The sequence below is a fragment of the Fringilla coelebs genome, assembly GCF_963513975.1.
Source record: "Fringilla coelebs genome assembly, chromosome: 3".
NCBI lineage: Eukaryota > Metazoa > Chordata > Aves > Passeriformes > Fringillidae > Fringilla > Fringilla coelebs.
The window spans coordinates 108,264,781-108,553,138 of NC_140030.1; the positions used below are offsets into that span (position 1 = coordinate 108,264,781).

At 41.1% G+C, this 288,358-nt stretch overlaps 5 protein-coding genes across 11 annotated transcripts in view; 2 read left to right on the top strand and 3 right to left on the bottom strand.

Moving 5' to 3' along the window:
* MACROD2 (mono-ADP ribosylhydrolase 2) overlaps positions 1-38,429 on the bottom strand; it is an 842,889-nt gene extending 804,460 nt beyond the window's left edge. For 4 of the 6 annotated variants that reach the window (XM_084203115.1, XM_084203114.1, XM_084203118.1 and 1 more), the window contains exons 1-3: positions 38,199-38,429; positions 34,217-34,333; positions 15,247-15,354 (exon numbers count right to left, since the gene is read on the bottom strand). In XM_084203115.1, the coding sequence (XP_084059241.1) occupies positions 15,247-15,354; positions 34,217-34,333; positions 38,199-38,244 (271 nt within the window). In that variant the 5' untranslated portion in view covers positions 38,245-38,429. Of the gene's footprint in view, positions 1-15,246; positions 15,355-16,319; positions 16,401-34,216; positions 34,334-38,198 lie in introns of those variants that run through there. The other 2 variants (XM_084203116.1, XM_084203119.1) reach the window with 2 other exon arrangements.
* Positions 38,430-83,938: 45,509 nt separating this feature from the next.
* On the bottom strand, positions 83,939-91,946 carry NDUFAF5 (NADH:ubiquinone oxidoreductase complex assembly factor 5). Its single transcript, XM_084202571.1, has 11 exons — positions 91,700-91,946; positions 90,748-90,788; positions 90,467-90,530; positions 89,800-89,847; positions 89,595-89,698; positions 89,087-89,126; positions 87,176-87,373; positions 86,090-86,150; positions 84,779-84,862; positions 84,352-84,434; positions 83,939-84,227 (listed from the first exon to the last, which is right to left on the bottom strand). The coding sequence occupies exons 1-11, from the start codon at positions 91,916-91,918 to the stop codon at positions 84,141-84,143; spliced, it is 1,029 nt and encodes a 342-aa protein (XP_084058697.1). The 5' UTR covers positions 91,919-91,946; the 3' UTR covers positions 83,939-84,140.
* Positions 91,947-92,017: 71 nt separating this feature from the next.
* On the top strand, positions 92,018-120,974 carry ESF1 (ESF1 nucleolar pre-rRNA processing protein homolog). Its single transcript, XM_084201999.1, has 14 exons — positions 92,018-92,063; positions 94,881-95,562; positions 96,277-96,605; positions 96,897-97,010; positions 97,651-97,751; positions 98,857-99,009; positions 99,465-99,579; positions 100,529-100,667; positions 106,244-106,405; positions 112,974-113,095; positions 114,270-114,357; positions 119,035-119,102; positions 119,772-119,918; positions 120,071-120,974. The coding sequence occupies exons 2-14, from the start codon at positions 94,881-94,883 to the stop codon at positions 120,368-120,370; spliced, it is 2,520 nt and encodes an 839-aa protein (XP_084058125.1). The 5' UTR covers positions 92,018-92,063; the 3' UTR covers positions 120,371-120,974.
* Positions 120,975-127,617: 6,643 nt separating this feature from the next.
* Positions 127,618-205,343, top strand: TASP1 (taspase 1). Its single transcript, XM_084201933.1, has 14 exons — positions 127,618-127,678; positions 130,317-130,534; positions 132,157-132,224; positions 133,672-133,740; positions 141,298-141,418; positions 142,545-142,629; positions 148,265-148,344; positions 158,670-158,776; positions 165,195-165,314; positions 166,304-166,382; positions 181,102-181,212; positions 190,167-190,277; positions 193,811-193,884; positions 203,860-205,343. The coding sequence occupies exons 2-14, from the start codon at positions 130,390-130,392 to the stop codon at positions 203,953-203,955; spliced, it is 1,266 nt and encodes a 421-aa protein (XP_084058059.1). The 5' UTR covers positions 127,618-127,678; positions 130,317-130,389; the 3' UTR covers positions 203,956-205,343.
* Positions 205,344-232,735: 27,392 nt separating this feature from the next.
* ISM1 (isthmin 1) lies at positions 232,736-269,765 on the bottom strand (the record flags this gene model as incomplete). Of its 2 annotated transcripts, none has more annotated exons than XM_084202303.1 (6): positions 232,736-233,724; positions 235,660-235,749; positions 238,107-238,250; positions 241,191-241,458; positions 250,057-250,293; positions 269,637-269,765. In XM_084202303.1, the coding sequence occupies 6 exons, from the start codon at positions 269,763-269,765 to the stop codon at positions 233,207-233,209; spliced, it is 1,386 nt and encodes a 461-aa protein (XP_084058429.1). In that variant the 3' UTR covers positions 232,736-233,206. The 2 variants fall into 2 exon arrangements, with proteins under 2 accessions (XP_084058429.1, XP_084058428.1); XM_084202302.1 differs by having other exon boundaries at positions 250,057-250,277; positions 269,603-269,765.
* Positions 269,766-288,358: the final 18,593 nt, after the last annotated feature.

Sequence of the window (288,358 nt, forward strand, 5' to 3'; positions counted from 1 at the left end):
ATGAGCCATGGCTTTACACTGTGTCTTACTGGCTGAGAACTGATGTGCAGCAGACAACCGTGTGGGACTCATGTACAGATACCACAGCAGCAGCCCAGCTTCAGCAGGACTGCGCCAGGACACTCTTGCCCACAAGCCACCAGATTCCAGGGATCTTTGCATACCATGGCTTATTCTTGCAGTTTCTAGGCTACACGTACAGTCTGCACTGTAAAATGTAACTGAAAATCAGCAGCTTTTCAACAGGTGCTTCAGCTACTGCAACAAACAGTCTATTTGCAATACCAGAAATAACTAAAAAACATTGACTTCTCTACCACCCCCGTAAGCATTTTACAGGTACCTTGCACAGCACTATCAAGAAAAATAATTTATATACACTCCTGAAGCAAATTACTTCACTAAGGCTGGAAAAGTGAAAGAAATCCAGAAAGAAATCATAAAAGAAATTCAGCATGGCTGACTTCCACATTTTCATGCACTTGCCCAGAACAGCCCTGGCTTAGCAGGTCCTAGAGGAAGAGTTCAAGCACACAGACAGACCCCTCTCATTCAGGGTAAAGTATTACTCATTTCAACTGCTGAGAAGCTTCCAAATTGCCATGTAAGTAACTACAGCCCCAACTCCCAGCACCTTGGTCAAGTGGCCCTTTCCCACTCACGCTCTTAGCCCATTTCTTCATCCTCTCAAATTAAAGAATGATTTTTTTTTCATATCCTACGGTTTTATTGACCTATCTTCACAATCCAGAGGTGTTGTCTTAGTGACTCCATGGACTCAGTGACAAGATAAGTCTCAATAATTCAAACCCATCAAACCACTAATTTTTTCCCCATATGCCCTCCTGATTTCAGTGCCAATGTCCTTCTACCACTCATTTGCAGCACTTCAATTTTAATTCTCCCCTTTCTGTTTTTCCCAGTGTTTCTCCCAGTGATTCTCAGTGTGCCTTTGTTTACCCTCTTGCTTCAATTTGTTTAAAAGTGCTTAAATTAAAGAAGCTTTTCCAATCACTCTGCCATGTCTATAGCTGTTGCTCTTGTTCTTAGTGCAAGTGTGAATTATTGATTAATCCAAAGCCACATACACATGCACACACACTACACCAGCACACAATGTTTGGCATTCTTCTCACAATGACTTCACAGAACAATCACCATTACACAAGACACATTTGGTACCCATGGTAGCACTACTTCAGTCAGGAATATCTATACTCAAAAAAAATAATTTTGAAGAGTTTAAGTTTCAGACTGTTAAGAACATCATGACTACAGCAAGTACTTACAATGGATCATTGTACCTACTAATGAACAAAGCCTGTTGAAACACTAAACTACATGATTATTGCTTAATTTCTAGATGTGGATACACCTCATTGCCTCTCTGTACAGACTACACTTTGAAGCTGAAATAATGAACTACATGATTAGAGAGCAGCTTTAAAAGAGAACAAAACTTAGTACCTTTTTTATTAAATACCAGGGGGGAAAAAAAAACTTCAATGAGAAATAGTCCTTTAACACATAATTTTCAAGACTTTTATATGTCCTTAAATTATGTATGAACAATCCTTCCCAAGTGAACGTGACTACACCTGCACTAAATTTAAGAACTTGTGCAGCTTTTTCCAGGTTCAACACTTAAACTCAAATTTTTTGAGTGACACAAATGCCTTATTTAAAATCAGCATTTTCATTAAACTTGCAAGCTATTATATGTGCTGTAGGTATTAAGCTTCAGAAGCATAATGTATTGGTACCAAAAAGAGTCATCCATGCACTCTGAAAAGGAAACATTTTGGACAAAGGAAAAAGCAAAATGCTTTGGTTCTTCCAAGATGCGGATTTCCCATCCTTAAGATGAAATGGTTGACTTAAGTTGAGAATAGAAAACCTACATCCATTAACAAATAACATTTAACACCTCCTCTCAGCAAGGTGTTAAAAAGAAAAAGGTGAGCCACCAGTTGCACTGGTGTCAAAGAACAGTAATAACAATGCATAAACCATCACTTCAAATTGCTTTCTTGCCATTCCCTTCAGCTACCTTCACACAAGCATGCATGTTACATGGCAGGCAATTCAATTATTGCACTCTACAGAAAAAAGCGTTTAAAAGAAGATATCATTGAAAGAAACTTCTGGAACATATAAACAGTCCTTTCACCAGTGCATCACTGAAATTGGATACATAGATTTACCTCAATATTGCTAAGAACCAGCCCTCTGTGTTACCTGGACCAGGCTGTACCAAAGTTGAATTAAAAGCCTAGGGTTCTTCAGTAACTGATTTTATTTCTAGTTCCACTGCATATTTCTTTTTCACCTAATTCACAGATTCATTATATGCACTGACAAGGGGTCAAAATTCAGGATTGTAAGTAAAAACTCTTCAGTCTCACTAATGATATAGGATTTATCCTCTGTATTTGCACAATGCCATGCAGACTGCTGATGGCTCAGGCTATTGCCTTAGCTGGCCTAGAAGAAACACTTAAAACTGCAGCTAATTTTTTTTTTTTTAGCAAAATACAAAGACTGCAAATATACACAGATATTATATGCTGCAGTACAGATACTGGAAATTAAATACTATGCTTGAAGTGTTTAAACATCATCTAGACAGAGCCCATGTCTAAACAGCACAACAACCCCAAGCAAAAAAGTTAAGCCAATTCATTAATTGATTTCACCACAACCAGAAAGCACCCAAAATTCCACTTCTAACATTAAATCACCCTCTGTCTCACCAGACTAAGTCCACATTTGCAGCCCTGTTCATGCCAGGACTGGAAAAATATTAGATCCAAGACAGAACAACTATATTTTCTAAATTATACAAGACTCGTAAGATAATGCTGTTTAACAGAGGCAATAAAAACTTTTTTAAAAAATTAAAACTTAAAGCAATATTTCTAGCAGAAGGAATGTTGCATTTGGCCAAAGAACTCAAAAAAAAAAAAAAAAAAGCCTTGATTCAGGAGACCACACTGAGGAAGAGAGAGACTACTCAGTCTGCACAGAACCAAAGTGCCTATGCCCTTTCCCTAAAGCACTGGATCATGAAACTATGCTCTTCCATCACTGCCACAAACAAGTCACAGCCCACCAGAGTTCCAGGGGCCCCCGCTCACAGCTGCATCTTTTCTTACTGAGGAGTGATGCTTTACTACCTCCAGCACCAAGTTACAAGGCATGCCTGCTTTGAGTCTTCCTCTCATTAAACAAAAACAAAACAAAACAAAACAAACTAAAAAAACCCACACAAAAAAAAAACCAAAACAAAACAACCTCAAAAAAAATTTTAAAAAAAATTATTTTCTTTTTAAGCAAGAAATCCAGAGAGGATGACAATACCACTGATAAATCAGATTCACGTTCCAGGCCAAGGAGAGGTAACGATGGACTTCAGTTTTCAATTTAATCAAAGCAAAAGAGTGAGCTTTTCACTACATATCTTGGCTAAAAAAGAAACATGTCCTAGCTTAGCTCCATCATGGCTGCACCAGCAAATTGACTTAATTGTCAGCAAGGAATTATGAAATATGAAGTGACTCCAGCAGCGCTCCAGGGAGACTCCTGAGGCACGGTGTCTATAGCAGAGACACCAAAGTGCCATCCATCTCACTCTCAGCCTCAGGCAAAGCAGAACAGCCTTGGCTCTCTAAAAGAGGCTGCCAAGAAGAACAAAACCTGGCTTTCCTGAATGATTAGCAGTGGCCCAAAAAAGAAATTTTAAATACATCAGCACAGCTTCCCTGGCTGCTGAAAGCACAGGCAGGAAGTCATGATTTGAGACAGCAATTTGTAGTTACAAGGCTGCATCCAGTTACAGCTCTCAGGGGCCTTTCTAAGGAGAGAGGCAACACTGTGCACACTTCCCCTCTCACACCCTTCTCCCCAGCTATTAGAAAGGGTAGAAAGGGCAGAAAGGGAGGCTACAGTCAACACAAGCTGCTCTGCTGGGTGCTAGCACCAGATGATAGGACAGGAGAGGAAGGAAGCAAATATTGCTAAGCTACACTTTCTGACTCAAATCCTGGTTTCAGTCTGACAGTGCCAGCATGACAGAAGAGAAGCACATGTAACTCAGCCCCTGGGACATGGGAACTAAGAAGTAGGGAGCCCAAAACCTTTTGCTGGGTTTGATAAGAACTATAGAGATAACTACTCCCACCTAAAAATACCCCTTTGGCCTGCCCATCAGGGATTCACTTCAGATTTAAGAAACAGTTTTTGTTTTAATCTCATCTATTACTGGTGGTGGAGACTAGTCTGAACTAGAGTTGCAGCCTCTAAAGCTGTAAACTCCTGACCTAAAGAGCCTTTGGGCTGTAAGCCCTGCCAAAACTCCACATTAGGGCCTCCTAAGCAGGTTCTTTTCTATCAGAAGGGAGGAGGAAGACAGAGAAATCACTCTTTGTGGTGAAACAGCCCTAATACTGATCACTCAGCTCCCTAAAATGCTGTGTTTGTTATCTAATTGGGGAAGGGGGGCTATAATTAGTTGAACCACGGCCAAGGCTAGAACTGCTGGTTGGCAAAACTCTTCTGGGACATCACAAAAATTGTCTGGCCTCCAGCACTCAGAGATGCCTTCATCCAAAGAATCAAAGAAAACCAAAAAGTAATCCTTTGCCCTGGTCTACCCTTCCCCCAAGGCTGATTTAGTAGTTTTATCTTTCAAGGTAACGGACACCCTAAAATGAAGATTGTTTCAGAACCTAAGAAATAAGTTGTCATTAATAAATTCTCTCAGTTTTTTCTCTCTCTCAGCTTCCCTGGTTCGGTGAACTCTGCAGGTAATATCTACCATTCTTCAATGACTGATTATTCTGAAAATCATTCTAAAATGTGATTTTCTTTTCAGAAAGAGTAATGAAATTACTCAGATTTGTAGAAATTCAGAACTAGCCAAGTGAACTTGACCACAGTGCTCAACATAATCCGTTCAAAGTGGACTGCAACTGACAGGATGAGAAAAGAGAGTTCCTCTGAAATAGCCTGTACACCACAAATTCTTAGAAATGTAAAGGGAATGGTTTGCCAGTTACTATTATCAGGCATATCAAGTCACAGGGAAGACTTACATTCCTCTATAACCTAGTTTGATAGAGTTGAAAGCAATATCACCTCTTTCTTACATAAAAAGTTATTTCATATGACACAAGAGTACAGTTCCCTTGAAAAAGCAATATGGTTCACACTTTAAATTTAAATAGCATTTCTAACATGGATTTGCAATGCAAAACATTCTAAATACAAATCAAATATAGCTGACAGAACCATCTTTTTGAGGCAGCCCACAACTAGGCATGCCAGATATTAACTATGTCTATTTATTACTGGACAGAAACCAGCTTTCAAGCATAAAATGAAGGTGATACAGAAACATATTTAAGTGATTCATGACGCACACCAGATTAAAGTTACTGCGGCACAAACATGCAAGTGATAAAAAGAGAAGGAACAATAATCCGAAAAACTTCTCCAAATCAGTGTTTTTCCCACAGGTTTCAACTACTCAGACACAATAGACAATGAAAGCCTCAGGCTCCAAGGCTTCACTGGTGAAACCATCTGAGAACAAGGGCCATTACAACATGCTCCTACAAAGAGCCAAGTCATCTTTTCTTCATGACACTGCCGGCCCTCGGGCACAGCACAGGCGAGAAGCTGTAGAGCTCCAAAGAGCTCCTCTGCAGCCAGGAGGAACGAGTTAGGGACAGGATGCCCCGAGGGAGGAATGAACAGGACCACCCACGACCCCTCTTGGCCGTTCAAACACACTGTGCAAGGGACAATCCAGGCAGGAGATACAAGACGAACCTTGAATGCTCCTGTCACCGCAGAGCGAAGGGAAGAAGTCTGGGAGCATCAGCAGCAGCTCATCACTCCACTGCTGTGAGGAAACCACAGGGCCTTGTTTTAATTACAGTATTGAAGGTGCTGCAACTCCCCAACACATCCAAACAACTCTGAACAACGGTATATTAACATGCAAGTGACTGCTCCTTGCACACGATGCAAACACACTTGCCATTGTGCTTGGATTAACAAGCAAATACCTCTTTCACAAGCTTCCACCGACCTTTGATGTGTGTTTAGTTGCCATTACTAATTTTTATGACTGGGACAGCAGGTCACACAAAGGAGTTTGGAGCCCAGATTTTAAAGGCCAAGCTGTACCCTTAATAGTTATTTCTAAGTGAGAGGCATTCTGAATTCCTAAAGAAAACAACTTGTATTTTTGCAAACAGAAATGTTTTTCTTTTCTCAGAAAATCAGCTGCTAACAGCCATAGGTCAAAACAAAACCTCAACTGCATTTCACAGTCCGTAACTATTTATTTAACAAGTAATGGAAGCTGTATTTCAAGGGACTAACATTTCCAAGACCTTCAGCAAATGGCAAAGCACTAGGCAAACCCAAAACCCTAGCAAAGGGTGGAAGACTCAGTAGCTATGAGAATTAAGCAAAAGGAACTCCCCGTGCCCGAGAAGGCAGAGGAGACAGTGTCAGCCAGCTGCACAACAGCAGTTTTGAACATCAACTCTGACTACTGCTTTTTTATCCCATTTTCTGCATCTAGCAAATTAGATAAGATAAACCTAAAGCTTACTTGCTCCAACCAAAGTAGACCTTCCCCTATTCAATACTTAACCGCATATATTTAACGAGATTACATTACACGTAGAAATGCTAATTCCCATGCTGACCTTACTGTACTACTTACAGTGACTGAGATGGTGTTGAGACAATATCTGTGCAAATCCAGAAAAACCCAATGTGTTCATGGTTAGAAACAGAAAGGGAGGAAAAAACAAACATACATCTGGACAGAGGAGTAGGGGGGGTGGGGAGGTGTCAATATTAACACTACAGAGATAATCTCAGCCTACCAGCTGACCTCTCGCTGCCAATATTTTGTAAGTAGAGAGAGGAGGCCTCAAAGAAGTCTTCTCTTTTGTGTCCCAACACTTGGAAATTACTTGACTGGGTTGGGTTTTTAAAATGCAAAAGCTTGAAAAAAACCATAACGTTGCATGCCTATCTTGACTGAGAACACACTGTTGCAAATATCGGCTTAAAAAACCCACAATCCTTCAGATAATCCGCCACAAGTCCTGATTAAAAGTGGATTTAATATTATGAAACGAAGCATAATTGTTCAAGACGACCTTGAGTAGTTTCTTACACCCCTCTGCTCCATCAGTGTAGTCAAGATGACAGCTGCACTGTCAAATGTATGATATGACAGGCTGCTAGCAAGGTCTCTCCAAAATATTTTCCTCTATGAAGTAAAACAGATGCTTACAGTTCTTCCAAACCACGCCTGTCTCCTGTTCTATTTCAAACACACACTGAACACACATAATGAAATGGAGTCAGCATTTAATAAGCATGAGCTGTATCGATGGCCTATCCCACAAGCACGCCTCGAATACATGCATTTTGTTTCCTCTGCTTAAGTCATCACCGATTTTATGTCCAGGAAAATTAAGGTACACAGGCCTAAAAGTGGTTTTACGATAACAGGGGCACTATTGCCACCTGCTGTCAGAAAGGATTCACGGCATCCCATGCCACCTCACTCTTCCCAACTGAGGGAAGTCACAGACTTTGGAAGAAATCCAGCTTGGCAGGTGTTTTGCTTGTACACTGCTAGTTTTCTGGAGAAAGAGCACACACAAAAGACGTCCAGGTTAACTGTGGCATGAAGGGTCAGTAATCACACTGGGGTCAGAGATAATAAATGTGTTCAACAACTGATGCACAAAGAAATAAGGAGAACACACTGGTCTAGGTAAAACAGGTACTGTCCTGAAAGCATCAACACTGAAAACAGACTTGTAAATAAATCCAGCTACCACAGACCATCAGGTTAGATAAGGCTACTAAAACATCTACCATGCCCATTTATTATTAGATTTTCAGAAGACAGACTATAGAGGAGAAGCCATTAATTTTGTGTCAGGGTATTTCCTAGAATCACAGAATTATCTGTTTTGGAAGGAACCATCAAAGATCATCTAGTTCAACCCCTCCTCGCCATGAGCAGGGATGTGTTTCACTAATCCAGGTTGCCCAACTTCCCTCCAACCTGACCTTGAACATTTCCAGGGACAGGGCATCTACAACTTGTCTGGCAAAACTGGTTTGGGTAGTTAGGTATCAGATACTTCAGGATCATGCACACTCATCTCATTCCCCTCAGACTTCTATGGGAGGAAAGAATAACATGAAAAGTCTAAAAGCATAGCTCTGAACCTCAACATGTGTGTCTGATGCTTCAGCCCACAATCTGTTCATTTAAGGAGCCTTTTGAGTGCGTTGTTCCAGCGGAAAGTACATTTCCTTCTCTGCTGTTTTTTTAATGGCTTCTCAGTAAGTCACGGAACACTCACATCCTACTGCTTGAAATGATCACTTGATTATCATTAACATGCAGTGCCTGTCTGTTTGCAGTGCCTGGCCATATGGCAGGTTGAGTGGCAAAGATCTCCTTGAGGCACGCAAGGTTTCGGCCTCTGTTCCACCACCCAAAGCTCTCGGCTCGCTGGCACCACACACAATGTGGCAGAATAACATCCAGGTGTCTGAGGCACATTTCCACCCAGAAGCCATCTCCATTAGCTACAAGAGATGGCTGTGAGCACACTGCTGGAATATTGCAATGAAAATATTTCACCACAATTCATTTCCTCTTCCCAAAGCACCCTAGAATAAGGAACAAAGTTCTTCCCTAATATGTGCCTGCAGCACTGCCAAACCTTTTTTTTCAATGCTTAAGTTTTGAGTTATACTAATGATACCTGAGGTATTTTCAAAGTGCATTCCAACCACCCCTTCTGCAGTGCAATTCTGAGTGAGCGTCCTCAGTCATAAGCCTTGGCCACATCGTTACAGCAAATGGTGTTTGACTGAGGCAGCAGCCACAGTTCTCCCCCTAAATTAAACCACACCTACAGCAGCACTTGCCTTCCATTTCATTCTCTTGAACACTGTCACTATACACAGCCTTTTCATCTAAATGAATATTACACTACAGGGAAGAACAGCACTGAAATGAAATTAGACCAAAAGCAGAGGGCAAGTTTAACCACATCAACTGCTCACGAGCCAGGCTTAAAGCATTTTCCACCAAAAGCAGTAATAAACTCACTCACAGATGTCACAATTGGGCATGACCGATTCCCTCAACTATTAACACTGACTTTCCTGATGAGTAAGTGAGGACTACATATAAATTAGTCTGGGGTTTTACACACAAGTGTAATTGTACCAACTGTAAAATAACTTGAGAAACCTTTGATTAACACCACAGTCTGCTCACAGTAAAGATGAAAACCAAATTAACAACAATTTGTTAGCAGTATTGGTTCTATTCCTAGAGGAAATTACAATAGTCTTAGTTACATAGGCAGATGCCAGATGACTCCGTACAAGGGATTTCAATACAAGCTTTCCATTTTCCTATCTGGATATTGGAGATAAAACATTGGAAGTATATTTACAAAACATTTTAATGGACAGCAAACTCAAAACTTAAGAATCTCCCAGTATAATCAACCATTTATGTTTAGTTCAACTGAAAAAAAAAAATCCCACAAAAATCGATATTATAAAAGGTAAAAATCCAATGTGAAAATGCTACAAGCAACTTAAGGGCAGATCTTGCATTTTGTTTTTTCCATATTCAATAGCAGGAACATTTGAGTAAAGGGACTTGTTTTCGTAGCAAATTATTGAAGAATAATTTCAAATGAGCTCCAGAGTAAGAATTACTGGTCACTGTAAAATAAAAAGGGGGAGAGTAAGGATATCCACCATACCCAGATCAGGCTCAGCAACTGACTCAAATACCTTCATAATATTCAGACAGGCCACTTCTGAAATTATTTCTACTTCAGAAGTTACAAGATGAAACTTCTGTGTGATAAATTAAGTTGCCAAATGAAATGGATTAGCAATCAGTGAAATTGCCTGATGTCAGATCTGTTCCAGATTAGAATCCATCCTTTTTCCCCACCTGTTCATTAAGCACCAAGTTCAAGGCAACTGCAGTGACTGATTGAGCATTAACGAGCTGTTTGTGTGGAAAGGCAGAGTTCAGTCCCTATCTATACTTACACACTTGTATAAGCATAATTCACTGATAATATATTCAGTTCCCAGTATCAATACATAGCTCTTCTACCTTGATGTGTAATTTTGAGCTTGTGAAAAAAAGGGACACCTCATTAAGTTAAACAGTCATACTCAAGGTCAAGGCCAGGAAATGAATCTGGAAGAAAATATGTGCTATCTCTAGATAAAAAAGCTGGATAAAGATATTGCTGTGACACAAAAAAGCTGAAACATGGTTGTGAAGTCAGAAGCCTGAGGGAAGAAAGGCATATTTCACTAGGAAAGGTGAGATTCAGTATGAAAATATCTATTTCATCCTATAAATCAAGTCATGCAGAGGCTTCAGTGAAAACTAGTCTTGACCTTGATTTGCAACAAGCAAATCAAGCATAGGCTATTTAAAACTGAATATTTTCAGTTCCACATAGGTTCAGTACTGGGACAGGGAGGTACAGCAGGACAAGCATTCCAAACTCCTGCAAATTTGATTAAAAACTCAGCTGTAATTCTCTCTCTGGAAACATCTCTGTCTCTAAAAATAACCAAGAGACCATCACCTCCATGCACCTTCCCTCGGCTGGCCCTGCACACTGTGCCAAGGAAACTGAGGAGCCTGTGCCTGCCAAACCAGCATTCCCAGCTGAGGCAGCTCACTGCACACAGGCAGATGTGAGATGCTCTTCTTGAGCAATGTGAGGCTCAGTAACTAAATTCCAGCATCAGGGTTAGTAAAAACAGGACATAAAGAGTTGTTTACTACGTTAGTCACCAAGTCTTTTCTCTCTTTATCAGAGGAAGATTTTAAATCACGTTTGTTTTCTCACATGGAAAAGATATTCATTTTAAAAATTGAGAGTTTCTTCCCCAAATTTCTGAGTATTAGAAAGTATTCCAGCACTCAAATACAGTTTAAAGAGAGACACCTAGTTGCTATAACTGCAGCAACTCTCTAACTGCGAACTTAGATTCAATACTACAATCTTATTAACAGTAATATACAATTGAATAGACACGAACATCTTCCTTTTTCCTGAAGATGAAAGGTTTCTGTTCTCAGTACCATACTTTTGTACTGATACAAAGAATATTTTTCAAAGATAAGAAAAAATATTATCTCTTCTAGTGTTCTGCAAGTCATCATCCTCCCCCTCCCTATCAGATAAAAATAAGGAGAATCCTTTTTTCCCCTAACATAATGGTTTCCCCCTTGATCTTCCTCCTAGTAAAAACTCCCTCACAAGCATATTAGTACATGTCTCCTTATCTTATAACTGGACAGTAAGATTTATTAACAGGTAGGAAGTGACCTGAGGTCAGTAGTGATGAACTGCTGCTTAAGGTACATGAGGTACACAGACATCCCTGTCACACCCACTCCCAAAGTACCAGTCCTGTACCTACTTCAGATAGTTACTGCATACGACACAAATAGCTACACAGTTTTCCTTATTAAAAATGCAGAGGAAATGTAGTCCTTTACTGCTCAGTTGGTACTATAAATATTGAAGAAATTGTTGTTCAAACCTTACTCGGGCTTTTACTGCTTATTTCTGTATTTGGGATTGCCAGAGGGACTAAATGGCCCCTCTCTCCCCTCCCTAGACACCACAGACACACCACACCCCCTCCAAGCTCTGTTCTGATGATTTATTCAGATGTTGGCTAATTGTGGTTATCTAGCTTCCAAGTGCTTGAAGCACTTTTGGCATCAAGATGAAGTGACATCCGGGAACATTTAATATGTTAAAAAGGCCAGTCAGCACAGATTAATGCAGTAAGCACATGCCTCAAGGAGAGCCTGTTTACATTCTTACAGTGTAATAAAAAAGCACAGAGGAGGACATAGGAGTAAAAGTAAGATTTTCATACAAGCCTTACCTGAATCCTTTAAAAAAAAAAAATATGTGAAGGAAATGGCATAACATGACACCTTAAGCAAAACATCAAGTTAAACTAATACCTGTCTGCAATGAAATCAGTAGTAAGGAAGTTTTAGGAAACCATTGTGTAAGGAAAAGACATTTACAGGGGTAGATAATTGACATCAATTTTAGAAAAATCACACATCAACTCATTTTTTCAGCTCCTTTCTCTCTCACAATGCATGTCAGTTCCTCACTCTAGTCTTGAAAGATTTCAAAGAGGCTGTTTTGATGTGGTTCTTTTGAGAATGAGCAAACTATACATAAGATATTTTTGGAAAGTAAGCAACATTCAGTTTGTCTGCTAAAAGTCTAGGATAAAAAAGGATCCTTTTGCAGCAGCGCTCATCAATGATATCCTGATATTTAGCTATATAAGATCACCATTTATATTAATTTATGTTTCATTTCTTCCTTAAATATTTGAGAATACACTTTTTTTTGGCCAGTATATTTGCATACAAATCTGGAGACAATCTGAACCACCTGGAACCCTTTCACAGCCCCAGAATTTACCAGACCATTCCCTTTACTTCAAGCATGTTTAGATCTTCGCGTAAGTCAATATAAACATTCAACCTGTATCTTCCTGTGGCTTCAACTTGGATATGACTTGCTGTATTTTAAACTATTTATTACAGGAGACAGTTAATAGTATTTCTAACTTCACAGAGAAAGTCTGCAGAGGATCTCTTCTTCCTAAGCCAGGGCTTGCAACAGATAGGAGGGAGTCAATCATTAACTTTTGGGGTAGTCAAAAGGCATTAAGTATAAAAAGGGTTTTTTTGGAGGTACATCTGTGCAAGTTCTATCTCCTCTTCCATATTCAGCAGGCTGCATTTAATTCAACTTACATACAGAAATTGGTACTGTGGCTACTTACTGCTTTATGTCTTTGAGGCTTGGATAACTTCAGCTGCAGAAGAAAAAACAATGGAGTTCTTTGCAAAAGCATCATATGGTGCAGAAACATGGGTTTAGATACCATCTGAGAGACGCTACAATTTCAGTGAAACTGTTGGATTTAAAAGGAATCCTGGAACAGCAGATGTTTTGCATAAATAATATGGATCTTGACCCAAAACACCTTCCTCATGTAGCTTTCCAGCTATCCTCAGCAGATCAAAGGCTTAGATTTAATTACCGCACTGACATATAAAGAGCATATGGTTTTTCCAAAGTGACTGTAGGTTAGTATTTTAACCTAAACTTATTAATATCTCATAATAGTAACATATTATGCCTTTTAGGAGCTATAGAAGGTTAATAATCAGTTAGAAGAATCTTAAAAATCCACCTGTACCAATGCCCTGGCCCTGGACTGCTGTTTTGTTTCCATCTGATACACCAAAGTACCACTGTATAAACATGTTCCAATCAATAAGTAGCTTTGCCAACATCTAATCTGAATCTCCGTTTAAGCCCAAATTCAATTTACAAAAGACAAGAGCAGAAACAACTAAGCTTTCTAGATACTTTCAGTGTGTTTTGTCCCTCTTTAGGTCTTTCAGCCTCAGTTTGCTCTGAGTAGTTTTAAAACCATTTCTCAAAATTGCATATCAATATGTGTTGATTTGAGTCTTTATTCTTTTCTCCTCAGAGAGAGGCGTTTCTCACAAGGATGGCAGGCAGATAATCGGTTTATAGGCAGATAATATCATTTGCAGTTTGGGATATAGCTTTTTTGGACCTTTCAGGATAATTAAAGGGGGATTTAAATCAAGAAAAGTGAAGTATTCCTATTCTAAAGCTAATCCGTAACTAGTTCCAGCCTGTAATTGAAGGGAGGCCTATGAACAAAGAGAAGCTAAATATAAAAGGTGGAAAGTATGCTAATATTGACTTACTGTAAAGCAATAAAGTAAGGAAGTCAGCAAAGGCACGACTGGAAAAATCCTCTTAAAAAAAGAATGAGGAAAAAATATTAAAATATTCAAGTTTCAGAGGCCTTGGCAACACAGTGAGGGGAGGATCATGTTACATGGATGCTACTGTATTGTTTGTTAATTAGGAAAGCTTTTCTGCATCAGTAAACTAGAAGATGAATTAAATTTTTTTGCATGGGAATACCAGCCTCAGTAGTTGGAATGCAAAAATGTATTTTGAAATGGCTAAGAATTCCATCTGTACTTCACAAAACCCATTAGCAGATGTCCTCTGGTAAAGTGGGATGTCATACAATCAAACAGCCAAAGAGAGTCTGTTCACTACCCTCTACACTGTGTGAGCAAACATTCCTGTGCTCTTTGCAGACGTGAACCAGTAACTCCACACGGCATTTTCCTGATAAGCAAACACATCCATTTCAGCCATTACAGCCCTGGGAATCTCTGAACTCAATTCCATCACACAGAAGATACTGCAGCACATTTCCTTCCAATAAACGAATACCACCAAAATTAGTTCTTGAAAATTAATCAGTGCCACTCAAGGACTAGGGGGAAAAATTTTTCAGCCTCAGGACACACAAACCACACATTGTTTTTGGAGTGGAGAATGCAGGCAAGATTTGGCTATGAGCATTTGTGTAGGGGTGAACCTTCCCATTGGTTTTTTGCCGAAAAACTTACCTACTTAACTATAATCTAATACACTAATTAATTAGTTGCACAGGCATTTCCCTCTTTTTGTCACAAGATGCTACATATGGTTCTTCACCTCGACTGCACGCATGGAGACACGGTCACAGAGCAAGAAGAGGTACTTAAACACTTAAAACTCTGTAGATCATGGCCAAAAACTTGAAACATACAACCTCCCAACAAGAAAGCAAATATGAAAACCACATAAACAAAATTCTGTTTTCCTACCACCTTGTCGTTAAAATTGTCACACTACCTAGCCAACAAGTGGCTCGATTTGTAAAAGCAGACTGGAATGTACTGCGTTAGCTTAGTAACAAAAATGAGCCTTCTACAATGCAAAGTGTGAAGTGTCAAACCAAATTCAGTCAAAAGATCATTATTTTTTTCACAGTGATCCTGCTAGAAAAGTTTCACAATAATCCCTGCCACAGTAAGTGCACACAGGATGAACAGATACAATATGAACGAACTGGGGGAAAAGCCATATTTTCAACAGATTTCCACAGTACTCACCAGTTTTAGGCAACTTTTCAGAGTTCACACTTGTACCATGGAGCTGTAAAGGATTTTCAAGACATAGCTACATAAAATATTTAACCACCTACCAGCATTAACGATGGCATCAACCTCAAGCAGTGTAATGTCACCTCTATAGAGAGAAACTTTCTCACTCAGACTTTTCTTCCCTTGCAGATCTTCTTTAGCGTTTTCACCTACAAGCCAAGAAAGCAGAAAAACCAGGTTATAAGTGTGGCTCCAAGGTCATTGTTAACAAGCCCTGAACAGGCAGCAGTACGGCCACACGACTCCTGCCAGACTGCAGTATCTTTCGGTTTCACCTCGAGAGGGCAGCGGTAACCCACAGAGACACCAGCACTGCCCTAATATCATGCTGCTGGCTTGTTACTTGTTTCCAAATACAAGCTAGTGGGAAGCACTGAATCCTTAGCCACATACCGTTTGGTTACAAAACTGTAGAAACATACATATTTTTGGAGTGAGATCCATTAAGTAACTTTATTTGGTAATCATAAGGGTGTAAATTGCAAAAACAAATTGAGGAATTAGGATTAACCTCCTAACCAGAGTAATAGTTTCTCCAATCCAGAATTATACCAAGTGAGTACAAAAATACACAAGCACATCATTTGCCAACAGCTCCAAAATTCAGAACAACTTCTGAAGACATGTAGCAAGACAACAAGCCTGAAAAAAAACGTAAATTTTAAACTTGGAGCTTTGTCACCTTAAATTGCTCAACTAGGAGGACACAGGTGGTGAAGACAACATACACCAGCTTGCAACAGATTTGTTACTAAATAATGTTAACACAGGCGGTCCCTTATTCCTGTAAAGTCTTGAGATCACTTTATTTATATCCAATTCACTCTACAGAACAGCTCAGTTACCTCAAACTCTTGCACAACCATACTGCCCAAAGCTTCACCAAGTTAGACATACACATCACCAGAAATTAACTGAGGAGGGAAGATTATGAAATTCAATTTACTATTACTTTTTTTTTTAATTCTTTCTAACACAAGTCTCAAGAAGCTTGAGTTCATCTATTTGTCTCAAATCGTCAAAACAAGTAGAGTTTGTTGAAAAGCAAAAAGAGTCTTCAGTATTTAGTGAGAAAGTAGAAGCAGTCCAAACAAATTTGCTCCTCTAGTCTTACCCTCCATTTCCATCAACTCAAGAATACCAACTCGGACATGTCAGAAATTCTTTCCTGAGCACCAGAGAGCACTTCCCCAAGTTCCTGAGTCCCGACCCACAGTGGCAAGACTGAACAGCAGGCTGAGACAGCCACATGCTCAGACCCTCTGGCCTGGCCTTGCTTTGACATTCCCAGCCTCTGGCTGCCAGGCAACAGCCTTGTGACATCGCAGCTGATGCCAGCCCCTTGCACAGAGCCCGTGGGCACAGCTCAGCTCAGGGTCAGGCCAGAGGCGGCAGCTCCTGGGGCGGCTGTGCCATGCTCCGCCCGGGGCTCTCCCTGCTCCTGGGGCTCTGCGTGGCCTCGCTGCTCGCCAGCACGCCCAGAGCTCTCAGCTGTCCCACCGGGAGCGCGGCCCGGCTGCCCGTGCCGGCCCAGGACGCGCAGCAGCCGGTCGCTGGCACTGCCGGCCCGTGGCCCGTGCGGCCGCACTGCTGCACCTTCCTCGCCCTGTCCCTGCTGCTCGCCGCGCTCTGCCTGGGCCGCAGCCTCCGCAGGAAAGCCGAGAGGCAGCGGAGAGAGGTGAGCCACGGGCACCGGGCAGCTGGGACGGTGCCAGGGGCCGGCAGCCACAGCGCGCAGGGTGAGCAGGAGTGCCAGCCCTGCGCAGAGGAAAGCCCGGGCGGGCACCAAGGGTCCTCGGCCTCTTCCCCGTGCCCCAGCCCAGAAGCAGAGGTGGGGCTCAGCCCCCTTCCTCCCAGGAGGAAACAAGGACAGGCTGAGCCACCAGAACAAGACAGAACTTTCCTGACATCCTCTCCACACAACCTGCAGCCTGGGGCAGCCCAGGCAGGCCCCAGATTCCCCAGGAGAGCCCAGGGGTCCCAGCCCCCTGCAGCCCCTCTGCCCCTCTCACAGTGCTCCCTGCCCTGTGTCTCCCAGGAGAAGAACTGGACATGCTCAGCCTGGCCAAGGACCTGCTGCCTGGTTGACTGCTCCCCCCTCAGTGAGGAGCTGATCGGCTGCCAGAAGGAAAACTCTGCCTCCATCAAGGGCTTCCTGAGGCACCTGCGCCAACGCTGCCTGCAGCGGGACGTGCTCCAGAGGGGAAGGAACAGCAAAGTGTGGAAGGACTTAGACGAGGAGGCAGCGCTTTTCTCTGACGGAGAAAACAACACCTGCTAGGCAAATGGAGCAGCGTACTGCAAGATTACTCATACAGATTTCATTATTATTAATATTAATTATTCAATAAGACAGCTTTTATTTCTGTTTAGCTTTAGTCTTGCAAACAAGTTGATTGTTACTCTTATGAGAAAATGAAGTCAATGGTCACTAAATCATCCCTGCATACACGCTCACAAAGGTTGGAGTTGATCCTGGTACATCCTTTCCAAAATGTGCGGGTTTAGGCTATTACTGATAACACAAAAAAGTGGCAACACTGCTGTAGGTCCTCCCCTCGTCTCCTCTGCCCCAGCCTCAGTAATACATTACAGACGAAAATCTTCACTAGAAACAGTTGAGCATTAGTGTCCCACCCCCACTTTTTCCCCTCTACATCCAGCAGTCATTTTCTACCCCTCTACCTATACAATCCAATTAATGTAGCTCTTCCTCCTACATGATCCTTTGGTCCTTCAGTCATGTACAAAAGATCTCAGAGTCCACAGAACCACAGCTTGAAGTAGGATGAGGTTGATTACCTGAGCTCTTCACACCAAATAGAGAAAATAGGCAGTCCTAGCCCTCAGCTTGTTTACAAATCCTTCCAGATCATTTGTAAGGCAAAGGGCCTTTACAGCTTACACAAAGGTAGAAAAATGCATTAGATTGAGTCTGCAAAAACCGCACTTGAAAAGAAAACGGGTAAAGTTCATCTGAACCAAGTGAATAAGGGACTGTCAGAACATCTCACTAGAGGGAGCCCCCACCCAGGACATAAACGTACTCAGCTGGTGCAATGGACAAGGACGGCACAAACCTACAGTACTGGAAAATCAGCCCTGAAACTCAATCACTGCTCAAATAGCCAGAGTTCTAAAGTCTAATACACTTTAAAGCAGGTCTCAAGCATCCAATTACAGCAATTCCTACAGCAATACCAAAGACCTTACCACTAAAGGGAAGAGAAAAACCTACAGTTTGAAGAGTTTACTACAAAAAAAAATTACTACATTTGCATTTTAAAACGACTATTAATGAAAGAGTAGAGCACATACAAAGTAATAAAAATAGGTACCAAAGCCTCATAGTATAAAGTGATACCTATGGCAAAGCAAAAGTCTCTTGGCACTCTATGAGCAAAGGCCAGTAAGAGAAGAAATCAAAGAGAGAAGTGAGAAGGACTGACGGCAGCGAGGCTCACAGACTCACACTGTTATAAGGAAGTTTGTTGAACAAGTAACATGACACATTTCTCTTCAAGTTCATAAAAACAAGTAGCAGACTGGATTGCAAGTAAAAAAAGCTGAAAATAGCAGAGTTCCGTCATTTCTAGTCAACTTTAGAATCCACAGCTGAAAGAAGTAAATTAATTCCAAATTCAACAGAAATAAGTCTGCCCACTACCTCATCCTTGCTACAATAGCTACTAGTAGAGATGTATCCCCACAAGGAAGGCTTCTCTAAGGAATCTGGAAAAAGAACCTGAGCAAGGGACAAGAATCATATTATCCCCAGACAAGAGGCAGCCCTTCCAAGAAGAATCCTCAGCAAATACTTGACTGGAACACTAAACCACTTTTCTTGGGTTGCTGAAAACACAAAGGAGATGAGCGAGCCTTAGGAGCAGCGCATCTGACCCTGGAGCGATTCTGCTACACACTCTGTGCTTTTTCCCTTCAGTGCCTTTTTTTTTTTTTTTTTACTTCAGGCTTTGTTTCCACAAGTTTCCTGTACAAACTACAAATGATGAACTATTAGCAATTACTAATCTCACATCTAATAGAATTTCTATTCCATTTGTTTCTGCATAGGCTTATAGAGCATTAAAAAAGACAGATTCTAAGACCTGCAATATTTTGTGTCTGCTTCTACTCCTACTAAGCGTGGATGATTGTATAGGAAAGGCAATTGCTTATCTAAATCAAGATAAGCATCATTTCCATATGTTCCATCACCAGGGGAAAAGCACTCACAGATGTACTGTACTACTTCAAATTTGTAGTACAGATTTGCTCTATCACTTCTTGGACTTAAACGAGATCAGAACCTGAGCACAAGGAAGAAACATCTGCTGCAGACAAATCACTTTCTACCCAGCCAAAAATGCACACAACATGCAAGTCAAAAGCACTTGATGATGAACACCAACACCTTCTCCCTAGCTGCACACTCTGCCAATATGGTCTGTTTCAGCTAATTACCAAGTGGCATAATTGGATTAGCTGAGGACTACAGCCAAGTACCAAACTCCAGAGACAGACACTGTGAATCACAGAATGGATGTGGCTGGGTGGCACCTCTAGTGATCAAGTCACCCAGAGCAAGTTGTCCAGGATCCTGTCCCAGCTGAATTTAAAATATCTCCAAAGACAGAGATTCCACAACCTCTCCAAGTAACCAGTTCCAGTGTTCAGTTACCCTAACAGTATGTGTGTAGCTTTTTTTTTTAATGCTCAGAAAGAATTTCCTCTCTCAACTTGTGCCTTCTACCTCTTGTCCTGTGGTGTTTGAGGGTCCCCAGGACGAGGGAAGAGATGAGGATCTTGACTCCATGTTTAAGAAGGCTGATTTAATATAATAAAATCTCGTGACAGACTCAGAGAGCCTGACACAGCTGGCTGTCATTGGCCATTAATTAAAAACAATTCACATGAGACCAATCAAAGATGCACCTGTTGGTAAACCATCTCCAGAGCACATTCCATAAGCCATCAGATAATTATTGTTTACATTTTGTTTCTGAGGCCTCTCAGCTTCTCAGGAGAAAAATCCTAGCAAAAGGATTTTCACAAAATATGTCAGTGACATTGTCCTGTCACTGTGTACCACAGAGATGAGTCTGGAGAGATCTCTTTTATACTCTATGTTTACAAACACTGATCAGATTCCATCTGGGGTATCTCTTCTTCAGTTTAAACTTGAGCTCTCTCAGTCTCTCCAGGCACAGGAGATGCTCCCCTTACTATGTTTTAATCATCTCTGTGGCTTATCTGGTGCATAAACTACACTTCCCAGCTCTGCACCACTGACCAACTTCCTGAGGTCACACTTTGCCCCATCTTCCAGGTCAGGAGGTCATGGTATCTCCTATTCAAGGCATGAAATATCCCCCATCTGAGGGGCTATGACTCAGTCCTGTACAACTATGACAAAAAGCCCCAAGCTTGCTCACTCAGGCCAGGTTTAACATAGTGATAGGGCTACAGCAGCCCTCAAACAAGGTTCTAAGTGTGAGCCTTGACTTTTCAGCCACATTTAAATGGGAGCCATTGAAGACATTTACACATTACAGACAAAAGAAGTGGCATACCATGAGAATTGATCAAAACAGCCAGTCCCTCTGAACAACCCACACAACACTCATGCAAAATGCAATTTTCTTGTGTTACAAGGTCTTGCATAGTCCTTAAACAACCTTTTTCTCAGTCTATCCCACACAGCTCACTAAATCCCCAAAATAACAAAGCTGAGAGGCAAAAAAACCCTTCAAGTCTGGGAGAGAAAGAAGTAGAAGGAAAGGAGGGAGCCTGCCTTTTTTATGAAGTTTTTGTAAACTGAGAGACGACTTGGTATGGAAAGCTAAAGTACCAAATAACAAAGTCTGAGAAAGGAGTAACAACAAACGAGGAGAACAAGAACAGGAATACATTCCCAATTCTAATTTGTGATGCACCCTTATCTGCAGGGACATGCAATTGTCAATTCATAAATCAGAGTCTTCTCACTTCAGCAGCATGCACATTGACAGCAAAGACATAAGTAGGCTGAGACCCTTGGGTATTTGTGTGTTTACTTGGAGAGTCAGCATCCAGCTGTTGTGGAGATTTCATGATATAGGGTCCATAGAAAAGGCTGCTGGTTCAGCTGTGACTCAGAAGGAGATGTGCTTTGTCTGTGTGAAGAAACCCTGCCTTGTTTGGTTGGTTTTATAACGAGGACTTTCAGAGGTATCCCAGACTTTGAAATGATATGGTGGAATAAAAATGCAGTTGGATACATTGTATTGGTAAGTTCTTGCCCAAGCCTGATTATCAGTACCTCACTCCAAGTGATACCAAGAATTTCAATACAGATTCTTCTCAGTGAATGGCAGCCTGAGTTGTACTGAAGTGCACCAAATGGTCAGCCAAGGTCACACGGAGGCAAGAACTACACTGCATTGCCTCAAACTCAATTCCTACTTTATAACCTTCCTCTACTACAAAGAGTTCATAATTAACAATGGAAGTTCAGAAATGGAGACACAAGCATATGACACTGCTTTAGATCATTGCTCACTGCCCCATGATAGGTTGATACTTGTCTATAAAACTAGAGGACTAGAGGTGATTCTGCTTCACTAGATTCCTTCTAAGACAAAGCAGATCCCCTCACTCCAAAAGCTTTGTTTTGGAAATATCACAGCATTCAGACAACTATTCCCGGTGTGTTCAAATTGATCCAGTATGACTTGGGGTAACTGTGAGCCTTCATCCAAAACATACCACCAGCAGTGCAGCATTCATCCACTCACCTCTATAAACTGTCTGGAAAAAAATTACTTTTCTGGAAAAAATTACTTTTCATTTACCAAAATGTGAGAACCCATTTAAATAGGTGAGCACATACAACATCAAGGAGGATTAAAATAAGTTCATAGTGGGGAACCACAAATTCATTCATTCATTAACTAATTAAGCTGTCAGACAATTTATTCTACATTTTCTGCTTTTTTAATTCTCTATACCACTGCTGAGCAACGACTTCTCTAGTTGAGCATTACACGCTTTTGTAGTACTTGAAGTAAATATTGGAAATAAAATGTTACTACCAGAAATCTAAGAAACTTGTGCAAAACCATCGGCAAATATTTCATGGCATTGTCATTCAAAAACCTCTCTGCCTGACACAGAGTGACAACTTACCAGGTGGGAGTACAAACTTTAGTTTTCTACTATTGGGATGGGGAGGTAAGGGTTGGGGTTTAGGATTTTTTCCTTTTGTTCTTTCTCTCAGGGAATTTTTGTCCATATGTTGCTAGGAGACAAAAATGACCAGGTACTTGAGAGACACAAAACAAGCTGCCAAGCTCAGGGGAGGGTTGCAGCTGGCTACTCTCTCTCTTTATTTGGGGTGTCTGCGCGAAGGGCAGAGGTATCACAAGATTTGGGCCGGGGGAAAGGGTTGGGTGCAGCTCCTAGCTTTCTCTTGTGCTCTCGGCATTAGGAAGGGAAACAGACTGCAGTCACTGTGGGAAAAAATTGCTACCACTGCAGGGTTCTGTTTTCTGCCTTCTCCTACCATGAGCGGAGTTCTGCTCTTAAGAGCGGCCATTGCGCTGGGGCCTTATTAACAGCTGACCTCACTAAACAAAGGACATTTCACCATCTGCCCAGATGCCCTGGGGAAATCCCAGGATCTCTGAGCCCCTTCACCCTCTAAGGGAGCCAGCTGTGTCCAGGAGCCAGGCTCACTGCCCAACCCTGCTGTCCTGCTATTGCCCTGGATTTTTTGCTACTGCAGCCCCACACCCCCGGCCTGCCGGGACACCCCAGCCGCACACTTTCCAACAAATCTCCTTTACCATTCCACGATTTTGCTCGTCCCTGCCGTTCCAGCTTGCTGTTTCCAAGGTTCCTGCTACAGCTCATTACGCTATCAGGAGGGAGACCAGGACTGGCTGCCCTGGGAGTTTGTAAAGGAAACTTTTTTCCCCATCTCTTCCGCCGGCCCGCCCGCCATGGCGGCGTGAGGGGAACACGGCCCAGCTCGTGCCGTGGCGCCCCCTGCAGGAGCGGCGGGAACGAGCGCACCTGCCCCGCACGGCCGGGAGCCAGCAGCGCCCCCGCTGGCCGCGAGCGGAACTGCACCCGAGGGGAGAGCGCCGCCGCCGGGAGCGGCTGGGGATGGGTTTGTGATCCTGTTTGGTGCTGCTGCTGCCACTGTTGTTGTTTGTGGCCTTGTTATCCCTATACTAGTATCCTGTACTATCCCTACACTAGTAAAGATCTATTACTCCTTTTCCCATATCTTTGCGTGAAAGCCCCTTAATTTCAAAGTTATAATAATGTGGAGGGAAGGAGGTCATAGTCTCCATTCCAAGGGAGCTTCCCCCCTTCCTTGGCAGACACCCATCTTTCAAACCTAAGTGCAAAAGGTGATGTTTTCAACATGGAGATATTAGGCTTGGGGGTAGCTCTTACCTTGCAGCATTTTCTTTCCCCTACCCCTGAGATACCAGATGTAATTTGCTACACTGAGGAACACTGGAGGTTCAACCCAAACAGCAAGGGACAGAGGGAACTTCGAATATTTGAAGACAACTCTACCACTACACATTTGTGTTACAAGTCATGCTTGCTTCATTCAAGGACTTAAAAAATGGAAATTAATATAAACTCTCAAGAATTTACAAACTCACTGGCAGTCAGCAGAAAGATCTAGCTCGATCTTCTTCTACATATCTACCTAGAAATGAAAGACACACCAAATCTCAAAGCCTTTAAGTCAATATAAGAATATTCGTGTACATCACCTATTCTCCTGGATTTAGTTATTTGCAGTGCATTTACAATCCTTCCCCTATAAGAACACTGGTGAGAATGCAGAAAGATAGGAAAAAACAAAAAGGAACTCTTTTTCTTTAAATATGACTGACCCATACTCTCAGTGACAGCAACATGAAATCTGGGGTTTGCTTTCAGTGGATGTAGATTCATTAGGAAATCCCACCAAAGGACAGCACTGCAACACACAGTACATGGGTAGGCAAGCAGTAGAGTACCTACCACAGAAAAGGTTGCATTGAGCACACAAGAATAAATCCAGTGCAGGCTGAACTTCAACTACCTGTGCAGCAAATGGAAAACACAGAACTTGCAGCACCTTTACAGTCTAACCAGTCATATCAAGGAGACCATCAAAAAAGCCCATAATTGCATTAACAAGCCTTTGTGAAAAGCAATGGGCAGGATAACACACAGAGATGTTTTAAAGAAAAACAGAGGTGCAGCCAGTTTCTTCAGATCTACACTTTCTTCATACCTACTCTGCATTAGAGATGCAAAAGACTGCATCTTTTGGACAGGAGCCTTTGGGTAACCTCTAGAGATGCCTTTTCCAACACAACATTTGATGACCAGCTCCCAGGGAAGCTATTAGTGCAAAGGTGCTTGCTACTTCCACTCTCAGAAATAAACGTATTGGCTACATCAGCACAAGGCTGAGAGGCTTCATTTTCTAACATGTGCATTCTCTAGCATCCCATCCCAAAACAAAAAAGTGAAAACGTTGGGGAAGGCCCTTGTGACACATTTCTGCAAACATGCCAAGTCAACATGCAATAGCCTGCAAGTCTCAGGACAATCTCTGTGCACAAACATTATGCTTCTCCTTCACACTGTACATTGAAATAGAAAATACTTCACAATATCATTTCAATGGTTTTTAAAGCTGTGCAAAATCCAAATTTAACGTCTTTCTACTGGATTGTTAAGCCTTCTCTCCAGCACAGAAGAGCATTTTCTGGGCATTAAAAAAAATAAGCAGCACTTCCTACAGGGCTGAGAAATTTTCTCTCAACTTGTTTTCCAAAGACACATCAGCCAGATGTCCTCACATGGAGAAAGCCACTGATCACTTCACAGAGTAACTACTACCATTTAATGGTTGGATTCAATGAACTTAGAGGTCTTTTGGAAACTTAACAATCCTATGATTCTACACTACAATTATTCAGACCCTTGTTGGCTTGTTAAGAAACATTTCTTCATGCTGAGCATGTAGAAATGAATCAAAAAAGGGCATCTGAATAAAAAAAAAGAGAATACTGAATCAAAAAAGGGAAGCCAGGCTTATGTTATGTCCAGTGACTGGGTTTTTAACACATGTGTAATCAAGTGTTCAACTGTCCATAAAGCAAATATAGCTACACATGAAAGTTAGTAAACATGATCCAAACAGAGAGCTTGGTGGGTTCAAAGGGCATCAGTGACCCCCCAATCCCATCAAGGGAGTTAAAGCAGCATCATTACTTTGAGTGTGAGGTTAGTTTTCAAACTTGTAGCAAGCCTCCCTCACCCAGAGTTGGGTGGTCTACCCTGTGTAATCACTAATTATGAAGAGCCAGGAAGCAAATCCTAGTTGAGCCAATAGTTCAGCACCTTCATAAATATTTGTCATATCTAAGCTACATCAAATTAAACCAAGCCATACCAGTCTCTACCTGTCTAATGAAAAGAGGGCTCCATATTCTGCAGAAGGACATCAGCTTTTTCCACCTGCATTTGAAAATATCTTAAAGGCACAAAGTCAGGCAACAGATCCATGTAAGTGAGCCATGACAAGGGTACAATTTAACAGCTTGGTTTTGGCCTCAACCTAATCATAGGCACATGGCTTCTAATCAGGCTGGCACACTGGCTCACATCTGTCTGCAAAAGACTGTGAGGACATATGCCACAACCCATCACAAATTACAGATTAGGGCACTAGCCAAGCTACCATGCTGAGAAAAGCTAGATGACTTAGTGAAATTGTCTTTGTAGAGCAATACATTAATTTGGGGGTTTGAGCCTGCAATCCCCCATACTCAAAAGAAGCTCACCCTTATATATAAAAAGAATGGAAAAAAAATAATAATCGAAAAAAAGGCAGAAGCCTAAATACCTTAAAAAGTAACAGGTTATATATGTTAAATTATCTTACTCAAGTCAGCCACCAAAATACTCCAAGCTGGAACCTACAGTTTTTCTCAGCACTTTCTGAGGAACAGCACATCCCAAGTTAAAGCACCACTGCTGCTGAAGCCATCCTCCCTCACACCCAGAATGAGCCTGCCAGCTGACAGCACACTGCATCATCTTGACTTCCTAACTCTACTAAGTACTTCCTTAGGGACCTCTGTACAAAACTTCAGTGCAGTGACATTCAGCAGCTACAAAAAAAAAAGGATTGCTTCCCATATTGCACAGGACAGAAGCTTGAAAATTATTAATCTGGTCAAGATTCATGCCACTAGTAATTAAACATTAAAACTGTTCTTTCTGGCAAAGATGCACCTAACTTCCCTTTGTATCCACCTATTATCCCTCTCTAAAACCCACCAAGAGCTTGCAGAGCCTCAATAAGGACACCAGTTTATCAATTTGCTGTTGAGAACAGCATCCTTTCCTATGGTTAACTTTTGCCCCTCAAGGAGCTGTCTGACACTGCAGATAAGAGAGCTCTCCCAGCTGCATGCAGAAGAGCCACAAAATAATAATTCTATCCAGGACTTGTATAAGCTTAATGCTGTATGGAAGTTACCTCGTTAAAAAAGTCACAGAGCAGCAGCTTAAAGAGAAGTCATCATCTTAATTACATCAAAGACAAGTGATTTACTTTCTTAGAGAGAGGATTAGCTACACTGGATTTTGTGTTCTTAATCTCTGTAAACAGACCTGAACTTTTTAATAATCATCATCTCCTACTTGCTGAAAGCAAGAAACCTTTTTGGTTTTCCCAAAAACACTCTAATGCAAACTGTAAAACAAGCACCATCTCTTTGGCAGCTAATCCATCCTATAAAGGTTACTCACATGAAGCTCACCAGAGGTTAACTGAATACATCTTCAGTCTTGTTGTTTACTGTAGTTTCCCTCCACCCCTTACACTAAACACACTGATTTACCTACTCACATCACAGATATCACTAACTAGAGATGATTCACCTCCAGGAGCAAACACACACACACACACAAAGATGATTGCTCAGTTTAAGCTCAAGTAAACTTGCACCTGAAGAGTGTAGTGGTTTAGGTTCACCAATCTGAGTTTCCTGGCCAATGCACCAGTTACTGCACTGCATCTAGCGCTGGCCAAACATAAGTGCACCCGCTAGAATTATTTACTCATTTTCTGCTGCAAGGTAAGGATTAGGAGGAGAGCAAAGAAAGCTCAAAACTTTGAAGGGTATAAAGAAAATTTCATTAACAGAGGCAAAAGAGAAGAAATAGTAACAATTCAGAATAAACATTCAGACCACTTCTCCCCCAACTTTTTTTTTCTACTGACAATGTAAAGAGAAAAATTTGTTATTTTCAGTCAGTTTACTACTTAAAAAATAATCTTAGTTCAGTTCACTTAGAGTCTCTCCTGCCATGCCATGGAGACTTTTCCACAAGAAACAGCTCTCTCGTGGTTTTAATTTTGACAAATAGCAGCTGCCCAGAAATCTGCAATCATGAAGTCCCTCCCTTGTTTTGGCAGTCTTCCCACAACTACCACCATGGGCCACCTGAGCTTATTGGGGTTCAATTTTAAGGATAAGCTGCTCCAGTATAGAAATAAAAGTTCTCTTACCTCTGGGAACAGAGGTTTTCTTCTTCTACCCCTGGAGCAAGGTTTCTCATCTCTCTCTGTTCAAGCTCCTCGTTAGATCACAGCTACTTCAACATCTGCTTGCTTCAACACTGGTGCTTCTGCTCATTGCTACGGCTAGAATGCTACATCCCCCCAAAGCATTCCATGAAAAAACCTCTGGTGTATCAGTTATATCTTCACCATAGCCTTACAAGAGAATTTCAGCCCAAGACTAAGGCATCTCCTCATTCTCCTCCTGGCCTGGCCCGGCCAGCATCCAGTTACCTGCTCAAAGGCCAGAAGCCAGAGAGTTTTTCCTGAGGCTTGTTCATCTTTAAATGTCATTTGACAGAGGTATATTCAGCTCTCTTAAAGTGATTTAACAGGGTGTCAATATTTAAGACTAGCCAGTTGATTGGTTCTGTCAGGTCCAAAGGAACCCGCCAAGGTCCTTACAGGGAATCACTTCCGTGGCTCATGGATTTTTTTCCTTAACTAAAAACCAAACTAGATTAAACCTCAACAAAGGGTTATTCCCATCTCTGTACTGTACAAGTCTATCTTTGGAAATCAATACCCAAAGCATGTATTGGGAGAGCCAGAAGGGTGTGTGGGGTCACCAGATCACATGGTCAGATTTGCACCACTCTGCAGCTTTGTATCTGGTCAGGACACATCCTGAAAGGGCAGCCAAGAGCCTGAGCAAAGCTGAGCACACAGGGCTCTGGTTACACTCTCCTGCCCTGACAGCCTGGGATATCTGCTGCAGCCAAACAAATACCAACTCAGCCTTGAAGTTACTCCACATTATGCCATGGGCACACAGACTCCTGGACACCTCCAGCACAGACTAAGAAGCTGCAAACATGGTTTGCCCTTGTTACCCCTCTAATTCCTTTGCTGCTTCCTTAATATGCATATAACATGGACAGAGAGCAGAACTGAGCAAACACATTTTCAGCCATGTCCTCAAAAAGCATGTTAATTTCACAAGTATTCAAAATACTTAATTACCATAATCCTCACACAATTCACAGAAACCAGAGTTGTTAGTTTTTTCACGGTGCTCCCCCAGCTATTATACACAGCAATTAATAAGCAGTGCTCTCCATGTGCATCTAAGAGACACAGTTTTCTAACCTTAAACACACCAGTCTTGAAGAGACCTTGTGATAAGATGTTTAGCATGAATAACAGTGGTATGCCATGAATGCATGAAAAGTAAGGACAAAACTGAATACAGCATAAGTTTAGGCGAAGCTGGAATTCACACTGAGGGCCACAGGTAATAGAGGAGACCCTGAATGGGGGCACACAAGTCATTGCTGTTTTCTGTGTGTACTCAGCAGAAAAACTGCTGCACTCTGAACTTCCTCAAACCAAGAGTTTCACTAGCAAAAGCTTTTTTTTTTTTTTTTGGAACAAAATAGCAAAAAATTACATGAAGCTGTCTCAATTCACTTTCATCCTTGCCACAGCTAAGAATCTGTTATAAAGACAGTTTTTACAGTCATTGTAAGAAAAAAATCACAATGAGAGCTGATGGACTTGGATTTTTGGTGGGGGAATGGCCTTGAAACACACAGGTTTCACACAGCTCTTACCTACAGATCTTGTGATTGTCAAACTGGTCTAACAATCTCTGAACATAATTTCTTTTTCCGTATAAATCATTGATAATATTGAGTGGTTTAGAGAGATGTGAATTTTACTGCAGCTTAGCAGGAATGTCACTTTCCAAAGTCTGTTTAATACTCATCACCTTGTCTCCTAGTTCCTGCAGGACAGATATTCATATCTAGCAGGGCTGCATGGAGATACTGGAGAGTTACTTGTGTTAGTTACCCATCTCAAGAAATGCTGGTCAGAGCTCAGTGTTACTACACATTTTCTTTTCACCATGCAGCATTTGGATTGGCTCATCTACAAGCTTTGTCTCTGTAATCTTGTGCCAACCCACTGTGAATATTTAGAAGCTACACATTGATAGTACAACAATGCTTTTATTAAATCCAAACCTTATGATTATACATAAAACCCTCAGTATTAGATTAATTTGAATAGTTTGAGCCATATCATTTTCTTTAAAAATAGCAGATTAAAAAGATTCAGAGACTGCCAAAACATCTAAACGTATTTCAAGACTTGTTTAAAAGGACTGCAGACCTTTTGTCTAATTTAACCTTAAATAAAAATAAACTCAGTTATCATGCCCTTCCATTTAAATTTCATCTTATGAAAAGCAGTTCTTAACCACCAGCAAAGATCTTTAAGCCACGACCTGAATGTGCTGTTTTCTTGGCATCACTGTCATACCAATGAATTCCAGGGCTGTGAGAGTCAGCAGGACTATCAGCGGCCTGGAGTTAAACAATATCACTTATTCCATTTTCTGAATTACCTAATTAATACAACAAAATGTTTTTCTACCAGTGACACACAAATCTCAATGACAACAAAATTCCCAAGACCCTGATTTTTAAAAAAGCTTTCCAGAAAAGTTTTCAGAAGTCATCTCTCAAATTCACCACTGCAGAGTACAGATATCTTCAGGAATTAGTGTGTACCAAATAAAAAGCTAATACATGTATTTAACTTCAAAACACACTCTAGTTGTTAGTCTGCATGGTGGCATTTAATGAATTGGGCAACATTAGCTCCAGTTGCAGTACAAGATGAGTGCCTAACACAGTAGTATATAATAAATAGCTTCGAAACACAGGGATATAAATTCCAAAACTTCATAAAACAAGTTCATTATTCACATGTTGTCAGGAAGACGCTGTGTTTCAATGTACGTGAGAAAACAGATGAGATGTATGTTCTTTTGGTCTGTCTGAAGGATAACAAGCGGGGAGAACGATACCTTACAGTATATTCACACTATCTCACACTATCCAGCCCTCTTTGGCAAGCTCATTCTTTGTTTCCAAAGTGGGCAACTCCTCATTTCCTTAATAAACAGTTAAACCAGAGAAAGCTTATATTTACAGGACTACTTCAAGAACAGAAGTTTTGTCTTCCTACCATCTCCTCTTGACATTAAAGAGGGCCATTTGTCACTGACTGTCCCTTTTCCTTCCACTGCTGCAACAACCCATCTCTGAGATCCACCTGTGCAGCCTGGCAAGCAGCACACCAAAAATCAGGGCTGTTGACAGCACAGCCCTTCTGGAAAGGAACATACCCACATCAGATTGCTTCCCTTAGTGCAGAAAAGTGGGCACCAAGCTTAGTCTTTGCATTCCACTTTGTGCCACCCTCTTCCCAAAACCAAGACTTAACAAACAGTGACCAAATTCCATGCAAACATACACCAACCTAATTTCTTATGGCTAGTCCTGTCCATAGGAGACCAGTAAAAAAATGTAGGTTTGGGTTTTTTTTTAGTCACAGCAGAGCATTTTAAAAGGTACTGCCTCTTTGAACTTCCAAATATTTTTTAATAACTTTGCTGCTACAAAGAGACAAAGCCTTTGCCAGCTGCCACTCAGTATTCAGTAACTTCACTCCTCAGGAGCCTTTACATAGATGTGCATCCCTCTGTTATGTTGCTCTATGACAAAGACTTTCATCCTCACCAAAACGTTTAACTTCCACCAAGCTTTGCTGATTTTCTTCAGAATTCAGTTCTGAACACAACTTCTATCAAAGGGCAGAAGAGGGACAGGGAAAAGCTTTCTTCCACAAACTAAGGTATGTTCTTCCAATTTGCCAGTAAAGAGCACCCATGAAGTGCCCTGGCAGTGAGATTGGATCCTTCCCAATATGAACCTCTTAGGTCACTTCAGTTTGCATCACTCTGCATACAGACTTTTTAATAATCTGCCATTAGACTTACAGATAAAAATGGATGCCTAACTGGAACTCCCAGCACCCTCCAGTGAGTCATTCACATTTAAAAACAGGCACTGTGAAGGTTTTACATTGTACACGCAGTTTTTCCTAACAGCCAGTACAAAAACTTGTGCAGTACTGAACACCAGTTGAGTACTGAGTGTCCATGGGGATGGCTGCCAGCTCAGATGCTCTGCCCTTCTCCTACAGCTTCTTACTCCAGCAGCTGATTGATTGTGACTGCTTCACTTGATTTGTTCTTGGTTGTTTTCTTGATTTCTCCTCATCACTCTCCCTGAACAGCCACTCTATGCTTTACTAATCAATCTTGTTTTTTTTTACTGTATATGGTATTGGGAGTGAATTGTAAAGAATTTTTTCCAAATTCCCCATCAGTTTCTGTTTTGGCTTGATAAATACACAGAAGATTTTATTTTTACCACCACCCTCCTTCAGACCCCTTCCATTTGTCAGTGCAAGCAGCCACCTTTCATTTGAAGGAAATACCAGAACCTGAACATGGCATTGACAGATTGTCACCAATTCCATCACACCTGGGGCTTCCCTTGCTCTCTCCAGAATCTCATTCAGGCTGTACCTGTTGCCCTCTGTATGTCCCACGAAACAGAGCTAAAGTTCTCATCAGCAATAAGATTTAAATTCTAGTTTTTCTGTAACTCATCTCAAAAAGACAGCTTTTAGACACACTTGATACCATCAGAATGGTGTCAACATTTAAGAGAAATAAAGTTTGAAACAGAGGCAGTAACAGTCACATTAATACACATATTTCTTTTAATTGTCCTAATCAGTTGAAATGTGGAAGCATTTCAGCAGCCCAACCTTCCAGAAGTTCACTATTACACATGGCTTACTTACAACAAATACATCAAAGAAAAAGAGTGACTATGGATATTTTCTCTTGAACATACACTAAAACAAAACCTTCAACTAGCAGAGAAGTGTTCCAGCACAACTTTTGCCTTCCAGCATTTTTTGCAGTGTACTGGGTACTAACAGAAGGAATGCAAGAGCAGCTACAAGGAAATAAATTCACCACTGCCATGATTCAATACCCACGTATTAGAAACTGACATTTTGCTTCTGTGAAGTGTAACAGCAATCACAACGTAAATCCACACCTTGTCACTTTCAGCAGCCCAAGTAATGCAACATCTGTGAATTTCAGTGCTTTAGAGAGAATCTGAGAGTAGCTGAAAATAAAAAAAACATACTTTGGGCTAGGAGGGATAAAGAGACTCCCAGTTAAACCACATGCTATACTGTATATTCCCACCTACCACAGGCCTCCAAAATCAACCTGCAAGAAGTCAGGTACTCTTTTTTATTTTTATGCAGCCTTTGTTTTCTAGATGGAGAGGCTTTCTGATGTTGCAAGATATAAATGACCTACTCAAATGGGAGAAAGGGAGGTCTATGGGTACTGATGTAATACAGCTACTCAGCAGGGCTGAAGAGCTCAGCAATCTCTTGACATATTTTCCCTTCGAAAATTATTCCAGATGCTTTTAGGAACAGACAGTAGTAATAGCTGCTTTTGACAAGGACATCTGAAAATCTGTGAGCTCCTTCAGATTGTGCTAAAATAAGTGCTAAAGCCTGCCAGTTTAAAAACAGCTGATCAGCTCCAGGTCTCATTTCACCTGAACTATCACCATTAAAACCATGTTCACCTGCAGCCATGAGGTTACTCCACACACCTCTTCACCCAGGCCAGTATTTGCCTTTAATGATAACAAAAGGGTCAGAAAATTAGTCCTATATCTGCAGAGGCAGGAAGCACTTCAGATCTCACAGTTAGATACTCCTTCAAAAAAACCACAAGCTTCAGTCAAGTAGGATAGCAAGACACAGCAAAAAAAAAAAAAAAAAAAGAAGAGGAGGAAGAAAGCAGCTCAGAAGCCATCCCTATTCCTTCATATCCTTGTGTGAATGAAAGGGAACTAGACAAAGAACAAGGCACTGTTACAGAAATACCTGCAGAGTAGAGAAGTCTGTAAGCAAACAGAATTCACATTTTTGGTTAGTTCTCACTGCAAGTATTTAGACAACTCCGCTGGTGATCACAACCATGATAAGGCTGCACATGCTAAGGAAATTGGAGTTAATCCTGGCCAGACTGATGCTCCTCAGCCCAAGAAAGCAGGCAGGACCCAACATAAGGGAGGCCCCATCTTTTCCAGTTTCTGGATTCTTAGAAAATAACTCAACTTGCACACTTACCCTCTGCTTTTGGGTCACCTGCAGCAGTTTTGCCCAGATTCCCCATATCATTATGCTCAGTAAGTTTAGGCATGGCTGACTGCTGGAGTATCTGCAAACTAAGACTCATGCAGAGAAGACCTATTTCACAGATTTAAGGATTAGTGACTCCATCTGGGGATACCAACAGAGTTCTGGGACACCAGTGAGACTTTAAGAAATCTTGTTGGCTTTTTTTCACCCCTGTCCCAATTTTAGGCTATCACGGTTGAAAACAACACAGGTTCTAAATCTTGTCCTTCCTAGAACTAACTTCAGACTGAGAAAACAGAGTGCTCTATATTTTAAGACTCCCCCACTTTACTTACCATCACTTTCACTCTTACTTTTTAAGTCTTCCATCCATGTTGGAATAGTCTTTAAAGCAACATAATCCCCCAAGTACTCTTTGCGTCTTTCTTCCAAGGTCATCTTCAGCAAACGCTCTGTTCAGGGGAAAGAGAAATAAGAAAAGTTTTGCAAGCTTTCATACATTGTTGCATATGAGCCACAGTGACCAATGCACTGCCCTTGAGGAATGAAATTGAGGGGACCAAGCATGAGTGATGCAGTGAGTTACAACAGGAGCTGACCATGGTGCATCTGTACAGCTGCACACGCCTGTTTCTGGCTATCCCAGTTAAGTTAAAACCTCTTCCCCACACTCTGGGCTGCCCAGGCTTCCTCCCCACATCACTACTGTGCTGCTTCTTCCTGCCACTTTAATTCCTGTATCAGAGAATTTGTAGGGAATTGTTTTATAGGGAATTTTCAGGTATGAAAGTCTGTTCCTTAGGTTTTGCATTTGTAAACCAGAACCCAAAGAAACAAAAGTTCAAGTAAAGGCAGGGAACATGATGGGAAATTAATAAAATGCTACTACATAACAAAAGAGATCAGAGCTACAGAAAATGTTTTGTCAATTGCTAGGTGTCTGGGTAAAAAAGGCAAGTTTAGCTTCAGAGATTTTCATTTGAATATTAATAGGACACACCTGGTTACCACACTAAAATACATACGGACAGTTGTTTTGTTTTCTACTGAGAACGTCACCACCTCTTTTTTCAGATGTTTAGTGAAAAGTAAACCCTCAAACATTGCACAAGTATGACAGCAGCTGCCCACTTCACTCTTCTTCAGACCCTGCTATAAATGGACTTTTACAGAAAAAAAAAAGCCATCCCAATGACCCAAAACTGCAAGCAACCCCGGCACTTCAGCTCATTTTTGCAGTCACATCCTCTTTTCTCTCCCTACCTCATCAAGCTTAGTGTTAGCTTAGCACAAGATGAAGAGCTTTTTCCCCTCCCAAAAGAAGAGGAGAAAAGAAAAAGACGAGTAGAGAACATCATGACATCCATACTCTACTCAAATTTCTCAGTCTGTTTTTACCAGTAGCACTCTGCTACTTTAACCACACTAACAGTTTTTCTTGACATGTTAATCAGTAATAAATGCCCTTCAATAACTGGAGAACTTTTAGGGGTGTGGGGAAAAGCTAGACCTATATTATTTGCATTTTACAGAAAGGACTAGGCAGACATAAAAAGAACATTTTCATCCCAAGTAGAAGCAGCAAAACATGAACACAGAAACTGCTTCTCAGATCAAATCTTTAAAAACCAAGAGAGAAAATCACTGGGGTCTGGTCTTGGGTTCGTGTTTCTTCAAAATAAAGTTTCCTAATTACATAGTCTGCAGTCAGCACAGTCTAATAAGGCAAGTTTTGAGCACAGCCTTCCTTAACAAAATAAGTTCATTTTGGTTTTTTTTGACAGCATTACCAATTTCTTCTGTTGACAAAAACATTTCTCTCTCCTTATTCAGCCTGGTACCTCAGTGGGATATTTACACCTGCCATTAGAACTGACTGATGAGGGTCACAGCTGGGTACCCATCCCAAGCTCCAGGCATAGGAAACTCCAAGTATGTGACATGCACACTGGAAGTCCTCCAGGTGGGCAGACTTGAGAGAGTGTGTCAGTTTTGAGGGACTGACAAACAGAGCCACTCTAGGTGCCTTTTGCTGAAGAGGCGACACAGTCAGTCCTGTGCCTTCAAAACACAAGTTTTTCTCTACAGGAAGGTTTTACAAAAGCTTGCTGTGTGAGTCAGCAGCAAGAACTTAAATTGAGTCTTACAAACCTCCCTGAGGATGCTCCCAACAGCCTTCACTGCAAGCAGTTTTCTGCCTGTGGCAGAAACTTGGGAAGTTTGCAGGCAGCCCAGTCCTGTGTCTAAGGCTCTGAAATCACCTCCACTCCTGCTCCTGCTCTGTTTCAGCTGTCCTCATGGAAGAACTCCCCTGAGAGGATGTGGACCAAGCCTTAATTACCAAGAAAGTAATTAAGAAAAGCAAGCGTATTGTCAATGGGTTTGAACTCAATATTCAGCAATCAGTGCTTTTTTTCATTTTAAGAAGTGCTTCAGAGTACAAAAGGCTGAGAGCAACAGCACTCTTCATGGGAAGAGCAGAGCCAGTGAGCACAGCCAGCTTTGCAGGGGTTCAGGGGTGCTTGTGAGAGGTGAAGGCAGACCTGACAAGATTTGATTTCCAAAGTACTGACTGGGTAAGAAGGAAGGAAGTTGGGCTCCTGTAGTTTTTCTCTCTAGTAAACAAGGTACTTGATAAGAACAGTCCAACAGGGCTAAAAACTGAAGGGCAATGCCAGCAATGAAGAGAGAAGCTTTTTCTGCCCTCCTCACTCAGTGTACTCGGGGCCAACATCAGCATGGTGCTGGAACAGTTACTGGAGCAGAAGACTGGCAAATGCTCTTCGTTGTCACTGGGCAAAAAGACAGGGAGTTGTAGCCAGCTAGCACTCAAAAATGCATCCTGGATTGAAAACCTTCAGCAGCACTGATTGGCATTCACTAACATCCCCATGCTGATGGAGACCACCATCCTCGTAACAGACTGAGACACCAAAAGTGTGTCACAGCAGCTCCAGCTTCCAGGCCCTCCACTCTGCCCTCCTTACTAATGGTTTGAGTTCACCTGCCAGGCTATGAATTCACACAGACAGTAACAGAGCTGAAATAGACAAGTGGGAGTAATAATAATATTCACTAGAGCCTACCAGTAACTTTCCCCCATCTGCCCCTTGTATTTTTCAAAGGTGAAACATGCAGCATTCAGGGAAAAGTCAGTTGTAATTGATCACACATAAACAATGCTTGAGACAATTTTACTGCACTTTCTTTACTGAAAACAGAAACTTCGGCCAGGTAGAAATTTGTTGCCTCACCTTTACTACAGAAACATGGATTGTGAGATGGTTTGAAAGAAAAAGACTCACTTCATTTGAGAGGAGTTTGACAGGAGCGACTACCCTACAGAAAAATAAGTTCATTTCTTTAACAATTTTTCCTTAGAAATGTGCACTCGAATCCTGTTCACTGAACTGGTCTTCAGCCCTCTTAGCTTGAAACACAATCACAAGGGTGATGGAAGGAAAACAGAGAACTTAAAATATGACCCTCTCATAGGTATTTCTTCCTCTCCTCATCTATTAGTACATTTTTTGGAACACACCGGGCAAGAAGCTCTCCTCCTCACAGATAGAAACGTTGCACTTCCACTCTGTGAATTTTTTCTTAATTTTTACACTGTTCTCCCCGGATCAATACAAAGTTCAAACAAAGCGCATCAAATGCTTGGCCCATAGTCTTCATGCTCTGGAGTTTGGCTTAGAGGCTTTATAAATTGAGAACACACAGGTCGGGGTCCTTAAAATATACATAAAACTCCATACATAGGTGAAGAGATGGGACGTAGGGGCGCTCTGAGACTCCCATACCCCAAACATTCCACCCCGGCTGAACGACGCTAGAATCCAACCTGATTACACCAATGATCCCAATAAACCACGCTTCTCCTCAGAAAACAAACCCTCTGAAAGGAGAAAAAGCACCTTTCGAGAGCATGTGCCCAACTTTTCGGCCTGACACACTCCCACAAGGTGACTTGGGGGCGGGCAGCCCTCCGGAGAGGGGTTGTTTACCGCCCTCCCTCCGCCCCGGGGCTCCGCTCCTCACGGATACGCCGAGGTGTGAGAGGAACATCCCCAATTCCCGCACGCCCGGGCTGCCATGAAGGCTGCTTCGGCCAGGAGAGCCCAGGACGAGCGCAGAGAACACGGAGTTCCCCCTTCCCCACCCCGTCCCCTCAGCCGCGGCCGGCGGCAAGCGCTGCCGGACACCCCCCGGAGGCACCGGGACCACCCCCCGCCCTTCCCTCGCTCCCTCCCGGCTCAACGTGGGCTTAAAGGCGGGAGAAGCGGGCCCGGCCACCGGGAAGGGCGGTAATACCTTTCTCCTCCCGCCACAGCTTTTTCCGCTTGTTGCCGGGGTACATGGTGGTGTGGCTGGCGGCGGCTTTGAGCTGCAGGTTCCCCAGGCTCACGAGGGGGTGGAGGAGACGCCGCGCCAGAGCCAGAGCCGAGCGATACCGACGCCCCGCGCCGCCGCTGCCGCCGCCGATCCCGCCGGGTCCGAGTCCGGCTCCGCGCCCGCCGCACGGTGCCCGTCAGCCGGGTCACGCCTCGCTCTACCCCGACACCCCCGCAGCGCCCGCCCCGCTCCCCGCCGCCCGTTGGCTCCGGCAGCCGCCGCTCAGCAGCCGCCTCCTCCTCCTCCCGCACCGACCAGGAGGAGCCTTGAGCGCGGTGCCGGCGGGATCCGGGGGAGTGTGTGGTGCGGGGACACGGCGTGGCGGGTGCTTGGGTGCGACACTGCGTGCTCTGCGCGGCGCTGGCGCTCGGAGCCCCCGCGGGGCGACAGCGAGGGAGGGAGCGGGCGGACACCCCGGTCCCGTCCCGCCCCGCCACCGCCCCTCGCCCGCCTCCTCCGCCCCTCTGCTTCCGGGTTGCGGCGGTACCGGGCTGTGCCCGGGGCGGCGGGGCTGTTGCCGAGCGACAGCGCCGGGGCCCGGGCCCGAGTCTGGCCGGGCTCGCCCGCTCGCCAGCGCCTCCCGCGGGCCTGCGGCGCCCGTGCGGCCCTGGAGCGCCCGGGACGCAGGAAACGGCACCGGCCGGTGTAAAACGGGTGCTGGAGCTGCAAATGCCGGGCTGAGGATTCCGGGAGCTGGGGCTGAGCTGGTGTGTCCGGAGAAGGGCAAGAGAGCGGGTGTAGGGTGTCCTGTGAGGAGCAGCCGAGGGACTGGGAATGTTCAGCCTCGAGGCTCAGAGGTGGCCCTTGTCACTCTCTGGAACTGCCTGGAAGGAGGCTGCGGCCATGTGGTCCCATGTAACCAGCATCAGGACAAGAGGACATAGTCTTTAGCTGGGCCAGGGAGGTTCAGGTTGGACACTGGGAGGAATTTCTTTGCAGAAAGGGTGATTAGACATTGGAATGGGCTTCCCAGAGAGGTGGTGGAGTTACCACCCCTGGAGGTGTTTAGGAAAAGACTGGATGTGTCAGTGCCATATTGTAGCTGACAATCTGGTGTTCACTCAAAGGCTGAACTCATGATCTCGAAGGTCGTTTCCAAGCTATTTGATTCTGTGACTCCTGGGATCCCTACACCACGCCCCCAGCCCCTTGTCCCATCTATTGTGAAAGTCACCTCTGGCTGCAGCAGAGGCCAAGGTCCACCTGGATCCAAGGCTCAAGGAAAGCACCTTCGCCCCGGTGCCACTCAGCCTTCTCTGTAACAAGAGTAATTTTCTCCTTCACACCAACTTCCATGGACTAAATAAATAAGTGCAAAAGCTTCCCTGCAACTTAGAGGTGCTCTTAGCTTCACTTGTGCCCCCATGGAGGGAAAGTCCCTTCCCCATGCAGGTGAATGGATTTAGCCCTGGAGCACAGCAGGTGCTTGACTTAGAGCAGGAGTGATGAGGGGCTGGTGTGACAAAGGACACATCACAGCCTCACTGTGCTTATCATCTGACACAGCTTCACCTGTTCAGAACAGTTCACAGGGATACAGAAATGTCCAGTTGAAGTCAAACACAGGGCCTACATCTGTTCATATGGAAAATGGAATACCAGGTCATTCATACCGAGAATGTCTTGTGTGCAGCCCCTGGTCAAGGACCGGCTTTTCTCTTGTGATACACTCTTGTGCTTCAAAGAAAGGTGAAGTACAACTTAGCAGCATTTCAGTAGCAACATTTCACTTCTTTTCTCATAGTTTCTGCTAAACACAAACGTTAGCATCTCGACTATAGCCATTAATCTTGGTACAGTTCCTTGCAGTGAAATCGTTAATTTTATCCCACTCAGTGATGCAGGGAAGAACCCAGTTTACCTTTTAATAAATCAGACTGAGTCCTCTTTGCAAAGCATATTTGAGCATTCTTATTAGACCACCTATTGAAGGGTTGTTGTTATCTTTACCTGATTTCTTCAATTTGCCCAGGTGATGTGCCTTCGTAGCCCAAGCACAATTTTCTCGTCTTGATGATAAAAATGAGAGAGAAAACAGCAGGTAAATTTTTCTTTTCTTCTTTTTACATCTATTATGTGGAGCAAATATTTGAACGCATATCCTAGATCATTGAATATTTACCAGGCTACTGAATATTCTGGTGTCCTGTGGGATCTGTTCCACATTTTATAAATCAATGTTTATTGGACCAGAAGGGGAGAAAGAGAAAACTTAGCTCTCTTCCTGTAGAGGCCATCTGCATGCATTCTGCAGTTTCATTTGTAAAAGCAGCTACAACAGCCATAATTTTGGAAAATATCTAAAGCAAGTATGTACATCTATAAAAGGGGAAAGAAAATTAAGCCTGATGTTTACACCAGCACCAAAATGAAAGACAAGATAAAAGACAGGAATAAAACTGGTCTTCAACTTAAAAACAGAAGTGTCCAAATGTAGTAATTCCAGTAAGAAAATTATTACCTCATTTTACATCTTTTTCTTCAGGTGCTGGTGATACAATTGATCCCACTGAAGAAGCAATAAATTGTGCCGCTGACTGATACGAGCATGACCTGTCTTCTTACATTTGTTGATTCTGGAGGCCTGAAGGCAGAGAAACAAACAGCACTATCATACATGGTGGGAAAATTCACCTAAAAAGTAGCATTTCAGTATTTAGATGAAAACCAATCCTGCTGCAAACTGGGAGGTTATTTTCTGAGAGCACTGTAGTGAGCTGTATACATTGAGGGCTAAAGCAATGCTCAGAAGGGCTTCAAAAAGTTCTGTTGAAAAAATGAGCATGAAAATAGCATCAACAGAAAATTGGTGTTGGTCTAATGATCTGTGTGTATTTAGTCCATCCAAAGCCTAGTGAGCTAGGTTTAGAATGGTGGCATTCTGCAGAGGAAGACTGGGCAATGTCCAAAATTAGTATTTAAGAGATATATCGCCTAGATAGAATACTAATAGCTGCAAAATGAACATTTAACATATGGATAAAGTAATGACTGGTTAGAGAGTTCCCATTAGAGATATAATAGGAAATGTAAATTAATATGAGAGTGAATACTATGCTACAGAAATGAATAAATGAACCAAAGGAGAGCTAGAGCCTCGATCCAAACTGCTGGATCACCCAACCGAACCAGCATTAAGGCCAATACGTGCAGCATTTCCACTGCCATGATCCATCCTGACCAAAATAAAGGTGGTGGCACAGCAGATCCACTGCAGAGCAAAGCTGAGCAGAACTGGGACCCTGCAGCAGGCAGTATGTTGGGACCCAGGACATTCCTCTAACTGCCCTGGATGACTTGAGACCCTGGCAGAGGCTCAGAGACCTTGGCACGGAGTCAAAGACACCTGTGCCTTCAATCTTAGCTCATGGAAAAAATTATCGACTTTGTGTGAGGATTTACCAGCCACAAGAGTTTGAGTAGAACGATAGTTAATTTGTCACAGGGTGAAAAAGTGGAATTTTGGAGATTTGGAATGGAGCTTCAAGAGGCAAGATGGAGGAATCTGGGCGTGTCCTCTCCTCCTCCTCCTCCTCCTCCTCCTCCTCCTCCTCCTCCTTCTTCTTCTTCTTCTTCTTCTTCTTCTTCTTCTTCTTCTTCTTCTTCTTCTTCTTGTCCTCCATCTTCTGCTGGGATGGTGGCACTTCTGGATTGGCTTAGAGCAGAGACAGACTGTCTGACATAGGTGATGGGTATTGGAAAATTATTGTAAATAAAGTACACGTAGTTCTTAGTATAAAAAGCTAACACCACCCCAAGGGCAGGTACTGTGCCACAACCCAACCTGCTGGACAGATCTCAGAAAGAATATAATAAATAAGAAAAAAATAAACAACCTTGAAAAGCAGAACTGAAGAATATCGACTTCTGCAGTCATGGGGCTGGGAAAGAAGAGACTTTTTAATACCTCAGGGGTCATCTCAACCAAGAAACCCGAGAGTTTGGGGCCACGGGATGAGCCCTTGCTCCATGGGGGTCAGCTGTAGTGTGGGAGCTGTGGATCACCAGGAGAGAGTAGGTTTGAGATGCAGATTTCAAAGAAAGGATCAAAATGTCAGTTGCTGGAGAAATAGAGAGGATGGGAGTGGAAATTGGCTGTTCCAAGTCTTGATAGTCTTAAAAGCATTAGAAAAATTCTGTGAGGGAAGGGCAAATTAGTGCCACCTTCACAACCACAGCGTGGTGCAGGGTCAGGGCCTGTGTTTGTGGACATTGAACCATGGGCAGCAAAGCTGGGCACTTTTGTGAGAAAAGGTGTGAAGTTTAACAAGAAGAAAATTTGTATGAAAATGGGACTAAGCAGCTCTTTTCATTGTTTACAGTGGAAACCAGTTCTTTGGTTTTTACACTGTTCATTTTTTCCTTGAATACAGTGAAAGAAGTAAATATGAAATTAAGATGTCTTAAAAGTTCTTAAATGATTCAAATTTTCATAATTTAAATATCAATTTTATTGATAAAAATTTAAAATGCAGATCTATATTCAGATTATCTCCTCAATTTCTACCTCATTAAAGCAACAGAACATTGTGGACAGTTTCACATGTTAAGAAAAAATTTGTTCATCATGTATGTGAAATTACCTTTTTAAATATGTAGTATCTGTAGCTATTAAACAAAATTGATTTATTACACCAATAACAGAGCAATACAATAATCTAAAATGTGTTTATAAATTATTTATATTTAATAAAAATTTATTTCAGCCGTCATTATTCTTTTCAAACCTTGCTTGTGTAGCAAACTGTGCACTATACACTGTCCTGCTGATTTTGATAAACCCTGTGCCATGCACGTTTCCACTGCTAGAAATTCAAACACAAACTTACAGCCCCTGTACATTAACCATGAAGTCTCTCCTCCTGTCCATTCCTATCACATGCTGGAACTGTTCTGAGTCCTTTTCCCAAGGCTCCTGCAATATCTCTGGTAAGATGTCATCTTTTATTAGCACGTCCACTCTGAGCTACACTAACATGCATTGAAAACATAAAATGCACATCATCCATCTTTCATGTGACAGCTGCATCCCACCTACTGAACTTTCAAGCTCAAGGCACACCTGGGTCAAGGTTCTGTTAATAAAATGATGCTGAGTGACAGAAGAGTGGGAGTTAACTGCCTGAAAGCATTTGATAAACTGTTACCTGTGATTTCTTTGGTTTGTTGCCTTGGGCAAACCTGCTAAAGAGGAAACAAGTAACTACAAGCCCCGTTTGTCCAAGTGGGTGAGTGGAGATGAAGATGAAAGGCAATATACTCGTGTTACTCACAGCTTTATGATTTTTGTCCACTTTGTCAGGGAAATACCTTTTGTTCCATCAAATAATTAGCTAGATATAGCTAAACTATTAGTGATAGCTAAACTATTCAAAGAAAGACAATTGTTTCTGTACTTTTGATATGTCTTTTGATATGATCTCATGATTCTATTGTTTCATAAGTAATCAAATGCACAGTGTTTCAGTTCAACCACTAAGGTTAGAGTTGTCTCTAGATATGTCATTTTTGATAGTAAATAAATAACACATTTAATTAGTCAAATAATCTAATATATACACATTATTAAATGACACTTATGACAAGACTAATTTTTGAATAGTTTGATTTACACATCTCATTTTTGATTTGTTGCAGGATTACAAACTTTGAGAAGAGAATTTTGTAGATCAGACCTATTTTAAATCAACTATTTTTGAAAACATTGTTCCAATATAGTAGTTATATTTTAACACAGTTCAGTCTGGTGATGTAAATGAGTGGAGCATTTTCCCAAGACTTTAATTAGAATTCTGAAATACCAGGTGTGATTGTGTGCACCATGTGGGACTGATGCATGTGATAATTACTGCATGTTGTTACCATGTTGTACCTGAGTTCTGCAGTGACTGCTGCTGTTCATTACAGCCACAGGCAAAGGAGGCAAGGGAGAAAGGCAAAAGAGAAAGTGCCTTTCAGAGTTTCCACAATAACCCCACAGACCTGATTTTTTATATGCAGGGGGAAAAGGCAGGAATGTTCAACTCAGGCTCCTCTCCAGGATCAGCATCATATGGAAGAGATAAAAATACCAGCTGAAAAATTCAGCAGTCAATCCAGACTGAAACTGTCTTCTGCTCCTGGAACTATTCCTGGCTCAGAGAGGAAAAGAGGAAAGTGTCCCAACTCAGAGATGACTCAATGCAGAGTGGAGGGGAATGCCACACTGGCTCCCTGGGAGCTTGCCACAGTTCAGGTGTTTGTAGGTGTGATGGTGGTGCTTGCACAAACCTTTTCCTACCTCTGCCAGTGGCTGCTGGAAACAGAAGTAACTTTTAAACTCAGTCATTCTGTAGCTGAATGAACTAAGATGTGTCTGAATGGACTAAGATGTATTCCACAAAGTACTTGATAGAGAAGAAGACTTTAAATAGGAAATTACTCTTTTGTATGCCGCTTGAAAAAGCAGAATTCCTGTTCAGCCTACAATGTCCTCAGTAAAAAATAAAGATTCAAAGCACAAACAGAATGAAAGTCAATGTGACCTCAATAGAAAAGAACAGAGTTTAAAAAAAAAAAAAAAAAGAAAAGAAAAGAAGACAAGCAGGGTATAACCATGTGCTCAAACATAAAGTACATAAAAGCAATTCCATTGACTTCACCAGCACCACTGATGTAGTCTGTGACTGCTGGGAACTTGACCTCAGCAGGCTGTGTACAACCTTCTTATCATCAAGAGAGTCACATCAGGATAGTCTAGTGTCTCTGCAAGGACAGAACATAATTAAATGGGATCACATCTAGCAGAGGAAAGCATAATGTTAATCTGCAGTAGTAGTAAAAATATTCCCTGGTTATAAAATTCCTTAAATGATAGCTTGTCTTCTTTCCAGAAAAGCAACATCCTGCCATTAGAAACAGTCAAGCCAGGTGACCATAAGAAGAAGCAAACATGCATTTTCTTGCTTTGGTTCTTCCCTCATAACTGCACACACCTACATCTATGCTTGGATTTTTATTTTAAGACTGAAAAGGGCAGAAGGCAAGTGATTTATTCCAACATGCTGTGCCATGATAGCACTGAACTGGGGCAGGTTGGGCTGGGAAGTAATTGGTTGCTAAAACAAAAAAAAGATGGGAGCACCTTTAAAAGACATCTCACATGCTAATTGTTAAATTAGGCTGAAATTGCATTATTAAAGAAAGCTTTCACATGTCTGAAATGAAAGAATGTCATACATTCTTCACTGAGGAAATCTAGATCTCACCAGAGAGGGCATCCACTGTGATTATTCTGCTATTTTTTCTGTTTTGTCTTTTATAGCAACTTTGTCACCAGACAGAATAAAAAAACTAAGAGGTGGTTGAGAGTTGAAAGAATGAGCAGAGAGATAAATGATGTAAGAATTGGAAAAATAACTCAAAATTTTTAAATTACATACAGGGAAAAGCTGCTACAAAACAGCTGATAAAAAACTGAGGCTGTTTAGAATGTAGATTTCATATATCGTACTAATTTTTTTCAACAGATAATGTGCATCATTAAAATCAGTGGAATTATACCACTACAAATATATGTGTATTTCATATGTAACAAGAAATAACTGAATTAATTTTCAAGTCTGCTTCCCCACCTCTCTCCTTTGCTCGGTTATTTTGTTTGGTTTAGCTTTATTCCCTCCAAATGATGCCGTCTATTCATGGCATCTTCTATTCATGTCGCTATTCTCACCTATTTGATTGATTTTGTTGTTAAATGCATCCATTCTACACACCTTTTGGTGCACAGACTGGAAGCAAATATCAAGGCATATTTTGATTATGAAAGTACAGGTGCTAGTGAGCATTGGTGGGATTCTGTGTGTGATACAAACAGAATCCCAGCATGTACAAAATGAAGGAATCATGGTTGCACTGTGGCTGGAGGGCCCACAGAAGATCTTAGTCCAAAGCAAGGTTGCACCAGAGATTTGGCAGGTTAGGTGCTGAACACCTCCTGGGGGAGTGGATTCACAGCCTCTCCAGGCCACCTGTCCCAGCCTTGGCTGGATTTGCTGAAGTTTACCACCACCCTTTTTACATTTTCATCTAGAATCCAGCTTTAAAGGAATAATCCAAGAATTTCAATTCCACTGACTGGTGTAGCACAGTACATAGGGCTGCATGAGCATACCACCACAGTCTGTACTTTCTTGCACTGCACTGCAAGAAGAGACACTGCTGTAGCCTCAGACTCTGCTGGACAGCATGGCTTTTAGGCAAAGAACTGTATCTTTATAGAATCCAAGACAAAAGAGCTGGGGTGGAGGCTGTCTGCTGAAGGAATGGCATGGTTACTTAATTACTTTCCAAGTAATTTTTTCTTTCTAATTTTACTTTACTCTTTTTGTCTTCTCTTGCATATTGTTTGCCTTGCTTAACATTTTGTGTTCTTTATTGCTCATCTTTCCATTAGTAGCACAGTGTATTTTTATCCCCTGTAAATGCAACACATGCTCCTGCTCCTTTTCTTGCAATTCTTCCAGTATTGCACAAGCATATCTACATTTTCCTAATTTTTTTTCCATCTTAATTCAATATACACCATATCCACTTCACTACTTTCCTCTCAATTTACCCGTTCTAAATTATTTGGTTGGTGTGAATGGAGAACAGAAATGTCATAAAAATAACTGCTTTACCTTTAATTACCTGGGTACCATAACAGTTTGTGTGTATTGTATTCAGTGCAATTATATCACTTGGTAAAAAATTATTCAAAATTTGGGAGTTCAGGTTTTAAAGGAGATCATTTTAAAAAAAAATCTATTATATATAATAATACTGAGCCTGAATGGTGTTAATTAAAATGTCCTCCCCATAATGTCCTCCAACTGGAATTTATTGCTTTTTAAATAGCAGTTACTGTATCAGTGATATACAAGAAAAGTAGATTTGCATCACAATTCTTACAAGATGTTTCAATTCTGACTTTTATTTTTTTATAGTCATCACCATTAACTTTTTTTTTTGCCTTGTTACAGTAGTTTTTGTTGCTAGTATGTTAATAGCTTTTCCCAATGTGCCCAAACCAGTGCAAATCTTTCTACCAGTCCACAAGTGTCTCTTGACCTGTAGGAGGCAGGCTTGTTTATATTCCTCCTCAAGCTGGTCAAGAATTGCATTATGAGTTCTGTTCCTATCGAACTCCCCATGAAACCCTCCTTTTATTTTGACTGTGAGAAAATTATTTATTATGGATACAGAAATGTTCTTTGCAACAGTGAATCCAAATCCAGGTGCTGACCGTGTCAGCGAGAGCAGGGAGTATAAAACACTTTGCTCCCTGCTGCTGGGAGCTGGGCAGGACTCCAGTGCTGGTCACTGCCCTCTCCTCCGAGGAGCTCTGTGATCCAGCAGCCTTACCCCATGGCTCTGCAGTGCTTTCCTGCTCCCAGCCCATTTCCTGACTGCACAGGAACACAGAGAAGTTTGCACTGTGTATCCTCTTCCCTGGGTTATCTCCAAGCTTGATAAAGGTTCTGATATCCGCCTGGTTGTTAATCCATCTGTACCTACGTACAAGAAGTAGTACAGTTAAGGCTGATATATTGCAAATTCTCCAAATAATCCATTCCAGGGAAAATGAAGAGCTTCTGCCTGCTCATGCATAGCAGTCTAAGGGATAGCTAGCTGGCTAAAACATCACTTAATTTATGATTATTCATGTAGGTGGCTACAGCTCAGTGCTACTATGCTGCCTTTTGTTATAAGCTGGACAATTAATTTACTTTTTTGCTTCTTCTTTTAGCAATCCCTTCCTGAAAGCCCTTTCAAGAAGTGGCCTCATTAGAATTTAATCTCTTATATTTTAATAACTATCCTAAAATTAATTTTTTTTTAATTTTAAAAGGGAAAAAATATATAATTAGTTAGCAAATTAAGACTATTTGCCTCAGATACATTCTGTTTGGGTAGAAACAAAACAGTTTTATAACAAAATTTACCTTTACACTTACCAATAACTTGCATATTCTCAGAAGCAGAAAACAATTTTTTTTTTTAAACCACAGAGAAATAATGTTTCTAAACAAGTAAATGCATTTCAAAGCATAATTGTATCATTTATCAGGAAGAAGGTTTAGTCCCTCCAACACAGTCACAAGCTGTGTTGCACATTACTTCTTCTAATAAATTTGAAAAATTGTCTGAAGTACCAGTATTTTTCATTAGCACCCAAATTGCATCCCCAGTTATTTGAAGGTAGCATGGACAGGCAGCATAATGGAACCTTTGGAACTGGAGCTTTTAGTGCCCACACCTGGGAAGAGCATTCAGGAGTCTCAAGGGAGGCTCTGGTGGTATCTGGGGTGACCCAAAGCAGTGCTGTGGAGGCCAGCAGGAGCTGAGACCCTGCTGGTGCCATGGTAATGAGGTTGGCCAAGCTTGGCAAGGACCAGCCTGAACTGTTCACATGGCTGAGGAATAACAGGAAGGAAGGGTCAGGCACTGTGTGTGCCCTGAGCTTCCAGGAGGTGAGACCACAGCACCACTGATACTTGTGGGAATGACTTGCAGAACCTGCCAGGACTGGAAGATCACAGCAATGACAACATTTCCAGATACTCCCAGGGAGCCCTGCAGGGACTTGTGCTTCTGTCCAGCCCTCACTCAGAGGGTTGCTGCTCTGCCTGGACACTGAGGTGACACTTCATGACACAGCAGGCAGGAAGAAGAGAGATCAGATGACATCTCAGAGACACTCACAGCTCTTATGAATGGCTATAATGGGGCACAATCTAAACAATTCTCTGGAGGGCAGCTTGCACAGAGAAGAATAAGTCCATGCACTTCAGAGTGCAACTGCCCACCTTTGCAATTTGGTTGCCCAGCCCTGGCCACCACAGATGTTGAGACCATGTGTTCCCAAATGACTCATCACCAAAACTGCTGGAGATCTCAGGTCTGCTCTCCACACAGCAGTGAAGTCCAGCAGCCATGTCCTGTGCTCAGGAGGAGCAGGACCTTCATTGGGATACATTGCCTGGAATTTGCCCCCAGGACCCAGAAATTAATTCAGTAAACAGCTGCTACCTCAGAGAAATTGCTCTCCCTCCCCCGACCACACATCTTACTTCAGATGGACTTACTAGTTATCAGCTGAGCACAAGTATCTCTCATTATCTGCCCCTCTCTCTGGTAGTTGGTCACCACTACAGAACTGGGCAGTGAAACACATTTGAGCACAGAAATGGGTAGAGCTAATGAGAGCTCATTTTTTAAGTCCTGAGCCTTAAAGACTGTTTTTTATAATAAGTGCTCTCTCAAGTGATAGCTAAAAATTGCAATTTTCAATAAAGTCTTACAATGTGCTATCATTACTGTGGTGAAATATATTTTTATTATTGGAAAAATGAAATAGCATTAAGCTGCTATTATATATAGCAGCATGTACCATCAATGCCTTGTATCTTGCTGCTGATAAAGCAGGAACCTGAAAAGTCCCTCCAAGACTGATGAATCAGTCCAGGTCCTTAAATTAGGAATCAGGTGGAAATGGAAATTCACCACATACAGCTGGAGTTGCCCCACAATATTTGAATACAACCACATTTTGCAAAGTGGCCATTAATTTCGGTTCTGCTCATTTTTAGTTTCCAAATCAATACCTCATAGACATGATTTGTGAAGAGGGGCACTTATTAAATGAGTTCCATTTCAAGTGCTAAGCTATAGCTGAGATGTATGTAAGAAATGCTTATCAAATATTTGCTTCCAGATGCAGTTATTTTAGTAGTAAGTTTTTGAAAAAAAATCTTAGTTTATGCCTAAATCCAGTTGCATTAGAATGTTTTTATTGGAAATAAGTTATACTGGAGACAGTCTTTTCTGTGAACAAGAAAATCACAGGCTGCTCTCCATAAGCTTGTTATTGTTTATTTTTTTCTGCTGGAGACTTGCATATATTTTAGACTGAATTTATTTTGTGTTGATGCTTTGCATGTGGGGTAATAGACAGGTTTATCAATATACAATCCATTTGAAACCAGTATATTAAATAATTGAGTTAGTTCTTTGGGCCTTGCCTCAGTTGTGTTTGAAATGAAAACAAGGTTAACTTTTCTGGATTAGTAAATAGCACTGCTAACAATAAGAGAAATGCTATGTTCATCATGGAGCACTTCTGTGGTTTGTGAAATATTAATAATTTTCTGTTTACAGAATATGTATTCCGGGTTTTTAAAATATCATTTTAGACTCCCTCTGTAAGCAGCAAAACCATTTTCATGATGATTTATGGATTTGACACTCATCCTCAATTGCTGATAATTTCCCCTATTTAACATCACCCTAAAAATTAAGTAATATGGAATGTTGCCAAAAAATATTATTTAATCATAACAGATGTAAATTCATAAAAACCCCTCCTAGAATATGACTTCTCAGACCTTAATAATAAATTGCCCCTTCTGGCTGTCTAATTTGACAATTGAACAAGCTTCCTATACAAGGGAAATCAACTACTCCTTAAAAAAAAAAGAAAAAGAAGATGAATTAGTGTTTCATATTATAGACTCAAGTCTGTAAAACTTCAGCCTCATCATGTTGCTCTAGTTGTACAAAATGGGGTAGAAACAGCCTCAGGGAAGAATCCAAAAGTAATGAGGTTAGTTCAAGTGGAGCTGACAGAACAACTCTCTATCAGTCCCCCAATGCTAAGCCATATATCCAGATGCAGCAGGTAATATTCACCTTAAACTATCACAAGAGCAGCAACAATTTTTCTGTGGTTTCAACTTCTGTTTTTCTAATTAAACACACAACTAAGGATAGAGTTAGAAGGTACAGGCCACAACCTTTATGAGAAGTTAAAAAACCAGATTAACAGTGTCTGACCACATCTGCCTTAGCAGGGTTCTGCAGTAAATTTGCACAATTTTTCCCTTTCCATAATAACAGTATCTGCCTAGCTTTAAAATAGTTTATATATGAAAGATGGAATAACAGAATGTATTTTAGTTCACCCTGGACATTTGATGGCAATATACCTGCCATACCTGCAGTGGCACAGGGATAATTAATTGAGACACTGCCAAAGGGCCATAACACTTTTACTGATAAATTCTTTACATTTATCCAAAGGGTCACAGGCAGCATTCCAGCTTTAGGCTGGTTTATTACCTAGAGCAAATGTGATTTTAATAGACTCACACAAGCTATGGAAAAGGTGATCTAGAATGGGTACACGTTTCAAACATGAAAAATATTCCAGGGAAGATAGAAAAGCTGCTGCACTTCAACTTCTTGATGCAAATAAGAACTTACCTGAATATAAATGATGTGCATTTTTGAACCAGGCTGCCAAGCTGAAAAAAACCCAAAGCATATTAATATTATAATTCCAAGATGAGATAGTTTGATCTTAGTTTGATAGAGATGATTTAAAACCTAGATTAAGGAGGTCATCACAGTGCAAATCATGGATAGAGGGAAATGAAAAACCAGAAAATAGAAACCCTAGCAGTAGCTATTTAGTGAAAAACCATTTTAAGCTCAATTTAAAAGAAGTTCTAAATTAGAAACACCACTGAATTTTATTTTTATTAGATCTCCACTGTCCCTCCAACATAGACACAACAAGTCTTCAAGATATTAAAGTGCTTTTGTTAGCATAGCTGACTTGGCTTGATGAACCAATCCTTGCCAAAATACTCATTTACTGATATAACTCTGCCAGCAGACTTTTCTGTGTGTATTATCCAGCCTCATACAAGGTCTGCCCCTGCCTTTCTTTCGATCCTTTATTGGCCATCACCCTCTTTAGGCAGTTTCACACCCTGCTATCTAAATGAAACATTTCAGTGATTCAGCAATGACAGTTAGAGATTTAAAATGTTTGAACTTTTTTGTATGCTAGTTTAATATAAGTAAAATGTATAAACCCATCAAAACTGGTCTGATATCAGAGTCTTGTTGGATTCTCCTGGTATATTCCTGCATCTGAGCAGGATTAGAGAGAAGACTGGAGAGGTTTTTAGTCCCAAAGGGCAGATGCTGCAGGCAAAAGTGCCCATTACCTTTAATGTTGATTGAATACCATCTGTGGTCACAAATGCCATTTCAGAAGCGATGTCAAGTTTCAGTTGAAAGAGTAACACCCTGATAGAGAAAATCAAAATGGGAACTACCTGAGCACCAGCCACTGTGCTCCAGATTCTGAAGAAATATTAATGGGAATGCTAAAATTTTATTTCTTCAAAGACTTACGAGATTCTCCCTTACAGAGAAGTTGATTATAAGAGTTTTCTTCAGGAAGAAGAAATAAATCAAGGATAGCTCCAAACAGGAAGTAACATTGAGGGGCATTAACAAAATTTATACCAGTAGCCACAGACAGTATTTTGGTGGGTGGAGAGGGGTGGGAAATTGTCTATGTGTTTTGTTGGAGGTTGTTTGTTTTCCTAGGAAAAATCAGAATTTGGCTTCCTTGGCTTATGAAACAGCTTTGGCAGGATAAAAATGGAAGCAAGGTTCCTTCTTATAGGTCAAACTCCAGCAATAATAAAACAAGGCTATAGCTACATCCACTGGATCTGTATATATCCCCAGGCTGTCTGTGGAGGCTACACTGACTCACAGGGAATGAAACTTGGCATTGCCTTTCAGATGGGAATAAATTAGGTCAGGCTAATGTGAAACACAATCAGGCAAACACTCAGGAAAAAAAAAAATGTTCAAGTGATTGTGATGCTCCTGGCACACTGAATGAAACAATAGTTTTTTTGAGAATTTCAATGAACTTTTATTTTAGGTATTCTGTCAGATACTATACTTGGAAAGGGTCTATCAGATTTACTTACTTATTGAAAGAAGTGGTTTTGTTCCAGGTTTGTATGTTCTAGAAACATGCTGACTAAATGCATCCTGTCTGGGAAAAGAGCAGCCTCCTTGAATGAGAACAGTTTAAGAAAAAATAAAATAAAATAGAGAAGCACAGGTACAAAATTATGAACAGCAATAAATGGAAGATATTTACTACACAACTATATCTTCTTTTACTTTTTGTTTTCTGCAAAATCTGATAAATATTAAATATCATTAAATATAAGATTTCATTGATAACACTGGAATTCTGATATCTGTTATTACTAAATTCCTAGTGCTAATAAAGCAGAATCTTTAAATACTTATTGAAGTGTCTTCCAAACAGTGAATGGGCCATCAATCCTGCTTTTTAAAAGTCAATACATACACAGTATGTTTTTCAATGATCACACTGTTTGCAGATACCAATTATAACCTGCTTTTCTTCAATCTAAGGAGCCCAGATTCATTCAGCTCACAAAATATGTGAACATATTTGTGCCATCTCAAAAGCAGATAAGCTGAATTTTTAGATGTTTTACGTATGGGATGTCAGTCTTAACAAATGTTGCAAATACAGCTCAGCAACATAACAAGGCTGTTTAAATTCTATATATTAAGAATAAAAGTAGAAAACTGAGTGACATTTTACATCAGTTATTGCTAATATGAATGATGAACAATATCTAGAAATACACATAAATCCATGTGTATACCACAAAAATAAAGATTGCTTTGAAAGAAATGGTGCATCATTTCTTTTCTTCTCATATCTAGGACACACTGAATGAATTTCAAAGATTAAGAATGGAAGACATCACCTCACTGCAAGTTAACAGCCTTGGCTTTAAGTATCTGCTTTCCCCACATGCTGCTTGCCCTCTGTAAAGCATGCTGGCAGCATGAGACAATGGAATTACAAAGTTTTTCTAAAGCAGATGTGTCTCAAAAATTTAAAGCATCATCTTTAACAAAAAATTACGCTTTCTTCTACGAGTTACATCATGTTCACTCCAGATGTTCCCCTGCTACACTGTGGGGTCCCTCCCATGGGAGACAGTTCTCCATGAACTTCTCCAGTGTGACTCCCTGCAAACTGCTGCAGTGTGAGTCCCTCCCACGGGCAGCATTCCCCCCAAAACCCCTGCAGCATGGGGTCACTCCTGCACGGGGTGCAGTCCTTCAAGGAGAGGCTGCTCTAGCCTGGCCTCCTCTCTCCATGGGCCTCCCCCAGGGCCACAGCCCCCTCTCAGGCACCCACAGCTCATCCATGGGCTGCAGGTGGATCTCTGCATCCCCATGGATCTCCATGGGCCGCAGGGCACAACTGCTTCACCATGGTCTCACCACAGGCTGCAGAGGAATCCCAGCTCCGGTGCCTGGAGCACTTCCTGCTCGTCCTTTTCCACCAACCTTGGTGTTTGCAGAGTTGTTCCCTTCACACGTTCTCACCCCACTCTCCTCTGGCAATTACAACTGCGCAATAACTTTTTTCTTTCTTCTGAAATGTGTTTTCACAGAGGCATTATCACCATCTCTACTGGCCCAGCCTTGGCCAGCAACATCGCTCTTTGGAGCCACCAGGGATTGGCTCTGCCAGACACGGTAGAAGCTTCTGGCAGCTCCTTGCAGAAGCCAGCCCTGTGGCACCCCACTACCAAATCCAGGCCATGCAAGGTTCAATACATCCCCAATCTAATTTTCTGTAATATTGCCATAAAAGAGGACAATGAATGAATCAATAAATACAAGTGTCACCTTTGATTTCTAGGATCTCACATCACCTGCCTTTCCAGTTCAGCATTTTAATCCCATACAGGGTTAATTTTCAATTCACATTCAGAAGTGCTTCCATGGGGTAAAATGTCTGAGCATTTGCCTAAACTTTTAATTGAACGTGGGCCCAATTCATCATTGTTCATTTGATTTGCATTTGGGAGCAGGTTATTGTTTTTTGAAAACTGTTCTGTAAAATGCGGATTATAGATTGTTTGATGATCCAAGAAAGTGACTCAGTGGGGATGTGTGCAGTGAGTAAATCAAAATGAAGAAATAGTCACAGAGGAAAATCATTAAGATTTCTGAAATGTTTGGTGTATTTTAACTGCAAAATATGCAGTTTTTAGATCTATAGAGCGGTCAATAGTGATTTTCAGTGCTGTGGTGGATGTCTGAGGGATTTGTGAGGCAATGAAATTTTCTAACCTAGAGCTTTTAAAATGCTAAACCATCTAGACCAAATATTTTTATCATTACTCAGAAGAAAAATATATTTAGCAAATTATATATTACATACAAGCTAATTCTAGTAAGATACCTGTTTTACATAAGCTCCAACCAAGATGAGCAATAAAGACATTTTTTTCCCTCAGGAAAATAAGTAACAACAAAAAGAAACTGATCTGGACTATCAGTTTCCAGTGTTTTGGTCCTCTGGTGGCTTCCTTTAGGTTTCTGCAGCTTCAGGTGCAAATCCAGCCCTGCCATTAATAAATGCAAAGGGCTTTAGAAGTCCTCTCTCTCTTAGCAGAAGCTTTATGCAAGCCTGAACCAGACTTTTTTTCCTGGAAGCTAACTTCCAGGTCATCTTTTTATTCTTTAATGTTATTAACCCTAATGTTACTAACCCTTTAATGTTATTAACCCTAACCTCATGTTAATATTAATGTTACAAACTAACAGTCACATTAAATTGAAACTAATACTCTGGGAGTGTGGGAGGAGAAACAGAACTTGAAAGATCTTTGTTGCCAAAAAAATGTGTTGTAGTGAGCTGGCAGAGAGTGGAACAGTAGCTATTGGTGTTCAGGCCATTGCTCTGCAACTACTCTTAAAGGCCTTGGGAAACATTCAAATTCAATTTGAACCCCTCAATTCTGAATTAGAGTCTATCAATGCCAGCAAAACAACAGCCATAGGAAATCTGAATGCAATGGAAAGAACAGCTCCTGCTTTATTCTTCAGAGCTCCTGGGCTCCTGCACATGATGCCATCACAGCTGTGTTGCTATATGACATCTTTGGGAAAAGAAATAAACATTTTATAAAAGCCAAGCTAAAAGCACTATTTTAAATTTTCTTTCTAAGTGTATAAAGGTCTAATTAGCACTACTCAGCTGGAAAGCTTATAAATATTTGAATAGCTGTAAGAATTAGTTTACTTCTACATATATCTTGGCATAAATTGGGGTCATGTGTAATTATCCAAATGACAGCCTCTTCTTTGAGATTGATCAGGAAATGTGATCCTCTGAAACTATGTTGGAAGTAACTAATATTAATGAGTGATATGGAACCTTTAATGTACTTCCTTTCTTATTCTTTAAAAGAATTACTTATGTTCAGAGCTTCATTCACATTGGAATAAGCTGTTCCATGTCACTTTTTGTGACAATTACTAAAGTTCTCTTTTATTCTGTGTCTCCAAAGATAATTGGCAGTGTTTAACTAAATATTAAATATGAATCCCCAAGAAGGTTTTAAACCTGAATTTTGAGTGAGTGAATAATGTGAGAGATGTTTTGACTATTTTAATTCAGATGTTCTTACACTACCACCAAAAACTATATTTAGCTGTCAAAGTTATAGGCTCATCTTTAAATGCTAACAAGGTCAAAATATTTTTCTGTGGAAAAATATTAACTATAATTCAAAAATAGAAAATAACTTCTCACAGTGAAGACTTTCTGATTTGCCTAAGTCTCTTGAATACCAGATGTAATTTTAAAGAATTTCAGTCTGAGTGAAACTCCTTTGTGACTACATATGCACTAAGTACATGGGTTAAAGGCCTTCCCTTAAAAATAATGTTTTTCCCAGTTGCTCTTTTCTGATGACTCACACCAGATTCACTTCCCATTACAACTCACTATCATTTAATGCACCTTCATTTCCAGAGCCAGCCAGCATTACCACTGTGAGCTCCCCCCTGGGGATGTCACTACAAAATCAGGTACTCCAGATTCTATTAATTTCATTCATAATTATCAGTGGATGAGATCCTCAAAATGTATATCTGTCAAGATGTTTCTCCCTGTATTGCTTAGCTCAGACTAGTTCAGCATAAGCTAAAGTGCTTTAATTGATGCCTAGTTTCAAATCAAGGGGGATCTCCAGATGCCAAATATTTACTTGTACAAACACATTTGTTTGGTGCAGTTGAGTAAATTTGACATAAACCTGTCACTCAAGAGGGTATTTAAATTGATATTACTGTATTCCTGTTATGCCTTGGTATTGCTCTTGCTAAGGTTTGGCATTTTGGTTGTAGGAATTTCCTTGGAAAGAATAGTTTTGTCATCTGTTTCAGATCCCATGGCACCTATGGCAACAATAGGAATGAACAGACTGAGTTTCCACTTTAAACTGAAAGCACCAAACACAGTCTCAGATTTTATACACCTGGCAGGTAGACATTTGAAACAAATGCTTCAAATTTCTATTCCCATTGAGGCAACGCTTCTGTTCTTTAAAGTATCCTTTACAAAAATATTCAAAAAACACCAGGCTGACCCAGCAGGAATTCACTGTAGAAATGCTCAGATTTTTCAATTGTTGGTCTACAGAATGTTCACTACAGACATTAACATCTTTGTGTATCACAGATACCTTCCCCTCCTGCTTCTGTAACACCCTCACACACCCAACACTGCAACAGAAGCCAGTCCAGGTCAGTAACTAACCACTTACTCCAAATACTCAGAGCAAAATTGCTGAATTGTTAAGTAATGATCATTGTCTAAATAAAGAGCCAGCAACTGCAAACAACTTGATACATTAGAAACCCTTCAAAGCAGCAGGTAAATGCCATAATACTGGACTTGTTCACATCTCTTAGATGAAGAGAGTTGAATGTAGCATTAAGGTAATACTTAAGCACAAATACAACACATTTACCAGTTTTGACAGCTAGTACTTTGCTTTTGGTAAGCTCATTATGTATAGTCTATTTTTCCTTTTTGTTGTTTTTTTTTTTTTTTCCTTCTGTTTGATTGAAATGTAAGTTTTTCTGTTGGGGAAAAAGGAAAGGATTGGCACACACGATGCAATGCAACTTGTTGCATCCTGAATGTGAAAAATGTGTATTTTAAGATTGGCTTTTCCCAAATATTAAAATGAATAATATATGTGTTGTGTTAGAAAGTTATGCTGGGTTAATTTTCTTAAGTGTGGTAGTGTGTTAAATATAGTTTTAGGTTATAACATAATGTTAAAATAGAAACTATGCTATGTAAGATACTTTTTTTAAAGAGAGGAATGAGGTACTCACACTAAGATAGCCGCCACAGGACACCCAAATCTTTCAGAGAAAGAGAATTTATTGCTCCATTATCAGAACAAACGAACTTCTTCTTGCCTCGCTCAGCCCTGAAGACGCCGTCAGGATTCAGAGGAAGAAGCTGACACTGCCCAGACAGAATCCTGTGTTTGAATGGAATTTATGCATCATGGATGAGGTGTATAAATATGCAACAGGCTGTTGCTTTCAAGGGTTAATCCTCTGTTAATGTGGGTCCTTTTTTGGGCTTATTTTGCCCAGAAAGAGGTACCTGGACTGTCCCTAACTCTTTGTTTTTATTGTCTCATATTGTCCTAAATCCAAATTGTGCAAATTTTTATTACTCTAAATGTATTGCTATTTTTATAACCATTTTATTATTATTAAACTTTTAAAATTTTAAAAACAAGTGATTGGCGTTTTTCACACTGAATTTAGGATGGACGGTCTTGCCTTGAAGAAGCATCTGTGCTGTGCTGTTTAAATCTCACATGGATTTAAACAGCATTCTCCTCAGTGTTACCACTGGCTACCATGTCCTGGGAATTCAAGACAGATCCCAGTCTCCTAACACTTTGCTGTAACTTCTGGTGCTGTCATATACAGATATTCCCATTGCATCCATACCAATATCAATACTTCAGTTACAAACCTCTACACCATGAAGAGTTACAATAATTTATGACAGGCACCTCAAATCCCAGAACAGAGCTCCTCCTCTTCCAGCAGGCATGGGTTATATTATTAGCCAAAGAGCTGTCACTCCTTATTGTGGGTCCCAATGCTTAAATGAGAGTCTGGATTCCCTTAGAATCTTATTCAGCATGGATTAATTTAAAATTATTTCCTGTTTAATTTCTTGTCACAGTAACCATGGCGATAAACTGTTCTGGAATTAACAAATATTTGGGAATATATTAATGCCATCCTTCAGCTGCTAGCTCACAATGCTGTTAGTGTTGAGGTCCAGTGGACTTCTGTAATACTATTAAAGTAATTGATCTAGCTCCCAGCTTTATCAAGAGGCATTTGCTGCCATTTAAAGTACACTACTTCACTTTTCTGGGCCAGTTCCAAAGCACAGCATCACATATGGGCAAGTCCCAGAGCTTTCTATTTATTTATTTAAGAGGAGAATTAAACCACAGGACTAGAGCATTATCCACGGTTATTAGCAATGCACTGGTGCTGAAAAGGTTTTAAGGATTCATACAGCAGTAGAGCTCTATAGGCTGCTTCTCCATTTTATGTTCTTTGCATTATTGTATAGCGTGGGTCCTCATAATACTATTGTGCTACTAGCATTACTCAAGTAGGTGACTGTGGTGAATTTCAAAGATAAAGTGCTTCAAGGAACATACATATATATACCTTGCTAAATTTGGAATGAAAACTGAGGGAAAGACTTTGCAAACAACAAAATATGTAAGTTAGATATATCATAAACAGAGTACAGGAAAAATCATTCTTTAATCACAGGCAGCAAGACATTGTTATCTTGGAGTTAAGGTTGCTAAGCAACTTAGCTGGTACAAAACCTACAGAGCAGAAATCCTACTGTTAATAAACTGTGTGGTAATGTCCAAAGTAACATGGATTAAACTGATAACATTATATTTCATATACTCTCTTATCTGTACAAACCAGACAAGTCATAGTCTTATTCCAATTTGTTCATTTGAATAATTTTTCATTTTGTTGAATCCTTTATCACTGCCTAACATTATGGTATAGAAAACACAGTCTAAAAGATAATGCACAAAGGACAGAAGAATAAATATCAAGTGATGGCAGAATTTTCAAGACATTTTCACTTACTACTGAGACTGTAGAAAGTGTCTTACCTGAAGACCTCTTGTGCCTGTTTCTTACTTCATTCATAAAAATCCCATAGCTGTAGAACTTGAAGACTCTTTAGGAATTTTGGTCCTCAGGTCTAAATGCTACTTGTCAGGACAGGTTCATCCCTTAATCTTAAAGACATAAAAATCACTCTGGAAACTATGAACAGAAAGATAAAGTAGATAATAGTAAACCCCTTTTAAACACTCTATGGGCATACTGAATGTGTCATAGTAATTACAAATAGTCCTCCAGGTATTTCATAAATAAGTATTTGATGTGAAAGGAGGCTGAACATGCCAAAGTTATGACTGGAGTTCATCACGTAGCTCTTACATATGAGAAAATAAGTCAGGATTTGTGAATCACAGAACAGGAGTGAAAGGAGAAAGAAGACCACACTAAAATTTTATTTCTCCCAAGAGAAGTAAAAAGTGAAATCCTCCTCCTTCCTGTCTGAACAAAATCCTGCAATTTCAGGAACTTCCTCCCTGGCTTCTTTCAGCATTGCCCACGTGCTTGTGCCCTGATTTGTCTGGAGCTGACACCGGTGTCCCCAAGCTTGAATGTGACCCCGCAGTCACCAAGCTCCTCTCTATGACCAGAACCACTTGTCCTGGAGCAGGGCTGGGTGGTCTGTGGCTGGATACAGCCTTTTCTTGTACAGCATGCTCCTCCTGCTTCTGCTCCTTGCCTGTATTCCAGGTTATTATTTTAAGTCTTTGTGGGAAAAGAAGGAAAATTCAAGACTGTGTTATCTAATAAAGGTCATGCCTCAAGCAAGGAGTTCCAAAAGTTGAAACAATGGCAGTTTCAACTTCAAAATTCAATTGCTTTACCTGATAAAATACAAAGATTATTGGGTCAGTGTTCAGCTTATTGGGCACTCTATTCTGCACTTCAGACTATGGGGATAAGTGGAATAAAGGTTAGAATAAATGCATTTAAATTTAATTTAGACCTTGAGTTAACCAACCTTATTTCCCATATAGCTTTGAAGCATCAAGGCTGCAACACTTACACTAACACTGCTGCTGTAGGGCTACAATTATTTTTAAAATATAAATTATGTGACCTTTCAGATTATTTTTGCTGGATCCCTGTTGCCTCAATACTCACCCTAAGAGCTTTTAATCTCAAGCATTTTTCCTCAGCTGCTCCACTGATCATAAAGCATCACAGCAAGACAGGGAGGGGAAGACATTAAACACCCAGTGAAAGATTTCAGCTGACTTCAGTAAACATTAGATCAAGCAAATAACCATGCATCAACCTCCACTTCGATTAATGGGTTTCAGTGAGAACATATTTCATAAGCAAAGCCTGCAGAAAAAACACATTCATCCTTGTTCCTCTGAACTTTTAGTGGAAGGAGCATGGAGTGAAAACACCATGGCAGTGATCTTTTCTGTTGGTTACCAGCACAGGACCATGAGCAAGAGAATTATTACACCATTCTCTCACATAGGAACCACAGAAGAAGTTGGATCACTGTCTGTCCAGGGAGCATGGGCTGTCTTTATAAAACCTGAAATAGAATACAAGTCTTCTGCATCCCAGCTAGATGTCTAAGCAAACAGATCAGTTTTATCAACACTGGAACAGCTCTCCCTCTACTGGGTCTCAGCTGTCTGGCCTCTATCACCTATGCAGTTTGAATAACATGTTTAAACTCTTGTGCCATGTAGTGCCCCAGGCAGTTTGAACTTCAGATTTCTTTGGCACGAGTCTACCTTTCTTCGGATTACACCAATTGGAATGCCCATCTTTCTCCTCTTACTCCTGTGCTCAAAAGGGAACACTGTCAATCTCTTGGGACATTACTCCAAGGTAGGAAGCTCAATTAATTTGGACTAAGAACTTTGCAAACCCATGAGTGGAAATAATTTGTGTTAATAGCATTAGGCTCCACCCTCTGGATTTTACTCTTTTTCAGTACCGTTCATAAACACTACGAATAACAAAGCTCATTGTCACACCTTATTTAAGAGCTGTTTAAAAGAGAGGCTTTCCTGTTTCGCTCTCTATATGCTAAGCCCAAGAAAATAAGGAAAAAAGAGAGTCATCAATTCGATAGCTCTGCAGTAATGAATAGTTATTGCTATCTCCAGACTCCTCAGGTAAATGACCCATCTAGTGATTACCACATCCCTGGAGCGATTGAACCTGAGACCCCTATGCGGTCTCCCCTCAAGGGCAGCCGTTTAACTTCCAGGCAGAAGCACTTATCTTTGTCTGATCAGCCCCTACTCCTTCACTTCCTCAGCGTGGTATTGACCTGAAGCCTCCTTGTAAATCATGGTGATCATTCTCCACTGTTCTGAGTGCAATTCAGCAGCTGCAGAAAATGCTCCCCTCAGAGGATAACAGAAAAGCAGCTGATAACTGCCTCACTTTGCAGTGCAAAATAAGTATAGGACAAAAGCAATACGGAAAAAGCAGGTAAATTGCTGCAAATGACTCCTATACATGCTAATCAAACCAAGTTTTGCATCAACTTTACCCAGTCATGGACTGAGCAAGAATTTCTTTTCCCTCTCCACTTACTTTGCCTTTTTCCCTTCCTTCTTAAGATAACAAGAAGGCTGAACTGAATCCACCCAAGTACTCTGGCAGGACCTCTCTTTGCTCTTCCCCTAGAAGTAAGAACTGCCAAGGAGTGAGATACCACACGTGGCACAGTTTGATGACTGCATCCTACTGCAAAGGAGTTGGTAAAAACTGCCACGGAAAGCAACAGCTAGAAAGAAGGAACATGTTGGCCCAGCACCATTTCCCCCTTCCTTTGTCCTGACAAACCAGATCTGCCCATTCTGCTTCTTGTGTGAAAGTTTTTTATCAATACAACAACGTCACTCACCTACATTTCACCCCAGATGCAGACGTGTGGGCCAGCTGCCTCTCTGGGGCACATCCTGCCGAGCTGTGACACCTGGATGCCTTTTCCCACTTCACTGTTATGCTTTGTCACACATATTAGGGATTCATGTTAGTTCGTGGCTTCACTTTCTACAAGAGACCTGTCTTGTTCAGCCAGGAAATAGAAAGCTTACATAACAGTAATTGTCTGTTCCCCAGCTGCTCCATGCTCCCCTAGCATCTCAGACATCAAGTCTGCTTTTGAAATTTCTGCCTGGCAGCCTGCTCTGGACTCCTGCAGAGAACCTGAAAAATAACATTTATTTTTCCTATAATGTTCCTTTGCAATATTTCCTGTAGTTTTACAGTAGATAAGATTAAAAAGTGCCATGACCAACAAGGCTTCTGTAGTAGGTGACAATTTAAGGTGCAATTTGTACAATAAGATTGTTAGGATGGCAGTTTGTTACAGCTTTGCAAGAAACAGTGTGTGACTATGCAGTTATATTTAGAAATTGTCACTCTTGACTGTGAAACCTCCACTGCCTTGGTCAAAAGTCCCTCCAGTGTTTCAGCATGGTTTTCCTTTAGACTTAACTCACATTTCAGAGGAAATTGTGCAAGTTCTATTTCTCCTTTATTTAACATCACAACTTCTTTTAAATTGCACAGGTGATTGTCTGTTTTTTTCTCTGAACTTTCCCTCTTGTGCAGAATGGTGGGCTGCAAATGGTCCATGAATTATGCACTTACCTTTCCCATGCATTCATTTTAAAGGCTCTGAAGAACTGTTCTTTACAAAAATGAATTCATACATAAAATGGACATTAATCCAATCAAAATAATAAAAATAATGCCTGGTATAGCAATTATGTCCAGAATTATCTCTAAGAATTATTATATCTATTTTGAATACACTACAGTGCTATTTCCTTGGGTACATGGAAGAAGCTTCACTAGAATATCTACATGATTTTCTGTAGATTTCTATCTTTCTAATCTTAATTATCATTCATGTTTTTACTTCAGCTTGTAGCTACCAAAAATCTTGGAATACACTGCAGTAATGGCATACCCCAGACTCTACATCAGTTTCCATTGGCTTAATTTGTGGGCTCCCAGCCTTTATGATTTTGTGATTATCTGCATTTCTGAGCCATTGAGTTCACTGGACTATGTCCAGTTCTCAGTAGCCTACACTGGAAATATCAAAGATATTGTGATCAAGGTCATTTTCATTCTAAATTCCATACAAAACTTAACGTTTTGAGGTGGGTGGGTTTTTTTTGTTTTGTTTTGGGTTTTTTTGGTTGATTTTTTTTTAAGTGAAAGACACAAACCAATGAAATCTCTTCACATTCTTCATCAGAATTTCCAAAGTATGCCTATGAAAACTTTACTAAACCAAATAGGTACAACTATTCCTGAAAAACATTTCTAGGTTCAGTAGTTGACACATTCCATAAAACAACCCCAAAACAAAACAAAAAGCCCAAACAATCACGAACAAAAAACACCCCAAATGAAACAAAACAACCCCACCACGCAGAGGTTCCATCAGCCATAACTTGCTGCATTTTGTACCACTGTAGCCTTACATCTCAAATTTCAGCTGTGCACCAGTGCTTTAAGCCAAGAGATGAAACTGACTGTACAGCTTTGCAGCTTTAATGGCTTCATATTTGATTATATGTATGTCCTCTCAGTCTTGCAGAGCAGGAGAGAACTACATTTAAGTCTTCTTAGAAATCAAGCTGAGCCAGGAGAGCCACAGCTCACAAGAGCTGCGCTGCTTCCCTGATGTTACAAGCAAAACCAGCTCAGCCCTCTGAGTTGTGTGTTCCCCAAACACTTGATTCTTTCAAAATGACTGTACCCTACATTAACTGCAAGAGTAGGTGTTAAGTTTTGTCATACATTTTAAAATCATACTATTGCAATTTATTTAACAGAGCTGACTAAGCTTCCTGTGGGAAATGGTGCCAAGCTCAGTTCTGCAGGTGGGTAGGGGTAGGAGCATTTCTGGCCTTGAAGCACCAGCTAGAAGCTTCCCTAATTCCCAAGATTATGCTGTACTTCAAAAAAAAGTAGCCATGTTGTACTGTAAGTCATAAATTTTTACTTTTAACGCTGTTTCAGAAGCATAGTGAGCTTCATAAGAAATTCTATTTGTAATGGCTGAAACCATATTTTACCGTTTGAAGTTAAAAAATCAATTTTACTTTTCATATATTATGCTGTTTTTGTTAGAGATAATTTTATCCTTAAAGCATCATCAGTAGAACATCCAGTTTACATGAGTGATGGTAAAATCAAAGTATCTTATTTTGCAAGCCAACAGTGTTGAAAAAGTACAGCAATAGCAAAACCAGAGCTGAGGCATACAGAGCTAACAGAAACATTAAGTTTTGGTAAATAATAAGACCATTATTTCTCATTGTTGGCCTTGTATCTGCAGCCACATGAAGGCTGAATTGTTGATAATTTTCAGTCTAAGCCCTGGCACTGAATTCTTCTAGCTACTGTTCCTTTTTTACTGAACTGTCCAATAACTACTAAGAAGAGAAATTAATATTGGAAATATTTCCTTGTGCATGTTTATTCTAGTTACCCAACATGTTTTGCAGTTTCATTATGTTTAGCATAAGCTGGCTGGTTTGATATCTCTGGGTCACTATATATTGCTCTTTTTTCATCTCAGCCTTAGGCCTTACAGTTTATTAACAACTGTTGTTGGATTAAAAATATTGAAGATGGACAAAAGTTGAGTGTTTAAGCACTAAACTGTGTGTTGGTAGCAGAAGGTTTGGGAGAAGGTTTTGTTAAAATTATCTGGGGCAAAACGAGAGCAACACAAAAAGCAAGAGTGATTTATGTGTTTATGGGGACGTGTCTCAGCCCTCTGCTCTAACAGTGTTTCTGGAGTTGTGCTCAAGGTAGGCACTGTCACCCACAAAAAACTTGTGAGTGTTGTGTGTGAGAGTCATGAAGGCCCTTGTTTTGGGCACAGAAAATCATGGAAACCAAGGAGAAGATATTAAGCCAATGGTTTCAATTGGATCCATTTAGATACACAGATTCCATGTGTGTGTCCGGGACATCAACCCTGTTTGTGCTGCTACAACAGCAAGTCTTGGACAAACAGCCCTGGGTTTGCTTGTTGTGCTCAAGAAGGTACTGCTCAAAGCAAATCCCACTGTCCCCATTCAACTGGCTTGGTTCACATTGTGGACCAGGTTTGATGTGCACTGTCTCCATTAGTTTATGGTGCACTCAATTGGAAGTGCACATCAACCACCAATGGGCAATTAGTTCACAGAATGAGATCTTAACTAGTGTGATGTAAAGCCACCCCTGACACCTTCAAAACCCACACAATGGCTACCTGCAGCCTGTTTGTTCCTGCAGATCCACATCCACTGCTCCACACTCCTTGCTTACAAAGATGAAGATGCAGCCTGTGGAACTGCACAACCTGTGGAAGAGCAGATTGTATTCCAGGGCTTCTCAGGGTGGAAGCTGGTTCTTGTACTTCTATTCACTGTGCTCAGAACAAGAAGACTTCAATCTAGATCCTAAGATCCAATACTGCAATAGTTATTAAACCTAGCAACATGAAAGAAAGGTAACAGGCTGCAAATATGGAATCAAAGTAGATTCTAGGTCTCCAGCAAAAGGGGAACTGAAGTTGCCAGACAGCATCAAACTCAGAGAAAGTTCCTTCCTACTTCAGTGCTGTAAGGAAAAGCAATTGAATCAGAAGGTTGGTCTCATTCCTTTCTATTCCCACTGACAGAAAAGGAGGAACAATTCTTACTTATTAGGTCAGCATAGACTGCAAGGCTTTGCAAAATAACAGATATATAAGTACTGCCTTGTGCCTAAGGCTTGCCCTCTCAAAAGACATCTATATAAATCATACACACAAATATATACATATATTTATTAATTTTACACTTTGCTGAGCACTTTCAGAGATACTATCATCAGCTGGGCTGAGCAGGGAATGGATTTTCAGTGAAAATACTTCAGAATACCATTTCATGTTTTCACAAAAAGCAACATCTTCCATATATACCAATGCACTGCAACAAGAATTCCAAATTACTGGTTTGTCTGGTTCTAGCAGAGTTAACCTGATCTTGTTCTTTAAAAATAATTTTTTCCCAGCTGAAATATCTGTTTACATATGACCTCAAATTCAGCCACTTTCAACCTCCCAAGCTAAACTATGGCTATTTTTTCATCACAAATTTCCTGAGAGGGACTGCATCTGCAATAGTCACTTTTAGCAAGAAATCAGATTTAAAAGCTAATCAGAGAAACATTTTTGTGCATTTTAATATTTTTAAATTAATATGAAACAAAATAAAAATGTAGAATATATCAAACTCATTTCAACTCACCTTTTGGGGTTAAGTGGAAAGACTCATTTTAAAGAAAAGGTTTTACTATTTGATAAAGACAGTCAAAATTGGGCATGCTAATGGTGAAGCATTTGGAAAAAGGTATGTATTATTTCAAGGCTAATTTGATAAATTGCCATAATTAAGGACTTGGTAATAGCTAAGTCTAATGCAGCTGCTCAGGTGCATAAGGGTAGAATGATGGCTGCTTTTTGCTCTTTTCCAGAAAATGCTGTAGCTTCACTTAAGCACTGGTGACAGAATGGGCTGATTGTCACTACAGCCCAACCTGGGGAACAGAATTTAGCTCTCATGCAGTTGGTGACTTAGTTTGAAATCAGATAAACTAGAATTAGCAACAGTATTACCCAAAGAAATCTCTCTAGGATCCAGATTGAGATAATTAATGTGGAAAATGCCAATCATTTGTTTTTAAAATTTTAAAAGTTGAATAGGAATAAAATGGTTATAAAAATAGTAATATAATTAGAGAAATAAAAATTTGGACAATGTGGATTGAGGACAATATGAGACAATAAAAACAAGGAGTTACAGACAGTCTGGGTACCTCCTTCTGGGCAAAATAAGCCCGAAAAGGGACCCACGTCTACAGAGGATTAACCCTTAAAAGCAACAGCCTGTTGCATATTCATACACCTCATCCATGATGCATAAATTCCATTCAAACACAGGATTCTGTCTGGGCAGTGTCAGCTTCTTCCTCTGAATCCTGACAGCATCTTCATAGCTGAGCGAGGCAGGAAGAAGTTTGTTTGTTCTGATAATGGAGCAATACATTCTCTGAAAGATTCGGGTGTCCTGTGGCTGCTATCTCAGTGCAAGTCCTTTCTTTAAAAAAGTATCTTACATAGCATAGTTTCTATTTTAACATTATGTTATAACCTAAAACTATATTTAACACACTACTTAAGAAAAGTAATACAGCATAACTTTCTAACATAACACATATATTATTCATTGTAATATTTGGGAAAAGCCAACCATAAAATATGCATTTTTCACAATTAAAAACACTTTATATTTAAACCATACCTGAACCAAACTTGAAGAAAATCGGGAAGCCAACGTAGAGCTTAACTCCAACGACAGAGGACCAAGTTACACTGAGCAGTTTGGCTTCCTTGAGCTCACTGAGGACCACCAAGTTTACATCTCCCAGCTTTAGGCATTAACAGGGCACTTGGAGCAGCAGGGTGGATGCCTTGCCTTATGGGCACCAAAGGCAGAGTGCTTTCAAGGTTATGCAAGTCTTAGGTGGGAATCAAACCTCTGGAAGAACAAATTCCTCTCTTATTTCTGTAGAGAGTCTTAATTGATTGATGCTAAATAGGTTGAATTTAGATTTGGGACTCTGCAAGTTCATATGAAGAAAGTTTTGGGTCCATAATGCTTGTCTTGATCACATTTTAAAACATGCAGAATTTTTACAAGTAATTTCCATAGATTGGTTTCACACTATAGCCAGTAGAAATAGAAGTGGTATTTTATTATCAAATAAAGCCAATGCTTACCAAATTAATATGCAAACCCCTGCTAGATTTCCCTTTTTTTCCTCTGTTCGCTGATTCTACTAATATTTAGGTTTCCTGGTTTCCAGATAATGCATATCCAACAAAACTCTTGGAAGGAAGTAATTATTTCCTGAAGAACGAAGGGACAAAATAGGCAAAAATTGAATTATCTCTGAATGGAATTTAAGTGGGAAAGAACAGAGCACATTTCATCTTGATGTTTTTGATTCCACAATCACATCAACAAGGACAAGATATATTAATTTTATTGACCAACATTTTTGGAAAAAAAATCTGAGTCGTTCTTTTGCCTTTAAAAATCTCATAATGGCAGCTGAAAAGGTGTCATTTCTTATGTTTTAAAAATAATATTTAATCTGCACTTAATTACTTAAGGATACCATGTAATCCACTTAATGAGATGGAATTAAAAATAGCAAAAAGGGGTACTACAGTATATAATGAATTTTGACAGCTGCTTATATTTAGGGAAATAATGAATTCTATCTGAGAAGTTGAAGAATTGAAAGAGGAAGCAAATTCTCATTGTATGCCTTATGTCTGAAGGGCCATTCACCAGGGCACGAACAATCTTCAGAGCCAAAGCACAACATCCCATTAAAGCATAGAATACTTGATGCATATTAAAACACTAAAGTCTGGCTCATTGCTTAGCTGTGCTGCAGAAGTGTAAAATATCACTCAGTTCTACTGCTGCTTTTCTGTCCAGCTCTACCAAAGTGGTGCTCTAAGAACTTCTGTATTGTATATTTTCTTTCTTTCTCACACTGGTGAAATCAATCCACATTTGGTTCTGAGAATGCAGTTATTCTTCAAAGGATTTATTCTGTGATTAGTTCACAAAATAACATGTGTTATGAAGCTTTATGCATATTAAAAATTATGCACAGCAGGTTTTCACATCCTGAGGTTGTGCAACCATACCTCCCACTTACATAATCACTGTACATAAATATTCCTTGCATCAAAAGTTATCTATTCTGTACCATATCTACAGTCAGTAAAACTGTAAAAGAAAAAAAAAGTCTTTAGCTAAATGAATCTCTTCTAAGAAAAAAGTCACCGGGCCCCCTAAAAAACTTGAAAGAAATTAAGCCTAAAAATTGAGGGAAATGGGTAAAAAGATCTTGCCTGTTAAATATACAGTACTTAGTGCAATTAAATGCTAGTTAAAGAATAAGCAGTTCTAAAGACATTTACTTTCTTTTTCATCCAGGTATGTTAAAATATAATTTGATCACCATCCACTCTCAGGTATTTTTTTACTCTGAAGGGCTACAGTCTTACACAGCAATCCATAATCAATGCAACAGCTGCAAGCTCCAGATTTAAGGCTGAAAGTAAGATTCACCTTTTTAAAATAGAGAATAATTAATCATTGCAAATAAGGCCTGTGGTACCTTCTCTTGCATTTGAGCTCTCAAATCAAGATTAAAGATCTTTTGGGTTCTTTACTGAAGTCACCAAGGGTTCTTCAGTGTTCTGAAGCATGTCCCTAGGAGGTGATACCCCAAAGACAGATACTGACCGCCTGATGACTCCAGGCACAAAAAGTTTTATCAATTAGCATGAAAACTCTGAGAAACTTTCAAGCCAGCACAACTCTACTGGAGCCTTTAGAAACTAAGGGACTGTACGGTATGAAGCTGCCAACATAAAACAGATATCCTGAAGTACTTCCTCACCTGTATCCTTAAATCCATACTACTAACAGACTTAATTTTACTATTGTACTGAGGAAAAGTTTTTAGTCAGAAAACAGAAACATACCTTCTCATCTTTCCCTTAAAAACAATCAGTATTGTTGATCCCTCTCAAGTGATTTAATCCCTGCCTGTGTTCTTATCTTTCTTTAACAATTTGAAGGACGTCTTTTCTCATTTGTATGCACCATTATCAAAGCAAGCAATTACTGGGGGCAGGGAGGGAGAGAAAAGATAAATAACCTTTTAGTCTAATGGGATGGAAAAAGCATAACATAGGAAAGTAAGAAGAGGCAGACTTGCTTGGTCTCAGCAGTTGCCATGGCACTGCATCTGACTTCTTGTCTACAATAGATGCAGATTTACTCACTCTCTGCAAGGTAGCAGCAGCCACAGGAGTTGGTTTTCATCCTCTCTGGGAGAGGAAATTTATTTTCCCCTCACCTCTTAGGAAATTTATTTTCCCTCACCTCTTAAAACTCAACCTTGTTCACAGTGCCAGGAAATACTGAGCTGACCGTGCGTTTCACATAGAGTAGGAGTCAGCCTACATCACTCCCCACACTGTCTCCTCTCATTTTCAGCCTCTCACCTTCATCACTGCACCTGTTCCACTCAACCTCTTTCCAAAACTTTTTCAGTGTTTTGTATAGCAAAGTAATTCCTGTCACTCTACTACTTCTAATCCTTTTCAATCTGCAACATATTTTTTCCTTTCCTTCACTGAAATTTGACATATCTGAGTGACCAGGATGACAAAGTCCAAATCTTGTCTTCATAATAACTTTTTAAGTATTTTCAATGACTGCACCTATCAGTCTAATGTCAAAGGAGAAAGGAAAAGCAATAATTACTTCTCCTCCTAAAACTTAACCCCATTGAATAAGGTGATAAAAAGACAGATTTCCTTTTCCTGCAGCCTCTTTTGCTGCACTTTTTCTCTTTCACCTAAATGACATCACCTATTCTCAGTGTTTCCAAAAGTAATTTCTGCCTTTGAGTGATCTAAATATCTCCTGGCTGTACTCCAAGCTCCCATTTTTAGCACCAGAATTCAAGGTGTGCCTTGTCACCTCCAGCTAACTAACAAAAAGACAGTTTCAAGTTTGTCAGATCCCTTTTCCCTCATTCAAACTTGTCCTTCTCCGTCCATCATTCGAACACTCAACCAATTTCTCCTTTAGGATTTAGAAACAGCTTTGCTATCTGCCTTCTTTCCATGTTGTTCTGTAAACCTGTTTTCCTCTTTCTCTCTGATCCTGACACCACAGTAGATACTTTTGACAGAACCCCTTTTCCTGCTTGTCACCCTAAGTTCTTTGGTGTTTTGGGAATCCAGCTGCTGACCACCCCACCCTTGATAGCTGCTTTTATCATTACTTTACCCTTGACATTTAGGGTTTTCATTTTCAGATTCAAAAGCCTCTGCCTTTTATGTTAATATATATTGATAAAATGTTAATATATTGTGGTAAACGTTATTTTATAAAATGTTATTTTGATATTGTATTGAGTGCATTTTGATAAGATGTCAATATATTTTGATAAAATAATTTACATTGCCCTGAGTTAAATCCTAGAGATGTAAATGAATTGTAAATGAACTGATATCTCAGGCTTTAGTTTAGCCTGTGATGCCCTCTGAGCTGTCCTCTCTCAATGTTCCATGTTTCTAAGTCCTTTTCATAGTGTTCTCTGTCAATACTCTGTGAAATCACATGGAAGCAATACAGCTTCCCTGGCATAGCTGCAAACATCATTGCTTAATAATGCTTTTTATTTTTGGTAACAAGAAGAGGAAGCAAAAATGCTTTCTTCAGTTAGGTCCCAAAACAAGGGTTTTGCCCTCACAAGTCCCTTTATGTTTCAGCTAAACACAGAACTATAACAAATGTGCTGCTCTGTACTGCTTTTATTCCACTTGGGAAAAAAAAATAGTCTCAGAAATTTTCAAGCCACTTGGCAACCTTGGCATTTCAGGGCCTGAACAACAAGGAGCAAACAGAAAGTACAATTAAGATTTGTTCCTCCATTCTTAGTGCCTTCTGCCTTTCAGTTGCAGGGATGGAAGTCTAGGAACTGCAAAGATCTGGGACTTCTTAAAACAATGACATATTTATGTGTTGGCCACAGTTTCACTGTTTGTAGCTATACCCTTTACTTCCTTTCAGAACAGCATATGATAACATCACCAGCTTTAAAAACCAGTAGCAAGTGTCTGTAGCAAAGGAAAACACCAGCTGCAGTAAGTTGGCAATCCAGAGGTCAAAGTTCCAGACCTGTTCAAGCCAACCTGCTGTGTGACCTATCAGGTTATATATGCAGCTCATTTCTGCATAAGCAATAAAAATACCTCAACTCAAGCAGGCTACAAGGCTCATCTCCATGTCTGACCAAACTCCAGATCTGCAGCCATACATCTTCACTCTGCACAAATTTTCCTTCTTATATTTTTCAGTGAATTTGATTTAATGATATCAGGACACTTCCTGCATTTACTTTCCAGGAGTGCTCAAACAATTGAGTTTTCCATATAAATAGCTGTGCATAAGGAATTAATATCAAGGTCTTAAGCCTAAGCATTTGTGGCAACCTAACATATGAATCAATGCAGAAATGATATGCACTGTCATTCAGTAAATGGAGATAAAGACACCATTGTGATCTATATTTGAGTACCTCTAAGTAACACAGCTTGGAAATTAAAAACTAGCAGAGTTGTCTACAGTATATAAAGGGGAAGGCAGAGCATGAAAAGGTGAAATGCAAAACATTAAATCTAAATTATTAAAGAAGGTTAATGAGAAATATGATACCTTTTAAAATCTTGAGTTGGTAATAAGCTGTCTCGCAGTTTGGAGTGTGAATTTCAACATTTAGGTGATGAGTGATCTTTCTCTTCTTAGTTTCCTTCCTTTGTCTTCACTAATCCAGTTCTCAGTGAAAGAGACAGGTCTTCATGGTTATCACACACATTCCTCTAACAGAGCTGTACCTTTCCAAATTAAACAGATTTCATTCTCCTGTGGTTAGTTTTATATGGTGTTGCTGAATAAACTTTACTAGAACAGGGATTTTCATAATTTGTTTTATAAATAATTATGCTTTTAAATAAAAAACTGTATTATACCTACATACAGTTAGTTGTATTCCACAGAGCTGGACAAGTTGCAAAACAGCCTAATACAAGTGATAATAACTGCAACTATAGATAAAGAATAATCATGTTCAACATTAATGCAAAGTACATTAGAAAAAATTATATGTGCATATTTTACTAAAATATAAACCATATATGATCCATAGAATGCTGAATTTAATGTCCTTATTACTATTAAATTATATGCTTCTCATGGTATCATTTTGCAAAAAATAGCCAGTTAGTGGCACCATGTTAGAGTTTAAATTACTATTATTTTTTTAAATGAAATATGCTCAAAAATTCAGTTCTGCAAGAACACTGCTGAAAATATGATTACCAGGAGAACACTAGGAAGAAAAGTGTCTTTCCCAAGCAACATCTTTCTAACATCACAATCCCATTTTCACTTAAAAGTTAAACCTCTGTATAGGATTTAGTAACTTTTCCCCATTTCATTTCCAATTTCTCTGTTACATAAGAGAAGGCAAGTGGAAGACAGCACTGACACAGCACAGACCTACTTCAACAGCTAATTATTCATTTCAGAGCACAAGTGCTCTGCTTCCAGTAGATGGTAAAAGCCTGTGCTGAAAAAAACTCACAAAAGAGAAAAACCAACACAATTATTTTTAAGAGCAATAACGTTGCTCTACTTACCTGACCTTGCAGCCAACTTCCAAACTTACCCATATGTCCATTTTTAACTTCTGAAACTCCTTGGGAAACAAGGGTTTGTTTTGTGCTTACATCTGGTCCTATTTTGTCAATCACAAAGCATTTGATGGTAGAAATGTATTATGATTTCCACTTCAGTAAGATTGCACACTCATGCAATGGTTTAGGTTTAAAGGCCCTTTAGAGACCATCTAGTCCAACCTCCCTGCAAGGAGCAGGGATACCTTCAACCAGAGTGGGTTGCACACAGTCCCATCCAGCTTGGCCATATTTCCAGAAATGGGAACTTTAAAGTTTTGGGGGTTTTTTTGCCTGCAGAGGTGAGGGCAGCCCTGAAACACTACCCCTGTGATCACAGCCACAAAAATCAGCCCCTTCCTGCACTGCCTGTGAATAACTTTATTGCTCTAATCAGGATTAAGTGAGGTGGTTCTCACGTCCCAAGTCAAACACACCTGAATTCCTACAGAGACCAACAAAATATTTTACTCCCTAAAGTTGTACTGCCAAAACACCCTTCTTATAGAACCACATCTTCAATCTTCAGCTACTAGTGAAGAAAGATGCAGTGATTTACCAGGTAAGATATGAATACACTCTCCCAAGAGATTTATTTAAAACTTTGACCTATCTTTTCTGTGACTCTCTCAGAACAAAAGACCTGAGAACACTTCTCCTCCTTAAGAAGATCTATTTTAGCAGAGTACAGCTCAGTTTGAGGGAGGCCAGCAATGGACTGCTCCATGCTTTTCTCCTTTTGCTGTGGGGTTTACATTGAACTCAGGAACTTAAAAAAAACCCTTTTTTTTCTCAATACCTACTTTAAAATACTATTTCTTGAATAAATCAGAGTTAGCAATCCAATAGGATTAACATTTGTAGGGCTTAACCTGGAACAGAATTGTTAATTAGATGTCAATATATTTTGATAAAATAATTTACATTGCCCTGAGTTAAATCCTAGAAATGTAAAGATACATCTTTTACTGGCCCTACAACCAAGTAAATTGAGCACACTGCCCAGTTTGTTGGGCAGACTGCTAGCCAGAGTACACACAGTGGCCCACCAGCCCTCCAAAGCAGCCCAGGACCTGCAAACTATTTCATTTGCTCAGTGATAAGGCAAAAGAGAAAGGCAGGCAAGTACAACTCTGTGAAATTTTCAGACAGGGAAAGGTGTGGTAGGGCATAAATCCCTGAGAGAGTTGCTGTTCTAATGCACAAGAAATAACTTGCTATTTTCACAGTCACAGCTATAATTTTATTCATTGTACTTAACAGAATAATGCAATAAAAGTACCTTTAAAATGGATGCACTCCTGAAGGAATTAAAGCATTTTCATGATTAGTAAATTTGTTTTAGAGGATTTTACATTTATGTCTCTTTTCAGTAATGTCAGCTTGCACAAGGGTGAAATCAAAAATCCATCATGAAAAACATACTTTGAAGAACTTGGTCCTAATCTTCAAGCCTCAGGGTTGAATTTTTTGTTTATTCACTCTCTAGGAAACAGACAAAGCAGAAGAAACTTCATATTCTTCTAAGTATGTGTTCTCTCTCACAGCATTAATTTTCACCACTTTAGTCCCAGCAGGTCACTGCAACATTGCTGTGTTTGAGTTTTCTGTACATAGAGAATACCCCTTCATAAACAAATCAGCTGTAGAGGGGAGGGAAAAATAGTCTTTGAATTCCACCATCTAGAACTTCTGAAATGCCCCACAGCCAACCAACTGCACAAGTGCTGGCAGCAGCCTGAATCATGATTTGAGAACCTCTGCATCAGGGGTGGGACTCCAGCACCCCTTTCATTTTCAATAGTAAATAAATAGAATTTTATTATCTTTATTGTCAGCTGTGTGTATATTCTGCACTTAGAACAACTGATGAAGCTACACACAGAATTGGCCACATCCTCACATATACTACAAGTTTGAACTCATACTCAGAATACCACCTTTAAAAGGTAAAAAACCCCTACTGCCAGCCCAGCCAAAAAAGATTCTCTGATTGAAGGAACTTTCAAATCTACAGGCATGCCTGTTTGAACTAACACCTTAAAAACTCCTTGTGCAGAACAGATTTGATTGATATTTTACAGTGATGCCTTCTGTCAAGGAAGCATCTAATAGGAACAAGTTACTATAGGGACTCTAATATAGCTTGCCACATTTTTACTAGTGTTTTTAATGTCCACACAAGAAATTGCCCATTAAATTTATAGACCAATTTTATGCTAATTATACTCATTACACTCTGTGAGAAAACTAGGTAATTGGGTTGTTGTACTTCTATCTTTAGAAATAAATTAGAATTCCTGCTTAGTTAGAATAATTTAAAATGTCTGACTGTGCCTGTTCAAAGCATCCATTAACAAATGCTGGCTTCTACTTGACTTCCCACTGCATTAAACAGGCCATTTCTACACACAAGACAAAGCAGCTAATCAACTGGAAGTTGAAAATAAATATGCAGGGAGCAAGCATACAAACCTCAGTGTTAAAATGCATTTGCCTTATGCCAAGATTCATTTGTAAATTCATCAAGTGTTACATTAAGTCATGTTTTCAAGATGGTTAACTGCTCAAAACCAATAATATTTACAATACAGTTCAATGGAGTTATTCAGCAGTACTCAGAAGCAGAAACTGCACTCAGGGGCTCTGGGGAAAGGTGCCCCTGCCCATGGCAGGGGGGTTGGAACTAGATGAGCTTTAAGATCCCTTCCTACCCAAACCATTCTGTGATCTAACTCTCAGAGCCTTTTTACAGCTAAGGGGCTCTGATTTCAATTCTCAAGACTTCTAAAATTATGCACAGTCTCTGTGTGACTATCCAGAGACCTAGGAGAGCCAGTATAACAATGCCAAGCAGTCCAACAGAAAATGCCAGAAAGGAGTGCAGGGATTGAGTAATTTTATATTTGTCAAGATTTAGTAACTCTGCAGGGAAACACTTCCCTGCACTTTGGAAGCCTTCGCATTCATAAACCTGAATTCTTTCCCAAAGCAGAACAACTGAATCTGCTCCAAACATAGGTTAATAAATAATCATACTGTTATAATCTCACCCTTGTTGACAATTTGTAGTTAGGCTAGTGATTTTTAAAATTTGGTTATAGTTTTTATTGCTTGTAAACTATTTTTCTATCTTAATTTTGGTGAGGTGTTTTTTCAGGCAAGCCTTCTTAAGTTTCTTGCTATTATCTTAATGCTATAACTTTGGGATATAATTTAATTTAGAACTCTGTGCTTAGCTATCTTCTTAGGATAATAAACTTTTAGCTACAAAAAAATACCAGCCACCACACTGTAAACCAACCTGAATAGAGATTCAATCACCCAATCCACTCAGTGCTCAAAGTTTCACTTACCATACAATGAAGATTCAGTGAGTCAAGAGGGAAAAAGAACACACACAGCAAAAATAAACAAAAGAAAATTGTACACATCTACTTGGAAAGCTCACATATAAATAAAAGAACAGATGTTTTCATTTGTTTTGTGCAAGGTGGTAATCAAAGATCAGTCATCCATGCATCAAACAAGTGCTCTACGTCTGTTGACTCAAGAGTGCTGTGACAGCACCGCAGCTCCTCCTGAGAATGCCTCCAAAGCTGAGTCCTGGAGGCAAAATCATCTGAGGAATGCTTTGTTTGAGATGTGATTAGCAAAATCTCTTGGCAGTAGCTCCAGCTCAGCTATTCTTTTAGAATTTCAGAAACAATTATAGGTTAAAAAAAAAAATAAAAATCACAGAGAACAAGTCAGGCCTGGACAAGATATTATGCAAATCTCTGAAGTGGGTACTGAGTTCTGACCGGCTTATATTTTGAATTTAGCTACCTATGAAGTTCAGCATTTGTTTACCAAGTAAAGCTTACTACAGCTGCTGCCTCAGAACTGCAACTGCCCTAAGATCAGGCATCCTGCTTTTGAGTCAGAAAAGAAATTGACTGGGCATACAATCACCAAATCTGAAGTGGTACTCGATGGGAATTACATTTTTAATTTCAGAAGGGAAAGCAACTGACATTAGGAAATAACATGAAGAGTTCTGTAACAAATATAAGTTCTGCATCAAATTAAAGCAATCAATAGTTCTAGAACTGGAACAAAGTCATAGATCTTCATAAAACTGAAAATAGAATAGATGGTTGATGGGCTTCTCCTTAAGCCAGGCTTTATGAACTCTCAGAGAAACCAAGATAGCCCAGCTACCCTGAATGGCATAAAAATAGCAGGATGGCTTCTGAGGTAGTGTTGGAAACAGAAAAAGGTTTAATAAAAGACAAAATAACAAAGCTCTTACAGAGAAAAACCAAGCCAGGGGCAAGAGGTTCTTGCTCCTGCTAAAACACCCCACAAAAGCAATTATGTCCTTTGTTCTTTTCTAGTGAATTACCTAGGTGGGACCTCTTGGCCTCTGTCCAATAGGGCAGCCCCAGGTCTGAGGTGAAGTCCAAAAAGTCGTATGAGGTGTCTCTGTACCAGTCTGGAAGAGAAACTTCTTAAAAAGGCTTTTTGCCTTTTCAAGAAGACAAAGAATAATTTAGTCACTCCATCAACAGGGGGCACATTCCTACACATGGTAGAAAAAGAAATGGGAGACTTCAAAACATTCTTTATGTAACATTTGGTAAGAGCTGATGCCTCTGGCATCTGAATGCTTTGTGAAGGCAAGATAATAGTATAGCTAAAAAATGGGCATCACATACAACCACCTGTGCTCAGTTTAAGGAGAAAACAATTCCAGGAGGAAAAAATTCCAGGGAGGAAAAAAAACCTCAGGGAGTACAATGATTCCACTATTAACAAAAACTTTCAGTTATTACTTCTTATACCTGTTACCCAGTAGATTCCCTCAGTAAATTCTTAATTTTGGCTAGTATTTCCACAGAATAAGTAATATTTTAATAATAAGGTGACTTCATTTAGATGTAAAAAAAAAAAAAAAAAAATCAAGGGTAGAGATTCAAACCACTTAAACAAATGCAAGTACTGAGTAAAACAATAACTTCTTTTATGTTGTAATTTGGCTAAAAAGGTGGGTTTTTATACAAAGGATCATAGAATGGCTTGGGTTGAGAGAAATGTTAAAGGTTGCCTTGTTCCAACCCCCTGCCACTGGCAGGGAGACCTTGTGCCAGATTAAGTTACTGCAAGCCCCATCCAACTTGGCCTTGAACATTTCTCCAGGGATGGGATACCCACAGCTCCCCTGGGCAACCTGTTCAAGAGCCTCACCACCCTCACAGGGAATAATTTTTTCCTATTATTTAATCTAAACCCACCCCCTGTCACTTCAGAGCCATCACCCCACACACCATTAAAAAGTCCCTCACCAGCTCTTTTGCAGCCCCTTTAGTACAGGGAGGCTGCTGAAATGTATCCAATGTATTTCTGTCCCTGTAGTTTTGTCATCTGTGAAACCAGAAATTATACCTGAAATGTATTATATAGATGGTATATGAATAATGAGACCTCCTTATTTTATGATTATTAGAAAACTTGCAAATTTTAATATATTCTGGTCTATTATGAACAGTTTGAGACCAGGTAGAAATCCCCAGTATTCATTCTTCACCGCTTCAAAATACAGCTCCAAACAGGAACCCTTTTCTTGTGGAATTTGTCTCTTCCTATATCAACATACCTTGTAGCCCAAGACACAGCTCCAAATAATGGGGGGAACCTACAGAGAGTACAAGGTGGCAAAAAAATCCTGGACATCAGCTGCTGTGATAGAAATACATGTGCCATGTGTGTGAACAAAACATCCAGTAGTGAGAGGGTGTTTGCTTAAAATCTGCTGAGATTGTCTGAAAATGAAGATAACCATCAGCCACATGAAATAGTAATCAGGCAGTTATCAAGAGACCTCAGATGGGAAAGAAAAATCAGCTAAAAAAAATCAAATATAAAAAGCCCTAACATTTCTAACAGGGAGAAAAAAGCAGTGAAAACCTGGTCTGACAGCAAGAAGGTGCCCCTAGTGCCTCAAGCTCTGTGAGGGCCTGAGGGAACACCCTCCCCTGGCAGTGGGCTGAGAACCCAGGGCTCAACAAGCACAGGTCACTCCTGTGGTGCCACCTCTGAGGTCCTGCCCCAACAGCTGGGTGGATTAGCAGGTGATAGGAACAGCCCAGGTGGGAATGCAGCCACAGCATCCACATCCCTCTGGTGATGGATGCACACAGGAACACATTCTGAGAAGGGTAGGCTCACACCACTGAAACCTGCTGGTGAAGGGACAGGGATGAGCATTTACCTGCAAATTTGAGGGTGGAAGCTGTGGGGATTGCTACAGCAGTGTGTTTAGGTATGTGAAGATGTTTACTAAGGTTTTGTAAGGCTCTTGTAGTCATTTATCTCTTATATTGCTGCTATTAATCCTGCATGTATAGTTCATGGACTAACAGTTAATTACAAGCTATCAATAAATCAACAAATCACTTCAATTTTAACTTGATTTAAGTAAGGCATGAGCTGTTTTTCCCTTACAAGCAGCAAATGCACTCCTTCAATGTCTTCTGCTTCACTCTTATAAGTAGCCTTCAACTAAACTTACCTATATCAGGTTTTTCTTTTTCTTTCACCTGACAGCACCCAAGATATTCAGGAAGTCACACTTGCTTCAGTACTCAGACTGATTCCAGTCAAAGGAATACAATAATTGCACTTCTCCAAAGTCATGCCTTCAAAAACCTGGCCAAAAATGGACCACGATATCTTTGAAAAGTGTGTATTAAATCTTTGAGATAGACAAATGAAAACTTAAGAGGTTTAACATACATGCTAGCCTTCTAAAAAAGTGGCTTCTTAAACAAGATGCACTAATGAATTTAATCCCTGAGATCAGGTTTTTGCTTCAGAAAATTCCAATTAAACACCATACAAAAGCTTGGTGTGTTTCTCCCCCTGCAAGTGAAAGCTCTGTGTTAGATCCTAAATTTTCCAGAAAACATTAAAAGAGTGTCATATTTTTCTTTTTTAAACAGTGTAAAAAATACAGCTAAATTTAATTTTGCATGGTTGACTTTTATACTTCTGCTGATGACATTTTTCTAAATTAGAGGTAATGAAGAAGCCTCTCTCATGTTTTAACTTCACAAATTCTTAGTCTTGAAAGTACAGGATCTCATTCCTTTATCCTAAACAGACTTGAATAAAACTGCACATTGATAGATCTTGTAACCAAAGACCAGACCAAGCATACTCACTGATCTGTGACTCAAACTCTAAAATAAAAATACTCATGGTTATTAAGTGCGACCATGCTTCTTCTAAACTAATTTTTCTTTTATTTATGGTTCCTAGCTTTTGATTAATCAAAATAATTCTCTCCTTGAATTTTCTCATTCTGTATTCAGAAGAAAAATATTCTGTATTATGCATAAAGCTTTTTAAGTTAACTAAGCTTACAAGAGACATTATTGAAGTTACTTGCTCTGTAAAAGCTGACTCTCAGCACACAAAGTACTAGGCTAGCAACTGGCAACTGTGTTCTTCATTTCAATTTTAGAAAGCCATGAAGACTTAAATCTGAAAAAGAATGAAAATATTTTCATTAAAATGAAAGAGAGCCTTGTAACAAAAACATCTCTTCATCATAAACTAAGTGTTTTCAAAGTTCCTTATTCGAACAACTAGTGGAACCCAGAAGTAACCTAGAACTCCAAGAAGTACTACAGAAAAACCCCATAACTGCAGCTAAAACCCCCCCCAAAAGGCAGGCATTCAAACACAGACAGGGAAATTAACACCTTGCCTGCCTGTTACATGTTCCCTAATTCCAACCCACACTGCTCCAATGCCATATTTACTACTCCTTACTTCTATTACTCCCCAGCTCTTTTTCAAATTAATAGAATATCTACACCTTTTTTCCCCCCAAGAGCTAGGAGGAAAGCTACTTATCTTTTTTCCCTGTTCAGAAGATGTTTCCCCACTGCCAAAACACTTTAGTATTTATGTATGCCATCTATGAAATATGAAATCAAAGAATTGGAAATCCTTCCTTTTCACCATAACTTCAATACTTCAAAAGGAGCACAGTAGGAGCACTTCTCCAATTAACATTTATCCAGCACATTCCACCTCCTCATTCCCTTAACATGTCTGAGTCACAACCACCAGCTCAAGTGACTGGAAATTAACCTACTAAAGCAATGATTTCTAAAGTTACATTAATTTGGCACATAACTTCACAGAAACCTACATCTGGGAAACCAGAGATTCCTCCAGAAACAAGGGAATTTTATTTAAGCCAGAGAGTACCTGCAGAGTGATGCAGTATCTTGTACTAAGTCCACTGTTGGGGTATTAAAAAAACAGAAGCTTTCACAGAAACAAGCTCTTGAATTAGATTGAGTCTTTAGAGAGCTTTAAACATTATCAGACCATTTAGAGTTTCTCCCCCTTTTTCCAGCAGAATTACTGTTCTTTTCTAGGAAACAAAAAATGAACTAATTTCCCTCAAATAATCAGGGGTTAGGCTTGTAAGCAAAAACAGGACAGAATATTACTGCCCTCCTTCTCATGAGCTGTACCTTCTCTGCCCATTTCTTATTCAAAGTCAAAGCCTGGTCAATAAAATAATCCTCCAAATCAGGATCTTACAGATGGGAAGTGTTCTGCCTACCTGGCTGTTGGGTTTGTGCTACACACAAGTTCTGTCAAACTCCACCTGGTGGATAATCTTAAAAAAGCCTAGGAAATAAACTTAAAAAAGCTTTAGCTCCACCAGGATTGATATACCACTCAAATACTAGGATAAAACTTATAGAACTGCATATTTGGTTGCATAGACTTCATCCATTGTTTCTCCCCAACTCCATGAGTGCTACAATCAAGCAAAATCTCTGGGCAGGTATTTTTTCTAAATCTCTTATTAATGGGTCATAGTTGCAATTAATATCAATCTCTGGTAATGCAGTTATAGACAGGAAAAGTCATAGCTCCATGCACAGCTAAAGAGAATTACTCTTCTAGCTCTTTAGCCTCTGACATAGAAAAGTGGAAAGTAATGTGTTAATGTCATTTTCAACTAACATTTAGATAAAGCATCACTTAATTATTTAAATCTCTTACAGTAACTTTTTACCCATACTTCCCAACTCATAAAAACCATAGTAATTTGTATCTTTGTATTTGCTGATGGTTTCTCTTCCAGGATGTCTCAAATATACCTTTACTTTTATAATACATTATTATTTATTATGATCTACTATCCTTGAAAAATAATTCAAAAATGCATTCAAGACATGTAAACCCTACCTGGAGCAGCCTGTGATACTGAAAAGCTGAAAGAGGCATTATTTTTGAAAATAGCAAATTTTATAAAAAGTTGGGAGTTGAATTGCTCTCTCAAAGACTTGAAAGAGGAAACTGGTCAAATATTTATCTAGACAAGAAATTAACACCACTTCACACAGATAATGCTATGGCACAGTACAAAAACCTCTATAGTGCATACTTTATTATCATTTCAGGATGTCATCACTAAATAAGCACAAGTGAAGACTGTCTGCAATTTAAACTTCTAGAGAAGTTTCAAGACAATTATTTCTGAAGAACAACTATTTTTTTCCTCTTTTAAGAAGTCCTTCTATTTTTGCCAGATCTCCAAATGAAACTGTTGCAGAACCTCGCTGGGCTGGTTTTGCCTAAGGAAAAAAAACCAACAAAATATTTAGGGCTAACTTTAAATAAAAATGTTTTGTAAAAATCTTTTAAAACATCACTTATTTAAATAGTACCTTCAAAGAGAAAATAAGAGCTTCACATTACCTGTGACTCATGATATTTCCAGCCAATCATGTAGTAGATCTGAAAGGTGGCAGGTACAGAGCCATTGCTGTTTCCATACATTTCTGTTAGGGCAGGAAGGGGGAGAGAGAAGGTACAGGATGTCAGCTCTAGGAAACACTCAGCTCTCAGAACATCATATTCATCATAATGACTCCTGGTGAAAGATTTGGGACAATAAAAATATCTCATACTGGTGCATCAATACAGTTCAAATCCTGGCATTATAATTAAGGTTAAAAATAGCTCATGATAATGGCATTTTGTTCTGAAGTGTTTGGTGTTTTCAGTTTTGCTTTGGGTTTGTTTAGGGTTTTGGGTTTTTTTTACACAAAGGTCATTAAAAAAAAAGACAGAAAAAATGTTCTTAAAGTCACTTTAGATTAACTCATTACTCCCAAATACTGACCTTGGTATATTGCAGCAGCTGCCAGCATTGTCTCCCTGTGCAGCAGAGGTTTTCTATTCCAAGAGCAATTACTCTCCCCCATACCTAAAAATATGTTTTAGCTTTAAGAAAAAGAAGATATTGCACATGGCATGAGTTAAGTGTCATGCACTAAGGACAGATTCTTACAAAACCAAAGTACAGAATTCTCTGCTATTCACTGTAAGAGAGAACATACCACAGATCATTAGGTGAGTTTCTTATGTGTTGGAATCCAGAATTTTTAATTCCTACGCTTTGCAAAGTTGGCATTGCTAGGAATCATTTCAAATAATTCCTTCTTCAGCCTGAGTCTTTGAACATTTTGGCTTTTAAGTATAACTGATTTTAAGAATTAGTACAAAGGGTTTATTCAGACACATGACTGTACTGTTTTAACAGTTAACCCTTAAAATTACTAGTCCAAGAGATTTAAAATACAAAATAAAGTAAACCCAATTCTAATCTTTTTAATCATTTACTGCATCTGAATGTTTCTACTCAGAATAAAAGTTGCCTTTCCATTAAGCAATTACTCCATACAGCAGTGGATCCAGATAAGAAATGCCCTGAGTTGATGTCAGTAACAACAGAGTGCATGTGGATGACTGCTTTACAATCCATGGCAAATGCAATCAGAATATTAACAAAACTGTTCCTCAACTGTTTGCTGTTCCTCAGCATAGTCCAAATTAAGGATATATTTACTCTCCTTCCAAAGCAGTTTGCTGATTGCCCTGGTAATTAGAAAGGCTCACAGGAAATGCCAGTGTGTGGGATATTCTGTCTCCCTTTGAGGGCTTTTCTGCACCTTACACTGAGCAGGCTCATGCAGAACAGGAACTCCAGGGAAGCAGAACATTCCCAGCAGACCATGAAGTAGCAAATCTTTGACTTGTGCTTCCCAACACAAATCTCCTGACAGGCATCATCTCCTGACTCACCAGGTAGCAGGAAAAAACCTAATGCTCCCCTGTTGCAATAAGATTTATTTTTTAAAGAAAGAAATTCTTTGTGATTAAGATGGTGAAATACTGGCTCAGGTTGCTAAGAGATGTGGTGGATGACCCACACCTGGAAACATCCAAAACCAGGTCAGAAGAAGCTCTGAGCACCCTGATGTAGTTCAAGATGTCCCTGCCCACTGCAGAGAGTTGGACTAGATGGCCTTTAAAAGTTCTTTCCAACCCATACTAGTCTATGATTTGGAGTTAAGAAACACACAGTAAGACAGTTCTGTGTTTGGTCCACTGATACAGAAAACATTTATGTTTCCACAAAGAATGTACTTGCCTTGTAAGTCTTCCATAACCTCAAACAACCCTGGGTAGTTCACTTGGATTTCATCAGTATCCTAGAAGAATTGAGAAGTTCAATTTTAGAGCACATCAAACTAAAGCAACAGCATTAGTTCAACCTTGCTGTACTACCAAACTATTCCCTGCCCATTCTTGTACTTGCAGGGTTCTCAGACGAAGGACAGAATGATGAATCTGACTTTAGGTTTTCAGAAGGCTAATTTATTATTTTATGATCTATCTTATATTAGAGAATATTAAACTAAACTATACTAAAGAATACAGAAAAGATACTTACAGAAGGCTAAAAAGATACTAAGGAAAACTTGTGACTCTTTCCAGAGCCCCAACACAGCTTGACCCTGATTGGTCAATAAGAAAACAATTCACATGAAACCACTGAAACCACCACCTGCTGGTAAACAATGTCCAAACACATTCTAAAGCAGCAAAACACAAGAGAAGCAAATCAGATAATTGTTTTCCTTTTCCTCTGAGGCTTTGCAACTTCCCAGGAGAAGAATCCTGGGCAAAGGGATTTTACAAAAAAATATGACTGTGACAGCCCATGGCAGGAAGGTTGGAACTACATGATTTCTAAGGTCCTTTCTAACCCAAACCATTATACAATTCTATTCATCTGCCTCTTCTGCTCAAATCATGTATTTCTAGGAAGAAAGTACTGTTTTAACATGTCTAAAAAGTTTTGCTTAGTAGCCCAAACACAATCAAATTTTAATTTAAATACCATTATTTTCTTCTTGGTTTTAGAAGAAAGAGCAAGTGTCTATAATTTTTTCATGCAAATCTAACATTCTCTGACATGTCTCCAAGAAAACCATCCAAATTCCACTGGGCCATGAGCCAAAGGTGCACTTCAGTGTACACTACAGTTGGTTCCATTAACTACCACAAAGCCAAAACCAGTGGCAGCCCAGGCTATTTCTGCAGCCCGTTCAGCGAGGTTAAATGCAGAAGGAAGCAGTATGTCATTACTACATTAGCAAACAGTGCTTTTCATATTCCAGCAGCTCTTATGTTCTGGATTGTTCTCCCTGATGGCTCTCTTACTTATAATTACCACAGTGAGGGTGTTAAAGCCAGCCCTGGAGAGGAGATGTCCCAGATCGGCGACGGCGGTGAAGGGTGACACGTGAGGAGAGAAGCCCCCTTCCCTCTCCAGCTCGGCCAGCTGCAGGGAGCAGCGCAGCTCATACAGAGTGTCCCCCCCAAACATGGCTCCAATGAACACTCCATCGGGCTTCAGCACCTGGTGGATCTGCAACACACAAACACACAGGGCATGGCTGTGGGATCACATTCTCTGAGCCTGGCAGAAGCAGTGAGAGAGGTCAAGAATGATCAAAACAATTCTTATCTCATTTACCGCTCCTGCATTGTTCCCAAGTGGAATGCATTGTGGAAGATTGTTTACCTGAAGGGAATTGAGAATTGGATTCTGGTGTGTTTTGATTCACTGACCAACTGAATCCTTTTTTGTGTGTGTGTGTTGGGACTGTTGGCCAACAGTCACAAGATTCTGTGTAGTTGAGTGCTTGGCAGATTCAGTTTAGATGTAATATATAACACATCCAGTTTGGATGTAATATAGAATAATATAGTATAATAAAGTAATTAATTTGCCTTCTGATAAGATGGAGTTCTCCTAATAATTTCTCTCTGTCATGGGGGTCAACTTGTTTCCTATATGTAACTAAGTGGTTCTTAGACTTTTTTATCTTTAAGAACTCAAAAGCAATCATTGTAAGAGCTGCGAGTGACTTTTTTTTAATATTGACTGTATTCTGCAGAACAAACTGACACAGCTTCTGGTCACACTGCAAACAAATAGTCTCTCTTCAGCCAGAGTATCTTCTACTTTTAAGAAGAAATCCTCAGAAATTACACTTACAGTCAGGAATCATGGAACAAACCGTGGAAATTGAGGGTAAAACTATTTTCAGCACAATAGTCCTAAAACACTATTCTAAATTAATTTACTTCTAAAAGGAGGGTAGATTAAGGAAAGTATGCTATTTACTTTTACTTTCTGAGAGCAGCAAAAGCACTTGTTAATGGCTTGATTTAACTTTAGTTTCCAGTACTGAACTCTGCACTTCTGAGACAATAGAGTAATGCCATTTTTATTATGTCTACAATGACTAATTATTAACTTGCCAAAACAGCAGTATCATAATTCAAACAGCAAGGGTGACAAGCTGCTTTCTGGTCTCTTAAGTTCTAGCCCTCTTCCTATTGAGGAATAAATTCATGCTTTCTCATTTCTTTAAGAGCTGGAAATGATCTCTGGTTTAGACATCCAGAAGAGCCTGATTATATAACCAGGCTAACAAGACAGCAAGCATTTCCAATGCCTTTGAAAATAAAAAAAATGAAATCATTTTTAAATGACGTATTAATCAAGCTACCTTTTCTGTGCTAGTAAAAAAGCCTTTAATTGATAGGTTAGAAAATGAGGCAGTTAAAGGCAGTTTCTATTAGTTAAAGACAACACAGGAAATCATGAAAGCTGGCCAAGAAGCCCAGTTCCCTTGCCATTGTGAGACAGTGTCAGTTTTATTTAGTGTGGCAGAAAGTATTTGACTCTCCATAAAATACTTAAATTCCAGTGAAAATTGTGTATTTCTTTCAAGTTTTTTTTAATAACTACTGAATGCTTTTCACTTGATCTTTATTATTTCAGTAACAGTAGGGTAGTCCTATTCCTACCAACAGGTGATAGGCCAGCACTACAATGACTGATCAATTTTAAATAAATGAAAAAGCAGCAAACTGGTTAACATGTTTGATTTCACTAAAGTTTACACCTGCAGGAAAGAGCTGAAGTAATCCAAAACACCCAAAACTGTTGGTGAAAGAAAAACATTTTTCTGTCTTAAACAAGTATTTGCTTAATTCCAATACCAAAAAGTCTTGGTCAATGCAAGTAATGGCAAGTGCTAACTTAGAGTATTAAAAAACAATTTCTTACCTCTTTGAAAGCTTTAGGAAGGTCATTCACCCAATGCAAACTGAAATAACAGAAGTGTACATTTTATAATTTCAGATTTAATCCAAATTAGGGAATGCCAGTAACTACCTAATTAGATAAGTAAGTTTTAGGAGCCAAGCCACAAACTGATTTCTGAAGGTGCAACCATGCTGAAACACCTGCTTGGAACTGACACCAAACAAGAACAGAAGTTTATCCACAAAGCACTTCTTTTAGGTGAGAAAATAAGTCCTGGGGACTAGTTTGTCAAAAAGCAGGAAAAAGAGAAGCTCCAAGTGTTTTGAAGGAAGTTAAACAAACAAAACAGGAAGAATCACCAGAACAGCAGTTTTTCTTAATGCATGCTCATATTAACTATGTAAGTACTTTTCTTATTCCCTTTTAATGGGCAAGTAATCTTTGTTGGATTTAATTTCTTAAAGCTACTCTGAAAAGAATGTTATTAACAACTTAAACAAAACAAAATAAATAAATTATGAGTACATACCTTAAGCTGCTGACAACAAGATCAAACGTATCTTCTTTGAAAGGAAGGAATTCCTCATCAGCTACGACCCTGACTGTCGGGATTTCAGATTCTACAGCATTTTTCTAATGTTGGGTTGGAAGAAAAACAGCTCATCAAAACCTCACTTCTTTTGCTCCCCTGTATTACAGAATTGAAGCACTTGAGCATTCAAAAAGCTACTTACTAAAGCATTCTCTGCGATATCAACTTGAATAAGTTTTTCAACTGTTTCCTGAAATAAAATTTTAGAAGTCTATTAAATATGTGAATTATTTTGTAAATGGACATAAGTAATTTTTTGGCACTTACACCTGTTTATAATAAATTAGAAAGAACCTTTCCCACTCTTGATAGAAGCTTTATTTTCCCCACCCAATGTGGCACCTGCTCCCAGGGAGAACAGCTGAGGCAGAAGTGGCAACAGAAAACACATTCTGTAATTTTAGGCATAAGTTTAGTTAAACATAAACCATGGAAGTGCCTTTACTTACAGAATGGTTCATGAATGGTAAACTGTTGATGGCTTCAAAGCCTCCATAATGATGCTTCTCTTGAACAACTAACTGTGGCCAATGAATTCACCAAAAAAACAGGCATATTCCTACCCAAAACTAAAAGTTAACTGTATCATCAGAGATAACTTCCCTTGCAGATCTGTCCAGTTTTCAGCAGCAATAAATGAAGAACAGCCTGCACAACATGCAGCTTATAACTACAGGTATGGGGGTAGGGGAGAAGATTTACCTCATCAAGACTCAAATGATTGTCTTAAGTTGTAACAGAGCCCTCTTTGAAAGGGAGGCACACATATGAACTTCCTCTAAACACTTAGAAGTATGAAGAGACAGTACCTTGGTTAAGTGCTGAGCTATGTAACCTCTTCCAGAGCCAACATCCAAAGCCAGAGGAAACGTTCTAAAGGATAAGATTAGCAACACAAAACATAACCAAGTCTTGAAATAATTTTAGACTATATTAAGTTTCCCCTGCTAATCTCTAAAGGCCTTATTGAGCTCAGCCCACCGAGCATCCTTTAGTGGTACCTCGGGGAAAGGGCTCAGCATCCAGCTATCTCCCCAGGGGTGCCGTTCCCTGGGGAAGAGGGGAGGGCTGGGGACACGGCGGGGCTCACCTGGTGATGTCAAACACCCGGTCCGCGATCCTGCCACCGACCTGGGGGGGGAGAGCCAGCGGTCAGAATCACAGGATCAATGAGGCTGGAAAAGACCTCTGAGATCATCAAGTACAACCCATTAGTAACCAGCACCTTATCAACTGCGAGAAATGGTTACTCGCTTTTCATAATTTAGAAAGGTTCATTAAACCTTATCAAAAATACAACAGAAGACTGAGCAGAGAAAAAGGTTACAGTGCAGGGAGCAAGAGATTTTCCCCACCCTGTCCTCACCCACACAATGGAGGTTTCGCCTTTTAACCCTTTAACCCCTCCCAAAGTTCTGTCCTTCGTTGTCCAGGGGTGCAGATCTCTTCCTCCTATCCTCATTGGAGGTCAGATGTCACCATAGGGACAAGCCAGCCCTCCCAGATGTCCCGACCCCAGCTGTCCCTTGATAACCACGCGAGGGGGTAAAACATAACTACAAACCTATAAAACTTTTCTTAACCTATATGCATGCTATTTGTCCATTAATTGTGAGAGTCAATCATTGCATTACTCATCTATCACATCAACTAAACCATGGCACTGAGTGCCACGTCCAGTCTTTCCTTAAAGACCTCCAGGGAAGGTGACTCCACCACCTCCCTGGGCAGACCATTCCAATGCCTGATCACTCTTTTCTGGGAGGAAATTCCTTACGTCCAACCTCAACTTCCCCGGCAAAGCTTGAGACGCTATCTTCTTATCCTGTCGCTGGCTGCCCAGGAAAACAGACCGACCTCTACCCAAGGAGTTGGAGAGAGTGATGAAGGCGACCCCTGAGCCTTCTTTCCTCCAGGCTGAACACAGCTCTCTCAGAGACTTGTGCTCCAGCCCCGCTGCCCTCCTCACTATCGCCCCTGAGCTGCGGGCCCAGAACCCGCCACAGCACTCAGGGTGACCGCGCCAGCCCCCGACCCCGCACCTCCTCCCGCAGGTAATCGCACTTAGCGGGCTCGGCCTGCAGCGCCGCCCAGTTCTTCTGTTTCCGCTTCAGCCGCCGGTCGAACGGGTTCAGCGCGCCCGGCGAGGCTCCGGCGGGAGGAGGAGGCGGCGAAGCAGCGCTGGCGGCGGCCCTTGCCGGCAGCGCCCAGAGCGAGCGGCACCATCGCGCCCTCAGCGCCGGCCGCGCCAGGCCCCTCATCGGCTCGGCCTCGCGCGCCCCTCCGCGCCTGCGCCGTGCGGCCGGGGAGCCGTGTCCCGCCGCGGCCGCCGTAGCTTCGCCGGAAGCGGCCGTGTGGTGGCGGCGTGCGGATATCGCTGTGAGGGAGCGGCGTGTGCCGGGCACGGTCGGTGTGAGCGGAGCGGCCTCGGGGCTCCTCGCTGGGGTCGGGGACGGAGCGGGTGTGGGGGCTGAAGGTGCTGCTGGCGGGCTGTAGCTGCGGTGCGCACTGGGTTAATCTTGTGGAAGGCGCCGCGCGTTGGTGCGGTGAGGAGTCACGGGGAGGTGTCTGCAGCCCAGGTGTATCGTAGGATCATAGAAGGCCTGGGGTGAAAGGGATATTAAACACAGTCTCGTTCGAAACCCTCTCCCCATGGCTAGGGGCACCTTCTACCGGGTCGGGTTGCTGAGACCCCCATCCAGCCTGGCCTTGAACACTTCCAGGGATTGGGCATCCACAGCTTCTCTGGGCAACCTGTGCCAGGGCCTCACCACCCTCATAGGGAAGAATTTTTTCTTCCTATCGAATCTAAACCTGATTTCTAATAGATTAAAGCCATTCTCCTGTGCCCTGTTGCTCCAGCCCCTTGTAAATAGTCTTTCTTCATCTTTCTTGTAGGCTCCCTTCAGATGGAAGGCCACAGTTAGGTCTCCTGAAGCCTTCTCTTCTCCAGGCTGAAGAATTTCAATTCTCTTAGTCTTTTCTCCTAGGAGAGGAACTCCTATTATCTTAGTGGTCTCTAGACTTGCTCCAACAGCTCCATGTCCTTCCTGTGTTGGGACCCCAGATCTGGACACGTTGTTTTTATATCACAAGGGTTCTAGTGTTATTATATTGCAAAGGTTCCATATTACAAGAGTTTCCTACCTCCTTGATGTTTTTGGTAGGCAGTTCCTCTAAGCACTGACTCTTCCTTCTTCTCACAGTAGTCAACTAACTCCAGTTCCCTCTCAGCCCCCCAATCCACTCTTTTATAACACTCTTCTTCTTATTGGCTCCAGCTGCAGCCTGTCAGAGTCAGGCCTGTTCCTAATCTCTAATAATTGGCTCAGGTTTTTAAGGGGTAAGATTACTTTCTATGCTACTTTTATTTTCTTAAATTGTATCCCCTTACATGGATACAGCACTTTAGGTGGGCTCTCGCCGGAGCAGAATTCCCTTCCTCATTTGCTGTCCTTGGAGCTTTAGACACAGCCTAAGGCACAGGGGAGTTTTGGGCTCCCATTGCAGCTGGCAAAGCAAAGATTTGTGGCTGAGACTGTGGTAGGTACAGGATTATTTGTGACTTGTTTAAATCTGCTGCTGCATCAAAACCAACAGGCTGCTAGGGTCTATCAACCAGGGATAAAGAAGTCATTGTGCCACATGGTGCTTGTCAGGTCACATCTGTGTTCAGTTTTGGTTCCTGCTGTACAGAAAAGATGTGGACAGGCTGGAGAGGGTCCAGAGAAAGGCCACAGGGATGGCCAAAGGACTGGGAAGCTGCCGTGTGAGGAAAGGCAGAGAGAGCTGGGTTTGTACCACCTTGAGGAAAGAAGGCTCAGGGGAGATCTTATCCTCGCGTTCTGGCATTGAAAAGGTGGTTACAGAGAGGTTGGATACTGTGTTTTCACAAGAAGTCAGGAGCAAAAGACGAAGGGTCATAGGTACAAGTTATTCCTGGAGAGATTCCATTTAGATACAAGAGGAAAATCTTCCTCAATGAGAACATTCAACCACTGGAAAAATCTCCCCAGGGAAGTGATGGATTCCTGTGGCAACCCAGGGCTCTGGGAATATTTCTCTGTCTGCTCTGGGTGCCCTGACCCCCAGGGCAGCACTGGCTTGGACCCTCTTTCATGGAGAAAGTTTCCTAAACTCCAGAATAGACCAGAATGCACTAAGGTGTGAAATAGATTATAGAGAGCAGTGTAGGTGTATCACTGGGTGAGAAACTTATGTTTTAGGGTTTTTAGTATGTTGTGGATAGAAGCAAGATGGAGGGCACAGGGTGCTGTCCTGAGTTTCTTCTTCATGCTGCTTCTTTCTTCTCCTTCATGGGTTTGGCTGGCATTTTGTAATTGGGCAGAGAAGTCCCCATTGCAGCTCTGTGGGATCAGTTATTGGGTTAAAAGGGAAAATAATCCAGGTGTCAGCTCTTCATTGGACAGTTTAGTCTTGAAAGACCTTGTAACAAGAGATTGTTGGCCAGCTTCTGCCTTGATGCTGAACTCATGGTGGTGAGACTGTTTTACTGATAAGAAATAATAAACACCTGAGTCTGAACATGAAATGCCATCTCAAGTGCCTTCAATCCAGACCCAGAGAAACTGAGAGATTCCCACTTACAAGATTTGGCTGGACAGAGTGCTGGGCCATCTTGTATATTCAATGCTTTTGCCTAGAAATGTTGGGCCAGGGAATCTTTGAGGCCCTTCCAACCAGGTGGTGTGTTGCGGTGTTGTGAAGGGTTTTTAGGGCGAGGTGAGAAATTAGAATTTGACTTTAAGTTTTCAGAAGGCTGTTTTATTATTTTATGATATTATACCAAAAGAAAATGATATCATAAAACTATGCTAAAGAAAGAGAAAGGAGACATCAGAAGGCTAGACAAGAATGAATAATAAAAACCTGTGACAGATCAGAGTCTTGATGCAGCTGGACTGAGATTGGTCATTAAGTAAAAACAATTCACATGGAACTAATCAAAGATGCACCTGTTGTTAAGCAACTTCTAAACCACATTCCAAGCAATTAGGTACTTATTATTTACATTTTTTTTCTGAGGCTTTTCAGGAGAAAAATCCTTGCCAAGGGATTTTTCAGAAAATATAGTAACAGTGGCGTGTGATTCCATGAAATTGCCATGTGTTTTTGGAAAGAACTTCTTAGGTATAGGTTAGAAATCTAACTTTGTTAAGGTTTTTTTAAATCAGAAATGATTGGGTTTTTTCCACATTTTAGATGTCCAAGTCTTCAAAAATGGTATCAAAAACGTCAGCCCAGGAGGAAATACTGCGCGATGGCCGGTTCAGCTGCGTTGCAAGGGATCCCAGGTTTTGGGAGATGCCTGAAAAAGAGCGTAAGGTCAAGATTGACAAGCGATTCCGAGCCATGTTCCATGACAAGAAGTTCAAGCTGAGGTACACAGTGGATAAAAGAGGTCGCCCTGTTAACTACACCTCTACAGAGAACCTCAGGAAGTTTTATGCCTTGTCAGAATCTGACTCTGATCTTTCAGAAAGTGATAGTAAAGAAATCGCAGTAAAGAAGAAAAAGAAAAAGAAAGGTAAAGGAGAAGGAGATTCTGTAAAGGCCCTTGCTGGTGGCCTCCCAAAGGAGGAGAGTAAAAAAACCCAACAAGAGGTGGACCAAACATGTGAAGCTGTGGCTAAACTAAATGACCTTAAAAAAGAAGGACAAAAAAGTAAATCAAAGTTCAGCTTGAAAGAGGACTCGCAGAAACCTCTGGTGGAAGGTGATCCCTCTCGGGGAAACAAGGGCCTTTTACCCAAAGGGGAAGACAAGCAAGGAGGAAGACCCATTTCAATTCAAAACAAGGAAAAGTCTTCACAAGGAAGTGCTACTAAGTCAGTCAAAGCTCCCAGGATGGACCACTCCTTAGGAGGGAAAATAAAAGAATCAGGTTAGTTGTTCAAATAACAAGGAGAATCCAATTGTGTTCATGTGGATGTTGGTGCTTTTGTTTTATCCATAAATTAGTTATAAAATAGCTGGCTGACTCAGATTCAGTGCTGCTGAAGGATTGGTCAGCTCTGTATAGAATCTAATTCTTCAATAAGATTGTGAACATCCCTGTCCTTTTAATGGTTGGAGCTGAAATTGTTGGTTAGTTAGGAAAGTAAAATTTATAACAACATATACATTGCTGTATTTGTCAAACTGAATAGCAAATATATGAACTGATACCATGAAGGCACATTACAGCTTGTGGACTGAAATTGTAATCATGGCAGCACTGAGCCATTAATATTAGGGGAGATTAGAAAGAACAAGCTTTAGAAGAAAAACTTTATTTGTATTGCTTGTGTGTGTGTATAGCCTCTGTTATTAAATAGATTTCTACCTGTTGGTTCTGTAATATAAATAAAATAGCAGAATATTTAATTACAGTTGTGATTGATAGTACAATTCTGGGCCCAAAGAGTAATTAAATTACATTAGACAAGACAAACAAAAGAGGAAACTCTGATGTTTTCTGTTACTTGCTCCTGCATCATTACACCTTTCAGGAGTCCTGTAAATAGGTATGAAAAAGCCCTAACGTTTTCCTTTTTGTAAAGGGTCATGTGTAATTCTAATATAAAAATGTATCTAATGTTTATATTTCTGTGCTCAGACATCTGTGACCAAAGTGTAAAATGTAAAAGCCAGTTAGAAGAAGAAACCTCTTCAAGTGAAGATGCAGAATTGGAAGAAGAGGAATCAGAAGATGGTGAAGAAACAGGTGAGGAAGAGGAGCCAGAAGATGATGGGGAGATGGGTGAAGATGACAGTGACTCAGAAGATGATGAAGAAAGTGACAGTGGGCCTGATCTTGCCAGAGGCATAGGGAACATTGACACAAGCTCAGAAGATGATGAGGATTTAAATGAGCTCTTTCCAAAGGAGCCAGAGATCGAGCACTCGTGGCGCGAGCTGGATAAAGATGCCCCTCGTGGAGATGAGGTATGTGGAAAGCAACTTTCAGAGTTGCTTTTTATATACTTTGCATGTAAAAAGCATGCTTTGAGGTATGTAGCAACTTTGCACTTTGCATGTCCTTTTTATGTGCTCTGGTAATTGATGCTTCTCATCTTTGCTACTTTGAGTGATAAAAAGTCACTATGACAATGCTGCTTTTATTTTTTTCGACAAAGTTTATTCCTGACTGTGATTTTTACCACTGAGTTCTTCTAGAGAATTGTGTATTCCCCACAACAGTCAACAGTTTAACCTATGAATTTTATGTTCTTTCAGATTACAAGTAGATTGGCTGTTTGTAATATGGATTGGGATAGGTTGAAGGCTAAGGATTTGTTGGCTCTATTTAATTCTTTCACACCCAAAGGAGGAACAGTGTTTTCTGTTAAGGTAAGAACTGGTTTCTAAAAGGAGTGCTGACTTTTACTGTTAAAAAAAATAGACTACAAAATAAGAGGCAAGACAGTACTGTGGAAAACCAAAAGAAATATTAATGTGTTTAAAGAGAAACTATGTTACAATTTAACTTGCTGTAACAGGCATGTGTTTGGCAGAATTAGAGGCCAAAGCCATTGACTTCTTGTGTTTATGAGGTTGGCCCTCAGTGGTGTTTTTCTCTAGTTGGAGGAGACTACATTTCATTGATTAGTTTAATATTCAGTGGTCTGTATGGCAGATAACCCAACCTTAGACCTTGCTAATAAATTGGTTGTATTCTGGCCAGTTAAGTTATTTTTTTCTATTATTAGTGTCTGCCTCAGCTCTCTGAGAAATTTTAATCAGACACTTTATTCTGAAAAGGGCCACAATGTACAATGAACAAAATCAGTTGTTCTTCATCTACCTTAAAATTCCTAGCAGGAATGGGTTTTCCATAAGTTAAAATTAGGAAGCTATTACAGTTTATGGAATTGATCCTTTACTGATCCTAAATAAAAACTGTGAAGCGTAAAAGCCTGGAGAGATTTTTTTTTTTCCTTAGCAATTGTACATTACACCAAAATTTGCTTTTGTGTTGCTGTATTTGTAGATTTATCCTTCAGAATTTGGAAAAGAGAGATTGAAAGAGGAAGAACAAAAAGGACCTGTGGAGCTGTTCGATCTTCCAGAGAATACCACAGAGGATGATGGGTATTAATTTTAATTTTTGTCTTCAAATGAGAGATATAATATGTTTAATTCTTAGTGGAAATCCCAATCAACTCCTGTTTCCAGGAGTTCATATGTGGTAGTGTCTCCTGTGGACACCTTAATTTTTTAGGTTTTTTTCAGAGGTTGTTTTACAACAGGTTCATTATCAGTGCATTTAATCAGTGCATGATGATGAAACTTGAGAAGATTTGCTTTTTAATGTGAGTTCAAAATTTTATGATGTAGCTCATTGGAATAATCAATGGAACAAATACGTGGGCAGCTTAAAAAACAGCATTTCTCCTCTACAAATTGCCATTTGTGCAGTAAACTCCCTTTAGAGCTCACTGTCAAAATTCTTACCTAAATCAGCACAGACCTTAGTCCAAGAATTCCCAGACTGAGATTTCTTGAGTGCCACCAGTGACATCCCTGGCCTCCTAGGCTGAGTTCTTCTGTCTGCCATTGTCCTGCCTTTTTCAGGCATGTCTTTTTGCCTTTTTTTAGCTTTTGTTCAGGGTTTTGCTTTAATATTTTTCCAGAATTTCCAGATGTTTGGCAGCCTGACTGGGGCCATATTTGTATAATCCATCCTGCTGGACTGCCCTGTATTTAGAAAATCTAGATGTTTCTAAAATAAGGGCAGATCCCTTTGAAGACATTCTGTGGTGCATCAGGAGAGTGTAAGGTGGATGTGTAGAGCATGTTCTGAGTCACCTGCATTGTGTTCATCAAGGTGCATCCTGAAGTGTTGGATTTAGTGCTCAGTGGGATTGAGAGCATCTGGAATCCAACATGCAGAAATCCAGGTATCCCAGAGGTACCTCAGTGATACCTGTGCCCTTCAGATTCACTGAACTTCATCCCTGTGACCTTTCAGTGGAGCCATGTACAAATTTCACACTTAATAAAACTGCCTGAAATAGTCTTTTTACTTAAAGAAAACTCAATACTGGTAGAACTTTGTGCTGTTTAACATTTAATCTTACGAGATTAGGAGAGTGATTGATTGGTGCATGTTTTTAATGAGTTGAATTAAAAGATATTGTGAATCAAAAGCTGTTGAAGCCAGCTCACCTGACTGGTCTTTTCTCCACTTTTGCAGGATTTATAGGGAAAAACTGAGGGAGTACCAGTTCAAGCGACTGAAATACTTCTATGCAGTTGTGGAATGTGATTCTCCTGAAACAGCCAATAAAATTTATGAGGAATGTGATGGACTGGAATTTGAAAGTAGCTGTTCTTTCATAGACCTGAGGTAACTCCACTGGTTATAATTTTGCATGTTGGGCCAGGAAGTTTATAATAATTTGGAGTAAATATTTCTTACTCATCTGTTCCCAAATCCTATTTTATTCACTTTTTTATTTTTAATTTTTAATATTAAACTTTCTGAAAATATCGTTCTTAAAACAAAACCACCAAAAAAGCCACCTGTGACCCTGTTTATACCAGACTGAAAATTTAAATACTTCCCAAAGAGAGTGTTGTTACACAGTGAAAACCTGTGGAACAGATCTGCAGAAGCCAGGCAATAAATCTTACATGTGTGGAGTACTTGTCCATATCTTTTGTTCCTTCTTCAGGCTTACCCCCTTTTTATTTTTGCTAATTCTTTCATGCTGATGTACCATACTCAGGAAAGCTTAGGCTGTTTATGCTATGCAATTTCCCAGTGTATTTGAAGAATAACATGTTTTATTTGCCTTTAAGATTTATTCCAGATAACGTTACATTTGATGATAAGCCAAAAGATGTAGCCTCAGAAGTGAACATAGCTGCTTATAAGCCAAAGTACTTCACATCTGCTGCTATGGGAACATCAAAGGTATCTTTACAGTGTTTTTGTAATGCTTTTCTTATTTGTTTAGTTTTGCTGTCAGCTTATGAGTGATATATGTACCGGGGAAAAGATTCCTGTTTTATCTCCACCATTTCAAAATAAAGACATCAAGCATATTAAAAGATTTAAGCATGCTATGGACCTACAAGTTGCAGCCCTGGTTTGGATTTTAAAGGAGATTGTGCTTCTCTTTTACAAATTAAATCCAAAATTTTGACCTCATTATATCTCTGTGACAAGTTGCACATAAAATTACTTTGTTATTTACAATCAAATCTTTTAATTTGCCTAAAATGGATGTTCGTGTATAAATCACTAAGAGCTTTTTTGGTAGTAATGCCAGGCTTCAACAGTTGCTTCCCTTCCTTGTAGCAATTCATTCCTACTCTGTCCTGCTGAGAGCCAAAATTTCCCTCTGGCCATGAAGTGAACCAGATTGGAGAAGTGATTAGTTGAGAAATAAGTACTTTGTGCTGGATCACGTTTCAGTCAGATCTGTTCCACGTTCTGGTCGAGGGCGCAGTTGCGCAAACGCTTTCATTGTCTCCATTGCAATCCGTGTGTGATGCCTGCAGTGAATTGCTGCTGGAAGAGGAAAAGAGAGGCCTTGGTGGCTGCTTCAACTCCAGTATCTGTTGACACAAAGGAAATTTGGCTCACAGAGGTTTTGTGTTGTGGGACCTGCTGTAACAGAACCATTCAGTGCATGAGATTTCTGCAGTTTTTCTTGTAGCTCAAACGCATTAAAAGTGACTGTAGTATAAATTCCAAAATGTTATAATTAAATTCATGTTACTAAATGGTTGTTATAGTGAGTTACTGTAGAGAGAATTACTAACAGGTAATTGAATGGAAAGTATAAAGTAATTTTCCCTAAAAAGACAGTGTTTAGTTTTAGTGTTCCAGCTTCTACAACTGGCATCTTTCTTTTAAGGTAGATATCACATGGGATGAGACAGATCATGAGCGAGTAACGTCACTCAGCAGAACTTTTAACAAAGAGGAGCTGCTTGACATGGATTTTCAAGCTTATTTGGCTTCATCAAGTGAAGAAGAGGAGGAACAGCAGCAAGGTACTTTGGTAATAAATATTGTACACAAAGCCATTGGCTGCAGGGTTTTGAATACAAATTATTTAGATATTTAAATGTCATATCTATAGAAAATGCTTTGTTGTATAATGATTGTGCCCCTGAGCAGAGTCTTTAAATAGTTCAGACTGGAAGGGACCTAAAAGACCATCTAGCTCCAACACCCTGCCATTGGCAGGGACACCTTCCACTGGACTACAGTAGCTGCTTTCTGAATAGGAGCTTGCAAGTCTGAGTGGAGAATCATCTTCTTGCATTTTGTTTCTCCTCTTACTTCCTTTTTTTCCCCTTTTTTCGGGGTATCTTGACATCTCTTTGTCAAGTTTGGCAATATCTGCTTTTAATCTGTTCATTTCTGAAATAAATTATAGGCCCATAGAATTTGAAGTGTTCCTTTTTCAGAGGAAAAGTCCTAGTTTGAAATGCAAGGTGGATAGTGACTAAATGAACAGGAACATCTTTCAAATGCTTTTTGATTTACATACTTCTTAAGAATATAAAGAGCATTTCATCCGTAAGCTACATGAGTCTTTTGCATATGGTAGAGCAATGTTTAAATTCCTGATTTAAATTGCTTGTCTTCATTCTAAAATTCCTCCTGCTCTTAATAATATATACAGCCTAAATTACAAGGCAAATAAAATTTCATTAAGCCTTAATTAGGTCTTTCAAACAGATGTTAAAATTGATTTATACTACATTAAAGCAGGTTGCTGCAATCAGAGGTGAGCTTGGAGCATGCAAAAAAACATTACAAATTTTTCTGGTTATAGAGTTGGGAAATCTTGTGGCAGCAAACTCATCTTGGCATTATCCTGGCAGTGATAATGTCCACTTGTTTCTCCCCTTACATAAAACCTCACAAACTGCACTGTAATGCACTTTAGTTTCTCTAGCAATACTTGGTGAAGTTTGTAAAGGGGACCAGAGGATGCAGAGTAAAGCACTTCTCTCAGGTACAAGGCTATCAAGTTGCTAAAGATAAACATCTGTGATAGGGTGGTGATGAAAGCAAATATTCATGTGAACAACACTTCAGGAATTTTAAAGAGTAAAATTCCATTGCTGGTAAGGAAAAAAAAAGACCTTAAATAATCTTACCACACTAATAAATTTTAAATCTGGAAATATCTAGATTCAAATGATGTTTTGAAAAGTAAGTTGCTAATAGAGGAATTATGTTGTCAGGTCTTTAATATGTTCCTGACATTTTATCCATTCAGTTATGTGATACAAAACAGGATTCCATCTGTCAGGGTTCCATCCAGCAGAATTACGTGGTGCTATGCACAAATGGGAAAAATCAATGTCAGCTGCTTGAATGGAAATGTAGGAGTCTGATAAGGAGGAAAAAAATGTCCTGGACTTCTATTCGTACTTTTCAAACTTATTAAAATGTTTTATTTTTGAAAGGGTTTTTGTTGGCCAGTTCTAACATGTTTTTTCATGGAATTTTTCAAGTTAAAATATGTGCATCATGAATGCTAGTATTACTCTTAAACAACAGTTCTGTAACATCAAGGATTTCAGTGACCTGGAATGTTGTGGTTCGTAGCACAGAACTTCTCCTTTACGTTGCTTCTGAATTTTCTGGTACTTGGGTACATTTATCCCAGTTAGGAAGTGTTTGTGGCATTCATCAAACCCAGCCCATAATTGCTATTTTGACAATGTGGACCAGTGACTTAATGTATGGCATTTTAAATATGCTTCAAATTAAGCACAATGGGGTTTATGTCTAAGTTTTTGATCTGTTTTTTTTTTTTTTTAATCTTTACGAGAGCAACATCTTTTCTGCTCTTCTGCTTTGCACAGCACACAAATAGTGAAACAGACTCTATGTTAAATACTTTTATAGGACTATTTTAAATTAGCTGGTCTTGATAGAATCATGGAATATCCTGAGTTGGAAGGGACCCATGAGGATCATTGGATCCATGTTGTGACTTCACGAAGGGAAACCTGAAAGTTAAACCAAAGAGTTGTCCAAACACTGAACACCACCAGGATTGTAGGAGCTTCATGTAGATCTCTGCTCTCCTCAGTGGGAATCTGAGCAGGAAGCCCAGTCTCCTGTGGTATTTGACTTCCAATATAAGACTCCACAAAGCCAGTAGGTCTTTTGTTTTGTGCTGCTGTCCTGACACCAGAGGTGCACAAGTGCACTGAAAGGTAATGTAGTGGTCAGGAGGGAGGAATCTTTGTTTAAATGATGCTGCTAAGTCTTATTTTCAATGATTAAGGTTAGATAGAATCAGACTAGTTACCAAATCTTTTTACAACTCTGAAATCTGTTTGTTGCAATAACTCATGACTACATATATAAATTAAAATGCATATATAGCATTTTATTAGTAAGGTACAGCCTTTTTCTCTTAAAAATGAAGGGTATCCACATGTGTTTATATCTGCTAAAGCTATTACAGAAGGCTAAGAAATGGAGGGTGACAGAAGTAGAACATGTGGTTATTTATTATTGTCTGTGGAAAGAAGAAGGAAGAGGGTTTAGCAGTTTATGAGTTGGCCAAGCTGGGTGGAATTTCATGGGAATTTCAGAATCCAAATACCGCAACCTGATTATTTTTTTTCTGTGAAACATCAGAAACTTGATACAACTGATGCAGATGTTGGATACTTTTCCAAAGCATGTTTGCAGGAACTGCTGGCTTTGGTTTGATTTGTAATTAAAGGTGCTTGTAAGGCCAAGAAGGGTCATGTCAGCATTCCTCCTAGGAAGCTCATATCAACTGTTGGAGGTGTCCAGTAACATGAAGAACACATCTGCCTGTGCTTTTTCCAGGCCAGTGAGTCCTTACTCAGGACTGATTCTGATTCCCAGAGTGTAAACCTTGCCTTAGGTCTGGCTGGCTCAGAGCTGAGTCTCCAGTGGTGCCAGCTCACCTCTGCACAGACAGGTCCTTGAAGGCTGCAGCTACAAAACTCACCTGGTTTGTAATGGCAGGTTTAAAAACTGCACCCAGGGCACACCCCTCAATAGTTAGACTACACAGACCTGAAGGAAAATGCAAAAAAATCTTAAGAAAATGTCAGCATTCAATGGTTAGCATTCATTTACTGTTATCTGTTTGCATTCTCTTCTTCCAGTATCTTTTCTCCCTGAAAAGTCTTACAAAAAAGGCATCAACTGTGTTAGGCTTTGAATAAACTTCTTCTTGTATTCTAAATTTTTCCATTTTTTTACTATCAGTGGGAAGAACTAATGGGATTTGCACAAATCCTTGATCAGGAAGTGCTTAGAATGTGGGGAAAATGGGGTTAAACCCCAGTGTTTTCTTTGACATTATTTTCTGACTCATGACTGACATCAACACATGAAATTTTTCATAGCATGCTGTAGTGCAAAAACCTCTACCTCAGACTTGATTCTTGAACACTGGAGTGTAAAGATTTTTGGTTTTAATTCTCTGGGTCTACATGCATTGTATGTATTTTGGTTTTTATTTTTTATCTATCTGAACTTGAGTAACTACCCTGAATAAAATTGAGACATTTAGGGCAATTTTTATGGTATGGCCATCAGCATCCAAGTCAGTAGCTGAGTTTTCTCCTTTGCCATTACATCATGGAAAGAAAATTCCCCCCCACCTTTAAAATAATCAGCTTTGCAGCAGACCTCTTGTCAGATGTTAGATCTGCTAAAAGTTTTCTACTGTCTTTAGTTTCTAAGGCTGAGGTTTTTTTAAAAAAAGATTCATCTACTCAGCTATTGCAAGATAATCTTCTTAAACTAAGAACATGATCTCTTCACAACCCTGTGATTACAAGAACATGATCTCAGCTAACTCAGCTGCCAGTCACTGATTTAATATATTGAACCTCTGCATTTGGTTATATTTGGTATTAATGTCATCTTTTAAAAACAAATTGTTGTATTGGAATGTTTCTGACCAGCCCTTCTTATTTTAAAATCTTTTAGCACTTCTTTTACTACTTTCTTTTGAAAACAATAAGAATATGCTTGTATTTTGTACTCTAAATTTCATCAGTTTTTGCCTTTTTCTCCTTCCCAGGTTGATTGTATTTTTCTTGCAGTGCAGCAGTTAATGCCCCAGAACTTTTTGGTTTGTGTGTTTTGTTCAAAAAGCCTTTGAACAAGCTGTTGGCAGAAAGCATTGCTGCCTTAATATCCATCAGAAAGTGGTTCCTGATGTTGTGCAATACAGCTTGATACTTGAAAGCCACTGACAAGGTTATTTGAACTCTGAACAAACTTTGAGAACAAACTCAGCTCACTTTCCTTTCTTGCAGCTGTTGTCAAATGTGCTTTATTTGCTTACAGAATTAAAAGCTCCTACAGTTCTTTTGAAGGCAATGTTGAACATTTGTTTTAAAACTGTTAGTTTAGACAGAGTACAACTTTTATCTAAATGAGAAAGAATGATAATATGCATTGCCACTTAAATTTCTCCTAGCAAAACAAGTGATAAATACAAACTGGTAGCCCCTTGCCTATCCAGGTTTTAGGGATCCTCTTTTAGCTTAAGGATTTTTTCACTTCCAATGCAGCACAGCCTCTTCTTTCTCAGGGCACTAGGAATAAGAAACAACCAAATGTCTTCTTTTTCTACTTGTCTTCAAAACAGAGTTGCCTCCTGCTTTCTGGATGAGCAGATGCTTCTCTCTTAGATCTCAGCTTCTGATGAGGAAAGTAGAAAAGCAGCTGCAGCTGACTTGTCCCCATGTGCCATGTGAAAGATGAGCCAGCAGGGAACAAGCCTGGCCTGGCTGAACAGAGAGTTTTGGCTGGAACTTTGGAAAGAAAGGAGAGTTTATGAACTTGGGAAGAAGGGGCAGGCAATTCAGGGGGACTACCAGGGTGTTGGGAGGTTGTGCAGGGAGAAAATAAGGGTCACAGCCAACCTAGAACTTACATTTGCAATAAGAGGAGAGTTAAGGAGGATCTCCATCCTTTACTGGATGTAGAGGGAAGCACTGTGACAAAGAATGAGTGAAAGACTGCAGTAATATTGCCTCCTTTGCCTCAGTCTTTAGTAGTAATGCCAATTCTCTGGTTACCTGAACTGGGAGACAGGAGCAGGGAGCACAAGGGGACACAAAAGTCTGTAGGGCCAGATGGGATCCACCCAAGGGAGGGAGCTGGCGAATATCATATGCTCTTAGCAACTTGCTGTCATTTTTGAGCAGTCCTGGATAATCAGGGAGGTCCCAGTTAACTGGAAATTAGTAGAGGTAATGCCCATCTACACAAAGGGCTGGAAGGGCTGATTTTGGAGATTTTCATTCTACTCTGCTGGAAGGGACTCTCAAAGTAATAATTCTAAAGTATGGTGAAGGATGTGTGTCCAGTGAGTGATTTCCTTTAAAGGACAAATTGTCTTTTGTCTTTTCAGATACTATTTTATTTCATCTAAATAAAGAGAATTCTTAAACTGGCTACTCTGTGGGGTAAAAAGAGATGAAAATATTTTATATTATCTTCTGGTAATAATGTGTGTCTTAGGTTTATTTTGTAAAGGTTAACTTCAGTTGCTCATTTTCTTGAGACTCTCTGTGATAACTTTGCTTTCTCCTCCTAGATGGTGATGTAGGTAATGAAATGGAAGATGACAAACCCAGGAAAAGCCAAAAAGATGATGAAGAGCAAATTGCCAAGTACAGAGAACTTCTGCAAAGTATCCAAGAAAAAGAGAAAAAACAGGAAGAAAAGGATATAGGAATGGAGATTAAATGGGTTCCAGGTAGGGTTTATTTTTTTTCTTTTCCTGACTTGGCAGATACGCAGTATTGGTCTGCTGACAGGGATATAGTGTAAGGTGCTGAATTTATAGTTGGAGAAACAAACCATTTTTTCCCCCCATAAATTGAAATCCATATTGTTTACAGTGAGGGAAGTAGAAGAAATAACATGACTGAACTCAGTTCCTCAGCTGTAAGTTTCTCTTTATAGATCATTTTTTGCCAGGATTTTTTGTACTTACTTTCTCAATTATCACTTTATAGACATTTTTAAAGTAGAATTCATGTGTTTGCTATAGAGTCATAAAACATACTTACACTTTTAAAATGAAGATCAGTATGACTTGGAAACATAGTGTATAATTAGAGGAAAGTGGTTTGGAAGTGTTGTTTGCATAATGCTAAAGATTTGGGGGAGCAAAGAGGAAGAAGTCTGACCTTCCAGTGAAACTGTTCTGGGCAAAAGCAAGGTACCAGGAATGCTTGGGGAACAGTGACATCCAGATTGACATCTGGAAATCAGTGAAAGGTAACTTCACCATGTAGCATCCCAGCACAACTCATCTGGAGAGCCAAACATGAGTGTCTAGTTCTCTTTTGCCTTTTTGACAAAAAGCCACTCAGACTGAATGCTTTCTGTGAGCCAGTTTAACAGCTCACAGCATCCACAAAGGGAAAGGTTTGCACCGTGGCATCACCTTGATCCTGGCCCAGAGCTCCTTCTGATTGTCTGTACCAGCCCTGGCACTTGGTCTCTGCAAGCCTCATTTTGTTTGCTAAAATAACAGAACTACTCTGGAAAAGAAAAAATCTGGATATTTTCCACTGAGTTAGCATGTCAGGCAGATATTCAGAGGGTTAAATGTGCAGCTGAAAGACTAGGGAAGTGTGACATTCCCTTCTTTGGAGCAGCAAGGTGCAGCAGCTGTGGGACTGCAGCCCATGTCAGGGCACAGCCCCGTTCTGTTACTGCATGGAGCAAGACCAGACACGTGCCAGGATCCAGGCCCTTCACTGCTGATGGGTTACTATCATATCTAATGATAGGATTTATACAGATATTATTGTGAGTTGTTACTCAGGTGACTTCTGCTGAATAGAAGTTCTGCTCAGTTTGAAATATTCTGGTCTGTAGGGGTTCACTGAAATGGACTAAACTGAACAGAACAGTTTTATTCCTGTTTCTTCATCAGACCTGTATTCAAAAGGATACATGGGCATTAAAAATTGTGTGCTTTCCATCAGGCTTTTATAATTCCAGTAATTTCTGGCATGAATTCTGTCAAAACCTTTTTGGAAAAGCATGTATCGTGCAGCCAGGACAAGTGCTCACTGACACAGTGTCGTACTCCATCTGTCCACAGCATGTCAGTACTTGCATTCACAATGTTGCTCACTCAGTAGTTAATTCATTGTGTCACTAAGCATTCAAGGCCAAGAGGTTTTCAAAGACAGGTAGCTTTATAAGACTTCTGCAGAGATTTGTTGTTGCCACCTTTCAGAGTGAAGGTGGAAACCACAGGTGAATCAATTGCTGCTAGGAGTGTGTTTTGTATTTATATATGTTTGTATTTAGGTGTTGTTAAAGTAACTATTTTTTTGTGTTGGTTTTGAAAAACAGGTTTGGAGGGTTTTTTGTTTATTATGCATTCTGTTTTTCGAAGAATTTTGCAAATTGTATGAAAGAAGTCCTGTAAATTTAAAAAAGTTTGAGCAACTTAATATGGTAACATATTCAGGAATCTAGAGCAAACCATTCATTTTAAGAGATGGAAAATTGTTTTGACGGAGACCAAAGGAAACTCTTAAACCCTGAGAGAGCAAGAAGTTTTCTAAGAGGCTGTCCTTGAGACTGTACCTTGCATGTTTTGAGTAGATTGCATTCACATATAGCAGCAATGGAGTATTAACTGAGGTAGAGGTGGAATCCAGTTCTGTGTTGCATGGACTCTTGTTTCTTTGCAATGGAACTTGACTTTAGAAAATTGGATTTGTTACATACTTACACCCAGTCCAACCCCTTCCCTACTGCACCTTCTTGTAGGACTCCTAGGACTTTTGCTGTGTCCTTATCTCTTTTGAGGCAGGGATGGTAAAAAAACCTAAACAGTGAAAAAAACCCTCCTATCTTGATAAATTTGACTGTTTTTGTCTATACTTAGCTGCATGTCCATGTACAGGGTCAGGTTTGTTCATATAATTTTAGGTTCAATGTGCATGTGTGCACAATGAATTTTACATGGATAGTTTATAGTATTTGATATTAATTTAGCAACTATGATTTTACAGTATATGTTACCATTTCCTCATTTCTTACCCTGAAAAATGAGAGGTTTATTGAAGAGCACAGGTTCTGGAAATCACAGAAGTGTTCACTTGTCTTTGTTAGAGACTGTTCCCCTCCACAAGGGCAGCAGAGCCACTTCTGGCTATTGACCCCTTCAATACAGTTTTCTCCAAAACACAAGTCATAAAAATGAAAATGGGTGTCTTTAATTTGCTTTTGAGTCAAAAAGTCAGCCATTGCTTATTTCAGGCAGCATTTGGAGAAGAGGTCCTGCACACCTGAGGGGGATACTCTTTTATATATTTATTTCTGTACTGTGGAGCATAGGCTGCACATGCTGAACAGTAGTTTATAGCTCTGGCAATTTATACATGCTTGAGGCTGTGCTTCCTTATGGGAGGGAGGATAGTTGTTATGTTTTTTTTTCTTGAACAAATGTGCTCTTTTAAATTTCAAAATCATTCATGTTTAGTTGGAGCATTCTGGGCATTCAAAAATAGTTTTGGTTGTATTCTCTGAAGACTGTTTAATTTTTTTCCGAACTAGTTTATGTCTGTTGAAATATTTTTATTATCAAGTTCTGTCTTAATGTGCTTGACTTATTGCAAAATCTTTTTCTTGTCCAAATGTTTTAATACATGGAAGAATTACAACAGTTAAATCTAGGAAGTTTTTTAGTTGAAAGGCAGATATTTGAATTAATTTAAAATTTTGAGTTTTGGCAGAGTTATTTACACATGGTTATGGAAAGCATACTTTGTCAGTGATTCAGTTATTCTTGAATCATAATAGTTTTAAATAAACCAGCGTGCCAGCAAAAATAAATTAGATGTAGTTCCAACTCTCTTTGGTCTGTTTCTTCTAGGCACAAAATCAGTGTTATATTCAAGCATCCATCTGTTTTCTTAATCAGATCTGATTTAAGCAACAATTACTATGAATCCTTATCCAGCTCCCAAAGCTCCCCTTAGAAAGTGAAAAGAGAGAAGACCACAACTGCATTTCTTGATGATATCCAGCCAAGTTTTTGGGACCGTTTTTTGAACTTAAAAACTTTTCCTTTGGGAAGAACGAGTTGTAAATATTTAGTTAGGCTTAGAGCAAAATTTCGAATTTGTTTTGGTCAGAAGTAGAATAGAAGGCTGTGGTGTCCTTAAAGTGCATAGTAAAGCCCAAGTGTACAGTTAGAGATGATGCTGAGCACAGAAAGCTCGTAGGAAATATTTATTTCCGTCTGGGTCATTGCTGTGTGTGTCACCTTCCTGGAGTGGCCTCAGCTCCTGCAGCATGTGCTGAGCTGTGTGGGGGCTCACACCTGACAGCTGCTACCTGTGGTGGGTTCTCACAGGCACTTTTACTTCTCAGGAAAGCTTGGTTGACTTTAAATATTTTATCTTTGGGGGTGACAAATTCTTATGTTATCAGAGTACTTCTATTTGCTGTTCCTTTAGCTCCCTGCAACAAGGTGTTTCATTTTTCTGGTGAGGTATTACAGGCAAGATGAACTTGCTTGTTTAGGTTTCCTGAGAACAGAAATGTATCTTTCTAACCTCTAATAACAGTGACAGTTGCAGGCTGTTAAACTTCCCTAAGTTTTCAGAACTGAGTGTTTGGAGAAGTAAAAATTCTGCCTGCACCCATCCCTTGCTGTCCCACCAGTGTGAACAGCACTGTGTTTAGGTTTGCTGTAGTATTTACAACTCATTTAATCCTTTAGCTGAAGTATGATTTCCTTGCATGCTAATATAGATGACCTTTTCCCCTCACTTTTCTTGCCCTCTTTTGTGAAGATTAAATAAAACTCTTGGTTCATTAATTCTAAAAAAAAAAAATATCAATAAGGGTATATAAGTTAGACCTCTCTATGGCCAGCTAATATTTCTACCTAAAGCAGACAATTCCTTTCCCCTTCTGGAATCAAAAATCCTTTTGACCACTTAAATACCCTCTTATTCTCGGGAAGTGGTCTGGACAGTAGTTTCGAAGCCATTCTAATCTGTGGAGAAACTCTAATGCCTTTCATGAGACTGCCAAATACCACAAGAAAGGGCTGGATTTTCCTCCAAGTTCTTCAGTGCCAGATGGATCAAATGATTCAATTTTCCAGGCAAATAAATCAGAAATATTGTAACTTCCTTTCAGATTTTGGGTCTCTCTTTTGCTGGAGATGTGACATATATTTTTTTTAATTCTGTATTTGCTATCTTCAAAGAGAATCTGCAAGGTTGTTACCTGACCAGTAATATTTTCCATAAAAGTTACACAAAGTATTTAAAGTGATAGTGGTTCAGTTTCAAGGAAGCTGATGACTCTGCTTTCATGGACTTTGAAGATAACTAAATATTTGTTCTTGTTGTATGACAGTTTCTTAATGGCATGTTTTTAGTCAATCTATGCAAAATCCTTCATTTATCATGGCTCTGATTTGTTTGCTGGTTAAGTACCCAATTTTTGTGGCTGCAACAGTTTGCCCCTTACTGTTCAATTCTGGCACCTTTCCAGAGTAGCAGAAGGATCCTTGATCTTGTTTTTGCTCCACTCTTTTCCTCCTACGATTCTATGGTTTAATATGATTTTAGATCTTGTCCACACTTGGTATTTCAGACAAGTTGTAACCAGCTCCCCAGCCTTGGAATGATTTTTGCAGGTCAATGAACACAAAATCAGGGATTAGTGTTTGCAGTTTTTTCAGAAAAAAAATGTTCTGCCTGCTCTTCTGGGGATGGCTAGTACTGTCCATGAAAGCTGCCCTGTTTATTCCGCCACCATCATTGTTTTCAGTGCCTCCATACTGAGGAGAGCTGAAAGGAATGATGAGGAATGGGGACTTGGCAACTGAGAAATCTGGGACAAAGAGTGGGATCTAGTCTAGGACATCTGGAGAGGTCTGAGTATGATTTCTAAGCAATAAAACTGGGATGAGGGCTGGGAGAGTAGAATATGGTTAGGTCAGGGCTGGACTGGTGTGGCAGAAGAGAATGCTGAAGAGAGACCACTAGAAGTAGGACTGGGGAAGAGACAATAAATATCAGGCTTGGAGAGTGAAGCAGAAACAGGATTCCTACAAATTCCCAAGAAAATTCAGTCACTCTGTGGGAGACAATGTTACCTGTCGGATATCTGACTGATTTGTTACCAAAGTTTAAAAAAAAAGTTTTAGTGAATGAAGGAAGGAATTGCAGGTAGGAGAAAAATACTTCATTGCCCAGGCTGTTGCCTTCCTACCAGGGAAGTGGATTCTGTTTCTTGTGCTCCAGTGTGTTGCAAGGCAATTAAGTCACTTAATCTCCTTAGATCATGAAATTTTGTTTTTGCAAATGCCCATCTTCTGAAGAGTGGGCTGAACATTTATGAGGTGCATCTGAAATCAGTTTTCATCCTCGTAACAACCAAGTACTCTGTGAAAAAATGAACAGAATTTTAGAAAAGTATTCTTGATGTGTATGGAACTTTTTACCAAAACTAGAAGATTGCTTTTAAATGAAGTGCATGTTCTGGATTTAAGTATTCTACATGAGAATACTTCAAATATTTAATGGATTTATTTTTAAGGTGATGTTCTTACATCATTGAATACTCTAATGATGCATATTTATAGAAAACTTCATTCTGTTGTATTTACAAAAAGTTTAAAGGTTAGGACACACTTGTCTATGCAGATGAAATTGCTGGGCATGAAAACAGTGGATGTCTGTGCTAAATTATGGAATTTAATGTAAACCTAATTCACACATCAGACTTAACTGTCTGATCCTTTTAGGCCAGAATTATGTGTTGCACTTCTATGGGGTTTACTTTTCTAGAGGGAAAAATACAGTGTTCAGCAGAGATCCTACAGCATTGTCAGAGTATTGTCACAGAAGCAAAGCTTCAGCACTGTAACTAATTCAGAATCTTAACTAATGTACATTAAACATACGGACTCTGTGTATTTCTCTTGGGTTTGTTGTGTTACTCATTCTGGTCTCTGTAGACTGCACAATTGAATGTCTGGAGAAGAGACCTTTCTGAGGGAACAGCAGGAGTGTTGGGAATCAGATACCACATAGCAAAGGCTTCTTCTGACTCTTGTACAGTTCTTACTGGAGGAATGTTTTATTTGGAAAAACACATCCTGTAAAGCAATCTTCTTTATAAAGATGGGTTTTGAAGCAATATTTATGTTGTTTGCACAGACTTGTTGAATAAAAGCTAGATAGCTCTTTTGCAAAGGAGAAAATAGTTTATTTAAAAAAATTCAGATTCATCACATTTTTTAAAATTTACTATGGCTTTTTTCCTAGGCCTCAAAGAAAGTGCTGAAGAAATGGTCAAAAACAGGTTGGAGGGAAAAGATAACCTGACTCCATGGCAAAAATATCTCGAGAAGAAGAAAGAAAAAAGAATTCTTAAGAAAAAGAGAAAGGTAATGTTTATATTGGCCATTTGAGGGGGAGTTGTTGTTTGTTTTCTTATTTGTTGTTAATGTTTGTTTCAGATAAACAAAATAAATTGTCCAGCTGCCAGTGCTATTTTAAGGTTAGAATATGCAGTGGTCGCTCATGTGGAAGTACTGGAGTACTTCATCAAACCTCCAGAGGAAAAAGGTTTTTCAGCATACTGCTGATCATACCTATGCTTACACAAAACATCTTTTATCTACTTGTGCTGCTGTAAAGCTAAATTAGTCATAATAATAATTGGCTTTAATTTGCATTTTTAATGCATCAGAAGTGGCCTTTTTGCTACTGTGGGCATATCAGTTCAAAGTTGTTATGACAATGATAATTGTAGTTGTTATGATAATGATAATTTGGAAATTTTGGGGCTAAAATAATTCAGACTTGTTTCCCAAACCTGTAATAGCAAAGAATTAATAGTTGCAAAGAACTATTCAAATTTCAAATTGCAAGAGAAAAAAAAAACACATGGCATGCAGAGTCTAGATTCTCTAAAATCTTAAATTACTCCCAGTGTAACTCACATTGCTGAATTACACTTCTAAGAGTAAACTCTACACCTTGAATTACTCTGTGCATGTCAGTTAATTTTATCTGGTACTTGATGAGTAACTTCTTTAAGCTGATGAATGCTCAAAGTGGAGCAAGCAGCACTGTTCAGCAGCTGAGCAACTTTTGGCTTAACATGCTTGTCCAGTTTGATAAATTAAGTCAAGGAGCAAGGTGTATGACACACTACTGCCAGTAAAAAAATATATTATTTTAAATCTGAACTCCAGCTTTTTGAAGTCTGCAGCACAAAATAAACTTCCTTACTCAAATTTGTCCTCAGGCATAGCTTTTGTGAAACATAAAGTAAGGGCATAACAGTGCTGATCCTGTAATTTTGTTGGAATGGTTGTCTGATATATCAGTTTGAGAATATGCCTAATAAAATGTATGAAAGAAGGTTGAAATTGTCAATTTGTCTTTACTATCAATTTTTACTGTGCTCTGGTGTTTTGATGTTCCAGTATTTCAGTTTTCATCCTCATAGCTATTAACAACAGATCATTCCAGCTAAACTTAAACAGTTGATTCATTCAAATAGTGTTGAAATAATCAAATGTGGATTAAAATAATGTTTGTGCTTTGTTACAGGCTGCTGAGAAAGAAGAGAGTGAAGATGAACTTCCACCTGATGTTGATCTCAATGACCCCTATTTTGCTGAAGAATTTGAGAAAACAGGTCAGTCAGGACTGGCAACTTCTAGAGTTAATCTGCCCTTTTGTTAAATACTGAGTTTCCAAAACAAAGTAAAGCTGGACTGAACACAGAAATAGAATGTTCAGAATTAAATGAAGTAGGTGTTATTTGCCTAAAATTGTTATTCCTGTAAAATTGAGTATTGTAATACATGGAATGGTACAGAATATTTTCTTGGCTTTCACCAGAGACCATTAGTTATCCAGTTTCTGGGGATGGCTGTTAAAAACAACCTGCTCCCCTAAGTATTCTAGAGAAAAGAACTCCATTGCTTTTGAAGTCTTTTTATTTAGGAAGAGCCATATATATATGGGTCCCTTTGAAGCTTGGGTCAATTACAAAAATGTCAAATGTTTTTGCATCATAAACAAAGCTGTCTTTGAGAAGAAATCACTTTTCTCTTAGTCTGATACACATTTTTACTGGAGTACTCTTGGCTGCTTAGAAACCCCAATAGTGAAATGTAATATTTTAGAAAATAACTTGGCCAGTTTAGATTTTTAGGATAGCTTTTTTACAAGCTTTTTATTCTGATGTTTAAATTAGCTTTTGCCATGGTAACAGCAAATTTATTTTGAGTGATTTTGCTAAGTAAAATCAATAAAGGTAAGTTTCTGATGTTCCATATTTTTGGGAGCCAGATCCTAAGGGTGGCTTATATCACTGTATATTAAAAGAAGAAGAATGACATAAAAACAAATGAAGAAAACAAACATAAAGAAGATAGCAACTGATTTACTCATATTGTCAGTCAGTTGTTTGGTTGGGGGATTTTTGAGCATAGTAGTGCAAATCCAAGTTCCATTTAAAAATTGTAAGTTACTTTTAATTTTATACTTGCCAGCACAGGCTTCTGTCATGAATATTAAAATCTGTCTTAGGATAAAACAAATAACTAACCCCCCAAATCTGGATGATTTTGTACTCAATCTGAAATACAGAACAAGGAGTGAGTCCTGTCCATGTTTTAGAAAAAAACACCGGAGTCCAACGTGTCACGCAGTGCTGTTTTCTGCCATGCTTTCTGGGTGGCTTGTGTATAGGCTGAAGTAATTAATTGTAAAGATAATTCCTTCCACCAAATTGTTTAATTTTTCTTTAATACCAAGATTACCTCAATATTCTCATATGATGGGTGATGTTCTCCGTGAAATCTCTGAAAAAATGTTTTCTTCTGCAGTATGTGAGAAGTTGTGTCCTAAAGGGGCTCGGCAGACAATGGGCTTATGTGCACATTTTTAAACCTTGTCCATAACATGGAGAATAGACTTTAATGTTTGTGGAGTCTTTGTGGATAGTTAAATACACATAAAAGTTAAGAAAGTGAAGCTTTTGTCTTCAAGATTACTGATAATTACTGAGATACAGGAGAAAACCAGGACGTGGTTGGTTAGCCCTGGAGAGGTTCTAAAGGGACAGTACAGTGGCTGGCTGTGAGCCAGTTTGCATTTTAATGGTAATTACACAGCACAACTTTGGCATTCACCAAGTTTACCCAGAACAGCCTCTGTCTCATAGTTGGGGTTGCTTTCAAGCACAACTTATCCAGTGAGGGAAAATGGGTTACAGTAATCTTTGAACTTGGCTGTAATTCTGCCAACTCTGTATTTAGGGTACAGGCAACTTAAATAACTGTCATTTTTCACAAGCCTTCCACAATTCCCCTGGAAGATTGAAATTTCACCCTTAAATTGACTGTCAGATTATTTTAGATTATGCTGAAAAAGCATATTGGCAGGGTTTATTTGCAGACTTATGTGGACCAGTGCAGAAACTGAGGATGCAGTAGTGCTGGATTCATTTGTTGGCTGTAACATGCATGGGTGTTGTATAGCTTGGTTTCTGTCAAGCTGAGGCAATTGGAGGGAAGCAAGAGTGTAAGGAGATGCTAGACCAACGGACTAAAAACTCTTGAGTGCTGTGCAAAGAAAACTGGAATTTATGGGAAGTCCACTGAAGCATATGTTCCTCAGGTACGTCTTTGTTCCTGATAAGCAGGCAATGATTCCTACACGGTGGCTGCTTCACCTTGGGAGAGGCAAGGCAGAACAAATTCTTTGTGCTTGCTGTGCCTAAAGGCTGTCTGTGTGGGGTTCATGGTAGTACTTGCTTTGCACAGTTTTCATGTGACTTTTCTATAGTACCACAGACTAAAATGTCATATGCTGCAGATACATGAGCCTTGATGATCCATTCTAGAAGCTTGACTCTAGTTTCATGTTGTCAAGAAAAAAAAATTGTCACTTTCATTTTACACTGATGCCCATACTGTTTCAAAAAGCCTGGTAAGACTTGGATTTGGCTTGGCCAGTTCCACTGTTACTGCATCAGCTTCTGTGGGGTTTTAGAAAAGGGAGACAAAATGACTCTTGTAGCTTAAACTGTTGAAAAATTAATGGCTAAATAGTATAATTGCTTATTAACATGAGAGCAAGGTCCTGCTTTTGGGCATCACTGAACAGTTTCAGAACACATTATACCATTAAGAATAGTTTCTGTTGAACCTTTGAGGAATTCTCCACACATTATTGTAACTCCTATTAGTTCCAAACCATTAGATGCCTTCTCATGATCTAATTTATGATGTGTGCAGGAACTGATATCTCTTTAAAGCTGGAAGGGAGTAGTATGAGTGCAAGGACCTAAGAGCTTAACAACAAAATCAGAGTATAGTTGTGGAACTTGTACTTGAAAGATAAAGTATCTGAAAAGATTCATTTGCCATGTGCCTTTGCAAGGCTTCTGAGACTGACTCAAGTTTCTGAATAAGGCAGAGGTCTTGTGAGAGAAGTTTTTGATTTGGGGTCAGTTTCTGTGTCTGAAGTCCCAAAGGTATGATTAGCTTTTACTGTCAGCTGGAAAGTTGTTGATGTGCAAAGTTAATGTTGCAAACAAAATTCTTGAGCTGAGAAGGAGTCAAATGGCAGCTTGAGTGGGAATTACAGCAGAAACTGGACACTCCTTATACTGGCTGGTGGCAGCTGCCAATTAGCTCTGTGTCACACTGAAGTATCTTCTGCTGTAGGTGGGGCAAATCTGATTAAAAGATGGCAGTGGGGATGAAGTGCTAGGAAAAATTGCAATCAGTTTGCCATCAGTGTGCAACAAGTGTGTGTGGTGGGGCTAGCAGAATGTATGTGGGAAGAGGGTCTGTAGCAGGAGTATGTTAATAATACAGAAAATGATGCATTTGTGAATGTTGAAGCAGAACCGTTTTCAGTATGATATAAATTTTTGAGTCCCAAGGGTGATTTTTCAGTCCCAAGCTGGTTTTACTAGCTGCATAGTGTCAATGTTAGAAATAAATGGTTTACTAATTTATGTATTTTCATGGAGAAGAGCTCAGTTTGATACCAGCTCCTTGTTCAGCCCCATCTGCAGCCACAGAATCACAGACTCTGAAGGCATAAGGATCACTTCTGTGATTCCCCATAGAGTGAAAGAAGAGGGAAGGTGACTTTGAATGACTTTCCTTTGGGAAATGTGTAGAAAGAAAAGAAATTTGTTGATCTAACTTCTCATATAATTGACTCCAATTTTATCTCTGTGCTCCTTTTCTGTAGTTTAGCCATTTCTGAAAGATAGAAAGATTCCACAGTTGTTGAAGGCCTACAGAAGCATTTACTTCTCCCTTCTACACATTAACTTAAATTTTGTAGTTTAGGCAACAATATCATATCTGAATCTCCTTTTCCTGCACATTTTCTGGAACTACTAAATCAATAGTTTAGTTTTTCAGCTGATGACATTGTGCATCAGGATAGTTTATTTTTTCGTGGTGGTGGTTTGTTTCTTCTGGAAATCCATTTCCAGTTTGGAATTCATGTAGAAATAGTCAAGGGAGTAGTCAAGGCAGAAAAAAACCTTTCTCAAGAAATCCATCCTCTTCCAGAGTATCCTTAGTGATATAACTTGACATGTGTCTGGCATGTCTGTATTTCTAGTCTGAGTACAAACCTGTCCTAACAAAATGAAGCCAAATATCTTCTCTAACAGTACCCCCAGTGGACTGCAGAAAATTGCCTGGGAATGTCATTCCAAGCTCAAAGGTCAGAGTGTGTGGTTCAGGTCAGGAAACCTTCTGCTTTTCCTGCTTTTTCTTGATCAAGATCTACAGGCATTCCAAAGAGAATAATTTGATTTTGTAGAACTTATAAACAGATCTGTTTTCATTAGAAGTGAGCTTTGAGTAATGTCTTATGCTCTTACCGTTCATTATGTCTGTCATTATCAGCACTGTGCATCTGAATGCTAAGGGAGTAGGGGAGCTTCCTCAGAAAAATATTCAGTCTGAGCAGAGTCAATCATATTTTAATTTCCACTAGAAAATGTCTTGGGAGTGGTGTGATGTCATGGGTTTGCCTGCACTATTGTGATACTTCTCTCTACTGCTCTATGAAAAATACAGTAAAACCATGGGTTTGACTCATTTATGCCATCTGGATGTTGCTGCCTCCTTAAACTGAAGAACTATTCAGTGCGTTTTTATTGCTTTAAGTCTTCTTGTTTTTTCTTAACTTTGCAGCCTTTTTCAACATCTGACATTCAAATACTGAGTGCAAGAAAATGAGATGTACTTAGAAGTTCTAGCTGTAGGGTAAATGATGCCCTCGTGCCTAAGCTTGAATAAATCTGTTCATGCCCTGTATTTTCACTTAGGTTTAAAGAAGAAGCCAGAGTCAGTAGAAAGTGCCTCAGAAGATGAAGATGAAGTTGAAAAACAGAAGGTAAAGTGATGTAAAATGTTGCATTGCTTGAATGCTCCAATTTGGTATGTGTTTGTGAGTGGAACTGCAGAATTTCATAGGATGGCAGTAGAATAAAACTATACAATTTTAATATTGAGAGCTTTTGGAACAAAAACTTTCAAGAAGTTTGTGTGTTGGGCCGTGCCAAGTTTTTATTATTTAACATCAGTATTGTATGAAACATTTGTGAGTTCAATCCTTGTCCTCTCTATTTTTGTCCTTGAAGATTGAGTTATTTGCTACTTTTTATTTTCTTTTCATCCTTTCTCAGAACAAGTTAACTAAAAGAATTACTTAAATCCAGATATGTTAGTTTTTATTTTGCTATATGAATATCAGTATTAAATTGTATCCATAAGTTATTTCTGAGCTGTTGTGTACAATTTTCAGATGAGATTATTACTGTGTTTGAAAACTGAATGTGCATATGTGCATTCATTTTATATCTAATAAGAAGGAACTGAATTTGTATTAATACTACACCTTAAAATGTTAAAAGAATATTTTTATGGATGAAATAATACTGCCCTGATGACCCTATTTCAACTTATTTAAATAAATGTAGATTCATACAGGCTTTATTAAACAGATGCTGAATTTTTTCACAGAAAAGTTTCATTGTATATTTTCTTTCTTATTTTGTAACAGGCTGAAATGGCCCTACTGATGATGGATGATGAGGATGACACCAGAAAACATTTTAACTATAAAAAGATTGTAGAACAACACAATTTGAGCAAGAAGAAGAAGAAACTTCTTATGAAAAGGAAAGAATTACTAGAAGATGATTTCCAGGTAATTGTGTTGTTCTTGACTTTGTGACTGGAGCAGTTCCAGGAATCTCATGAGCTGTGACTTCTGAAGCAGTTCATGTTTTATTAGGCTTAAAAGCTTTGCTGTCATGGGGAAAAGTTTACCTAAAATAAATGCTTCTTTACTCCTTTCAGGTTAATGTTGCTGATACAAGATTCCAAGCCATGTTTACTTCTCCCCTGTTCAATTTGGATCCTTCAGATCCAAATTTCAAAAAGACAAAAGCAGTAGAAAAGATCCTTGAAGAGAAAGCTCGCCGAAGAGAAGAAAAGGAGCAAGACCTGAAGGAGGCAAACAAGGGCCTGGAGAACAAGATGGCAAAGAAAGGAGAGGTTCCCAAAAAAGCCATAGATCCTGCCCTGTCAATGCTAATCAAGTCTGTCAAACATAAAACCGAAGAGTTTCAGGCACGGAAAAAGCAGAAATTCAAATAACTGAACTTTGATTTTACTCAGCCTTTGCTTTAGTCCAAGCCCTGCTAACTGGAGAGATCTGTTAAAGTTACTGTGGCCTGCTCTAATTCCTGTCCATCTAAAATGTCCTGAAAATTCATTTAACTATGTTGGTGAATTGTGAACTGTTCAGAGTAATAATCACTCTTTTCTTATAACAAATACTGTTTTGCACATATGTAAGGAAATGATGGTTTTTGGGTGGTCTGTTTTGTATCATGTCATCTCTTAAAAATAATATAAGTGATGAAGATGGCTAAAAACATCGTAATTATGGGTTTATCTATAAATAAGAAAAACCATTCTGCAGAGGTTTATTGCTGAAACTAAGTGGTTTTAAAGTTTTTAATGCCACAGAAGTCTGTAAAACACACCTGTCCTGATAAAGAAGTAGTAATATAACTACAAATGGAAGAAATTTTGTATACAAGTTTTTTGTAGATTTTTTAAAATATTGCATAATTGATTTATTCATTTTTCCTTTACATACTTGAAGGTCATAGAAATAATTAATGGAAATATTGCCATTTAGAAGTATTTCATTAACATATTTTCAAAATAAATATTTTTAATTGGCCCAAAAGCATTTTGTGTACTAGCTGTGTTTTTTTCTTTCAGGCCTAAATGAAATTAGATCAAAATAAACTTTTTGCTGTTGTTGTTACATTTCCATTAATATAATACTTATGCAAAGTCTTCCAGCGTTGCAAGTGTTAAAAAAAAGGGGGGGTGGGGAGGGGGAAAGGAAAAAAATCAGAGGCAGATCTAGATGATACAATTTTAGAAAACATGTTTCACCCCACTACTATTTCTATAAACTATGCATTACATACTTAAAGATTTTGTTATACTGACAAACAGCTAAATTAAGATTATATCTGAATACTTATGATCAGTGAAAAAACGAATATATATAATGCAAAAGCCAATATCCTGTTGCAGTCCTCTTTTTTTTTAACAGCAGCCTCCTTTTCTCTCGAATCAGTCTGTCCTACCTCAAATGTGCCTATTGCCATCTGAGAAGAAAAAAATTACTTTGAGGAATCTCCTTGGTTCAGTTCAGCGCTGTCAAGAATAACAAGGGCTTGAAATAAAACAAAAAACAAAAAAAGGCAACTTGGATTTGGACCTCAGGTTAAAATCTGTGAAAGAAAGCCAAAGATTTCCTGAGGGTTTGTGGAGTGCATGTTATTTCCTTGTAGTTTTGTCCAACAGAATAGGAAGCACCTGGTAATGGGGAAGACAAAAGCTGCTCTCCAAAAGCCACATAGTTTTGTGTGCCAAAAACTTGTGTTGAAAAAGATTTGCATGCCTTGTTAAAAAAATGTAAGTCTGGTCTTTGAAAAAAGAAGTCAATGATACAAAAGTGGAAGCACATTTTTATTGGGAAAAAAGCCACAGAAAGGTTTTCTGTGACTATTAGGCAGGAGCCTTCTGAATTCCTGGGGGAGATCCTGTGTAGGGCAATGAGGATGTGGTGGAGATGGAATAAAATCTGGGGTGAAAAAGTTAGTTTCCAGATGTCCCTATCCACAGCAGGGGGGTTTGGATTAGATGTTCTTTAAAAGCTCCATCCAGTCCCAAAATATTCCATGGTTCTACAATTCTTTGTGTGGTTCTCACCAGTGCAGTGCAAGTTCCTGCTAATGTTTAATACACAGTATAACCTGTGTTCACCACAAACATGAAAGCAAATGACACTTCTCTTGATGAATCTGTTGCTAGTTATTATTTGCTACGAACTGGATTTTGGCTAGTGGATGAAACTGGTTATTAAGAATCACTATAGTAAGTGCTGCATGTGAAAAATGTGTATTTTAGATTGGCTTTTTGCAAACATTAAAATGAATATTATATGTGTTATGTTAGAAAGTTATGTTGTATTAATTTTCTTAAGTAGTGTTATCTTAATTTTAGGTTATAATATGTTAAAATAGAAACTCTGCTATGTAAGATACTTTTTTGAAAGAGAGGACTTGCAGTGAGATAGCAGCCACAGGATACTGAAATCTTTCAGAGAAAAAAAATTTATTGTTCTCTTATCGAGTTCTTCCTGCCTCACTCAGCCCTGAGGATGCTGTCAGGATTCAGAGGAAGAAGCTGACACTGCCCAGACAGAATCCTGTGTTTGAATGGAATTGATGCATCATGGATGAGGTGTATGGATATGGAACAGGCTGTTGCTTTCAAGGGTTAATCCTCTGTTAACGTGGGTCCTTTTTTGGTGTTATTTTGCCCAGAAAGAGAAACCCAGATTGTCCCTAACTCTTCGTTTTTATTGTCTCATATTGTCCTAATACTAAATGTCCAAATTTTTATTACTCTAAATTATATTTCTATTTTTTTAACCATATTATTGCTATTCAACTTGTAAAATTAAAAAAACAAGTGATTGGCATTTTTCACACTGCAGAAATATAATTTGTCAAAATTCCCTTTAAAAAACCCAAGTCGGGTGGGCGAGCTCCGGGAACAAAGTCTGCGGCCACGGGTCAGTCTCATGAGGCAGCCCATGCGCAGGCCCTCTGGGTGACGTCACAGGCTGCAGCGGGTGATGTCACGGGCCAGAATGAGACTGGTGCTATTAGGAAGTCCTATAGAAAGTGCAGAAATATAATTTGTCAAAATTCCCTTTAAAAACTCAAGCCTGGCGGGTGAGCTCCTGCCAGCTGCCGACTGGAAATGAACCCGACAGCTCACGGAGCAGCTCAAGGGACCTGAGGGCAGCACCATGAGGCGGCTGTATGCAGACTCTCCTCGTGACGTCACGGGCCAGAATTAAACTGGTGCTATTAGGAAGTCCTGTAGTAAGTGCAGAAATATAATTTGTCAAAATTCCTTTAAAAAGCTCAAGTCTGGCGGGTGAGCTCTCGCCGGCTGCTGGTTGGGAACGACATCCGCGGCCCACAGGGCAGCTCAGCGCCATGAGGTGGCCCGCGTGCACGCGCTCGGGGTGACGTCACGGACCAGAATGAGACTCGTGTTACTAGGAAGTCCTACAGTAAGTGCAGAAATATAATTTGTCAAAATTCCCTGTAAAAACTTAAGTCTGGCGGAGAAGCTCCCGCCGGCTGGGAAGGAAGCCCGTGGCCCACGGGGCAGCTCAGGGACCTGACGGCAGCACCACGAGGCGACCCGCGCGCGCACGCTCTCTGCGTGACGTCACGGGTCGCTACGGGTGACGTCACGGGCCAGGCGGCGCCGCGGGGCTGCTCGGTCCGTCCGGGTCAGGCCTGGCTGTGAAAGCTGAACCCGCTCGGGAACAAACTGTGCCCTGCTGCTGCTGCTGCTGCTCCCACACGGACATGGGAGCGCCGGCCCCGTCCGCCCCTGCATTCCGATCGCTCCGCGGCCGCTCCCTGCGGAGTCCCCCGGAATGGAGGGGGCTGCGGGCGGCTGAGCGGCTCCTGCTGCCTCCGTGTGACCCTCGCGTGTGGTTGTGTTTCTCCCGGCGCCTGCTTAGCATTCAGAGTTACTTTTGCAGTGCAGTCGGGGCTCTGGGCAGCTTCCAGGTTGAAGGAGACCAGGTTGCTCAGAGCTCCATCCAGCCTGGCCTTGAACGCTGCCAGAGATGGGGCATCCGCAGCTTCTCTGGGCAACCTGTGCCAGGGCCTCACCACCTTCACAGCTCGGAACTTCCTCCTAAAATCTAATCTGAACCTACTCTCTCTCAGTTTGAAGCCATTGCCCCTTGTCCTGTCACTCCAAGCTCTAGGGAATAGTCCTTCACCCTCTTTCTTGTAGGCTCCCTTCAGCTACTGGAAGGCCACAGTTAGGTCGCCCCTGAGCCTTCTCTTCTCCAGGCTGAACAACCCCAATTCTCTCAGCCTTTTTTCAAGGAAAGCTGCTCCATCCCTCTGATCATCTTGGTGTCTTCCTCTGGCCTCACTCCAACAGCTCAGTGTCCTTCCTGTGCTGGACCCCAGATCTGGACACAGCCCTGCAGGTGGGGTCACAGCAGAGGGGGGGCAGAAGGGCAGAACCCCCTCCCTCCCCTGCTGCCCCCAGGGCTTTGGATGCAGCCCAGAACAGGGTTGCTTTCTGAGCTGCCAGAGCACATTGCCATGTCATGTCCAGTCTCTCATACACCAGCACCTCCAAGTCCTTAAATGATTTTTGTTCATGTTCTTCAGGAGTCACATTACTGTGTACTCCTCCACTACTGTTTCATTGGCTATACAGATGTAGAACAGCAAACTGTATGACCTCCTTGACCCAAGAGGGTCGAGATCAGGGTTGATGAAAATATGACAGCCAGGAAGGAGAACTGATAAACACTAGAAGTTTGAAAGTGAAAGGATGGGTTCAACGTGATCTTACGAAGTGGAAGCAGCAGTTTTCTAAATGAACCGTAAATGGACATTAATAATATTTTGAGATGGAAGTGGTTTGAGCAAATTAACCTGATGAGGAAGAAATGTTACGAAATTATTGAGATAAGTCAGCCATTTGTAAAAATAAATATATCCCGAGACACAAACATATACAAAGGCCTAATTAGGATTCTCAGTGTGAAGTTACGCTCCTAATTAGCGTTTAAGTGGCACCTCTATCTTAATTTTCAAATGCAAGGGCAGAGTGAGACAAAGCAGCCGCATGCTCAGACCCTCTGGCCTGGCCTTGCTTTGACATTCCCAGCCTCTGGCTGCCAGGCAACAGCCTTGTGACATCGCAGCTGATGCCAGCCCCTTGCACAGAGCCCGTGGGCACAGCTCAGCTCGGGGTCAGGCCAGAGGCGGCAGCTCCTGGGGCGGCTGTGCCATGCTCCGCCCGGGGCTCTCCCTGCTCCTGGGGCTCCGCGTGGCCTCGCTGCTCGCCAGCACGCCCAGAGCTCTCAGCTGTCCCACCGGGAGCGCGGCCCGGCTGCCCGTGCCGGCCCAGGACGCGCAGCAGCCGGGCGCTGGCAGTGCCGGCCCGTGGCCCGTGCGGCTGCACTGCTGCACCTTGCTCGCCCTGTCCCTGCTGCTCGCTGCGCTCTGCCTGGGCCGCAGCCTCCGCAGGAAAGCCGAGAGGCGGCGGAGAGAGGTGAGCCACGGGCACCGGGCAGCTGGGACGGTGCCAGGGGCCGGCAGCCACAGCGCGCAGGGTGAGCAGGAGTGCCAGCCCTGCGCAGAGGAAAGCCCGGGCAGGCACCAAGGGTCCTCGGCCTCTTCCCCGTGCCCCAGCCCAGAAGCAGAGGTGGGGCTCAGCCCCCTTCCTCCCAGGAGGAAACAAGGACAGGCTGAGCCACCAGAACAAGACAGAACTTTCCTGACATCCTCTCCACACAACCTGCAGCCTGGCGCAGCCCAGGCAGGCCCCAGATTCCCCAGGAGAGCCCAGGGGTCCCAGCCCCCTGCAGCCCCTCTGCCCCTCTCACAGTGCTCCCTGCCCTGTGTCTCCCAGGAGAAGAGCTGGACACGCTCAGCCTGGCCAAGGACCTGCTGCCTGGTTGACTGCTCCCCCCTCAGTGAGGAGCTGATCGGCCGCCAGAAGGAAAACTCTGCCTCCATCAAGGGCTTCCTGAGGCACCTGCGCCAACGCTGCCTGCAGCGGGACGTGCTCCAGAGGGGAAGGAACAGCAAAGTGTGGAAGGACTTAGACGAGGAGGCAGCGCTTTTCTCTGACGGAGAAAACAACACCTGCTAGGCAAATGGAGCAGCGTACTGCAAGATTACTCATACAGATTTCATTATTATTAAAATAGTTAATTTAGAAAGACACCTTTTATTCGTAGTGAATGAATTTGTTGTCAGAGAGGTACCATAGAAATTTTATTTTCAAAAATTGTAGTTTGGCTGAAGCAAGTGATTTTCTGACAGCTTGTTTGCAGAGAATGAATGATACTGTTCACTCTTGCAGGAACCAGTGTAATAGCTACATACTGGGCTTACCCCTATGAAAACAAAACTGAGGAGTTAAAATCTACTTCATCTAGAGGGGTCAGGATAACCTTTCGTATTATATCCTTTCACTTCTCATGTGCAGCTTGAGCAAGAGATTAAGTGAATTCTGCAAACAGAACAACCTTGATGCAATAAAAGCTTTCGAGTTTCAGCTTTAAAAGGCTGAGCTTTGCAAATGAGAATTTGAGATGTCAGCTAAAAGAAATGAACAATCTAACTAAATCGATAAGGACATCTGGACTCATTTCATGGTTCTATGAAGAAGAGGAGCAACGGGATGGAAGTGTGGAGGCACTTTGGGAACAGTGGACTGTATGGACTGGGATAAGGAAGTGTCCCACAACATACACAGCTGTTCCCAGGACTGATAATAGTGACCATCAGAGAAGGTATCATGGAAATGGGCTTCATTTACAGCTGTCCTTGATCCTGGGAAGGCAGCTTCAGTAAACAATGTGCTTTCTACACCACCTCTACAACAAAGTGGACAGAAATTAATAAAAATTTATTATCTCTAACAGAACACAATATTTAAATGCTCATTGAAGCAGACGAATGAAAAATATCTGATTGTTGTGAGAATTTCCTAGCAAGTCTGTTATGAAATACATGTATTTTTAATTAATAAGGTTAGTTTTGAGCAGCTATCAGAAGTCATATTTGTAGTTGTAGATGTACCCTACATATAGATATGTGTATATTGTATTATACAGTGCATACTGTGTTATATATATGTGAAGTGATAGTATACATATGTACATTTCATATTAATATATATATATTGCATATTGCGTGATATATCTTGATACAGAGATGTATTGCATATTGGATTATATATATGTGTATTGATAAACTGTATCTGCATGTTGATGGAAATATGTGTATTGGTATGATATATAGGTAGAGCATATTTATATATTTGTATGATATCTCATACATATATTGCATATTGTATGACGTATATATATCTATATATGTATATTGCATAGATATAGAGGTACATTGCATATTCTATGAAATGCATATTGATTATATATCGATAGGATATATACGCATATTGATATGAGATATATGTATATTGCCTGGGGCTCACGGTAACAACACCGGAGGTTACTATCCACCCCGCTGAGACACAGACGGCATCAGTATTGCCGCGCTGCTTTGCCCGGATCCGTGCCTGGCACCGATCGTGCAGCGGGATCGGAGCGGGGAGCGCAGTCCCGGGCCGGGCCCCGCCACGCCCGCCCGGCGCGCCATTGGCCCTGCCCAACGCCAATCAACAGCGCCGCCACTTCCGGCCGCGGGGCGCGGCCCGGCCAATGGGCGCGGGGCGGGGGCGGGACGCCTCACGCTCACCGAGGCAACGGGCGGGCGAGCGGGCGGTCCCGGATGGCGGCGGTGCAGGGTGAGTGCGGTGCCGCCGCGGGGCTACTCCGACCCGCCGCTCTCGTCTCTCCCGGCACGGCCTCTCTGCCCGCGGCGCCGCGCGGGCCGGGAACGGGCCTGGGGCGGGCGGCGCCGCGAGGCGGCCGCGCGCGGGCTCGGGTGGTCCGCGCGTCCGCCGGCGGCGGCTGCCCCGGGTGACGTCACTGCCCGCGTGACGTCACGTGCTGGGCGGCGGGAGCAGCGCGCCGCCGGGATCGGGATCGGGATGGAGGCGCGGGAGCCGCTCCCGGCCCCTCTGCGGCGGCACCCGGGCGGGAGCGGCTGCCTCGCCCCGAACGGACCCGACCCGACACTCGCGCGTGGCTGTGTTTCTCCCTGCGCCCGTTTAGGGGTCCGAGTGCCTTTTGCAGTGCAGTCAGGCTGTTTTGGTCACATCGTTTTGGTTGCTGTTCTCCAGCAGTCACGCTGTTGTGTGTTCTTCCACCGTTCCTGCGCTGTTCGGATGGGGAGCAGGAAATGGGTAACAAGGAGGAATGAAGTCAACAGTGGTGGAAGTATGACAGCCCTGGAGGGAGAACTGATAAATCCTAGAAGAGGCTTGAAAGGGAAAAGTTGGGTCCGGTGGTAGCTTAACGAGTGGAAGCAGCAGGTTTGTGAATGAAATGTAAAAGGACTTGAAGAGCAGTTTGAGATGGGAAGTGTTGGAGAAAATTGCGTTGTTGTGGAGGAAGTGTTACAAACGGAAGCAAACGAGAGAGACAGGTTGTCTGTATGTTCTCTGTAGAAATAAACACATCCTTAGACCCAGCTCTCTGCAAAGGCCTAGTTAGGATTTTCAGCCTGCAGCTACACTTGTTAGTAAGTCTTCAAGTGACATCTCCATACTTATTTAAAAAAGCTATTTTATAATCATTATTGCTTTCCTTACTACCACATTGTTTCTTCCATTCCTGGGAGAGTTTAAATTCCTTATTTGCTCCTCTGTCTCTTTACTGAGGTCTCTGCTGTGCCCTTGTTGAAGGAGACTTTCTGTAGGATGTTGCAAGATGCAGCAAAGAGGACCAATGGTTGCTGGAGCCATCTTTACTATTATTGGTAAAAAGGAAGTAAATGCAGTGATGAATACTTTAATCTTAGCTCTGAAATTTTTTCAAGTGACCATTACAACTGGATATAATCCATAAACACTTTCTCTCTATAGAGCCTATGTATTGTTGTGTCCTTTTGTTTTGTACCAGGACATATATAATTATAACAATAAGTCCATATTTAATTTTGAAAAGTTAATTTATGAGTATATGAAGATTAGTAGGTATGTTTCGTATTTAGGAGGGAATTAACGTGACTAAATAACTTCCTCCAGAGTTGTGCTGATTCTTCTTATTAAAAGAATAGTTATGGCAAACCAGCCAGTTTGTTCTGTGGCAGTGCTGAATTGTGCTAAACACCATTTCCATACTTTGGGCCATTTAAGTGGAGTGGTATTTAGTTGCTGAGTAAGCCATATAGCATTTGAAAGGTCAGTAGTTTAAGTTTTATGCATTAAACATCTTATTTTTCCTCTTCTGTTCACCTTCCAGTGTTCTTGGGTTATCTTTTTGAGATGGTAGGAGTGATAGATGTTGTACTGGAATATAGAGGTGGAGAGTCAGAGAATGGTTTGGGTTGGAAAGGACCTTAAAATTCATCTAGTCCTTGATATATAAGCTATCTTAATATATTACAGAGATTTTCTCCATTTCTTCGTTAGCACTACATGCTCTTCACTTCCTTAAGTAATTCAGTGTGTGGAATGCCTCTGTTTTACCTTCTGAACCAGACAAATGGTTTTGTGTCAGGAGTAATATGTAGTAAGCAGCAGTAAGCAGCAGTAAATACAGTTTGTTTGGCAATTCCTGATAAATACATCATTCTGTATTGTTATCTTTTGTTTCATGTACTAGACAATACTGACAATATTTCCATTAGCTTTCTATAAACATTAATTTCCTTAGCATCTTAAGGGTACCCATCAAAACCAATAGAGTTACTGAATTATTTGAGCTTGACTTAAGCATGTTGAGGTTCACTAGTGATCATGGTAGCTCTGCTTACCAAGACAAACATTATTTGACTGTTTTAGGCTTACTTGGTTTTGTTTTAGAAATAATTTGTCATTTAAAAAAAAGTTAATCTATTTTTTCTTTTCCTGCTGCAAATTAGTGGGGAATTATAAGCAGATGGGATGAAACAATAAAGAAGAATAGGAGTTCATTATAGGATTTTAAACAGGTATTACTTGCATAGAAAGGAAAAGGTGTTTTAAAGGGTTAGTCATGTGCCAGTGAGATGTGATGGGTGGAGAAATTAGTTGTATTGTTGGAGGACACCATGGAAAGCAAAACTTATATTAACTTACATTAAGTTCCTTCCAGTGTCTGGCATGATCATTAGGTTCAAATTATGTTGGAGTGAAAAGGCTGCTTGCAGCATGAACTTTGATTATTTTAGGTCTCAATGCTGTTGGCTAGGGAAGAGGCAGAACTTGGAAACCCTGCTTTGGACAGGTGTGTTCCCCTTGGTTCAAACTTCTCGCCCAAAAGTTCTTTGGGAGGTTATTTGTGTGAAATTCATCTCTTGAAGTCCGTGTCTAACATATATATCTGATCTGGTTTTAGGATGATTTCTCTCCAGAGTTTATTTTTGAATGGAAGTGTGCTCCTTCCCAGTAGAAGATGGTGATCCTAATGTATGACCATGGAGAAGGGGATAAGTTCAGTAGAAGTGTTACCTTCCAAATCATCTCAGGTTACAGCTGTAAAAGTGGTGGTCAAAGAGCCCGAAACAAAGCAAACCCAAAGAGGGAAACGAGTGGGATTTGTGCTTGTCCATGCAGGTAAGATGTGGAAGCAGAACAGCTGGAATGGAAATAATGCATATTTTGATATCAAACTAGATAGCAACAAAAATTTTATAGTGGTTTTGGACTACTAGTGTCCTATAATGAGGAGTTTGATTGGAAACTCCTAATCAAAATGTTATTTGGGTGTTCTGGATGGTATTTTTGTTCTACTTGGCAAAGAAAACCCTAAATGTAAATTATTATAAAAGGTGGTATTCTGTACTTGTCTGCTAAGCTTGGAAAATCTACAAAATGAGGGAGATATTTCAGTCTGTTTCTTTACCTATGGAAGGATCAGTTACAGTCCTTTCACTGATGATGGTTTCTTGTCTAGCTTGTCCATGAGGACAGTCCAGTTAAGACCTTCTGAAATGTGCTTGGGCTGTTTGTTGCAGTACTCTTTTCTACCCTTCTGACATTTTTTCTTCTGAGTCTCTTTTTCTGATCTTGTTCATGTTTGAGTTACTGTTTGTCCTTTCCACATGTAATGAAGGGCTCCTCTACTCAGATCTGATACAGAAATGATGTATTGTGTGTCTTGCTCGTAAATTCTTCTTTCATAGGTTCTCTATTAAATACTATGAATAATGAAATTAACAATGCTTATATGTGGGTGTATATTTGTTTTGAGCATGTGTGTGAGCACATTAGGTGAAATAGAGCAAAGTGGCCTGGTCATCCTTAAAATATTTGAAAAGCCAACATGTTGCTTTATAAAATCATTAAGGTTAAAAAACCAGCCCCAAACCTTAAACAATTTATTCTGGATTGATGTTTGATGACCCTGGTATTCTATTCTAAGGGCAAATGAAATTGTTTAATATAGTGTCCTTTGCTGGGTCACTTTGGTGTTAGTGTTAAAGCTTATTTTATTAGAGTTTCTCAAAACTTAATATTTCTAAAGGTAAACAAAGGGTAGTTGAGATTAGATACAAGCACATTTTTAGGTGCAAAACCTGGTAAAACAGAAGTAGATTTTAAATATGTGCTCCACTCTTGTTTTTCTGATGCTGCATTTAGTTGAATGGTGGCATTGATAAACTTTTTAGGTATGGATATAGGGGCAGTGATTTCAAAATAGGGCAGAATGGTTCAATACAGTGGGATAGATACAAAGGCTGAGAATAAGAAAAAGGTAAAAAATCTGAATTATCTTAATTTGAAGGAACTCCTTGTTCTAAGTCAGGAGTAACAAGCTCTAAAAACATAGCATAAACATAAGAAAATGAGCAGAATTGTGGAAAAAAGGAAGTCAAGAGTTTGACTTCAAACTGAGGGTTTTGCCCAATTATGGACAGTAAGGAAAAAAGCTATGCTGGAAATCCTCCAAGAATGAGTGAAACTGGAATCTCTTGGAATGTTTTTATAGGAAGAGATTGATGCTGATATTTATACCTGCATGCTTCTGGATATATGATCTGTATCCTGTATTTTACTGAGTGTGTTTGATTCTGTGTTGGAATACATAAAGTTGTCAATCATTGATAGAAAAAGGAAATGCCTATGTAGTCCATAATAAGTAACACTGTATCTGCCTGTGTCTTAAATCTCTATGTGAACTACAGGCTGGAGTTTGCCAGGTACTATAATATATTTTCCTTTTGTTTCAATTGCAGGTGCAGGTTATCATTCTGAATCCAAAGCTAAAGAGTACAAGCATGTGTGCAAAAGAGCCTGCCAGAAGGTATGTGTCACAGCTCCACAGTCCTGTGCTGGGTACACAGGAAATATCTGGACTTAGCTGCTTGGGCTCTATGTGTTTGTAGAAGGAAATGAGGGAAAACAGAGCAGAAACAGTTAAGATGATACAGAGACAGGACAGTGTGTGGCCCTGAGATACAGCAACATTCTCATCAGTGCTGGCAAATAGCAGACACCAAATGAACAGTGGGAGAGCAAGAGAAGGTCACAGTGGTACCTACAAGGAGTATTCCTACAGCTTCCTGCACTTCTCCAGGGTTTCTGGAGCTAAGTATGGGGTTTGGATATTGATTTCTTCCATGTCCATTCTTTGGAGTTTATTTAAACTACAGCATCCAGGTTGCTGTGTGAATGCAGGGGTTTCTATAATTATTTTATTCTTGATGGCTCTTACCCTCTTCATAGGAAGGGAGGTAGGAACAGGAAAAACAAAACCAAAAAAATCAAAGTTGGAAACAGAAATGGCAAGACTTTAATTTCCATTGAGATTAATATGTTTTCATCTCTTCCAAGAACTTTGCTTTGGAACTGGCAAGTCTTGTCTTTTAAGTGTTGAATGAGTAGCTGGAAGACCTCTCTCTAAAATTTTTAATGTCTTTTGCTTCCTCCAGGGAGAAGGAGCTTGGGAGCTTGGCAGGATTTTTAGAAGAGTTTCAGAGTTGGTCTCTGATAATTATCACTTTGTGTTACAGTTCGTTGCTCAATCCTAATACCAATCTAATTTTGTAATGAGAGGCCTCGCAAATCATCCAAACTTAACACTGGCTTTTTTTGCCTTGGTGCAAGTCATTTTCCAGTTAGTTATGTGAAATCTGTTGTTAAATTCAAGTCCCATTTGAGATTCTGTGTGGCTACTCTTGAGCTGAGTAGCCAACATCAATAACTTCTGTGAAGAACAAACAATTTCAGGTTTGTCTTGCAGCCAGAGTTGTTTTCTGGGGTTCCCTGAGAAAGTTTGACTGTAAGGTCTTGTTCAGTATGGATCTAATAAATACTGTTAGGCTCTACAAGTTCACTGTTGTATGTGTGTGTAATTTGAAGGTAACATTTTCTTACATGATCTGTGCTGCTTTTAAATGAGGTTGTGAAGTTCAATTTTATGGTAATTGCTATATGTGGTGCTAGAAATTTTTGTTGAGTCTTGGAAGGAAAAGTTGAAACTTGTTGACTGAAACATTTGGTGTTTGAGGACGTGAAGTATAAGAAGTTATTTTGATAGAAATTTGACTATGCAGAAATCTGCTACTAAATGGAGTGTCACAATGTCATAGTGTAGTAAAATCATATCTTCAGATCTGCCCTCATGTGGTTCATACTGACTTTTTTCAGTGCCTCTTTTCTTACACCCTCTTACATTTTAAACTAATTTGGTGAAGATTTTATTTTATACAGGAGTAGGAAAATCATCAGCTAAAACTTGTGTTTTACAGGCAATTGAAAAGCTACAGGCTGGTGCTCTTGCAACAGATGCGGTGACTGCAGCACTTATAGAATTAGAGGTATGAATTTCTGACTAGTAGTAAATATACCTCTTGGGTGAATCTTGCCAGACATTTCTGTAGGGGGGGTATTTAAAGGGTGCTCATGTGGATTTTTGTTTTTGTGATACACTAATTTTATCTTTTGCTTTTTCAATGTATTTTGGTGTTAATGTGTTTAAGTACTTTATTAAAATGCAGACTGAATAAAAATTTTCTAGTTGGTGCAATTTGGTTGTCATTTTAGATATGCCTTATCAGATAGTCTTTACCCTTTAAGAATAAATGCAGTGATTAAAGACTTACTGAACACTTTGTAAGGATCTTCATTTCTGGCTTACTGAGTACAGACAGGTTGTTCTGGCTCTGTTTCTTACGGAGGGAAAATATATCCTACTGCTTCTGATTATTATGACAAAATATGTGTAGAGGAATAGGGCAAGTAATGTTTTTATTTCAAAACAGTACTTGTTAATTAAGATAGAACATCTTGATGAGCAGCTGCTGGTGAGGATTTTGGACAAGTGATTTTTTGGAGTGATGAGGTTTTTAAAGCATCTGCCTTCATTGAAGGTCCCCATGAAATAATGTAGAAGTGAGTAAATCTAAACATTTCTGGGTGGTAAATGAAGCAGTTTGGTCATTGTCCCAGATCCACTAATCACTCATGACAGTAATGATGGAAACAGGTATTCTTCTTCTCCTGTAAGTAGTAACTGCTTCTTCCTCTCCAACTTTATTAGTAAAAAAAAAAAAGGGAAAGCAAGGTAAAAGTGTTGTGCTGTAAAAAGAATTTCCTGCACTTGGAATTTATGGTAGTATTCCAAGAGGATTAGCAGTGGATTTGCTTATCCAGATGTTGGGGAAGTGTTCATTAATGTACTTGATGGGGGTAGCGTAAGGCAGGCAGTAAGTGCATGCTTCAGTATGTGTTAGACATGCTGACTGGGAGCCAAGGCTTCAATCACACTGTGAGCTTGGCAAGTGCCTTGGCTTTTAGCCCTCCTGTGGGTCTCCCTCAGCTGTTCAAATATGCTTTCATGTGTTATCTTACACATTAGAGGATAGCTCACAGAAAGCAGCAAGTATCTCTCTAATGGGATTATTTTCCCTGCACTTCTTTAAGCTCACTGAGGCTGCTCTCACTCCATGAGATTGGTTTGTGTGTCAGCTCCCTCCTCAGTGGAAAACAAAAATAAAAATCTACTTTGAGTTGTGATTTTTATCGTGTTCCTGAGCTACAGAGACAAACATATTTTGAGAAGCTTAACCAAACAATTGTAGATCTCTTTGCAGCTGTGTCTGGGGTAAATAGTTTATATGTTTTTGTTATCCCCAAGAGACTTTCCTTTTTCTTTAGTGGGTTTGAATACTCTGAAGTAGCTTCTGTAGAACAAGTTATGGCTCCAAGATGATATGAAAAAGTTTTTTCCAATTACTCCAATCAGAAACCTTTTTCTCCTTATCTGTCTTGCTACTACTGTGCTGATGCCTGCCATCATTCCACTCTCTGGTTCAGCAATTGTCTTAGGTAGTATTACTATGTGTTCTGTTGCACAAAACCTTTTTTTTCCTTTTTCCTGTTTTTAGGATAAAATGTTATTTTGTCCAGATTGTAGTGCAGTCATTAATGTAATTGTTTGCTTTCATTTATTCATTAAGTGATTTATATAATTGAAGGTTCTGTCTGTTACTGGAATAGGGAGTACTGGATTTGGGATTTTGCCTTCTTTTAGATTAAAGTAGTTAGTGTTGCAGTTACACTGAGGAAAAGTCAAATTTGTGCCACAACAGAAAATGGTATGGTTTGCAGTGGCAGTTTTTTGGATCTGGTATGAGAAACTCCCAAGTGTTAAACTGTCAGCTTCCAAAATTTGGAACGGTTTGTATCTGCTCATACCTCATTCTGAACGCCACCTCCTGACATCTCTGTCATTCCTGAAGCTGCATCTTCTGCTTTAGTACTGGTGGTTTTTCTGTTGCTGTGTGGAAAACAAACTACACGTGGCAAGTTCAGCAAAGCAATCAGAATAGTTTTTCTCATTAATTGCAAGGTTTTATGAGTAAAAATATAGGTTTGTGTTGACGGTCTCTCTAGTGAGCTGTCACTCCCTTTTGTTTAAGCTTCAGCATAAACAATGTGTTTTAGCATTTGAAGTTGGCAAATAAATAACAAAAATCTGTGGGAAACTGTATTCTTGTCTCCCTGTAACACAAATGAAGATGCAGAACAACAGAATATTGCATTAAATGATAACAGATTTCATTGTAAAGTATACTGACTGTAACTTCTTGATATTTTGTGTTCCACAGGACACATTGCTATGAGTTTATCTGAAATATTTAATCACTTTTACAGTTCTCTCAGACTTTCAATGCTGCCTTCCAAACATTTGTAATCTTTGCAATGCACAAATATATTTTCATGGAAATCTCACAAAAGATGAATTTTTTTCCTCAGTTCCGCTCAATTACAGAACTCCTGTTACAGAGGACTGCAGCTCATCCAAAAGGCATCACTTCAAAGAGTTGTTGAGGCACAAGAGTTGCTCTTGATCTTTTATGAGCAAGCTGACAGTTTGCTTGTGGTATGCTGTCTGTGTTTTATTTTTCCAGGCTCTGAGTGCAGAAAGAATAGCCTTTCTTTGTTGGACTGTGCAACTCTCAAGTGAAATGGTGTTCTGTGAATACAAGAATAATGGTAATGGTTAACTAGAGGAAAAGGTGGATTTCTTTTGCAAAGGAACAAGACTGACACAGAATATTGTTAAAACAACTGTGCTGGTCTTCATAAGCATCAGCTGTATTTGATGAGGTCATTAAGGCAGGTGTGTTTTGTGGTTTGAGAACTCTGGTATTGCAGAGAAACAAATGCACATGCTACCTCTGTCAGCCTTTGGTAATGAAATGCTCTGGACAAGGTATTTCATAAGACTCATTATTTACTCTGTTTACTTCCACAAAGACATTATTGCAGTACTGTTAATTTTTGCACTCTTGCTATCAGTCACCATATGATGCCTGGATGTTTCTTGAAACACAATGAAATTATTAAACAGGGTTTTTTTGTGAGGGGGAGGTGACTCCACACAACTCACTTAAAAAATACTGTTTTCAGCAAAACCACATGTTGATTTGCATTTATATCTGGCTGTGAGAAAATTATACAGTTTCAAGCTTTTCTTTGATTGTAGAGCACTTAATGAAGTCTACTGATCAGGTGCTAGGAACATACAGTGGTTGTAAAGAATGATGAATACTTCAAAGTATTTCTAAGTTTAGTGTAATCCTTTACTGAAATGTGTGTAGATTACTTACGTCTTTATCTGACTTTAGTAGAACATTCTTTATGGATGTAATTTGAATTGGGAATTAATGTGATTGATGGGGAAGTGGATGTCACATTTTGGGTTCCAATCTCCTTGCTACTGAAATTGCTCAGTTTATTTTGCATGTTGCTATTGTCCATGTAAAGAATGTTTTGGATCTGATATAATCAAGCCGTGTGTTTCTATGGTTTTCAGCAAAATTTTGCAGTGAAAGAACCTTTTTCTTGAGGAATTGTTTTTTCTGTTTTCTTTTTTTTTTTAAATTTTCCTAGTAGTTAAGACTTTTGAATACACAGTCTTAGTCCCAAGGATTTCTTTTTAAGGAGAAGCATCCTTGTTGTATTAAGGCAGTCACCATAGATGAACTTATAATGGGAAGTGAACTGGAAGTTGTTAATTCCAGTTAAAAGCATTACTATGATGCTTTACTGCAGAGTGAGCAACAGCAATTTGTGACAAAAGTGTTGTCTAAAAACATTTTTGTGCTCATGTAATTGAAAGGGATGTGACTCATCCTTGTAGACTATTGATTGTCATGAAATTCTCACAGAAAAATAACTTTTAAAATTACAGTATGCGGAAAGAACTGCCTGTAGACTTTGAATTTGTTTTCAAGCTACAAATAAGCCATGGCCAAAACTGTATCAAAGATGGATGGAATGTTCTTTCATGTTCTTTGAAAACCAAGCATTTTAACTGTTTGCCTAGATGTGTTACAGAACTGAGTGACATCTTCAAGCATTCCAAATCTGACCACAGCTAGAAATTTCAGGATGCCTGTATTTGCTGCCAGAACACTTATAAATACATTTTGAAGTAAAAAAGTTTTCTGTAAATAAAAATGATGCCCTCAGAAGCTTGAGAGTTTTTGCAAGATAGGTAACTTGGGACAACAAAACTCTTATTTCACCTGTTAAAGCTTTCTCTTTTGCAACAGGTTTACATGGTAAGTTAGGGACACTTCGTGGAGCCATTGCCAGGAAGTCTAGTGTTTTTCACATAACTGAAGAGTTACATTTTGTTAAAATGCTTTGAATAGCCATTTGTTTATCTTTTCTCTCTTCTTACTTAGTGTTCTATGGTGGCAATGCTTGCTGTTAACATGCAAAGCTCAGGCTTGGTTTGTTACTTGTCTTTTTCAGTTTCCTTAGAAACACAAAGGCCGATGGCTGCTGTGGTTTTAAATAAAAGTATATTCCTGAAGATACCTTTTTCTCTTTTCTTGTCCTCCCTCTTCCTGGACAAATTCTTTGGCTGAGTTCTTCCTCATTTCATGCTAGTCAGGTCTTGTAGTGCTGCACTTTTACTTAGGTCAGTTTGTTTCTTGCCTCTTTAAAGGCATGCATGCTTCTGTTTAAATGTTTCTGCATTCCTTGTAAGTTTCGAATTTTCATTTCAAAATACACCTTAATGTTCATACATTATATTTTTACACTTGCATATCAAACTCTTGAAATCTTTTGGTCAAACTACGCAGAGATTCATGTTTTCAAGTAGAGATTGTATTTGTGTGGTGTATTTCATGTCTTTGCCTATTCATAGAAGTAGGTGTGAAGGTCTTGTTTTCATTTTTTTATAAAGGTTTTCCCCCACCTTGTTTCAAAGGCTTTTATCTCACCTCAGAGAAACTCCAGGTAGATAGCAAAAATTCCATGGGTTCACACCCAGTTTCTCTAAAGCTGTTTTCAGATTGCCTTTCAGATGTGTGAAGTCAAACCATCTTCCTCTTAGGAATTCTAAGCTTGTTCATTAATTGAATGCAATCTGATTCTAAACCTGATTGAAACTCCACAGAAATTTTGAACAGATGCTTGGAATTTGGTCTTTATTCCTTTTTACTGGAGAAGTTACTCATGTTGTTACTGGTAAGATTTCTTCTGAGTCCTAATGTGAGAGTTACCTCACCAAAGAGACACCTGCAATTTGGTGTGGAGTTCTTATTTATCAAAAATCCTGTAGTATTCTAATAAATCTTCTGTAGGATCTTTGTTCTTAGATCCTCTGAGTAAATCTTGTCTTGGTGCATCCTTGAGGTTGTGCCAGTGAAGGTGCTATGCCAAAGCATGTAGCACATAGAGACCCTTAGAAATAAAGTGAACTCTGTATCCTGTATTTTTTCCCTGGCCTCTTCTGATTATTACCTGTACCAGATGGTAGGGATATTTGTGCCTTGAGTGCAGAGGGATTCTGGACAGTGTTACCAGGACTTCTTTCTGGTGGGTCCTTCTTACTCCCTTGATTTGGCCATGACATCTGCTCTTAGAGACAGCTGTTATCCTGCTTTGGCAGCAACAAGTCTGTGGAGCACAACATTTTTCCTCTTTGCTAATTCTTTTAAGTGTAATGCACTGAGTGAATGTGTTTGGAACAGAACATGAGAGATTTGTCTCCAGCCTCACAGGTCTTTGGACTCTGATTACCCAGGGACAGAGGGCTTGGACAGCACTAGGAGCAAGCCTTGGTCATCCTAAGCATTCCTGGTTTTACTGTGTCTTCCAAATACCTTTCACTGTTTGCTTTCAATTCCTTCCACCACTTCTCTGCTCCCTTTTTTCCTAAATTTGACTGACTTAATTTTCTTCATATTTGTAGAGCCTGGGGAGCAATGAAGCCAGTTAGGCCAGCAGCTACTCTCAATCTTCTGCCTTTTCAAGGTCATCATCTGTTTCTAAACATTTTTTCCCTACCCATCCCCTTTCTACAGAGAATTGTTTGTGCACTCTAAACTGTAAATGTTTCATTATCCTAAAATCTTTTCCAGTTTACTTACTTGCTGTGAGGTGTTGCTGTCAAAATAAACAACAAAATGAATATACACAGTGAATTGGAAAAAGTGTTGTGGTATGGGATAAAATAGGATGAAATCTTGTGCTGCTTCAGAAGGCAAAAGCAGAAAATGAAGGTCATTTTCATAATTATGTATTAATCAGGGATCTTGTCTTCATGATTCTTCAGAAAGATAGTGTTTTGGTGACTCAAACACTTAGAACTCTTTACATGTCTCTAAATTTGAATCAACATCTTGCAGAACAGATTTTGAATTTACTCACTACTTGCTGATTTGAAAGTTAATGAAAGCCAACTGACATGAAATTTATTTTTCATTTCCATGTGCTCACTTCTCTTATTTCTTTAAATTCGTTGCAAATTTGAATGTTCAAAACCCATCCAGTTAATTTTAAATATAAGACAGAACTTTGAGCTGTTTCCAATAATTTGTTTCCTGGTTCAGTTTTTATTATTAATCAGTGAAATGAGATACCATACTTCTACAGTACACAGGTGGTCTAGACAAACATTGTTCTTTGTCACATCAGATTGTTACACTGCTGTAATTTAGACATAGGAAACTCTGAAAGCATGCAGCATCTCTCAGAAATTGGATTTAGCTATTTTGTCCTATATTCCTTGCATATAGAAGAGAGGTTTATATTGAGCTGGCAATGAGACTGCTGAACTGTGCTGCTTTGAAATTTTGTGGTTTTAAAGTCATGGGGATGCTCTGATGAAATGGAAGTGTAAAAATGGGGTTTAGTTCTAGCATGCAGAACTTACTCTTTGACAACCTTGTGTTTGTTAAAAGCCACAGAAGGTGTTAACAAAAATGGAGTTAGCTTCATGATGTTGTTAAAATGTTGTTCCATAGTTTCTATGAAATAGGAATTGGTTTTTAGTCAAGAAGCTTCCAGACCACAGTCCCTGTGCTAATGGTCAAATAGGAATTTTACAAAGTGGAGTTCATGATGCCAGTTCATCATTTCTGCATATGGAGCTGCAGTCATGGGCTTAGAGTGTTCAGAAAAAGGACAGTTCTGTTTTGCTGCAGTGTCATACTTAGGAGTTGCAAAGGTAGTCTGGTCTGTGCAGTGATTATAAGATGTTATTTAAGTGTTACTTGATGGGTTAAGGACCAAGCAAAGTGTGTACTTTGGGGGAGGGAGAGATTTTCACTTGTTTTGTAAGGCTTTTGCTTGCACAGAAATGATCATCTTTAATTGTTAGGTGATTGGTTTTTATATTAGTGCATTATTACATTTGAGATATATCACACCCTACAGAGGTGAAAGCTGTCCATGGTAGTGATTTTACATGCTCTGTTCCAATTGCCCTTGTTTTTGTGATGGAAGATTGAACTACTAAAATAAGAAAATGCATTGCACCAAGATCAGTGCCATCAGATCAGTTACACAGAGGTTTGGGTCTAGTCTCTTATGGATGTGGCCTTATAGTGTTCTATTTTTATTTTTAGGATTCTCCTTTTACAAATGCAGGACTGGGATCTAACCTAAACCTTCTGGGTGAGATAGAATGTGATGCCAGTATAATGGATGGAAAGTCATTGAATTTTGGAGCTGTTGGAGCACTGAGTGGTATGTTAATTATGTATTCTAAAGCTAACTGCTGATTTAAGTGCAAAGATTTTGGGGGTTTTGTTACTGATTTGAAGGGGGGACACATTGTAAATTCTGCTGTGTTTAAATAAATTCTGCTCCTTTCAAAAAGGGGGAGGCATTCCTGCTCCCTGAAATGCTGGTTTGTGTTAATTTCTTTGTGTAACGTGTTGTCTTATTAGTTCACTGATAATCCTTTGACATAGCACAATTGTGTGATACCACACAGCATTCACAGTAGGACTCAGTTTGCTGAGATGAATTTGAGGAATGATAATTTTGTAATAAAATTCAGTGGTTAAAAAGTGTTGCAAGTATTTAAATTAGACTTTTTATTTGTTTTTGTGCTCAGGCAATTTATTTGCATATGGGACTTATTTAATGTGAGAACTAATGTGTTTCTCTCTTTTTTCTCATTTTAGCTTTCAGTATAAAACAAATATAGATATAAAGTCCCAAACAGGGATTGTTGAGGTTTCATTCTAAGTATATGAACAGCCTTAGCTGTTACTATTGAATAGCTTTTCTGACAAGATTTCAAACTTTGTTCTTTATCCTAGAATAGTTCTAAACTGTGGTAATAGCTTCCTCATGTAGATCTAAATCTAAAATAAATAGTAAAATTAAATGTTTCAAGCCTTGTTTGTTACAAAATGTATCCTTCCAACCATGGGGAAGGAGGAAATTGAGAGTGAGAGACAGCTAAGCCTGAGTTCTGTAGTTTCTGTTCTGGCCAGATAGATCCAAATGAAAATTCCACCTAGGAAAATTAATGTTCATAAACATCTTTGACTCTTAGCTGCAATAAATTTTACATGAGATTTCTATGCTAGGAGATCACTCCTCCTATTTCAATATGGTTTTTTCTTTCTTTTAAAAAAAATGGGGGAGGTGTTGACTGGAAGCTTTGTCACTACCAACAGCATGTGAAGGGAAAACTGAAAATGTTGTTACTACATTGAAACATAAGGTGTCTCATAATTACTTGACAAACCCTTGGAAATTAAAGGAATCTGAGTTCCATTGCCAAAATGAACTCTATAGTGCTATGAGGGAAAGTATTTTAATGTTTTGTTCCCATTTTTTGCTAATTTTTCTTTTTTAGGAATCAAGAATCCAGTTTCGGTTGCAAATAGATTGTTGTGTGAAGGGCAGAAGGGGAAACTCTCTGCTGGCAGAATTCCACCTTGGTAATTGCTTTGTTCTGCTTGACTTTCCTTTGGTCTTTCATCTCTACTGCATGGATGCAATATTTGAAGGTTTTATCCCACCCAGGAAGGCTGGTGCTGTTTTACATACCAGTGATAGTGTGTCTTTAAAAAGTAAGACAAGCTTTGTTCTCTCATCTTGAAACTTCTTATGCACTCAGTGGAAGGAAGTATTAGATATAGATGGCAACATCATTTTGTGATAGTTTCTGTCTGGTTATTTCCAGTTGTCATACTTAATTCTTATGTTTGTTACTGTAGCCTTTTGAAGAATCCCCCAAAACATCAAGATTAAATGAAATTCTACTGCCTTTGCCTCTGTCTACCTTTAACAAAAAGCAACAGTTTTTAATAAGCATATAAAAAATATCCTATTTTACTGCCTTTGTGGCTGTGTTGAAATGTGCAGCATTTAGTAACTTCCTCTTATTTTAAAGATAAATTTAATAGTATTTACAACAAAAATGAAAGCAAACAGTCCCTCATTAAGATGGATATAAAACTTAAATGGAAGAGGTAAGTATTAAACACAGAATAATTCCAAATTTATTGCCTCACTTTAGAAAGAATCCAAGAAATGTGTCAGAGTTGATTGCTCTTAAAACCACCTTATTTTCATTAGCAGTTTAAATTGACAGGTAGAGAACTCAAATAATTATTGATATTAATTGAATGTTATCATCACTTATCATACCTGTGGCAGAATTTGCTGTCCTTTGCCAACTAGTGGTCAGTATTAAGTATTAAACCATCATTTATGTAGTTTAAAAAGATGTATGTATTAGATGTACAAATTTTACTTTCCTGACTGTAGTGGTCTGTAAAGTTAGCCAAGTAGCCTGTAGGTGGGTGGTGTGGTATTCCAATTTAAACAGTGAGGATCTCAGTGTTCTGTCATGTGCAAAAAAAAGTTCATAGATCAAAAAAAGCCACCTTGAAATCAACAGGCAAATTTTGCATTTAAAACACTTTTCTTTAATGGATAAAGAACAGAGTAATTGTGGAGAGGTTTACTAAAGAATAGGAACTTTATATTCAATAGCTGTTAGCTGCTCATTTCTTTAGCTGTCAGGAGAAAATGAGGCTTTGCTGAGCTACATTAGAATGTGAAATGTGTGGGAAATGTGTTTTTTTGGTGTTCTAGAAGTATTGCTGCAGTCAGCTACAGGAGCAAGCACTTGGGATTGTTTTACTTGTATCATCAGTGTTCTATAGAATTATTGTAAGGAAGAGCACTTGGATATTATGCTGTGACTTAATGACCTAGTTTATGGTGCTATTATTTTAAAAATACTGAGTGGAAAAGGAACTATATCCTCTTGCCCCCAAGGGCAAGACTAAATCTTTTGAGGACTGTGCAAGACTAGCAGATGCTTTCAAAGGCAGGGTAGCTCAAATCTCGGGGTGAGAGATGAGCTGTCTTTGGAACCAAGGCATGCAATTTATTGTGCAAATGTTGTGCACTTGGGTTACCTGATAAATATTTTCATTTCCTCTTTTCCCCCTTCTGGGTTTTGAAGGCACATCTTATTAAGGCAATTTTTTTACACTGGAAACAATCTATACTAGTGGGATATGATGGGTTGTGCTTTGGGTTTGCTGTGGTGGATGCTTCTATACACTCAGGGTATGCCAAGGTCAGAATGATAAAGTTCATGTGCATTAAAGGTGATGGAATGGAGGATTTCCTGTCTTGCCTTTCTGGCTAGGGTTGGCATGACACATTGTTTTGGGACTGAAATATATTCCTGCCAAAGCTGGGAATACTTAGAGTCAAATGACAAGAGATTAGCAATATTTTGGCATTCCTAGGAAGTGATTTTTAATTGTAAAGATACACGATTTTCCTCTTGGTTCTCATTGGCACGTAGTGTATTGGAGAATTTTCCAGATACTGCTTGGCCTAAGAACCTGCTTAAAGAAGCCTATGGTAGAAACTGTTTCTATATGATCTAAGCTAGCTTAATGTTTTCTGCCAAAAATGCTTGGCACATGACCAAACAGGAAAAATTCAGGAGGTGTGAGGTTAGTAAAAGTGGCATTAGGGAGTTCTTTCACTAGAAAAGAAGAGTGGAGATGGTTTTCTTGGCCTGTTTATCCCTGTAAATACATTTTCATAGTGGCAGTTCAAAACCATTTCAAAATGGTATATTTCTGATTTTCCATAGAATAAGTTTCAATGAGTATGAATTAAGTTATTCAGAGATTATAAGCTTATTGTGATGGAGGGATCAAGTGTCTGAACTGATGTATCTAACGTGCTGTAAATTGCTCTGTAGAGTGTGTCCTTCTGGATCAGTCTCTTGTGTTATTTAAAACACAGAATCCCACTATCCAAATAGAATTTGAAACGTTTAGAGAAACCCTGAATGCATGGTGCAGTTGTTGAAACCTCTTAGGTCCTGACATCTTTCTGTCATACTTTATTCATGTTGGTATTGTCAGGATTTTCTCTGATGAAGGAACAGAAAATAATAATGAAGGAACAGTAAATATTGCATAATCTCCTGTAAGATATTCCTGTTCCTTGTATAACTTTTACAAAAGAAAGTACTTTTGTAATTGCATGGGTACAAACTAGATGAACCTTTGGAAGTGGTGTTTGAGCACAGAGTAATGGATTAGAATGTTTTGTAGTAATAAGCTTGAAGATTTTCTGTTTCCTACTGTGAAACCTTGACCTAAGGAAACAGGCTTCTTTACATCTGTCTCCCCTTAAATGTAAGATTTGGTAAGATTTGCAGGACAGCCCAAATGCACTTGAATGTCTCCATTCTTAGAACTCCTTAATAGTACTGACATTAAGCCCATGTCCTTATCCCTTTCTCAATAATAACTATATGTGAAAGAATTCCTTCTTAGGTTTCCCCCCTCCTTGGGATATGCAGAGATTTGTAATTGCTGCACAGCTTTGCACTGTTATGTGCAGGATACAAACATTGTGTAACCAGTCGGGCAGTGCCTAGAGTTCCCAGAGGGAATGAAAACACACCACCTTTTATCCCTGCTCTGTGTTTCTTTAGCACAATTTCTTCTTTGTAACACTGATTTCAGAGTGATTGCTACATTTTATGGTAAAATGTTATAAAGTGTATTTATTACCATGCAGATCACCTTGACCATGACCCAAAGCTTCTGACACTTCTGTTTAGCTTGAAGCAGCCTGTTTCCCTACAGCCCATATTAAATGGCCCTATTTGGAGTATTCAGCACCAGTATAATCATGTTCTTGGAGAAAGTTGCCTAAAAAGACCATTTTAGGGGCCTTTACTTAGATTTTCTATTAATGTGGCCTCGTGTGCCTGGAACTGGAAAGCACATCTGAGCAGCACCTCCTTGCTGGGAGGGTGTTTTCATCTTCTGTGTTCTGAGCCTGTAAGAATTCCAGAGTACTCTGTCTGCTATATTTGCAAGAAACATCTTTGTCCTGTTGGTGCAGACCCAGCTTTCAGAGTAGCAGAGAATAAACTCATCCATCCTTTGTTTATGTATTTGTTTTCCCCCTGCCTTTGGAAAATTGTATTTTGAATTAGCCTGAAGGCTTTTGAAACTTGGGGTAGTTTTGACTGCTTTCTATAGTGCACTGGCTTTATTCCCTCTTCCCTCTTCCCCAGTAAATCAAGCTTAGTGGTAATTTTGTTTTTATGTGCAGACAACAAAGCATTGAGATCCTGATGCTATTCATCTTGTAAACAGTTTATTTTAACTATTCTCTGATTACAGTGTCCTTTAAAGATCCAAACTGAACAGTTCAAAAAAGATGAATGATCTCTGTGGTGATATGGAGCCTCAATTAGTTTTCTGCTCTCATTTAAAGACTCTTTGGAACTAAAACTATGTGTTCTGGGAGGGAAGGGGATCTAAGGATTAAGGACAGAAATGTGAATAAACTAAAAGTCACATCACATAACTTAGGAGACACTCTTGGGTGCTTTTTTGCACTCTTCATAAAATACAAGTGACATTTTCTGGTTTTAAGTATTAAAAAGGCAGCTGTGGAGCTGCTTGTAGAACACAGTATTTCTGACTGATCTGTGCCTGAGTTACCATATATCAAACTCCCCATGTTGAGTTTGATGCTTTCCCCACCTAACCTTTCTCTCTGTGGAAATTATTTTATTGAAAAGGAAGTGCCTATTTACTTCCCAAAAATGTGTTGTTCGATAAAGACCAAACCCACCTTCTTTTAGAAAATGAAGAATACTACTAAATTAGGTTTGGCTGCAGTTTGCATATCTTTTTAATGTTAATATTGAAAGGTTTTTTATGTTATGTGTCAGTGCCAGGTTGTTTCTTGAGCACTAACTTATCTAACAGTAGATGCTTGAGTTCTGCAAAGTACCCCATAACTTATCCTGCAGTATCTTGCAACGTGAACAATTCTTACCTGAAGCTGCACTAACAATGGTAAGAAATATGCATTTATCAATTCAAATTCTCATTTAGATCAACCTTTTTTGAGACTTTAGTAAGAAAAGACTGGGCATACCTCTTGGATTGATTAAATCATATAGAAAAGAGAAAATACCACCACAAAGTACTGTATAATGAAAGCTGCAGATGTTGGATATAGCACTGTTAAGAAGACTTTTAGCAGCATTAATGCCAACAAATTTGCTATATCAATCTAGTTTTCTCAGAAGTGCATGGCCCCAGGGACTACTTTGTAGCTGGAATAACTTCTTTAGACTCACCCTCTTAACTCTGGCATTTCAGTGAAACATTTTCCAATTTGCTGAAAATTCTTAGTCTTTGCTTCTGGTGTCCATTAGGCAGTTGTGTTATTCTTAACTTCATTGTCCATTTTTGAAATAAGATTGGAAATCATTGTCCTTTATTGTGTTGCACAGCAGCTTTATCAAAGTGTCTAATTTCCAGCTACTACATACCCTTTTTTTTGGCAATAAGATTAATTTCTCTAAGGGGAAACAACATGAGGCTTGCTTTTTCTTCTATCCCTAGAAGTTCCATGTGTGTGTATATTTTTTGCTCTTGTTTGTTGTCACAGCAGTGTGTACTGTCTCACTATGGTAAAGTGTTCAGTACTGACTAGAAAACAGCTTCTCAGATGGCTGGAGTTTTTTTACAAGTATATTTAAAATTTAGTGGGCTAGTCTCATTTGCACAAGATTGATAAAACTCAATGAAATAGACCTTAATACTTCCAAATAAAGTTAGTTTTTAGCTTGTGTTGTTCTTCTTCAAAGTGCTGCTTGGTATTCCTTTGACACTGGCTGGCTTTACTGGAAATACCTTACCATTCTCACCTTTGTCATCCCATGTTTTTGGTCTTCAGGATCTTGCTAAGATCCTGAAGCAAGATTTGAGACAGCTCTGTCCTGTTTTAGCTGTAGTTGAAAGCTGATGCTGATTTTGTATTGAATTTCAAATTTAATAGGACTTGGTTTTTTTGTCCAGTAATAAATTTAATGTCAGAGCTGCATAATCTTTTAATGAAACTACGTAAGGTTGCCAAATGTAATTAATAGCAGACAGTCCTGTGAAATATAGACAGCTTATGATTTAAAATTGACCAAACCAAATAGAAAAAATAATTGCAAGCAAAGGGGGATTTGTTATATGGTTTTGTTTAAACTCCCTCTTCTGTGTCTCCTAGCTTTTTAGTTGGTGAAGGAGCTTACAGATGGGCAGTTGATCACGGGATACCAGCATGTCCTCCAGGTATCATGGCTACAAGTGAGTAAACTGGTGGTGTCAGTAGGAAGAACAGGACAGAGTAACTTTAAATGGTGCCTCATCTTTTGAGGTGTACATCACTTCATTGTTCTTAACAGTCAGCTAGCTTATGCTGTTATGGTCTATAAGGGTTGTTTCGGTTTACTAATTTTCTAATAAGTACCTAAATAGAAAAAATTGTAAATTATTACTTTAGCTGCATTTTAGCAACATCTAATTTAAGTGATTCTGTGATTCTAGGACTAAATCCAATGATGGACTTCTTTTTAACCAAAATGTAGGCTCTTTAAGAGCTCAGTGCTACAAGTCTCCAGTTGTGATCCATCTTGGATCCTGATAGCACCAGCTAGTTGTGTATTAAAATTCAGCAGGTGCCAGTTTGTCTCTGAGATTGTGTAGTTACACCCATGTCTGGGTCTTTGTCCAGAACTGCTCTTGTCTAAACAGGCTGTCAAAGTAATTTGCCTTTTTTTTTTTCTCCAACCTAAGGCTTCACTTCACCTAATCTGATAGAATAACCCAATCTGGAAAACAGACTTGGATTATACTGTATATTAACCCTAGTTTCTTAGAAAAGCTTCTTGTCTTAAAATAATAAAAGGTGATTATGCTATATTGATACATCATCTATGAGCTAGGCTAAAAATGGGTGCACTTACCCATGGAAAGGAGGGATGTGGTTCTCTTCCTTTTCTTCTTCAGCCCCCTTCCCTTTTGGAAAGTGCCTTAACTACCAGTCTGTAGTTTGTTTTAGGTGAGAGCATGCCCTGTGCTGCCTGTTGAGGTTCTGCAGGAAAAAAATCAGAAGTTATTCCCCAAAGAAGGAGAACACAGAAGATTAGGAATGTTTATTTTACAGTAAACAGTACTACTACTTCAAATACCTGACTCATCCCTAGATCAGAGGTTGAAACCCAGGGCTCCCATTAAGCCTTTTATTGGGTCTAATTTTACATGTAGATAAATATCTAGAAACTGCAGCTCAGAATTGTTGATGCTCAGTGCTGAAGTGTAACCCCAGAAACAGTGGCACTGTTTTATTTGATCACACTGATTTTCACACTTATTCATGACACATTTCATTTTGAACAGAAGGTTTTGATCTTCAGCTCCACATGACTGAAACTTTTGCTCTATCTAGCTGCTGTCCAAAACAGCATCTGCAGAACAACTATTGTGCTGAGTTGAGCAGAACACCTTTATTTCTGTGGCTCTAAAAAGAGCAAAACCACTTAAAGCTTTGAAGTTTTTTTGGGGGGAGGAGGGTTGCCACCTTTTTCTTTTTTTTTTTTCTTTTTAGGGAAGCAGTTGCTACTTACATGCAGGAGATACTTCTCAAAGAAGGTGCCTTGACTAATTCTGTTTGCATGCACAGATTTCAGCTGTTTCTAGTACCAGTGTGTTTTGATTGTGACATTAATTGCCAGATGATACATTTGCTAGCTACAGTGTACCCAAGTCAGGACAAATATGCACATCACAATTTAAAAATAGGGATGACCACTTCTAGTTTGGTTTGCCTAATCCATACTATGAATTTACATTGGAGAAACATCAGAAGAATAATCCCAGCCAATGTATTTTCACAGTCCTGCTCCAATAGACCACTGCTTGCATTTTATCTCTGCAGTACATTCAGCATACTTCTATTTAGCAAAACAATTTGCATTAAACCAGTTGAAACAACCAGGACTGACAAGTTAATTTTGCAGTATAGTTATTAATGGTAGTACATCTGAGGTTTTGTTTTGTTTGAAAAAAACAAGAACCTGAAGAATCAGTTCCAGAAAATGTTACACTGATTCCCATCCCAGTCCTTTGCAAATGTACTTCAATGTACTTCACTGACCTCTGGTCAGTGGGATTGGAAAATGGGATTGTTACAAGTGAAAAAAAAATTGAAACTCTCTCACAGGTAACATGTAAGAAGCCAAAATATATTTACCCAATGTTACCATGGAAAGGAAAATTAGATATGCTTAAGAAACAATCAAATAGAATGTTGTTTCCAAGCAACCACAAAGAGATCTCATCTGAAGTCAGCTGTTTTGTTAAATAATGTACCAATCTTCAAAAAAAGGGAGACTTTTTTGATTGTGCTTGCTACTATTGCTGTGGTAAAGTGTGCATGGAGAACTGGGAATAAATTAAGTAGACATCATGTGTCTTCTGAATAGCTCTGTAAAAGAAAGAACTGAACTAATTGCCAAACCTCAGGAAAATATTTTTAGTAACTTATTTACAAAAAACAAATAGAAATCCCCTCCAAAAACCTCTAATCCAAATTTAGATGTGTACTTGCAGTAAATATTGGCAGGGAGAACTATGTGCATGTTTTGGCTTATCTGTGCTGCACACAGAAAATATACTTTTGTTGTCTTACTCTGTTTCCTTTTTCTCACACCTGAGATGAGTGATATTCTAGCTGCTGTCAGTAGGGCTGGGGGATTGGGTGGTTTGTTTGCAGGGATGGAGCTTCCCTGGGATCAGTATCCAAGAAAGGGTCAGGATCTGCTTTGTGGTCATGCTCCATAGTTCTTCCAGAACTATCAAAGTATCCAAGCACCAAACTGGAAGCATGTTCTAAGCCTTGTTACTTGTTGAATTACATCAGGGTTTTGTCAAGGCTCACGTGCTTTGTCGTCTTTGGTTTGTCAAGTGTGTGAGGAAATGGGATTTCTACCATTTGGAGAAACCTGGTGACTTTCCAGTGTACAGAGTGGGTGGTTTTAAACAAAAAAACAAAAACCAGCTGAAATGTGATCTGGCTGTATTGCCACAGTCTGCAAAGAAGCTGAATTTATGAATCCTTGCCCAAACTGGAGGCTGCCAGTACAGAGCCCCTAGTGGCTTATCCCAGTGCTTTTGTGCCCTGTGCTATAGAGACTGCTTTGACAGTGTAATCCAGGTGTTAAGGTGTAATTACAGTTTAGAAGTGCTGAATGACTGTACATTGGAGTCTCTTAAAAATGTTAAAAGTACACTTTAAATATGCAGCATAAATTTGAGGTCCATCCTCAACTGCCAATATCTGTGCCTCTACTAGTAAGAGCCAAAACACTTTTATCTGAAATTATCAACTCAGCCTATAATAGATGTAAATTATCTTTGACAAAGATAACATGGTGTAAGACAGCATCTTGCATTTGTTTGCAATGTTAAGTCTTCAAAAGGAAAGAGAAGGAAGGTACTCATGCAGCAAACTTGTGACTCTGACAATGTGGAAGTGAATGTAAGCACCTCAGTGAATAATGTTATAGAAGAACAAAAATAGCAGCAGTGGATCCACCTAATTTGTGAACTGCAGTTCAAGAGTAGCCATAAATAAGATGCTTATGGAAGGATATAAGAACAGAGCAAGTATTTGCTTCACTTCCCCTATCCCTTATATTATTCCAGACTCTAAATTCTGGACTTGGAAAGTAAACAGTGGCATTTGACATGAAATTTTTGTTTCCTTTTGAACCCATACTAGTTTCCAGCACCTGCAAAAACCTTTACAACTATGAGTTACCTTATTGTCATTATTTTTGAGACTTGCTGAATAAAAGCTGCTACTTCATTGTCAGAATCCTACTCAGAATTCCTTCAGTCAAATTCTCAGATTACCTTGAATAACTTTGTGTTATCACTAAAATCACATCTTGTTCATCAGACTCGGGGCTGCTGTGGATTGGTTTGAAATTCTACTTGTAACAGACCATTTCTTTACTTGTACTTTGTTACTTTTTTTTAAACTAACTGTGTGCATGCAAGGAAATTCCTGTTTATCCTATGGCTGTTTGGATTCTTTAATGAGGGAGAGTCTTTTCTGGATGAGTGTGGTACTGGCTGTGCTATTTCTAGTGACACTGTCTCCCTGACCACCAGTATTGCCTGCCTCTCCTCCAAAACCCCAAATCTCACTCCCAGTTTTCTCATTACTTCATCATTGTTGTATTAAGAAAAACACTTGCTGTATTGCTGGAACTGTGCTATGAATTCCAGGCAGTGGCTCAGACCGTGTTTGGTTTTTAAGGGGAGGATGGAAGATTTGGAGGGAAGCTCAAGGGTTCGGGGCATTTGGTTAATTTGAATACATGATGTAAATCTTCCCTGGATTTGGAGACAGTATTGTAGGGTCACTTTTTGTTCTGAAATCTGAACAGCTGAGTGCCAGGAGAATGGCTGTAAGTTACCCAGGAAAAAGGTTCGGCCAAAGTGCCCAGAGACACTTTGAATGAAAATCTTCCAGGCTCAGGAAAGGCTGCTTGATGAAAAACAAGATTTCTTGCAGGAAGCAGTAAGAAATGCTGTGTCCAGCAGCAGTTTACCCTGAGTTTGTGTTGTAAAGAACAGATCTACACTACACTAGAGTAGTGCTCTGAGAGGTTATTTTTTTAATATGCTTTTAAGTGTCTTTTCACTCCCATTCATTTTGCTGTTTCTGTCAAAGTATGGCAACATGGAAGCCATCTCTAGTAGTCTTTAGTCCCAACACAAGCCTAAGTGGTGTTAATCTGTCATTTAAAGTAGCTTTGTTAAAAAGAAAATAATTTTCATCTTTCTGTTTTAATTTGTGTCATTTAGTTTAGCAGCTGCTCAACAGAATTCTTCACAAGATCATTTGAATTCCTGTGGGTTAACTAATTTGTTAGTATATTCCTTTTTAATTCTCTTCTCCAATAGTTACATTCTCTTTTAATATGGAATAGAAAGATAAATTGCAGAAAGCTTCTGCCAGCTCACTCTAAGCATTGTCTGCCAGGGGGTGCTATATGATTGGTCAGAGCTCTATCTCTACTTCAAAGATTTTAAAATATTCTTGGAGTTTTTGTAGTGTTTTCAATTTATAGTTTGATTTAAAACAAGGATTGCTGAACACTTATAGGTTGTGTATTATTTAGTTGCATAATAATTTGTAATATGTGTGATTGAAAGTTGATATTTGGGGTTTGTGTTCCCAGCTTGCTGTTCCACCACTGTAACCTGGAAAGTTTGAATATTGTCCTGAACTTGATTTGTCTTTTAGTGGTGCTAAAAATTTCTATTTCTTTCCTCTGTTTGAAAATACAGTTGTTCACATAGCCATTTTCCAAATTATCAATCTTGCTGAAAATAAATAAGTGAATATACGTGGCTTTAAAAGCATGGGGATTTTAAGAAAACATGGATTTTGTAGTAAAAATGTTTTGTATTAGCTTTGGGCAAGAAATTCACAGTGTATTCTAATAAACAGCCTGTCATCTGCAGGCCTGTTTAAGTTACATGGGGCTAGAATTAACAAGTAGCTATGTATCAGTTGTACCATTTATTAACAGATGGAAAGGTGTCATAGTGTTGTATTTAAGTCAGTTACAATTCAGTAGTTTAAGGACTCCCTGTATAGGACAAGTCTGCTTTTCATATGCCTGTGCTCTCTGAATCATTTCTAATGGGCTCTGAAAAGTGACTGAGAAAAACTTCTGAAGAGCTGTGTGGAGTGGGGAATACAGTTGTGTTTCATTTACTTACTCATTGTGTCATTATCTAATAGAACTGTCAAGATTTTTGATGAAATTTTCATTTGTACATAGTATAATGGTTAAAGGAGTTAAGGGGATGATCAGAGTACAGGAGATGAGTAAAGGATGTGAAAGTTTTATGGCAAACAAGTGGCACAGATGAATCTCTTCATCATAAGTCAGAGACTAATGATCTCTTCCACTGACCTGCTTGCTGAAAATTACTTTCTCATCTCCTTGTTAGGTGTGATAATGATGAAAAAAGCATGTAAAAAGGGTGTATTTATTGTATAGCAGTAATAGTTTAGGAGATGAATCTTGGGCTAATTAATTATGTAATTTGTGAGATCTTGTGGCCTTTTCTCAGCAGGCTATCCAGGAACATCAGACCCTTTTGAACATCCACAGCAGTCTTAGCTTTGAACAGGATGAGCCTGTCAGACTTTTCATCTGCATTTACAGATAAATATTATCAAGTGCATGTTCTGATACCACATCCACTAATGCCAACCTCTCCTGCAGGCAAGTGGTGTTGAGCAGGAGCTTCTTCCACCTGTTCTGTGCTCAGCCACTGAACCTTGTCCCGTGCAAACCCCTACATTTGTCTCAGCTCTGCTGTCACCAAATATTCCACCAGAGCTTCCCCTGTCTGGCACAGTTGCACCAGATTGCAGAGTCCATGTGGGCTGCTCATGTTGGTATCTTGGGGGCTGAAGGGAGAATATGGATGATTAGGAAGGTGCTTCCAGGTCCTTGAAGAGTGTATATGCTCCAGAAGAGGCAGGGATGTGTGGTAAATACTGTAAATGAGGTTGGATTTATTTATGATACTTCGGTTCTGGTGTGCTGTGGTTGTCACTCTTTGAGTCTTTAGTCTGGATGAGGCCTGAGAAAGTTACTTCTAAACAAGAACAGTAATTTTGTAAAGCTGTGGGGCTTTTTTTCTTTTTTTTTTCTTCCTCTCCCAGCAGCTCAGAGGCAGTTGTATTTATTAGCCAGTAGGTGCATAAATAAGGGAGCAGAAGAGATGGGCTGGTTGTACTGTCAAGACTCAATTCTTCTAAGGATGGAGTGCACATGCTGTTCCTGAATAGGGTAATAATTGCCAGAGATTTTATCTGAAAGTACTTTCTTGAATCATATCTAAACTTTTAAGTTCTTGAGCAAAATCTTGCCATAGATTTCAACAACAGTACCACTGGGCTGTGATCCAAAACTTTTTCAATCTAAAATTCCATCGGCTTCCTTACCCCTCTTCCTAGCTTTCTCCCCAGTCAGTGAGCTTTGCTTCTCTTGCTCTTCTCTCCCTCCTTGACCCAGGCAACATCAGGCTGATGTAGCTATATTGCATTTGTTTTAGGAAAACATGCCTGTCTTCATCACTGTGTTGTGACCCTTTCCTTTTCTCAAGCTTGGAATGCACTGTCTGGTTGGAGAAGGTGAGAGTGGTTTTTATACTGTCATTAGGGACAAGTGAAATTTTGTAGTGTCCTTGCACCACAAAGTTGAGGTTTTGTTTTAGATTTAATGTGAGTTACAAACTCAGATTGTGTATAGGTGTTTTCTTTCTGTCTGTAGCACTTATTTGCAAAACAAATTTTCCGTGGGTTGTTTTTCCGTGTTGTGTGTGTGTTATTAAACAAGCATGTTTGAATCCTGGATTGTATTTTAGTTCATGGAATGTTTTAATTTGATGTTTTAGCATGTTCTTTGTCAAGGACCAAACTTAGAGGGTGTTTCCAGGAAACTCTAGTTTCATCTTTCATGTGTGTAGTTTGGAGCTCACTTGTGTTCCTCGGTTTCTTTTGTCACTAGTAGACCAAGATGAAGCAATGAGAGTACTGTTAATTTTAATGGCATTTATAGAGGTTTTACATTTATAGCCACCTTTACAGTGGTTAATTTTAATGGCATTTATAGTGAGAGATAGCACATCACAAAGACAGGAATAAACTGAGGGCAGGCAGCCTGTCACTCGCTTTAGTCTTTATTCCCTTATTCTGGGGAGAAAAAAAACAAATTTAAGATTCAAGTAAGAGTCAAGACTTTTTTTTTAAACTGAAGTTGGACATAAAACTATCAGTGGAAAAAATTGCCAGGTTTTGAGTTGTAACCTGGTCCTTTAATTCATGGTAATTTGGTCACTTTGGAGGTATTACCTGGCTTATCCTATAAAGAGGAATTGATAATTACTGGTAGTAATTATTTTCCTTAAATAATGAAAGGCTGTTATTTATAAGTCCTTGCTAAAACAAAATGTTCACCTTTCATCTGAAAGTTAATCCTAATAACTATTCTGAAGTTCAATGTAGCCTGAGCACAAGAATTTTCCTTCTAGGGGATGTGTGACTAGACTGACTTTCCCTCACAGCTATGAAAGGTATGATGTTTCGTGGTAAAGGGAACAAGACTGAAAAGTATGAATTAATACCTTATTTATTTAAACCTGAGGGTGACCAAATATTGATGCAGAGGCCTAGAGTTGTGAAATCTGCATTGTTGAAAATACTCAGAATCTGACAAATCCTTTTAAATTGGATTTGGGTTTTTTTGGAGGTTGGATCTCCACAACTTCCTAATATCCCTTCCAACCTACATCATTAAATGCTGCTAGAAAGGTGTTTTCATCTGTCTGTCTGACATGGCCCAAGAGATCTGTACTTTGCTCATAATGATGTTTTTTTCTACCCCATATTTCTCAACTTAGTGATAGCACTTTGAATTAACAATGCAGATAAGAAGTTACTGTTAGCAGGTCGTTCAGAGTAAGTCTTCAGGTTTTTTTCCTGTTTTGAAAAGACAAACTATCTTAAAGACCAGGGTAACCTCTGAAAATTAGTTGCTTAGCTAGGGATTGTGGTCTTAAGTGAAGGAAACATCTCTAAAGCTTGGAGAATTGTGTGTTGTGGAAAAATGGAAGGATAAATATGCTGCCAAGGTGCAGGTGGAGTGGAGATGCTGAGAGGCCATATAGCAGCACTCTGTGCAGCTGGCAGGGCAGCTCAGAGCCGGTCCATGTGTTCTGTGCATTTGATGTGATCTTGGTGCATGTGTTTGAGCTGGTGAACATGCAAATACTGCAGAAGGTTTCAGGACACTACTGGCATTGGGCTCTGAAGTACAAGGAACCTGTTCAGGGTTGCATGTGTGGGCTCCTGCACCTTTTTGTTTCTCTAGGTCCATATTTTTCCAGCAGCAGGTGACAGGCTTAGGCATATTTATCCTGCTTTTGAGGAATACCAAGGCCAACACCATTCTTACTCACCCCATAAGGCTCTGCCCATAGGTGTTTGCTGAGCTTGGTGAACTTGTGTCAACTTGAAAGTTCTCCTGTTTAAAAATTCTCTTAAGAACAATGTGCTAGCTTAGTTTATTTTGGGGCACTTCTGTTTACAAAGTTCATTATCTGTGAGAGATTTTTAGTTTGTTTCTCCCCACTGACAATTGATACTTGACTAAAATGATTCTTTGTCTGCTCCTTCTTATCAAGTATTCAGGTTTTACCTCTTCATCTTCATTTCAGACATAGAAATGTGTTGTCCTAAGTAGCTGCATTAATCAGCTCTGAATAGTAGAATGAATTCCTTTCTTGGTGATAGCTCATTAATATGGGTTTACATTTTTAAAGAACTGGTATTCATTAGGTTTTTGGGGAGAAATGCCAGCTTTCTCACTACTTTTTGAAGTATGTACTTGAACTAACTACAACTAAGTGTGTGTACATTAAGAACCAGCTTGTATACTTAAAAACATGATTAAAAGAGAGTTCACTAGGTGAATTTGACACCTGTGTGGAGAAGTCTCAAAGTAAAATGCTCACTGTCTGTGTACTTTGTGAGAATTGTAAATGAAAGCTTTGGGTTCCATTTGCTCTGTAATATGGGGTTTATTACTAGACTTCATGTAGCTGTTCCAGTCTTCTGAATAATAGTGATGTAACTAGGTTCAGAATGTCATTTAAAATGACATTTTTTGAAGTTTATAGCAAAACCTGTGCTTTTTAGTTTCCATTGAAAGTATAAGTAAAAGGTTCAAATTGCTCTGTTCTCCCAATAGCTTGATTTGGTGTGGTTAAACAAGTGACAAAAGACATTTTTTCCCCACCTCTTTACATTTTACAGAGGATGTTAAAACAGCCTGGGGATGATATTGAGTCAAAACTAATTTAAACTAAATATGTCAATATCTGCAATTTGTTCATGACCTGAAACTTCTAAAATGGGAACATGTCATTTTGGTCTCTTAAGCATAACAATTTTATTTTTTAGTCCACTTTAGAGAGCACTTCCTTTCTTAATGTAGGGCTTAGATGTGGAAAGTAGATGTTTGTCTTCTTGAGACCTAGGTGGTCTTTAGACTGTGTTGGATTATGGAGCATAAACTACTGCTAGACTTGTGTGTGGCTTTAAATATATGGGTAAACATACAGATATGTGATTAAGGTAATAAAATAGTAACCTAATTTTATGGCTATCAGAATGAGCTCACATGGTATCTATTTACTTGTCAGCAGTCAAAAACAATTTTAACACAAGCTACTTATTCTGTTCTCTTCTGTGCAGTGCTGCTTCATTGCCAAAGATATTTAGACCAGCTTCCATGTGTTCATGCTGTGTTTCTACCAGATATTTTACTCATCACCGTTGCTGAACAATAGTAGAACTTTTAGGTTTAGGAAAAGATGTGAACAACTTGTACTGGAACTTAGTTTTTGGCTTTTTATTGATGCTTTTTGCATCAGTAAAGAAGTGGGGGATGTGTCCTTCAAAATGTCAACTTATCAATATTTGCTTCAAATAAGTAAATTTTACTTAGTTACATGCTTTTGAACTATTTTTATAGGGTTTAGTTTAGCAGCTTTTAAGAGGAACAAGAGGAAGCTGGAGTTGGCCGAAAAGGTGGAAACAGATCTCATTCAACTAAAGAAAAGAAGACAATCAAATGAAAAGGTTAGCTCCTGTTTCAAATTCTTGTGTTGTCCTAAACTTACAGCTGACTGCTAATAAACTTCATGTCTTATAAGACTGATGTAGCCTCAGAAGCCTGTTCTCCTTGCCCATCTTAATGTTTAGATGATATAAGGAAAACTTTGTGCAGTTAAAACTTTCTGCCTTGCTATTTGAAAACCAAACCATCACTTTATATCTTGTTTGTGCTAAGAAAAATATTTTGCTCATTTTGAGCTGGAAATATGACAAATGTAAATACAAACAGATAATTATTTACCAAAACATTTTCTTTAGCTTGGGATCTCTGTCACTGTTTCCCACTTTTTAATGTCTCCTGAGCACACTGCATTATGGAACTGGAATTGGTGAAATTTGAAATATCAGGTAGGTAAACATGTGCATCTGTGCATGCATCTGGCATTGACCTGGCCCATATTACCTGTGCTACAAAACTACCAGGGATTCCCTCTGTTCCCCTCATTCTTAGTTGAAATGCAGAGCTTTGGTAACCTGTGAGAATGCCATTCACAGTGTTTGTGTTTAATGTTGAGTATCAAAGTATGGGTCATTAAATTAAATGCCTGTGCTTTGTGTGGGGCCTGTGGGCCTTTGGATTGGCCATTGCTCTTTGCTTTGCTGAGCTGTCTGACCACTGCCTAGTTACATATATTGATATGAATAAGGTATAAATCCCAGAGAATTGTTAACAGAAGTGTATTCTCTGTAGTCTGCAAAGACAAACAGTGATAAATTAGGCAATTTGCATCTCTGTTCTTAGATAAGATGTTTTCTCTAGCAGGGAAATCATTTTTATTTTTTCAAGGAGCTAAGACTTGTGAAGAAATGAAGGATCGGGGGGATCCGTGGAAGTTAGTTGTTCATTTTGTAACTTTTCCTGTTCACAGGATTTCAGTTACCTCCTTGTGAAAGTGAACCTGGGGAGAGGAGGGGTCCCTGTGCAGTGTTGCTGTTCATGTAATAAGGGGCAAGTCAATGCTTGAAACATATGCCAATGCATGAGCTTACCCACCTGCAGTTTGAAATTTCAAGGGCTCCAGAGTCCTGTGCAGAGCTTGTGGGAGATTCCCAAAGGCCACTGGTGGCAGGTAAAGGAGGTGATCAGGTAGAGCTCTTGTCCCTGGTGAGTAATCCAGAAACAACATGCTGGTTTTGTCAGCTGTCTGGGCACAGGGATGAAAACCAACCCCTGCTCTCAATATGGAATTCTCGTGCTAGCCACAGAGAGTAGGATAATTGCAGCCTTACAGGAAATAAGGTTTTCAAAGTAGTTTTTCCAAATGAAATAGAAATAAAAAAATCAAATTCTAAAAGAAAAAAAAAAAGTAGAATATATCTTCCCAAACTAGTAGAAAAGGTCATTTAGCAAGGATGAGGCATGTGATTTGTTGCCCTAAAACTCACACTGTCAAAGCTGTGCTCTCATAAAAGGTTGTAAAATAACTGGTTTGAAACCATTTAAATACTTGAGTAATTAGTAATTAGAAATTAATCTTGTCAAAGTTATTTTAATTGATAAATACTCCTGAAACTTTTTTATCAGCTGTGCTTCTCTGGAGCTGCAGACCATTCCTTCCAGTAGGATTTCAGAGCTGTTTTATTATCTGGTTTGACTCACCCACTTCAACTCTGTGCTGCAGCTGAGCCTGTGTGCCTCTGTCAGTGCTGCAGGCTGTGGGGAGAGCAAGGTAGAAAGGATGTTAACAAAGGTGGAGTTGAATGGGATCAGAACTAATAGGCCAGTGTGAAGAGACAGCATTGGGACCAAAACAGACTGAAATTACTTGGAAGTTTGTGCTACTGATAAATATCGCCAGCTAAAAAGGAAAATAGAGGTTTTAAAATTAGTTTTCAATAAAAATGTGATGATACCAATCTTAAAAAGAATGAGGCTGTTTAAATTTGTCAAATTTTGTATGGAAAAACTTGGCAGTGTAATTTACTAAAGGAGTTTTATTTCCTGATAAATGGAGTTTTTTTTCTGGTTTTTTCTTGGTTCACCCATTGTAGCATTTGCAGAGGGTTATCTATTTGCATTCAGGAAGATCCATTAATAACTTCACCAAATTTTGAAAGTGTAACAATTTTGTCTTTTTCAAGTTGCAGACTCTTACTGATTTACATAGCTAAGAAAAAATTCACAGACAAAAATTAACTAAACATTCTCATGGGGGGTGTCTATATTAAGTTCATTCAGCCAGATGCCATTCTCAAATTCTCCCCTCAAGCACCAGTAAATATCAGGAGTAAATATTTGTGTGCTTACTGTTAGTCTGTCTTTTACCAGAGGAAATTGTTGTTGAAAATAGCTTAGCAGAGTTTGGCTAGAAGCTCTAATTTTACTTTGTCTTTTGGTGTTACAATCTTTTACAAGTGATCTCAGCATATCTGTAAAAAGTTGTTCTTTTCTTGGTTTGAGAAGTGACACTAAGAACCCCTAGTGCACATTATTTTTTTGGAACAGATTGGTGTTTGTAAGTTACTATTTTATAGCCTAGTTATTTAATTCTATAAATAACATTATTTAGGTTGAGTTTTATTAAAACTGCCTTGGTTTTTATCTAGTTCAGCATAGGTACTGACATATGTATCCACCAGTTTTAATTATAGGCATGGAATCAACAGTTCCATGTGCTTCTGTTACTGTATTAAGACTGAACATATTTAGAAAATATTTTTGTCTATGTGCAGGTAATTGTAAGTGTAGCAGTCAACTATAGCAATCCTAGTGTTCTGTCTTATTTAGTCTTGCAGTTTGGAAATTTCCTTAAAAAAGAAATAAATTTCCTTAAAAAAGAAATAAATGTTCCATCTCACATTTGTTGCAAATGGCCTTTGATTATAAAACCTTACAGTTTTCAAAAGTATGCTTCAAAATCCATTTAATATGGGAAAAGAAACCTAAATAATTTTCACCCATTCTAGTTAAGTTTTGTTGTTTTGGCTTTATCTGGGGAAATACAGTATGGAATAATTTCCTCATCTTGCACATGAAGATCAAACAAAATGTTCTTTTTTTCACACCAAACAACTGTTAAACTGGGAAGGCTGGGATTGTTCATCAAGCTTTGTATACTTAGATAGTTGGGTAATTGCATATGAATGAATGTTAGTTGCTGCAATCTGATTAATTTTGTATTTTGTCACTTAGAGATGAGATTTAGTGGTAATTACTTTCCATGGCATTTCAAAACTATCTCAAGTGGAGAGGGAAAAGGCCCTGTGTGTAGAATCTTTCAGTGGGCACTGGGTAGAGCCCTCCTAATCTGCTAATTGCTTCCTTAGGGGCTTGTAGTGATGAATATTTGCAAATTTTTAATGTGCAGGAGGGAAGGAGGGTCTTTTAAAAATGCTTGGTAGAACTCTGCATTTGTGCAAGCGAGCATCTTTTGGTTTTGTCTGCATGTTCTTAGCAAAATCTGAGTATTTGGACCATGGTTTAATAAATTCATTTCCTTTCCTGTTGCAAGGTGCAAATTAAGTCATGTGAGGTCTGACTTATAACACAGACTTTCAGTTTTTTTCCATGCAAAATATTAACTACATAATAGATGATATTTAGGTTGCAATACTGCATTGTTAAAACCCCCAAACTGCATTTGCAGTGGACAAGTATAATTTAGTAGCTGAACTCAGATACAGAATTTGGTAACAGATATCACCAAGTTTCCTTTGGAACCTGCAAAATTTTAAAATTTAAGTAGCTAAATAAATCTAAGTAAATGGAAAGGTAAGGCCAAGCAAGCTGGGTGTTGTTTAGTCCCTATTGGACCTGTATAAAGTTTGATCTTATTTTAGACTTTGTGAATTGTAGTATTTATCATTCTTGTTTTTATTTTCCTGACCCTAGCTTGACAGGATCCTCTGCTTTTCATGTGAAGAGATAAAATGTGTGACACTGAAAGCCTTCTCAGCAGGTGCAGTCTTGCAGTGACTTTTCAGGCACACAATGCTTTGCCACAGGGAGATGTACAGAAAGTTCCTTTGTTAAATTGTGCTGAGCTCTTTATTTACTGGTCCAGAAATCAGGGTTGCCAGTACAGCTCACGTATGTAGAAGATGCTGCCAATGTATTTTTTCCATTGGATGTGGAATAGAACCATCACTGGTTTTCAGTTTGCTGAATAAGGATAAATACAGCATCAGTGACTTTTATTTTATCACAAACCAGTCCTGTTTCCCCCTGCCCCAAAACTATATTACTGAGAAGAAAAATACAGAATTCCTTTGCTTCAGAGATAGAAATTTCCTTCAGAAGGTTGTGTGGGCCAACTCAACTTTCCCTTAGCAAATCTTCCCTTAGGAAAGATGTCCAGCCTTGAAGTTGCCTCATTTAAACAAACTTTGATAGGCTAGATTTTTATATCTGTAGTTGTCTGTTAATTAAGTTTTTTGTTGTGGGTATAATTTCCTTTGATAAAAGAGGGCAGGAGGCAGATAGCAGCACCTGTATCATAGTAGTTCTTCTGTACAGAGAAATCATAAGAGAATTCATGTTGGGAAGAGCTTTATCTGCTCTGGTCTTGGAAACCTCCAAGGATGAGAATCTGCACATCCCATGAGCAGCCTGCTCTGCTGGTTAAGGGCTTTGCAATCCAGTGAGTGTTATTGTTTGAACTGGGTTTGTTTTAGCTCAGGCTGTGTCTGGGAATCCTGGGAGCTGGAAAATACATTTGCACATGAGATGTTAAAAAAGGGTTCCTTAATTTTCTTTCATCTTTAGAACTTGGAAGGGCACTGTCTTCTTATCCCCTTTGCTCCCATCATCAAAACTAATTTTGTTTCTACTTTTCCTACCCTCCCTGATCCTTCCTTCCTCTGTTTTTCAACTTACCTTTCTTCCCAGTACCAGTTGACACTGTGGGTCTCTAGCTTCTCAGCCCTGTCTGTCTTTAAGCAGTTTTCTGCTTTATTGTTGGGACATCTGTCCAGTTGTGTTAATATTGAGAATGGTGAGTGCCAGCATCTGAGTGCAGAACTTGCCAGGGAAGATCTAGGTGTAGGTGCAGGGAAGAAACTTCCTGTTTCTCTGGTTGAAAGCCAAGGATGAAACTCCTGCCTAGGAGTTCCAGTTGCTTGAAAAGTACTGTAGAACATGGTAGCAGTGTATTGCATATTTTTCCTTTTGAGACTGACACAGGATCAACCCAAGTGTTTTCTCTTAAATTGTGTGGCAAGGCTATCATCAGCATTACAGTACTAGAAACCATGCTTGATAAGTGACATAGTATGCCCAAGGGAATTTTAATTGATGATGGGAACTTGATAATCTCAAGTTGAATAGTTAGGTGGTTTGTTTTTTTTTTCCTTAATTCCTCCCTCTGAATTTTAGTCCAGAAAATTCACATTTATATGAAAAACTTTGTAACCTTTGGCATTATTTCACTGGGTAAGTCTATGTAAGAAGCTTGAGGCTTGTGCAGCACCAATGTGCATCTCTGGAGTACATGATGGATGATGGATCAATTCTGTTATTTGGTTTATTTTCTGTACACTGCATGCTGTGTGTGGTGGAGCATGAGGTCTGAGTGCCTTGCCCTGGGTTCTGCAGAGAGGGGAATCTAGGCCAAGCCTAGGCAGAGAGGGTAGAACTGTTCCTTCTCTAAGAGGGGCTTAGTGTGGTGCATTAAGGAGTGGGGGAAGGATATAAAGGAAGACCCCTTCTCCTGGGGGAAGTAAATCTACCTCAGAAGTCATGGAAGTAAGGACACTTTTCTAGTTACCCTCTAGTTCCAGGAACAAAGGGTAAAATTGCTTTACTCACTAAAGATTCCTGAGCTGAGAACAAGTCTGGCAGAAAGAATCTGTCCTAGGGGAGATTTTTTTCCTTGAGGCTTCTGTTTATTGTCTTGCTCAGAATATCAGTATTTTCCCTTTACATGGTAAACAGCTGCTTGGTTTTTTCTGGTGGTGCTTTGTTGGTTTGGGTTTTTTTGGGGGAGAGAGGGGGGTTGGTTGTTGTTGTTTTGATTTTTTTTTTTTTTTAAATTTCATTTTTTTAAAATCACACATCTTCAAAAATGAGAGGCTCTGAAAATGCTTTTTCAGGCCTTTTAGGAAAGGCCTTTTGATGTGGCATCAGTTGCTGAATCACTTCTTAGTGGACAACTGGCAACCACTAAGAAAAAAATGACTTCTGGCACTTCTGTGAGTGAAAGCAGGTGATCTAAGCATTGGATTAATTCTGAGATGTTTATTACCTTCTTGTTACTGGAGAAGTTTTATTAAGGTCCTGTGTGAGGCAGAGCAGCATTTTGGGAAGATTCCTGGCAGTGGGTACAAGTGCATGATAACAAATCCATTCGGTTGCTGGGCTCTCACTTGCACACTCCTAAGGAGTATGATCTGACTTTAATACACTGTATTTGCTAGGATTTGTTTCTGTTTGTGTGTCCTGCAGGAGAATGACTCAGGAACCTTGGATACAGTTGGTGCAGTTGTTGTTGACCAAGAAGGAAATGTGGCTGCTGCTGTCTCCAGTGGAGGGTTAGCACTGAAGCATCCTGGAAGAGTTGGTCAGGTGATCATTGTACATTGGTTTTTTGGATTATTTTTTTGTTGAGAGTGATTGTTCAGTGTCACAAGCAGGTGTAGTGTAAAGCAAGAGCTGTGACAGCAAATTTCTGTTCTCCCTTCCTTGATGTTAAATGCTGAAGGCATTTTCACTGCATTGATAACAAGTGTTTTTAGTGTCCTCCATCAGTGTAATAAAACAGTGATAGGGAAGATGTTCTGTAGTTACCTTTTGACAGAGATATCAGTAAGTTAATCCCTTGGGCTTAAATAAGTCCTTAAATGGTCTCTTAAATGCTTAGAGTCTGGAAAAAAGATTTCTCTCAGTATTTAGGGAAGCTGTCCTAATTAATTTTAAAATGAACTTGTGAATTGGAGAAAGTGACAAAAGTAATCAAAGAACATACCAGGTATTTGTGATGTGTTATATATAATTATGATTATGTTTATAAATTATGTGTAGTTCTATTTAATGATAATGATGATGATGATAATAATAATATAATTATTATTATATTTATGATGTTTCACCTTATATTGTTAGGGGATTTTGAGTTGCAGCAGAAATTTTGTACTCCATTGCTGTACAGCTGTATTTTTGGTTGACATTTTCCACTGTCCAAAAAGCAGTTTTCTTTTGAAATGTAGTTACATTTGTTTGTTTGTTTGTTTTTTGAATAGCAGAGTGAAAGAGACTTTATTTGAACAGGGTTGTGTCTTTACCCTCATTTTCTGTTAAGCTAGGCTAAAATACTGTATCTGTGACAAACACTCAGATCTCAAGAATAGTAAAAGGATGTAGCAAAATGGAGTGGAATTACAATAGGGTTATGATATTCTTATTCATCTTTTGTACTAGCATTTTTCTTGGGGTTTTTTTTTGTTATTGTTGTTGGTTTGAGGTTGTTTAAGTATTTTCAGTTTTTTTAAAGGAAAGGGAATAAAGCAAAAATCTCACACACTTAAAATTTATGAACAATGTGCTTCTTTCCTTAGGCAGCTCTTTATGGTTGTGGCTGCTGGGCTGAAAATACAGGAGCTCATAACCCTTATTCCACTGCTGTGAGTACTTCAGGTATTTACTAGTTTTATAAATATTTAATGAAGTTGCTATCTTCCTCTGTAATCAGTTTGCAAATTTAAAATACCAACATAATTTCCAGACTATATTCTAAATTTGTATCATTTATTTATTTGTTTCATTTAATTTGTATCATTTATTAGTGTCAATGATGTATTTAAATCCATGAGTTGATCTCTTGTTGGTTGCTTATATTGCCCTTTTTAGTTAATTGGCAACCATGGGAATTTTCCTGCTGTTTTGTACTGCACTGAAAGGGTATGCTGTATTTGTTAAGTATTAGGGAACCTGTCCTCCTGTGAGGAAGTGCTTATTAGCCCAGTATTGTATTAAATGCAGAATACCTCTGGGAATGGAAGCCTTGTGTAAAGGACTGACATAATCAGAGGGTCCTTTGGATACAAAAGTGCTACAAGCAGCATTTTTCCTCAAAAATATTTTATTACTATTTCAGATGAGTATTTAAGTGCATTTTTTAATTCATCTCTCTTTTCCTTCTGAAAGGAAAGGGAAAAGGCAAAACCAAAATACTGGAGTAAGTGTTTCAGGAAATATTTATTCAGCAATTGTGAAAGTGATGTAAGAATTAGGAGAGCTTCTGTTCTCTTTGGAAAGCTCAGGGTCCTTGACACACGAAAATATTGTGTTCATTTGATGCCTTGCAGAGCAGAAAAGTCTTAAGGTGAAGTTTTGTAGGAGTTGCTTTTACTTTGTTTTTCCCCTAGTTGTATGAACAGCCTCAATCAGAAAAACTGCTTGTAACTCTTTTTCATAAGTGCTTGTGTCAGCTTGCAAAATTTATAGTATTGCCCATTGCTCAGGGGTCAGAGTTATCAGCATTCAGTGTAGGGAGAGGTGAAGAAAACCTGCAGAGTTCAGACTTAATTGATGTCAGCTCTATCCCATGGGCAGTGCAGAGTTGGAGTCCTGCTACAAAAAAATTGAGGGGGGAGCAAGGTGACAGATTGCAGAGTTAAAATTTGATAGAGGCTGAAGAGCATCAGGAATATCCTGTATTGCTTTGATTTCCCCTGTATTCACCTCTGCCTGCACTGTTGGAAGTTGATGTAGATGTTCACCCCTAAGTTGGATGTCAGTAAAAGCAGATGTCCTTTTTGGTGCTTACTCAGGGGATGGTTTTACTGAACACAGGAGTGTCAGAAGACATTTTTACTCTAGGGACACTACACTGATTTTAGCTTACTGAGTAACCAAATATATTTAAGTATTTGGGACCATGTTCTAATTAATTAGTGCAGCACAAGTCCAATATTAGAGATTGTTTGTGGAAGAGCTGAAGTGGACAACTTTATTTAGTTCTTTAACACTGTTCTTTGCAAAGTCAGCTGGATTTGAAGTCTGAGTGAGCACTGACAAGCATCCTGGTGCCCTCCCAGGAGATGACTAGATTTAGTGATGGCCTGTAATATTAACCTCCTCTCTTTTTGCTGGTGCCACTTTTGTATAGTGCTAAATACTTCAATGTTATACTATTTTTGACTGTCACAAGTGCACATACATGGATATTTGTTTGGTTCAAAAGTTCCAGCTTCCATGACATTACCCTGATCCCAGTCCCAGTTAATTGGAGTGGCCTGTTGCTGGATTGTGAAGTGTGGCCATCTGTTCATTCATGGATTGGAAATTCAGACTAGTGGTGTTTAATTAAACTCTTGTTTCTGGTTTTCCTTTAAAGTATGTGTATGTCTGTGAGAGAGAGTGAGATAGAAATGTTTACAGGAAGTGAGAACTCCTCTGTAATCAATACCATTCTTTTTTCCATTTCAGAAGCTCATAATGTTTTATTTTATAATGTACTTTATGTTTAGTGCAGTTCTAAAATGTATTGATGCCTGACTCTTGTTTAAAATATGAACATCCAACGATGTGAACCATGAATTTAATTAAGGAGTAAAGGGATGGAAAATTAAGTTGTAGGAAAAGTTGAAAGAATGGAACTTAGAGCTTGGCTGGATCTCAACAAGAGATGGGAATAGGGGCATAAACATCTGCAAATATTCAGGTGAAACTGCCATGGCCAAGGAAGAGAATAATGCATTAAGATACATCATTGTTAAATATTTAGAAAATAAATGTACTAAATTCTAGAAGATGCCTTGATTTAGAAAGCTCCAAGATGAACAGTGCTTCTTAACAGAATATCACCACTGTCCCTTGGTGTAACTAAACCCAGACTAGACTGTATTTGTAATAGTGATTGTACCCCCTCTTGTAGGTTTCCAAATGGGTTTTATGTTAACTTTTTTTTCTAAAAAAATCAGCAACAAATGCAACTTGCATGTTATGTATAAATGAAAACTGTGTACATTCACATTCATTTTATGTTTCATTTTAATTCAGACCTTTACACCTGTTGGTAAATGTATTTAAAAGATGTGCATAAGAGAAACCTACAATCAGTTTAAATTTCTGTGGTTTTCACAATACAGCATTTTGTTGTTTTAATTTCACATGTCTATTTATTTTAATTTTTCTTTGAGTCATGAATTTGGCACAGATCTAATAGTTTCTACAGGGAATTTTTTCCGTTTTGTGGGGAGAAGAAAAAAAAGAATAAAATTAGACAGTGGTTGCTGTGGGCATTGAGTAATGTTTAATGTTTATTGTTACATGACTTCAGAGAATAGCTGACTCATCAAATCACATTTGGAATTAAAAAAAAAATCTTGAATAAAAAGTTTAACTCTAATTCCCTTAAAATTTATCAAAAGTATCCTTAAAATTATTTGGTATTAGTGTGTGTTAAACCAAATAATTTTAGCTGAATAATTCTTTGGGAAATAGAAGGTTTTTCTTTTGTGCTGGTTTACACTTTTAAACTTCTTTTTAGTGATCACTATGAATAGAAATTGAAGCCTTGAGAGTTTGTTATATCAGGCTCTATATTCAATAATGAAAAGGGATATTCTTGGCATCAGTTTCCTACAAGCCATTTGGAAGGTCAGGTTTTGTAAACTCTTTACACTCCATAATTAAGAAATTGTTCATCTCTTTGGGTCTTGGAAGTGATGATCAACTAGAGACTGAACAGGTTAGGGAAAACCTGTGGTGTGGGGAAAGGAGAGTTTGGAACAGTAATTCAAAGTGGGCAGAGTACAAACTCCTGCACATTGAAATCCACATGGAATGGACACATTGGGTTCAAGCTGAGCTCCAGACAGTTTGGTGGCCTGTCTCAGATAGAGGCCCATCTCCAGGGGAGAGTGCAGGGCTGGGAAAATCACCTCCACTGCATTATCCAGGCTTCTGGCAATTTGTGATATGGGGACTTCATAAGCTAGAGTTATATTTGTTCTAATAGCTCAGGATGACTTCTCAAGATTTCTCATTTCTTTTTTAGGTTCTTAGAGGACCAGATATTTCAATTTTGCTGGGAATGGTTCTATTCTGTGATGAGCTTTGTAGAAACTTCCTTAGAAAAGGAAGCTTTAGTTTAAATGCCACAGTTAATAATACAGTAGGCTTTATTCTTGAATTTTTATTAATTTTGTTCTAAAATCCTCTAATTGAAGCTTCAGTGTCTTTCAGTACCTGCCTCATCAAAAAAAAAAAAGCAGGCTGGGGGAAGATGTCACCACACAAGTACTTAAAAGTACTTCCAAGTTCCTGTAGCTTTCTTTCAATGCTTGTGTGTTATTTGAAGGAATCTTGGATCCTCTGTTGGCCCTGTAGCTGCTGGGAGGCTTCCTGCTTTTGCCTCTTCAGGAAGGATTTGGTTTTAGCTCTTATGCCTTTTAGCAAGTTGTTTCTTAAATATTTTTGGCTCTTTTTATCATGTTTTTATGCTGAATGTGCCAAAGGTGGTGGTTCTGTTCTTGTTTGGGCATGACTTCAACTTTTTGCATGGTAATTTCATACCTCTAACAATCACTTGACCATGTTGTTTGAACACAATGTCTTTGGTGGTTTTGCAGTTTTTTGGGTTTTTTTTTTTGGCTTTTCAAAAGTTACTTCAAGGTTTACAAAATACAGCATATTGTAAAACTCATATTTTATGGTTATGGTTTAGCAGGACAACTGAAATCAAAAGATGGAGACTTTCTAAAAACACACTGGGGGAGATGGTGAAACTTAGGAATGACTGTGAGTTTGAGGGGCCCTAAATCCAAGGTTTATTCTCTAACTCTCTAAATTCACTTTCTGTGTAAACAAGTAAAGCTTTTCTGATTTTTTTTCCCATCACCATTTTGATGTATAAACTCTGAATTATATTAAAATTAATATTTCGGTTGGGAAAAAATAGTTATGGGACTTTATTGGCAGCTGAAGGATAAACATCACAGGAATTTAACTATCTCCAAAGCAGTATTAAAATTCAAGAAATTCAAAGAATGTTGCAGTTGTGTTGGGGGCACAGCCAAGATACCTGGGCAATAACAGTGCAAGGGCCATTCTGTGCAGGATGATGGTGGAGATGGAGTGAAAGCTTGTTAAATGAGATGAGCATCACCAATGGCCTCTATTTAGTATAAATGTAATTAACAGCTAAACTGGGTTTTGCATCAATGTAGTAGAAGCCAAATCTGTGGTGTTTAAAAGCTTTTCCATGCTTGTGTGCACACAGACACAAACAAAACAGGCTCCCCTTTAAGCTCCCCCACCACCTCCCCACAAAAAGAGGCCAGAACACTTGTAAGGCTGCTTGGAGCTCTTTAGTGGGTGTTTTTTGCTGGTATACAAATGTAAACACAGGAAGATGGGTGTTATTTGGAGGGAAAACATTTGTGAACAAAACCCAACCACAGGAGAAGCCATAGTCCATTTTTTTGGCTGTACTTTAAAAAGAAAAAATCCTATTTTTTCCTGAGCATAATAAGAATCAAAGACTTTGTGCATATTCTTCTCATTCAAAATAATGTCAAGTGTGACACTGAACTTCCTATTCAGTTGGCATATCTGTGATCATTGTGAATATTCATTCACTAACTGTGCCAAAAGTGATACTGCTGGTGTAAGAGGCAGGCTGTATCTTTCCTGGGAGAGAAATTGAGAAATGCTAATTCTCTTTGGATATGCAGAACCTTAATGATAAATATAAAGATAAATATAAAAGGACAGTAACAGCTAATGCGGGACACTTTGAAAATTAAACCCAAGTGGAATTTTTGAGTGGAAATGTAGAGACTGAAAATCACGTCTTGCATTTTTTTCATCTTAACAACAGCAGGAAATAGAAAGCATACAAAGGATGGGTGTGTGTTGTGTCTAGGTACCAGCCATTGAAGCCAGCAAATCTTGAATATTGCATTTCTGAAGATAGAAGGTCTTGCATTATTTACACAATGCAGAAATTCTGTGACACAAATCTGCAAAATGTCCAGCTTTTACTAAAATCTATTTGAAGTGACTATTTGATACAAGAAAGGCACATAGGTTATCCTAGGGAGATTTAAAATACCACCTAATTTATGATCCCAAAAGAGTAGAAGCTTGACATATGTTGAAGTCATTCAGAAAAATTAAGGATGGTAACAAACATAATTTGGTTTCAGGGCTGAGCCAGAGTTGTGTTTTGTTGAGAAGGTACAAGGGATGTCAGATTTCTGGAAATACCACGTTTATTTACGAGGTGTAGTTGAGGATTCTGTCTGGGAGAAGTCTCCTAGTGATGTCTTGCTCTTCTCTCCTGCCCAGAATATTTTCTTGAATGGAATGAAAATCAGATAGAGAAAGCAGCAGTGTTTTAGGAATACCTGTACAAACTGTATTTATTCTGTGTGAACTTCCTTGCCAGTTTCTTGAGCTGGTGAATTCACCAAGATCCTAGAAAACTGTCAAGGTCTCATGACAAAAGCAGTGGTCTCTGTTCTCATAAAGGCATTTTAGAGATAAGATTACAATACTTTAAAAGCTGTGTTGGATATACATTTGTGCACATAATGCATCATTCCATGAAGGATAAATAGCACACTTTGTGTTTTGAAGAATCACAAAATTGTTTGGTTTGAAAGGAACCTCTGGAGGTCCAGTCCAGCCCCTTGCTCAAGGAGGTTTCTCTTGTTTTTGAAGTCAACATCAATATTGGAATTAATATATTCACTTTTCCTTGCCCCACGTTTTCCTGCTCTAATTGTGTTCACATCTGTCATTCTTTGCAGTCCATTGTGTGTCTCATGGGTGCTTTTGCAGCCAGTGTGGAATGGGTAATGTGGAATAGGATGGAACAGGAATGACACCTGTGCAGAGATGGGCTGTGGTTGTTAAATTATTTGTTGAGTTATGCCCTCAGCCAGCATTTTGGTCTTCTTATGGAAGCCACTGATCTGTAGATTCCTACTTGAAAACTCCTCTTGCAAACAAACCACAGTGATGTGCAAATCTGCAGAGTAAATACTTTTCAGGGAAGCTTTAATGCAAATAAATTGACTTGTAGTGCATAACTTTGGCTTTGTGGTCCCTTTCTGTTGAGGGCAGTAGTGGCTGTGTTAGGATCCTGTGAATGAATACCTGGAATAGTTTGGGTTGGAAGGACCTTAATGCATGGAACCCCTCTGCCCTGGGCAGGGATACCTTCTCCTCTAGATCAGGTTGCTCAGAGCTCCATCCAACCTGGCCTTGAACATTTCCAGCAGTGGGGCATCCACTGAGCAGCTTGTGCCAGTGAATTACATTTATAATGGGATGATAAAGCTTGCTTCAAACTTCCATGTGTTGTTAGCCCTTATATAACACACAAGTGCAACATTGTCTGTCTGGCCTGTCCTTCTGAGTCCTTGCTCCCAATGCCCAGAGGAATTTCACATGCAAATCTTGTGTCCTGTACAGATTGCTTGAGCTACACTGTGTGAGATAGATATTACGATACAATTAATCTCTTTGTGGACATCTGTATTATCTCTCAAAATCAGTCTGGTCCTGTAAGATTTGGGGAATAAGAGGTAATTTAATGCATCACAGATGAAGCAAATAGAGAAAAGTTATGACATTGTTACTGTGAACCAGAGGGTAGGGTGGAGGAAGGGGAGCTCTATCTGCAGACAGATCAGTATTTACCTATGAAGTGAATGTTTCAGCACCACCATGAGCTGGGAGAAGAGAGAGGAAATCCAAGGCAGAAATGATTTGTGGGAATGGTAGCAAGGAGTAGCACAGTTCTGCAGTGTTCACAGCTGAGAGGTTTGTCCTCAGAATGCTTCTTTGAATTGCCTTTGGAAGGGTTGCTGGAAAGCAGAACTGGATGGATACAATAATCAGAGGGCTTATTGAAATTTGAATTTGACTTGATGTTATAATATCTATGAGGCTGGAAGGTGCACAGGCTTGTGGAAGTTGTAGCTTCCTGCAGAAGGCCCAGTGCTTGCTGTCCCTGTTGCTGTGCCTTATGCCAGTGCCTTGAAATAGGTGCAAGGACAGAAAGTGAATTGAAGATGGTGGCAGACTGAACTCCCTTTCTATGTCTTAATCATTTTTCTGGGATTTCAGAGTAAGTGGTTTTATACCTTTAGTTAGCAAACACATAAGCTGCTGTCATAGTTTCTTCCCCATAAGTTTTATATGGCAGAAGTGATGTAGTTTAGAGAGGTGTAGGGTTTTTACAGAGATCAGTAGCAGCAAAGCTTCTGAGGAAGCCTAGGCAAAAGTGTTTGCTTCTTTCTTTGCAGCTTAACTGAAATTAGTCTTTCAAAATGTATTAAATGTAATGAAGAATGTAAAAAGTACAACCTCCCTAAGGGACCTACATTTTTTCTTAATTCTGTCCTCTCTTGGAGATACATCAGAAATTCTTTTTGTTCATAGTAACTCAAAAAGCTTTTTAAATAAATTATCTGCCATTTACCACTATTTAGAACTTACAGTGCCAAATGAATGAATTCTTCTTTCTCTAACAATTTCTTATCTGTAAAATTGTAGAAAAGCTGAGTGAGTTGTTTTTTGGACTGATTTTAGTTTATTTTTTCCATATTAAAAACTTAGAGATGTGTTTTCCTACCTTTCCTTAGGGAAGGTGCTTTAGACATGAGTGTGTCTGCATGTTGAATTTCTTTTGTTATCTTTGAAACCTGCCCAAATTTACTAAAGTTTCAACCTTTTGGAAAATTTCCATTGCATTTTCTTAGCAGTTAAATCATTTAAGGATATTCTGTCTGAAGCAGGAATGTGCTCCATTGAGCCCTGTAGGATCAATGCTTTAGGAATTGGACAGGACTTTGTTTGCAGGTGTTTTTTCTGGCAGTAAAAATTTCCCCTGCTAGTATGAAGACAAGATACAGCAGCTGATAGGAGGAAAAAAACCCCTAAAATTATGTGACTTTAATATAATACTGTAGTATTAATGTATGGCATTCTAAGTAGTGCATTCTGCTAGACTGCAGCATTTTGTCTTTTTGAGAATTATGCATTTTAAATTATTTTTCAATATGTATCTACCTGTATCAGTGTCTTCTCAACTAAATAGTTATATTGTACTATATTTTTTTTTTAAATCATTGCCATGCAAGGTTTTAGTCAGATCTTTCTAGAGATGCTGGAAATGATGAGCAGAGCTTACTGAAATACAAGTTTCACAGTGTTTCCATCAGGCATAACTAGAAGTTATCCAGGAAATAGAGCAGAAATAGGAGTTCTTCAACCTGTTAGCTGATACTTTAGGGACTACTATTGAACCTGAAAAGAACATCAAAGTTTAACAGGACAGAAACAACAGGGCCAGGTTCAGACTCTGCTGCATAGAATAGATGATAAAATACATATAACCTGTAACTTCTGTCTTTAGCTTCTGTAAAGCAAAAGTCATACTTTGGCAGTGGAGTAAACTAGATGAATTTTTCCATTCTTGACTGTACATGAGTAATGCAAGTTCCATCCTGTACTCCTTTAAACCAAGTCCCAACGCTTTTTGTTGAGGTACTGTGTGTTTCAGAGCTAGACAGGCTCCTGCAGCCTGTCAAAGCTCCACAAGCTCTCTGCTTGTGGCTCACAGAAAGCAAACTCGATTTTCATTTCTCCTTCCATTCAACAGGAGCCTCTTTCATGTCTGAAAATTGAAAACGCGTGTTTTTCAGTGTGCTGCATCGATGTGTGTGTGTGTGCACACCTGTTTCTAATTTCCTGACTTGAAAGCATCTCCCATCAAAAGAAGCAGAAAAACAATTTCTCTCTGACATGCTGCTCAGAGGCCCTGGCTTTGCACAAGTCCCTCCTTTCCTTTGCCATCTTGCTTCCATCGGAGGAGCGTTAGAAGATGCAGAGCACGCATTGGATGGGATCTTCAGCTTGGATTGTGCTGGGTGCTTTCTCCTCTTGTTGTGGTTATTTCAAGCATTGGAAATCTTCTTGAGAAGTCACTATGCTGAGGAAAAACCTAGTGATTTAATCCTTAGTTTGTTGCATGAAGCTCAAATGAAAGATCCAAGTCTATGAATTGAATGTTAGTTACTGTTTGGTACAGAATGATTAACATTTAAAAATTATAGCTCAGCTTTCTTACCTTTTTTCAGAAATGTATGCACTGTAAGATAGTATCTAATATAATACTTAAAAGTTGAAAATGTTAACAATCTTAAAAAAAACCCACAACCCCTCCTTCCCCTTAGTAACATGGTTGTTATGGAAGTTGTGCATAGGCTAACTAGCAAATTACTGCTGAAGTAGTAACTCATCCAGAACAGCTAAATTACAGTAGGATAGCTTAAGAAAAAGTGACAAGGAAAAAAAAGCTTGTAGATTCCTAGACTGTTCTTGTGCAATTCTTGTACTAATCAATGAGAAGTATTTGAATTGGAAGTAAAAATGTGTTATTATCAGAAATTACACATTCCAATACCCACAGAAAAGGGAAGTTCTGGTTCACTGTTGGTCTGCCTGGCACTTTGATAGAAACACTGCATTGAAACTGTATTGTGGCACTATCCAAGATATCTGTCTTTGAAAATCAGTGTTGGTGTTTCTGTATGATCTTCAGGTGATTTTGTGGATGATCTTCAAGTAATTTTCAGGCAGGAATAGAAGCTTCTGGTTGAAGACAGGTTTTCTGGGATCTTCTAGAATTTTGTTTGGGCTTGTAGTTTGTTTACAAAATAAAGGTGTTGTGGCTATTAGGCCTCATTCTTCTTTCCTTCCCTTGTGATAGGAAACTGTTGCCATCAATGCCTGGAGCCTTTAAGAATCTGTATATTCTCTCCCCTTAATCTAGGAGGCTAGAAACTTGCATCAAAATATCTGTTTCTGTTTATTTTTTGTAGGATTTTAAAGGGACCTTAAAGATCAGACCTTAAAGTTCCTGCCATGGGCAGGAACACCTTCCACTAGAACTGGTTGCTCAGAGCTCCTTCCAGCTTGGCCATGAACACTTCCAGGGATGGCACATCAGAACTTCCATGGGCAACCAGTTGCAGTATCTCACCATCCTCATAGTACCCTTCAGTGCTGTAACCTCATTGGTGGAGGTCACCAGATTTGTCAGGCATGATTTATCAAAATAGTCTCTATAAACTCTTTGTTTACTGTGGAAGGGGTTTTGCCTTTGCTAGAAGCAATCCTAGAGGAAGGCAGTTAATTGTACTTAGCCCTACAAACATGGACAGCAGCAGTTCCAACAGTAGGTTTTGTGTCAGCAGAGGAGTTACAAGTAGGCAACATGGTGTTTGCAGAATATTACTGTGTTAGGAAAAGAGTTTGTTTACTATATGAAAGTTATTTCAATGTGAAGCTCTAATTTAACTCAGTAAATTTTTCCAGCTAGTCATCTGCATTTGAGTCACTCATGTGTGAAATCTTAGGGAAGCATTTGTCTGTCACTGCAAAATATTCGTCTCTGAAATATAATGAGCTTCAGGATACAGAAGTCATCAACATAAATGGGGAAGGATGATAAAATGATTTTAACTCTGTTTATAGGAAAGTTACTAAAACAAATGTATTTGAGACTTTAATGTAGAATTGGCAAATTCTTAGTGGGAGTCCCTCTTGGTTTGGTTGAACTTGGTAGTGCTGTTCAGTGAAATAAATGCCAAGTGTATTAACACTTGCAGTTAAATGTAGTATAATGTGAGATTGCTAAGCACATTAATCAGATTTACATTTTCATCAACTTGTGTGCATGATTTGGAAATGTGTTTAAGTAGCTTTCACTGGAATTGCTGTCTTGGGTCATGTTAATACAACTTTTTTGGAAGTTGGCTAATGCTGGTGGTTAGACTAAAATGACTGGAACTATAAATTTGAAGCCACAACTTTATATTGTAGGTTACAAATCAGTTTTGATTGCTCTAGTAATGTATACATTATTTTTGTGCCTAGTCCTGGTATTATCTACAGTGTGTCCCCCCATTTGAGGCTATACAGATATATAGATCTGCTAAACCTGCAAGAAATTTGGTTCTGACTTGAGATAATAAAAACTGTATTTCTTTTTCTTAGCCTGTATCTGGTCAAAGTATGTGACACACTGCTTAGGTTTTTTGGGTTTGTTTTTTTTTTTTTTTTTTTTTTCAAAAATAGATGTTCCTACATCAAAAACTACAGTAACAAATTTTTCTTTTGCAAATGGGGGAATTGTTTTCCTTAGATATCTGTCCCTGCAGACTTCCAGCAAGTGATGTGCTGAAAGATTTTTACATACACTGCCAGCAGCAGGCTGTAAGTTTGTTGCCTTATAGGTTGACATAAATATGACAAAAAGAAATGACTTTGTCTGTGGGGATGTAGAGATGTGTGATGTGTTAGTAGAATTTCAAAGCTGCTTTCCTTGTGGTTGATCCTGGATGGGGATGTGGGCTGCAGCTGTTCTTTAACCCATATTAAATTTTCTCTCTCTGAATTTTTTTTGGAGCAGACTTGATGTTATGGGAACTTTTCAATAAAGTCGTTTTCCTGGGGGGGAAATAACATTATACGTCATGCTAAAAAATGGCCATTGTTTTTTTTTTTAATTCCAATTTAGTAAAGACTTGAAAATTGTGAAGTAGTAACATCTGGTTTTATTACTTGATGCACTGAAGATACATAGACTCAGTCTGATTTCTGTGTCTCATTTGTTTGATTCCTCTTCTAAGTCATTTCTGTGTCTCATTTGTTTGATTCCTCTTCTAAGTCCCCTGCTTCTTATTCAAATAGTTATATTTAAAGGTGTTATGTGTTATATTTTAAAGGTGCTAACAGGTTTTTTCAAGAAAAAAACAGCTTTCTCGGTTTTTGCCAGAGCATATGCCCGTTTAATTTTATTCTTTACAGCAAAACTTCATAGTGATTAAAGTTTCTTAGTTTAAAAGAAGCGATATCTATGTTGTGATCTATGGGTAAAATGTTATCTTGTGGGGTTTTTCCATGTTCTTCATCCATCACTTTGGAAGAAATAGTAGATAACTCACAGTTCTGTTGTGGACAGAAGCTTCAGAGTGTGGGTATAATAAGGCAAATGAACAGACAGACCCTCCTGTAAGCAGATGCTGAGGTTGCATGAGCCTCTGGAAGATTATCTCCTAACCAGGACACTTCTCTGATTACCTTGAGAGCTTGACAGTCTCAATGGAAACACTTTTTCCCTTGTGCTTTCAAGAACAACTTCCCTTGGCTGTGTAATTGTTGTAGTATTTTGTCTCTTTCATTTTCTCTAACTTTGTTACTGGATTTTAATCAGTCTGTTTGCTATACAAAGAATTTTTTGTGTTTCTGTTGTGCCAGTTGTATGTAGATTCAATGCCAAAGTGTCCCACTTCAAACATCTCAGTTTAGCTGAATTGTATTAATCAGGAGACACTTCCCATTAGCAGGGACACATAACTGAAGACCAAGGTATTTTTGTGAAGATTGAACATAGCAGGATTTTGGGACATGTATACACAATTTTTCAGCAATCTGGTCTCTGGGCTGATTCTCTGACCTCTAATGCATCCATAGTGCTCCAGAGGGTGTTGTTTGGGTTTTTTTGTTGTGATTTTTGTTGTGTGTGGGTTTTTTTGTGGTTTTTTTGGGGGGGGTGTGGGGGTTTGAGATTTTTTTTTAATCTTGAAAATGTGGGAGGTAATTTTTTTCCCCTTCTGTATTAGCAATCTTTGAAGAACAATAGAAACTCACTGTGCATTTAAGGGGAAGGGTATAATTGTGTGTCAAGTAGCCAGAGAGGGAGATTCTTTGAGTAGGTTGCCATGTTAGGGTTTAAAATGATGAAAAGAACTAGAAATCAATCTGTGAGTCCCTGCAACACCCAGTGCCAGACCTGCCAACATGTTTGTGCCCTGTTGTACCCACAGCAGTCAGTGCTCTGAACTCAGCATATGCACAGTGATGAGAGGCTCAGCAGGCTGCACTGGAGCCACTTTGGGCTGGGTTTAATTATTAAATTTTTCTTTATGCCACATCTAGGCTGGCTTCAGCCATTGTCTCTGTTCTGGGCTTGTTAGTGCTTCCAGTAAAGTGTGAGTTACCCGTGGAGCCTGAGCTGCCTTTGTCTGATGCCAGCCTAGGTCTGATGTCTTACCAGCTCCAGCTCCCTGCCACTTGGAAGCAACTAGATTGTTTCCAGCCATAAATTTGTTTCTGGAGGCTGTGTAGGTGTATTTATGTAGGTCTGTACCTGAGCTAATAAGTCCAACTGTGTTATAGCAGATTTTTTTTTTAATGATTCCATTGCTTGCATCATCTTGTTGTATTTAATAAGAAATATGCTAGAAATATTTATATATAATTGTGAATGGGCAATTTTAGGTCCTGCTAAGTTACAAACATGATCAAAATGTAGTCACTTATATTTAGATAATTTGAGATCATTGTTACTTCACAACTCTGTTAGTTGTGGGTTTTTTTCTTTCCTAACTGGATAACACAGTTCACCTGGCTCTTGGTTAAACCTCTTCTAGCTGCTTTGTCTGCTTCCTTGCCATTAAGGAAAAATGTCAACAAACAGGAGGCATAAGTAGTGTAATGACCTTGGTATCAGCTGTGAATTTTCTGTCCAACAACCCCAGCTGGTTCAGTAAACATTCATGGTGCCATTTGGCTGCAGCTGTATATCCCAAAGCATAGCACAGGAAGGGAAAAGGGTGTAGGAGAAAAAATAGCAGGTGTGAAAGTGTTCCTACAGAACAAGAGTGGCAGTAATGACCTGCTTGCCTTCACCAAAAATAGGTTTCAGGGGATAAGTACAGAAAGCACTGAGGCAATAAGTGATTGTTGGCAGAAGCTTTTTAATTTCTTAAAGGCAAACCTTTAAAAATTACAGGAATTTGTATTAGGAGTGCAGTGACCAGCCACTTTGGCAAAAAAGCATGGCTGGATTCATGTATTCCTTTGTTGCAAAAAGGCTGAATCAGATGGACTAAGTAGAAGGTTCTATCATGCAAAAGGAGTTACTGTGTCACTGAATTTGTTCTTGGTTTGAAGAGTTGCATGCAAGGATCGTTCCCAGGAGAATGATTAGTAAGAGTATTCTAGCTGGATAGAGATGCTAAGTCAGAGACAGTGTTGCTGTTTCTTCTTTCTGTAATTTTCAATTTTTGTTTGGTTTATGACTTTGTGGAGTCAAAATTTCAGGAAAGTTGTGAGAAAACCACTGACTTAGTTGAATTTTTGAGTGATTTCATGTCAACCTTTTTAAGAAATAAAAATGTGTGGCAGAAACTTGTCATTTGCATCACTGTGAAGAAACTATCATTATTTTACATCATCACAGCCAAATTAATGTGATGATATAAATTAATGGCAGGGTTTCTTGGAAGTAATATCTGTATTTTGACTATTCTTAATATTTCTTTAGGTTGTGGAGAGCACCTTGTCCGGACCATACTGGCCAGAGAATGTTCATGTGCTTTGCAAACAGAGGATGCTCACCAAGCTCTCCTAGAGACTATGCAAAACAAGTTCATTGGTAAGTATATAATTGCCTAAATGCAAATTACTTGAAAATTCAAGTAACTCTATCAGAAATATTTATTCTTGTGATTTCTGTTGAAGCCTTGTGTTGCAGTTGGCTTCAGTTTTCATCTTGTGTTACATCTGAAAAATGTTAAACTACAGAAGAATATATTAGGATATTTAAAGGAAAACCCTTGGAAATACCTCAATTGTTATGTGAGTCATAGAATACCCAGAGAGGTTTGAAGAAAGAATTTCCTGTCTGAATCATGGGCTGTGGTGTACAATTGCATTTTTTAGAATTGATGGGTTAGGAGCATTAGTAAAAATTATTCATGATGTTAACCCTTTCAAAAATAGTAGACCTCAAAACCATTTCATGTTGTGATTAAATGCTTTGGACAGACAGATTCTGGTTTGCTATTTACATAATGAAATTAATTTCTTGGAAAAGTGAAATATACTTTGTTAAAAAAATTATTTGATTTAAGAGAATTGTGTAATATATCTTCAGTGTCTTGTAAGTATAGATATTTTTTCCTTTCCTCAAATAATAAGCAAAATATGAAAGTGGATTTTTAAAATAACCATAAAATCTTGCCCTTTTGAAGATTCTGGCGTTTATGTTGACTTGCAGTGTTTTCATAACCCCTTAAAATTTTTCAAGCTTTAGAATCCACAGACAATTTTCATCTTGAAAATTTCTTATGGGCAACATAATACTTGTACACTGTGTTGCCAAAGCTCATTTTGTGATATTTTAATTAGAACTTACAGAGGGCTACATAGACACCTTTTGGGATCCCAGGGACTAATGCATTTGATCTTGGCAAGCAGTGCATTGCAACTTCTTGATTTCTTTTTCTAGTGTTAAATCCATGTTAGATTCTGCTTCTGACATTTGACTGTTTAAAGGGAAGTCACCTTTGCATTGGAGACTGCACTTGATAATCTGCTGCTGTACTGCAGTCATTTCTAGGTGTTGTAAGAGTGCAGAGCACTCTGTGTGTTCCCCAAAAAGATTCTAATCCAAGCAGAAAAAAATGTAGCTTTTTTATATTTAGTCATTCCAGTGCATAGTGGCACAAAATTAGGAGTTTGTGTACCCAAAAGAAGTGTTTAGGAAGGATGCATGTGATGGCTTTGCTAAAGTCAGATCTTTAGTCAATGCTCTTAAAATTCATTCTGCTGTTTGTTCTAACAATGCTAAAAGCCAGCCCAAATTGTAGGTAGCCTTCTGCAATTCCATATTAATGCATGTACACACACAAGATGGAAAGCTACTTAGGAAGTAATTCGTAGAGACTGGCTGATAAAAGCCCAAAATTTAAATAGTTTTAGTTAAAGGTGCTTGCTTTGAGTTGCTTTGAGTTTTCTGGGTTTTCTTTGTTAGGTTTGGTAATGGTTAGCAAAACCACAATTCTCATTTTGTTGTTTAATGTATTTTGCCAGCCCTTTGCATATTAAATGTTAACTGGCTCCTATGTGATAGATGCATTGTGTTCTTTAGTGGAAATGTGGAAATGTTTCTATTGGAGATAAGAGCCTGTTAAATGCTGCTGAAGAATTTGTTGCACCTGAACTATCAATTGCAGAGAAAGAGGAGCTGCACAGACAGAGGTACCAGGATATCAGTGTGGTGTGTTATTGCCTTGGGAAGGCTCTAAACCCAGCTAAACAGCAGAAAGTGAAAAGAGGGAGAGACAGGATTAAATTAATGCTCTTCATGAAAAGAAAATTTGAAAAAACGTTTATATAACATTTATATAAATGCTTTACAATTCCTTTTTCAAGTTTTAATTCAGGACAGGTCTGGCTTGTATTTTCAGAAATTTACCACTGCAAGCTTCTGCTGCCTGACAGCAGGGCTGTGTAGTATCTGCTCAGTTATACTCAGTAGCATCTCAGTTATACTCTGAGCAGTGCTGATACGGGGAAAAAAGATCCTGCCACCTTTGTTTTGTGTAGGTGAAGTGCTTAGATTACAAAACATAAAATCTAGTTTGTGCTCAGCTGTCCTGTGAATGAAGACTGATGGAGGAAAACATCAAAATCCAGATGCATCTTGCTGGTTCCATGTGACACAGTATTGAGTTTGTAGCTGGTAGAGAAATTTTGGCTATCTTGGCAATTCTGTAGATGGAATGAAAAGTTACATGTGACAAATACAGAAACGTGCATTACACTTAAAAACAGTAAGTTTATACCAAATAGGTTTTTCCTGTGGCTTTTCCTTAGTGATGTGCAAGTTGATAGCACAGGACATGTGGTATGGTGCAGAATTCCTTACTGTGAAACATAGGATAAAATGGGGTAGAAGACTCCTTGCTGATGGCATGGATGCTTCCCTTGCCTTCCTTAGAGCCCTGCTTTGTGGTCTTGTCAAGCTGTCACCAGAATTATAATGGACCAAGGCATTGGGAAAAAAACCCAGCCTTGAACAAAGCTGAGCTAGAATGTTTTATCAGCAGTCCAAATGTGTGTTACTTGTATCAGAGGGATGAACAGCTGATTTTGGCAGTGGCCATCAGATTGGTGCTTCCTGTTTACAGGACTCTGAGTCTCTGCAGAGTCCTGGGAATCCTTCCAGCTAGGGAATGCCTGGCTTAGACAGTGAGTGCTGTTTGAACAGCAGGTGATGAGCAAACTCATGTCAGATGTGCTTCTCTCATCCTTTCTCAGAGCCAGCTTACTGTGGAGAATGCACAACTGCTGGTTGAATCAGAGGTGAGAGAAATGAAATATAGACTTTTTGTAAATGGAATGGGTGCCATATCTTTAGTCAAAGAGTGCAGAAGGCTTGGTTCACAGTTAAAGAATGGTGTTCTGTAAACACAAGTACCTTCCAGACAGAAGAAGGGAGGATTTTGTTACTCATCATTCCTTTCAAATGCAGCCAAGTTTGTGTTTGTAGACTCTAATGTAGTCTTAGAGTAAATATTTGTGTCATCTCATTGGCAGGAAATCTGGGCTTTTAACAGTGGCAGCATTACCAATGGTACTTTAGAACTTCTTATGAAGTATTAGAAAATAATGAGCTGAAAGACATAGCTGGAATCTGATATTTGTTCTTTCTTTAGCAGAGATCTGTTTCTCTATTCTTGCATTTTTAAGCTGCAATTCAGTTGAGCCAAGTCTGCAGAAAGGTAATAGCAGAAGAATAATGCTGACTCTTCTAGAAATTTAGTGTCAAAATCCTCTCTTCTGAGCAGGAGTTTGGACAGCTAGGAATCATAGAAAATGAATTTCCTGATACTTAGTTATGCTTGCTGGGTAGGAAAAAGCCTCATACTTTAACAATAACAAGACTGACTGGCATTGCACAGTGTTATAGTTACTTTATAGTACATTAGAGTTTGTTTTGGTGCTGCATCACTCTAAGCTTTGGAGTATCCTTTGTGGTTTTCTAGCAGAGGAAACAAACTATGGAAGCATTGTTATGCTTCTCCATGACACAGAGAAAAGGATTTCAGAAGAGAATGAAGTGATCCTGAAGTTTCATAAGCACAGTGTGGTGATGTTCCACAAGGATCTGTACAGCTCCTTCCTATGCTTCTCCTTGCCAGAAGCATTGGGATTTTACTGGTCTGTGGTATCCTCAGTTATTTCATTTCTTAAAATCTTACCTGTAAAGTTTTAAAGTGCAGGTGTTCTCTTGCAGCTTCTTGAAAAATTCAATATAGATGTTGTAACTTAATGTATCATGAAATATAAAGACATCTGACTTGAGACAGCTTGTGCTTAAACATTCACCAAATAATGGTGCATGAAATTAGAAGCAGGTTTCATTTAGTGCTTATTATATTTGGAGTTTAGTGGGATACATAGCAGAAGCAGAGTGGCAAACAGCTTCACTTCCACCATGCTCTGTACACAGACTGACAGTCCAGTGGCTGAGGTGATCTGTGACTGTTGACCTGAAAAAGTCAGAGTTTCACTCACACAGTGCACAAGAAGGTTTAGAACTGTTTAACTGCCCTCTGTTAAAACTGGGGGATGCTGAAGCACTTAATTGGTTACACCACAGTCAGTATTTAAACCCAAGTTCTAAGTCTTTGCAATGTGAACAATGAAGCTGGTAATGGTTTCTCTGCTCTGGAAGAGTGTGAATGTAGCACATCTGATGAGCAGCTGGTTCATCCTTCAGCTGGGTAAGTGTAAATCAAACACTTCATTTACAGCTTGGTGTTGAATCTGTGCTAGAATGGTTCTATGCAGTAACTACAAATGGGGGAAAAGGCACAGGATCAGAAGGGAACAACTTCATTCCCATGATCTGGAGGAAACAATCTTCATCACAGGAGAGCTTGAATTTACAAGAGACACCAAAGAAAAAGTGTTCTTCACTTGTAACTGTAGCTCCTCCAGAGCAAGGCTGAATGTTGAGGCCATTATGTGCAAAACTCTCTGTTCTGTCCCTGATCAGCAGCTGAACCTGGGCCATGATGTTCAGCTCTGACTGCTCTTGCAGAATTTCATAGGATCAGGGAATGACCTGCTTGTTTGTGTTTGAGAGACCACTACTACAGATTAATAGCATACAAAATACATAAATAAAAATGTAGTGATGCTTTCTGTATGTCACATAGCAATAACAGAGTAGTTGAGCTTTGAAGGAGAGAAATGTGTTTTGGAAAATGTAGTTTTGTGACTAGGTAAGGTAAGGATTTGACCAAGACTAATGAAATATGGGGTTTGTTTGATTTTGTCCTACCCCTTTTCTCTGCTGTGACCAGTCAGTGCTAACATTATTAGTTAATGTTGCAGTTGGAGTTTTACTTTGGATTTTTTCATCCCACATTCCTCAGTGGTTCTGCCAGTGTAACTGGGAAAGGAACACTGGGCTTCATGAGACTTAAAATGGTATTTAAAGCCCCAGCTTTTTGTGATTTTGTCATTAGGAAGCTATTAGGTAAAAGATTTGTCCAGCAATTCTGTTTTATTGCAGTGGAAAACAGTATTTTTGGGTAGTAGACATATTTTAACTAAATTTTGAATTTGTACAGGAAAACCTATCTTTCTGAAAAGTACAGAGAGAGCAAAAATGGTGTAGGAGGTGGGAGCCAGGTCACTTTTTCCTTCCAAGGAGAAACCATTCTGCCTTTAATATACATTTTAGTTCCACTTTTTCTCCTCCTCTTGAAATACTAATTAAATGTGTATAGAAAAAAGTCATTACCTACATTGTGATTTTTTACAAAAGTCTGCTCTGTTATGCTTTTTCTCAATGGGTTGGCTGTAACAAAATGAGTTTTAGAACTAAATTAATGAAATATGTTCCTAACCTTTGAATTCACAGTGTTTTGAGAACAGTCAAATTAATTCATGGTACATGGATTCTCTTTAGTAATAAAGTGTAATACTGTACCAAAAAAATATATAATACTTTTGTACCATTATTTTTCCAGATTCAGTGATGGATGCATAGCATTCAGCTGTCTGGAGTTTTACTTACCATAGACCTACTCATTTGCTCTGTCTAGTTTGTTAAAATACACTCTTTAGCATAATTGTAATCATCATCAGTAGGTCCACATATCTAGAAAAATCCTTGTTTAAAAAAGCTATTATATTTGACTTCCTCTTTTAACATTTATGAAAAATTGCTTGAATTGGAAAATAAGTAACTTTTTAAACAATATGCTTCTCAGCATCTATTTAATTTGGCTTTGGGTCTGATTTTTAAGAGCAGAGAAACAGCCTGAATTGACTGTGACATAGAATGTCATATTATTATTGTGGGCAACTCATTTTTGACACTTCTTAGAGGTTGATTCTCCACAGCTTAGGCAGTGAATTGGAGACAGACTGCACTGAGATGATTTAGCTGAACTTGCTGCTGAAGGCATCTGGGATGGGTGAGGGTGGAGTCACACAGTTTGCTTCTGATGTTTCTGGAATGGCAGCCTTCAACAGAAACAGGGAGGCAGGATGGCCATGGCTGGGAAGATCCTGAATCCTTGCAGGGTAGTGGAAGTGACTGTGTCCTCATTTGCTGCTTGTGTTTGGAGATGAGATGGTGTAGAAGATCAAAGGGCAAGCAAGGCTATGTTTTTGTGTGTAGGAGAGATAAGGTCTCCCATCATCCTTGCTTTGTTTGCATAACACAATTTTTGAAGACTTTTGGTTCGATGTTTCATTCAAATTACCTGCTAAAAGTCACATTAAGTAATTTTATTTATCTCACTCCAGTAGTACTGTTACAAAGTTAGTGCAGTGTGACCTGGTTTCATGTGGCATAAACAACATTTCTTCTTAGTCCAAGGGCCCAACCTGTGTCATTCTTAAAGAAGTTAGTGTCTTGCACATCTTTTGTGTTTTATGTGTGCTGAAGTTAAGAGTTTTATCACACTTTTTATCAGGTGCAGTGCTATTAAGTTAATCCTCTTCTGGAGTTTTCCAGTTGCATTAGGGAGGCAGTGTACTTCAGCAAAAGCTGAATTAATGCAGTCAGTTTTCCAACTTTTGAGTGCTCTTCAAAGCCTTTGAGTTTTGTTGGCTGGTAATAAAGCTTCCATGGTGCATAATCATTGAAGGAAGGAATTATTTCAGAAAGCAATTGTGATGTACTTGGGGCAGTATAATGGCCACCATGTTTAATGTCAATAAATAAGTGCTATTTATGCTGACAGAATTGGGGCTCTCAGTTGTTCCTGTAGAGGCTGAGCATCTTTTGGGATGAAGTTGTAAGCTGAAGACTTTGTCTTACGTGCTTGAAGCTCAAATTTTAAATTACTTAATTAAACCCTTTTTCAAAAAAACACTTGCTTTGAGTGATTTTTTAATCTGTGTTTTGCTGAAGATGAATATTTTGTTCCTGCAAAGAAATCCCTGTAAAAACTGATTTTTTTTTTGATGGAAATGCAGTGTTATGTGTTCTGCTGCAGAATCACTGCAATGAAAGAAATATACTGCTAAGCCTTGTGAAATTTCAAAAGACCATATCCAAGTTACTCAGATTGCTGACAGTTTGGTCAGTCATGATGGCATAGTTGACAAAAATACTGGGAAAATGATGAAATATATAATTAGCTTATTTACAGACTTCCCTTTCATCTCTTTTTTTCAGAGTGTGGGAGAAACGAAATCCCTAAAATAAGTGATTAAACTAATGGAAGCATTTCTAGAACAAGATTTCAGTGGAACCAACTCTATAAACTATAATCAGTAGTTGTTGTCTGGTATTATGTGTATTCATACAGTCCCAATGTTTTACTGTGGCCTTGAATATGCTGTCTGTGAATGCTGTTTGCTGGCTGTGTTCTGATGAAGTAGAACGTTTTTAGCCATTTTAATTCAAGAAATAATTAATGTTTTTTACTAGAACCTTAGAAGAATCTTTTCACAGCTCTTGAAAGGGAAGTAGAAACTGCTTGTTAAAAAGAAACCAGAGGTTTTTCTGTCTCTTTGCCATGACTTTTCACCACAGCTTAGAGAGCTTGGACTTTTCACCATGGCTTAGAGCCTAAATCATTTGTGCAGTTTAGTGTAAGATTAGGTCTGCAGACCAAGTTCAGGTAGAGGCATTGTCTTTGAAGTGCCTGATTCTGACTTGGGTGGTAAAACTCTTCACAATTTTCCAAGCCTTGTGTTTCTATTTTAACCAAACATATTTTCCTGTTTTATCTACTACCTTATCATGGGCTGGATTCTTGTTTCACAGGGACTTGGTCACAGTCAGTGAGTAATACAGGAGGTGTATTACTAGGTGTAACTAGTAATATTGTTCTACAAAGCAGGTGGCACTTTAAAGATAATAATCTGTTTGATTAGATCAAATAAGATATTACTGTTTATTAAACATACTGCATTTATTATTTTCCTGCAATGTGGGCTTCTATGGCAGTGGCCACCTTGTATCATTTTTCGAGGTGGCTGCTTTAATGTTCAGAGAAAACATGATAAAGCTTTTAGTTTTCCTCATGGTAATGCTCAAAGTTGGTTTTTATTGGGCTGTTTTGTTGCTATTTGCATTAAAGGAGTAATTTTAATCATACAAATAGTTGTGGGCGAGTTAAAGGAGGCTAATGAATAGATCTGCTCTCAAGTTCTGGTGGCTGGCAAATTACAGTGCCTGTACACTAATTTATTTAAAAGAAAGAATTGAAAAGAATTACATTAAATGGCTGTTGCAATTGTATGTTCAATTTTAAATGACAGTATAATGCAGATGTGTAACTAGGATGTCTATGGGCCTAAGTGCAAGAATTTGATTAATTTTGTGGCTTAAGACATTTTAAATTACTTGTAAATGTTACCATTGTTTCCACATTTAAAGCAGTAGGATTCTTATTTCAAATTGCAAACCAGAGAAAAAATACTTAGGCTTGGTTCAGCTACCTTTAAAGCTTTCACAGCTTCTGATAGAAGACTTTTATATCCTATGTCTTAAATTGACAGCAGAGGAGCAATTGTGAAAAGGATGTGCTCAGGCTTTTCTGTTAATATTCATCAAACAGCAAACCAGACAGTATAGCAATTTCATGATGCCTCTGTACAAAGGGCTTTAAATTGGCAAAAATTAATAAACTGTAAAAATCACCTAGATTTGCTTGATTTTTAGATATGTCTTTATATAATCTATAGAACAGAAAGAGCTAAATATTGAGTCACAACTTTTTTTCAACTTGACACTGCATTTTTCATCATTATATTTTTCTTGATCCATCCAAATTACACTTGAGGTTTGCACTCATAAATGCAATTTTTCATGTTTTTGCTTTATTCCATGTAGCTCTTTATTTTTTTTGTTTGCTGGTGAATTAGTAGATTAACATTCCAGAAAATGATTCCTTTGAAACACTAGGAGAAAGAGAACGGATGCTTTTATAAAAGCACCGTTTGATCTGTCAGTCTTTTCAACCCTTAGTGACAAGATTAAAGGGAAAAGGCAGAAAGTCAAATTAAAAAAAAATGCTCAGGAAACTATTCCTACTGCAAATAATTCTCCCCAATGGTTTTATCCAGGTTCACCTTTCCTAGCCAATGAAGATGGTGTACTTGGAGGTGTGATCGTTCTCCGCTCCTGCAGGTGTTCAGCAGAGCCTGAATCCTCACAGGAAAAGCCAACTTTGCTAGGTAAGGAATTCTTACTCATTTTTTAATTCAGCTGGGTGTTTGTTCAAAATGAAGAGTGAAATGAAATCTCTGTGCCTGGTTGAAAGCCAGAGAGAAAACAAAAAGGAATTGACATCGAAATAATAAAAATCAGGAAAGTGAAATAGGGAACAAACAAGGCAAATATGAACAAAACTCCAGAAAAAAACATTCTTTCTGATTCACTATTTCTAAGCAGAATTGTCACTCAGAGGATTGTGTGGGATCCTTCTAAACCTAACACAGATACAATAGTTGCTTGTGGTGAGGTGGGATGTGCTCCTCATAGGAAAAATTGCATTTATAGCTGGGAGTAATGCATGTAGCTGTTTACTGCTTCTCAGTAGCTTATTTGTGAAAAATGCTTTCTAAAAAGTTCTTTGTTCCTCCTTTTTGCTGAAGAAAATGTGTGAATTTGGAGAATGCATTGAAAATTTGTAAGGAAAGTTGTTTATGGTTGTTTATTCTCAGTAATTGCCAAGAAAATCAGTTTAGATAAGTCACTGTTACTATTTGCATTTGCACCAAACAGGACTTTCTGCTACTCATACTGAAATCACTTGGACTTTGCCTCTGCCAGTAGCTGTCTGGTTCCAAAAGGGCTTTACATCCCCTTCATCCCTGTTTCTGTCCTGGAAACACAATCCCTCTCTTGCTGCTTTGTGGCAGGAAAGTGTATTATGGAAAACTGTCCCGTGGTTTGTGTGGGAGAAACAGATGGGAACAGGGTGGAAATGCAACCCTGAGACAGTAAGGCCTCTCCAAGAGAAGGAATTTGGGATTCTCCAAGAGAATTTGGGATTGGGGGCATATGAATTACTTCAGGAGGACACTTGTGCCATCTCCTTTCCTGTGGTGCTCCTCAGATGTGCAGCTATGTGCATATTTATTGGGTCACATTGACCTGTCTAATGTCACCAAAATGTTTTTCCTTTGTATAATACTCTGCTTTATTATTATTTACCCAATTGTGACCTTACCTAGTGCAACAGCATCCTGCAACATAAATTCTATCCTTAAAAAAAGAGTTAAGAAAATGAAAATACAAGTGTGATTAAGTAAGAACAAACAAGATCAACATAATCTTCAATTCCCGAGATTTGCAAGTGAGAGAATTTTTTTCTATTCATGCAATGTGTGTCATTCATGTAAGAGAACATATTCTATTAATGAAGATTTGGCATTTTTTCCTCAAAAATAATTTATAAATTCCCCATATATTGTACATCATAAGTAATGATTGTTTGTTCATTGATTTTTGGTTTTCTTTTCACTGAAATAACAGAGATTAATTGTAACACAGTGCTTTTTCTGTACCATGGAAATTTCCCACCTTATAATGAATGCAGAGATAACACACAATTAAACATATGTAGTATTTGTGTTATTTGGACTGAAAATAAGTTGGTTAATACTGAAAAACTTTGTGTATAGAATAAAGAACCCTCATGTCTTTGTTACAGGGATCATCTTTATTTATTTCTTTTTAATATTGAAACAAATGGCAAGGAAGTGACTTATTGAATGGTTGAAAATATACTTATCTGAAGATATTTCACACATAATTCAGAATTTTCTTTATTGTTCACTAGCTTTAATGGCTAACAGTAACTAAGGTTTGTGCTAGTACAGGCTACTTTTGGTAGTTTTCAAAGGCAGAGATATAATATTTTGAGGGTATTTGTTCTGAACTGTTTCTCAGCTTGTCAGAATTGAAAGATGGGAATTAAATTTAAATTTAATTAAATTTAAAGACAAATTTTAATATGTCCTTTAAAAAAATGCTTTCACTGGCAGTGGAGCCTTTGGGGTGCCATGGAGAGGTTGGGCCCCTCCAACACACATTGATTGTTTCACTCTGTGAAAGCTTTTGATTCACCTTTGTGGTATCAGTCACAAATCTGTTCTGGGGGAGCAGAGCACACACCTCCATGAAGTTCATTTTTCTTTCATGATGATATCTGCATATCTGTCAGAATCTTACTGGGATCATCTAGCATTTGATCTCCTGCTCTGGTTTAATTGCTATGCAAGGAGATGTGGTTTGGAGGATAAGTGTGCTCAGCAGGCTGGGACCTTCATCAGCCACATTAAAGGAACCTGAGGAATAGGAATGAGTCAAGGTTTTAAACCCATCTAGTGATGCTTTTTTTGCAGTATGTGAAAGTCAGCCTCAAAAGAAATCTGTGGAAATGTCTGTTCAAGGCATCTTGTGTAATTCATGTAAGACACCTCACCTAATCCAGACAGAGAATTTGTGCCTCAGTGCATTTTTTTAAACCTTTTTACAGAATTCTGTGAAATGCCTTAAATTCTGATCAGCTATTTTTTTTTCTTATCCCCCCTTTTCAAATTATAGACTTTATGAATACAAATTAAAATGACCATGACAGAGAGCAGGAGGAAAAGAGTGTGGCAATTTATAAAGCTCCACTGAGAGAGAGCTGAACATTTGAATAATGTGCTCTTTATCTGAATTTTGTGTTGCAGCTGAGTAGGAGTGTGTTTGTGTACATAAAGATACCTGCATATGTATCAGGCAATTAAAGATCACTGGAACAGGCTGTTGAACAGCTGATAAATCAAAACACTTTCAGACTTCAGGACAGCACCTTACTGGATTAACAGGCATTAAAAATACTTGTGAGCAGTGATTAGTTTTCTTAATCATTATCATTGCAAGTGTGGCAGTTGGTCTCTAACAGTGATATCCTAAATTAGCTGTGAGTGCAGTACCAGAGAGCTGATGTTGTTTACCTGGTGCTGGAAGTCCAGGTAATCAGATCTGGGAGTGCTTTGCTAGGGGATTCTTCTTCATCTTTCTTTCCTCTCTCACCTTTAGTGTTCCTTACAAAGAAAGAAATGTTTGCATTTGCTGTTGTAATTCAGCATACTTTTGAATCCAGGACTTCCTCTAATTTTGCCAGAAATCTTTTCTTATTGTGCATGTTACTCTGTTTCCATCATACACCTCTCCTCCTTTTTCTGCAGGATAATTTTGTTTTTAGCAGATGTCTTTCCTGCCTGATCTATATCTTTAATTCCCATATTGCAAACTTGACCATTTCTGCATGTTTGCCTGTATCCTGCTTGGGCAGCTGAGCCACAAATCCCCCTTTACCTGTTGATAGTTGCCCATCTGGCTTTATGCTTTTGTCTGGGTTCAAGGCAGGCAAATACAAGTTCTGTCAGCTTTTACTGATGGGTGGAACAGGCCACTGGTCCATTTTTTAACTGCAGTTGGAGTGATGTATTTCTTATCTTGGAGGCTCCATGTCATCAAAGTAACATTCTCATTGTGGCTAACAGTTCTGCAGTTGTGACTGTGAATACTCAGGGAAATCTTGTTTTGTTTGATAGATGTTTCTTTTGAGATTTCTTTGCTCTGGTAAGTAGTTTTTGGCCCTTTGTTTTTTATCCTTGCTGTATTTGTTCCTCAAAACACAGTCTTGTTAAATTGCATCTTGTATTTTAAACCAAGGCCTTTTTGTAACTTCTTGCATTTTCCTTTATAGTGGAATTTCTGTGGAGCCATACAACAGAGAGCATGTGTGTTGGATACATGTCTGCACAGGATGGCAAAGCCAAGGTAAGCCATGAGGAATAGATGTAATACAGTAGGATGATTGCAGAAGCTGAGGAGAATTTGAATTAATGATAATGAAATATAGAAGAAATTTCTTTCTCTTAGAGAACAGAAGAAGTAATGGTTGCATAAGCAGTTAAATGTGTCAATTGATTAGGCATTTCTAATTTCTTTTTTTAATTAACAGCCATATACTAACATATGTTTCATGTCAGGATAAGGTACCACAAACACATGTCCATTCCCTCTGCTGACAGTATTTGTATTTGAATAATTTTATTCATCTTGATTCAGTTATGCTTGTACCATATTTTTCTGTGGGCACGTCTTCCTTTGGATAAAGCAATTGCACCATCAAGGAAGATATAAAGCATACTTCAAACAAGTTCCTAAAATACCCTCTGTGATAAATAATTCCAGTACTACCATCCATATTTTCAGTTTCGTGGGGCATTATAATTGATTTTTAATGAGGGAAATATTACACTAAATTTGAATTCAACAGTGAAAACTGGAAAATTCTGTCACATCATGATGAAGGAGTAGGGTTTAACCAAGTGGATGAGCCATCCATTCTTAGGAAAAGAGCATGGAAGGGAGAAAAAGGAGGGTACTGTAGTGTAGCAGCTGAAGCATTTAGGAGAGATGTTTGGAGAACAGGAATGAACATGGGAGAAGCTGCAAGCAGAGACTGTAATGGTTTCTGTAGACATTGATGCAAAGGGGGATGTGACCAAGGTAACACAAGAATATACATATACATATACACACACACACACACACACACATATATATATATATATATAGTTAATCTTCAAGATGTAAAATGTGCAGGAAAAAAACCCACAAGAATGCTCCAGAAAGACAAGGAAGATAACAAGCAGCTGATGAAGGAAGTGCTGGTAGAGGTGTAAGTGAAGTATTTGCTGCACTTTTGAATAACTTAGGTACAATTCTTTCCAGATAGCTATACATGGAAGAGTGTGGTTTTACTTCTTTTCTTAGTATTTGTTTCAGATTTAGTTGAAAAAAAGTCCAAACTGAAGTTAAAAGCTCAGATTGAACTGAGTGGAAATAAAGCAAGTTCAGGCACAGATGTTCTAGTATTTGCTAGTTAGCTTTAAAATTGTTGTCTTGTGTTTGCAGTGAAAGAATAACTGGGAATAAAGGATGTTAAATGTTTGCAGTGTGCACACCTGCCTCTTACTTACACTGTGAAACTCAAAATGTTATTGTTTCTTCCTGGTAGTGTCTAATTAATAAATAAATGCTAAATATGAAATCTGTCTGGTAATGAGTATTAACATGACAGTGCCATGCCCAGAGTTGCTTTCCTACTCACAGTTGCAACATTTGACATCTGGTGTGCATTGTTTTCATACTGCTGGTAAACTCTCCAGCTGGTAATCCTGATTGTGCTGACAGACACAGCTGCTCTTCTTGGATCACTTTTAAATTATGTTTTTGACCTTCACTGAAGAGTTAATCCCCCTCCCTTTCTTCCTTCTTTGAGTCTGTGGCCACAAATGCTTTCCAGAGAAAAACCACAAACGCTTTTGCTGCTGGCTTCTATTGATCAAAAAAAGTCTCCTGTCATAAAAGCTGGAATTTTGTTCTGCTACAACTAGGACTAAGTTATAGATGGAAAACTGGGCTTGAAATAGAACACAATGTATTGCAAGTGAAAAAAAAAAATCTCTGTTCTTTAATAGAGTGACTGTTTTGCTACAGTTAATTTTGAGTGCTTGCCATGAAAGAATAATGGGATAAGAGTTCATAAAAGTATAAAATATCACTTGTTTATGAGGACCATAGCAAAATGATTAGGCAGCAGCTTGTAAGGAAACATTTGCTTTCCTGTTTTTCTAGGGTGGTAAAGACCTTCAGGTTTTATTTCTTTCATCAGTCTAGGACTTGAGTTTTGTTCTTAAACTGAGCGGTTGTCACAGTGCCTGATTTTTGAACTGCTTTAATTTTTTACTAGACTAATATTAGAATCATCTAAAGGGGTAGATACTAAAGAGAAAAGGAGCCTGCTTTACTATCTTGGTGTGATTCTTTGGGCATGGGAGGTTAATGCCATTCATAATGGGAACTAGCAAATGGTGCTTCTGAACGCCAGGTGGAAACTGCGGGGCTACAGGATGTCTTTCTTACAAGGCAAACACGGGGTAGGTGCAGCTCACCTGCAGACACTGATGTGCTCAAGGCATAGAGACAACCAGTTATCTGTCAGCAGCTCCTTAAAAGAGGAGTGGGACAGGAAAGTGGGATCAGAGACTTAAGTGGTTTGTACACCGTGACCTGCCAGTGCTTGTGGCTTCTAGCAGCATGAGCTCTCCAAGCACTGCTTTGGAAGTAGCCTTGCACCAGGGGTTTGTTTGCTCCCAGTTTAGGCAAGGCTGGGTTCTGCAGCTGGCCACTCACCTTCAGATCATTCTGGCTCACCAGCACCAAATGGCTGAGCCTGCAAGAGCTGTGCACTAATAGTGATTTGATTTGATTTGAAGCTTACTTTCTGGAAAGGAGTCCAGTCTCTTTTTTTTAAAACCAGTTGCCTGGAAAAGTCACCATTTCCTATTGGATTAAAGTGTTTAGTTGAATGTTGCTTTAAGAATCCTGCACAGCCTTTTCAGATGAACTGAGTTCACACCTTATTGCTGACACAGTCACCTCTGTTTGTGTGTCCTATCAGCTCTTTCTGGATGCTGGAACTATTTCAGCTCCTCCACCGCTTCTAACTCTGGAAGTGTCATCTCCAGCACCTGCACAGTGGATATCCCAGTTGCTTCCCTCAGATTCTTAGGCCACAAACAGCTCATCAAGGCAGATCTTAGCTGGTTCAACTGTGCTTTTCTTTTTTTCTTGTCATCCTTCTCAACACAAGCAGCTTCAAAATCACTTGGTGCCAGCGTTTGTCACAAATTGGGTGTCACAAATCTTTTCATCTCAGCATTCTGGCTCTTTCCTATAATTCTTGAACTACCCTGCACCAGCTGCTGCTGCACCTAACCCAGGCTGGTGCTTGGGAGCCTTAATTATCATGAGCTTAAGGGGCAGAGACACTGAAGTTGAGGAGTATTTCAACATCAGCCCTGTTCTTTGGAAGATGAATGGGCTTCCCAAGATCTCTTGAAGCAGAGGTCTTGTATTGCCACCTCTGTGATGGTAGAATTGTCACAGTAGCCGATGCTCAACTCTTTCTATCCATTCATGAGGCTGTTGGAATATTCTGGGCTGCAGCAGAAGTTTCTGGCTGCAGCTGTGAGAATACATAGAGGCAGATAGGAAATATTAGTTTGTGGGCTCCCTCTGTATTCACACAGCTCCTTTTGTAGCAGTAACTGCTGCATCCAAAAGGTTATGACTTCTAGATTGAAGGACTGGGAGGTTAAATAACTGCATGACCTGAGGAGATTTTTTTGTTGTTGTTATTGTGTTGTTGACTCATTAATTACTTGATATGAATTTAAGCAATTATTTTTTTTCCAGTCCAAATTTTCTTCTTTCTGAGATACTAGTTGGTCTTCAGAACAACCTTCCAGATGCTTGGGGTTTTTTATGGATCCATAATAGATCTAACAACTGTTCATAGCATCAGCTAAAAAGGTCACCCTGTTACTGGGGCTCTGACTTCGTTAACATTACTCTGGAGGGTTCAATTATCATTTCCTATTTTCCTGAACTGACTGAGTTATGTTCTGACAGCTGATGCATCTTTGTTGTCACCACTGGGGAAGCAGCTCTACTCTAAGGTGTTGCTTCTTGCAGCTCTGTCCATCCTGTCGTGGATGATGTGCAGTACTTTAAGTCTTGAGGGTTTATGTAGCATTTGGTAAAGCAATTTGAGTGTCAGTTTGCACAAAGGGCTTGCAGACCTTCTGCCACGTAATTTGGGGCAGGAAGAAATAATTCCTCAATTCACCCATAACATATATTAGATTAAAATGAGGAATGGGAAGGAAGGGTGATAATGGTTAGGTTGCACAAGTTAATTGACTCTTCTTGGTTACAAAGACTTCATATCTTCTTGTTCCATGTCTGCTCAATGGAAGGTGCTTCAAAGGAAAATAAATTCTTCAATCTCAAACGAGAGTGCAGTGTATGCCTGCAATGCAAGTGCTCATACCAACGACATCTCTTGAAGGTTCTGGCTATGGGTAGGCAGCCTTTGCTTGATTTCATGTTGTGTGTCTGTGTACAGTCAGACAGGAGCCCTTTTATCTCAGGCAGGGTCTGCAGAGTATTTGTTTACTCAGGTCCTGCAAGTGTTCTGTATGCAGAAAGTGTAAGTGGCTGGGGTACTTACTTTTTCCTGAATCTGACCGGTGTCTTGTCCTGGTGATGGAGAGTAGTTGCTGGTAGCTGATGTTTCTGCTGAAGATAGGTAATTCCTCACTTTGTTTTCAACAGTATTTGAAGTCAAAGTCCTTTTTTCCCAGTGCAAGATCCAGTCTCAATACCAGCAAAATGCAGTTTTGGTAATTTATTTTATGTAAGTATTTGAAGTCATTTATCAGCTCACTATGTTTCTTAGTATTTATAAATCTGCTATATGATCTCTATAAACATTGCAGACTTTGGCAATTACTGTAAATGTTGCAATATTTTTGAGCAGTAGTTCAGACTTAAAGGTTTTAGTTCTTCTAACAGCTGGATGACTTAGGCAGCAAATTTAAGAAGCCCAGTTGCAATATTGAATATAATCCAATTCAGTTGCCAGTTTAAATCTCTTTTTGGCAGCTATTCAGTTACTATAACATGAACTGCTAAGCTTTATGTTATGACAGGTTTTAATAATGCAAAGTTACATAAGCTGTTCTTTCCATTCTCAAATGAACCAAATTCAAATTGCTTTGCAAGACACAGTGCAGCATTAGTGGGGAGTGTTGCATATTGCTGTGTTTGCAGCAACTGCTGTCCACACCAAACGTTGTGGTTGCAGCGTTCAAACAAATTTTCATCTTTGACAGTTCATTTCATCTGCCAGTAGGAGCAAACATAAACATGGTGGACAGGGAGACCATCTCCAGTTCACTTTTCCTGTGGAGATGGAAGCTGTCATCATCGGATTTACTCGCCTTTACTGATGTTGTAAAATTTAGCAAAAGTCCTTCCCTCTGTGTTTGAAGTGATGCCTGTGACAAACACTGATTGTAGTGGTTGTTGTTGGTTTCTGAGGATGAGCTTCTGTATTTGACTTTGTGAGTGAAAGGTCTGTGAAAGCCCTTTGTCAGGAGAAGGGCAGCTTTCCAGTGCTCATTGGGTGAAGAAACACATCTTGGAAGAATCCTAATTCTAATTTGAAAATTAGTGGAAAAACTTACCCAGCCTGTTTAGTGAGCAGCAATATGAAGTCAAATAATTCAGTCATTCATTTCAGACTACAGAGACAGTCTTTTAACTTCATGAGACAGGAGAAGTATATGTCAGTGTTGTTATTTCCTTTAATCTTCACGCTTGTCTGAAGACTGGGGAATCAGTCAGAAATTTTCATTTGAAAACTACTTTTTGCATACAGTGGACCATCCAGTTCTCTCATAAAAATAAGGTTTTTCTATTTGTTGGAAATAACCTTCAGTGCTAAGATACCAGTTAAAATGTTTGGCTTCATGGAAGTTAACTGGCTCTGATATGAGAAGACAAAATCACTTTTTGGGTTGGGTTCTTGCATAAAGGCAGTAGTTCTGGAATTCTCCCTGGATTTGGCTGACAGAGTGGAGTAGGGAAGATGGGACTGTGTGTGCAGGTATGCAAATATAAATGCAATAACCTTAGCACCTGCAATTCATAATGATACAAATCACATTTGAAGATTCATGACAGGGTTTAGAATACCTTGAGAAAACCCTGGGATGCTGAGCTGATTAGATGATTGGTTGATATGTGTCTTTAGGCTGTCTTGATACAGATATGAGTGATTTAATTAGATACATAAATAGTTTATAGTAATATACTTAGCCACAGAATGAATTTGAGTTTGCAAAACTGTTAACTTCCTAAGCAACCTGTATGTAACATGATTATTTTCAGTGCAGTGAGACCAGATGTGACCCATCACTGTCTTTCTGTTGTTTCCTAACAAGGCCAATATTCTGGATCCTCTCTTTTTATTTGTTCCCCATTTTTTTCTTTAATAAGGTTTCACCAAACAAGATGCACATGGCATTTTCTGATAACAGCAGCTGCCAGTATTTAGTGGGGCACCTTCTCCTGCTGTGCTACAGGTGTACATACAAACCATGGTGGAGAAGAGATTACCAGGAGACAGAGCAGCAGAGTTGCTGCCAAAATGGGCTTTTACTGCTTAGAAAATAAGTTCAGAATGTGTGGTCAGATGGTTCTGATGGTGGAAGTGTGTAGCCAGCTAGAAGGCTCCAAATTTCTAAAGAATATGTGAGCTTGGTGGTACTCTTTTTTGAGTAGCAAAAAGCCATAGGAAGCAATTTCCTTAAGGATATGCTATCTTTGGTCTTTCATTATATTTCATCTCTGTAGTGTAATGAATGGAAAAAGTTTGTTTTATAAATTATTCTGTCTAAAGCACATCCTGAGTGTGTAATAAGAGTGCTAAACACATGAAGTACTCCTTAGATTTGCTAAAGAACTGAATGTGCTGCCATCTGGTACTTGTACTCTGTCCTCTTGGCAGCGTTTGATTGATTTCAGCTTTCTCATGCAGCACTGTCTGTCTCTTGGCTGAAATTTATGCTTTTAATGAAAGAAAAATTCTTTTAATGAAAGAAAAATTCTCTAAGTTGTTGTGACAAACTGATACTTTAATGTGAATAGATGGAGGAGACTAGTTCTTTAAAAGAAAATGTTTTTTATATTCCTTGGTCTCAAGGTTGTTTCAGAATCTTTCTCTATGAGACATGAAGTAATAGAAATCAAAAAGATGAAACCATATATTGTTCCTGTAGGTGTTGTATTCCATGAATTCCAGAAAGAGCTAGTAGTTTTGTAAGCAGGGAACTTTGCAGTGTGCATCAGAAAGTACTGGGAGAGAGTAACATTGCAGTGTCTGCAGCACTGGGGCTGGGGGTGTCAGTAGTTCCATGATGTTGGTTTGGTTAGGAGGGAAAGAGGGAAACACTGAGTGTTTGGATGGCAAGAACACAGAGCAAGAATCAGCATCAGAACGTTGGTTAGCTCTTTTGGGCTTTGTAGAGGGGTAGGAAGCAAAAGATCAAGTGTTTCTCCCAGCATTTACCTTCTTTCCTGTGGAACTGTGGACAAGAGGTTCCCCCTCTAAGCTGCAGCCAAATCTGTGGTGACTGACTGGTGTCGCAGATGTTGGTACCTCATCTCCTGATGGACCCTCACCAACCTTGCTTTTCTCTGGGAAGGCAAAGCAAATCAGCATATTCTTGGGACTGTAAAATGCCTGTATATGAAGCTGAAGATATGGATAACTCATCATTCTTAATCTACCATTCTTTGACATACTTTCTGTGGAGTTGAGTGGAGGATTCATTCAGAAAAAATATTTCTTTTCCTTTTTTTTTTTGTGGTCCCAGGCACAATTTCTTCCAGGTGTGGGTTCATTCAACTTGTAAAGCTGACAGACTAATTGAGTTCAATTAAAACCTTTCCAGTGTTCTTCTTTTTTGTTTGCTTTTTTATTTTTAAGTTTGTAGACTTTAAACCTAATTGACTATACAATCTGGACTTAATGTAAAATATGATGTTGGGATATAAAAATGTAACGAATTTACAAATAAGTGCTGTGGTTCATTTAAAAATATTCAGTCTTCTTTGATGTTTCTTTTTATTTACTGGACTTTGTTCTTTTGGTTAAGAACAAGGGAGATATAAATATAAGAATTCATTTGGGAGTTTTCTACAGTTGTCTTGACATGGCAATGTTACCCTTTCAAATTATTTATTAAGTAACATCTTAAACATTATCATCTTAGATCTGTCTCATTTTTGTTCTACACAAGGCAGCCATTGGTGAAAGTAATAAAAAGTAGTCAGTGTGAACCAGATCTGTATTTACTCCATCATAGAAAGTATGCAAATAAACAGGATGCAAGTAAAGTCTTTAAGAAATGCTTTGTTATAATGTGGTTTCAGTGTTTCTGAAAATGGAAATCTTCAGATGCTGGTGTATAGTGGTTGTGTATGGGGAATGTGTTCCTGACGTAGGAAATGAGGTTTTCTATAGGAAATGGGATTTTGGTGGCTATTTAAGCATAGATACTTGCTCATGTATTAATAGATAATGACTGCCTGCTTATCCCCTCTTGTACATTTTCCTCCCCTTGCTCAAAAACCTATTAGGATTAACTTACTGGTTTGCTCTGATTGCAGTACCTCACCTAACAACAAGTGGCATTCTTCCTCTGAGGAAACAAATTTGCTACCATGCCCATTAAACAGTGCTGCTTTTATACTGTCATCCTTTTCATTTAGAAATTTTTACAGACCTGGGAAAATATCATGGATCTGTCAGTCATAGAATAAAAAATACCTTTCCTTCCCTTGATTTTGTTCCTTTTATTATTATTTTTTTTTAATTTATGAAATGACATCTACAGAAAAACTGTTTACATTTTGAGGGAAACTGTAAGATATTTCAACAGATTATTTTCTTCTTGGGGTGGTAAATCACAATTGTAACTGAAATTGTTCTGAAAGTGGGAACATGTTCATATGTCAAGCAGTAAAGCCAGAGACCAAAGTTTTAGCAATAAAATGAAAGCATTGAAATGTTTTAAGTTTAATCTTATTCTGTGATTTAAGTTAAAACAAGGCCACCTAAGTGCAGGCAGCAGGATGCCCCCTTATCAAGAAAGGAATTTTAAAAAGCTGCTCAAGACACAAAATGTTTCTTCAATGTAATGACCTGAGTTTAGAGTCTCAAATCACTTTCTGCTCAATTGATGCAAATTTTTCCTACTGAACTTTTACATTTGTACTTTTTTTGACAACCCCTTAACAATGTTAACAAACATTGCCTTATTGCAAGTTATACATTTTGCAACTACTAAATCTTTTAAATGGGATAATTTATGTACAAACCAATATGTGGTGGGCTGCACTTACAGGAAGCTGTAGTTTCTAAATGCCAGCAACATTATGTTTTGAGCTTTATACCATAGTAGGAATCATTTCTAGTTCCTAATTTAATAGAACATGAGCAATTTTCACAGTGTAGAAACATGTGCAAAGGGGGATAAAAAGTCATTACTCTTAACAGTAAGTCAAAGTATCTTTTCATAAGCAGATGCTTTTGCCCATCAGTAATAAAACATACCCCAGTACATAAAGGATCATTAACAGATTTTTAGGATCACTGAGTTACAATTCAGTTATAAACTGGAGTGTTGTGTGCACAGACAAACATACCCACTTCCTGGCTGAAATATTCCAGTGCCTTCTCAAAGGCTTTTAAAATTTTCTGTGGAAAAGATGCCTATTGGGAGCAACACAATTGTTTTTTTTGGTTGATTTATTTGGTAGCTGGCAACAGGAAGTCTTTGGAGGTTTTTAGGTGGATGTGTAGGTATTTTATGCAGAGAAATTTCTTATTTGCATCCTGATCATTGCAGTTGCTTTACCCTCTGAAGTGTTACTTTGTCAAGTGTTTAATTCTGTCTGAGGTTTCTCGAAGGTGTATTTCTGTATGCAGTAGTAAAGACTTCTGAATCACCCTAAGAAATAGACCTGTAAACCATGAAATGCCAGAAGTATTTTCTTTTGTCTTCACTCTGGATACGTCTTTCTGCTTTCAGTGCATTGATTCATCTAATTTGCCTTTTCTGTGTATCTGTCCTGGTCTTTCCCTTCATGTGTTAAACATTAATGCAAACAAAATAGAAAAAGAATCTCAGTTGCTTTTTAAGTTGCTTTGTAGTTTGTCCTCAGACTTCAGTGAGGGAACAGCTTAATTGTTCAATACTTACCAGCTTACTTTGTCCTGCATAATTTTGCCTTTTCTCAGTCCATAATGTTCTCTTGACTTTTCCACAGACTCACATTTCAAGACTTCCTCCTGGAGCTGTGGCAGGACAGTCCGTGGCAATAGAAGGAGGAGTTTGCAGGCTGGAGAGTCCAGAAAGCAGCTGATTCTTCATTTCATTGCAGAGAATGTGAATGACTCTTTGTACAATAAGGGTGTTTTTTTTTTTGTGTGTTTTAACAGATGTTGGAAATTCTGCTTTTGTTTTATACTCCGTATTGCAACCATGTGCACCACAACTTGAGACAAGTGCTGCTGTAGTTTATGTTCTCACTCTGTGAATGGGGGTTGTGTGCATGTTCATTTTGTCCCACGAATAAAATAGGAACACTCCCCAGTTGTGCAGAGATCATGTATAATTAATGATTGCATTTTAATTTTTCTGTGTTGAAAGAGAACCAAAAGTTAAGAAAAACTAATTTAAAGATAGGGTCACAATTGTCATTCATATTCTAAATTTAAAAGTAACAGGCCTTTGAAGTGGCTTTATAATTATGCAAAAAATTATTATGGTTTCTAAGTTTCTTAGTGGTTTTAAGGAAATCCAGAGGTGATTTAAACATGAGTTGTTTTTTTCCTCTCCAGTAAGGAGGATTTTTTTGTTGTTCAAAGAATGGTTTCAGTGAAACAAACTAGAGCAAAATTAAGGCTCAAATTGTTTTTAATAGTCTTATAGGTCATATCTGTGTTCCCAAACCAAGATGTTAATAGCTCCAAGCTGTATGTATTGCAAAAAGCTATATGAAGATAATGTATCGTTACGCAGTCTTTATGTATAATGGAATATTACAGTGTAAATAAGAAAACAAAGTTTATGGAAAGATTCAATATTATTCTTCACTTCTGCTTTAAATCTATTTTTAAGAGAGGTACAGAAATGAACATATTACTGGATGGGAAGTGCAATGTGTATCAAGTGGCTGGTGGGAGGTCTGATACTGAGCTTTGGTGTTGGTAAAGCAACTTCGTGTCCAGCCGCAGCATGGGTATTTATATAACTGTGTGTAATATGTATGTACTGTGCAGAAATTTACTGTAACTCTTTTGATACCTTGAACAAACCTGCAGTGTAAAACAATGGAATCCTTGTCTGCCTCATGAAGCTTTGGCAGCTGAACTGTCATTTGTCACCAGTTTGGCTATGTGAGCCAGGTTGCCCAAGTCCTAAAAGCGAGTTCTGACATAAAACCTTCCACTCAGTCCTTTTTCCTTCACAGCACTGGCAGCAATAGAAGACTTTTGTAATTGATTCATTGTCCTGATAAGTATGCCAAAGAGAAACTAAAATAGTTCATCCTTTTCCCTGGTGGATATTTGATAATTCTGTTTTCAGAAATAGTGGATGAATAGATATTCAGACTGTATTTGCTTAATCAGGCATTGTACTTGCCTGTTTTGTAATATTGTGCCTGCCTATAACAGACATACTTGACTGATGAAATGGTTATATTGATTGTAGTACCAATCTTTCATGGAAAAGAATAAAATTTTTTTAATGGCCTGAGTTAATTTTCACTATTATACTACAGCATACATTGAGATGCTGTCATCTGTGTATGGTTTTTTAATTGTGACCTCAGTGTAGGCCTATAGTTGAAGATATTTTAATCCAGTTCTGTAAATAATATAAAACAGCAGCTTTCCAGGTTGCACAACTACAGTGTGGAATGTGCCTGTCTTGAAATAGTTTGTGCTGAAATACAGTGCTTGAGGTTGGATCCTCAGAGGTGCCCTCATGGTCTGAGGAAGTGCAGGACCCTTCACTGTGTAGTGAGTGAAAAATTGAAGATCATGTTTGTACATAGCTCATTTTGAAAATGGCCTTGTTGTTGGAAAAGCTGAAGGAACAGTGTTAGCCTGCTTTTATTCTAAAAGTGCTTTTCTGTACTGACATCATATAGAAATTTTGGCATAAATTCACTCTTTCATGCCCTATGCTTGTAAAACATAAATTCATAAATGCTTTCTTCTCCTTACTTGCTTACTCTCTCTTTTTGGAGGTTTGGATTCCAGCATAGGATTTTTGTAGTTTGTTTTTACTTTATTTTTGTATCTATACAATACTCCAGTCAATTTTTTTTTCTCCTTTTTGGTGCAGAGTTTTCTATCTAAGGTACATATGAGAAGAAAATCATCTTAGCATGTATGACTTAGGTATCAGTAATTGTGAAGACTGACAGGAGCAGAATTTCCTATCAAGCTCCCACTTAAACCAATGAAATATCTTACATGACCTTAATTATGCATCTAATTGTGCTACTAGTTCTATTTTGAGCTTAAAAGAGGCTCATGAAATACAAATAGTGAGGAGGGACACTGCAGTGATGTGTTCTGTAAGCCCTGTGTGTGTGATGAGTAACCATTGCCACTGGCATAAGCAGATACAGCCCAAGAGGAAATGACCCAGTGGACAGCAATAGCTGCTGAAATTGTAAAGGAAGGGTGAGCAAGTGAAATACATAGAAATAAAATTTGAATTCTGTCAGTTTTGTACTCAAAGGCACAGTTCTGTGTCCTAGAGGATCAGCAGTGCCAGAGTAGTCCTATTCATTCTTCAACTGGGAAGGACAGTACAGAAGGTGCTGTGAAAAGAAGGAAGCCTAAAAGAAAACAAAGCTGGTAATAAATCTAGGGTTACTAGCAAGGTTGGGGTAACTGCTGTTGTTGCTTAAATTGTGAATTAAAAGCAGAATACATAAAAAGTAGCCAAAGGAATTGGTGGTTATGGCATTGCAGGTACAATATTTCACAGTGGCACGTGGTAATTGTGCAACTGGACAGTATAACCCAGTTTTGAGCAGAATGATGCAGGATTAGATGGGAAGCTCTCAAGTGTGCTATGAGACTTTAAACATGCTTGTTAAAGGGAAGGCTTGCAATTTAATGATTTCTTTTTCTTCCAGTTGTGGTAGTTGTTTACTTTGAGTCAGTGAGATATATCAAGAGTTTGTCATTCAGTGGTAGCAGGATTTATCTGTTGAAAGACACTGGATTGGCCAGTTTTTACAGCTTTGTGTGTGCAAATAACTGAGCACCATCTCCTCAGTTTTTACAGCTTTGTGTGTGCAAATAACTGAGCACCATCTCCTCAGTTTTTACAGCTTTGTGTGTGCAAATAACTGAGCACCATCTCCTCAGTTTTTACAGTGTTGTGTGTGCAAATAACTGAGCACCATCTCCTCATTCTCAGAAGGTTTGCCCCTCTAACAGAATTGGGATAAGTGTAATTCTGGGTGACTGACATCCCATCCTCTTAGTAGAGAGTCACTTTTTCATATTAAAATATGACTTAGGCAAAGAACTTGGTTTTCAGGTCAGCTTGGTTGATAGGAGAAGGTTTAGGAGAGAATTGAAGAGTTGAAGGGAAAGTTTATACTGTAGCTGGGTAGGGAAATAAAGGCTTTTGTTAGCAGAGTATACAGAATAAATTTGCCAGCAGGGGAGAGCAGAAATCAATGGAAAGTGATAGAGAGAAAACTAAATTATTTTGAAGGAAAAAAAGAATAAGAGACAGTAACCAAGAAACCTGAATTTTCAAAGAATTGAAATATCCTTCACATGCTTTTAGGGCTTGTCTTCCAAGGGATATTTGAAGAGACAAAGTCTGAACTGCTCCCTTACACTTGGTTTTCACATGAAAGATTTGTTTTGTTTAACAGCAAAGGGAAGACAAACACAATTTCTGTGGCTTTTAGCCTCCATGTAATGTCAGCAGAGGTTTTGTAGATGCCTTGTAGGAGAGTTGGGAAAGGGCCACTGCCTCATACCAGAGGCCAGATCTTCCAAGAAATGCTGAGAACCTGTAACTTGCAGGAAGTTGTGTTGAGATTTTATATGGAAGCTTGTGGCAAAGGACTTGGGTAGTGGTCTAAGGTCAGCATTACTGATTAATTAAACTTGCCTCTTTTCTTTTTGCTCATTTTTTACAAAAATGCTTGTGGGAGGTTTTGCTACTGTAAGAACCCCCTGTTTGATTATTCACTCTATTGGGAGATAACACAGAGATAAGGAGGACTTGTACACTGACTTTTATTGGTTTAGATTTTACAGTGACACAGATTAGATTGTACACATTCCACATAACCCGGGGCTTAAATCCCCATAAAGACCATTAGTATCCCTTGACAGGGATTTAAACACAGCAGATGTGTCTTGTTACCCACTCCTGTGTGCCTAATGAAGCAAATAAATTGTGTTAGCATGAGTGGCAGGTACAGTGGGACCTGCTTTCCCTTGGCTTTGTGCCTAAACCATCCTACCCTCCCTTACCTCTGAGGTCTCAGTGATTATGTTGTATTGCTGCAAATATCCACTGAGGCATGGGGATAGAGATCAGCTAAGCTCATCTTTCTGAAACAAAAAGCCTTTCAAAGTGAAATGTCATTTTCAGAAAGTGTCATTTTGGAGCTCAGCCATCAGCTTCAGTGGAGCCAAGATGTCATCCTTGAAGGTATTTATCTTAGAGGACTCCAACTTTATGAGTCCCTTAATGCCAATACTGAAGGCTTCAGAAATGAGGTTGTGTGAGATGTTTTGATGACTCATACTTATTTTTTGGATTCTCTGGGAATATCTATTGGGTGTGTAGGGCTCCAGCAAGCCAAATGAAAGAACCAAACCACAGACTCCTCTGGACAAATAATCAGCTGTAGCTGAGCAATGACTGCACTAAAAGGAGCTAAAGGCCCCTCAGCACTGTTTCATGATTTACAAGTTTTCCTAAAAATGATAATTTCTGCAGTCCTGGTTTCATTTCAGGTACATGTGTGTGAGTGGTATCAACAACAACCCATCAAAGCACAACCTTGGGCAAGGATTCCCATGGTACAGCTCACTTGTGGCAAACACTGTGCCCCAGGTAAGTGCCAGTAAGCCAGGAAACCAGCCTGGAGTGTAACATCTTCTGTATGTACTGGACCTGTGATAGAAATCCTACTGAACATGGTTTTTGCAATTTTTTCCTTAAAATGTGAGTTGTGACTGATAACAGCCACACAATGCAATTTTGTGTTGGAGATCTCCCAGTCCTGCTCCCTGTCAGCTTGAGATTTGACATCAAATTGTCCATGCTTGAAAATACTGCTGTTTTTTGCAGCTAAGAGTAAACTGCATCCCTGCTGGCAACAGGGGAGCTGGTGAAGGAGGCAGAGGAGTCATCCCTGCTTTTTGTACTTTCTGGTGAGTTCATTTTTTCTGCCCTGAGAATTCTCCACCAAAGTTGTTGTTTCATGCAGTCCTTTTGCAAATACCAATACAGTGTTCATGTAATTTTGCCATGAAAATCATCCTCTATTCATGACATAAAAGTAGATAAAATGACTTTTTTGAACAAGGCTTGTAAGAGATAGACCACATAAACTTTTGCTGCTTCTTTGCTGAAACCTTTCATGTGGCTGGAAAGAAGATACAAGCCCTTTTCCCTTCCTGCTAACTAATTCTCCTTACCTGAAAATACCAAAAAGGAAAAATTCTTTCAAATGAGAGCTGACATCTCCTCCACATCTTAAATATTCTAATTATTTCTATCTCCCATGCAGGTAGGCTGTGAGACCTTGTTCTTGTTAGTCACCTGCCAGTGAGGATACAAAGTACATTTTGTTTTAGTCCATGTTGTCAGGAAAAAAGCACTAACTTGACAGTGGACTTTATAAGTTTAGCTAAACAAGGTAGGTTTATTTCTTGGTGAAACAATGCAGCTCTCAAATTCACTGTCTGTGCATACAAATCCAAAAAGGGTCACCTGCTGTTGACTCTTCCCCTTTTCTGCCCTCCTGATAGCCTGCTGCTTCTGCATCCCTGCTCTCCTGCTTGCTGGTGAGCTCTGGAGTCTTCATATGGTGCTTGTGGCCTCGGGTTAGGCAAGAGGGCTCAGCTGAGAACTTTGATCCATCTCCAAGGAGATGATGGGTGGAAGCTCTGTGCCATGCCCTTGTGTCCAGGCTTTGAAGTCTGGGATTAGGCTGGGGAAGGAAGAAGTCCTGCATGATATATGCTTTTGATGTGAAGCTCTGGTGGGTGATGGTGTGAGTTCAGCTCAGGACTGAAGGGCTGTGATGAGCCCTTCCTCTCTCCTGGGACAGAACATCCTCACATGAAGGGATGGAGAAATCCTGGGATTCCCCCATTCTGGGCTATAGCTTTGTTGACAGACTTATTTTTCACTCGAGCATAGTAAATAAAGCTTGTCTCCTGCTTGGAGATGATTCATCTCTCATTATGTTTAATAATTCGAATTCCATGCTCGGCTGCTGCTTCCCCTGCGCTCTGCCAAAGTGAGCGCTCTCTGCTCTGCACAGCTCCATCTGTTGGCACTGCTTTGCCATATCAGAAAAAAGCTAAAACATAAGAATCCTTCTCCTCCTTCCCCCCCATTCAGCAAGAAGAGCAGCCTTTTTGCTGGGAATGTGAAGGAGATGATAGACAGGGGACATGGGGCACAATTTGCTGGCATCTCTTGGGAAAGTTCCTGCATCCCTGGGCTCCCCTGCATCTTCAGCATCCTTCAAAATCAGGAGTTCCCAGTGCATGCTGAGCATGCTGCAGATCTAGGCAGTGATGAGGTGCCCCCGCACCGTTTCCTTTGGTTTTCCAGCCCAAACTTGCCACAGGAGGCGCAGCAGCAGCTGCCTGCCAAGGGCTGACAGGGGCTGTGCCTGCTGGAAGCAGAGACAGTGGCGGTGGCTGGCAATGTGGAATGGCTGTGGGAGCTCTGAGTCCTGCCCATGCACACAGACAGCTGGATCAGCAGAGAAAAGAGGCAGGAGCCATCCCTACACAGTGCCTGGCTGGGAGCTATGGAAAGGACAGCTCCACTCCTCTGGGCAGCTCCAGTGAGCAGCAGAGCCAGGAGATGCTGAGCCCCGTGCCAGACCCTTGGGAGCTCCCTGCTCCAAAACCAGGGGCCAAGGACCAAGCTGGTGTGGAGATTGCTGGGGAGGAAGCAGTGCTGTGGGTGGCTTGGATGAACACAAGGATTGGTGATCACCAGGGGTGAGGTATTGCAGGGCAGGGCTGTCATATGGATGAAGGTTTGTGCTGAAACACTGGCACAGGTTGCCAGACAGGTGGTGGGGTCCCCATCCCTGGAAACATTCGTGGTGAGGCTGGATGGGGCTCTGAGCAGCCTGGTCAGGTTGAAGATGTCCCTGCTCATTGCAGGGGGGCTGGAGCAGACCTTCCTGAAGGGTGGCTGTAATCAGGTGGGGTTGGTCTCTCTCCAGGCAGCAGCTGACAGAACCGGAGGACACAGTCTCAAGCTGCATCAAGGGAAACACAGGTTGGACATTAGGAAAAAGTTTTTCACTCAAAGGGTGGTAAAATACTGGAATGGTCTGCCCGGGGAGGTGGTGGAGTCACCATCCCTGGATGTGTTTAGAAAAGACTGGATGTGGCACTCAGTGCCATGGTTCAGTTGAAGTGTTAGGGAACAGTTGGACACGGTGATCTTGAAGGTCTCTTCCAACCTTGTGATTCTGTGGTTCTGACCTGTAAAAGTCCCTTCCAAGCCAAGCCGTTCCCGATTCCCCAGCTGGGAGCGCAGGTGTCCGGCTGCTGCTATGTCAGACCTGGCCACAGGAGGGTACCACAGACAGGGACACGCTTTCAGCAGTGCCACTGACACACGTCGAGTGTTAGCAACACCGCATCCTGCCGCTCCATCCCTCTCCTGCCCCTGCACCTTTGGGAGCGAAGCTGCGAGCGGGGCTCCTGTCCTGGCCAGAGCATCAGCCTGATGCGTCTCATGTGCGCATGGATCCCAACAGAGTATTCTCCCGGGGCTGCTGGGAATCTGCCAGGTGAAGCCATGGGTTTTGGGGGGGCAAGCCAGGAGCTGGGACTGCCTATCTGCTTCCCACCCTGCCCTGGCTGGGAAGAACTGAGAGTAAAGCGGGCTGTGCAAAACCCATGTTGCTCGGGGAGGTTGAAATTCAACCCTTCCTTCCTTCCTTTCCTTCCCTCCCTCCCTCCCTCCCATATACCTTGTCCTATGGCAACAGGACCTGCTACAAAATGTATCCCCATCTTTTTTAAAAGCCCCCTTTAGGTACTGGAAGGGATTTGAAGGCTTCCCTGAAGCCTTCTCTCCTCCAGGCTGAACAAGCCCACCTCTCTCAGCTTGTTTTCACAGCACAGGTGCCCAGCTCTCTCTCTGATTATCTTCAAGGCCTTCCCTTGAACCTGCTCCAACAAATCCATGTCCTTCCTCTGCTGAGGATCCCAGACTTGGATGCAGCATCCCAGATAGGGTCTCACCAGAGTAGGAGGGCAGAATCACCTTTGGGGCAGAAAACCCCCAAATTTTTCTTCTTCTGTGCTGAGCTGTCCCAACCAATTTGCAGCAGCCTTCAGATGTCTTCACAGTTTAAAGCAGAGCTGCTACTAGGGCTTGGGAAATGTGAGTGAGCCTGACTTCAGTTATGGAAAACCTACAAGGCAAAAGTATGAAAAGCTTGCTGGTAAATAATTTACAAGAAAATATCTTGCTCAGCATGGGGTTTGCAGTGAGGGGGTCATATTTAATGACCTGCTTCAAATGTTAATATAAATCATTACTTCCTCACCAACTAAATCAGGGCTGCCTCACGCTCTGTGTGCTCTTCCTTGGAAATGTCACTGACTCGTGAACATGCTGGAGTTTGGAGCCACGTGGCACCTAAGGATGGAGAGAAGGACAGAAAACATGAGGGGCTGTCAGGCATCCCAGGGGGCATGCCCATTCCTCACTCAGCTGTGCAAGTCCCAGTTTCCACAGCATCATCCATCTCTGCAAAATGCAAGAATTTTGGGAACTTTTTGATAGGCTGCTAAACTCCAGTAACTTAAATGAACCCATGTCTTGGTTTGGAATGACAGGTCTCTGCTAAGGAAGGCAGGAGCCTCCCCTGAAATGGAAAATGAAAACCCCTTCCCTCCAAATTGCTGTAATTTTTAAATTAAGGAGCTCTCAGGCAAAAAAAAAATACGGGAGCAGGAAATAACAGTTCTTTACAAGGGAAGAAAATAAAAAGATAAAATAAACAATGAAGTAAACTGAAACAACACTGACAGAGTCAGAACCCAACCTGACACCCTGTGGGTCAGGGTGTTGGTAGCAGTCCAACGGGAATTGTGGCTGCAGCCCTCCTGCAGTGTCAGGGTGGTTCTGGTGGAGCAGGGATCCTGTAGAAAGGGTGCAGTCTGCCTCTGAAGATCCAGTGGAAGAGGCAGCTGCTGTTCCTCTGGGGAATCCAGTGGAGAAGCTGTGCTGGTGTTCCAGAATCTCCAGGTTATATCTGGGCAGGAATGCTTGGCTCCTCCCTCTGGGCTCACATCTCCCAATGGGATGCTGCTAGTTCTTATCAGCCATGCAGTGACATTTGATAGCCTGTTATCAGCAGGTGTCTCCTGGAGGGAGGAAGGATTGTGATCACTCAGAGAGAGATAAGGACAACCGCCAACTTATCAGATGACAGCTGCCATACAGATGACAAACAGAATACAGTTTGCTTGGCACATCCAGGACAACCCGTGCCCCTGGTGCAGGAGCAGGGACAGTGTTTAGGAGGATGTAGAAGGGAAGTGTTTGGTTTTGGTGGAATGATGGCTGTGAGTTATGCAGGGAAACTTCTTTCAAACTGCATCACAGACCTCAGAGCTCGCCTGGGCCGCTCAGCAGAGCTTCTCAGTGGAGCCACCTCAGGCAGAATCTCCTCAGGTCAGGAACAGTCTGCACAAGTTGGGGGTGCAGGGGGGGCAGCCTGTGAGTGCATGGCCACCTGAAAGGCAGCAGCCACTGCAAACGGGAGTCCCACGTCTATTTCTGGGCAGTGGATACAGCTGGTGTCGGAAGGAGGCTCTGAGCTGCTTTCACCTGATTATTTTACACAGAGAAGGGAGGGAGAGAAACCTCAGAACGTCATCAGACAATTGGTAGCTCATTGCTTTTTTCCTGCCTTTAGATCATAACTTAAAAAACCTAAAATGCATGGCATACTCTTTGTCCTTGTTTCCTGTCTGAGAATGTCAGTTCTGTAGGTCTTTCAGAGAGATTTTATGGTAACAATAGGCAAGTGAAAGCAGTTATTGCTTTTGACAGATATGTTTAACACAATGATGTTTTTACACTTTAAAAATTGAGAAGAAAACTTTAATCTCTTCAGTCCATAGTAAGCACAAAAAGCAAAGTGAAAGCATGTTTAAGGTGTTACCTTTTCTTAACAGAACTATCTTAGCCAAGGAGAGGAAGCAGGAGTTGAGTCAGTAAGACTTCAAAGAAAATGGACAATTTTCTATTCATGGTGAGGATGGAGTAAGAAGGTGTGGATTACTGTGTAAATGGGAAAACAAAATTGTAGCAGAAGCACAACTACCATAAATACATCTGTAAGACTGCCCAGAGTGGGACTTACCCTGGCTGGGCTGTCCTAATCCCCACACAGAAACCAAGACTGGTGTTTGCCAAGTCTGTGTACATCGTGTTTTTCTCAGTCTCCTTTCTTTCCCTCCTTTATGCATGAGTAAGATTTTAAATTTAGCAGAAATTCTGCTAGGCTTTTGTGGGCAGGTTGGGGAAAAGAACTGAAGGATGATATTTTTGTTTTTCCATATGAATGCAGGGAAGTTCATCAGAGCTCAGCTGGCAAGGCCACCATCGGAGAGGTGTCACAAGCCTGGTTAGCATTTGATTTCCCAGGGAAGTTATTGAGAAGAGAATATTTGAGAATGTTTGAGGTCACCATGCAGGGGCAGGCACAGAGCACAGAGCTCAAATCATTCATACAGAGTGGTCTGCATGTCAATTTTACACTGGTATGCCTCACCCAGCTTTGTCTGACCATGCACAGGAGGTTGCACAGGAGGGTTCCCAGGCCCAGCTCCTGCTGTGATGTTGCTCCATGCAAGCAATGCACGTTAAGAAATATAAAACTCTGCTCATACATTCTGCAGCTCTGATGTTCTGGCACCTGCCTGGTTTGTAAAGGAATCTCACTGACCAGATTAATTCATCCAGGGGCTGAATTTCCTCCATGTTGTTGTTCTTCTCCAACAGCAAGGGGCTCCTCCATGAGTGGAATGATGTTTCAATGGGAAACATCAGAAAAATGAGCTTATCTCACCAGTCCAGATGGGGACCCCAGCACCCCTACCAGTGTCTGGTGTGAAAGCAGAGAGAAAATAGCTCAGGGTTCCTCTTCACTCCCACACCACTGACCTACCCTGGAGTCCAAAAAGCCACCCTTGCCTTCTGTTTATTTGTTTGTTCAGCCCTTGTTTATTCACCAGCACTGGGGACACTGGCTCATTTGGCAGCCTCTAATGACAGCTTAGGGTTCACCACCCTACACTAATTCTGTGTTGTTAAAAATACTTTTTTCCAAATGAGTAAGGCAGCAAGCAAACACAGGGAATGGCTCTTCTCTAGTTCACAGTGTGTTTGTTTTGTCCCACACCTTTGTTTTGGGGGATGCTGTTTTTGCAGAAAATGAGTCCAGAGCTGCATAAGTCAACAGCTCTTTCTAAGCATATTCTCTTGGGATTATCATGCTGGCTGAAAAACAAGCTACTTCTCACAGCCAAAAATGTGAACTGAAAATGAGCTCAGGAGCCACTGATTTTTGTGAGATAAGCAGAAGGCTTTCAACTGAGACTGGTTGCAGGATGGCTGTTATAGGTTGGACACTTAGTGAAATGTGCTGGTGTCAGGAGCTAAAATTACCAACATTTCTGTGGGGTTTTGAAAGTAATTCTTATTCTGTTCCACCGGCCACTGATGGTGGAATAATTTTCCCTACACATATTGGTGACAATAGTGGTCACCAATATTTTTCCCTACAGTAGAACAAGGGGAAATAACCAGAAGAATAGTCAACAAGTTATTTATAAAGATGTTATGCAGTGCACACTCTTCTGCTTCTGATGAGTGGGTCTGGCCATCAGCAAAACCAAAAGGGATTAGAGGAGAAAGTGATGTTGTGTTTCTTCCTGCACTTTTTACTGTTAGTCTGCAGCATTTGATCTGATGCTGTTCCAACATCTGAGCCTCAAAGCATTTGTGAGGTGAGACTCTCCTTGGTTGCTCTCAGCTGACTGCTGAGGTGGAATGAATGGATGGAAAGGTCCTGCATGGCACATTGAATAATCACATTCCCCATGCCCACTCACAGGCAAAATAGCTTTTATTTAACAAAGGATTTTGTGTGCCATTCCCTTTAACACCCCTGCAACTGAACAGCAGGCATTATTCATTTTCTGTGGGCTGCTGAAATTGTGATCATTAATCACTAATCTCACATTTTCAGTCTGCTCTATTTGTTTGGTGGTCTTGTAACACTTTAAAAAATCTTGGGGATATTTAGTAAGTTGGTTTTTTTTTTTTAATGGAAATAATTATTGACTTCAGTGGGAATAGACAGCCCTCTGTGCTGTCTGAAGTTGATAACCAACCCTCTTATTTGCTAAACACTATTTGAACTCTCCTCACTGGTTTATCTAAGACAGTAATTCCATGTTGTATCCATGTTAGGTAGTTCCATCACCATCCATCTGTAAAAGTAACTCTTTTATCCATTCAGGTAGTAATTGGTTAAACCAGGTAGATGTTGGTGAGAAAGAACCAGTGGGGGTTTGCCTAGTGAGGACCCTGCTGTGCTCTCATGTTTATGCACACTCAGATTTATCAAAGAACAAATCAAAGTGTCTCTTGGCCTTCCAGCTGTGGTATCTTCTCATGTTGAGATGAAGAGGCTTGGATGGTTGCTGGGATTTGCCTCGTGCCCACAATTATCACTGTGTGCAGTACAAAGCATCATCTTGTGTCTGTAATCAGGACACAGCCAGGACTCCCTATTACCTCTGCTCTTAGGGAATACAGGATCAGCCAAAGGAGCTGTGACTGACACCCTAAAGCAGAGTGAACTCTAAACTGACACCCTAAACCTCTGTCTCACTTTTCCTCAGCTGGGACACGGGCTTTCCACACCACAGTGTGAGCAGAAGCTGCTGCTCTGTGAGGCCACTAAGCCTCATGTATGCACACATGTCAATTCTATGGTGATCCAGATGCCCTCCTCCAGACAGCTTGCTGAAAAAAAATGACTTCATATAGGAAAGATGTGTTTTTCACGTCTGGCTCTTGAACATTGTTTGTCGGTTACGTGGTATTTTCTGTAATTAGCAACAAAAATTCAGGCACAGGAATATAGAGTGTGTTTGTTCCATGAAGAGCTGGGACCATTTTGATATTTTGCAACCAAAAAAAAAAAAAAAAAAAAAGAGAGAAAAGCTCATTTAATACCAGCCCAGCTATTTATACCTCTTGCACAAACTTAAACATAACAAAAAGTGCAACATAACTCATGAAGCAAAGGAGCGTCTCTGCCAAGTGTAATATTTGTATTTGGAAACATGGTCTATATTGTACGAAGCAGTAGCCTTCTAACTGCCTCCAAGGTTTCTTTTGGCTGATGTTTGTCCAAACAGTCTTGCTCTTCACTCATTTTAATGGCTGAAAGGGAGCTGAGTGTTTTTACTTGGTGGGACCGGCTCAGCCTCTGCTCTTTCTGGTGCCCCCTCTGAGCCCCTGTGCTGCCTCTCCTCCTTCACACACCGGCAAAGTCTCTTCTTCTGCCTTTGATTTTGCCCTGTGTTTCCTGCAGGTCTGTCAGGATGGGCATGAGTCACCAGCAGCCTTGTTTAAAAGAGACACTGCCCTTTGCTGGCATGGCCATGGGTGACTTGGGCAAACCCACTGCGTGTGGGACAAGCACTTGCACTGGTGCCATCAGGGAGTCTGGAACTGGGAAACCTCCATGAGGTTCCTGCTCTGAAGATGACAGTGCTCAGGTAGAAAGTAGGAATTGTGTTTTCCTTGTGTTTTAAGTACCCTCCCTGTGTTTTAAATGTGTTAACTTTTGTGAAATGTGGGTGCTGCCTTATCTCACATGAGAGGCTGATGTCCTTGCCATTCCTTCCTGTTTAGAAAATGTTCACAGATTCACAAAATATTCTGAAGGCACCTACAGGGATCATGGAGTCTGATTCTTAAGTGGGATTGAACTCAAAACCCCAGTGTTATGAGGACCATGCTCCAACCAAGTGAGGTAATATCTCAGGTTAAGAAATAGTCCTTTACTCTTTATTCCCTCTTTTGTGTTCTCTTTTAAAAATAATAATAACAATAAAAATAAAAGTAACAATAACAACAGCAACAATAGTAGTAATACTAATAACAACAACAACAACAATAACAATAATAATTCTTCATCACCATCATCATCATTGCAATACAGTAGTCTGGACTACCAGGCTGCACTTAAGCCATACCCTTTGGGTAAGCTGAATTAATTTAGGGACATACAGACTAAGTTAAGTTTATAGCTAAATGACTGAAGCACGAGCTTTCCAAATCCATGCCCTGAAGAGCCCAAGACATCAGGATTTATTAGAGGAATATTCTTAAACACAAAGTAATAAAACTCCTGAGAATGGTGAAGCTAGCAATAAGGTACTGTTGCTACACAAGGCAGTGGGATCAGGGAGTGGGGAAGATGCAGTCATTCACATGGGAGTCAAAGGGCCATATTAATAATGGAATATTAGGAATAAACAAAGATCAAAGCCTTGTTTTCCCCTCTACTTTTCCCATCTGTCAGTTATGTAGCACATTACCATTGCCTCACTGTTCAGGACACTATCAGAGCAGCCATTTTTCATGGGGATGAGTTGTTCCTGAAAAATGCAGTTGGCACAGACCACTCTTATTTTTCACACAAGGAATGTAGGTCTTCCTGTTCCACATATTTTTCTTCAATGAACGTAGTTATTGTTGTCACTGGGAGGAAAATCCTCTGTCTGTCTGCTAAAACACTTGAGAGGGGGAGATAAAGCATGAAACCGTTTGTTGTGGCTGAGGATTTCCTCTACAAGGCTCCACTCCAGTGATTCCAGCTCTTCTCCAAAGGAAATGCAAAGCTGGGATAGGTATGAATTATGATTTGAAGTCTGGGGCTACATCCATGGTGCCACTCAAATATCCACTGGCACCCACGGAGGAGATTTACGTTGGATTGGTGATCAGAGCTGCAGTAAATGCCACCTCCTCACTCTGCTCTGGGCTCAGGGATGTGCCCTCATGCTGCCTTGGGAGCACTGGGTGCTCTTGGTGTCCAGGGGCATTGCCAGGTATGGGGCATAATTTGGGCATTCCCTTTCAGGGTTTCTAAGGCAAAGCTCTAACCGGGAAAACTCTTCAAAAGTCACCTCCCAATCCATATCACAGCATGGAATCTGCAAGAAAAGATGCACTTTTTCCATCGATGAAATAATAATAATAATAATAATAATAATAATAATAATAATAATAATAATAATAATAATAATAATAATAATAATAATAATAAATGTGGCAGTTTTGAAACAAAAATAAGGGCAAGCGTTCTGATTTTTCTCTAAAGTTAGAGCTATTGATCATCTGGGCAATTTTTGCGTATGAAATGAGGGCAGAGATCTGTGTTTTGAGGGAGAGCCACACTGTGGATAAGTGCAAAGGAATTCTGCCACAGCTTTGCCATGAATTATATGTTGTCTGAGGGATTTAACAATATCACAAAGTTCGTTGAGAACAGGAACAATCATTTTCCTACCTTTTCCTGCCAGCAAAATGAACAAGTGATTGAGCTTCCTTAAAGAAATTCCACCCAGTAGCTGTGCCAGCTCTGCCTTCCTCATGTTAGTGTGCACATTTGCTTTGTTCCTGAGTCCCAGATGGGTTTCTGAAAATGGCATGGGGTTGCCAAAAGGCATCTGAAGACACATATCATCAGTATGCACAAACTGTAAAGAATGCAGCCCCTGGAGCGATGGGTGATTTCATCAAAAGTGACTTTCCAGCTACGCTGAAACCTTTCATGTCTCTTGTGCAATCTGCAGTGCTAAAGAAAACAATTCCAGTGCCAGATTGTCATAAGGATATGAATGCTTCAGCTTATTAAAGGGCCACAATCTTATCAAATCAGAGAATAAATGAAATCTCAAAGAAGGTGAAGCTGCTATAAATACAACCAGGTAGATGTAATTGATTTCTCTCCCTGCAGATAAAATTCCCAAACACACTTTTAAACCTCTTAAGGATTTTTAGTCAAAGCACCAAGACCTATTTGCCAAACCTTTGGTTTTCTGGAGCCCTTGAGCTACATTTATGATGCAGTGCTGTGCTTGTCATCAGGGGAGTTTTGCAGTGTCTCACCTGGTAAAGAGTGGGCACATTTGGGATTTTTGAGAGGCTGGTATTGTGTTTGGTTTTTTTGTCGGCTTGTTTTGCATATTTTTTATGGTTTTGGAAAATTTTTTAATATTTTTTGAATTTTTTTGTTGTTTTTTTGGATAGGTAAGTCTGCATAGCCATAGGTTATGACAATAATAGCAGAGGCAAATGAATTCTGAGTGAGTTGTGGATAGTTTTCCAAAGCTGACAGCATGAGGGCCAGAACTGAACCTGAAACATGTGCAGAAGTGTCTTGGAGCTGTGGTGCATTGGGACAAAAACATGTCCACAGAAGTGCACCCTGGCAGAGAAAGCCCCAGTAGGTTTGGGCTTCACATTTTGTGGAAAAGGAATAAAAATGAGGAAGTGAGAAGAGAGCAAGAGCAAGGAGCTCCAAGATTAAGGGTGTGGGACAGTGAGAGGCTCCAGCTCCAGCAGTGCATGGAGAGAGGGAAGGTGCTGCTCACTGTGTCTGTCACCTGTAGGAAAGGTGACCTGGAAGCAGAAAGGGAGGAGGTTTCTGCAAAAAACTTAGTGGTGTGGAAGATGGCTTGCTCAGGTGTGGAGTAAAATCTCCATTGGTGGAAGCATCTCAATATATATGTAGCAAATCTCTGCTAGAAGCAGCTCTAAGTTAGGACAATGACTGGATCTCCTTGTGAGAGCCACTGGAGCCCAGTTTTCCTCTCCCAAGCAGCGCTGCTGCTGCTGCTGAAGCCACTGACCCCTGCAGTGCCTGAAAGAAGGCAGCACCTCAGCTCAGGGGTTTGGATATGGTGCCTGCATTTCCCCCCCTTCTCTCATTTTCCAGGCTTTGGGAACAAATTTTAAATGCTCATCAACTTTCAGGACAACAAATTAAGTAGGTCACGTCACAACTTTGCCAGCTGATTTATTTTAAAAGAGTGAACCAGTGATGAATTCCATACAGCCTCTTTTGGTAAAGGCATCATCTCCTCTACAACTCAATTTATGGTGTTAGAAGGTTGGTATTTTTATGGCACTTCTCTTCAGCATAAAAGGAAATTTTTATGAAGACACTTCAATCACTTTTTTTCTTCTATTTTTTTAAAAACAAATTAGGAAGGTTTTCTTGTGTGTGTGTTCAAAGGCAGTGCTTATATTCTGGTTGGAAGCTTTTTTTTTTTCCTCGCTGAGGATTTCAGCTGGATCAGCTTCCTGAATTGAATTGCTGAAGGAACACCAGGGTGAAGGCAAAAGCTGGCAGGAGAGAGGCAGTGAGCACATCTGGCTGGAGGCAGGGGGTAAGGACAAGAGACAGTCTGAGTGAGGAGAACAAAGGGGATCCAACCCCTGGTTGCTTTTCTGAGGGTCTACCTACATCATGAAAGGCGTGATGGAAACCTGTGAGCGATGGTGATGTAAAGGAACAGCTGGCCCTGGAAGCTGATTTTAACTTGTAGCTTTTGTTTTTCCGTTCCAGACCCTGTGGGGATACAGCAGGTTTCCCTCTGAGGTCAAGATATCTCTGCCACAGCAGCAGAAGCAGCAGCTGCAGGTGTTTGCTCCCCCTTTTCTCTCCCCTGGTGCTGCTCCATGGGTATGGTGAAATGCAGGGCGCCCCCGAGGAAGGAAATGATTGGCATGTGACTCCATTGATTCAGAAGGCTGAACAATTGCTTTATTAAAATTATGTTATATCCCATTATTGAAGAGATACTACACTACACTGTACTAAATTACATACTAAAGAAAACGTGACTGTCTCCAGACAGCCAGGACACAGCTTTGACCCAACTGGCCAAGGAATCAAAACAATCCTCAGCAGAATCCAGCCGACAAATCACTCCAGGTAAACAATCTCACTAACACATTCCACATGTGCAGAACAACAGGAGCGGAGAACAGAGATAAGAACTGTTTTCTCTTTCTTCTCTCTGTGCTTCTCCAGGAAAAAAAAGCCCTGAGAGAGAGAATTATGCCTCTCTCTGTCCAGAGAATGTGAATGCCACACACGGCCATCCTTGTTTTTCCCAAGCACGAGCCAGTGGATCAGCCCAGTGCAGGAGAGAGGCAGGAACCTGTCCTGGCCAGCAGCCCCCTGTCCTGCTGTGGCTCCCATGGTCAGGCAGGTGTTTAATCCCAGGGAAGGCTTTGCAGTCTGCTGAGCAGAGGGGTCAGGAGAGCACTGCCCAGCTGGAGGCAGGACGTGCTGCAGCCCTTGCTTCCATGGGCTCTGCATCCCGCTGGCAGCGCTGCTTGCAGGCTGCGTGCTGCAAGGCGTCCTGTGCCTGCAGTTGCTCTTCAGGGAGCTTTAGAAGCACTCATCCTCCTTCCCCTCTCTTTCCCATTTCCCTATTTATCTTTTAAAAGAGGCTGGAGGACAGACTGCCTGCCTGAGCACTGCCTGGCACCAGGTGGGAGGTGATGGCTGTGTCCCAACCTGTGCCCATCCAAAGGGCCCCGAGCAATCCCCTGTGATGGAACACATGTCCTGTGTGCTTCCACCATATGTGTGCTCACACAACTGGCTTTGTGCCTCACCCTTTCAGCTTCTGCAGTTGCATTTAACAAACTGCAGGCTGGGGTTTCACCCCAGAGAGAACAAAGCCCTCCTGGATGCAGGACCATGTGTCATCTGTGAGTGGCACATTGCAGGGGGGCAAACCCTGCACCGTGTGCACTGTCTGCATCCACCCATTCCCAGTTCTTTGAAGGATTTGTCTGTGTGCTGCTTTGAGGTGTGGACAGTATTTAACGTGGGCACAAACTGGTTTTTTGGTTACTCTTGCTTAATGTCCAGGCTGCTCTGTTTCTGTCTAAACCACTGGTGGATATGAGACTCAGTTACTGGAATCCTCAGAAATATCAGCATTAATATAATTTGTGTTTCAGTGATCTTTCATAGTGGTGCTAATGCTTTTTGGAAGTAAAGATGGAGCCCTGTGGGAAAAAGGATTTGCAGTCAGGTCCTGGTTTTGCCACAGTCCTTCCTCTCTGACTTCAGCCAGGTTAATTCTCTTGACACCATGAATTTTCCTGATATTACTATCATGCTTTATGGGGAAATTAGATAATGAATATTTGTTGAGTTGAGATCCCCAAGAGGGACTTAGAGATGTTTTGTAATAGTGGCATAGAAACATTCTGAGTATGGAGAACCACAACAAGGTATGTTTGTGATCCTGCTGCTTAAGCCTGTCCTGTCCCACTGTGTAGGGGCTGACTGTGGCTCATAAGAAGCCTTGGTGCATCACTGATTTTGGTTTTAACATATTGAGAAAGTGTTAATAGAAAGGCCTCACCTCCTTCCCCATTTTGACCAGAAATCCTGCCAGTGGTGGTGGATATGGTTTGGTGGACATGGAGATACTCAGCTGAAGATTGGACTCCATGATCTTGGAGGTCTTTTCCAACCTTAATGATTCCAGGATTCTGTGAATGATCTCAGGAAAGGCTCTGCTCTGGGCATATAGTTAAGCTAACAGCTTAACCCTGAAAACATTTGGTTATGTGCTGATAATCTGAGGAATCTGAGTAACCATGGCCTATGGTTACAGGCAAGTTCCTCTGCATGGAAGTACAAAAAAACTCCCCCATGTGTGTGTGGGATCCCCCAAAACCAGCCCAGCCTGCTGTCTGCTCAGGCTTTGAGCCCTTTGCCTGCAGTGCTGGTGACCACTGGCTTTTGCAGCAGGGCAGCTTGTCCAGGGGAACAGAACTGGGACCCCCAAATGGTCCCACTGAGCTGTGGTCTGCTCAGCACACAGGGGACACTCTTTTCTTCCCAGGAAGAATCTGGAGTACTGCAGAATGTGCAGTGTTTCACTTCCTGTGTTTTCCTGCCTCAATGAACCCATCTCACCCTTCTCTCCTCATTTCTTTCATTGCTGGGATGCAGTGCAGCCAGGACCTGCATGTGAAGAGTTCCAGCTCCAGGTGAGGAGGTCTGGTGGGCTGTCAGCAGACATCTGCCCAAGGAGGACATGGGATCAGGGAGCCCAGATACTGGGATGCTGCTTTGGTTTTTTTTTTTATAGGCTCCTCTGCGACCACCAACAGCTCTGGAAACTGCCCCTTATTTCCAGTTCATTGCTTCCTAAACCATTGCCTTTGCAAAACTATTGCAGGGGTTGATTCACAAAAGTGCTCTGAGGCCTTGGGTGTGAAATATTGTGACAAAAGAAGGCATTCCAGCTCTTCATTGCATTGCACATTTTAAATCATGGAAAATTGGACTAAAATACAGTAAATTTAGCATAAAAAGGACTGTTTTCCAATTGCCTGTCAGGATCCCTTCAGCCTCATAATTGTTTTCGTGTGAAGCAATGAGTGTAATGCCTGTTGATAGTTGTTTGTTCCCTTGTTGTCTCGAAGTTGCTGGAAGCAATTTACAAGTTACTCTTGCTTAACGTCTAGGAAGAGAAGAGGATGGAAAAATGTTTACTTGTTTCTTCTCGGTAAAGGGTTGATTCCTGAAACAAGAGATTGGGCTAGGGATGGTTTGAGCCTTGCTGTTGGCTCAAACAGGGTCAAAGGCTCTGGCCCTTTGTGTGCCCACTGCTTGCCATGAGCAGAAATTTGGGTGTCAGGCTCGAGTTCCCTTCGCCGTGCCTGCGTGTCTCAATGCCATTTGTGCCACTCCCACTGCAGAAAAGGTTGTTGTGGAAAGAAACATCACCTGAAGGACAGAATCCTTTACTCTTTGATACTAAAGTCAGTACAGAGTGTTTTCCCTCCAGTGTTTGGTACAGTCCCACTCACTGGATCTGCTCCCCCGCTGCTTGCGCCGCTCTCCCTTTGCTGCCAAACGCAGCATTTTGCTCACCTTAAGCGAATTTCAAGATGATGTTCAAACACTTTTTGATCAGTCAAAAAGTGTTGATCACATCTTGTCTTCCTGCATTGACTGGCCAGGGTGGATGGAGGCCTGAGCAACCTGTTCTGGGGGTGGTATTCCTGCCCATGGCAGAGGGGATGGAACTGGATCATCTCTGAAGCCCCTTCCTATCCAAACCACCCTGTGATTCTGTGACTGAGGAATGGCATTGGAGCTGCAATGCAGTGAAAGAGCTTCTGAGGGTTTTCTAAACCACAGTCCCCCTTCACAACCTGCTCAGGGATGACAGCTAATGCTGTGGGGAAGGTGTGACCATCTCCTGGGGACTGCACAGCTCCCACAGCACTGAAAGCATCACCATTTGCTCTGTTTGACTTCCAGCAGACAGTGTAATCATATGAAAAAGCATTGCCCTCCATTTGGTCAGAAGATGTATTCTGAGCTAAGTCTACCTAATGCTTTCCTGATTTGTGTGGTTTTTGCTCTTTTTTCTCCCTCCCTTGAGCTGGACAACAATGTGGTCTTAGTCCAGCAATCAGACATGAAAGCAAGCCCATATGTATGAAGTACACTCCTCTTGCTGGAACTCATCCAGAAGAGACAAATTGTCTTCATAAAGGGGTCTGGATTTGTCTCTCCTCCCATTAAAAATAAAAATCTGGCATGAGAAGTGTCTTGGAATGCAGTGGCCAGCGGTGGGCAACGCCAGTAGTGCTGAGCTGTGCTGCCAGACCTGGGAGATCAGGGATGCACTGAGACCTTTGGAAAGCCAACACAGGGCAAGCTCGTGGTAGGACAGGGGCTGCCACTTGTCCCCTGTGCCCCAGGGTCAGCAGCAAACATATTGGATGAGTGTCTCCTAGAGAAGGCTTTCAAGCCTTTTCAGTGAAGTCCACACCTGGCCTGACCTGAAAAACTCATCCAGTGGGCAGGAAAGCTGGGAGTAATGGTTCAGAAGGGGCCTGGCAGCTCCTGGCATTTTTGGGGGTGCAGTGACATGGTGGTGACTGAGCTATGGGGAAGTCATACTGCTGCTGGTTGCCTTCCAGGCTGTGCTGCCAATGAACCTTTCAAGGCTGGGTTGGATGGAGCTCTGAGCAACCTGGTGCAGTGGAAGCTGTCCCTGCCCATGGCAAGGTGGGCAGAACTAGATGAGCTTTGAGCTCCTTTCCAACCCAAACCATGGTTCTCTCTAGAGGGCTCTGGATTGGAAGATGCTGAAAGCATTGGGAAGTTTTGCAGAAGGCAATCTGTGGGAAAAACAGGTGGATATTCTGGGGAAGAAAAAATCTCACAGTTTCTATTCAATTTGCTCTACCCCATTCAAGCTCTGTTGAAGGTGACTTCTGCAGCCCATGGTAGGATTGCCAGCCTGGAAGTGTCAGATGGAGCAGACAGCACTGTGGGATTCCCTGGCCTTGCAGATTTCCTCTTCTAAAGCTGGAATTGTCTGGCCTCACCTCCTTTCAGACACAGACCAAGCACACCCTGACAGTGACCTCATCAAAGCTGGGCTCTCCTTCCATGTGTTCCTTTGGGCCCAGCTCCCCGTGTGTTTCCCTGGGCGCTGCTTCCAAGCCAGGACTGAGACTCAGACTGGCAGTGCTGGCTCTTGCGTACAGCTGGATCTAAAAGTGCACAGCTCTGGGGCTTCCCACCTTCCTCCTCCCCACTGGTGCTGCACATCAGGCAGGGAGCACACCACTGAGAGCCAGAGGGAATCCATGGGGCAGCCCCAGCAGCCCAGCCCTTCCTGCCTGGCCACCCACCCCAGCAGTGATGGATGTGGCTGTGCTGAGGTTGAGTCAGCTTCCTCCCCACCTCCAGCCCGTGCTGCTCCAGGGGCTTGGTGCCTCCTGTCTGTGTGCTGGGAAGATGAGGCCAGGTCCCCCCTTTTCCTGTGGGCAGAGAGACCCCAGCCAGTGCTCCTTTGTGCTGGCAGCGGGGCTGGGAGGGGGCACACCCGCCAGCCTGGGGGTCAGAACAAGGGGGTTGGCCTTGTGAGCAAAAGCCACACTAAATTACAGGAGTACTGAGAGCTGTGCCACTATGGGCAAGTTATTTGTCAAGGTTAACCACTGCCATGGGGCTGGAGAGGGCAGCTGGAAGCTGCGGTGCAGCCGCCACTGCCGCGGCCCCTCCGAGCACGTGGCCATGGGCACTGTCCCTTGGGAAAGAGGCTCAGGAATGTTCCCTACCCTTACACCTACCAGCTGCACCTCTCAGTTGGGCTTTTCTGGGATTGTGGACCTGGTGGTGGTTTAACACATGGTGAAATATCTGGGGAATGGCTCTGTCAGTGGACAGCCAGGCAAGGGAAATCCTTAGCCTGCTTTGGATGCAGACGCTGACTTTTCTTTGCTCAGCTCTTTTTCAAGACTTGCTTTGTTTCCTTTTGACTTGCTCATCTCTGAGAGCACCCTCCTTCAGGATATCATTATCCACAGGCTGATTTAAATTGGGATCACCCTTAATGAGGCCACTGTTCTTTCCTCTCTGCACTGGCCAGAGGTTCTTCCTGTTCCTGACACTGCATCCTCTCAACCTAAAGAGACTCCTCCTGTTTCCACACTCCTGCTTGGTGTTTCCCAGGCAGGCTGTAAGATGAGAGATGTGGAGGAGAACTGAATTCAGGGTGTTCAGATGTGGTTACTGCTGCAGGGCAGCAGTGGCAGACCTTGCTGTTCCTCCAAGCTGTCATTTGCTGGTCGTACTGGAATAGCTGGGGCATTTGCACATGAGATGGAGCTGTGCTTCTGCCTCCTGCTGGGAGCTGACTCCTGGATGGAGAGGTCATGGCAGGCTGGATCCCCTGTCCTTTTTGGGGTAACAGGAGCTGCAGCAGTTCTGGAACACTGCTGAAGATTCACCCTCATTTTTGGCAGGCAGGAGGTGGATGAGGCTGGGCTGCACTGGGATTAGAAGGTGCTCCCCATTGATGGCAAACACTGCCAGAAGCAGTGGGATACAGGAATCCTTGTGTCTGCATGGTGCAGCTCATTTGCACTTCTCCCATTTCCCTGCCTGGCTCAGGGAGCCCTGCCCAGGCAGATGGGCTTTTCCAAAGCCAGCTGTGTCCTAGCTCTGCATTTCATGGCTCAGCAGCATCCCCTCAAGAGCTGCCCCTGGGAAGTGTGGAAAGGGGAGTGGCTGCAGATTGGATTTGGGGACAAAGGAACGGGCTAAGCACAGCAAATGGGTTCAGCACAGCTGTGCAGAGGCAGGAGCCAGCCTGGAATATGGTGCCTGGACTGGGAACTGGTTCCCAAGCCTTCTCTGCTCCCCAAACTTTCTGACTCACATCCTGCATCTACCACCATGGTGTGCACATGCTGTCTCTTGCTTCAGGCATGTTTCAGAGTCTTACCAGAGCCCTCCTGAAATCCATAAGTGAAGCACTGTTCCACTGTAAGCAAAGCACTGGTCAGACCCATAATAAACAGCAAGCTCTGACATTTAACACATGTAATACTGTTTGCCCAGGTTTAAAAAGGAAATATTATCTAAGCACTTCTCTGAAGACTAGAGCCACCCACGCTTAGCTGTGCTCAGTTTGGCCAGTCTGACCTGTGCAATGTTGCTATCACTTCCAGAAAATAACATTCTGAGCCCCTTATAAATTGTGCAAAGTACTGAATGAAAAGTTTCTCTGTATGTTTAAAAATCCCCCCCCCCCAGATCCTTTTTGTGATAGAGAATAAGTAAAGAAAACTTTACAACTCCCTGAACTGATAGAAAATTAGCACAGTCATAAAAGGCCTCTGTGGCTTTAGCAGGGCAGCTGAAAAGGAAAAATGAATAAACCTGCCACTCATAAAGTAAGAGGCAGAGCTGAAGAATGACTGCTGCCATTTTAGCCTCCTGGCCCTTCTCCCCCCTGTGCAAGTGCAAAAATAGCCTCATGCCCTGTGCAGGAGGCAAGGGAATGCTCTGCAGTGGGACCCTTCCTGCAGGCACTGCTGTACAGCACATGACTAGAGGATATCCTAAATTAATTTACATAGGCATATAAATATATGCATGTGTGTGTTTTCTGTATGAAATATGAAACCAGTGATTTCTTAGCCAACCCCTTAATTTGTCTGAAACAGCACAGGCATAATGGAAACTGCCCACACATTTTTCCACTGCAAGTTACAAAGGTAAAGAAGCGGGAAATTGGTGATAGAAAAACACACGCTCTTTCAGCTGGCACAGAAATGCCACGGGGACGGGTGGCAACACACACCCCCTCCAGTTTGCTGGGAAAAGTGTCATGTTTATTCTGGGGGTCTTCCTGCTGATGCTTCCCCTCCTCAACATGCTGGGCTCGGTGTGTTTGGAGGGGAGGGACGTAGCCTGTGCAGGTGGATGCAGTGGGCATGAAGAAATTCGAGTTTGTCCGTACCTGTTTTGCAGGTTTCCTCCTCGGGGTGAGAAGGAGCCTTGCCATGTCACTGCCTCTTGTGTGGAGCTGCAGAGTAGCTGTGCCTGGCTGCCTTGGGAACAGGCTCCCTGCCCTGACAGCTCCCTGCCTCTCCAGGAGCAGCAGGGCCAGGTTTCTGCGGGCTCTGTCCAGCCTGGACGTGACTTTCTCCAGGGATGGGTGAGCGTGTGACTCTGCTGCTGAGCCTCAGCCACAGCCAAACTGCTGTGAGCCATGCTGGCTGCTTCCAGGGATGTCCTGCTGGAGAACCAAGGGAGGGGAGAAAGGGAAGGCCAGTGGTTCCTCAGAGGAGACAGCTCCCTGGGCCACCACTCAGCTCTCCATCACTGCCTTCCTGCCAGCAGCAAGGGAGACCCACAAATAAAGACACCGTGGCATCAAGCAGATTCCTCAAGAGGAAAAGGTAACTTCCCCCCCCTTTCTTGCCTTCAGCTGGCATGGCCCCACTCAGATGCAAGTGTCAGGTGCATCAGCAACTCATTGCAACCAGCCCTGCAACCTCAGTGTGATGGCTGTATCTGGAGCAGCCCCACGAGCTCACCAGCATTTTTCCAAAGAATGCCTTGTGTTGACAGTGCTAACCAGTCTGCACAGCAGGAGGGGAGAAAAGCAGCTGGTAACTAATGCAGGGCTGTGGGGATTCGTGGATGTGTGCATGGTTCTGGTTTTCTCTATATTGTCCTATAACCCATGTGCATCACTGTGGGTTATGTTAGTGGAATTTTGCTGCTCAGCAGCTGTCCGGGCAATGTGAAGCCAGGCCCACTCATCCTTTTAACCATCAAAGGTACAATTCAATCCATTTCTGGCTGCCTCGGGGCTCTGCTCCACACATCTCTCACAGCAGCTGTGCCAGCTCGATTCATTCCCACCAACTTGACTCAGAAGCGTGCTCTAATCTGCATCTGCTGATTGATCGGGGGTTAAAAATAAGTTGGATGGCTTGACTGGTCCCTTGTTTCAGTTTCCCTGTTCAGTTATGCTTGTTCCAATCCCCCCCCATGTCTCTGGTTGAGTGTTCCAATATGTCTTTTTTGTGGTAATGTAAGAAACATAACAACAGCTTCTCCTGCCCACCACCCTGTGCCTGGGAATGTGAGCCCCAAAACCCTTCCTATGGCCTGGCTCTAACAGGAGGAGTTCTGTACTTAAAAGATGGAGCTGAATTTGGCCATGGTAACCTCCATCACCTTGTTAAAGTCTACTACACAAAGGCATCTAATGTACGGTTTTGGTCACTGGAAAGGAGATAAAGAAAACAGAAAATAAAATAAAATAAGCAGCCCAGCTCTGAATGGATCATCATTTATTATGAAGTAGGACAGACTTTGCTTTTAATAAAGACTGTTACCTGGGAGGACAGACTGTCTCAATCTGCTCTCCAGAACTCATCCTATGAAACACCTGGTAGGTCCTATCAGAAGTTATTTGGCTCCCTCAGAGTTTCCAGCCTTGGCAAATTACGAGTGGTAGGACTTGAAACTTTGTGCGTCATTTCATTTATTAGAATAATTTCTCCTCTTCCCTGACACTTTATGTGCTATGTTCTGTATTAATAGTGTGGTAGTTTCTCAATAGCACCATAATTTACTAATCCACAGAGGGCAGGGATGTGTTTTATAATTCAAGAATTGTAACCAATTCTCTCATCTGTCTCCCACAGAAACCTGAGAATGTTTTTCCCCCACACATTGGTAAGTAAGAAGCAGAGCTTTCTCCCTGAAAATACCTGTCTTCCCTGTGAAGTGATCCTGGAGTTCCTTGTGCCTTTCATCCATCTGCTGTCAATTTAACTGGCTCCACGAGCTGGTGGCGCCTTCGTACGACCTTGCAAGTATTCACAAAATCTGGTTTCTATAAAAAAATACGGGGTGATCCCTATGTTTACCCTCTTTCTCAACTAACCATGTTTTGTTACTACCAGCTTGTGCTAGAACACATCCCTGTCTCCCCCACCAGCTCAGGCCTGGATCTGGGATGCTCCGATGCCTCGGCCAAGTTTCCCAGCTGTGACCTCAGCGGAGCCGGCGCTGGCGCAGACGCGCGGCGGCTCCGCCCGGACCGCTGCTTTTCTGGAGACCTGGGGCACACTGCTGGGGCTCTGCAGCACAGCAGGTCTGGCAGAGCCTCCAGCACGGCCCAGACTGGGTGTGCACAGCCCAGACCGCCTGTGCACCCCTGGCTGGCACCACCTGGGCTGGCCAACGCGGAGCTGGCGCCGCGCACGTGTCCGCCCGTGAGCTCGCAACCAACCTGGCCCCAGAGGCCAGCAGAGACACAGAGAAGGTTTACAGGAAGCCATAGAAGGGTTTGGGCTGGAAGGGACCTTAAATGCCATCTGTGTGTGCCTGTATATAGCAGAGGGAATTGCCTTTTATGCCTGTCTTGAATTCTTTGAGCTCAGACTGGCTGCGACGCCGGTCAGCTTCAACTCTGTGTGAGGTTCCATAAATGTCTGTCAGACCACACAACCCCAAAACAGGCATTTCTCTAGTGACATTTGGCCTTGGTTTTCCAAATGAGCACACTGACTTGCAGCAAGGCAGTCTTTCACAGGATGGAACTGTAAGTTATTTATTTACCCAGGGCGTGACTTTAATCTTTCATCAGAATGCAGATATGAGCTCCTTTATGACAGTTTGTGAACTTGCACTTTATAAAAATTTGGAAATAAAACCTTTGCCTAACAACAGTTGCGTTCTTGGAAATCAAGTTCCATCGACAGAATCCTTTTATGTCAGAGATACATCCCACATGTGAGTCATTGTTACAATTCAATAAATACTTTACAAAAATAATGCTAGCTTTTTTTAAAAAAATTAAGACACTTTAAGACACCAGTAGTTCCTCCCAGAAAGCTTCCCTTAAAGAACAGCTTCTGCTGTAGCACACTGCATTCAGCATGAGAAAAATGGGGGAAAAGGGCTGGTTGCATCTTTCATCCCAGGGAACTTGTGGATTCCAGTTTTACTGTTCTCTAAAATGATAAACTTTCTTTTCTTAAAAGAAAGAAACAAGCAGATCCAAACATTCTTCATATTAAAAAACTGGGAAGGCACTGTGATCTTTTTGGTCCTTTGGCATGGATTCCTTCTCTGCCCTCACTCCTCCAAAGACTTTCAGCATGCTCAGTTCACAGGTTTGCAGCTGCAGCTCCATAGCAGAGCTGTCTCCAGGAGGGGGCTGCTTGTAACTCTTGCAGAACCACTGCACCAGGACATTTTCTGGCCTGCAGGAAAACCACAGCTACATCTTCCTGCAAGCCTACCCCAGGTGGGCTGCAAATACCTGAGCTAGAAGGTAACAGGAAGAATTCCAAGAGGAAAAATTGGTAGGGATTTTCTATATTCATTTTTGACTATTACCCTTCCAAAAAAAAAAAATTCTTCCCTCCTTAGATATGACTGGTCATGAAACCAATTATGGAGAAAACTGATGCTGTAGGTGCATTAATCTTGTAAACCATTCCCATATGGAAGAGTACATTCTTCAATCCTATTGTTTATAACAACTTCTAAGTATGTGCCTCCTCAGCTGGGGCCTTGGGGCCTGATGGTGATGGCAGCTACCCCCCACCCCCTTCATTAGGTTACAGATGGGAAATAAAATGAAATGCACATTATTACATGAAGGTTACTGCGGTACAAAATCCTATCAGGACAAGACTTATGTATGTCTGTATGCAAAAATAGGTGTGTGTGAGACAGAGAGATATGTGCTTATAAATTACACACACTGTGAAAAATACTCACGCATTATATTACAACTATATACATTCATTAGAAAGGAACCGACCGACCCCTGTGGAGGAGCCCGTGCAGCAGCCATCATCAGTTCTTTGGCATCCAGGAAACGAATGCTACTTTGCATCTGAAGAAAAGGAAAATCCCCTCAGTATTCCCTTGCTTCCTGAAACTGCTTGTAGTAGTCCTCGTCCGACGGGTTTTCCGTGCACTTCTGCCCGTTGTTGGGTGGCCGGGCTTCATTGTAGCGGCTCCAGTCCCCCTTGCATATGATCCACGGCAGAATGTCCACTTTGTAGTGGAGCTCTGCTGAGAATTCGATGCTGATCAGGTTGGGGGTCCCTGCCCCCTTGCCCCTGGTGATCAGCTGCATGCTGTCGTCGTAGCAGCAGTGCTGGGCTGCCAGCGTGGTGCTCTCCAAGGACAGCATGGAGCGGATGCAGTAGCGCGCCGTGGGCTTGTAGATCTCCAGCTTCTCCTTCGGACCGCTGGCGTCCTTCCAGCGGAAGTTCTTCCTCTTGAGCCGGTCAAAGATTTCAGCAGTGCTGTAGGCAACTTCTCTGGGGTAGGAGCAAGGGCAGCTGGGGAGGTCGTTGACCACTTTGTGCATGTATTTCTTCAGGAACTCGCTCTTGCAGCTCATCCATCTCTCACAGCTGTCAGTATCTGTTTCAGGGCAGGAAAGGGAAACTTGAGATACATTAAGCAGCATCCCAGTTGGTGTGATCAGTGATAGCAACTGAGTAAAGTGTAGCTGTTCAGCACTGTTGCCCTGATTTTTTAAGATTTTCTAAGCCTTCTGATGTTTACATTCTTGTAATGAACTTTCTCACACACCTTTTGTAAATAACTTATTGTTTTGCATTCTTTTATGGAACAAGAGAAACTTGATGGACTGTTGGCTTGTCCGGTGTCATTGGAGAGGTGGCACTGTCACCCTCCAATCCACTGTCACTTTTGGAAATCTATAAATGTTGGAATCAGAAATTAAAAGTTCTCTTTTACCATAAGAAAGCTGTGTGTCCACATCATGTTATTTCGTGTCCTGCAGCCACAGAGCACCAGTGCTCTGCTGCAGAAAGAAAGGGCAGTCCCAGTTTGCTGCCCTCCCCACAGTGCATTACTGTGCTGTCTTGTCAGATAAAGAAATCAAGTGTGCCTGACTGCAGGGCTAGTCTGAGTTTCAGTGCAGAACCAGCCCAGTAGGGATCTGTGACACTTCTTCTACCCAGCAAATTAAGCTGCTGATATACCCATGTGGCACAAGAGACACTACCATGGGTTGGCAAGTAGCAGAAAAAGGGAATCACAGTGATTTGGTGCCAATCTCCAGTTAGAACCCTCAGTCAGAACACACTCGACAGGAAAAACAGCAGTCAGGTGATGAAGGATTAAGTTTTGGATGATGCTAGAGATTCCAAGATGGCAAGCAAGGCCTGTATTACTCCTTCTGAAGTACATTTTAGACCTTAATTCAGTCCTTCTTTAAAAAACAAATACTTTTTTCTATTTGATATTCACTTTTCAAGCATCAATATCTCAAACATGGAGACTGACATCTTATCTAGTAAATGCAGCCAGAAGTGATTCAGGTTCTAAAAGGGCATATGTGACATAAGATCAGAGTGGCTGTACATCAGCAGGAGTTTATGGTGCCAGAGGCATGATGCATAGCTGGGATTAAAGAGATTTGTAGACCAGTAGCATATTTAATACCAGCACTTCATTATTTTGCAAGACACTTGGGAGAATCCAGGTAAACATAACATTATTTAAGGTGTCTACATCATCCTATGGGCTGTCAAAAACCACCTGCATATCTTGCTTTAAGAGGACACTTACTTTAAGAGGATTCTGCAGGACAGTAACTAACTGGGGCCTAAAACTCTTACAGCACACATTCTTGAAAAATATTTACTTAGTGACCTGTGTCCTGTTTTTCTATCTCCTTAAAGAGTCTCATCCTGGCTGTCATTAACTCTTGTACTCTGCTGCTAAAGTAGGGAGGTGCTGGGTTACACTATTTATTCAATTAATTCAGCATCCAGTGCCTCTGAGTGGCCACACTGTGGTTTCATTGAAGGGACGAAATCAGAACATTGCAGATGTTGGACTGAGTTTTAGATAGTTCAGGATCAAGCCATTCCCCATAAAATTGCTTTGGCTACTCCCACTGCAGCACACAGAGCTATAAAAGCAATGCATGCTCCTAAAAGTCATTGTCTTTTCTTTCTTTTTTATTTTTCTGATGTGACAGCTGTATTCTTTTACATGAAATGAAAATGCTTTTATAGGGTCTTCCATTCGAGGCTATTTAATCAAAATAATAAAGAGTGTTTTATTCCCTCCCCCCTCCATTACTGTGGAGTCTTACAGTTCTTTCTGAATTAGGACAACAAATAACCCTTTTATGGTGAAACAAGCACAGGACTTAAGGGGAGAAAGATTCTACGACCAAAGCAAATTTTCAGATCCCAGATGTGAGCAAGATAACAAATGGCTGTCACTAAATGCTAAACTCAGCACCTCGATCCCACAGGAGTCAAGAAAATCCTAAGGAAGTCTCTTATCTGTTGCTGAAGGACTGACCAGGCTGCTTACCAACTTCAAAGAGTTTGGTGGCATTGAAGTCTTCACTCCCTGCAAGCAAGCTCACTTCTGTGGCAGCCGTCCGGAAGGTATCTTCGATCCCTAAGGCAAACAGGGGTTAGTGCTGCTGCTGTTTCCCCACCCACACACAATGGAACAGCTGCCCCCTTGCCCCCCTTTCTTCCCCAGGCTCTGCAAGGTGCTTGGTTTTGGCAGGGAACTGTTCTGAAGTTGCTGCTGGACTGTTCCTTTGAAACCATGATGGCCATGGAACCTGTGCTGTTGTTGAGAAGGTGAAACAGAGTGACAGGGCTGAGGGCAGGTGTGGGCAATCATTTCTCAATCATTTCTCGAGGAAGAATGATGCTGTCACAAGAAAACTGATGCCTTTTGGTCTCTCCCAGTGCCAGGGAGTTAAAAGGTGTGAGTAGGCAAAAGACAACCAACATCTCCAAGCAATTCCGTCCCCACCACTTACAGCTGCCAAATAAAATATCAGGATCTCAACATATCAGGATTTACCAGCAGCCTCCAGTTAATTGTTTGCTACCAGCTGAGAGACACAGAGATTGCCAGAAAAATGATCTTGCCAAAGTAAACCTCCTTTTGTTGCTGCTTTAGTTCAGCCTATTGATGTGCCTAGCATTTCTGTGCCATGCAGGCTTAACACAAGTAGGTTTTAGGGTGGTTTTTTTTCCCCCTTTCCTCTCTATTGAATTAAAGGCCTCTAAAGAAAATGGAAAGATCTTTAATATGTGATAACTGTATGGTTAATAACGAAGTCTATTCACCATCCATCTTCTTGCCAATCAACTTTCTCCTGAACTGGGGCATAATAGTGGCTTGCAAAGCTTCAAAACAGCCTCAGGCCAATTTTCAACAAAATTATCATAGAGTTTTGCCTTAACTCCAGCACTAGATGTAGAATAATAGATACCCAAGAACCCATTACAAGGCAGTAATTCACTGCTGGAATTACAAACAGCAGAAGCTGAGCTTTGACCTTGTAATTTCGAAAATGTCAGCACAGCATCAAAGAGTGAATATATTTTGCTTGCTGATCGTTGGAGGTCTGCTGTATGACATAATATATTCTTTCAAGTTTGCCACTTTTTGGTGCTAGCTGGTAATGAAAACTAGAGAATATAACTGGGGGTTGCTTGCTTTCTTCTGGAATTAACTCCTTATTATTGAGGTTTTAGGATGCATGAGAGCATGCAGAAACATTTTTCCCTGAACTGCCGCACAGTTGTCGCTTTGCAATGGAGACATGGATCCATCTGCAAGTCAGCAGCTTCTCCCCAACTAAGTCTTCTAAGTCTCCTCTCCAGCACTGCTGACATTTCACTTCCCATTAAAAAAAAGCCTGACCTCCAGTTTAAAAATTTCTGCCTTTCTGAGTCATTAGGTAAACTGAGAGTAATGCATACCACCACGACTGGTGTTTTCACTTCTCTCTGATCTTGGGAAGTAATGAACTTGCACCTATCCCCTGCATTGTGGCAGCTACTGCATGACAAATTGGTCTAAATTTAAACACACAGCAACATTTAAAAACCAGTTTTCCACAGCAGCTTCAAATTTTTATGATGTAGGCTCGAGTGCTCAGCTCTGATTTTGCCAAAGTGAAGATGGTAAGTGTGTGATGGTAAAGACACTTCAAAATGTCAAATCCTGTGAATAGGTAGGAGTAGCCATGACATTTTCTGAAAAATCCTTTCATTAGGATTTTTCCTCCTGAGAAGCTGAGAGGCCTCAGGAACAAAATGTAAACAATGATTGTTTGCTGCTGTGGAATGCAACAGGTGGATCTGGGATTGGTCTCATGTGGTTGTTTTAATTAATGGCCAATCACAATCCAGCTGTCTCGGACTCTCTGGTCAGTCACAAGATTTTATTATCATTCATTCTTTTTCTATTCTTAGCCAGCCTTCTTCTATTCTTTTAGTGTAGTTTTAATATAATATATATCATAAAATAATAAATCAGCCTTCTGAAACATGCAGTCAAATTCTCATCTCTTCCCTCAGCCTGGGACCCCTATGAACACCGTCACAGGTAGGAGCTAAGTCAAGGCTCCTTGGCCATATTTTATATTCGAGCCAAAACCATACATTCCTTCATCCCAGTTCACAATGCAAGCAATGCCATCCCCTCCACAGCAAAACAGGAGCTCACTGAGATAACAGCACAGCCGGCTGGAAATTCTAAAACAGCTCCAAATTTGTTTCAAGGGAGTAGATCACACCCTTTGGAATACAGAACACCCGTGCACAAAAATTACTGCCACGACCAGTGTACCATCACTATGAATAAATGGTGCTGCAAATCTCTTTTTCCCACCAGTGCCTTTATCTTGCCACGGAGCACACAGCCCCCAGCCCCGTGTGCAGCAGGGCTCTCTCCCCCCCTGCCCACCCACCCCTGCCCCCTGCAGCAGCTGCAGGAGCAGCTCCCACCTGGGCAGCTGTGCCTGTCGCAGGTGCGGGACTCGGTGGCGGTGCAGGCGTACCCGCAGGACCTGGTGCGCTTCTGGCTGCCGCTGCCGCAGGTGACGCTGCACGGGGACCAGGGGCTCCAGTCGCCCTCTCCGTCCACGTAATCTGCTCACGGGACAAACACGAGGGAGGAAATGAGCAAACAAAACTCCTGCTACCCAAGAAACTACTGTGTGGTGGTTTGTATTAAGCAGGCGAGGCGCGGATGGAATCCAGATGTCTCTACCTGAAGCTCGGGGCCGAGGGCCAGGCGCGAGCCTGCCGCGTAAAAATGGTTTTCACACTCGATGCTCCTCGGGGAAACGCACGCAACATTATCTGGAAAAATATTTCCTTTCTCTTCTGACCTTTTGGCTGCTGAGGATCCTCGGCTGCAGAGCTGGGTCATGAACTAACAGCGCACATCTATTCACGTCATTTCCCCGCATACGGGAATGTGTTGGTGGGGAACAGACTAATCGGGCAAAGGATAAATTGAGTTTTCTTTTTCATCTTTTCGAAGCACACGACAGTCCTCAGTTTTTGGGCAAGATGCATGCTATGGGAAGCTAAGGGTCACGAGTGAAAATCACAATTTTGTTTTTCAGCCCCTTGAACGGGGAACAGATATTTCAGGAAGACTGCTATGAGAGCAGGGAGCTGCATGCTTTTCTTGCACCAAGAACAACACGCAGTATTTAGTGTTTCATGGGAATTATTAAATAACATCAAATCTGACTATTTACTAGAAGGAACCTTATGAAAAAAGAAACATGATTTTGTTTTCTTCTGGCAGACAGACAGAGGCCCTGGACACCAAAACAAAAAGCTGATGTGCTGTGAGTACCTAAGCCCTTCAGAACCAGCCTCCTTTGTGTGCTGCATAAACTGTAGCACATCCCACCTGTGAAGGCCACCAAACAAAGCCCATGAACCTGTCCCAGCTTTCTTGCTTCCCCACTAGCCTCCCTAGCTGAAAACCATTTGCCTAAATGGTTTCCCCTGCAACCCACAGGAGATATTTTACTGTGATCGTAACTTGCAGCTGCAGCTCCTTTGGGTTACACCGCCACTGACAGCAAAGCAACATCTGCTTTAGTGGCTCTGAGGCAGCTGCAGGTGAGAGTACCTAAGCTACAGCAAGAGCCAGGGAGGATCCCTGCCTCCCCTGGCCTCTGTGCTACACACTTTCCCCCAGGGCCATGCTGTCTGCGGGCTTCCTGAGCTGGTTAGCAGAACACGTAACTTGATTTGTTCCATATGCAACGACTGACAACAGCTCTGTGGGGTGCTATTAAACATTTATTGCCAGGAGTTTGGGGAGGTTATAGATCTCACTCAGAGCAAGCTGCCTAGATGTGAGTTCCTCATGGCAAGGACCTGATGTGTTTCTCCTCCTTTTCTGACAGGGCTGATGATGGGGAAGGCACCACACTGGAATCAGGTGTCTGCGGTGGGATGTGGGTGTGAACATGACTAATGTCAGTGTGCAAGACCTGTGGTTCTGGGATTTGCCAGCAGGCAGGCACCACAACAGCCCAAAAAAGGCATCAGATGTGGAAAATGTGATCTGCCCACTATGCCTGGCTCTGCTCTTTTTCTCAGCTCTTTTCCAATTCCTTTATCTCCACGTGGCTGGCGAGGAGGAGGGCAGGTGAGCAGGCACAACGCCTGTCAGCCAGCCCAGCCCAGCCCAGGAGATGCAGGAAGGGCAGGGAGAACCCTTGGTAGTGGCAGGAGGGGAGAGAGACACACGGGAAAGGTACCAACATGTCAGTGGGTGGAACATCTGCACCCCTCATGGGCAGGAGCTGCTACTGCATCCTCCGGGACAAGGCCAGCATTTGAGGTTAGACAAAAGCCCAGGAGCTGCTTCCAGTTAGCTGAATGCTCTGGTGTGCAGCAGGGAGCTCTAGGGTAATTTTTAACCTACCTACCTAGTGTTCACAGTGCACTATGAAGCACACTATTGAATACACCACGTTCGATTTTCAGCTGCAGCTCAACCCCTTCTTCCTATTTTCATGTTTGTAATTCTTACTGTGATTTTTCTATCACAATTAACTTATATTAATAACTACCTAAGATATGAATTCTTGGCAATCAACCTGCCCACAAATAAATATAGGTGCAAAAAGAAGGGATAGACTTTAATCTTCTGGCCACAAAATTTAATACATATGCATGTGTTTAAACACACTATTCCATAAAAACTCTCTCTTGATTTTTAAGATTCTAGCACTTCAAGTCAGTCAAATCATGGAAGAATACCACGTGTGTTTTACCCAGGCACTCTGCAGCATCTGGGGCATAACACCAGAAATGCCAGGGTAAAAGCAGCATGGCTTTGACACCTTGGTTGGACAAAAGTGGTCTGCATTGACACACAGCTTAAATTCAAGGGGCTCTTCCTGTGAGCACATTTAGCTCAGCTCCCTTGGGTCACTCCCATGTGGATAGCCACAGCCTGTCAGGGCAGTGAATAGCTGTAGCTCTCCTCTGTTTCTAGTTTCTGCAGCTATTTCATACAACAAGCTGAAAACAATTGTTTTCCCCACGACACATCTGGAAGAATATTACACACACAAATACACAATGTTCCTGCTGCACACGCCACTCCCCACACATGCACCAACATAACTCATCTTATTTGTGTATCCACCAAACACTACCACGTTTCAGATCTTGCTTATTTATCCAACAGTTTTATTCTGGTTCCCAAACCACCACACGATTCTAAATTTGTACTTACCCTTACTCTAAAAATAAACACGAAACCTTGTTTCCTCTACTTTTTAGAAAAAAAAGCACACGTTGGACTAAAACAGGCCCTCTTCTGGGATAACTGGTATGATTTTCAAGATTATAGACTTACTAGTGGAATGCAGCTACCGCAGCACGGCTTGTGCATTTGCACAGATTTGTATTTGAAAGCTGATGAACAAAAGCCACATGCTGAAAAACTCTGTTTTGCTTGGCCCTCTCTCAGCCGTGCCTCACCATCCTCGTTTTCCCCCCCACGCTTGTTTTTGACAATCCCAGGGGGAGGCTGGGACACAAACCCACCGTACTCCGGCTGCTCCTTGGACTGGAATGCCCGGTGACTGGGGGCATGGCTGTCCCACCCACCCAGGGGGTTTAGGAAGTTGCTGTCCTCGGTGGTGCTGTCGTATTTGTAGTCCTGGTCCCCGCTGCTCATGCGAGCCAGCGTGGAGGATCTCTGCCACCAGCTCCTCCAGTCGGGCGATGGGGCTGGCCAGCCGGGCTTGCTGCTCTCCTTCTGCAGCTCCTTGTCTGGCTCCGGGTCAGGGCTGTCCACCACCTCAATGGTGACCTGGGGGAGGCAGAACAGACCAGCCCGACTGTCAGCGCCTCCTCCTCGCCAGGGGAACACTTTCCACACAGCAAAGACAAGGTGTGGTGGTTGTGAGGGTCCCCCGGACAAGGGAAGAGATGAATCTGACTCTATGTTCCCAGAGGTTTGATTTATTATTTTATGATATGATATAATATGATATGATATGATATTATAAGAATACTATACTAAAACTCTACTAAAGAAATAGGGAAAGGACGCAGACGGAAGGCTTAGCGAGAATGAATCACAAAAACGCGTCACTCCTCAGAGCCTTGACACAGCTGGCTGGGATTGGCCATTAAGGTAAAACAATTCACATGAAACCAATCAAACATGCACCTGTTGGCAAATAATATCTAAGCCACATTCCAAAGTGGCAGAACAGGGAGAAGCTGAGGCTTCTCAGCTTCCCAGGAGAAAATCCTGGGCGAAGAGGAATGTTCAGAAAACATCACAGTGACAGACAAGGTGGTGCCTGGCAAAGGGGCTGTGCAACACCATGGGTCTGGCATGTTGGAAACCACGTGTGGATTACTGAGCCCAGAGGCATGCAGAGGCTGAGTGATTCCTTCTGCTACCTCTGCTGAATCAGACCTCGGAACCAAGGCTAGGAAAAATCCTGCACAAAATAATAACCCACTGTGTGCCTAAAACCCTTGCAGCAGAACTCCCTGCCTGATGGGGAAAATGTGTTCAGAGCCCAACACATATGACCAGGAAAAAGAAAACCAAACCAAGGACTTGGGCTGACTCAAAATAAGCAAGGCCACGTGTGTGAAGGTCAAGATGCAGAGCCCAGGTACTGCTGGGTTTGCATCTGTCTTGCCCCTCTGGCAGCAGCCCAGCCATCAGTGCTGCATGAAACCACACTTTGGGAGCTCCTCTGACCATTTCTGAGTAAGCCACTGGCTGCAAAGCCCTTTAAAGCAGCTCCTTTTGTCATGCTGGAGGAGGATAATGACCTGTTATGGTCGACCTGTTTATGGTTTCTAACAGAAGCCCAGAACCAAAATTCAGAGTTTGCTGCCCAGTTCCCTCACAGACATCACAAATGTCAGTATCATTCTGCATGGGGGCAACCTTTGATTATTGCTTTCTGTGCTAACAGTGTGTAATTGTAAAGCTCCTGGATAAATACTGTGTGTGCATATAGGTGGCTATTTGGTAGAAGCAGAGACTAGCCATCAGAAACCTTGGCTCTGTGAGTCATGCAAGTATGGCCTGGCCACAGACAGATCATGAAATAATCTGATGTTTCATGCTAACGTGATTACACTGGACTGGCTGAACAACCAGAAGTGACTGTCACATATATCTATAATGTTTAATAGGCACAGAGGCATTCTCAGCCTTTCATGATGGTACACAATGAAAATCAGGTTGTATAAACCATAAATAATGCACTGTTATGCTAAAAGTAATTTACACAGCTCTGGGGACGTGCATTGTACATAAAAGATTAGTTTTATACAATTGTTATTACTACAATCACAAGACACACACAAGGGAAAAAAAAAAAGAAAAGGTCACAGCTACCTGTGATCCACAACTGTGACACAGGAAGCAAAGCAGAACTGTCACATCTTCAGAGCTGCAAACACAAACAATGCCCACACATCCTTCCTTTGGAGACAGGAGATTTGGAACCTTTGCATTTTACCATAGACCAGACCATTGAATAAAAAAAAAAGACTTGCAGGCTACTATGAAGCTCCACTGGGAAAAGAGCAAGAGCAAGGGAAAGTGCAGCTGTCAGCCTAATGGCCTCTTTACACAAAGGGTATTTCACTCCCAGCCTAAATATGGAATTGGAATGGTTACTTCATTAAACCTCAGTTTCTGCAGACCAAGAATTAAAACGGATTTCATAAGCTTGAAAACATCAGAGTCAGTTTGGGGATTCAAAATTGTTACCTCCATCCAAGCAAAACAGAGTTTTCACAATAAATGAAAGGAAATCGCCTCACTGAGCAGCAAACCCTGCCAGTGGTGGGGCTTTAGCACTCCCCACCTGGAAATCAGAACAATTCTAGTACTTGGGCAGCAAGTATTTTTTAGACCACACTCACTCTCTGAGCAATGACTCAGCAGCAAAGTGGAAAAAACAAACCCTCTGATTTAAAACAATGAAAATTGCTCCGTGTGCTTTGATAATCTGTAGCTGTATGAAAGCCAATCAGCGTGAACTGGCATTATTTCAGCCAAGGACAATTTGAAGAACCATAAGAACTCGATTTTAAATAATGATTGATGATGCCAAGTCAGCTTAAGGAGCAGAGGGTTTGCAGGGACAGAGGAACATCTGCTGAGCTTGGTGCTGGAAAGGCAGGGGGAACACACACACCTCCAGTGCCACCAGACCCCACCAGTGCTGCCACAGACTGACTTCCAAGACTGGAATATCTGTGCAATCAGCCACCTCAGTCTGCTTTTACCTCTGAGGAAGCTTCTTAGAAAGGCCTCTAAAATGAGTTTTCCAACACACAGCCAGTTTAAAAACCAAAAACAGCAGAAGCAAAATCCGGCGTGGTAGTCTGGCACATCCCTATGTTCCCCTCTCCACTGCTTCAAGCTTTGATTCCCAAGGTGTTTATTGTGGAATAAAAATCATACAGTGAAAACAATTCTGTAAAGAATCCTGGGATTGCCTGAACTGCCACTCTTGGAAATCAGAAGCCAGCTTCAATCGACTCTGGTGTTTTCAGGGACTTGGCTTAATGGACCTTCCAGAGGCATAATCCCAATAATCCCCCTCCACTCTATGACCCAGAAGTCAGGGCAGAACTGTGAGAAGAGATTGCTGTTTCAGGTGAGCAACTGCTCACTTATCCCAGTCTAAAATTTTGAAAAATGAGCTTTCACTGAGTTCTTCCCAGCCCTTACAGACAGTCTGACAGTGCTGGCCCATGACTGCACGTACACATGTGCTTGTGCACATACATGGCACTGAAATATGTAACTTGTGGGATCAGTTCCTATATTGGGGACTGTTTATAAAAAGGAATAAAGGAATCAGGGATTAGAGAATAAAGATCAAGAACTAGAGTAATACAAACCAGGCATTTAGAGAAGCTCTGGAAAAGCTTTCATACTGTGTAAATATTCCAACAAAAACATGTTCTCTTAAAAACTAAAAAACAGATCTGGTTTAGCAGTTCTATCTTGGAGCCCATTTTAGAGGCTGATTTCTTCTTCCAGCGATTATCAAAACTGTAAAGATTTTTCTCAAGTCTCCCAAAATGTCTGTGGTAACACAGTTCTTGTACAAATCCACAATCATCCCCAGAAGTATTCAAACCTAAAATAAAGCCACTTCTTTTCTGGTTGTATGAGCTAGGAATAAGGACATTCATCTGAAAACTGTTAAAAACAATTGGCGTGGGCACATTAAAACAACAGATTTGCAGGCAATTTCTAATGAAACAAGTGTATCATGCACAGATGTCTCCAGACACCAACATCCAATTTTCTCCTGGCCAAAAATATACAGAAGATAAATATTATCCCAGCCTGCTAGAGCGCACAAAAAGTTCTGTGCTCTTTGTCCTGTTTACTGAGACAATGTTTCTGAACACACTTCACTGGGGTAAACATTGCCCTAAGTGACCAGAAGATTATGTTTCAGGAAGAACTATGTTTGTGATGTTGTGCAAGCAGCAGATCCTACAATATTTCTACCCTATTTTTTTTTTCCTTGCAATTGATGCAAATTTTCAGTAGAGAACTTGCCATTCTGGGTTTGATAGACATGTGCAAGTCAGCAACGAGGTAAGTAAAACAGGAGGACAGAAACAAGTTCAGTATGAGATTGAAGTGGTACATCTGGCTTTACAACGCATAATTTTAATTAAAATGCCATCAGCAGTGACAGCAATTTACTTCTGGTTGTGTCACGTCACTTAGAACAGTTTTCTGGACTGGAAAAGGGCAGGTCCCTCAAGCTTTGTTGGGAGCAGGGAAGACAACGTGACTGAGACCTGAGGCTTCTATTTAATGTTGTCAATCCAACCTGCAACCTCTGATGAGCCCCAATGAACCCCAGAAATAAAAATGGGACTGGTAGGGATGGTCAGGCACTGCTGAGTCTCCCGTGACAGCAGCACCAAGAGGGGGCTGCTCTCCAATGCACTGAAACCAGCAGCTTCAAGGGACAAATGTGATAGCTAACAGGTACATCTGATGAAACGTGTGGAAAGTGACATTCTGATGCAGGTGGAGGTGAGGGAAATGGCCACGGGTGAGCCTGGAGAGGAGTGAAGCCCTGCAGATCTTTTTTCCCAGCAGATCCCACAGCAGCCCTGTTTCTCTGCAGCTGTGTGTGTGCCCAGAGTGGGTGGCTTTGTGTGGATGTGTTTCCAAGAGAAGGCAGTAACCCAGCAGGCATCAAAGAGAGAAAACAGGTAACAAGCAGATAACACAGCAGCACTGGAGTGGTGTGGCTGGTGGACATGGCCACAGGCCTGGTGACAAATGACAAGGACCAAGCAGGCATGAACTACTTCTGCTTTAAAACCACTCCTGTCAACTCACATGGTTATCAACATGGTTGTAAACAGGAACCCGACCTGTTTCTGTGCACTTTTCAGCCAGAACACAAAGTTTAACACATCCATTCAAAGTTTAACCCTCATCAGAAAGTTTAGCACATCCATTACAACTGGAGCTCTGCTGGTCATGAAGCTTGACCAAGACCTAAGTTCAGGGGGGAACATCAATGTCAACAAAATGCCCTTATTGCCCAAAGAGGCTGTGAACTCCCTGTCCCTGCAGGTGTGACAAGGCTGGGCAGGCTCTGAATAACCTGATCTGGTGGAAGGAGGTGTCCCCTTGGCTGCTCTGTCAAACAAGTGCAAACCTAGACAGCAGGGATTTTCCACTTGTGAAAGGAACTAAAAAAAGAAGTGAGATAAGTTTTTGTAATCACCTTCTCATCTAGAAGTCTTCCAGGCATTGACAGAACCATTAAAACGACAAAAAAGAAACCAAAATGCCCCAAACCAAGCAGCCAGTCTGTGCTCACTGTGGTTACTCTCAACAACCAGTGTGGAAGCACAGCTGAAGCACAAAATGCCACTTTTAAATGGTGGGAGATTTTACAAGGCTGGAACACCACAGGAAGGCCAGTAAGGGTTGTCCTGGTCATGCATGCAGAGTCACATTCATTGGGATTGCTGCAGCTCTGACTGCTGCTTCTGAGGGTTTTCTAGAGACAGCCTGCTGTACTTACAGTGTCATCTATTAAATATGGCAGTGACCTGAATTCCTCTGATGGTGTTCTGACACTCACTTTCAGCTCATCACTAAAAGAGCACACACCAGGGCATGATTCAGCAAGCACCATCTCAGAGGAACCAGAGAAGAAAAGGCCCTAAAGAGAACTCACTGGACTATTTTTTCCACCTGCTTTTTGGGAAGAATTTTATGCCTCCTCCTTAGATTTTTAATTCCCACGTATAATTTCCATTAAAAATGTTATTTTTGGTTTTTGCAGTAGAAGGAAAATGAGGTTTTGAGCCTTTGAGAAGAAAATGTGGCCATTGTGCTATCTTAAAACAGGGGCTGTTTTCTCCTATCCAGCCTCTCAGTCCTAGGAGGACTCTTTAAATCAACACTGCCAGAATTGTAACTTACAGATCTGGGAGCCATTGTGCAAAAGGAAAAATAAGCATCAATTTTGTTTTCCTCTGCCAAATAGCTGATGAGAAATTTGCAAGTCAACAAGTGTCTCTATTCCTGTTCAGGTCAGTATAGTACTGTTTAACAAGCAAAAATTCCCTATAATCCTGTTTTTTTCGTAAAAGAGTAGGCCAACTTTTACAACCTTTAGGCAAAAAAACAAACTTTCTCTGACTCTGTAAAGAATTAATGGGAGTTTTATGTCCATGAGGCTTGACCAGCTGTAAGACTGTCAAACAAGAACTTAAAGAAGCTTTGTGTAATCACTATTTACTCACCTAAATAAGCAGAGTAAATTCAGAGTAAATAAAATGCAGGACCTGGGGAGCCTCTTTCAGAAAGGGCTCATCCATGTGCACAAGAGCTCTGGGATCAATGTTGCCCCTTTCCAGTTTACAGGACCACTCTTCCCGGGTCTCAGAGTCCAGCAGAACTGCTGACAGACTTGCTGACATATTTCCAGGATTGGGTGGTGGAAAAAGAGGCCATAGCAGCAGCAGTTACCATGAAAACAAGACAGGGAACTGCTTCCATCTCTTTTATCCCTCTGTCTAAACTTTGCATGCTGTCACCACTCAGGAAAGGTTTTTGTTTCCTCCTGTCCTCCCCTGCAGTTTACCTGCTGTTCAAATAGTGATGTTGCAGGATTTGCCTCCTGCCAGGGTCTGGGCTCCCTACAGCTCCCAATCTTCCCTTCTGCCTTGGGTGTGACTGGGGTGGGTGTGTTCTACTGCCCTCTGGCAGAGCTGGGCAGTTCTGTTCATTTTCTTTATCTCTCCCACAGTTTTCTTTATCTCTCCCACAGCCCATCCTCCCTCTGAGAAATATCTGCTGTCCATGGGCAGTGAGTGTCCCTGCAGGGCTGATAAAATTCCATCATCCCACTGGGAGATGCTCCGCCCAGGGGGAGGAGCCGAGCATTCCTACTTGGATACAACCTGAGATTTGGAACACCACAGGCAACCTTTTTCCACTGCATTCCCAGAGGAGCAGATTTCTTCTCTGCTGGTTTCCCAGAGGAATACCAGGCCCATCTACACCACCTCTAGACCTCCAGAGGAAAACTCCCCCCTTGTCCAGGATCCCTGCTCCAACAGAACGACAGCTGGCACTGCAGGAGGGCTGAGCCACCATGGAATGGGACTGCTGCTACCACGCTGACCCACAGGGGGTCAGGTTGTGTTCTGAAAACCACTCTGTCAGTGGTTTTATTTGTACTATTGCACTTGTATTCTAATTTTCCTAGTAAACATTGTTATTCCTGTTCCTATATCTTTGCCTGAGAGCCCCTTAATTTCCAAATGAATTTCCAATTCAGAGGAAAGGGATTTACATTTTCCATTTCAAGGGAGGCTCCTGCCTTCCTTAGCAGACTCTGGTCTTTTCAAACCAAGATACTTTCCTAAACCTTTCTGGAAGGGCTCTCCTAGCACGAGAGATGTGTTCCATCCCCAAATGTTGAACATGTTTACTCCCTTGGCCTGTCAAGTACTAGACCTGCCCTTGTCCCCAAATCTGTGAGATTTCTTAATGGCCCAGCTCATCTGTGGTCAATGCAAGGGAGGAATCCATGGAGGCAGCTTTTTCTCACCCAGTCATGGGTAAGAATCATGCACTGGTTTGGGCTGGAAGGGCTCTTAAGCATCATCTCATTCCACTCCCCTGCCATGGGCAGGGACACCTTTCCCTATCCCAGGTTGCTCAGAGCCCCATCCAGCCTGGCCTTGAACACTTCCAGAGATGGGGCAGCCACAGCTTCTCTGGGCAACCACCCCAAGAGTAAAGAATTTCTTCCTAAAACTACTTGCTAAACCGACTAAACTTACCCTCTGCCTGTTTGAAGCTGTTCTCTTCTGTCCTATCGCTCCATGCCCTTGCAAAAAGTCCCTCTCCAGCCTTCTTGGAGCCCCTTCAGCACTGGAAGGTGCTCCAAGGTCTCCCCTGAACCTTCCTTTCTCCAGGCTGAACATCCCCAGCCCTCTTGAGCATGTTGGCCTCTCACCAGCAGATCCATTACAACTTTACATACATACATTCTTAGACATATCAAAAGGATGGTAATTTTGTGGGCTGGTGGACTATAAGAAGCCAGGAATTAATTTAACCAGAAAACCAGATCTATTAGTGCATTGTTTTTATAAGCACATCTTAGGCAGAACAACATTTGAATTTATTGTTTTGGTTAAAAAAGACTGCTTATTAATGCCAATTTTGCTTTAAGGCTCTGAATTAAAAACAAATCACTCATTTTTTCCTCTTTCCGATCCTTGAAGTTTCAAGATGCGAGTGGCTCGTAAGAGGCCGTTCCAAACCCAAGAACTGTTTGAGGAATAACATATAACAAAGTTTTTTGCAGACAACTTTTTTTATACTACAAGCAGCTGCTACAGAAGTTAACTCTAAGGCTCGCTTCCATAGAAAGGAGCGGCATTTTGAGCTGAAACTGAAATATTTGTTCTCTGTTAGCCTTTGGGGATGGCTGCATTTTATAATAGAGTACAAAATGCCAATCTGTCCACGAACAAATTTTACTAACAGTAAATTGAAGGCAGAAATTAAAGCACCCATTTATTTTCAGTGAAGGCAATATGCTCCAAAATGGCAATCACAAAGACGGGTTTGGTTTCACAAACAAGTCTACACTGATCTCCACGCTTCTGCAATCAGCACCAGTCAGGAAGAAATTCAGAAAAAATTTGCAGTATGTGCATTAACTTGGAGAGAAAAAGTATGTCTTATATATATTTGATATATAATACTATATTACATTCTATTGTACTATATACATTCTCTGTTGGTGGAGATGGATTGTTCATCATGGAAGCCAGGCTGAAAGTCGGCTTGGCTCAGTAAAATAACTTTGCCTAAGTTATAAAATAGTCAGATGTTAACTTGTACCTGGATGTTGGGATTCTGCCCATTGATATCTGCTTTTGACAGGTCAGGGAAGTTTGGGAGGTCCAGGAGGAAAGACCTGGGTCCGTCTCTCTGCAAGGCCGTGTGCCCGCTCTCCTGCCGGAACTGCTCCTTGGGAAAGGGGCGGTGGGCAGCCTGCAGACTGGGGTACTCTCGCCGCTCCTCGGGGTTCAGGGTGAAGCTGTCTTCAGGAGAATGGTCCTCTGCAGCCAGTGTGCTCTGGGGAAGAAAAGCAAGGACCAAAATTGACAACTGAGAGCGTGCAGTCCTGTTGGTGCCCCCGTCCCTCCAGCTGCAGCCTTCCAGCACCCAGACCCACGGCTCACTGCTGAAAGACAGATCTGTAACCAGCTGACACAAGATAAAGCTGAGTCAGGCTCGGGAACTTAGTTCTTCCAGGCTCCTGAACCATTCCAGCCCTGTGGTGAGCACCTACACACGGACACAAGCATCAGACTTCAAACAAACCTAGAAACATGAGGCTCTGAAGCAGTCCCTGGGAAATCAAATCACACCACATTAAACATGTCCCTAAAAATGCTGAAAGGCATCCATCTTAAATCATCCGAGTTTGCTTTGTTCCAAGGCGAAGCAAAAACACTGACTGCTGAGGCCATGTTGAAATTTATGGTATTAAAAGATCCCACCGCTGAGCTGGCAACCTCCCCTTCTCTCCCCTCAGCCTGCAACAACTTCCATCTTGTCTCTGTGTTCCTCACCCAATTCTTCTGGTCTTGAACATCTGAACCTTCCTTCCTCTGGGATCTCATTTTCGTGTTTGCCTAATGGTGGGATTGGATTTCACCACGCCGCGGGTCAGCGGTTAATGCTTTTGTTATTGTTGAGCGTACTTCTGGGTTTTGTAGTACATGGCAGCAGGCTGCCTCTGAACCAGTAGCACTGCTGCCACTGCCTTTGACCTCACCAAGCAGGGGCACATTCAGTATCAAAACACTGGCTCCCTGGGTTAGCACTGGCCTGGGGGACTTGGGGGAAAAAACAGCAGAGAAGTCCAATCTTCTTATGGCTAAAAAAAAGAAAGAAAAAAGCGTGGGGTAGATTCCGCACAGGTTTTGGGTTTGACTCAGCTGAAAAGTTTTAGCTTGAGGTCTCAGTATGACTGCCTGGGGAGTTTTTATTTTCAGTTCATAAAGAGACAGCAAGCATGGAGAGGGTAAATGTTAAAGACCTATCTTTTAAAACAAGCACAATTAAAGTGGAATGGCCACATGTGGTTCTGGCTCTACTGGAGCGTGTTTTTGCCAGCATTTCTGGTTAAACGCAATCTCCATCCAGCTCCCCTGGTTCAAATTAAGCCACAGCATACCTTTAGCTAAGCTCTCAGATAGATAACAGCTCCAATGCTTTTTCTTTTATTTTGTGTTTATTTGCTTAGAAGGTTCCAAATTGACCTTTAAAGGGATGTTACAATACAACCTGTGCACGTCACAGAAAAATATTCACTGAGTTAAACCAAGCTTGAAGAATTAATCTCGGACTAAGTGAAATTGTCTAGAGTAAAAATGAAGGTAGTTTTCTTCTACCCTCCTCACTGCACCCTATTTGTAAAGACCAAAAGCAATTTGGCAGAATTAATATCGTTGTTGTATTCTCATTCCCAGAATAGTTACACTCTGAAAGTGCCAAAAGGGTGATTTTATACATTTATCTACAGCACAGATCCAAATTCGGAGTGCTAAAAATGTGTGTGCTCCTGACAGTCTGCTTTGCTGGGAGGCTGAAGCAGGCTCTTCTCTTTGCTGGAGACCAGGAAGGACTTTGAGATGCCTTTGGTGGCCCACCCCTTACTCAATACAAAGTGGAAAGCAGATCACACGGCAGGAGGCTCTGGGAAATGAAACTGACGGCCACTTAGCTAACTTTAGGTTCCTTACTCATATGCTACTGCTTTAACTTAACACTTTTCAGATAGAATTTAACATGCTTGGTGCATGAGGATTAAATGGCTTTTCAGTTACGTCTGACTGACAACAGGGTGTAATAGTGCTGTGATTAAATTACTTCAGCTAGGAGGAACAGAAAAAATGTGGTACTTGACTATTTTTACTGGGGTATCATGCCCATAATCTTACCTTTATTAAAAATAAAGTAAGATTTTATTAAAAACTAATAAAATTCTCACATACGATTCCATCCTTTCCCTATCTGTCTGCTCCTTCAGGAGCATCCTGCTTCTCCACGTTAACATACCATGCAGCTAGAGCTGGCCAGGGCCTTTGGAGACCCAGATTTAAGTCTCTGACAAGACTTGGTGTGTGATCCTGACAGGTCACGGTCTGCTGGTGCCTCGGTGGGGATAAGAGCACTTCCCCTCCTCACTGTGATGTTTGTGGGGAGCTCAGCAACTACAATAAGAAGGGCTATATAAAAAGTTTTTAATGGTGTCGAGCAGATGGAATATCACATGGAGCTGGTTAGGAAATTGTCATGGTGAGGCAATGACATCAGGCTGATCGGGCCCACTACCAAGCTGCTTGGGGCAGGGGCTGTCATTAATTACAGAGTGAGCTGTTCCACGCTGGGAAGGAAAAGGGAAGGGGGACAAGGTAACTGCTCCATCCCAAAGGCTGCTGCAGGCAGGGGAGGATGGGCCACCCTGCTTGCCCAGGGGGGACACAACCCAGAGACCCCAGTGACACATTGGGGGCACATTCCTGAGTGCCAGAGTGGGAGATGGAGCCTGACTCCAAGAGCAGGGCAGGAATGGCACGGGTTAAACATCGCTCTGCCCAGAGGCAGGGCTGTCTCTCACAGTCCCTTCTGCACTGGGAAAGGGCTTCAGGAGCTCCTGGGGCTCTGTGCTGTCCTGCAAGTGGGAATGCTCAGTGCGTGTGATCATTCCAGCGATCTGCTCGTGGTACGGCCAGGGAATGGACATTTGTTTCCAGTTAATAAAGGGAAGAGGACGTCCATTTTTTCAGGAAGATACTTCTTTTACTAGGAAGATATGTCTAATCTGACCTGAAGTATTATTAGAAGTGTGCAGTTCTGGTAAAAAGATTAAAGAGGCTGCCAAAAATAAAAGTGAGGAGCTTGAACTGCATGTGAAGGGAAGACTGTGCTCACCCTGTGCTAGTGCATTAGCTCTGCAAAGGCTCTTCCAAGACCCATCCAGCAGGGAAAAGTTTGTCCTTATTGCAATGCCAGCATCCTTTCTGAAGAAAATAGGGCTTGTGTTCCAAAGCCAATAGATGAAATTTGATTTTTTTTTTTTTTTCGAGGGGGATATCCTTCTTTCCTTACTTTTACGTTACTTCCCATGTTTATATTTCACACTGTTTATTTTTAGGTGCACACAATTTCATTACTGATGTTTTTGGGAAAGCAGCGATGTTTGCCTTCCTTTAAAAGCTCTGTCACTTCATTCAGAACTACTGACTCAGTTTCTTTGAAGTTATGACATTTCTGGTTTCTTACTCAAATGATGCATCTGCTCTAAATATTTTAAGATAAAACACTTTTCCCCTCTTCATTTAAAAGGATTATTCACAATGTTTAGACTTTCCATGAAGATGATTTTAAGAGGTCACTCATACTGGCTGTAAGCTACAGCTCTGCAAGCCCCATGAGATCAGATAATTATAGAAGCTCCTAACACAAAAAACAGCTTAGGATTTTTGAGTGTTCCAAGTGTGGACAGTGTATAAAGGCCATTTTCATGGGGTGTGTGACAAAGCAATGAAATAAACACTTGAGAGAGGATCTGACACATTTTTTGCCTTACAGAATAACGCACCTTGCAGCACCCATCTCTGAAAAATGGAGGGCAATAGGTCAGTGTGCCTGTGTCCCTCTATAAACCACAAAGGAAGAGCAATTCACAGGATAATTTCCAGTGATCCAGGTGGGACTTACACTGTGGCAGGGTTTAAGGCCCCAAGGGACAGCCCTGATATTGCAGATGAACTGTCCAATAATCAGATTGGCATTTTAACACCCTCCTTGGCCTTCCCATCCTGTTTCTCCCTCTGCCACAACAGACATGAGGAGCAGGGAAATGTACTGTTTCTCTTCCCCACAGAGAAGCTAAACAGAAATGGGAACTTGTAAAAATACCAAAGGAGGGGAAAAGGGAATTTCTCTGCAATTCTGGCAAGTAAGGAGTCCATCTCCCTCCTCTCTTCCTTATTTTAATACCATTTCCAGTTCTGGAAAAACAACCAAGACAGAGAGTAAGTGAGGAATGACTGTAAATATAGAAAATATTCTGAAGCAGTTGCTCTTTCTCTGCCCTTCATGTTTATTACTTTCCTTCTTTCATTCCCCACTTGCCAAAGCAAGGGCACATTTTCAAGCACTGCTAATTATGGAGTTGAGAGGATTTTGGAAAACTGATACAACTTATATTCTAATAGCTCCCAGGCAGCAAGGGAATCCATTCCTAAATCCCTGCTGCAGCTACATTGCTTTCTTATTTCTTGTATACTCCTTTGAAATATCCTGTAAAATGACCTTGACAAGAGGTCTTGAATTGAAAACCGAGGGTCTGTCACTGCACTTTCATGATGCACCTGTACAGCATCTTCAGTCACCAGCAAGAAAGAACTTTTATTTACTAGGAAACTCCACAGATGCTGTGCTGCTATCAGAGACAAAACGAGGCATGAGGCCTGAGGCTTTCCCAGAGAACCATTATAGCCATCAGGACTGGTTTCATTTCCCACCTGCCCAAACAGATTGTTTCCATTTTGAAGGCTGTTGTGGTTTTTCAGGTTAGTGCTAAACGATCACTTTAAAATTAACCGGTCTTGGGAGGCTGAGTAACCCCCCAGGATCCTACCTGAGACTCTTACAGGCACAGATCCAAGAGGTGTAACCAACTTGGGAGATCCAATTCCTGGAGTTTATTTGTGTTTTTCATCTATCAGGACCTATCAGGCACGTTAAAGGAGCAGGCAGTGAGGGTAACAGCTGAGAAACATTATCAGAGACACACAGAGGAAGATTTCTTTTATGATTAATGCCACATACAGTCCAGGCAGTCAGACAGGAAGTCAGAGCAGAGGGGTGTTACATCAACCACTCTGCTACTAAGACATTTTAATTTTTCCTTAAAATAAGCTTGCCCCTCACTCACATATAGCAGTAAAGTGAAAAACCTTATTTATCTTTAGAGAAGTGCACAAATGAATTGTTCCAATAATAAAGAGTGCATCTGAATGGTTCTGGCAGACAAGGTTTTTAACTCTGGGCTTAAGGAGAAAACCAACCATGTTCTACTCAGATCTTTTTGCTGCATGTTGTTGGATGCACACTTCACATCACAGCTATTTTTTTATGCTCTGTTGTTTGCTTGTATTTCATGTTTTCATTCAGCTGGAAAATACAAACAATATGGTTCGGCTTGGAGGTGAAGAACTGCCAGTTTGTATAAACACTTTGATAATAGAAACTTGGTGGTGATTACAGCTCAGTGTCTGCTGGAAAAAAAACCAGAGGCCCTTCAGCAAATTTTCTAGAGTAGTACAACCCTGGTGCTTTGTTCTTCAGCATATCTGCTCAGCCATCCAGGGGACAGCCAAGCACCCAGAACTGAATTGTGTAGGGCTCTGACAGATGCTCAGTGCCAAATTTTGCTTCTAGTTAACATGTATTTGCAGTTGCCTAAGCTGCTGATAAACATTTAGTTATTCTTCATGACTCTAAAGATCTTCCCTGTGATCACTGCCTGCCTGAGCTCTCCACACAGGCTAAATCAATGTTTAGTGGCTGAACAGGCAAAGGTACAGCTGAAGAGTAGCCCAAGTATTCTACACCAATGACCTGTGGTGCCAAAATGCAAATTCTTTAAAAGTCCAAATTCTTTTTAGGCCTTATTAAAGACTTGCATAAAATCAGTAGTAAAATAAAGCTTTAAAATAGAATTTACTTATACCGTTGCTAAATTCAATTAAACTAGCTTAATCTCACCCATCAAATCTGCCTCATAATTAACACATTAGGTTCCAACAGAATGGGAAAAGCTGCAATCAAAACTGCAAAGGAAATTCAGAATATTAATATTTTTTGTACACAACCCTTTTTTCAGGCTTTGCAGGTCACAGCAGCACATAAAACATCAGTGTAAATGAAAGAGAACAAACATACATCTTAAGTTATTTTCCTGGGTTTTAAACTATGTCCTTTTGCAAGTTTATTCTACTAAATCACTATGGCTAGGATTTCACTAGGTGAACCAGCTTTAATAAGTGAAGTTTTTATCTCTCCCTAGCTAAAAGAGTAACCTTACTTGAAGCCTTTTCAATTTCCACAGTTGCCTTCAGCTGTTGGTTTCCAAGAAACAGCTATCCCCAGCCTGTGTGTCTCCCTCTCATATGCCACTGAATATCCACCCTGTGCTTTCAAAAGTGTCTGTGACTCTGGCTGTGTTAACTGGCAGATGTTTTTAGAGACTAGAAAGTGTTTAGTCCCCGCGGACTAAAAGTTACATGATGACTTCATCACATAAGCAAAAGCTAATAACGGGAAAGCAAGAAAGCAGACAAGTGTTATATTCCAAAAACATGATGTTTCCTGTGCTTCTGGCAGAGCTACTTCTGTGCCTGAAAAAAGGCAAATCACTTTAGTCTTGGTGCTCAAAACACACACACACACCATCAAATGGCTGCGAGATAATTTATGTGCCTCTCCCTTAGCTGCCTTCCCCACTAATGCTCGCTTTCCCTCGGATGGAAGTGAGAGGGTGGAGGCAGAGGAAAGGCAGTGTTTGCTCCCCTTCAATATCTGTGCACCAGCCATGTGCCTCACAGCACTCTCTGGAAGGGGTTACTGCACCCAGGAGTTTACAGCCAAACAGCAGCAGAAATCTGAGCAGCCACCTCAGGACCAGGCACCTCAGCTCCTGCAGGGAAAGGCTCTTCCAAGTGCTCAGCTTCACCCTCTGTTTAGGAAACTCTGGAGACTGACACAGGAGCAACTGCAAGTAGTTAGCATACATGGCATCTGCACACAGAGGCAACACTTGCTGAGGTTTCATATCAAGCCATCAGCAGTGGACATCTATGGAAACCCAGGGCACTGGGAATATTTCTCTGTCTGCTCTGGGGTGCCCTGACTTTGACCCTCATTCATGGAGAAAGTTTCCTAGACTCCAGAACAGACCAGAATGCACTAAGGTGTGAAATAGATTATAGAGAGCAGTGTAGGTGTACCACTTAGGTGGGGAATTTAGGGTTTGGGATTTTAAGTGTGTTGTGGATAGAAGCAAGATGGAGGGCACAGGGTGTTGTCCTGAGTTTCCTCTTCCAGCTTCTTCTTCCTTCTTCTTCATGGGTTTGGGTGGTATTTTGTAATTGGGCAGAAAAGTCCCCACTGCAGCTCTGTGGGATCAGTTATTGGGTTAAAAGGGAAAATAATCCAGGTGTCAGCTCTTCATTGGACAGTTTAGATTTAAAAGACCTTGTAAGGAAAGATTGTTGGCCATTCTTGCTGTGCTTTTCCAGTGCACTGAGCCTGGTGTGGACAGCCTGCAGAACTGTAAATAACAATAAACAAGAACCTGAAGACCGAAAATATCCAGTGGGTCTCTCTTTCCTGACACAAGACCATTCCAGGAGGGTCTCCCCCGACAGGGGAGCCCCTGGGAGGGCCCAGCCAGAGTCCCAGAAGTCAGGGAATCAGCCACAGGTACCACGAGAGACATCCTGCTCTCTCTCCCGCTCCCTGGGCTGCCTGAGTGACTGATCAAGGAACCAGAGGTCGTGGATCCACAGGAGCAAGGCCTCCCTCCAGGGACACGATGGGGATGAAGAGCAAGTGAGTGGATAGGTGGCACCCCATGGCAAGACCCTGTGAACCCCTCCTGTGTCTGAGAGGGAGAGGGGATGCGCCCTGGAGAGAAGCGCGGGCTTTCCGCATCGTGAATTCAGCGCATGTACATATAAATTTTCCTGGAGCAGGCAGGCAGGGAGGGAGGGGGCTATTTCCTAGAGCTGATTAAAGAAGCATGACTTGATTTTCAATTTCTAACGACTCGGGGGGCATTCCAATCGACTGCAGACAGGAAATGAATACCATGCAGGCACTGCACAAGGCAGATGCTTTTGAATCTGACACTTACGTGAAATGAAAATATCTTCATTTCTGTCTCCCTCCCGCCCCATGATCTCTAGTTAGTTCTGAGCTATTTTTAGGGTAAATGGTTTTATTTTTTAAAGTTGTTATAGTCTTAGCATGTGCCTGAAGCCACCCAGACGCCACTGACAATAAAATGTATGGGAGCAGGCAAAAAGCATCTTTAGATTAGTCCCAGCAGCCCAACACAGCAGCAAGGTAAGAGAGGAAAGACGAGAGCTCAGTTTTGTGTATCCTCACCTCCTCTGGTGAGGCACAGAGATGGGACCCTCGTGGATAAGCCATACCCAGGGAGGGAGAGCAGCTCTGTAGAAAGAGAGATCCCAAGGCAAAACCAGCAGAGACACTGAAGGCTGTGGCTCAGAACTCACTTCCAGCTACTCCACTCTGCTGAAGAGATAAATATATGTATTTCCTCCTCATACAGCTCTCACAAGCAAACTGCAGTCAGTAATTGTCATGGCAGTATTGTGGGGTTTATAACCCAATATAACAATGTAATTGCTGCTCCTTTTATCAATGGCAGCAGTGCATTTCAGGGAATTGGCACATGCATCTCTTTTCCCCCACTCAGTCCATATGTGTGCAAACACATGATTTCAGCTGCATACTCCCCTTGTATTTTATTGTAGGAATAGGACAAAGGAAGAAAAAAAAAATCAGAGAGGTGGTAATAATCTGGTCCTTACTCTGATGTTATGCAAATAATGAGTTTGTTTTATCTCGATGTTCAGACAGCCCAAGCTGTATTCCTAAGAACATGAAAAAATGATCCTCACAGGAGACAGAAGAAGAAAAAGGGATGGGTAGGTGAGAAAGGCAGCTTTGATTTACATTATTCAAAGGGCCATGAATGCCAGATCAAAGAGGAGCAGGGATCAAATTCACATCCACTGGAGGATTTCAGCAGCTTTTTCAGAGCTATTGATCTCTCAAGGGCAAACCCTTTTAAACACTAGGTGATGCCTCTAACCAGCCAGAACTCTCACCTTATACTGGCTGAGCCTCATGTGGTTTGCTTTCAGCAGCTGAGGAAAACAGCAACAGCCAAGAGAGCACAATGTAGGACACACAGATGCAGGACACACAGAACTGAACACAGAGATGGAAGGTGAGCATTTTCTGCACCTGATGTTGTCTCACTGCATCTGCTGCAGAACATGGCCATCGTGGTGGATGTTCACTAAAAACCAGATCCCCCACTGACAAGCCATGTGCTCGCTCTGAGGACAGACTGCTGCCACCCTGATGAGAGTTCTGGGCAGAGTTACTAAAAATATAAATTCACCTTGTATTTTGTGCAGGATGAAGGTGGAATAAGACATCTAAGGAGCTACTGCAGCTCAGCTGGCAAGCAGTGACTTGTTCATGAGTTTGGACCCAGAGGTTAATCTGAGCCCCTAGAAGGCTCAGGATCCAACCCAAAATCAAGTGCTGAACTGTCAAATGCATCACAGATTGGCATCTTCCCCTCACCCCTCCCCTTCCTTGGGACAGGTGCCTGGAGTCTGGCAGACAAGCTTCCTGGTGTTTTGCCTTGTCAGTGGGCTTCGGGATCATGCCTTAAGCAGGAGCCATTGGAATCTGGTGCAGTAAAGCAATGTAACCTGCTCCAGCCCCAGATCATTTCCTAAGAGCTGCCTTTGGATCCCCTTGCAGCAAGCCCATTGCAGCTGCCATCATCCCATCCCTGGGAACGCTCCCTTCATGCTGCACCAGCACCTTATGGATTATTTGCCTCTTTCCAAGCTCTGCTCGCATTTTGAAGCCTGTCTGCTCCCACCAGCACTCAGCACATCTTGGTACCTTGAACATTTTCAGGAAATGGATGGTCCTTTTCCTCCTGCAGGTTTGGATTGAGAGCTAGTGCTGCTACACACATCAGAATTCTCCAGGACTCCACCAGGCAAAGAGCTCACTGGAAACCTCTGCAGTGTTCCTTGGATACACCTGCAGTCACAGGCAGCGTGGCTGAGATATAAATTCACTAATGTCAGACACACACACATCAAGTCCCCCCTTCTTTCCCAATAAAAGCCTGGACTTTAAAGCACAAGGTGAGGAACAGATACTCTACTGGCCAGCTGCAGTGAGGCTTTCATAAATAATGTGACTATCAACCCCCCAAATGGAAAATGATACTCCAGAAGCTCTGTCCTGCCTGACAAATATCTGTTTTCCTCTTGCAGAAAGGAATAACATGATAGAAGAAGTCAAGTGCTGAATGCCTAAACAAACTGAATTCAGAAGAGATGGTAGGAGTAATGATGGAAGAATTGTAAACCTGCAAATGTTAAAGTTGCCATACTCTTCTGCAGAACATTAAACCTATACTGCAAACCTCCAATAGACAGGGACTGTGCTCTATAAAAATCATGATGAATGCAGGCTTGTTTTTATATTATGGAGGTCCTAATCCTCCTCCTCCTCTGCCTTTGCTCTATTGTTACAACATCAAAGACCAACTGCTGGCCAAGATACAGTCAATATGAAAAGGGCGACCAGCAAATTTACTGCTTGACTTCATTCCCTTTAAATGGAATAGGCACCATGGCCCTTTTTCAAAGTCCAATCACAGACATATATCTTTTTTATTGGACATCATGTACAATAAAGTGAAGCTGTAACTTGGAAAAAAAATAGAACACCTTAAAAAAATCCCATGAGGTGAACATTCCTTTATAAAAATATCACTGTGGTTACATGTTGTGAAAAACTCCGGGCACTCCACAGGGCAAAAGGCATGGAGTGGCTAGGTTATAGTTTAGCTAAGCTGCATACCCATGCCTGATATTGAGTTGGTTTCGAAAAAATACCTCAACCCACTAATAAAAAGTGATATATTTAAGATGGAAGGCCAGCATCATTCAAATAAAGTGTAATGGCAGCATTCATGTCACGAGAATCATTAACTGCTTTGTTACAGCCTGCTCTCTGCAGCGAGCCTTTCCAGACTTCTTCTGTCCAGAGAATCTGAAAATCAGGGGCACAAAATGCTGATATAGAGACTGCACCTTTAACAACTCCAGTCTGATCACTGAGGTAACTCCCAGAGGCACTTTCAGATGAGAGTTGTATCAGCAGACAATGGAGACAGCAGCAGTTTTATTGCTCTCATGCTTCTAAATAGAAGAGAAATAATTTCTGGCTATGAAATGAAATCGTGTGTGAACAATTTACATGATGTAGGAGGCAAGTAGAGCGGGGTGTTGCAGAATCTAGGCTGGACAGCTATGGTTCTCATTCTCTGTTTCAAACTGTTAATCATGTTTGTTTCTTTGGGTAGCTTGTGCAAGCAGACATTAGCAGGTATCTGGTTACTAATGTTACATCAAGACCGATCTCATACTTATTTTAAAATCCTGCACTGATGCATATGGCAGGCAAAACTAAGGAAATTTATGTCCTATCTTTGTAAACTTCAGCAGCTGCTTCCAGTGGAGTAATGATGGTTTCTTCTGGCAAAAACTGCTGCTGCTGGGTTACTTCTAAGGCAATAAAGATACCAAAGCTGTGTAAATAATATTTTAAGCACTATCTTAAAAATATAGTTGTCTTATCACTAGGTCCTCTTCCCTGTTATTTCTGTTACAATTTCTCTGTTGTCACCTCCTGCCATCCCAGCCTGCAGCACATCTCTTTCAGTGCAAGGACTTCACCTCCTGCTCAGCATTCCTGGCCATTCCTCTATTCCAGGAACTGTTCTGACTGAGTGCCCAGCCCAATGAAGATGCAAAGCCAAGATGCCTGAAAGGAGTATTCAGGAAGTTAAACCTGTCCCATGGATGAATGACATGGACCCACTGATGGCTCCTCATGGGAGGAGGAATCCACTTTTCTCAGAGTGGCTCTAGTGGCAAAAACAGATGGGGCACTATTGGCTTTTATAGGAACTTACAGAGAACTCACTGGTTGTGTCATGAGAACTGATCTGGCAAAGAGGAAATGTTAATCTTCCTAGAAGAAGGAAGAAGAACTACTCTGAAACAAACACCTGGATTTTTCAGTGCAGAGAAACACAACAGATGGAAATTAATTCATGCAACATGAAGAAAGCCAAGTGCCAGGGCCCAGCTCAGTGGAAGTCAGTGGAAGGAGGTCAATTTAAACACACTGAGAATGCAGATCTGGCACAGAAACATAAAAGCCAAGGGATGTTTGCACTCCTCCTGCCTTTCAGTGTGCACTGACTCCACCAAGAGTGTGAGAGAAAGATTTCATCCCTGATTTTCCCCTCTCATCTTCAGGAGCACCTCCCTTCATTAAAGGCTTAAGAGATGAACAACTCCAGTCCAGCTAGCCTGCTAGAAGAGAGGAATAAAACAGATATGACCCATGGCTATGAGTTCCCTGAGCACTTGGAAAACAAGGACAAAGGGATAAAGGAATTGCTTACCAGTAACGCCCACACCAGCTCCTCTAACCAAGCATTCTGGTGCCACACAAGTGACCACTGTGGCAAGCCATCCCTTATTACAATAATAAGTTACATTTCACTTTGTTTTCTTTCTTTTTCTGGTATTTCAAATCAAAAGTTCATGGAAATACCAACACTGGAAATATTCTGCTCTTGCTGATGTACCAGTGAGCTCACTACGCTGTTTCTTGGAAATGTTTTTCATCTCTATGCTTTGGACTATGAATTTAGCCTGGCATTTACTGTCTTTAAAACTTGTAAAAGAGGCACAGTGGTCTTAAAATGCAACAGGAACCAGTGCATCACTGAGTGCTTCCTCCTGCCTTTTACTGAAGCACTTTGTATTTTTCACTTTAAAGTTAACACTTCATTATTCATCTCTGACAGTGCCTCTATTCAGGCTGGAGACCCACTGCACTGTAGCTACACCACAATAGTGGAAAACCTCAACCTCCATAAGCTTGGGTTGACAATTGAAAAGTAAAATAAGGGGGGGGAAAAAAAGGCACCACTGAAAAATGATACCTTTAAAAAGTCACCTTTCTGATAACTGAACATTATTCAGTCCATTCAAAGGGCTTCTATGTAGAGTAGTCTTAAAGCAGACAGCAAGGGAAGAGTAGTAACAAAAGGACCAAATAAGCACTAACTAATAACACTGTGAAGAGAACAAATGAGGCACAACTGGGCACTACCACATCTGTGTGCAAGGAACACTGGCAAAACACCCAGAAGAGCAAAAAGCAACCAGTGCTCACAGTCAAACCTGCCAAAGCTGCTGAATCAGGCTGCAAGCACTGAGCAAAACTACATGGCTTCAATATTTTAGGTTTGCACTTGTGTAAGGAAACATCTCAATTGTCTATCTATATATTCCAAATATGAGTGTATTTCAAGATTTGAAAGTAATGCAGAGAAGGATGGCAAAATATTTCCCTAGCATTACTTGCACTCTGCACTTCTACATAATAAAGGAAAACAGAGGAGAAAATCTTAAGCATGAAATCAGTGCATCTTAGAAAACACAAGAGATTTGCAAACTGATTTTTTCTTCCCACTGGAATACCTAGCAATGACTGGGTTTTCAGAAGTCATCTCTATGACATATGATTTCAGAAAGTTTTCAAGCATACATATTATGTTGTCAGGCCAAGCCTGCAGTTTCTGCATCATTATCAATACTGCTGCCTTCTGCACTTCACTTTCTGGGAAGTTCTCAGATGCTGTGACATAACACAGCATCTGAGAGCATAACACAAGTGTTTCCACCTTACCAACAATTCTTTCATTGTTTTCTTTGATGGAGTTTTCCACCACTTGGGAACAATTCAGCATTGATTACTGATACAGAGATGTTGCAGATATGAGCAGAGACAAAAGAACAAGGCTGAATTCAAGCCACAGTTCCCAATTTACATCCAGCATAACCTGCACTGGTTAAACACATGTGTCCCAGCAAAGGAATTCCACAGCAGAGCAAGGTGCCAAACAGCTCAGGATGCTGAACCCCTAAGTACCTGCAGGTCATAAGAGTGATGTTACAAACCACAGGGGACACACACTGAGCAGCAGCACACAGACAATGATGAGGAAATTGTTGAGGCCACCTCAAGCAGAGCTGCAGCCCTAGGCCTCCTTTTTCTGTGGGCAGCTGGCACTAGGAAAGGACAGGACAGGGAAATGGGACTGAACCTAAGGGTTGGTCAGGAGCAGAGTGGTTGTATCACTGTTAGAGCTGCCAAGACCAAAATTAGCAAAATATGCCTCATCCAAACATCTTGGTAAAATTTACCTCAGGGAGTTACATTCACACCTGCCTAACATTGCTCCTTGCAGCCATAACTAAAATATAACTAAAATATTCACCTGTTCTGAATTACTGCAGTAGTCTAAGACGCTAAAAACCTTGCCACATCCTACCCTGAAGGTGTAGCAGCACTTTTCCACCAAGGATATTTTAGTTTGCTGTGAAATTAATCAAAGTGATAGGTATGAAGAGAAGTTTAATTAATGCTTTCTGGAGATTTGTGGGAGAAATGGGTTTGAAAGGAGAAAGAATCTCTCCTGAGAACAGGCAGGTTCCACTGTCACTGCCAAAAAGCACAAAACAGCATCCCCTGTGATGAGGAGCCCCCTCACCAAAAGGGATTCTGGGTTCCAGAGAATCAGCCTGCCCAATCCACAGGCCACCTGCTCTGGAAGCTGCTGATGCAATGTACAAATGTCTCTTAAGGCAGGGTTCAGAGTAAATACACAATGCACATCCACTTACTGGCACCTTATACAGGCTGAAGGCAGTCTGGAAAACAAGAAGGCAGAATGTGGCATGGACAGGTTTTCAAAGATGACAGACAATCAGTTCCTAATAGAGCAAACCAAATGTAAAGCTCCAGAGCTCAAATTAACTTCATAAAAACCGAGTCTAAAATGCTCCCAAAGTAAACAGCTTGGGACCTACTTAGCTGGGGAAGCCAGAAAGCTGAAATATGCCACTGTGAAATATGAAATATGCCACTGTGTCTGACTGGAGATAGTTTTACAAATTGCCTGAATGCAGCACAAGGGTCAGCAGGAACATACAAGCCCTGGAAAGACTGAAATGCACCCCAGCAAAGGCAGCAGACAGCACACCAGTGCTAAACCACTCATGGCACTGAACTGGGCATCTTGGGAGAAAATTAGGAGCTCAGCCCTGCAAAGGGCTGCTCACACAGCTTGGAGAGTGACTCCTGTGCAACCACTTGCAAGCAGCAGAGTTGTGGAAACACAGGGAATATTTCTCTGTCTGCCCTGGGGTGCCCTGACTTTGACCCTCATTCATGGAGAAAGTTTCCCAGACTTCAAAATAGACCAGAATCCACAAAAGTGAGAAATAGATTATAGAGAGCAGTGTAGGTGTGTCACTGGGTGGGGAATTTATGTTTTGGGATTTCTAGTGTGTTGTGGATGGAAGCAAGATGGAGGGCACAGGGTGTCATCCTGGGCTTCTTCTTCTTCCTTCTTCTTCATGGGTTTGGGTGGCATTTTGTACTTGGGCAGAAAAGTCCCCATTGCAGCTCTGTGGGATCAGTTATTGCGTTAAAAGGGAAAATAATCCAGGTGTCAGTCCTTAATTGATAGTTTAGTCTTAAGAGACCTTGTACCAAGAGATTGTTGGCCATTTTGTGCCTTCTAATGAAAAGCTGCTGAACTCACAGCAGTGAGACTGTTCTACTGATAAGGAATAATGAACACCTGAGTCTGAACATGAACTACTGTCTCAAGTGCCTTCAGTCCAGACCCAGAGAAACCCACACCTGGTTACCCCACACAGAATGTGTTTTTTCTGGTAGGGCTCAGAGAGCATTTCCAACAGGCTGTAATTCCTTTGCATGCTTACTGAAGAGGGGGACAAGGGCAGGAGCAGGGGGAGTAAAAGGGGAAAAAAATCTTTTTACAGCATTGTGCTGCTTTTCAAATGATGTTTTCTTACACAGCTCCAGTTTTAGGCACAACTACTGAGTTTCAGGCTAATGTAATACTGCTGCAAGTATTGCAGTGGAGACTCTGACTTCATGTGCTGTGACATATATTGTTGGTGGCTCTGTTACTGCATTTTACCAGGTCATTTTTCTTGGTGTGGGAACACTGTTATTCTTGGTGTGCAAGGCTTGCTATGGAAAAATTAGAAGTGAAGGGGATAAACTTCACGATGAAATATTTTCTCTCAGAATGGAAGCACAGATTTTAGAGCATCGTAAAGTATTAAAAATGTCTTCCAAAATTTATGTTCAAGCCTTCCCTTGGTTTTAGAACTATATAAAAAGATAAAACCATACCCAAACTGCTTTTTTCCCTCTCTCAATATAGCTTCATTTGCTCTTCTTCAGAAAAGAAATTTTGTACTTCTTCATTTCATAAATATGCTCCAGAACAGCTTCTGGATGATAATTAAATTAAGCCTAGTAGAATTCTCAGCAGAAAAAATCTTCCCCTTCCCCAATTCTCCAATTTTTTTTTTTCCTGCTGGAAGAGATGGAAGGAAGGGAATAAACTCTGACTGAGAAGCACAAGGCTGATTCCCTCTCATAACCCAAGACTGTGAGCTGTTTCACAGCTCCAACATGGATTTCCCATTTTGTGCTCCTTTGCCCTGCCACAACCCAGCTCCAAGAGCAGCATGGAACTGCAAAGGTCCAGCACCATCACTGCAGCAGTGAACCAAGGGAGCCTGTGCTTGGACCTCCCCCCTCCCAAAGAGCACCCCAGGAGCACATTGGGATTTTCTCCTCCCTGCTGCTCCTCTGCAGCCAGTCACAGCAGCACAAGGCAATCCCAGACATCTGGAATCTCTGGAGGCACACACAGAGTGGGGAAGGGCACCAATGGGAAAGAACAAGAGGGAGGAAAAAATAACTTGCTTAATTTTAGGGTGGAAGGGTTTTTTTTTCTATATTTCTTTCATCTCTCAGTCCAATTAATTGCAGGGGTTAACCCAGCTGAAAGACCAAAAGAAATCCAAACCTATCCTACAGAAACCTTCCTTCCTTTGAAGGACCAAGGATGGGAGAAAGAGAAGCTTTTCCTTCTCTTACTGAATCAGACTTCAAATGCTTACAAGTGTTTTAGACTATTTAAATCTCCAAAAATATTTTAAGATTACTAAGGATTCTTCCTGAATTCATTTCATGTAAAAAGGACCCAATTCTGACTACCTCACTTGTGCAAACAGATGCCTAAATCCTAGCAGACCATATCCTCTGTTGGGTAATTGCCAGGGCCTTTTGATACAAATTTGTCAGGTCAAAAGACATCTATAAACATCTTTGTTGCAAAGATTACTCTCTCCTGGATTTGCCACACTTCTTCAAGAGAAATTTCATCCAATGCAACACCGATCTACTCACTTCTCACAATCACTCCTGTCCTCAGATGTACCAGGACAGGAAAACCTTGAGAGATGTCTGAGTGCTTGTATCAACCAGTCTGAGGTTGTGCAGCTCCATTTCCCACACTGATTCTCTCCCTGTGAGTGCAGTGCGTGAGGATTTTGCGTTTACTTCAGCACGTGCCACGATACAGCCCAAAACCTGCCAAAATCAGAAGACCTCAGTGCAAACTTCTCAGTGAGATTGATACTGTGATGCTCGGAATGGAAGCATCTGCCTGCTTAAGTGCAACCTTCTAAAGCAATAGAATCCAGCTAGCTACAGAATCCCTGGAAGTCATAAAACCAGAAAATGGATAGACTCCCATCTGTTTAACCAATTGCTCTCATCAATACCCTTTCTCCCCGTAATGTTTTGGACAGGCATTGTGCAAATACAATACACAATCTCAAATACCTAACTGCAGAATCAATGGAGTTGGGAAGTAGGTAAGAATTTCAACTCCACAAATGGCAAAACGTTATGAAAATACGAACTGCTAAAGCTATCACAGCGCTTCAGGCACAGAGTTTATTAAGGTAATCTGTAAAACGTCACCCAACAGAAAAAATTCTTGAAGCCAACAATCTACAGCCAACTGCAATGATAATAGTCCAAGATAATTATCTGAAGATGATTTTCCTCTTGTTTCACCCTAACCTTACAAGAGAGCTCTAAAAGGAGCTCCTCAGGGGAATGGCATCACCCAGAGTTCCCACTTGCCCAGATGTTTCTCTCATTATGTTACAAGCCTGTCAAGAAAAGGCAAATTCAGGGTTATTCTAATGATAGCAAACACCTCATAAAAAAACCCTCCAAATTTACTTTTCCAAGGAACATCATTTAAAAAGGCATTCCCAGTGCCCATGAGAAAAGAAAGCATCATTTATAAAACATTATTACCAGAAATCTTGCAGATATTAAAAAAAAACATCCTGGAATGTCAAGTGATAAAACTGCAGCGACAGCATGGTGGGGCCTGACCCGCAGTGCAGGGCTCAGCACTCCTCAGCAGGACTCCCACCAAGTCCAGCAGGAGGTTTTCTGACTTGGGGGGGACCTGACTCCAGGCTGTGACTGGGATGTTGAGCCTGCAGCTCTGGGTTCATTTTGTGGATGCTGGGGATCCCCTGCATGCACTCTCCTGACTTCTCCTTGGCTTTTATCCTCTGCTGGTGCCATGATTCTTACCCAGATGACAGATGGTTTACATAAATTTATAGTGATAAGAATGATGACTTTTTTTGTCCGTTTGTCACATGACTTGGTGGTTGATTTTATTTTACCACTTGGATGGAGGAGAAGAGAGCTGGCCAGGGCACATGCACCTGACCAGAGATTTACAAGCTTTGGCTGGGGATGTTGGTGATTCTGCAGCTTTGATCACTGTCTCCAACCATTATAAATGAATGGCAACGTGATACCGAATAAAAAGAACGACCTGCAAGAATATTGAAACAGAACAAAAAAAGTCCTTCACCTCACTCGGACATAATACACAGTGGAGTTTCGTGGGAGAAGTCTTTCAAAAGCCTGGAATGGTCTAGCTGGGTCACAAGCGCTGTCCTTCACATCACAAGCACTTCAGACCCTAAGTTTCTTGCCTATTTCAGGACTGAATGTCAGCCTGTCTCTTGGTGCTTTCCAAGGAAAGCCACGCACTCAGTTCCAGCACTTCCCGAGACCGTACACCTATCAGTTCCCCTCTCACTGTAGGCAATCCTGCGCCCCACGAAGGGATGATGCCCTGGCTGGGACATGCCGTGCCTGACACGGCTGCTTCCATCCCCTGCCTGCCCCGCAGGCTGCCCAGGTGCGCCGGCCGCCCTCCGCTGCGGGAACACGCGTGGGAGCCGCCCCGACGCCTCCCGCACGGCATCGAACCGCGGCGCCGGAGCACCTCTGCCTTTGCCACCGCCGTCCCGACAGCGCACAGCCGAGGAGGGCGGGGGACACCCCGTAAAAAGCCCCGGGGAAAGCCCTCGGGGCCGGGCCGGGCGGCGTGAGGAGGAGCAGGAGGAGGAGGAGGAAGGGGCGGACGGGGCAGGTGCACGGCGCCGGCTCCCCCGTCTCGGCCAGCGCCGCGCTGTCCCCGCCGGCCCCGGGGGACGCGGAGGGTGCAGGGGAGGCGGGGCGGCACTCACCTGCCGCTGGCTGTGGTTGCCGGCAGCCGCGGGGGCGTGCGGCTCTCCGCCGCCGCGCAGCACGGTGATGTGCAAGGTGAGCAGGAGCAGCCCCAGCAGCAGCAGCAGCTCGGCCGCCAGCCGCACCATCCTCTTGAGCCGGGCGGCTTTAGGGCCCCGCGGCGGCGGCGGCGGGCGCGGAGGAGGCGGAGGAGGAGGAGGAGCCGCGGCGGCCGCCGCCGCCGCCGGGGCCGCCGCCGGAGCGGCCCCGGCCCCGGCCCCAGGAGCCGCAGGACGGGCGGCGGGGACCGCGCCGCTCTCGGCGTCGGCGGGGCGGGCGGCGGGCGCGGGGCAGCGGCGGCAGCAGCAGCAGCAGCAGCAGCAGCGGGGGCCGCCGCACCACGGCGGAGCCACGTCGGGGCGGGATGCCGCGGCGGCGGCGGCCAGAGTCCCGGCGCTGCCCGGCGGCGGGCGGCAGGTACCCGAGGCCGGCGGCGTCTCTGCGGGCAGCCCTGCAAGCCAGAGGCACCGCGGGCCGTCGGAAGGAGGGAGCGGGCGGCCGAACCCCCGCCGCCTCGGGGAGCCGCGGCCGGCGGAGAGCGGCGGGTTTCGGCGGCCGGCGGGGACGCGGTGCGAGCACGGGGGGAGCCGGGAGTGCGTGTGCGAGGGAGAGGGAGGAGGGAGGAGAGCGAGGCGGGGGGGGCCGGGGACGAGTCTCACATGGCGGGGAAGCCGGGACGCTCCGAGGGGAGGAGAGAGCTCGGGGCTATCGCCTCCCTCCCCGCGCGGGGATGGGGCTGGCCCCCGGACCAGCTTCCCCCGCCGCCGCCGTGTCCTCGCCCGCCCCGCCGCTCCCCCCTCCTCTCCCGACGCCCGTCGAGGCGTCGCCCTGCCCTGCCCTGCCCGCCCCGCCGGGCCCCCGCCGCCCCGGCCCCTCGCCGTGCGACCCCCGCCGGCTCCCAGCTCCCCTCGAGCTGCGAGCTCCCCGGGGAAAAAGAGGGGCAGATTGCAGCTTCCCTCTCCCGTCCCCCTTCCTCTTCCTCCCCTGGCTCAGCCGTGGGAAATGGGACAGGGAGCGAGGGGATGCGAAAAGCTTCAGCTGCCCGCTGCCCTCCCGGGGAGCTGGATACCTGGCTCCATCTCTCCTCTCTCGTCCCTCCAGTGCCCTAGGGCTGGCGGGGGCAGCGCCGCACTCTCTCCTGCCACCCTGCGTGCGTGTTTGCAAGCGGCTGCCGCTCCTCCTGGCTGCTGCTGCTGCTGCTGCTGCTGCTGCTGCTGCTTCCAGACCCACTTTCTCGCCCCCTCGCTCTGTGTCGGGAGAGGTACGTGTCGGATGCTTTTATACTGCCCTGCCTCCTTCTCCTGCTCCCCCCCTTTTCCTTCGCCCTCTCTGCAGCTCCTGCTCCAGCCTAGCGTGTCCCCCCCCGGGATGCTCCTCTCCTCCCGGTGCCGACCTGCTCCTCTCCGTGCCCTGCTTTGCCAGGACACCCCACTGCTGCACCTTGCGTCCCGGCTGCCATCTCTGCTCGGCTGGGATGGATCTGCCCTGCAGTGACACGTCCCCCGTTGGTCTGTGCGTCCCTGGTGGGACTCCACGGGGATTTGACACTCCTTACTCTTCTTCTTGGTTGCTGACCTGTGTCAGTACTGTGGAAAAACCTTCCTCTCTCAGATGGGAGGTCCTCAAATGTAAAAGTAATGTGGACTTGAGAATATGTGAAAATGAGGGTTGGATTATCACTGGCTACAAGTCAGTATCTTAGCGTCCGGTCTGAGGAAGGTGGACTGCTTTGTTGGTGCTCAAGTTGCAGCTCAGTGTAGCAAGAACAAACACAGCTCAAATCAACTTGAAGCATAATAAAGCCACCCAACAAGAAATGGGACTTTTGGAATCTTTGTCGTCATTCTTGCTCAATTGGGGATGTTACGTATAAAAATGAGGACACGATCAATCTGTGAGTATGTGACAGCTGAGAGGCTGAATTGGTCTAAAATTTCTAAATTGGGGAAAAAGCATCCCCCAGTCTGAAACATTTTCTTCTGGAGACCAGTGTCCTCAGCAGGGTTTCCTGCAAGGTAAGGGTGAGATGTTCCTCCAGCTGGGACGAGGCACATCATGGGAACCTTAGCCTGCACTGTGCCCTGGAAAACTGGCACTTTTGGGGCACGAGGAGAATCAGAGCTCCCCAGAGGTTCTTGCAGGTCTTGGAGCATCTGAAGGTTGTGGTCGTGAGTGAGTCAGAATGATGTCTTGTGCTCTTCCAGTGGTAACCACTGTCAATGATTGCACAGGAATCAGGCAAGAATATAGTTAATATAATTGCACTGGGGTATCATTAAAGATGTGACCAAAAGCCACAAGCCCCAAACCTTCAGATTTAAGGGTTTTTAAATCCACAAACATAGTCCATATTAGCAGTGCAGTAGGAATGATCAGCACAGATGATTGTGCAGGGTAGGGACTCCCATGGGTCTGCCCTGAGTGTGTCAGAGGTACAGCTCCCATCCCGTGACATCACTTGTTGAAAATTACCCGGTATGGCCCCGATACTCTTGGATCATACAGAGCTATTCAATACTGCATAAAGCCATAACAGCCTGTGGGACTGTCACATGGCTTTTTAAAAATGTGGGGTTTTTTTGTTTTTTTTTTTTAACCCAAACATTCCTTGGGCTAATCAAAACACTGAGAAGATAAAAACACTGATTGTGCTTCGGATGTCATCGCTCGGCCTCGGCTCTCCTCCTGCCACCCTTGCTGCCATCCTGGTGGCAGCGAGCAGAAGCAGGGCAGCTACAGGAGGCAGGCTCGGCAGCCAAGAGGCACAAGTGTCCTCCAGGTTTGCCAAAGTCCGACCATACCTAGTGGCTGTTGAAGAAAAGTGGAAACTTGGCGCATGAGTTCTGCATTTCAGAGCTTCATAGCGCCAGCCGACAGGCAGAGCGAGGCTGAAGGCTCCTAATGCGAAACAGCCTGAGTGACAGTCTGCTCTGAAACACACACATGGCTCTGCCGCCGAGCTCTGGGTAATGCAAGCTCTCCCTTGCCTTATGAAACTGAGCCCAAAGACATCTTTAATCCAGATGAGATGGGCCCGTACTGGTGTGCATCTCCTCGTGGCACATCGACGCACTGAGCTGTTGCGCAGAGCCAGGGAGGGACAGAGCAGGGCTGCTCGCAGCTGCAGGCGGGCTGCAGTGAGGAGCCAAAGCCTCTTCCCACTGGAAAAAATTGGGGTAAAAGTGGCACTTGGGAATGGCACTGCTGTCTGGGGCAGCGAGGCAGGAGTGGGCACACAATGCTCTGGAGATGCCCCTTTACATTCGCACTCTGCAGTCAGCAGATGGCTTCATCCATGAGTCCAGACAGCTGAATCGAGATCTGCAGGGGAGATGGAGATGGATTTAAAAGCAAAGGGGAAAGCTCTCTTTTCCCAGCTGGGAAAAGCAGCCACTTGCTCAAGCAGCCACCATTCACTCCCTGGAAGTTGGGCTCACCAGGAGGAGACCATAGCCTGAGGGGGATACTGCTCCTGGGATGTGGTTGTGGGCACTCAGCAGGGAGGTGGGTCAGCAAGTGGGTCTGACAGTGGTGCTGGGATCAGAGAGGTGTGTTCCTGTGGTACTTCCCTGGAAAGGTTCACAGCTCACACCTCACCCCCCCACCTCCAGCTTTTACCTTCTGTTTCTCTTCCCTCCCGTGATAAAGGCAGACTCAGCTCCTGTGCGCTCCCAGCTTCCTGCCAGTGCCAGGGAAAATAGCAAGAGCCATTGGGAAAAGAGCCCAAGCTCTTTGAGGAGCACCATAGTGCCTGGTCAGGAGGTGCAGCCCAGCTCATGTATGGCACTCAGGAAGCTTTGGGAGGTCCTCTGCCTCTCCCACTCCTCACAGCTCCCATGTTCCTCATTGTGCAGCTTCCAGAGCGAGTAGTGGCTGTCCGTGTTGCAGCCTCCACCACGGGGTGAGGGCTCCCTCCTGGGAGGTGTTTCAGGAGCCTGTTGGCTGCAGCTGTGACACTGCCAGAGGAAGGACCCAGGGTCTCCCTTGCACCAGCCTGCCAACAAAAATGCCACTGTACCCCCTTCAGTGCTCCAGGCCAACAAACTTTGTCCAGGGCTGAATTTGTGGTGTCCTTGCTGACATGTCGTGATGGTGATGCTCCTGTCTCCTGCTGTATCCATCACAGCTTATCACCCATGCACTGTCCACCACGCTGCCTGGGGCCAGCCCCTCTGGGCAGGCACCTGCACTTGGTGTTGAGTCCTGAAAACCCAAGTATTGCCTGAGACACAGCACACCGCAGAGGCTGGCTGCTCCTAGGGACTGAAATGAACATTTTGGTTTGTTTTATTCATTGTACCTGGTCAAATGTAAAAAATTCTCACTTTGGATGAGTGCCACCAGGTGACAACCTACAAGGCCAACATGAAAATCACTGGATAAGAAGGGGAGAGAAAAAAAAATCAGTATGATAAAATATAAACCAACATAACTCACTCTATATGCTTTATCTCAGAAGTGAGAAGGACCACTGGGTTTTATGTCACAGTACCAAGACTTCCTATACTGAAGCAGTCCCAGCAGTTAAAAATTATTGCTGTTTACCTGATTGTCCACTTTACCCCTTCACTGTCCACCCTGGCATTGCTCCAGGACTGTGAAGGCATCCTGTCTGTGAGATCTGACAGCTTTTCAGGGAAGCATTGCTGCTCCTCAGCCTGCACCCGCTCCCAGGACGCCGTCGTTTCATCTTTAAGCCTAGGGGTTGCTTTAAATTTATCAGGGATGAAAACCTGGCTCCACTGAAGTCGTTGGCAAAGCTCCCATTGACTTCAGAGGAGCCAGGATTTCACCCTAAGATGCTTTGTAGATTATTGGTGAATGGAAAGCATACGTCTGGCTTCTCCAGGGTTATTATTGTTGGTGGTGACCTCTGCTCTGGCAAGCATTGAGCAAGGCTGGGTTGAGACAGATGCTTAAAGCTTTCCTTACCTCTTCCCCTGCTTCCTCACAGGGGCTTTGCTTTATGGCTCATCATCTTGGATGCTGCTTATCAAGGAATACCTTCCCGTCGCCTGCCAGTGGAATTTAATGCCTGTTTGCCCACATTCCCCTTCCCCCAAGGCCAGCAGATCAGCAGATAGGAGACAGAATGGCTGATTAGCTTTCTAGCCCCAACCTCTTAACCATAAGCTGCAAATGCACACACAAGTGTCTTCTCTCAAACAGAAAAAAAAAAAAAAAGAAAGAAAAAAAAAAAAGGAAAGAAAAAAGAATAACATTCCCTTGCAGGCAACCTAAGTCTTTCTGTGACTCATGGTTCCTTTATCTCAATAAATTACTACTTGAATAGTAACCACCCTCTTTTTAAAAGAGCTGATTAGCTTAGAGTTCTCAATTTTCCTGCTTCTCCTAGACTGGTGCTTTTCTTCCCGTCTACATATTTTGCCACCAGCTGGGGTCAAGATTTCTGAGTTCTGCAGTGCCTGTGTGACAGGCTGGAAATTCAGCAGCCACTTTATTAAAACTTGAAGCCAAACCGGAAATGTATAACAAGTCTGGATTATGGAATATGGAAATGGAGAAAACAGAAACAACGCTGCAGTCCAGTTTCCCAACTGCTAGCTGGGTTTCTTAATACCAAATTCTCTTTATTTTACACTCTGCCACATTTTCACTTTTCAATATGCTGCAGATCTTTGTGCTGGAGCCTTTGCCAAGCTGTGGGAACCAGCATGCCAGGCTGGGCTTTTCAGAAGTGCCCAAAGACTCCAAATTCTGCTGACTTTCATCAGAGCTTGCCACAAGGCAAATTTGCCTCTTTGCAGAAATACAGCAAAACCAGCAAATGCTTTTCCTCTGAAGAGCCTTTCAGCCCTGCAGAAGTGCCTGGGTTGGTGCAGTGGAGCTGAGTGTTTCAAAGAGAATAGAGGCTCCCACTCTGGCTTGATTTGCCATCATTCCTGATGGTTTTCTGGCAGCAGTCACCCATGTGACAGAGATGGCCCCCTGGCACAGAGCAGGGAGGCAGCCCCCTGTTTTGGCAGCATCCACTAACTTGACTCAGCCAAATTTATTGCTAAATTCAAATTATTACATGAAATAAATAAGGCTGCAGCTCACCCTGTGTGTACACAGGCTGGCTGTGGCTGCACAGCAGCACCCAAACAGGTCTGGTGGGTGCTGAATACAGAGGAAGGAGGTGTTCCTGGCATAGCTGACAGCTGAAAAAGATGTAAATTGCCCTAAGGTATTGTTTGACTAAGGCTTGAATTTCTTGATTGCTTCTGACAGGTCTTATCCTATGTCCAGCAGTGTAGCAGCCAGCATTTTTGAGAGTTTAAAAAAAAAAGAAAGAAACAGAGCAATTCATACCTTCTGCACCTATGGTTTTCAACTCTTCACTTCTGCAGAGAAAATACCAAATTATTGGCTTGCAATTGGCTTTTTTCAAGGCTGCTTTTGTGACTCTGGAGATCAGAAACTTAATAAAAATAGGGACAATAATAATGATAACAACAACAACAACAATAATGATAATGATGATGATGATGATGATGATGATGATAATAATAATAATAATAATAATAATAATAATAATAATAATAATAATAATAATAATAATAATAATAATAATAATAGTAATAATAATAATAATAGAAGCATAAGGCTAATTCAGGCTGAAGGACAGCTCTGCAGCAGGAAAGGGAAAGGAGGATTTCACAGCAAATCCTGTGATGGTGGGTGAGATGAGATGAAAGCTTGTCTCCTAAAAGAAGTGTTTACCTGTGTCCAAGGCAGGAAGGCCTTCATTCCCAGAGGTGAAGAAAATAGAGCTCATTTCTGAATTATTTGAGGTTTTAAGTGTCACCTTGCTTCACCTGGGTGATTTAACACACCTGTAGCAAGCACAGCCTGTGCAGAGGGATTGAACTCCTGTTGGTGAGGTGCTGCCCTGGCACAGGTAGGGATCTGCCTGGTCCAGTTGTAGCTTCTGGAAAGGAAATCAAGGGGATTAATTTAATTTTATTGGTTTTGCTCAGTCAGCTCCTCTGCTTGGTAGCCAACACTTGTGTGTTTCCTAATATCTTTGTGCAGTGCTTTGTCAAGTCAGAATTATGCCACATCAGTGAGGCATCTGGTTTTGAAACCTACATATTTTAATCCTCCAGTAATTAAACACTGAAGTGCTGAATTGACACTAAAGTTTCTCAGGCCAATTTTGAGCCAGTGCTTTAGCAGTACTAATGATAAACACTCTCTTCTATAAAGCAGAAGTTTCCAGATAAGCCCTGCCCACCACAAGCCGATGTAGGAGGAGAAATGCCACAATCCTGTTTCAGCAGAGGTGGCAGAACCATGGAGAGTGAGGGCAGGTTCTTTCCCTGCCATTTGCCTCTTTCTCTGAGGGCCATGGGTACAGCAAATCAGAGCCTGATGACAAATGCTGTATTCCCTGCAGAGACATCTGCATGATCTGTGACTGCTCTTTAGAACACACATTTGTCTGAAATTATGGGAGGTAAATCTTTGTTCTGTAGGGTCTGGGACAAGGTGCCCAGTACAGATGTTTGCCTGTAAGGAAGCACCAAGAGTAGGCTCAGAGTTACTAGAGCAGGTGAAGAAATAATTTAAACTTAGCAAGTGTGTTTCATGCTTTTTATTAAGGTGTCCAATGAATTCCTGCTGGACTAAGGGTGGGCAGCTGGGTTAGGTGCTCCTTCCAGCAGGGCTGGCTGTTTGTGTGCCCTCCCTTAGGGCAGTGCTTCTCACAGCAGTGCCCATCTCCAAATAATAATCCCAACACTAAATAGTGAGGGATTCCCTGGGGGATGGCCCAGCTAGGAGAGGACAGGAATAACTGGGGAGTGTGAGGATGACTTTATGTCAAATAAGGCAACAGAGAAAGAAAACAGGATCTGAGACCTCTCATGTGAAGTATTTAATTCTAAGAAAACCATTCTCATTCTAAGAAAACCAACTTTGCTGTCTGGCAAACAAATGTGTGCACATTGCTGGTGCTCTCAGGCTCCCTTTGGATAGCAACAGCTTCACCTGCTGTCCACAGCGGAACGGTGGAATCCTGAGTGGGTCAGAGCGCAGGGAGAGGCTGCAGGAAGCTCCAGAGAGCCAAAGCTGATTGCTGCCTGCCAGCAAAGAGCAGGCAGCGAGCACAGGCACTCACCAGGGGCTGGGGCAATGGCACAAACATCTCTGCTGGTCCTGCCAGAGCAGATGTCCTGGGCAGTGCTGGGGCTGGAGGCTCCTGGGGAGGGAGGAGGGAGAATGGTTTGAAGGTGCTGCCCTTGGTACCTGCACTGAGGCAGTGGCTGCAGATCAAAGCAGGTGTTTATTCGAGGCACCTGGCCCGGCTGGAGGAGATTTTCACTCCTCTGAAGACAGCAGCAAGTGTGAAACACAGCGGGATGGAAGGAGCAATACCTGCAGCTCCACCTTGCTGACAGAGACAGTCACTTGCTGCTGCTGAGCAACGAAGGTTTTTCTTCTCTGTGCATTAGTGACATCCCTGTGCAGCTGGAATTGGCTCCAGGAGGTGATGCAGTGCTGCACAAATCCTCACAGGAGGTGCAGAAGAGGGGCACACATCACTGCAAACAGCACAGCCCCCTCTGGTCGAGCCTTTATAAATTGCTCATTTTGTGCAGTTCTAGCACATGGCAGTTTATACATTTCCAGTGCATTTTCTGATGCATAAAGCCATTTTTTCCCAATGTGACATCATGTGTGGGCTCATGGTTGCTGCTGAAGCTGCTGGTGTTTTTTTTCTGGATAGCCAACCAGTCTGTCCAGCTGGCAGAGCATTGGGTCAGCTTCTTGCAGCTTCAGTTCCAGAGTCACCTTTTCACAAGATTAAAAGCTCTGAGGCAGTTTCTAGCCCTAGATCCACAAAGCAGGTTGTTGATAAGATTGTTGGCTCAAGAAAATAGGAAATTTGTGGCTGGGCCCACTATAAAAGGAAATTCTTTTCCATGATTTACAAATAAATGAACCTCAGTGCAGGCAGGATCAGACCCAGTGTATGAAGAATCTTTTTACTGTATATGGAGATAAATACACTATGAGACACATAAGTAGAGAGATCTTTTTTAAACAAGAAACTACTTGAAACAGAATGAGAAAGGGAAAGCAAATTAACCCTTTTTTGACTTCTGGTTCTTCAACTCAAGTAGCTTTTTAGTAGATCCCCGAGGGAGTTCTTCTGTAAAATGCTACAATTTACAAGTGGGTTTAACTACAACGTGTTGCTTTTCAACCACAGCCAGACAGGAAAAGATCCAATTGACACCTGCATCAGAGAACAAACGGGACACAAAAGATGAAACTCATTTCAAAGGGTCTGTTTGTTTGTCTCTTGTCATGGATTAAACCAGGGGGGCTGCTATTTCAGGATGGATTCTGCTCCCATTCCAGTCAATAGGGAAAAAAAAGCCTATTTGAGTGAATAATGCAGGAGCAGCCCCTTGGCAAAGAAAAGAGTTGGTCTTTGCTGAAGTTTACTGACAATGCTGCAGTAAGGAGGGATGTAGTACTTCTGAAATGCTCGATTTTGAAGCCAGATGTTTGAAATTTGAATATTCACACTTGCAGAACTTTAAACAGACCGATGAAAGTTTACTGAAAAACAATTGGGAATACAAGAATTTTTTTTTTAAGAATGCAAAGTACCACAGTGCTTTTTAAAAATAGGTTTTCAATTATTTGATTCAAGTCTAACTCAATTTAGAAAATTCTTCCTGTCTAAAGCAATTTCTTCCTGTCTAAAGCAATTTCTGTGTGTGTGTGTGTAAGAACAGAGAAAAATTGCTGAAATTATGCTTTTTAGAAATTCGACCCAAAGGGAAACAACTGACTACCTCATTGCCAGTAGTTTCATTAAAGGAACTAAAGAGATGCCAAAGCAAAAACTCCAAATGCTGAACAGTTTGTGTGCAGGGGCTGTGTTTACAGAGCTCCCCTAAACACACACACCCATTTTTGCACTTTCTGTTTTGGTCCCTGGGTGCCAGTGAGGTCCTGAGCTGCTTGGCTGCAGCCCAGCTCTGCCTGCCCAAAGCAAGAGGGAAAAAAAAAATCCCTGACAAGAACATTTTGGCAGCTCTTCATTTCAAAGAGAGCAGAACTTTGTCTCCCTCTTGCTGTCCTTTGATTTCTGTGGATGTGGTGGTGGCCTGGCTTTCCAAATCCCAAGCAGCAAGCCAGGGTTCATCCTCCCATCCCTACCTGCCTCTGATCCCCTGGAGCTGTGCCCACTTTGGTCCCACTCAAGATTTTGGCTGTGTGTTCAATCCCTGGAGGGGCTGTGGGAGTCAGAGCCTGGACTCTAATCTGCTGTTCTGCTCTCACCATGAACATCACCACTGCTTTTTTTATTCCTCTTAAAACCTTCAAACTCTGAGCTGCTGAAGTGTACTGAACGGGTGGGATGGTTTCTAAACGGGCATTGCCAAGGATGATGTGCATAGAGGAAATCATGGAGCCAAAGGGGCTCCAGAGCAGAAGGCAAACCCTGGGAGCTGCAGATTTTCACTCCCAGCTCTTCAGCACTCCAGCTTCAACCAAGAGGCCTGAAAGCTGCATTTGGGAGGGTCACTGCTGTGGCATTTGATGCTGCTCAGCACCCAGGGTCTGAGGCCACCCCTGGGAGGAGGCTGCAGAATCTGAGCTGTGTGAACCCCAAACGTGTCACAGAGCTGCAGCTCCAGCACACAGAAGGTGATGGTCCACAGGTGCTAACTCTGAATTTCCTGCCTTTTGTAGCCAGTGTTGTGCCCCTTCCATAATTTCATGTTAAATGCTGGGTTTTGGCATGCATTTACTCACATGCTTGAAATCTGATTTTTGCCTTTTTAACTCCCAAATGCTCCACATCAGCTTAACTCTTCCAGTTTGAAACTGGTATGACTGGGGTGTAGCTGCCCCCTCCCTGCAGGTAGGGATGATGCAAACAAATTGCTTTCCAATTTGCAGGAATAATCAATACCAGCATAAAGCACCTTTTGCTGTCAACTTCCCTTTCATTGGGGATTTCACTAACAAACTTTAGTTTCTACTAAAAAAACCCATACCCTCCAACTGGAATAGAAAATGTGTGTGTAAACCAGATGCAGGATGTAAAAGGACTGGAAGGCATGGTCATTCCTGCTTAAAAATGCAATTAGAGACATTAGGTGTGAAGAGATCAGTTGGATGGGTGTGAAATTCAAGCTGCTGATTGTAGAGTCAGAAAGAAAAATAGCAATGGTTAAAGGTGCTGAGCCTGCAACCTGCCCTGAGAATCCCAAGCAAACTCACCTAAGTTTGTTTATATGACTGCCTGAAAAACTGATTATAACTGGACACCATCTTGGGGGCAAAATGAATCTGTAAATGTTTAAATTTCTGATTTGTCTCCTTCTCGTGGTTATCAAACCTACATTATCATTGCAAATGAGTTAAGGATGGCAGCTTTAATTCTGTCTCTAGTAAACACATGGCAATGCTCTCAGAAGCAGTAGGACTACAGACAGTTCTGGTTTGTGTGGAGCAGTGGTTATATCTGTAGTGGCATCTCCTTGTAGAAACCAGTATCAAATCAAATAGCTGATACAATCCTTAAAGAAATGGAGGACTTGCAAGGATAACATAAAAAGATATTTAAAACATCTCCAGCCCACTGACATTCTTTGATGGTTTCAGCAAAATCCCAGACAATGGTTACCTGGGCTTGCAGAGAGACTCCTGCCAGAGCTGATGACATGAACTGAACAACCAGGGCTGAAAATTCTGCAACCAGGGCTGAAAATTCTGCCACTGACTGAAAATTATTTAAACAGTACATTTAAAAAAAAAAGTAGACTAATCAGAAAAATTCACACACACATCTGTGTATGTATAAACCTAAGAAGTGATTGCTAAATTTAGCAGGCAACCCAAAAGGGACAAAGCTCAACAAAGCTGAAGGAAAGGAGGAACTTTCCCCTCTGGAGAGGGACCTAGGCAGAAAGGAAGGAAGGGAGCAGACATCCAAGTGGATTGAAAGCAAAACAACAACTGGTTTGCACAGAGAGAAATGACCTCTTCCATCCTATTGGACAAAGGGAATGCAGCATCATTAGGTGACATGAACTCTGGAAGCAAAAAGGACCATGCTTTTAAATCAATAATGCCTAACACTGCAGAAATGAGTAGTGGGATTCAGACAGAAAATTGTTGAAACCAGAAGAACAAAAAAATTTCTCAGCAAATCTAAACATTCCTGTGGGACCAAAATCTCTCCCTTGTATAGCATAATATTAGCAAAATCAGTGGTGTTCCATCTGCTTTTTAGTGTGGAATGCTGCATTTGTTTCACAGGGATCCCTGTGCAGTTCCTGAGCCCACTGACTTTACTTTTTCTTTCTTCAGCTGCCTTTTGCTGCCCCACAGATTCATAAACTGCAGGCTGAAAATCTCTTTCCTAAAGGATTTCAACCCTTGGAGCTCAGGACACAGTCATCTCAGGAGCAATTAAAAAAAAAAACCCAACTACTGATGGGAATGGAAAGATTCTGCATTGGCCTTAATTATCTAGGGCAAGGAGAAAACATCCCTTTCATCCAGGAATTGTGTAATTGTCTATTATGGGCTACAGTCTCTGCTTTAAAATGAGTGACAAAACTCATACTGAAATAAACAGAAGAAGGATTTGACCCATGAGGGTGCAGACATTTTGAAGCATCTGATTTGCTGATTGCTGACAAAAAAAGAAAAAACAATTCAGTGCTTAGACAATGGACTTGCAATGACTGAAAAGGCTCTTTTCCCCCCAAAAACACCCAAACCAAGCAAGAAACCTGAGCTGATGTCTCCACAGTGCACATGTGCATTTATGAGAGTAAGTTTGCTTGTTGCCCAAGTGGAAGTCCAGGCCATGCAGAGAAAATAAATTTTGTATGTCATTTGGGGGTTTCCTTGAGCTCAGCAATGTGTTTATTTCTATATTACTTAACAGAGGAACAGTATAGGAAATGACCAGCACTCAAAAGGCTGGTCAAGGCTATCATTACAAATAAAGAAAGCAGGCTGAAAGACCAATGTGTTAGGCTGACAAACTGGATTTTAAATTAAGTTTTAGCTGGAATGAGTTTCTAAAGCTATTTTTAGCCTGAACCATGTGAGAAGCACATGGCTCCATAAATACATTCCCCTCAAGAATAAGTTAATGGGGGTGGGGTGTGTGGGAGGAAACAACCTAAACAATTCATTTAAAGTTAATAACTGAGTCAAGAACTTTATGGCTTTGTTTTGGAAGCATTTGTCATTAAAGTGTGATTCACTTTTGCAATTACATCCATTCACAGAGCAGCAGTGCATGGGACAGTGGGAAGAAGGGAGGGTTGCAGTGGGGCTCTCTCAGCCTCCCTGGAGCTCAGCAAGAGGGGAATTGCTCAGCATTTTGGGGCAGCTGTGGCAGGCTCTGGCACTGAAAGGCCCTCCAAAGGAACCTGCCTTTTCCTTTTCTCTTACAGAGAGGGAGAATCAGCTGCATCAAACCCTCCAGACATCCCTGGGGAAAACTGCACATAGGAACAGTAAGGAAAAGAACAGTCACAAAATAATGACCAGGCATTTTCACCAAATATACAGGGAGGGACCCACTGGATGCCCTAAACACGTTTGGTCTTCCAGCAGAAGAGAGCACTTCCAAGAGAAAGGATTTGAGCCACAGAGTCTGTTTATTCTACATCAGCAGACCTCACATAAAGGCCATAGCTCCTCTACAAACCTCCTCTCCTCTGGGCAGAGATAAAGATGACAAAGGACTTGTGCAATTAAAGAGTATCATTATGTCCTCAGTCTTCAAGCATTTCAGTCAGGAGATGCTCCTTAGCTTTAGAAAACAAAATAGAGAGGCAAAAAAGTAGAGGGAGATAATTGGGACTCTAGGGCTTGTTTATTCTGGTTCATCCCCTGACCCAAGAGGTCACAGGCCAGTTGCTTTTTGGTGCTGCAGCTCCCTGGGTCTGTGGATGAGTAAATGCAGTCCTGGTACGAGAGCAGGCACGGAGGACTTGGCTGCTTCTTCATTTTGCTTGTTTTGTTAATTCCCTGTAGACATCCAATTGCTGTTGTTGAGGTGAATTTGGCTCCCAGTCTGGAGGTGACCCTCTGAGGGATCTCCAAGTCCATCTGTGGCCAGCAGGGTCATGGAGCAAGAGCAGCTGGACCTCTGTGCTGCTGGAGGATCTGGAGGAGTTAGCTGTCTGTTCCAGTTTGGCACATTTGTTATTTATTGGATGAGAGATGTAAAGGTTTCTCCCTCGGTTTTCCTGACTGCTTTGTTACGTGGGATTTTCACTGGTACATGATCCACCTAAAGGTTAAAGTAAATGCAGAAATGAAGAGACTCCATTAGCTGAAATGGCAATGAACTGTAGCTTTTGGCATGCTGGAGCCTGGGCTTCACCTCCCTGCCCTATATGTTTGTGTGTGTGTGTACCTCTGACCATGGACTTCCTTTTCTTAAGCTGTACAGAGAAGTTTATCTTTGGTTACTTCTACTGTGCTTTGCCTCTTTTCAACCTACAGATCAAAGACATGATGTAAAAACAGTGCAATTATGACTAAAATAAACACTTTGACCTCTGTTCCTGTGATTTCATCCAGATATTTTTTCCCCCCCTAGGTTTGTATTAACACTCACGTGACTCAATCAGCATTGGTAGCAATCCCCTGCTGATCCATCATTTGTACCAGGAAGACTTAACTGGTGCAACTTGTATTTTATTTCCTTTTTCCAGCCTGTCAAGAGTACATGCCCTTATGAAATGTGCATGTGATGCTTAGAAATCAAAAGAACAGCTAATTAATTACATCCCACCTCCTCATATGGAAAATGGATCTACACTAGCATCTAAAACACAATGTGTTTGCTTTAAATAGCCAAATGCTGAGGGACCAGAGAGATCTGTGGGGAATTTTTGGCACCATATGAAGATTCTTTCAGCCCTCGAATCCCCCACCCTTGAATTCTGTGGTGGGTTAGTAGGGAAAGGATATAAAAATGTGGAATTTTTTTAAAAGGCTTTTCTCTTTGTTTTCTATTCTCTTTGGCTGCACTCTTATATTTTAATACTGTATAATAGTAAGGAACAAGGAGGGTCGTTCAAAAATATTTTTTAATCTTTATTAGAAACAGAACTGCCTTTTGATGCTGCTGGACCACATTTACCTACAAAGCCCTCAAATGGTTGAAAGAACTGCAACCATAGCTTCTACTTAGGGGTTTTGAGGGGTGCCCACACAGTCTGGATGACTGCTGGCAGTGGGGAATACCAGGCTCCCACGAAGTTTGTACGTGGTGCTGACCACTTCAGTTTGAGGCATTTCCCTGGGGTCCAAAATTAGATACCAGCGTTGCTCTTTTGCTTCAGAAACAAAAAAGATGCTTTGCTCAGGCCTGACTTTTTTCCACTTAACGCCCCTGTCATTAAGGCATGTTTGACTTTAATGTGCCATGGTGGGACAGTGTGATGAATTTCAGGGTTTTGGTGAATGAGGAGGGGATTGCTCATGCGTTAATGGCTATGAAGTGGAACAACAGCGAGAAATGGAGAGAACTTTGGTCTCAGCTGTGATGGGAGTGAGTTCTCTTTCCTCCAAGAACACATGTACATTTGGGCTTCCTTATGGCTCTACAGCTTGCCCTTTCAGACTTTATTCTGTGGCCTGCACCAGAAAGGAAATCTGACAAAAGCTTCTGGAAGGAATAAGAAAGGTGCAGGGAGTATGAGGGTTTATAAAAGAAGATTTCATAATTCAAAAGTGTGAAGGCTGCCCCATCCTATTCCAGCAGTGGAGGTGGATGCCTGTTTGCTCTTCCTTCCTCCCACATGTCTAACAATTCCAGCATCTCCTGCCATTTGCACAAATGAACAACAGAGCCTCCTATCACTGGAATTTACAGATTTCTTCCACCTGCAGTCATTTCTATGTCTTGCCCACTTTGTAAAGCATGATCCAGCCCCCAAATTCCATGCTGTGAAGATCTCACAGTTCTATAACAAACAAGTCAAACTTGCTGCTAATACTTATTCAAACTGATCTGATGACCCCAGTGCCTCACTGAGGCACACAGGCACAGCTCCTGTGAGCTGAACTGCTGGCATCTCCTCATATCCCATATGGAATGTAACATCAGACTATTAGGAACATGAATGTAAACTAGCAGCCATACTTAAAAACAAGTAAACAAGAATTAAAGAAAACCATAAAGATTAGAAATGTGCAATTTTACAAGGAGGAACATGTGAATGCTGACATACATAAAAAAAAAAGAGCAATATGAAAAGAACAGCAATTTGCCTGGTATAATGCATGAAAATGTCTGGGTTTCTCCATTCTTATTTTTGATCTTGAAAAAACATTCTCAGATGATTAGAGAGAAAAAAAAATCACTAATATAGAGTAAAAACTCCATTTTAAAATCCCATTAAACATTAACATTAGACCATATGCATGCTACCTCATGCTCTTTGGTGAAGTTACAATAGAATTTTTTTTTTCTCCTAAAGAATGGGGAAAACACAACTCCAGTAGATACTATGTTCTTACCAAAATAAGTGAATCAACAGCATGTCACCCTGAATTAGCTTGAGAAAAATATCCAGCAGAAGTTACAGAAAAATCACAGATACACAGCCCAAGTATCTTAAACCAGTCAAAGTATCTATTATTGCTTGTTTTTATCTTTCTCTAAAGGGAAGCTATGTTTGACCTCTAAGGAAGGTCAACAACTTAATTATTGTACTCAAGACAAAGCTACTCTGTGCACAGGAAATGAAAGCTAAAGAGGAGCACTTTGAGAAGAAAGACGTTTTGCTCTCTTAAATAAATGAGACCTCAAAAATTCAATATTGTTTTCATCCTGATCAAGCCTTCTGGCTGGATGCTAAGTGATGTTCATTGGGTAAAGACAGGAAATCCAGGAGCCTTCCTGCCTTTGCAAGACAAGAGTCGTAGCAGGGCAAATCTGCTTGGAAGATGAAAAAAAAAAAAAAGAAAAAAGTCCACACAGTCTTTGGTTAGGAACCCAAATCCAGTTGCTTGAGAAATGAAGGCGTTGAGGTATTTTGATTAAAAAAAACCCCTTCACTTCTAATTCCTGGACACCACTTAGAAGTGGATAGTTTGGCTCTCCCAGGAGGTTGGAACTGGAAGGACAAGGAGCAGGCAGGAGCAGTCAGGCTCTGTCACTTGCCCCTTCCTGACAGAGCCCCTAACATTAATATAAACACACCAAACCAGAAAGAAATCCAAGCAACCAGGCAAAAAGGGATGTGTCACCATCACACATGACAAGCACTGTGCCCTGGTGCTGAGCTCTGCCACTTTGTGCCTCTGTCCTTACTCTGCTGCCACGCACGGGATCTACGAGAGGTTTGGTTGACCCTGGAGGTCCCTTCAGTGAAAATGCTGTGCTTTTATTCAGGTCTCAGCTGGCTTGTGCTCATCAGGCCAGAAGGAAGGACAGGCTGCAGCAGGAATGTGCAGCTTTAGGGAATCCAGCTTCACCAAAAATCTCAGCAAAAGGATGCTGTTCACCAGTGCTGGAAAGACATGAATCTTTTAACAAGGAAGGGCTGGCAAATGCTGTGCATTACCAGCCACAAGAATTTTCCAGAGAGGAAAATATGGCATTTGATTAATGCAAAGACTGCAGCCCTGCTCTGGGTGTGGTGGTGGGTGTCAGCTTTTTGATCACATGAGCATTCAGATCAAAACCATCCTGGAGTGCTCCTAGTGAGAGGAACATGGGCAGGTGTGTAAGTGTGTGCTACCTCTTTCTAGAGCTTGACAACACATCTTTCCAGTATTTGTACCAACGAGCAAGAGCCTCCATAGAAATAGCTGGATTGTCACCAGCTTCTCCTGTGGTTAATGTGCTTCTGGAGAATTCCAAGAGGGTAAGGAGATCCCTCTGCCTCTCTAGCTGTCCTATATGCCCAGCTGTGGGGCTGGCTGATGTTCATTGTTGGCAGTTTACCTGCTCAGGGATGACTCCATGGGATGCTTTCCAAGAGCATCCCTGTGATTTACAGATTGTGTTGCATTCTCAGATGTCACATAGAACTTGGCAGCCTGTATTAATTAGTCATGCAAATGGCAAATAATTAAGGTTGGGGATCTGTGGGAAAATCAAGCAGTCATGTGATGAGAAGCTATTCTAATCCCCATTCACAAGGAAAGTTACTTTAGTTTACACAGATAACTTAATCCTGGCATTTTTTACCATTTGAATACCTGAGAAATACTTTCTTAGCTAAAAGGAAGAACCATATCAACTTCACAGTCTTGCAGGGTTAATGAGCTTCAAGAATGCAAGAGTGACCCTTTCCAATCAAACATCACCATTTTTCCATTGGATCTTTAGTGATGGTTTGATTTCCACAGAACTTTGTTTCTTCTCTTAAAATTGGCAGAGCTGCCCTAAAACTTGTTCTCTTGTAGATAATTGGTGTGATAACTGGCAACCTTCAGGATGATAAGGCATTTCAGAGGGAGAAGAAACATTTAAATTTCAAGTTCAAAATCAGATACTTCTGCCTTTTTCCAGTTTGTGGGAAAATGGGGAGTAATTGTCCTAAGCAGGCAAATTTTCACTGAAGTCTACACAGTGGTTGAGAACAGAGTGGTCTGGCTAATGAGAACAACTGGATACAGGGATTTAACAGAAGCAGATTTTAGGAGGTCTGGGATTGGA

What these genes read in the sequence shown, in the direction of transcription:
- ESF1 (XM_084201999.1), top strand. Translation starts at nt 94,881, where the DNA reads ATGTCCAAGTCTTCAAAAATGGTATCAAAAACGTCAGCCCAGGAGGAA. An exon ending in GAACAGTGTTTTCTGTTAAG is followed by an intron (nt 97,011 to 97,650) that starts GTAAGAACTGGT and finishes CTGTATTTGTAG; the next exon opens with ATTTATCCTTCAGAATTTGG. An exon ending in GGAGATTAAATGGGTTCCAG is followed by an intron (nt 106,406 to 112,973) that starts GTAGGGTTTATT and finishes CTTTTTTCCTAG; the next exon opens with GCCTCAAAGAAAGTGCTGAA.
- TASP1 (XM_084201933.1), top strand. Translation starts at nt 130,390, where the DNA reads ATGACCATGGAGAAGGGGATAAGTTCAGTAGAAGTGTTACCTTCCAAA. An exon ending in GCTGGCAGAATTCCACCTTG is followed by an intron (nt 142,630 to 148,264) that starts GTAATTGCTTTG and finishes TGTGTCTCCTAG; the next exon opens with CTTTTTAGTTGGTGAAGGAG. An exon ending in TCCAGGTATCATGGCTACAA is followed by an intron (nt 148,345 to 158,669) that starts GTGAGTAAACTG and finishes CTATTTTTATAG; the next exon opens with GGTTTAGTTTAGCAGCTTTT.
- NDUFAF5 (XM_084202571.1), bottom strand. Translation starts at nt 91,918, where the DNA reads ATGAGGGGCCTGGCGCGGCCGGCGCTGAGGGCGCGATGGTGCCGCTCG. An exon ending in ATATCGCAGAGAATGCTTTA is followed by an intron (nt 89,699 to 89,799) that starts GTAAGTAGCTTT and finishes ACCCAACATTAG; the next exon opens with AAAAATGCTGTAGAATCTGA. An exon ending in TTCCTAAAGCTTTCAAAGAG is followed by an intron (nt 87,374 to 89,086) that starts GTAAGAAATTGT and finishes TGTGTGTTGCAG; the next exon opens with ATCCACCAGGTGCTGAAGCC.